The sequence below is a fragment of the Nycticebus coucang genome, chromosome 3, assembly GCF_027406575.1.
Source record: "Nycticebus coucang isolate mNycCou1 chromosome 3, mNycCou1.pri, whole genome shotgun sequence".
In the NCBI taxonomy this organism is placed as follows: Eukaryota; Metazoa; Chordata; class Mammalia; order Primates; family Lorisidae; genus Nycticebus; species Nycticebus coucang.
In genome coordinates, this window is record NC_069782.1 from 63,884,397 (window position 1) to 64,137,680 (window position 253,284).

The following is a 253,284-nucleotide window of genomic DNA, read 5'->3' on the forward strand; positions in this document are numbered from 1 at the left end:
GATTACAGGCATGAGCCACCATGACCAGCCAATGTCTTAAATTTAAATAAAAAATTAAAAAGTATGCTGAGAGTGGTGGCTCACACCCATAATTCCAGCCCTTCGGGAGGCCAAGATGGAAGGATCACTGGAAGCCAGGAATTTGAGACTAGTCTGGGCAATAGAGTGAGAGACCCTGTCTCTACAAAAAATTTTAAAAATTAGCCAGGCATAGCGGTGCCCTCTTGTAGTCCCAGCTACTAGGGAGGCTGAAGCAGGAGAATCACTTTAGTGTAGGAGTTGAAGTCTGCAGTGAGCTACATTGATGCCACTGTACTCAACCAGGGGAGACAGCGCAAGACCCTGCAAGAAAGAAAAGAAAGAAAGGGAGGGAGGGAGGGAAGAGGGAAGGAAAGGGAAGGAGGGAGAAAGAGAGAAAGAGGGAGAGAGAGAGAAACAGTAAGGTTGGCTCGATGCCTATAGCTCAGCGGCTAGGGTGCCGGCCACATATACCGTGGCTGGCCAGTTCAAACCCAACCCAGGTCTGCTAAACAATGGCAACTACAACAATAACAACAAAAAATAGCCAGCCATTGTGGCGGGCACCTGTAGTCCCAGCTACTTGGGAAATGAGGCAGGGGATTCTCTTTGAACCCAGGAGTTAGGGGCTGCAGTGAACTATGATTGCACCATTTCACTCAAGCCTGGGAGACAGACCAAGACCCTGTTTCCAAAAAAAGTTAAAGAATATTTAGGCCAACACTATGGCTCACACCTGTAATCCTAGTACTCTGGGAGGCTGAGGTGGAAGGATTGCTTGAGCTCAGAAGTTTGAGACCAGCTGAGCAAGAACAAGACCCCATCTCTACTAAAATTAGAAAAACTACCCAGCTGTTGTGGCAGGTGCTTGTAGTACCTGAACCTAGGAGTCTGAAGTTGCTGTGAGCTATCATACCATAGCACTCTAGCCCGGGCAACAGAGTGAGACTCTGTCTCATAAAAAAAAAAAAGCCATTCAATCCTATAATTCCTCTACTAGGTATATACCCAGAAAACCAAAAATCACATTATAACAAAGATATTTGTACCAGAATGTTTATTGCAGCCCAATTCATAATTGCTAAGTCATAGAAAAAGCCCAAGTGCCCATTGATCCACAAATAGATTAATAAATTGTGGTATATGTACACCATGGAATATTATGCAGCCTTAAAGAAAGATGGAAAAAAGATGGAAGATGAAAGATGGAAAAAAACTTTACCTCTTTCATGTTTACATGGATGGAGCTGGAACATAGTCTTCTTAGTAAAGTATCTCAAGAATGGAAGAAAAAGTATCCAATGTACTCAGCCCTACTATGAAACTAATTTATGGCTTTCATATGAAAGCTATAACCCAGTTATAACTTAAGAATATGGGGGAGAGGGAGAGGAAGGAGGGGGTGATGGACGGAGGGAGGGTGATTGGTGGGATTACACCTGCGGTGCATCTTACAAGGGTACACGTGAAACTTTGTAAATGTAGAATATAAATGTCTTAACACAGTAACTAAGAAAATGCCAGGAAGGCTACATTAACCAGTGTGATGAAAATGTGTCAAACGGTCTATAAAACCAGTGTATGGTGCCCCATGATCGCATTAATGTACACAGCTATGATTTAATTTAAAAAAAAAAAAAAGGATATTTAAAAAACAATTCTCCTGGCTCAGCGCCTGTGGCTCAAGCAGCTAAGGCACCAGCCACATACATCTGAGCTGGCGGTTGGAATCCAGCCCGCGCCCGCCAAACAACAATGATGGCTGCAACCAAAAAAAAAAAAAATAGCCGGGTGTTGTGGCGAGCGCCTGTAGGAGGTGGAGGCAGGATAATCTCTTGAACCCAGGAGTTGGAGGTTGCTGTGAGCTGTGATGCTACAGCACTCTACCCAGGGCAATAGCTTGAGGCTCTGTCTCAAAAAAAAAAACAATTCTCCTGGGGCCCGGCACCGTGGTTCACATCTGTAATCCCAGGACTTGGGAGGCCAAGGCGGGTAAATTGCCTGAGCTCATGAGTTTGAGATCAGCCTGAGCCAGAGTGAGACCCTGTCTCTAAAAAACAGCCGTGTGTTGTGGCAGTCCCAGCTACTTGGGAGGCTGAGGCAAAAGGATCACTTGAGCCCAAGAGTTTGAGGTTGCTATGAGCTAAGACACCACAGCACTCTACCAACGGTGACCATATGAGACTTTGTCTCAAAAAAAAAAAAATTCTACTACCCTCCTCTTTCCCTCAACTGTTCACTTCTTGACCCACAATCTCTGCCTATTATGGCTTGATTGCATTATCTATCCAGGATTTTCTTTGTAATTATACAAGGGGAAAAAACTGATGAATGGATAAACAAATGTAGCATATATATACAATGGAATAATGCACCCTTAAAAAGGAAGAAAATTCTTACGTAGGCTATAACTTGGACGAACCTTAAGGACATTACACTGTGAAATAAGCCAGACACAAAGGACAAATACTGTAGGATTCCACTTATATGAGGGGCCTAAAGTAATCAGATTCATAGAGACAGAAAGTCAAACAGTGGTTGCCAGGGGCTGTGGGAGGGAGGAATGTGGAGTTAATGTTTCATGGGTACAGAGTTTCAGTTTGAGAAGATTAAAAAGTTCTGGAGATTGGGCAGCACCTGTGGCTCAAAGGAGTAGGGCGCCGGCCCCATATGCCCGAGGTGGCGGGTTCAAACCCAGCCCCGGCCAAAAACTGCAAAAAAAAAAGTTCTGGAGATGGATAGTGGTGATGGTTGCATAACAACATGAATGTGCTTAATGCCCCCGAACTACATGCTTAGAAATGGTTAAGGTGGGCGGCGCCTGTGGCTCAAGGAGTAAGGCGCCGGTCTCATATGCCAGAGGTGGCGGGTTCAAACCTAGCCCCGGCCAAAAAAAAAAAACAAAAAACAAACAAAAAAAAATAAAAAAAGAAAAAAAAAGAAAAAAGAAATGGTTAAGGTGATAAATTTTATAGTGTGCATATTGCATCCCAATTAAAAAAATAAATATGAGGCTGCAGGGCGGCACCTGTGGCTCAGTGAGTAGGGCGCCGTCCCCATATACCGAGGGTGGCAGGTTCAAACCCGGCCCCGGTCAAACTGCAACAAAAAAATGTAGCTGGGCATTGTGGCGGGCGCCTGTAGTCCCAGCTACTTGGGAGGCTGAGGCAAGAGAATCACCTAAGCCCAGGAGTTGGAGGTTGCTGTGAGCTGTGACACTACAGCACTCTACCGAGGGTGATAAAGTGAGACTCTTGTCTCAATAAAACCAAATGCTGGGCTGCGCCTGTGGTCAAGGAGTAGGGCGTTGGCCCTATATACCGGAGGTGGTGGGTTCGAGCCTGGCCCCGGCTAAAACTGAAAAAAAAAAAAAAAAAAAAACCCAGCGGCCAAAAACTGCAAAAAAAGAAATACAAAAGATCATTTAACATATAAAATGACATTCAGCCTCACTCATAATAAGAGGAATACAAGTTAAAACCACACCAAGGTTTTATTTTTATTCATTAGATTTGCATAAATTTAGAAGACTGATAATATGCTGTGTGGTAAGGCTATCGCAGAGCAAGCAAGCTAACATATAGACATTGGTCTTCCAGGATGGAGATGAATTTGATAATGTTCAAGAAAAAGTGTAAATGCATAGATTCCTTGGCCAAGTAATCTCATGACAGAAACTCTTGCACATGTGGGAAATGATGTACACACATAAGGTTATTCACTGGAACCATTTATGTAACAGCAAAAAATTGGAGAAAGCCCAAAGAGCCATCAGTAGAGGACCAGTTGCATATATATTATTCATTATCTGCACAATGGAATATATTGCAGATCTGCGAAAGAATGAGAACATCTGCTTGGGCTAATAGAGAAAATCCTCGAAGGTATAGATGATTCTAGGAAACGACGAAAGTTTGCACCAGGTGTGCAGTGTGTAGCTCTTAGTGAAAGGGTAAAAAGAATGCAATCAAGCCATCATTTTTTCCACTAAAAGATTTCGTGTTTATGTTTTATTTATTTGTTTATTTTGAGACAGGATCTTGCTCTGTTAGCCAGGCTAGAATGCAATAGTGTCCTCCTATCTCACGACAACCTCAAACTCTCAGGCTCAAGCGATCCTCCTGCCTTAACCTCCTTAGTAGCTGGGACTACAGGATCACTACCATGCCTGGCTAATTTTTCTATTTTTTGTAGTGATTAGGGTTCACTATGTTGCCCAGGCTGGCCTTGAACTCCTGGCCTCAAGCAATGCTTCTGCCTCAGCCTCCCAAAGTGCTAAAATTACAGGAACAGCCTCATATTTATTATTATTATTATTATTATTATTATTTTGGTAGAGACAGAGTCTCAGTTTATCGCCCTCAGTAGAGTGCCGTGGCGTCACACAGCTCACAGCAACCTCCAGCTCCTAGGCTTAAGCGATTCTCTTGCCTCAGCCTCCGGAGTAGCTGGGACTACAGGCACCCGCCACAATGCCCAGCTATTTTTTGTTGCAGTTTGTCCAGAGCCAGGTTTGAACCAGCCACCCTCGGTATATGGGGCCAGCGCCTTACTCACTGAGCCATAGGCGCTGCCCTGGCCGCTGGGTTTGAACACATGATCCCACCACCTCCGGCATATGGGGCTGACTCCCTACTCCTTTGAGCCACAGGCGCCACCCTGTATTTCTTTTTTAATGGACATTCTGATCACACCTTTGCCTAATGTTTGTTTGTTCGTTTCAAGGAAATGGGGGTCTCGCTCTGTCCCCAGGCTGGAGTACAGTGGTATGATCATGGTTCACTGCAGCCTTGAACTCCTGGGTTCAAGTGATCCTCCCACTTTAGCCTCCTGAGTAGATAGCTGGTTCTACAGGCACAGGCCATCATACCTGCTATTTTTTTTTTTTTTGTATAGACAGAGTCTCACTTTATAACCCTCAATAGAGTGCTGTGCCGTCACACAGCTCACAGCAACCTCCAACTCCTGGGCTTAGGCGATTCTCTTGCCTCAGCCTCCCGAGTAGCTGGGACTACAGGCACCCGCCACAATTTTTTTGTCGCAGTTTGGCCAGGGTCAGGTTTGAACCCACCTCCCTCCGTATATGGGCGGTGCCCTACCCACTGAGCCACAGGCACCACCCATCTCTATTTCATTATTATTATTATTTATTTTATTTATTTATTTATTTTGAGACAGAGTCTCATTATGTTGCCCTTGGTAGAGTGCCATGGCGACCTCCAACTCTTGGGCTTAAGCGATTCTTGCCTCAGCCTCCCTAGGAACTGGGACTATAGGCCCCCCTCACAATGCCTGGCTATTATTTTTTTTGTAGTTGTTAGCTGGCCTGGGGTGGGCTAGAACCTGCCAGCCTCGGTGCATGTGGCTGGTGCCAAGCCCATACCCGCTATTTTTATAAATTTTTTTTTCTTTTTTTTTGAGATAGAGCCTCAAGCTTTCACCCTGGGTAGAATGCTGTGGCATCACAACTCACAGCAATCTCTAACTCCTAGGCTCAAGGGATTCTCCCTCCTCTGCCTCCCAAGTAGCTGGGACTACAGGAACCCGCCACAATGCCCGGCTATTTTTTGTTGCAGCTGTCATTGTTGTTTGGCTGCCCGGGCTGGATTCAAACCCTCCAGCTCAGGTATATGTGGCTCCACCTTAGCTGCTTAAGCCACAGGCGCCGTGACTATTTTTATGAATTTTTTGAGGAGTCTTGCTATCTTGCTAGTCCCAGATAGGTCTTAATCTCCTGGTCTCAAGGGATCTTCCGCTTCAGCCTCTCAAATTGCTGGGATTGCAGACATGGGCCATCTTCCTGGCTCCCCTAACTTGTTTTCTATTGCATTGTTGATATTTTTATTATTAATTCCTAAAAACTTTTTATATTGACAAAATTTGGGAGTCTTGTATATGAAGTACAGATCTTTTCCCTCTAGTTTGCTTTTTATTTTTGATTTCAAAATATTAAGGGTATACAAATGGTTTTTTGTTACATAGATAGCTTTTATAATGCTAAGTCAGGCCTAGAATGCCTTCCCAGATATTGACAAGGCTTCCTCCTTCACCTCCTTCAGGTGCTCAGAGGTCACCTTCTTAGAGAAGCCCTCCCAGATCACCTCAATGTAGCACTCTGTCTCTCTAGACCCCTAACCTGCTTTATTTCCGAACATCTGTCATATACTACAGTTACTTGTTTCTTGCCAATTTCTACCCACACAATCAGCTCCTTGGGAAGGAGATCATTGTCTATTTGCTCACAGTCACATCACTGCACTTTGGGGACCAAAAATGACTCCAGGAGCTTGGGCTGGGTCTAGGAGTGAGTAAGCTGGCACATCTGGCAGTTCGTTCCATGCACAGAAGTTCCTGATACCGCCTACCTGGACAAGAAAATTCCTAAGAAGTATTATTAAAAAATTAAACAGAATCTGCTGATAAAAAAAAAAAAAAGAAAGAAAAAAGAAAGTTCCTAAGAAGTGCTGGAATGTAGTAGGTATTTAATAAATGCCAGCCATTCATTGTTACATCGATAGTGGTTGGTACAATTCCCTGGCCTCCTGGGTCTTGCCCCGCCTTTCCCGGGAAGCCCTGGGCTCAAAGCCCTGGGGGAGAAATTAAAACCAGAGGCCCACAGATACCCGCAAGGACGCTTCCTTGCAAGTCCATTCCTCCCGCCTGCGCCGCCTCTGAGCAAATTCCCGATCCCAGGGCGGAATTTGAGCTGCAGCAGCAGCTGCTCCAGGAGGGCAGCCAACAACTCTCCCTCCACCCAACGCATTCCTGCGGGAGGGGCCTTGGCTTGGCTGCCCAGCCGGCCGGAGGCTCGCTGGCGCCCTCTGGTGGTCAAGTCTGTGAGGCCGCGTGGATTGGTCCATGAACGGAGCTGAGTAGGACCTGAGTGAAGCCCACAGTTCTCCTCCCGACCTCCTACCTTCAGCCAGCTCTCTCTCCAGTCGGGATTCATGCGCTCAGTTCCACCACCAAACTTGCTGTGTGATCCTGGGCAAGACCCTCAACTTCTTTGTTTCTCAGTTTCTTAGCTGCGTGATTTGGAGTAGGATCCTTCACCTTTAAACATTCTTGGGGGTTTTGTTTGTTCATTCGTTTGGTTTTTGATTTGTTTTTGAGACACAATCTTTGTCACCAAAGACTAGAGTGCAGTGACATCATCATAGCTCACTGCAACCTCAAACTCCTGAGCTCAAGCAGTCCTCCCACCTCAGCCCCCTGAGTGGCTAGAACTACAAGTGTAGCATGAGTCACCTTACCAGGACTCATTTTTGATATGGTTTCTTCTTCTTCCATGCTCACTGCACCCAAGGGCAGTTTTTCTCTTCCTGGCCCCATCCCAAAGACAAAACAAAAACATAAGGGAGCCGCAGGCCTGAGCATGTTTCAAAAAAGGCTCAGGTTGCGCTACCACTGAATGGGCACAATGTAAGGGTATATAGCACACCTCTTGGGTGAAGCACTCAACTAAACTTGGACTCTACCTATCAAAGTCAAACAATGTAACCTAATTGTTTGTACCCTTACATCAATCTGAAATTTTTTTTTAAAGACTTAAGTGATTTTACCTGGCAAACATTCCCACTCTGCAGACAGAAACACTGTCTCTGAGGGAGAGAACTCAGACTGAAGAGAAAAATGGCAGGGCCTAAGGATAGCGTCCCTGATACTCCTCACTTCTGGACAGCCTCCTGTCCTGAACCCCTGAGAGCCCCATCCTGACAGAGGTGAAATGTGAACACCTGTGCGCAGGAAACGCTTACCCCCAGGTGATGGAGAGCTGAGCAGAATCAAAGGGGATTCCCTAAGAGTCTAGGACAGTAAATAGAAACCAACATGCTAGAACCTTCCAAAGTTAGTCTAGCCTGCTTCCCTGAGCCAGGCCTTAATTTGATTCTGTTGATTCTTTGCTTTATAAGACATCAATTTAAGAGCATTACTTGGGGCGGCGCCTGTGGCTCAGTCGGTAAGGCGCCGGCCCCATATACCGAGGGTGGCGGGTTCAAACCCGGCCCCGGCCAAACTGCAACCAAAAAATAGCCGGGTGTTGTGGCGGGCGCCTGTAGTCCCAGTTACTAGGGAGGCTGAGGCAAGAGAATCGCTTAAGCCCAGGAGTTGGAGGTTGCTGTGAGCTGTGTGAGGCCACGGCACTCTACCGAGGGCCATAAAGTGAGACTCTGTCTCTACAAAAAAAAAGAGCATTACTTGGAGCCCTGCTGCTCCCCAGCTGTTTAACATGGTGCATGTTGCTCAACCTCTTGGGGCCTCAGTTTCCTTATCTGTACAATGGGTGATAGTTCTTACTTTAGCACGGCTCTGAGACTTCCACAAGTATACACAGAGCACGTTGAACAGTGTCTGGCATGTAATAGTTGCTCAACAAATGCCTGAGGAATAAATGACTTGATTCCACCCATCCCTTTTACTTTGAATACACTGTTTCAGCCCTCTGCAAGGATGGAGTCTGGGCTGGGTGCAATGGCTCACGCCTGTAATCTTAGCACTCTAAGAGGCCAAGGCAGGAGGCCAGGAGTTTAAGACCAGGAGCAAGAGTGAGACCCCGATCTCTACAAAAGTTAGAAAAATTAGCCTGGCTGGGTGGTGGGTGCCTGTAGCCATAGTTACTTAGAGGCTGAGGCAGGAGGATCGCTTGAGCCCAGGAGTTTGAAGTTGCTGTGAGCTATGATGATGCCACTACACTCTAGCTGGGGCAACAGAGCAAGACTCTGTCTCACAAACAAATAAATAAATAAATAAAACAAAAAACAGGTGGAGTCTGGAAAGTGGGTACACATTTTCCCCAATTCACAGGAGATCATGAGGTTTAAGAAGAAATTACACCTTAGGCCTTTAGGAAGTAAGTTTGCAGTAAATGTCCACTATCCATTGACAGAAATTTTGTCTGTTGTATTCACTTCTGTGTCCTCAGCATGCTAAGTAGGGTCAGGCTTAAAAAATCTTTGTTGGATAAATGCATATTATCATTTTGTGGGGAGCGGGATCTGGGGCCCTCCAATGAACTAGACTCCCAGGCTGGATTGACCTCATTAAAGGAGGAATATTCAGAGGGTTTTCTCTGTAAGCCTGACACCACAAAGTGAGTTCAGCATCCTCTTTAATAGGCCCATTAAACAGTGAGAATTATTTGGAGACAGAGAAAGCCTTCTTCCGGGAATGCTTCAAGCATGATATGTTTTCTTCCCTGGCTTAATACACATAATTTGCCTTGTGGAAAAAGGAGCCCAGGGAGCTTAGCATGACTTAGAAACAATGGACAATGGTCGCATTTTACCAAGCTTACTTGTCTCCTGCAAGGAAGGAAAAAACTATGCAGTGGAAGCCAGGCTTAGAAAGACCTGAAGCCCAGCAAGAGGACTTTGACCCATGAACTTCCCAAAAGGTGGGTCCTGGGGTCAGATAGCCAAAAGCTGTAAGACTGCTCATGCCTGAGTTGGAAAATGGGAAAAAAATATCTGCACTGCCTCTGCTGGAGCAGCTACCCTGTTTTACCAATTTCACAAAGTGGGGGGAGAATACATCCAAGCTAGGGTAGGAAGATGTTTCCTCTTGCCCTTAACAGCTAATCTCAACCGAGCACTGAGTTCAGTGCCCTGGGTGCTCATATCTCTTTGCTACAGGAGGGAATGGCATCCCTGCTTTCTTTCTTTCTTTTTTTCTTTTTTTTGTAGAGACAGAGTCTCATTTATTGCCCTCGGTAGAGTGCTGTGGCATCACACAGCTCATAGCAACCACCAACTCCTGGGCTTAGAGGATTCTTTTGCCTCAACTTCTCAAGCAGCTGGGACTATAGGCACCCACCACAACGCCCAGCTATTTTTTTGTTGCAGTTTGGCCGGGGCCGGGTTTGAACCCGCCACCCTCAGTATATGGGGCCGGCACCCTACCCACTGAGCCACAGGCGCTGCCCTAGCTGGTGCATTTCTTAGTGCAACTGTCCCCAGCCTCTCTTGGAGGCTTGGCTGAGAAGGACAAGGCAACATCTCACCTGCCCCCACTAGGTTTACGGGAACTCTCCCCTCACCCCCAGGCCTGCTTAGTTATTAACTCAGCCAGGACATGCCAAGACAAACAGGCAAAGGCCAGGGTGGACAAAAGGACAGACATCTGTTGCCTGTGGCTTCAAAGCTCCCTCCTACCCACCATGGACTTGTGCTGGCTCCTGGGAGTGATTCTGCTTCTCTTGGGGACCCCCCTGACCCAGGCTGAGCCTCTGTGAGTCTGGGAAACTTCTGAAGGGATTCAGGTGGCTTCTTGCATGTCTGACGTCTGCATGATTCCCTTCTTGTGACATCTGTTCTGTCACTTGAATTCCTCCCTGCCTCTGTGTTTGTCTACTGGCAGGTATATCCTGGTGACCCCCTGAGTATTGAGGGTCGGCACCCCAGAGAACATCCACATCCAGGCCCATTCAGACTCCACAGAGCCTCTCACGAGGGCCCTCGAGGTGAACCTCACAGTGTGGGAATTCCCCATGAGGAAGACAGTGGTTGCTAGGAGTCATCTCGTTCTCTCACCAGGAAACAACTTTATGGGCCAAGCACTTGTGATGGTGGGTGACAGGCCAGGATAGGTGGCGGGCCACTGAGGGAAGCTCTGAGGGTCAGCAGTAAAAGGTGGCAGGCACTTAGGGGACTGACTTCCTGTGAGGGACAATGGAAAGTGGATTCAGGGCCTGAATGCATTTATTGTTCTTCTCATGTCCTGTCCATTTATTCTGGTGAGGGAGTTGTTTGTTTATTTGGGTTTTGTTTGTTTGTTTGTTTCTGAGACAGAGTCTCACTTTGTCACCCTCAGTAGAGTGCAGTGGCATCATAGCTCACAGCAACCTCAAACTCTTGAGCTCAAGTGATTCTCTTGCCTCAGTCTCCTGTGTAGCTGGGACTACAGGCGCCAGCCACAACTCCTGACTATTTTTGGAGACAGGGTCTCACTCTAGCTCAGACTGGATGTCCTGTCCATTTAGAAGTTAAAAGTTCACTAAACCTGGGTTTCAAGAAACCCTCCAAAAGCCCCTATGATTCCTCTGTGTGACTTATAAAAGGCGCTGTCTGCTGGTAGCATAGGAAGCTGAGCATGAACTGAATTGCAGTCCCTCCCTTGGCTGGATGCCCTTGCTCAGTGAGCAACCTCCACAGCTGCACATGGAGACCTTGTTCCCAAAGGCAAAGCCAGAAGCCCCTCACTCAATTGCTCCTCCCAGGATCTGGCTCAAAGATTTGTCTCCAGGGAGGCAGACTTAAACAGAGCCTAAGGGGTGTGGAGATCTCTCCCCAGGTTCCGGAAAGCCTGATTTACCCCTTACAACCAGGGAAACAATATGTTGTCATCCATGCAACCTGGGAACCCACCTCGGTTTCCTCGTTCATGGAGAAGATGGTGCTGGTGGCTCCCCATGATGGCTACATCTTCATCCAGACAGACAAGCCCATCTACACTCCCAAGCACTTGGGTATAGTCCCCAGGGACTTGGCCTGGGCCATGCATTGATGCTCACCCCTGATTCCCCCTGAAGTTCAGCATGTTCCCATGCCTTAAAATCTTCTCCATCTCCCAAGTACTCCTTCTACCCAAGATCTCAAAGACCACCACCTCCCTCTCCAAACTCTCTCTGTTCTTTCTTCCCTCTGTCCGATATTCAGAGTCCTCCCTTACCCTCTAATTCAGTACCAGGTGTTCACTGTGAACCACAAGATGGACCCTGTGATCAGGACATTCACTCTTGACATCAAAAAGGCTCTCCCAATACAGTGGGGGTGGATCCTGGACTGTGGAGTTATGTGGTGTGCTGAAGACCTGGAGTCATGGACTGCTGGAGCCCTTCTAGAGGGGACTCACCAGCCCCTCCTCTGTCCCCACACAACCCTGAGGGAGTCACTGTGATCAGCCATATGTTCCTGGCCAGGGAAGGCGTTTTCTCCAGCTCTTTTGACCTCCCAGAGCTTGTCAGGTGTCTTGCTGGGAGTCCAAGGGATGGTGTGGGAGGTTGATATGCTCTGTCTCCACCTCTCCTAACTTTCTGTGCCTCAGTTTTGGGACCTGGACCATTGAAGCCAGTTATCCAAGTGCAGCCAAGCAGAGGTTCAAGGCCACCTTCAATGTGAAGGAGTATGGTGAGAAGCATCTGGGCACAGAGGGCAAGACAAGACATGAGAGGAACAGGAACTAGTGGAAGGGAGTCTAGGGGGAAGGCAGGAGCTGACAGCACAGTGATCCAGGGCCTGAGCTGGGTGCTGGTCAACAGGAATGCATATTCCAGCTATTGGGAGTTGCCAGAGTCACTGGGGAAAGGGCAGGACAGGGAGGGGACAAGGAGGCAAGGTACAATGCTGAGGATGCCTATTGTTTTTATTCTCCCCAGTCCTCCCATCTTTTGATGTCCAGCTGATTCCAAACAAGACTTTCTTCTACCTCAAGGATGAGGCTCTGGGTATTGACATTCAGGCCTGGTGAGCTTCCTCATCCCCATCCTTACCAAAGGACTGGGAGCAGAAGAAGCTGAATGAGTAGAGAGAAGCAGGCCACTTCTATAGTACCTAAGGTAGTAGAGATGCTCTTCTGTCACCCATGAGACATTCTAGGCCGCCTATGTTGTCCTGTGAGGTTGTATAGACCACACCCTGCCACCTGTGAGGTCATATACACTTCAAGTCTATGAAATTATACAGACAACTTTGTCTACCTAATGAGTTGTCTTATCTCATCTGCCACCTCACCATTTGGATGAGCTCTGAAAGTCCACAAAACGCTACCAGTCACCTTTGCCATCATGAGGTAGTGACACTAGGAGGTGGCAAACCTACATTTGCCATCTTATGACCTTTTCAGACCATCTCCCCAGCTCTATAAGGTTTTATAGGCCATGTTGTCCACCTGAGGTTGTATTGGGTATGCCTGTCACTTCTGAACATTATACAGATCATTCTCACTGCTCTAATATGCCACACAGGCCACAGGTGGTTTTTGAGACAGGACATCTAGTCTTCCTGGTGAAGCTGCGCAGGCTATCTCTGCTACCTCATGGGTTGTCCAGACACCTGTGTGGCTCCATATGTCTGTAAGGCTACTCTACCATCCTATAAGGTAGCAAAGACCATATCTGCAACCCTTAAGGCTTTATGGGACATATTTGTCACCTCCCAGGATTGTGCAGGGCAGCAAAGAAATTTTCTAAGTTCCCAAAAGTCACCTCTGCCCCTCTCAGAGTTGAACAGCTATCTCTGCAGCCACATGAGATATGTGGGTGCTTCATACCTAGCAGAATGGCCCTCCCTCCTCTAGGTATATATTCAACAAGCCAGTGTAGGGACACACTCTGACCATCTTCGGGGTGAAGCTGGATTCCCGCCAGATCCCTATCCAAAGCTCCCTACAGAGGGTGGAGGTGACTGAATCCTGGCCCCTCTTCCTCCCCCCCTACACTCCACCTTCCATCATTCCCCAGAAGCCATCTTCTCTTCCTCTCTCTTGCCCTAAGAACAGGTCTCTGAAGGTCTTGGCCATGTCTCCCTCCAGAAGGACATACTGATGGCCACATTCCAAGGCCCAAAAGAGGACTTTATTGGGGCCTCAATCTTTGTCAATGTCACCGTATTCTCCTCAGGTGCCACTCTAACCCAGGCCCCTGGCTGAGACCAGGACATGGTGTTATTTTCCAGCCCAGACACTCTTTCCACCTCCTAGCCTCAGTTTCCTCATAAGAGAAGTGGGAAAACACTAGAAGGGCTAGAAGGATCTGGAATGGTGTTGTCTTTCCTTGTCTTCACCAACATGGGGCTCCCATAATAGTCCCACCACACACCCAGGGAATCAACCCCTTTCTGCAGACTCTATGGTGCCTGCACACACATAGGGGGTGAAGTGGTCCAGAGTGAGATCTCAGGGGTGAAGATCGTTCAGAGCCCACTCAACATCAAGTTCACCAGGACGCCCCAGTATTTCAAGCCAGGAACGCCTTTCCACTTTCAGGTCAGAGTCTGGGAGCATTGCACCCAGAGTGGGCCCTTCCCCAAAACACACCACCCAAAAATAAAAACCAATATTGGACTCACTTGCACCCAGCTCATCTGAAAGTTGAGTCCATCACATTCCCTAGACTAATCCCAAGGCCTCCTCAAGTCTTAACCTAGATCCCCCAAAACACAGTGATGGCTCCAGAATTTCCTTATGGAGGAACTTAGAGACCACAATCAGGTAGTACTAGAAGGTTTATATTGGGGCTGCATTTGCACAACAAGGGTATGTTTTTAACTGTAAACTGAGGCTAGGAGGTGGTCTGAGGCCACATGGGCCTCAGTGTCTAGGCTAGGTAATAACACATACATTGGATGAGAATTAGGAAAGCTAGAGTTATCCTTTGCCTTCAGTCCTACTCCAAGTTTCCTACAAGCCCTCCATATCTCCTCCTACCTTCTCCACTCCCAGTCTTCCTGCTCTCAATCAGCACACCAACACCCAAGGTGGACACATGTGGCCATACACTACAAAACTGTAGTGAATGCCACACATAAAAACTAACATGAACAATGTTCTGGAATGGTTCGTTACACCCCTTCTACAGTTGTACCAGGCAATCTTATCCAGACCATATTCCCAAATGTACCTCTCATGCCAGGCCATCCTCAGGCCTGTCCTTCATCTTACCCTGGATTCAACCCCAGGTCTTTGTCTCAAATCCTGATGGGTCCCCAGCCTCCAAAGTCCTCATTCGCTGTCAATACCACAAAGTTTCACCTCGACCAATGGGGTGGCCACCTTGACTATCAACACAGATGCAGATTTGGACCAGCTCTCCATTCTGGTACCAACCTGACAGGACAAGTATGGTGGGGTTGGGGCTGTGTGAGCTGGAAGGATTGAGGTTTACTTGGCCATCATCTTTCCCAGGTGGAAACTGAGGAGTCTCTCCAGCCAGAGGAGCAGTCTTCAGCCAGGATGACAGCTTGGCCTTACTTGACTCAGGATGGGTCAGAGAACTTCCTGCACATTGAAGTAAAGACATTGGGCACAGAGGTTGGCAGCAGCATCCGAATGAGTCTCAACACAAGGCATCAAAACCCTGCAACAAAGGATAAGATTACTCATTTCACCATCCTGGTGAGAGAGACTAGGACCAGGGTCTGAGTCAAGAAATTCTTTCCAGGCTGAGTGTAGTGTCTCACACCTGTGATCCTAGCACTCTGGGAGGCCAAGGCAGGTGGATCATTTGAGCTCAGGAATTTGATACCAGCCCAAGTGAGAGTGAGACCCCCATCTCTACTAAAAATGAAAAACTGAGGCAAGAGGATCGCTTGAGCCCAAGAGTTTGAGGTTGCTGTGAACTATGATGTGATGGCACTCTACCAAGGGTGACAAAGTGAGACTCTGTCTCAGAAATGAAGAAAAAAGGAAAGAAATTCTCTCTCTGAATAACCTTGGCTCGGGCGGCGTCTGTGGCTCAGTGAGTAGGGTGCCAGCCCCACATACCAAGGGTGGCAGGTTCAAACCCGGCCCCAGACAAACTGCAACAACAACAACAAGAAATAGCAGGTGTTGTGGTGGGTGCCTGCAGGCAAGAGAATTGCCTAAGTCCAGGAGTTGGAGGTTGCTGTGAGCTGTGTGGCGCCATGGCACTCTACTAAGAGTGACAAAGTGAGACTCGGTCTCTAAAAATAAATAAATAAATAATAACCTTGGCTCGTTGGGTTGAAGGAATTATGAAAAAGGCATGAAGATAGGAATAATCTGGCATGAACTTAGACCAAGAGGCTGAAACAAAGAGACTGTGGGCCCCCACTGTGGTCTGAGACTGTGTCAGGGAAAGGCTGGCCCTATCTTTCTCACCTTTGTCCTTCTTTGTCTCCAAGGTCTTGAGTAAGGGCCATATTATGAGTGCTAAACATCAATTAAAAAGCCTAGGTAGGGCGGCGCCTGTGGCTCAGTGAGTAGGGCGCCGGCCCCATATGCCGAGGGTGGCAGGTTCAAACCCAGCCCCGGCCAAACTGCAACAACAAAAAAAAAAAACAGCTGGGCATTGTGGCGGGTGCTTGTAGTCCCAGCTGCTCGGGAGGCTGAGGCAAGAGAATCGCGTAAGCCCAAGAGCTAGAGGTTGCTATGAGCCGTGTGACACCACGGCACTCTACCTCAGGGCGGTACAGTGAGACTCTGTCTCTACAAAAAAAAAAAAGCCTAGGTATGTCTACACATCAGCTATTATTGATGTGACTTCAGAGATGCTGCCCTCCTTCCGGATTCTGGCCTTTTATTTGCTGCCTGAGGGAGTTAACCAGGACCCTGAGCTTGTGGCTGATTCCATATAGATTGATGTGAATGACAGATGCATGGGGACGGTAAGCCAAACTCCTTGTAGTTGGGGTCTATCATCATAAAACTCCAGAAAGGGTCTGTATAAATTCAGAGGTTCCCACAGAGGTTCCCAGTCTAGGGGGCAAGGGGAAAGGAAAAGAAAAAAAACATGTGGCCATAAGAGCTCAGCACAGGTGTGAAGAAGATGCAAGTAAATAAATGTGTGGAGTTGAGATTGGCTTAGTGGAATTCCCGGATGTTCCACCAAAGCAGTAGGGAACATAAACCTTTGAAAGTGGAGTTGGGAGGCCTGTGATTTACTTGTCCTGACATCCCTCTTTTTCTTGGCTCAGCTGAAGGTTGGCTTGAAGAGTGAGGGATTCTTCCAGCCTTTAGAGCCCAACAGCTCAGTGGAGCTGAAGGTGACAGGTGATGCAGAAGCCATAGTGGGGCTAGTGGCTGTGGACAAAGCTGTGTATGTCTTGAGCAGCAAACACAAGCTCACTCAGGAGAAGGTAAGAGAATGCAGGCTTTGGGCCAAGAGGTTGACTGGAGATTCTAGCTGAGTCTCAGCCTTTTCAGCTGTAAAATGGGCAACATCAATGTTTGTGAGTATTCAAGGGGATGGTGAACAGCATAGCAACTAAAAGGTGGTAAGAGCTAATAAATGGGAAATGGTATGATAAGTGTTATTTGAGCCTTCAATTTCAGAAAACCTCTGCTCCTTTGGACCAGATTTGTCCCAATTTCAGGTTCCTCTCTGGACCTCCAGGTCTGGGATTTGGTGGAGGAACATGACATTGGTTGCACAGCAGGCAGTGGAAAAAACAGACTTGCTGTGTTCAAGGATGCTGGACTGGACCTAAATATCAGCACAGGGATGGACAGTCTGGCAAGCTCAGGTACAGGTGGGTGGGGGGCAGGAGGACAGGAATGGGGACAATGCTGCTTAGTAGGATTTGGTGCCAAGCAGATATGAGATAAAATCCAGACCCTACCACTTATGATGGGCCAGTCACATTTTCTTTCTGAGTTTCAATTTCTTCATTCATAAAATAGATATAAGAATAGAAGTAACTCACTGTATGTTGGTTAAGACATAGGTTTTGGCTGGGTCACAGTAGCTGATGACTGTAATCCTAGTACTTTGGGAGGCTGAGATAGGAGGATCACCTGAGGCCAGGAATTCGAGACCAGCCTGGGCAACATACCAAGACCCCCATCTCTACAAGAGAAAAATTATCCAGGCATGATGGCATATACCTGTAGTCCCAGCCACTCTTGAGACCAAGGTGGGAGGATTGTTTGAGCCCAGGAGTTTAAGACTGCAGTTAGCTAGGATCATGCCAGACTGGGTGACAAAGCAAGACCCTGACTCAAAAAAACCTACATAGATTTTATCGTGTGTATCAGAGAGATTCAGAAATACAAATTAATCATAGCTTAAATAAGGTAATTTATTTCTCACACAAAAACAGTCCAGAGGTCATCCTCAGAGGACTTAGGCTCCTTCTAGTTTATTTCAATGCCATATTACAAACTAGCACTTCACCAGGCAATACAACGCAAGAAAGAGGGAAGGGGAGGGCACTTCTTTCACATCTCATTGGCCAGAACTCAGTCACATGGCTCTACCTAAGTGCAAGGGATGCTGGGAAATGTAGTTTTTATTCTGACTGGTCTATAAAAGATGAGGATTTTGTTGCCATAGATGAGGGAGGACAATGGATATTGGAGACAACTAGCAATGTCTTTTGTCAGCTATAAATTGTAATATCAGGCTTGGTGCCTGTGGCTCAAGCCGCTAAGGTGCCAGCCACATACACCTGAGCTGATGGGTTTGAATCCAGCCCTGGCCCGCCAAACAACAATGATGGCTGCAACCAAAAAATAGCCAGGCATTGTGGGAGGCGCCTGTAGTCCCAGCTACTTGGGAGGTGGAGGCAGGAGAATCGCTTAAGCCCAGGAGTTAGAGGTTGCTGTGAGCTGTGATGCCACCACACTCTACCCAGGTAGAGTGCTTGAGGCTCTGTCTCAAAAAAAATAAAAATAAAAAATAAATTGTAATATCAATGACAGTTTCTATTTATTACACACTGGACCCTGTGGTAAGTATTTTTATACTGGCTCAGCACCTGTAACTCAGCATCTAGGGTGCTAGCCACATACACCGGAGCTGGTGGGGTTCAAACCCAGCCTGGGCCAAGCAACAATGACAACTACAACCAAAAAATAGCCGAGCATTGTGGCAGGCACCTGTAGTCTCAGCTACTTGGGAGGCTGAGACAAGAAAATCGCTTAAGCCCAAGAGTTTGAGGTTGCCGTGAGCTGTGACACTACAGCACTCTAAAGGGCAACAGCTTGAGACTCTGTCTCAAGAAGAAAAGAAAAAGTACTCTTACACATACGCTGTCATTGATAGAACTACAATTGCACTCATTTTACATAGAGGGGGAAATTAATGCCCAGAGAGGTTAAGTGACATGATGAAGATTGTCCAGCTTTCATGTGGTGAGTCTTGAATTATAGCAAGCTGTGGGAAGAAATGAAGTGATGCATATAAAACGTTTCCCATTTATAATATCGTCAAAGACATTGACAATGATCTTGACAATTGACCCATTATTCCCTCTGGTCCCCTGACTGGAACTGCCCCCTAGACCCTCCGTCGCCGTTCCCTGAAGAAGCTAGAGACAAAGAGGAATGCAGGTCAGCGCTAAGGCTCTATGTGCCCCCACCCACTGTCTATCAGGGCTTAGAACAGAAACTAAAACCACTCCAGATATTTCAAGGAGGGAAGAACTTAATAATGGGAGTTTTATGCTTACAAAATCATTAGCGGGGTGATAGGAGTGGAAGTTGGAAGGCTGCTTGCTGGGACTCAAGATCACCCCTCTTCAGTTGTAACCCATAAAATCTCAGGAAACTACTGCCAGTCTCTCTCATGAGGCTGGGAGATGGATAATGAAACACAGAATTGTGCCCATTACAAAAACACTCATAGACAGAAACCCACCCATCAGTTACTACTGCTGTAAGAAAAAAAAAAGATTTCTGCTTCTCTTCTACCTTCTAAGTCTTATATGAGTGCATCTCAGTGGCTGCTTCTAATCCTGTCTAGAGCCCTAGTGGCAAGGGACTCTGAAAAATGTCATTTTCAGATGTCTAGCCTCTGTGATACAGGATGAAATATAGACAGAAGTAGGAATAGGTGCTGAGAGCCACTGGGCAATCTCTAACAAACTTGTCATCCCAAGGCCAGGGTGTGGACCAGAAGAAGAAGCTCTGAGACTAGAGTCAGAGGAGATGGGAGGCAGCCCTGGGTAGTGTTAGCATGGATTTTAGTCACAGCTCTGCCACTTGGGAACTGCATGACTCTGGGAAAGTGAATTCACCTTTCTGTAGCTCGGCTTTCTTATGGGTACTCACCATGTGTGTTTAATACAATCAAGGTGCTATGCACAATGTGTGCCACAAAGCCATTGACAAATAAATGATAGGGGCTATAAAAGTCCTCACTTCTTAGGTCCTGTCTGACCTCTCTCTCTCTTTTTTTTGCAGTTTTTGGCCGGGGCTGGGTTTGAACCCACCACCTCTGGCATATGGGGCCAGTGCCCTACTCCTTTGAGCCACAGACGCTGCCCTCTTTTTTTTTTTTTTAGAGACAGAGTCTCATTTTGTCACCCTCAGTAGAGTGCTGTGGCATCACAGCTCACAACAACCTCCAGCTCTTGGACTTAGGCAATTCTCTTGCCTCAGCCTCCCAAGTAGCTGGGACTACAGGCACCCATCACAGTGCCTGGCTATTTTTGTTGTTGTTGTTGTTGTTGCAGTTTGGCCGGGGCTGGGTTTGAACCCACCACCCTCGGTATATGGGGACAGCGCCCTACTCACTGAGCCACAAGCACTGCCCTCCTCTCTCTCTTTAATTCTGGCATGCAGTAAACAAGTTCAAGACAGAGCTGGAGCAAAGGTGCTATGAGGCTGGGCTCCGGGAGAGCCCAATGGGGCTATCATGTGAAGAGAGGACACGGCATGTCAGCTATGGTTCAGCCTGTGTGGCTGCTTTCCTGAACTGCTACCATCTGTCTGAGACCCTGACTCGAGAGGCTTGGGAGGATCAGCTGCTTCTGGGAATAAGTGAGGACCACAGCAGGAAACAGTGTGTGTGTGTGAGGGGGGTGTCCACTGAGGGGTGTGGAGTATCATGAGATGGGTTAAGGGGGAATGGAAAGGATGACCCTGCTGAGGAGTCTGATGGGCTATGGAAGAGACATAAAGGAGACCCACACCCCACACCCACTCCCTGCAGTGGATGAAGATGAGGACTTTGAAGACCTCTTCCTGGATGACATGCCTGTCCGGACTTTGTTCCCTGAGAGTTGGCTCTGGAGGAGGTTTACTCTGCCAAAAAGTGATTCAGGGTAGGATCACAGCCTCCATGCCAGAATTGGGTCCCTAGCTCTTCCAGTCATCAGTAGATACTGGTCATTAACAACAACCCCAGTGGTGACATTAAACCTCAGGATAGTCCCAAGATAGAAAACCCTCTAGATAATAGTAAAGATCTTAGTGGGTCCCTAAAATGATACCCTGTAGGCATGATGTCTGTCACTAATAGGATGACCCAGTAATGCCCAGTAGTGATTATAACTCTTGGGTGATGACCTCCAACCCAGAGGCTCTATCCAGGCAGTACAAACTCAGTGATGTCTCCTCACTTTCAGCAGCCTCTCTCACTACCACATCTCTGTGAATGTGCCAGACTCCATCACCACATGGCAATTTGTGGCAGTCACCCTCAAGGTGATCCCAACAAGCCTAGGGCTAAGGGTACAGGAAGACACTGGCCCTACCCAGCTCCCTACTTGGCTCTACTTAAACCCAGTGTGTTTTCCTGGCCATAGGTCTCTGTGTCTCAGATCCCTTTGAGCTGACTGTTATGAAATCGTTCTTTGTGGACCTTAAGTTGCCCTCCTCCATGGTCAGGAATGATCAGGTCCAGATCCAAGCTGTGCTGTACAATTTCAGAGATCGCCAGGTCAAGGTGAAGCCCTGAGCCCTCCTCTCCCCATTAAAATATCCATCAATGAGGTTTTTTTTGTTGTTGTTGTTGTTGTTTGTAGAGACAAGAGTCTCACTGTACCGCCCTCGGGTAGAGTGCCATGGCGTCACACGGCTCACAGCAACCTCTAATTCTTGGGCTTACGCAATTCTCTTGCCTCAGCCTCCCGAGCAGCTGGGACTACAGGCGCCCGCCACAACGCCCGGCTATTTTTCTGTTGCAGTTTGGCCGGGGCTGGGTTTGAACCCGCCACCCTCGGCATATGGGGCCTGCGCCCTACTCACTGAGCCACAGGCGCTGCCCCATCAATGAGTTTTACAAAAGGGGATGAAGTGTATTCATATTCCTGTGAGTCAGTGGAGTGCTGGCCTTTGGGGGAAGCTTATAAGGTATTTTGTTATTGAAACCTCAAAATAGGCTGGGCCCAGTGGGCCATGCCTGTAATCCTAGCCCTCTGGAAAGCCAAGGTGAGCAAACTGCTTGAGGTAAGCAGTTGGAAATCAGTCTAAGAAAGTGCAAGACTCCATCTCTATTAAAAATAGAAAAATTAGCTGGGTATTGTGGCAGGTGTCTATAGACCTAGCTACTCAGGAGGCTGAGGCAGGAGGATTGCTTGAGCCCAGGAGTTTGAGGTTTCTGTGAGCCACCAAACTCTAGCCTGGGCAACAGAATCTCCAAAAAATAATACTAATAAGAAAATAAAATAAAAATAATCCTTACAATAATCCCATAAGATGGGTACTACTTTTGTCCTTGGTTTAGAGGCATAGAGAGATTAAAGGGCTTGCCTGAGGTCACACAGTATGTAAGTGGCAGAGGGGTCTCTGACCCTGGCAGGGTCTGTGGTCTCCATCACTATGCTATGCCATCACCTACTCAGTCAACTCAGGGCAGGCTTGAGGAGAGGACCGAGACCCTCGGGTCCTGGGCCACACCCCATGCATCAGGACTTTTTTCCTGACAATTCTGCCGCAGGTCCCAGTGGAATTCCCTCACAAGGAGCCATTGTGCAGTGCATCGAAGCCGGGAGCCCCTTCCTGCCAGGTGGTGGTCGTGCCCCCAACTTCCTCCAAGATGGTGCCCTTTGTGCTTCTGCCTCTGGAGATAGGCAAAGTGGATGTGGAGGTCAAGGCTGTGGGCTATGGGGTCCAGGACCACGTGAAGAAGACCCTCTTGGTCCGGGTAATGGGCACCCTGCCCTTAGCTGCCAGTGCAGACAGTGAGGCTTCCCCTGGGTTCTAGGATGAGTGGTCATGGATCCAGGACCAAAAACAGGTCCCCTAGATGGTAGTGGGGTACCAGAGAATGGATTTGAAAGTTCAGTTAGTGGACTGACTTGAGGAGAGTAACAAAGTCCCCATTTCAGAGCTCTGGAGTCAGATCTGGGTTCAAATCTTGTCTCTGCTATGTGTGACCTTGGGAAACTTACTCAACTTCTCTGCTCTGAGTCTCATTTCCTCATTTGCAAGATGAGGATAATCGTTATAAACAAGAATACTCAGAAAGCTGAGTAGTTACCTACAACCATCAAAAATACTTTATTTGCTTAACAAACACATGTTCAGGGTTTATATCTTAAGTACTTTAAGAAGTACTCAGCTGTGTGTGGTGGTTCACACCTGTAGTCCCAGCTATGTGGAAGGCTGAGGCAGGAAAATGGCTTGAACCCAGAACTTCAAATCCAACTTGGGCAACATAGCAAGATCCTTCCTCTCAAAAAAAAAAAAAAAGAATATTAAGTGACTGAGCCCTCAGAACAACTATACAAAGTGGGGACTATTATTATCCCCTTTTTACAGATGAGAAAACTGAGGCACCAAGAGGTGCCTCTACTTGTCCAAGGACATACTAAGTAGAAGAGCCGGGATTTGAACCCAGATATTTAGACTCCAGACTCTGTGCTCTTCACAGCTAAGCAATGCTTCCCCTTGTTGTCATGATTATCATTATTACTGTTGTTGTTTTTCTATTATTGTTGTTTGTTTTTGTTTTTTTTTGTAGAGACAGTCTCACTGTACCGCCCTCGGGTAGAGTGCCATGGCGTCACACGGCTCACAGCAACCTCTAACTCTTGGGCTTACGTGATTCTCTTGCCTCAGCCTCCCGAGCAGCTGGGACTACAGGCGCCCACCACAACGCCCGGCTATTTTTTGTTGTTGTTGTTGCAGTTTGGCCGGGGCTGGGTTTGAATCTGCCACCCTCGGCATATGGGGCCAGCGCCCTACTCACTGAGCCACAGGCACCGCCCTCTATTATTGTTGTTAACTTGTATGCTCATCTCATCCCTTAGGCAGGGGGTCAGATACAGATAATTTCTCATAGCATCCTCCTGGACCCCAAAGGTTTGTGGGACCCTGGGGCCATGCTAGGGAGGGGGTAGTCTGATTCACCCCCAGGCTCTGTGCACCCTGACCACCCCAGCCACAGAGCCCACTCGTCACAGAAGGTTGTGCCTGTTCAGGTCAGACCCAAATGGTGCTGGTACCAAGGCAGGACTTTATAAACAAAGTGCTCAACACACAGGAGGAAGTGTTTGTCAGCGTCCAAGGTGCTGGGAAAGGGATGGGGGAGAGCCAGAGTTGGATTCCCCCATGGTCTTCTGGGCACAAGAGCAGCTGGCTGAAGGGTGGTCAGCAAGCTATGGTGGCTTAGGCCACCTCCCAGGTGACCCAACTTGCCCACCTGACAGATGACATCTTAGGCGAGACAATTGTGGGCAGTCTGACACCTAAAAAAACAAGTCGACTGTTGAGGATCCCCACTGGCTGCCCAGAGCAGACACTGAGCTCCCTTGTGCCACTAATCATCCTGACCCGGTATTTGAATGCCACTGGCCAGTGGGGCAAGATCGGGGTGGAGCACAGGGATAAGGTGATGAAGAATATTGACAGTGGTAAGAGCAGGGCCCCTCCTGGGGCTCTCTGGGATCGTGGCTGGGGCACCCTAGGATTGGAGGAGGTCTTCGTGGGAGGCCCCCTGAGACTATAACACCCAGACTCTGGCTCTTTCTCTCACCTACCAGTTCCCTCAGGTGACCCCAAAACTGTGACACACACCCAGGTTGCTCCTTTACTTAGCTCCTCTCCCAGTCTACAATCTGACAACAGACTCCCTGCTTTCCCCCAACCAGCAACCACTCAGGTGATGTTAAACCCAGGCCTGCTTCCAGGTTACACTCCCTCAGGGATACCCCCAGGTAACTCTCAAGCAGCAAACTCCAGAATAATCGCAGGGGGTGTCCTCTTGGTTACAATTAAATTATGACACCTCCCTAAGTTACAACCAACCCCCCAAGTAATAGTCAGAGATGGAAGGCTGGACAAGATAGCTCACGCCTGTAATCCTGGCACTCTGGGAGGCCGAGGTGGGTGAATTGCCTGAGCTTATGGGTTCGAGACCAGCCCGAGCAAAAGCGAGACCTCGTCTCTAAAAATAGCTGGGCATTGTGGTGAGCACCTGTAGTCCCAGCTTCTCTGGTGGCTGAGGCAAGAGGATCGAGTCCAGGAGTTTGAGGTTGCTGTGAGCTGTGATGCCACAGCACTCTGCCAAGGGTGACAAAGTGAGACTGTGTCTCACACAAAAAAAGAAAAAATCAGAGATGGACACCCTGGTTACACCCCCCCCCCAAGTTAATTTGGATGCTAACACCTCTCCAAGGTTACACCCCAGGTAATACCCAGATACTGTCACCCTTAATACCTCACCCAAACAGGGACCCTTTAGGTAATACCCAAGTGAAAACCCTCAGAACATACCCGAGAGGAACCCATCCAACATAACACCCAGAGGCAACCTCTCCTGGGTGACACAGATACCCCAGGTTTGCATCCAAAACAGCCCCCAAGAAAAATTCCAGGTATAGAGGCCAGGTGAGCTGGCTCATGCCTGTAATCCTAACACTTTGGGAGGCCAAAGCAGGTGGATTGCCTGAGCTCATGGATTCGAGATCAGCCTGAGCCAGAGCGAGACCCTATCTCTAAAAATAGCTGGGCATTGTGGCGGGCTCCTGTTGTCCCAGCTACTTGAGAGGCTGAGGCAGGAGAATTGCTTGAGTCCAAGAGTTTGAGGTTGCCGTGAGTTGTGACGTCACGGCATTCTACTGAGGATGACAAAGTATGACTCTGTCACACACCCACACACAAAAATTCCAGGTACATTCCTGCAAATTGTTCTTTGTCCTAGGTTACACCTGGATAACACTTTTTATTTTTATTTTATTTTATTTTATTTTATTTTATTTTATTTTATTTTATTTTATTTTTTGAGACAGAGCCTCAAGCTGTCGCCCTGGGTAGAGTGCTGTGGCATCACAGCTCATAGCAACCTCCAACTCCTGGGCTCAAGCGAGTCTCCTGCCTCAGCTTCCCAAGTAGCTGGGACTACAGGCGCCCGCCACAACACCCGGCTATTTTTTGGTTGCAACCATCATTGTTGTTTGGCGGGCTCAGGCTGGATTTGAACCCGCCAGCTCAGGTGTCAGACTGGCACCTTGGTTGCTTGAGCCACAGGCACTGAGCCCACTTTTTATTTATTTATTTATTTTTGCAGTTTTTGGCTGGGGGCTAAGTTTGAACCCACCACCTCCGGCATATGGGGCCGGCACCCTACTCCTTTGAGCCACAGGCGCCGCCCAGGATAACACTTTTTATGATCCCTTCAAGCAGCAATTCCTAGGCATACCCTTCTCCAGAGTTCCCAAGGTGGCAGTTTCCTGGATTACTCCCAGGCAGCTATGAACAAACACATCCTGGGTCCCCTAAAGTCATACCTGGGCCATGATCTTTACTTAACACCTGAGCCCTGAAGCCCTCTCCTTAATACACCTCCTTCAGGTTACCTCCAGGTGTGACACATCACTAAATCACCCCCAGTCCTTGTCTCTTCCAGACTGTTCCTGATAACTGACCCCCACTCACAGACCATGCCCAAACACTTACTCTCCCTGCAAGTCCTGCTCTGTTTCCCCAGGCTACATGCAGATGCTGACACACTGGAGTACAGACAGCACCTACCACACCTCCAAGGGGAGCCCAGGAAGCACCTGGTGAGGGTGATCCTGTATCTCCTGCCACCACCATCCCAGAAGCCTGAGGGCCCAGCATAAGGCTTGAGGACCCAGGAACATCACACTGCAGGGTCTTGGGCTCTTCAGGAGTTGAGCACATGGGCTGATGGCATCCCATGCTGGCAACCTGAGGAGCGGTGGATGGGGGAGGGGTTAGTCTGGAGCAGCGCATAGTTTAGACCCCCCACAGCGTGGACACCTCCACCCCAGGGACCCCTGAGGAGCTGATCCTAGTTATCCCTTTCTCCTTCCCCAAAGGCTCACGAGCTACGTGTTCTGGGTCTTCACTCTGGCTTCCCCCACGATGACGAGCAGTAAGCCTGACCTGTCCTCTCTCTGTGCCATTGCCAACTGGATCATCACCCAGAGGTAGGCAGAGGATGGGCACTTTTTAGAGAAGGGCCCTGTGGTCATGACATCCATGCAGGTGCCTGCTGTCCCTCCCTGGGTCATTCAAACAAAACCCAGGACTCTGCATGCCAAGAAGGAGGATTTTGGGCGGCGCCTGTGGCTCAGTGAGTAGGGCACCGGCCCCATATGCCGAGGGTGGTGGGTTCAAACCCAGCCCTGGCCAAACTGCAACAACAAAAAAATATCCGGGCGTTGTGGCGGGTGCCTGTAGTCCCAGCTACTCGGGAAGCTGAGGCAAGAGAATCACATAAGCCCAAGAGCTGGAGGTTGCTGTGAGCCGTGTGACGCCACGGCACTCTACTGAGGGCAGTAAAGTGAGACTCTGTCTCTACAAAAACAAAAAAACAGAAAAAGAAAGAAGGAGGATTTCAGGGTCCTGATCTGCTCTCCGGTAGAATGAGAACTGGAAACAGCTGAGGCTCGGTGCTGAGGATCATGTCCCCCCCTAATCTGGGCCACCCCGCACTATGTGACAACATGAGTGTGGCTGGGCACATCCAGGAACCAGTCACTTCCTCACCCCCAAATCAAGTAGTGACTAGCCCTGGCCTTCATCCCTTTGAGACTGAGTCTTCCTCATCCTCCAGCTAGGACACCCAACCTCACCAAGTGTTCCTCCACATCGGCCTCCAGAAACATCTTTCAGGCACAGCCTGACAGGTCTCTCCTCTGCTCAAACACCTTCTATGGCTCACGGTTGCCTATGTCTGTATCCCAGGCCTAACCTCTCCCTGCCTACAGCCTCCTCAAACTCATCTCCACATCTTTGTTTCCGCTGCCCTCTGCACGAGCATGGCCAAATTATGTTTTCTCAAGACTTAGCCCAGATGCCATCTCCTCCGAGAAGTCTCCCCTAAACACCAGCCTTGTGCCTGTCTATCATTGCAGCTTTCACATCATCCATTCATTCATTCACTCACTTGTTTATTCATTCAGCAAACATTTGTCTAGCAACTGCCTTATCTAGTACCGGATTTTGCTGGGCATAAAGGAGACACCACAGTAAACAAGACAATTATAGCCCCTGTGGAAAGCCAGAACCCTCAAAGACAGATTGCATCCCCAGGGGGAAGACTTAGGGAGTCCAGAGGACTGTGCAAAGGTGCAGAGTTACAAGCAAAGGTCTCCCAAGCCCACAGATCTGTTTCTTTCCACCCACAAACATTTATCATGCACCTGCACGGTGCCACATGCTACCTTAAGCACTGGGGACCCTGGGCAAACAACACAAATAAAAATCCCTTTCCTCATGGAGTGGACATTCAGGGGGAAGAGGAGAGACAGGCCTTTGCCTGGGGATAACAGGATAACACATGTATAGACATGAATAAAATGGAATGCTATAAATGACATGGGAAAGGGGAGATTGAGAAAATGGGGGTGTCACTTTGGAAAGTTTCATGAGGAGATGATATTTGTACAAAACTCCCAAGGAGGTGAGGAAGCACATTACACAGACAACTAAGGAAAGAGTGTTCCAAGCAGAGGGGGCACCATGTGCACAGGCCCTGAGAGTCAAATGTGCCAAACATGTTGGCAAAATAGCCAAGAGGCCTTTGTGGCTGAAACAGAGGGAGGAGAGATGGTGGGAGAAGGTGAGGGCAGAAAGGCAGGTTGTGCAGGGCCTTTAGGGCCACGCAGAGGACATTAGATTTTTCTCTGAGTAAAGTGGGAGCCATGGAGGGTTCTATGCAGAGGACAGACATGACTTGGCTCAAGAGTTTACAGGCTCCATTAGGCACTGTGGAGATAAGAAACTGTTGGGGGTAGTGGAGAGGTATAAGTTTCCCGCAACTGGGGGGCTTGAAACAACGGACATTCATTTTCTGTGGGCAGGGTCATGTTCCTTCCAAAGGCTCTATGGAAAATTAACCTTTCTTTAGTCATTTATTTAACCTCTTCCTGAGTTCTAGTGGTTGTCAGAAATCCTTGACATTCCTTGGCTCACAGTTGCATTACTCCAATCTCTGCCTCTGTCTTCACATGGCTTTCTTCCCACTGGGTATCTTCACATGACCTTCTTACAAGGGCATAAGTCATTGGATTAATTGCCCACTCTAATTTTAACTAATTACATCTGTAAAGACCTTATTTCTAAAAAGGTTACATTCTGAGTGAACATAAATTTTGAGGGACACTATGCAACTCAAGATAAGGGATGATGGTGAAAGCTGGGGGGTAAAGACAAGTTTGGATCCTGAGTTGACCATTTATTGGCAATGAGGATACTTCACTTCTCTGACCCTCAGTTTTCTCATCAATAAAATGGGGCTGCTGCCAGGATGCTCTGAGACAGTGTAGCGAGCTCAGCCTCTGGGGCTGATAGCTTTTGTTAGCAGGACAAACCCAAATTGCTCCTTCTCTCTCTCTCCTAATACCACCTCCAGCATCACTTATCCCAGAGCTGGGCATCTGGGAGCTTCTCAAGGTCAGGCAGGAAAATCTGGGAAGGCATCTCCAAGATGCACAGAGCATTATGGGTATGTCTCTGCATCTATAGTGTGGCTACCAAGGCTCCGAGGCAGATATATCTCTCACAGCTCTTGTCTTGATCTCCCTGGATAGGGGAAAGGAGTTTTGCAGCAAGAGTGTACCGGTAGGACCTCCAAGAGAAGAGGGGCAACTTCCAGGTGTTCTCGCCCCACTGAACCCAGGAAGCTCCCCCACACTCATGTCCCTCTAGACCTTTCTCTTCTAACCTCTAGACCTTTTCCTCTGATCACTGTCTCTGGCCTCCTCCCTCTGATCCTCTAGAACTTCATTGCCAGCATCAATCGAGCCTGTGGCTTCCTGGAGAGAAAACTCCCTGACATTCAGACAACCTTTGCCGTAGCCATAGACTCCTATGCACTGGCCCTCACCCACACCCCCTGAGTCAATGACCATCTGGACAGCTTTGCCAGCCACAGTGAGTGTGGGACACCGTAGTTAACTTTGTGTTAACTATAGTCACAGGGTGGAGGGAAGGGCATGATGTCAAGTACAGCAATGTGTGACTCATCACTTAGTGTTTACTGAGTACCTACTGTGTGCCAACTCTTGAGCTCAGATCCTAGGAGATTAAGGTGAGCAAGACTTAGGGTCCCTGGGAAGGCAGGCAGAAAAGCAGATCAATGTCTAGTTGCAAACTGAGACCCAACACACTGGCTCATGCCTGTAATCCTAGCACTTTGGGAGGCACAGGTGGGAGAATCACCTGAAGCCAAGAGTTCAAGACCAGCCTGGGCAACATAGCAAGACTCTGTCTCTACAAAATAATTTTAAAATTACCTGGGCATCATGGCATGCACCTGTAGTCCCAGCTATTTGGGAGGCTGATGCAGAAAGATCACTTGAGCCCAGGAGCGCAAGGCTACAGTGAGCTATGATTGTGCCACTCACTGCACTCCAGACTGGAGTGAGACCCTGTCTCTAAAAATAAATAAACACAAATTGAGATGAGAACTGAGATGATAACAAGGTAAAGTGTGAGAGATGGCAAGAGGAAGTATGTATAGAATGGAGTGTGTGAAAAGCCATGGACATTCTAAGCACAAGGAACAGCACTTGCAAACACCCTGCATTGGGACAGAGCACTTGGTGTAAAGAATGGAAAGGAGGTCCTGAAATGTGATTTATTTAGAAGGGTCTTACCTCATCCACAAGTGTCCATATCCCTTCTCCCAAATCAAGGAAAGTGGGGTCAGGAAAATTTGCTTGTGGTGGGACCAGAGACCCTGGAAGGGATTTTCTGAATCTCAATTTCCCTATCTCTAGTTTTAGTTATATCTTCTAGGGTGGGTCTGAAAATGCAATGACCACATGCCCCTCAACATAGAGATTCACATAAAATAGGTGCTCAGTAGCCAGGTGCGGTGGCTCATGCCTATAATCCCAACACTTGGGAGGCTGAGGCAGGTGGACTGCCTGAGCTCACAGGTTCGAGACCAGCCTGAGCCAGAGTGAGTCCCTGTCTCTAAAATAATAGCCAGGTGTTGTGGTGGGCACCTGTGGTCCCAGCTACTTGGGAGTCTGAGGCAAAAGGATTGCTTGAACCCAAGAGTTTGAGATTGCTGCAAGTTAAGACTCCATGGCATTCTACCAAGGGTGACCAAGTGAGACTCTGTCTCAAAAAAAAAAAAAAAAAAAAAAGGTGCTCAGTAAAATGACAGATGAGAAATAGGGAGCCAGCTGACACAAGGAGAGAACAGGTTGAGGTGGGTGTGCCAAGCTCTGGGTGACAAGGCTGGCATCCCTCTTTCTAGACAAAACCCACTGGGAGGGGAAGGAGCTGGACGTCGACTCTCTGTACACCATTGAGGCAACCGCCTACGTGCTGATGCAGAAGCTGGAGCTGCGTCATTATGAAGAAACACACGCCATCGCCAAATGGCTCCTGGAGAAGAGGGAGCTCCGGAGAGGCTTCTCATCCACTCAGGTGATGGGGCCCCACCCCGGGAGATGGGGGTTGAGGACGCTAGCCGGGGTGCTGGCGTGCTTGGCCCACCTGGAGAGAGCTGTCCGTGGTTCTGGCGTGCCGGCCTGTTTGTTCCCCGGCGCTGTCTGTGGTGCTGATACACACCCCACATTCTCCCCCCCACCCTGCCCCATCCCAACACCCAGACCACGATGGTGGCCCTCAAAGCCCTGACCCACTTCCGTGAAGCTGTCCCCTTCGAGGGCGTCCAAGATCTCCACTTCCAGATCAGTGTGCCCAAGAGAACCTTGAACGTGGAGTGGCTAATTGACCACAACAACGCCTATCAGCAGCAGTCAGTAAAGGTATGGCCCAGAGAGGCAGACAGGAACCCACACAGAGGTGGAATTGCAACCAAGGCCACAATTCGTGTCCCTGCCGATCTCACTCCCCAAGATTACCACATAATCGTTGTCATGAGGCTATACTCTCAATTCACAAACATTTCTTTTGCATCTACTGTGAGCCAATAACTCTCCTAGGCATCAGAAATACTTTATGAATGATTCGTGGTCCCGGCCCTTATGGAATATATAGCACAATGTAGAAAGAAATAATACACTAAATATGTTACATTTTAACTTTTCTTAACCCAGGAAAAGAGACAAAATGCATAAAGGGAGAAATTATTTGCGTGTGAGCAGAAAGATGACTTCAGTCCATGAAATAGATGTCGTTTAAGCTTCAATCATTTGGCACATCTTTATTGAGCACTTACTGTTCATTAGATACTGTTCTGGATTCTAGGAATACACCAAATCTAAGATACAAAAATAATCCCGGGCAGCGCCCATAGCTCAATGGGTAGGGTGCTGGCCACATATACCGAGGCTGGCGGGTTCAAACCTGGCCCGGGCCAGCTAAAACAACAATGACAACTACAACAACAACAAAAAGTAGCCGGGCATTGTGGCGGGCGCCTGTAGTCCCAGCTACTTGGGAGGCTGAGGCAAGAGAATCGCTTAAGCCCAGGAGTTTGAGGTTGCTGTGAGCTCTGACGCCACGGCACTCTACCTAGCCTAATGTAGTGAGACTCCGCCTCGGAGAAAAAAAAAGAAGGAAAAGCAAAACCGTGCAGAAGGGGTGAGGTGGATAATGAATCACCAGATCCTAAGTTAGGGAAATACCAAGACCCAAGTGCTTGTGTGTGCTTTTCTCCTGACTCACACTTTGCTGCTTCCTCCAGCCCTAAATCCTTCTCTATCTCCTCTTTAGTTCTTTGCCCAGGATGACCTAGAGATCAAAGCCAGCAGCAATGGAGAGGAACCATCTCGGTAGGCCTGGTATCTCACTATCTTAGCCCACTCAGCTGCTATAACAAAATAGCATAAACTCGGCGGCCTATAAAGGAGAAACTTATTGCTAACAGTTCTGGAGACTGGAAAGTCTGAGATCGAGGCACTGGCCGATTTGGTATCTGCTGAGTGCCTGCTTTCTGGTTCATAGATGGCACCTTCTTGCCATATCCTCCCTCACAATATTATTACTATTTTATAATAATAAAGGGGCAAAGGCCACTCTTTGTGGCCTCTTGTGTAAGGGCACTAATCCCATTCATGAGGACTTCACCATCATGATACAATCACTTCCCTAAGACCCCACCTCCCAATACTATCACATTGGTGATTAGATTTCAACATATAGATTAGGGGACCACCATTCAGACCAACACACAGACCACCATTCAGACCACCACACAGACCACCACCATTCGGACCACCACACACCCACTATTGAGATCCTTACTTGGATCCCTGGGCCTCCCTAGTTGATGTAAGTAGGATCAAGTCCTAGACCCCAAGACAGGATTTGCAGCAGTAATTTTAGCTATAATTTGAGGCACTAGTATTTGCTAGGAACCAAGCTAAGGACACCTGAAAACCACCTTGGGAAGCGGTCTTGCTATGTTGTCTAGGCTGGTTTCTGGAGAAATGAAAGCTTAGAATGCTCCTCACTTGTTCCAAATTAAGAGTCAGGTAAGGGGGGGCAGAGGCCATTGAACCCCTTTTCTTCCCTTATCCTGATTCTCTCAGGAGGTGACTCCTTTCCTTGATCCTCCAAGGGAAGATTCTCCATCCAGGATACCTCCAAAGGCTCTGATGATGACTCTGCCCTTTGCCCCAAATCTGAGCAAGTGTTTCTATTATATGTTCCATCCCTATGCTCTACGGCCTAGGAGGGCAGCCCTTTTGCTCACCAAAAGGTTGCCTGTTATCTTGTTCCAGACATTGGCGTCATGGTTGAATCCCTGTCTTTGTTGTGTGACCTTGGACAAGTCACCTTCTTCCTTAAGCCTCATTGAATTTTTTCTTTTCTTTTTGAGAAAACTAGAGGCTAGAATGCAGTGGCACAATTATAGCTCATTGTAGCCTAGAGCTCCTGGGCTCAAGAGATCCTCCCACCTCAGCCTTCCAAGTAGCTGTGACTACAGGTGCACACCATCATATGAGGCTATTTTTAAAAAGTTTGTTAGAGACAGGGTCTTGCTATGTTGCCTAGGCTGGTCTCAAATTCCTGGCCTCAAGTGATCCTCCTGCCTTGGCTTCCCAAAGTGCTGGTATTATAGGCATGGACTACCATGCCTGGCCCTTAGTGAAATTTAAATTTATTTATTTATTTATTTGAGACAGAGTCTCAAGCAGTCACCCTGGGTAGAGTGCTGTGGCATCACAGCTCACAGCAATTTCCAACTACTGGGCTCAAGCGCTTCTCCTGCCTCTGCCTCCCAAATAGCTGGGACTACAGGCGCCCACCACAACGCCAGGCTATTTTTTGGTTGCAGCCATCATTGTTGTTTGGCAGGCCCGGGCTGGATTCTAACCCACCAGCTCTGGTGTATGTGGCTGGCACCTCAGCCGCTTGAGCCACAGGCGCTGAGCCTGACATTTAAATTTAAATGGGTTAAAATTGAAGAAAATTCAAAATTCACTTTTTCAATTGAACCAGCCTCATTTCAAGTGTTCAACAGTCACAGGTGGCTAGTGGCTGTCATAGATAGAAATCATTCCCATTGAAGCAGAAAGTTCTATTACACAGAGCTGGTCCAAACTCTAGAGATTTCAAGCCACTTCACCTAGAAATTAAAGGAACAGATCTTGCAGAGAAATCCCTACCGGGCCAGAGATGGGCACTCCCAAGACTGGGGTGTGGAGTAAAGGGAGTGGGTAGAGATGAGTTCTGACACCCCCTCCCCTTCTCTTCCTTGGCAGATCCTGACCACGTACCACAAGTCCCCAGAGTCTTGGGAGGACACCTGCAACCTGTACTACCTGAATGTGACTCTCCAAAGCATCCCAGAAGGTAAGCCTGGATGCAGGGATGCCCAATCCTTCTTCTTTACAATTTTATTTTGAATATATTGTTTATTAAGAACATTTATTGCTTGATACAGTCATTCGAAAAATATTTAGTGAATCAGATCATTTGTTGGTCCTGGGAACAAAGGTATGAAAAGAAAAGAATTCCTTCTTCTTCTAGGAGCTACCTTCTAGTGGGAGGACGTAAATAATAATAATACACAAATTGCAATATACTGTGTTGATACTATTATTTAATTTATAACCTAAATAAATACATCTATAATTTAAACAAGTAATTATATAGCATAATAACAGGTGATGATAAGTCCCATATAAAATGAAGTAGGAAAATGTAATAGAGGCTTGTGAGAGATCCAGGGAAAACTCTCTGAGGATGTGGCATTTGATCTGAGACAAGAAAGAAGGGAGAAAATGAGCCATGAAGAATCTGAGGGAGGCAGGGCACAGTGGCTGACACCTATAATTCCAGCACTTTGGAAAGCTAAAGTAGGAGGACTGCTTGAGGTCAGGAATTCAAGACCAGCCTGAGCTAGTGCAAGACTCCGTCTCTAAAAATAGTCAGACATTGTAGCAGGTGCCTGTCGTCCCAGCAAGACCCCCACCTCTACAAAAAAGTAGAAAAATTAGCCAGCTAATTTTGAACACATGTAGTCCCAGCTATCCTGGCTCTATAAAAAGAAGAGCTGGGTGCAGTGGCTCATGCCTGTAATCCCAGCACTCTGAAAGGCCGAGGTGGGTGGATTGCCTGAGCTCACAGGTTCAAGAGCAGCCTGAGCCAGAGCAAGACCCTGTCTCTAAAAATAGCTGGGCGTTGTGGCAGGCTCCTGTAGTCCCAGCTACTTGGGAGGCTGAGGCAAGAGAATTGCTTAAGCCCAAGCGTTGGAGGTTGCTGTGAGCTGTGATGCCACAATACTCTACTGAGGGCAACAAAGTGAGACTCTGTCTCAAAAAAAAAGAGAAGAAAGAAGAGAGGAGGAGGAGAAGGAGAATCTAAGGGAAGAGCCTTCAGGTAGGTGGAACAGCAAGCGCAAATGCACTGACACAGAAAGGAACTCACTGTGTTTGACAGCGAAGAGGCCAGTGTGGCCACAGAGGAACAAGGGGTAGAGTTTTAGGAGAGAGTGGGAGAGGTGATGGGAGAAAATAGAGACCTGTTTGCCACAATAAGGACTTTGGCTTTTGCTCTGCATAAGGTGAGAGCCATAGAGGGTTCTAAGCAGAGGAGGGACATGACCTAGGACGGGTTCCCTCTGACCACTGTGGAGGAATCATACTGTAGAGGGTAGAGATGGAAGCCAGAAGACCAGGGAGGAAGTGACTGCATTGGTCCTGTAAGAGAGGACATAGGAGCTGGCCCAGATAGGGACTGTGGAAATAATCAGAAATGGTGGGACTCTACAATTCCCAGCCTAGGGCACCGAGAAGGAGGAGAGAGGACTCTGGGAGCTCACTATGGGAGTCAGGGAAACAAACCTCATTAGTCCCAAGAATTTTGGGGACTAAAAAAACCAAGGCTTTGGTTTGGTTGCCATTCCTTCATCATCCTCATCACCATAACTGACAGTTACAAAGCACTGATCAGGAGCCATTTTGAGTCATTTACATTAACACATTTAATCTTCATAAAACCCTATCAGGTTGGAATTATTATAACCCCCATTTACAGATTGGGGAAACTGAAGCCCAGAGAAATTAAGCAACTCACCCAAAGTCACACTGCAGAGACAGGATTTGAACTCAGGAAGCTAGCACCAGAAGCTGTGCTTAATCACTGTCCTACCCAGCCTCTAAACTGCTGCCTTCTCTCTGCAGAAAAGAAAAAGAGAGAAGAGACCTTTCAGCTCCAGATGGAAACCCAGTCAGGGAACCAGAGTCTTAAACAGGCAGGAGGAGGACCCCACTCCCTGGCATTCAGATCCCTACACAGCTCTCCCTGTGTACTGAGTGGAGGGTGAGAACAAACCAAGCTTGCCCCTGCCCTCTTTCTGCCCTCTCACCCATCCTGCCATGTCTGCATGTCCCCAGATGACATCCTCTGCTTTGGCCAACATGCTGTATGACTCACATTAGAGTTCGCTCCAAACCCCACAACTCCCCTCCTCTTCTCCAGACACACCAGCCCCCATCCCAGTCCTGCTCTGTCCCACAACCCCCTTGCCCAGGTCTGCTCCAGATACAAACATGTATTAAGCACAACCTACCTATGTGCCAGGCTCTGTTCTGGGAGCCAGGGGTTCAGCAAAGTAACATCCCCCTCTGCCCTAGTAAAGCTCACAGGCTATCAGGGGAGATAGACAATAACTAAACAATCACTAAGAATCAATAGAAAATGACAACTCGATTTAAAATGGCAAAGAGAGGGACAAATCAGAGAATGATACGGTGTGGGGGTCAGTGAAGGCTTCCCAGGAGTGATGGATGTGTCAGCTGAGATCAAGAAAATGAAGGGAGGACTGGGTGTGGTAGCTCTTGCCTGTAATCTTAGCACTCTGGGAGGCCAAGGTGGGTGGATTGCCTGAGCTCACCCAGTTTGACACTGGCCTGAGCCAGAGTAAGACCTCACCTCTAAAAGTAGTTGGGCGTTGTGTTGGGAGCTTGTAGTCCCAGCTACTTGGGAGGTTGAGGCAAGAGAATAGCTTAAGTCCAAAAGTTTGAGGTTGCTGTGAGCTGTGACACCATGGCACTCTGCCAACAGTGACCAAATGAGATTCTGTCTAAAAAAAAAAAAAGAAAATGAAAGGGTGTTTCAGGATGAGGAGAGAAGTGAGGATTCCGGGCTGAGATAACAGCAGCATGTGCAAAAGTCCAGTGGCAGAAGAGGGATGAGGCTAAGAGTGATCAAATGGAGGCTGGAGTGGAAAGAGGTGATATAAAAGGGTGTAAAAACTAGGACAAGGCATTTGGTAATTTAAGCCACGAAGCAACATACAGATTTCTGCTTGCTACAGCGTTAACTTCTTGGGACCGATGGAGAGGGGGAGGAGGTTGCTGTATTAGTCCAGGCAAGAGATGAGGGTAGAGGCTGGAAGACAGTGGGAAGAGAGACCGGGCCTGTGAAATCCCCACGTTCCAGGGTAATCGAGAGGCCACAATGACCATCATAGAAGTCTCCCTCCTCACTGGCTTTTACCCCAACCAGGATGACCTCAAACAGGTAACGCAGACTGCACCTGCTCATTACTGAGCAACATCCCACAACTCCCACATTGCTGCAGGGCAGGGTCTATGCAGGTAAAGGACTCCAGATTAACACCCCCTTCTGGGTGACTTCCTGAATGGCCTCAGCCAAATCTCTTCCCTGGTTGGGCCTCAGTTTCCCCAACAGTGGGGGCGGATTGGACAAAGGCTGGGAGCTCTAGGAGTTACTCTACACTAACTGGAGCTACCCAACTGGGGGCCTCAGAATCTTTCTGCAGACCCCCCAGTCACTGCTGGCCCTCTGTCCCAGCTCACATGCAACGTGGAGATGTACACCTTCCAGTATGAGACCAAGACCAGTTCCAGCGACAGCACAGTTGTCCTCTACCTAGAGAAGGTGAGAAAAGCTGAGTGCTGTCCTCCAGGGGCCTGTGGGTAGCCTAGTGGGTGGAGAACCCAGGCAGTCCCTTGGGCAGTATTTGCAGAGAGACAAGTCCTCTGAGGCCAGCTTCTCTGGCTGGGATGTTTGTATTCAAGTCCACATGGTGAGTGGTCATGGCAATGCTCATGGCCAAGGCCTTGTGGTCAGTACTCCATGGCCAGTGGCCTTGGCCAGCTCTGACAAGACCCATCTTCCTCCAGCTCTCCCATAAGGAAGACACAGTGCTGGGTTTCCGAGTCCACAGGATGCTTCAAGCAGACTTTCTGCAGGCGGCCCAGGTCACCATCTACGACTACGAGCCTTGTGAGCAGAAGCCTTGGGTGGAGGGGAAGAGGCCTGTGGAGGACAGGGCCAGGAGCCAGAGAATGAGGGATAGGACGTAGCAAAGAGACACCTGAGCAAGGGTGGCTGTAAGAGATGTGGCCTTCTTGGGGACCTAAGTAGGCAGGGCCAGGAAAGACCCGAAAAGGGGCTGGGGACAGTCTGCTGGGAATTGAGGTGGGGCAAGAAGAGGTGGGGCCTGCAGAGGAAGTTGGCGGGACAGAGCTAGAAGGGGGAGGGGCCAGGAGGAATCCCGGAGGGAGCAGAGACTGTTGGGGGCGGGGCCAGGCGGGAACCAAGACCCGAAAAACCCTGGCCTAAGCCAACTCTTGGCACACACCCCCACACACAGCCCGGAGGTGCAGCGCTTTCTACAACCTTCCCACAGAGCCATCTTCCCTGAGAAAGATCTGCCACAAAGACGTCTGCAGATGTGCAGAGGGTGAGATGTGCTGCAAGGGTTAGCCCCAAGTGGAGGGCTGGGGCTGCCAGACCGGGGGAGCCCCCAGGGGCCCTTCACACCTCCTCCTCCTGGCTGCCATCTGGGCTGAGTCTAAAACAGAGAGACAGAAAGGGAGAGAGGCCTACACATCAGAAAGGCAGCCACACCCACAGGCCCAAGAATGGGTTAAAGGCCTGGGGACAGATGAGAGGGTGGGTGGACGGGAGGAAGCCTCCTCCCCAGTGCAGCCTAGAGCAGCAACCTGCCTGAACCTCCAGATCAGTGCCCATCCCCAAGAAAGGACAGCTGCTGGCTGGGGCAGGAGGATCTTCAGGCAGCAGCCTGTGAAGCTGGCGTGGACTTTGGTGGGTGTGCGGAGCTGCAAGAGGGAGGTGGAGCCGACCTCCAGGCTGGACACCAACACAATCCCCCACTTCCTTCCCTCTTCCCCAGTGTACAAGGTCAGGCTAGAATCTGCAGAGGTCTCAGCCTCCAACCCCTACATCTACTACAACATGCAGCTTCAAGCCATCATCAAGAGTGGTATACCAGAGGTGACACGGGAGGGTTCAGGGGGCCCTTCCCTGGAGGTCCCAGTGTGGGGGAGAGCCACACCTATGCACTATCACACACTGAGCCTCCTCTAGGAACGGGCCCTGCCATACCCCTCACCATGAAGAAATTTGTCTTGCACATCACCTGTCATGATTCTCTGGGCTTGCAAGAACAGGAATCATACCTCATAATGGGCCAGACATCAGACCTGTGGAAAGTCAGATCTGAGTATGTGAGGGGCTCCTACTGCCCTGGGGACTCAGACCTGGGCCCTCTTCCTTACCGTAGCCCAGCCTCAGTTACACAGTTTCTGCTGGACCTATTATTAGGGGTCTGGGATTTCAGGGCCACCCTGAATGGAGGTTGAGGTTGTGTACGGCATAAGTCCAGGGACTACCATTCATACAGAAATGATGTGGACATTTATTTCTTCAGTTTTCCAGGAGAGCACAGTAAGGAGTCAGAGGAAGGGAAGTGTTTTCTAATCCCAAGCTATATGAGCTGGAAGAACAGAGAGGGCCCAATGCAATGGATACTCCAGGCTAAGGCTCTGGAAGACCATCAGGCCAGGCAGAGGGACAAAGCAAGGAGCTCTCTGAGCCCTCAGGGGTAGCAGGTCCTCCTCAGCCTTCTGCTGTCTCCTGCCCATAGTTACACCTATGTCCCCGGCAAGGAGACCTTCCTCATGCTTTGGCCATCAGAGAGAGATGTGAGCAAGAAGGAATCACTGGACCAGCTGGAGGGGTTTTCAGAATATATGCGCACCCATGGCTGTGAGTCCTGACACTCTGAGGCCTCTGAGGCTCTCAGGGAGGTGACTCCAAGCAGGTCTGGGCCACTGGGCTTAACTCCAAATAAAGAGGACAAAATATACCCAAATTCTGGACATTTGTGTCTGCTCCAATTTTCAGCAGAAGCTCTGCACAAACTGACGTGGCATGGCCCTTTCTCCTCTCCATCTCCCCCTTTCTTCTACTGGCCTTTTTTCTGTGTTTCCAACACCCAAGTTGATTGCCACCTTAAAGCCTTTGCACTCCCTGTCTCTCTCCCAGGTTTGCCTCTTCCCAAATTATCTGGATGGCTTGAAACCTTTCCCCTTGCCTGGGCTCTATTTAAATGTAACCTCTTCAGACCAGGTGTGATGGCTCATACTGTAATACTAGTAACATAGGAATCTAAGACAAGAGAGCCACCTGAGACGAGGAATTTGAGCCCAGTCTGGGCAACATAGCAAGACCCCATCTCTCCAAAAAGTAAAATGAAGGGCGGCGCCTGTGGCTCAGTCGGTAGGGCGCCGGCCCCATATACCGAGGGTGGCGGGTTCAAACCCGGCCTCGGCCGAACTGCAACCAAAAAATAGCCGGGCGTTGTGGCGGGCGCCTGTAGTCCCAGCTACTCGGGAGGCTGAGGCAAGAGAATCGCTTAAGCCCAGGAGTTGGAGGTTGCTGTGAGCTGTGTGAGGCCACGGCACTCTACCGAGGGCCATAAAGTGAGACTCTGTCTCTACAAAAAAAAAAAAAAAAAACAAAAAGTAAAATGAAAAATTAGCAGGGCACAATGGTGCCCTGGCACAATTAGTCCCAGCTATTTGGGAGGATGAGGAGGGAAGATTGCTTGAGCCCAAGAGTTCAAGGCTGTAATCTCATCACTGCACTCCAGCTTGGGTAACAGAGCAAGACTCTGTCTCTTAAAAATAAATAAATGGGGCGGCGCCTGTGGTTCAATGAGGAGGGCACCGGCCCCCTATACTGAGGGTGGTGGGTTTGAACCCAGCCCCGGCCAAACTGCAACAAAAATAGCCTGGCGTTGTGGCGAGTGCCTGTAGTCTCATTGGGAGGCTGAGGCAAGAGAATCACTCAAGCCCAGGAGTTGGAGGTTGCTGTGAGCTGTGACACCATAGCACTCTACCGAGGGCGACAAAGTAAGACTCTGTCTCTAAAAATAAATAAATAAATAAATATCATCTCTTCAAAGATACTTTCATAAAATATGTAAAATAAACACCTTCCCATCACTCTCTCCCCCCTTGCCCTGTTTTATCCTCTTAATAGCACTTATACATACATTGTACATGATATTTATTGGTTTGATCATTAAATGGGTTTTTCCCCTGCCACAACATCAGTTCCTTACAGACAAGGGTCGCATCTGTCTTGTTCACTGTAATATTCCCAGTTTCTATAGGAATAGGGGCTGGCACTCAGTAAGTACTCAGGAAATGATTGTTGAATGAATTAATGAATGTATTTGGCACCCACGCTGCACTTGGCCCTAATGAATTACACTTGCCCCTCTATCTTTGTAGTGATAGAAGCTCTGGTGGGGATGCCCAGGCACTGGAGAACCAAGACAAGACAAAGTAAGGCTGCGTGAGTTTTCATCAAGGTGGGCTGGGGCAGGAATGGGAACCTGCCAAGCTAAGACAGATATGTAGATTCAGATATCCTCAAGGAGTGCAGGACAGACTACAAGGAATCTGGAATGACTTGGAGGAGATACTGGAGGGGAAAGAAAGAAATGGGGCTGGGGAGGCCACAGGCAGGCTGATTTCTTAAAGGTCCTTGAATGCTAAGCTAAAGGCCTTGTCCATTATCAAAGGCAGCAGGGAGCCATGGAAGGTATGTGAGCAGAAGAGGAACTGGCCAGCCCTGAGGTGGAGAGGGGCAGCTGGCTGATGGGTGGAAACTGAGTCAATTGCAGGAAATCTGGAGAGGAGGCTGGGGATGTGGGGCTACAAGATAGCAGAGCAGTAGCTGCCTGAGTTCAAATTCAGCCTCTACCTCTTTCTGGCTATGTGACCTTAGCCTAGTTATACAACTCTCTGTGCCATGGTTTCCTCATCTCTAACATCACATCTCTCAAAGAGTTGTGAGTTCCTGGGAAACAGTTAGTGTCTAATAAATGTTCACCAGCCTTATCAGGCAAGATGCTGCAGGGAGGGAGTGGAGATGCTAGAATCCACAGAGAAGCCAGAAAAGAAAAAAACAGGTCACCACAACACCCACTCAAAACCCTCCCAGGATCCCACTGCTTTGAATTTGCAGCCCTCAAGGCCTTGTACTGCGGTCCTGTCACCTCCCCCCATTCCAGAATCATTCTGATCTCATGGTTCCCAGAAACCCCAAGCACTTCCCTGCCTCCAGCCTTGGCCTAACTAGTACCTCTGTCCAGAACATTTTTCCCATGACTGCTTCCCCCCTCAACCTTGAAATCTCCACTGAGAGAGGCCTTCCCCAGTCATCCTAGCTAAGTGGGTTAGGACCCTTGGCCTGGGATTCTCTCTCTCAGCAACCTGTTTGTTTTCCTCAGTGAAAATGTCACAGGTACATAATTATATTTTAGATTCTTTGTCCATGCTTTGCTGTCTCCCCTGCTGGGCTTGGAGAGGCTGGAAAGAAGGAAGGCTGTCTATCTTAGTCATAGTTCTTATTTTGCTGAATAAATGACTGAAGAAGTAGAGTGAAAGAGAGTGAAAAGGAAGAAAGGGAGAAAGAAACAAAGGAAGGGAGGGAAGAAAGGAAGGGGGCGAGGAGAAGGAAGGGAAGTACGAAGGGAGGGAGGAAGGGAGGAAAGAAAGAAGGAAAGAGATCTGGCTCATTGCCTGTTCCTGTGCAGCCCTCAAGCTAACAATTTTCTTTTTTTATATTTTTAAAGAGTTGGAGGAAAAAACAACAACAAAAAAGACTGTGCCACAGAGACCCTATGTGGCCTGAAAACCTTAAATATTTATTATCTGGTAGTGCATTAGTCATCTATTCCTATGAAACAAATCACCCCTAAACTCAGAGGCTTCAAACAATACCTATTTATTATCATTTCATTTCTGTGGGGTGGGAATCCATACACAACAGATTAGCTGGAAAGTTTTGGCCAAGGATCTCTTATGAGGTTACAGTCAAGGTATCATCTGAAGGTGCCATCATCTGAAGGCTTGACTGGGCCTGGAAGACCTATTTCCAAAGTAGCTCACTCACAAGACTGGCAAGTTGGTGGGGGTTAGCTGGGGGGGACTCAGGTCTTTGTCATATGGACCTTGCCATAGGGCTGCTTGAGCATCGTTACAATATGGCAGATGGTTTTCCCCAGCTAGTATTCCAAGAGAAAGATCAAGGAGGAGCCACAATCTAGTCTCGGGAATCACACACCATCATTCCTGCAATATCCTATTGGTCACATGAGCCAGCACTATTCAGCATGGGGTGAAGACTACACAGAGCATGAATACCAAGAGGCAGGATTCACTAGGGGGAAAAATCCATTTGGCTGTGGTGTATAATGTGCTGTTGAATTTGATTTGCTATTATTTTGTTGAGTCTGTAATTTTGCTGGGATATCATTGTCTGGCTTTGGCATCAGAGTATGCTGGTGGCAAAGGATATGTTGAGAAGTATTCCCTCAGGCAGGGCACAGTGGCTCACACCTATAATCCTAGCACTCTGGGAGGCCAAGGTGGGTAGATTGCCTGAGCTCAGGAGTTTCAGAATAGCCTGAGCAAGAGCAAGACTCTGTAAAAATAGCTGGGCATTGTGGTGGGAACCTGTAGTTTCAGCTACTTAATAGGCTGAGGCAAGAGAATCACTTGAGCCAAAGAGTTTGAGGTTGCTGTGAACTATGACACCACGGCACTCTACTGAGGGTGACAGAGCAAGATTCTGTTTCAAAAAAAAAAAAAGTGTTCCCTTCTCTTGTGTCTTTTAGGAGCATCTAAGAACTTGTGCTAATTTTTTTTTTTAATCATTGTTAGATTTTATCACTGAAGTCATCTGGTCATGCCCTTTTCTCTGTTGGGAGGTATTTCTTTTTATTTTATGTATTTATTTATTTATTTATTTTGAGACAGAGTCTCATTATGTCACCCTTGGTAGAGTGCTGTGGCATCACAGCTCACAGCAACCTCAAACTCTTGGGCTTAAGCAAGTCTCTTGCCTCAGCCTCCCAAGTAGCTTGGACTACAGGCACCCGCCACAACGCCTGGCTATTTTTTTGGTTGCAATCGTCATTATTGTTTGAACCCGACAGCCTCAATGCATGTGGCTGGTGCTGTAACCACTGTGCTACGGGTGCCCAGCCTCTTTTTATTTTTTATTTTTATTTTTATTTTTTGCAGTTTTTGGCCAGGGCTGGGTTTGAACCCACCACCTCTGGTATATGGGGCTGGTGCCCTACTCCTTTAAGCCACAGGTGCCACTCCCTGGGTATTTTTTTGTTGTTGTTGCAGTCGTCGTTGTTTTAGCTGGCCCAGGCGAGGTTCGAACCCACAAGCCAACACCCTACCCACTGAGCTATAGGCACTGCCACCACTTACTTGTTCTAAGTCTGTTGGGATTTCTATTTCTTCTTGAGTCAGTTTTGGTAATTTGTGTGTTTCTAGAAATTTGCCCATTTCATCCTGATTATCTAATTTTTTGGTGTACAACTGTTCATAACATTCTTTTAATTTCAGGAAGGTCACTAGTAATGTCTATACTATCATTTCTAATTTCAGTTATTTGTATCTTCTCTCTTAGCATACCTAAGATAGGGTCTAACTATGTTGCCCAGGCTAGTCTCCAACTCCTAGCCTCAGGCAATCCTCCTATCTCAATTTTTTTTTTTTTTTGAGATAGTCTTACCCTGTTGCCCAGGCTAAAATGCCATGGCATCAGCCTAGTTCATAGCAATCTCAAACTCTTGGCTTATGTGATCCTCTTGCTTCAGCCTCCTGAATAGCTGGCACTAAAGGTGTTCACCACAACACTCAGCTAATATTTTGTATTTTTTGGTAGAGATAGGGTCTTGGCTCCTGCTAAGGCTGGTCTTGAACACCTGAACTCAAGGGATCCTCTCACTTTGGAGTCCCAGAATGCTAGAATTTTTTTTTTTTTTGACACAGTTTCACTCTTTCACCCTGGCTAATGTGCCAGTGGTGTCTTTATGCTCTCTGTAACTTCAAACTCCTGGGCTCAAGCAATCCTCCTGCCTAGGCCTCCTGAGTAGCTGAGACTACAGATACCCACTGAAATGCCCAACTAAGTTTTTCTATTTTTAGTAGAGACTGGTGTCTCACTCTTGCTCAGGTTGGTCTCAAACTCCTGAGCTCAAGGTCTCCTCCCATCTTGGCCTCCCAGGGTGCTAGGATTACAGGCATGAGCCACTGCATACATTCATCCTTTTTCCCATTCTTCCTTTCTTTTTTTTTTTCTTCTTCTTTTTTTTGAAACAAAGTTGCACTATGTCTCCCTTGGTTACAGCTCACAGCAGCCTCCAGCTCTTGGGCTTAAGCAATTCTCTTCCCTCAGACTCCCAAGGAGCTCAGACTACAGGCACCCACCACAATGCCCCGGCTATTTTTTGGTTGTAGTTGTTATTGCTGTTTGGCGGGCCCGGGCTGGATTCGAACCGACCAGCTCCAGTGTATGTGTCTGGCACCCTAGCCGCTTGAGCTACAGGAGCCGAGCCCCATTCTTCCTTTCTAATGTAGGCATATGCAGTTCTGAATTTCCCATTGAGCACTGCTTTCACTGCTACCCATCAGTAATATATTATGTTTTCATTTCTCTCAAAGTATTTTCTAATTTCCCTTGTGATTTCTTTTTTCTTTATTCTTTTCCTTTTTCTTTTTTTTTTTTTTGAGACAGTCTCACTCTGTTCCCCTAGGCTAGAGTGCCATGGTGTCAGCCAAGCTCACAGAAACCTCAAATTCTTGGGCTCAAGCCATCTCCTGCCTCAGCCTCCCAAGTAGCTGAAGCTACAGGCACCTGCCATCACACCTAGCTAAGTTTTCCTATTTTTAGTAGAGATGGGCTCTCACTCTTGCTCAGGCTGCTCTTAAATTCCTGAGTTCAGGCAATCCATCTGCCTCAGCCTCCCAGAGTGCTAGAATTACAGGTGTGAGCCACCATACTCGGCCTCCCTTGTGATTTCTTTTTTGGCACATTGGTTCTTTAAAAGTATGTTGTTCAGACTGGACAAAGTGGTTCATGACTGTAATTCCAGCACTTGGGAGCCCGAGGCAGATGGATTGCCTGAGCTCATGAGTTCGAAACCAGCCTGAGCAAGAGCGAGACCCCATCTCTAAAAAAATAGCCAGGCATTATGTCGGCTATTAATCCCACCTACTTGGGAGGCTGACACAAGAGAATCATTTGAACCCAAGAGTTTGAGGTTGCTGTGAGCTAAGACACCACGGCACTGTACCCAGGGTGATCAACTGAGACTCTGTCTCATTAAAAACAAACAAACAAACAACAACAAAAAAAAACCTGAGGCAAGAAGATCACTCGCGCCCAAGAGTTTGAGGTTGCTGTGAGCTACCCTGACACCATGGCACTCTACCCAGGGACACTGATTGAGATTCTGTCTCAAAAAAACCCAAAAGGCTTCTGCCATGTGAAGATACCATGAGAAGATGGCCATCTATGAACTAGAAAGCAGACCTTTACCAGACACTGAATCTACCAGAGCCTTAAGCCTGGACATTCCAGCCTCCAGAACAATAGTAAAGACTAGCAGGAATTCTGGGAAGATGGCCAAAGCAACCCTCTGCAGAGGCTCCTGACCAGAGGAAGAAAAACTGGACGGAATTGGACTCTATGAAGCCAAAGGTGGGGAGCCGAGCCAAGAAAGAAGTACAGCAAGCTGTAACTCCAAGGAAGAACATTCAAGAAAACAAATTTCGGGCGGTATCTGTGGCTCAGTGAGTAGGGCGCCGGCCCCATATGCCGAGGGTGGTGGGTTCAAACCCAGCCCTGGCCAAACTGCAACAAAAAAATAGCCAGGTGTTGTGGCGGGCGCCTGTAGTCCCAGCTGCTCTGGAGGCTGAGGCAAGAGAATCACGTAAGCCCAAGAGTTAGAGGTTGCTGTGAGCCATGTGACGCTATGGCACTCTACCTGAGGGCGGTACAGTGAGACTCTGTCTCTACAAAAAAAAAAAAAAAAAAAACAAATTTCAGGTACAAAGCCTATTGACTAGAGGACGGGAGACCCCTCCCCTAAGCAGGAGGCCTGCCGCAGGCTATCTGTGAATGAGCAGGGAACAAAAGACCTCTCATATCACTTCATTGGAGAGAGCTGCTAAACTCCAGGTCTCTTTCTCCAGGGAGATCCCACTAATGAACCTAGACACCAGCCCGCCAGGCATAAAATTGAACAGATGTTTTCCCCCACAAGTCCAAACTCCCAGTCCACCCTTCCCCATCGCATGGCAGTCTGAAGTTCTTCCCCCTGCCAAGCACAGAGTATTTGGTCTTGTCCTGAGAGATAGGGGCATAGTGTGGACCGCCAAACATCAGGACAGAATCTGTGACTAACGAGAAAGAAAGAGGGGATGGGAAGAAAGGGACACTCAGTGGGAGGAGGAGCAGTCCCCTGGTTATGACTATGCCTGGCCAGGGGTGGTGTTAACCCTCAGTTTGGGCTGTGTCTGGTGGGATGGAGTGCAGAACCTCTGGCTCTGATGGCGCCCACAGCGGGAGACGGGTTGCCCCATATGGACTGAGTTCAGCAGACAGGTCTGGTCTCCAGCCCCTGCTGGGCCTGTGGCCAGAGGCTTGCTAGGTGTGAACTGAGACCTGAGAGCAAGGGCATGGTCCTCTGTCTCCAGAGGGGCTGGTGAGCAGAGGCTTACCAGGTGAGGACTTAGACCTGTGGGTGGGGTGTGGTGCCCTGACTCAAACAGAGCCTGTGAATAGAGGCTTGCCAAGCAGTGAATGGAGACTGGCAGGCACAGGTGTGATCCCCTGACTCCAACTGGTCTGGCAAGCACAGGATAGTTGGGTGTGGACTGAGACCGGTGGGCAGGGCATGGCCCCTGGCTCCAACTGGGCCCGTGAGCAGAGAAGCGGACAAAAGTGTGGACTGAGTCTGGTGGGTGGGAGTGTGGATCCCTGGCTCCAATTGTGCTGTTGGAGACCCTTGAACCCCTCTCTGTTGAGCAGGGTTTGCACTGCCTGAGAATTTAATTGGAACCTGTGTCTGGCGCTGTACACTCGGGACATTCTGAGGTTGACCTTTGAAGTTCTGTAGTGGAAAACAAGGTTGCCACAGCTGTTTGTATCTCTTCACAGTTGAGATTTAAATCTAATACTGTGGCTTCTTAGGATAGGGTAGAGGTTGGCTCATATCAAAACAGAGCTAGCTTGTGCTGTCTCACCCAGTAGGTCCTCAGAGTCTCCAGCCAAAACTCTGAAAGGGGATGTTGTAAGGTTGTGGAGATAAGCCACAATTACAAAGCCTAACGCTTTGGTAAGGGGCTATCACTACTACCTGGGAACCCCAATTCAATCTCACCCTACCAATTTTATTTATTTTTTTTTTTTTTGCAGTTTCTGGCCAGGGCTGGGTTTGAACCCACCACCTCTGGCATATGGGGCCGGCGCCCTACTCCTTTGAGCCACAGGCACTGCCCGTCACCCTACCAATTTTAATAACCAAACAATGGAAAATAAACTTGGTGTGAACCCAACAGAAGAACTCTGGGCAATATGAATAACCAGAGTAGATCAACCCCCACAAGAAATGACAAAGGAGATACAACTGAAGATGCCATTCATAGACAAATGGCGGCAATGTCAGAAGTCAAATTCAGAATATGGATGGCAAATAAGATAAATAGAAAGGAAGAAAAGATAGAAATTGAATTCCAAAGAGTAGTTCTAAAGTTGTCTCAAGAAATTAATGAATTCAAAGCCCAAGTCACCAAAGATATGGACATAATGAGAAAAGAGATAGCAGAGCTAAAGGAAACCAAAAAGTTAGTTGAGGAGGGCGATGCCTGTGGCTCAGTGAGTAGGGTGCCGGCCCCATACACTGAGGGTGGTGGGTTCAAACCCAGCCCTGGCTGAATTCAACAAAAAAATAGCTGGGCATTGTGGCAGGCATCTGTAGTCCCAGCTACTCGGGAGACTGAGGCAGGAGAATCACCTAAGCCCAGGAACTGGAGGTTGCTGTGAGCTGTGTGACACCATGGCACTCTACCGAGGGCAATAAAGTGAGACTCTGTCTCTACCCAAAAAAAAAAAAAAAAAGTTAGTTAAGGAGCTCCAAAATACAATAGAATCCCTCAGTAATAGAGTTGACCAGGCAGAAGAAAGGATCTCTGAAACTGAAGACAAAGCTTTTGAATGTTCCCAAACACTCAAAGAGGCAGACAAATGAAGAGCAAAAACTGATCATTCCCTGAGAGAGTTGTGGGATTACTCCAAAAGATCAAACATTCATCTGATAGGAATTCCCGAAGGAGAAGAAGATGGTCCTAAAGGTACAGATGCTCTACTCCAAGAGATTTTGGAGGAGAATTTCCCAAGCATTGAAAGAAATACAGAGCTTCAGATAGCAGACAGTTTCAGAACCCCAGCAAGACTCAAACCAAATAAAGCATCTCCGAGACACACTATGATTAACTTTGCCAAAGTTAAGACAAAGGAGAAAATTCTGCAAGCAGCCAGACATAAGAAAAGCATCACCTATAAAGGGAGAAGTATCAGAATAACTGCCGATCTCTCAGCCGAAACATTTCAAGCCAGAAGAAGATGGTCATCGACCTTCAATCTCCTAAAACAAAACAACTTTCAGCCCAGGATCCTCTATCCAGCTAAACTGAGTTTCATCTGTGATGGAGAAATCAAATAGTGACATAGACATGTTGAAGAAATTTGCCATAGCTAAACCAGATCTCCAGGATATTCTCAGACCCATCCTCCACAATGACCAGAGCAATGCTCTACCTCCAAAGTAAACTCACCCAGAAATTTTTGAACAAAACCTAACTTCCACAGTGGTGAGGATTAAAAACATCCACTGGACATCCAAAAATCATGACACCCAAAACACAACCAGGCTTATCAATTCTTTCAATTAATGTGAATGGTTTAAATTGTCCTCTAAAGAGGCACAGGCTGGCTGACTGGATATATAAACTCAGACCGGATATATGCTGTATACAAGAATCTCACCTTACCTTAAAGGATAAAAGTAGACTCGGGGTAAAGGGATGGACTTATATATTACAGGCAAATGGAAACCAGAAAAAAACAGGTGTTGCAATTTTAGTAGCTGATACAATTGGCTTTAAACCAACAAAGATAAAGAAAAACAGGGAAGGTCACTACACACTTGTCAAGGGAAAGACCCAACATGAAGAGATTTCAATAATTAACATTTGATAAAGCAGACCCTAACAGATAAGAACGACTTGATATCTTCCTGCACTATAGTAGTTGGAGATTTTAACACCCCTTTGACAGTTTTGGATAGATCATCCAAGTAGAAACTAAACAAAGAAATATTAGATTTAAACCTGACCCTAGAACAAATGGACTTCACAGCCCTCTACAGAACATTTCACCCTAATAAAACTGAATAAGCATTCTTCTCATCAGCTCACCAAATCACCAAAATAGATCATATCCTAGGACACAAATCTAACCTCAGCAAATTTAAAAGTATAGAAATTATTCCTTGTATCTTCTCGGACCACCATGGAATAAAAGTTGAACTCAACAACAGCAACAGGAATCCTCATACTCAAACAAAGTCGTGGAAACTAAATAATCTTAGGCTGAATGACAGCTGGGTCAAAGATGAGATTAAGAAGGAAATCACCGCCTGTAGTCCCAGCTACTCAGGAGGCTGAGGCAAGAGAATCGCTTAAGCCCAGGAGTTGGAGGTTGCTGTGAGCTGTGTGAGGCCACGGCACTCTACTGAGGGCCATAAAGTGAGACTGTCTCTACAAAAAAAAAAAAAAAAAAAGGAAATCACCAAATTTTTGGAACAAAATGATAACAAAGACATAAATTATCAAAACCTGTGGGATACTGCAAAGGCAGTCCTAAAAGGGAAATTTATACCTTTGGAAGCCTTCATTAAGAAAACAGAAAGAGAGGAAGCCAACAACTTAATGGATCATCTCAAGCAACTGGAAAAGGAAGAAAATTCCAACCCCAAATCCAGCATAAGAAAAGAAATAACCAAACTTAGGGAAGAATTAAATGAAATTGAAAACAAAAGAATCATTCAGAAGATCAACAAAACAAAGAGTTGATTTTTTGAAAAGATTAACAAAATTGATAAACCTTTGGCCAACCTAACCAAAAAAAGAAAAGTAAAATCTCTAATATCATCTATCATAAATGATAAAAGAGAAATAACAACAGACACTTCAGAAATTAAAAAAATCCTCAATGATTGTGGTGGTGCCTGTGGCTCGATGAGTAGGGTGCCAGCCCAATATACCAAGGGTGGCAGGTTTGAACCCGGCCCTGGCCAAACTGCAACAACAACAAATAAAATAGCCAGGCATTTTATTAAATAGCTGTAGTTCCAGCTACTTAAGAGGTTGAAGCAAAAGAATTGCCTGAGCCCAAAAGCTGGAGGTTGCTGTGAGCTGTGACTCTACAGCACTCTACTGAGGATGACAAAGTGAGACTCTGTCTCAAAAAAAAAAAAAAAAGGGCGGCGCCTGTGGCTCAAGGAGTAGGGCGCCGGTCCCATATGCTGGAGGTGGCGGGTTCAAACCCAGCCCCGGCCAAAAACCACAAAAAAAAAAAAAAAAAAATCCGCAATGATTACTACAAAAATCTCTATTCCCAGAAATATGAAAATCTAAGGAAATAGACTAATACCTGGAAGCACGCCACCTTCTTAGACTCAACCAGAAAGAATTAGATATCTTGAATAGACCTATATTGATCACTGAAATAGCATCAACAATATGAAATCTCCCAAAAAAGAAAAGTCCAGGACCAGATGGCTTCACATCTGAATTCTATCAAACCTTTCAAGAGGAACTAGTACCTATATTATACAACCTTTTCCAAAGCATAGAAAAAGAAGGAATACTTCCCAACACATTCTATGAAGCAAATATCATCCTGATACCCAAACCAGGAAAGGATCCAACAAAGAAAGAAAATTATAGACCAATATCATTAATGAATATTGATGCAAAAATATTCAATAAGATCTTAGCAAATAGAATTCAACAACACATCAAAAAAATTTTACACCATGATCAAGTTGGTTTTATTGCAGGGTTACAGGGTTGGTTCAACATACACAAATCTATAAATATAATACATCACATCAATAAAATAAAAAACAAAGGCCATATGATTCTCTCAATTGACACAGAAAAAGCCTTTGATAATATCCAGCATCCTTTCATGATCAGAACACTTAAGAAAATAGGCATAGAAGGGACATTTCTTAAACTGATAGAGGCCATCTACAGCAAACCCACAGCCAATATCATATTGAATGGTGTAAATTTGAAAACATTTTCACTCAGATCAGGAACAAGGCAAGGATGCCCACTGTCTCCACTGCTATTAACATAGTAATGGAAGTCTTAGCCATCACAATCAGGCAAGAGAAGGTGATCAAGGTATCCAAATAGGGTCAGAAGAGATCAAACTCTCACTCTTCACTGATGATATAATCCTACACCTGGAAAATCCAATCCCAGGGACTCAATTTCAAAATTCTTAGAAGTGATCAAGGAATACAGCAGCATCTCACGATACAAAATTAATACTTACAAGTCAGTAGCTTTTATATATGCCAACAATACTCAAGCTGAAAAAAACAATCGAGGACTATTCCTTTTACTATAGTGCCAAAGAAGATGAAATATCTGGGAATTTACCTAATAAAGGACATGAAAGATCTCTATATAGAGAACTATGAAACTCTAAGAAAATAAATAGCTGAAGATGTTAACAAACGGAAAAACATACTATGCTCATGTCTGGGAAGAACCAACATTGTTAAAATGTCCATACTACCCAAAGCAATATACAGATTTAATGCAATCCCTATTAAAGCACCGTTGTCATACTTCAAAGATCTTGAAAAATAGTACTTCGTGAGGGCGGCACCTGTGGCTCAGTGAGTAGGGCACCAGCCCCATATGCCGAGGGTGGTGGGTTCAAACCCAGCCCCGGCCAAACTGCAACAAAAAAATAGCCGGGCGTTGTGGTGGGCGCCTGTGGTCCCAGCTGCTCGGGAGTCTGAGACAAGAGAATCACGTAAGCCCAAGAGTTAGAGGTTGCTGTGAGCCGTGTGACGCTACGGCACTCTACCCAAGGGCGGTACAGTGAGACTGTCTCTACAAAAAAAAAATAGTACTTCGTTTTATATGGAATCAGAAAAAAACCTCAAATATCATTTGAGCAAATACATTACTCAGAAATAAGAACAAATCAGAAGGGATCACTTTACCAGACTTCAGGCTATACTATAAATCTATAGTGATCAAAACAGCATGTTACTGGCACAAAAATACAGAGGTAGATGTATGGAACAGAATAGAGAACCAAGAGATGAACCCAGCTACTTATCATCATTTGATCTTTGACAAGCCTATCAAAAATATTCAGTGGGGGAAAGACTCCCTTTTTAATAAATGGTGCTGGGTGAACTGGCTGGCAACCTGTAGAAGACTGAAACTGGACCCCCACCTTTCACCTTTAACAAAAATTGATTCTCACTGGATAAAAGATTTAAATTTAAGACATGAAGTCATTCTCCTGCTCCTATTAAATGTACATATGTATATAAATTGTCCAACACTGGATTCTTCTCTATAATTAATACTCTGCTTTTATACAATCAGACATCTGTACAATTTCTCTCTGATCTGAATTCTCTTAAAGTCTGACCAACTTATGGAAGCTTCCATGCTAGTACCAATTCGCCTATACAAAAAAGACCTGTAATAGAAATAAAGGTATTGTAATACTCTTTATAATAATTTTCTCAATATGAACACTTTGGTGCACTCTAAGACTTTTACTTTCTGAATAGTATTTTGACAGTTCTTATGTTTTTATCACTACTACCCAGTATGTCTTAAATATAAATACTAGAAGAGGATTGGTGCCTGTGGCTCAGGCGGCTAGGGCACCAGTCACATACACCTGAGCTGGCGGGTTCGAATCCAGCCCGGGCCCACCAAACAATGACAACTGCAACCAAAAAATAGCCGGGCGTTGTGGCAAGTGCCTGTAGTCCCAGCTACTTGGGAGGTGGAGGCAGGAGACTCACTTGAGCCCAGGAATTGGAGGTTACTATGAGCTGTGATGCCACAGCACTCTACCCAGGCAACAGCTTGAGGCTCTGTCTCAAAAAAAAAAAAAAAAAATACTAGAAGAGAGGGTGGAGCCTGTGGCTGAAAGGAATAGGGCGCTGGCCCCATATACCAGAGATGGCAGGTTCAAGCCCAGCTCCAGCCAGAAACTGCAAAAAAAAAAAAAATACTAGAAGAGAGTGTGGGGAAAACACTTGAAGAAATTGGCCTGGGAGAATATTTTATGAGAACCCTCCAGGCAATTGAAGCAACACCAAAAATACATTACTGGGATCTGATCAAACTAAAAAGCTTTTGCACAGCCAAGAGCACAGTAAATAAAGCAAACAGACAACCTTCAGAATGGGAGAAGATTTTTGCAGGTTATACTTCCGACAAAGGTCTGATAACTAGAATCTACAGAGAACTCAAACTAATCAATAAGAAAAGAACAAATAACCCCATTTCTATGTGGGCAAGCAACTTGAACAGAAACTTCTCTGATGAAGACAGGCGCGTGGCCTACAAACACATGAAAAAATGCTCATCTTTAATCATCAGAAAAATACAAATCAAAACCACTTTGAGATATCATCTAACTTCAGTAAGATTAGCCCACATTACAAAACTACAGATGTTGGCATGGATGTGGAGAGAAGGAAATGCTTCTACACTGCTGCTGGGAACGCAAACTAATATGACCGTTTTGGAAAGAAGTTTGGAGAACATTCAAGGAACTAAAAATAGACCTACCGTTCGACCCTGCAATTCCTCTACTAGGTATATACCCAGATGATCAAAAATTATTTTACAACGAAGACATTTGCACCAGAATGTTTATTGAATCCCAATCCATAATAGCCAAGACATGGAAACAGTCCAAGTGCCCACTGACCCATAAATGGATTAACAAATTGTGGTGTATGTACACCATGGAATACTATGCAACCATAAAAAAGATGGAGCCTTCACATCTTTTATGTTACCTGGATGGAGCTGGAACATATTCTTAGTAAAGTATCTCAAGAATGGAAGAAAAAGTATCCAAAGTACTCAGCCCTAGTATGAAACTAATTTATGGCTTTCATATGAAAGCTATAACCCAGTTATAACCTAAGAATATGGGGAAGGGGGAGAGGAAGGGGATGGAGGAGGAGGATGGGCTGAGGGAGGGTGATTGGTGGGATTACACCTACGGTGCATCTTACAAGGGTCCATGTGAAACTTACTAAATGTAGAATATAAATGTCTTAACACAATAACTAAGAAAATGCCAGGAAGGCTATGTTAACCAGTGTTATGAAAATATGTCAAATGGTATATAAAACCAGTGTATGGGGCGGCGCCTTTGGCTCAGTGAATAGGGCACCAGCCCCATATGCCAAGGGTGATGGGTTCAAACCCGGCTCTGGCCAAACTGCAACAAAAAAATAGCTGGGCGTTGTGGCGGGCACCTGTAGTCCCAGCTACTTGGGAGGCTGAGGCAAGAGAATCGCCTAAACTCAGGAGTTGGAGGTTGCTGTGAGCTGTGTCACCACGGCACTCTACCAAGGGTGACAAAGTGAGACTCTTTCTCTACAAAAAAAAAAACAGTGTATGGGGCCCCATGATCGCGTTAATGTACACAGCTATGATTTAATAAAAAAAAAAACAAAAGATGGAGTCTTCACATCTTTTATGTTTACCTGGATGGACCTGGAACATATTCTTCTTAGTAAAGTATCTCAAGAATGGAAAAAAAAAGTATCCAATGGGTGGCACTTGTGGCTCAGTGAGTACGGCGCCATCCCCATATACTGAGGGTGGTGGGTTCAAACCTGGCCCCAACCAAACTGCAACAACAACAAAAAAATAGCCAGGCATTGTGGCAAGTGCCTGTAGTCCCAGCTACTGGGAGGCTGAGGCAAGAGAATCGCCTAAGCCCAAGAGCTGGAGGTTGCTGTGAGCTATGACGCCACAGCACTCTACAGAGGGCAACGGAGTGAAACTCTGTCTCTAAAAAAAAAAAAAAGTATCCAATGCACTCAATACTACTATGAAATCAATATATAATCACTTACACATTCATATGAATGGCAAAACAAAACTACAGTCCAGAAAGAAGAAGGGAAGAGGAGAGAGAGGAGAGGGGGCATATGGGAGAAGGGAGGGTGTTTGGGGGGACCTCACCTAATGTGCATGATGCAATGGTACATTTCAAAACTATTAAGAAATGAGGGCGGTGCCTGTGGCTCAAGGGGTAGGGCGCCGGTCCCATATGCCGGAGGTGGCGGGTTCAAACCCAGCCCCAGCCAAAAAAAAAAAAAAAAAAAGAAATGAGAAGAAATGAGTATAATTGTGATGGATGTGTTACTTAGTTCAACGTAAGCATTTCACATTGTATATTGAAGTAGTACCCTGAACCCCATAAATGCATCAATGTACAAAATTATGATTTAAAAAAACCCAAAGTAGGCTAGGCACCTGTAGCTCAAGCGGCTAGGGTGCCAGCCACATACACTGGAGCTGGTGAGTTCGAATCCAGCCCAGGCCTTCCAAACAACAACGACAGCTACAACCAAAAAAAATAGCTGAGTGTTGTGGCAGACACCTGTAGTCCCAGCTACTTGGGAGGCTGAGGCAAAAGAATCGCTTAAGCCCAAGAGTTAGAGGTTGCTATGAGCTGTGACGCCATGGCACTCTACCCGGGACAACAGCTTGAGACTCTGTCTCAAAGAAAAAAAAAAAAAAAAGCAATAGTATAGCTGGGTGTTGTGGTGGGCATCCATAGTTCCAGCTACTCAGGAGGCTGAGGGAAGAGAATCACTTAAGCCCAAGAGTTTGAGGTTGCTGTGAGCTATGACGCCATGCCACTCTACCAAGGGTAACAAAGTGAGACTCTGTCTCAAGAAAAAAAAAAAAAAAGTATGTTCTTCAGGCCAGGCTTAGTGGCTCATGCCTGTAGTCCTAACACTCTGGGAAGCTGAACCAGGAGGATCACTTGAGGCAAGCGCTGGAGACTAGCCTGAGCCAGAGCCAGACCTCATCTCTAAAACTAGCCAGGCATTGTGGCGGGCACCTGTAGTCCTAGCTACATGGGAGGCTGAGGGCAAGAAAATCACTTAAGGCTCAGCGCCTATGGCTCAAGCAGCTAAGGCGCCAGCCATATACACCTGAGCTGGCAGGTTCGAATCCAGCCCAGGCCCGCCAAACAACAATGACTGCTGCAACCAAAAAATAGCCAGGCATTGTGGTGGGTGCCTGTAGTCCCACCTACATGGAGGCTGAGGCAGGAGACTCGCTTGAGTCCAGGAGTTGGAAGTTGCTGTGATGCAACAGCACTCTATGCAGGGTGACAGCTTGAGGCTCTGTTTCAAAAAAAGAAAAAAGAAAATCACTTAAGCCCAAGAGTTTGAGGTTACTGTGAGCTATGACACCATAGCACTCTACTGAGGGCTATAGAATGAGACTCTGTCTCAAAAAACAAAAAAAAATTAGCTTGGAGTCATAGCAGGCACCTGTAAGTCCCAGTTTCTTGGGAGAATCACTTGAAGTTTGAGGGTGCTATGAGCTATGATGGTACTCTACTCAGGGCAATGGAGTAAGACTGTCCCAAAAAACCAAAATAATAATAATAATAATATATTCTATTTAACCCAATAGATCCACAATATTGCTTCAACATGTAGTCAATAAAAATCTCATTAATATGTAATTTTACGTAAGTCTTTGAAATCCAGTGTGAATTTTTCTTTTTCTTTTTCTTTTTTTTTTTTTTTTTTTTGCAGTATTTGGCCGGGGGCAGGTTTGAACCCACCACTTCCAGTATATGGGGCTGGCACCCTACTCCTTTGAGCCATAGGTGCCACCCTCTATGTATTTATTTATTTTTATTTACTTTTTTGCTTTAACATTAATCATTTATAGAAATGGATGCGGTTTTTTTGGTTTGGTTTGGTTTTATAGACACACAATCTTGCTCCGTTTCCCAGGCTAGATTCAAATTCCTGGGCTCAAGTGATCCTCCTCCCTCAGCCTCCTGAGGAGCTGGGACTACAGGTATGTATCACCATACCCAGCCCAGTGTGCATTTTATGCTGACAAAACGGCTAGTCTCTATTAGTATCAGCCATGTTTCAGGTGCTCCCTAGCCCCATGAGCCCCCTGGCTACCCTATTACACTGCACAGGTCTGAGTGATTTATCTATATTAATTCACAGAACCTTCACAAGAATAGATAGCCTGGCACCCTGTGAACTCTGCATACCCTGAACAGGTTACCCAACTTTTGCACAAATGCAAATCAGTTTCCTGGAAAAGTGCAGGAAACTGATTTCACAAAACTCAAACAATAGATTTTCTGTGCTACAAAGGACATTCCATTTACTGAGAATTACAGAGATTATAAAATCCAAAATTACTTCTCACGGGCCAGGTGCAGTGGTTCAGGCCTGTAATCCCAACACGTGGGAGGCCAAGGTGGGTGGATTGCCTGAGCTCACAGGTTCAAGACCAGCCTGAGCCAAAGTGAGACCTCATCTCTAAAAATAGCCGGGCGTTGTGGCAGGCACCTGTCATCCCGGCTACTCAGGAGGTAGAAGCAAGAGAACCGCTTAAGTCCAAGAGTTTGAGGTTGCTGTGAGCTGCAATGCTATGGCACTCTACCAAGGGTTACAAAGCAAGACTCTGTCTCAAAAAATAAAAATTAATAAAAACAAAATTAGTTCTCACCTCTTAGGCATCATTGTCAAAGATATATTTCCAGAGTTTCATATATGTTATTTTAAAAAATAACTGGGGCTGTGCACAGTGGCTAACGTCTGTAATCCTAACACTCTGGGAGGCCAAGGTAGATGGATTGCTTGAGCTCAAGACCAACTTGAGCAAGAGTGAAACCCTGTCTCTACTAAAAACAGAAAAATTATCCATGCATTGAGGCAGGTACCTATAGTCCCAGCTACTCTGGAGGCAGCAAGATTGCTTGAATCCAGGAGTTTGAGGTTGCTGTGAGTTATGATGCCACAGCACTCTATCCAGGGCAACAGAGTAAGACTTGTTTTTTTGTTTGTTTGTTTTTTTGTGGTTTTTGGCCGGGGCTGGGTTTGAACCCGGCACCTCCGGCATATGGGACCGGTGCCCTACTCCTTGAGCTACAGGCGCCGCCCCGTAAGACTTGTTCTCAAAAAAAAAAAAAAATCAGGTATGCTGAGACATACAGACATAGAAATGACTGTCACAAAGGAAGAAGTTCATACTCACAGATTCCTAGAAGCAGAAGGCACAGTGTGCCATGCAGGGCCACATGGGAAAGACCAGGATTTGTTAGGAGGCAGAGGGAACAGGAGGAATACTGGGCAGGAATCTTTTTTTTTTTTTTTTTTTTTAGCAGTTTTGGCCGAGGCCAGGCTTGAACCCACCACCCCCGGGATATAGGGCCAGCGCCCTACTCCTTGAGCCACAGGCACTGCCCCTGGGCAGGAATCTTTATTGTGGTTTCCATAGGAAGGAATGGACAAGGAAGGGTGAGCAGGCTTAAATGGCTAGTGTGAGTCTTGTCAGCATAGGAGCTCTCCTTCAGTTATCTGGTACCTGACCCAGAATGTGAGAGCCCTTCAGAGGAGGTGGTGGACACTCAGAGCTCTGACTAGGTTGGTTTGCTGTGAAAGTTGCACTCAGAGGAGAGCTGTTTATTATCTCTAGAAATTGGCTAATTGATTGGGAATGGAAAGGGTTTATGGGGAAGTAGGAGAAAAGTCTGGACTCCTAAATAAGGATGTTTAAAAGGGTCCAGAAGAAAACGGTTTCAGTTGTGACTCAGTTGACCAAGTATGTCTTGTTTTCCATAAAATGCAATTTCTTTTTCTTTTTCTTTTTCTTTTTTCTTTTTTTGGACACAGAGTCTCACTTGGTCACCCTTGGTAAAGTGCCATGGCATCTTAGCTCACAACAACCTCAAACTCTTGGGTTCAATCAATTCTCTTGCCTCAGCCTCCCAAGTAGTTGTGACTACAGGCATCCACCAAAATGCTCAGCTATCTTTTAGAGACAGGGTCTTGCTCTGGCTCAGGCTGGTCTCAAACCTGTGAGCTCACACAATCCACCCGCATCAGCCTCCCAGGTGCTGGAATTATAGGCATGAGCCACCATGCCTGGAAAAATGCATTTTCTAGCTTGCAACAAAAACTGGGGTAATGGCCACAGTTACAAAACAACACACACCACAAATACTACAAACATCACAAGACTAATAGTCACCACCGTATAATTACCAGTAAAATAGTGGTTAACAATCATTGCTAAAAAGGGAAAGATAGATGGACATATGTGGCAACTGAGATAATCTGTGACCAACAAGAAATAGACAAGAATAACTAAATACCTAGGGGGACCACGGAAAAACTCTATGGATAATTGTAGGAGGAACTAAGATAAGATACTTAGACCTGTGTAACACCTTTGTGTCCTCTCCTCTGACCCTCAAGGGAGACCCTTTTCCTCTCTCTGAAAAAGTCCATGCTTCAATAAAACTTTCTTTCTGCTGCACTAAGGAGTCTCTTTGATTTTACCTTCATTTTCTATGTTGTCTGTTACTTTTTGGCTGAAATTTCTTTTTTTTTTTGGCCGGGGCTGGGTTTGAACCCGCCACCTTTGGATATGGGACCGGCGCTCTACCCCTTTGAGCCAGAGGCGCCACCCTTGGCTGAAATTTCTAACTCTGTTAAGAGTCCGAACCGGGCCCTTAAGAAATGAAGACAGCAAGTCCCCCAACACTAACTCGGGGAGAGGTAGTCTCTCCAGGATCAGCCAGATCCCTGGTGTCAAAGCATCAGAAAACAGACAATGAAAGAAATGAGCATACAGCATCCTTAGTAGTTTCATAGTAGATTATGCCAGGATGCCCTCCCCAAAGCTTCCATCATGGGAGGCTCTCTCCAGTGGTTTAGAGATTTCTTACTTCCCTAAACCAGTGTTTTTCAACTCTCACAGGCCACTGGAATCTAGTTAAACTTCCACAGCACATTTAAATTGTGTTGATCAAAAAAAAAAGAAAAACCTTACTGTACTTTGAACTTTTTTTCTTTCTTTTTTTTTTGAGACAGAGTCTCACTTTGTTGCCCTAGGTAGAGTGCCATGGCCTCACAGCTCACAGCAACCTCCAACTCTTGAGTTTAAGAGATTCTCTTGCCTCAGCCTCCTGAGTAGCTGGGACTATAGGCACCCACCACAACACCTGGCTTTTTTCTTTTTTTTTTAATCTATTAGCCACTTAATTAGGTTCTCTTTAAGAAATTTAAAACAGGGCGGCGCCTGTGGCTCAGTGAGTAGGGCGCCGGCCCCATATGCCGAGGGTGGCAGGTTCAAACCCAGCCCCGGCCAAACTGCAACAAGAAAATAGCCGGGCGTTGTGGCGGGCGCCTGTAGTCCCAGCTGCTCGGGAGTCTGAGGCAAGAGAATCGCGTAAGCCCAAGAGTTGGAGGTTGCTGTGAGCCGTGTGACGCCACGGCACTCTACCCGAGGGCGGTACAGTGAGACTCTGTCTCTACAAAAAAAAAAAAAAAAAGAAAAGAAATTTAAAACACCATTTTATGAGGGTAGGCTCCATTTGTCAGGGCAAACATGCATCGCAGGTAGCCCTGGAGCTGAGGAATAGCCTTGATCTTCGGTAAAATCTGTGAGTCCACAGCTTTTTGATCAACCTTGCGCTATTCTGTTATCTCATATTTCTCTTTTTCTGTGGTGAAGATCTCACCTTCCTGGTGTCTGGGCTTCCGGAGCTGCTGCTTCTTGAAATAAGCATCAGTAAGATGCTTCAGGATTTTAACATTACTGATGTCAATTTTTGTGGTGGTGGTGATGACAAATTTCTGATATGTCCTTCCTAGAGGAACTCTATTGAGGGACAGAGGTCCAGTCACAAGTAGCAAGCCACTGCCCAGTTGCTTTAGGAAAACCGCTCTCTTGCCTCTGTGGTGCCCAGTGAGGATAATTAGAATGGTCTCGGGTGTGATGCTAGATCGCGGTTTTCTCACATGCTGACTGAATGGTTTTTTGCCCTGGCTCAATAGCTTTCCAGGCACATCTTCGGTGGCATAGTATCTAGGCATTTTGCGAAGTTTAACCACCCGAGTACCACCATTCTTGTCCCCACCAACTGGTTTTGTAACAGTGGCAAGTGCCTTCGCCTTCTTTTTCTTTTCAATCTTGGATTTAGCTGCTGAGTGTTTCCTCTTATACATAGCCTTTCTCGAATACATGGCAGATCGGGAATATCTGCCTATTCCTCTGACAAGAACAGGATTTCGGCTGCAGTGGGGCTTCCCCTTCTTGGCCTTAGGCCTCTTCTCTTTATTAACAGGTTTCTTCTCTTTAGAAACCGGCTTCTCAACTTTTTCACCTGCCATCCTGCAAGACGGGAAAGAGAATTTAAGTCTCCATTTCCGGTTTATCTCTTTTTTTTTTTTTTTTTTTGAGACAGAGCCTCAAGCTGTTGCCCTGGGTAGAGTGCCATCGCATCACAGCTCACAGCAACCTCCAACTCCTGGGCTCAAGACAGTCTCCTGCCTCTGCCTCCCAAGGGGACTACAGCTACACCACAACACCTGGCTTTTTTTTTTTTGGTTGCAGCCATCATTGTTTGGTGGGCCCGGGCTAGATTCGAACTGCCAGCTCAGGTGTATGTGGCTGGCACCTTAGCTGCTTGAGCCACAGGTGCCGAGCCAGCCCAGCTTTTTGTTGTTGCAGTTGTCATTGCTGTTTTAGCTGGCTGGGGCCGGGTTCGAACCCACCACCCTTGGTATATGGGGCCAGCACCCTCCCTACTGAGCCACAGGCGCCACCCTCTTTTTTTCTTTTTTGAGACAGAGTCTCATTATGTCACCCTTGGCAGAGTGCTGTGATGTCATAGCTCACAGCAACCTCAAACTCTTGGGCTTAAGCAATTCTCTTGCCTCAGCCTCCCAAGATAGAGCAGGCACCTTGTTACAAAACGCAGCTATTTTTCCTTTGCAGTTGTCATTGTTGCTTAACTGGCCCGGGCTGGGTTCGAACCCACCTGCCTGGTGTATGTGGTCAGTGCCGTAACCACTGTACTATAGGCGCCAAGCCTGAACTTTTGAAAATAATTTAATTAATGATATGTAATTTTTGTTTTTTGTTTTTTGAGGGTTTTTTTGCAGTTTTTGGCCGGGGCCAGGTTTGAACCCCACCCTCCGGTATTTGGGGCCAGCACCCTACTCTTTTGAGCCACAGGCGCCACCCTGATATTTATAATTTTTCACAGCATAGCTAAGATCCTTTCATGGCACACCAGTGGACCTTGGCACACAAGTTAAAAATCACTGTCCTACACCAACTGTGGGCATTCCCAATCAATCACCTTCACCAACTGTAGGCATTCCCAATCAATTTTTCATTTGATTAAACTACAGGTGGGGATTTATTGGAGCACACACATGCTCCAATGGTCTCCATTTCCTCCACCCGGCTTATGCCTCCAAGGATCCAGCTCAAAGTCAAGATGTGCTGCCTTGGGCTGGTCCAATCACAACATGAACTTTTCATGTACATGAAAAGTACACCTTGCTGTACTCAGCACCTTCCCCACTTGCTAGGACACACTGTCCTTTTGCTTCCTGCAATGGACCAAGCCCTTTCCCACCTCAAGACCTGTTGCTTCCTCTCTGCAGTGCCTTTCCACCTAGGGGAATGCACTGCTATTCAGCCTTCAGAGAGACTTTAAGCAGGTTTCTGAGCCTGTTTTCCCATTTGTTGTAATATTACCCACTTCAGGCTGGGTGCAGTGTCTCATACCTATGATCCCAGCACTCTGGAAGGCCAAGATGGGAAGATTGCTTCCGAGGAACTCAAGACAACTAGCCTAGGCGACATAGCAAGACCCCATGTCTAAAAAAAACTACCCGCTTCATAGGGCTGCCATAAGGACTAAGTGAGGTACATGATTTAAATCACTTGACATGGAGTTTCATAAAGTGTTATGATTTCAGCTCAAGGGGCGCCACCTCCAGGAAGCCCTCCCTGACCACCGTGCCTAGGTTCAGGATCCCATGTGTTAATCATTTTTTTTGAGACAGAGCCTCAAGCTATTGCCCTGGGTAGAGTGCTGTGGCATCACAGCTCACAGCAACCTCCAACTCCTGGGGTCAAGTGATTCTCCTGCCTCTGCCTCCCAAGTAACTGGGACTACAGACGCCCAGCACAAAGCCAGCTATTGTTTGGTTGCAGCCATCATTGTTGTTTGGCGGGCATGGGCTGGATTCGAACCTGCCAGCTCAGATGTATGTGGCTGACGCCTTGGCCGCTTGAGCCACAGGTGCCAAGCATAAGTTGTTTTTTTTTTTTGTGAGACAGAGCTGTCGCCAAGCACCATGTGTTAATCTTTTTTGTATATTCCTCAATTACTCTTTTTTTTAGGGTATGTGTCACAAATATAATTAAATAATTACTTACAATATCACCTGCTTCCTATGTCTTTTTCCCATTATGACAATGAGAGCCAGGCATGATTGCTTGTACCTGTAGTCCCAATGACTCAGGAGGCTGAGATGGGAGGATCATTTGAGGACAGGAAGTCAAGGTTGCAATGAGTTATGATTGTTACCCAGTCTGCACTCCAGACTGGGTAACAGAGTGAGACTCCATTTCTAGAGAGAAAGAGAGAGGAAAGAGAAAGAGAGGGGATGAGTACCAGAAGGACAGAAACAGATGCACTCATGCACCCAGCACCAGGCCTGCCATGTAGGAAGCACCTGATGGGTGTCTTAAAAATGAATGCATGAATGCCCCTGATGGATCCCCCATACAGTCAATGTCAGAGGCTGCTCTTCTCATCACTGTTCTTTTTTTTTTTTTCTTTTTTGAGACAGAGTCTCACTTTGTCACCCTTGATAGAGTGCCATGGCGTCACAGCTCACAGTAACCTCCAGCTCTTGGGCTTAGGCAATTCTCTTATCTCAGCCTCCTGAGTCATTGGGACTACAGGCACCCGCCACAATCCTCAGCTATTTTTTGTTGCAGTTTGGCCGGGTCTGGCTTCAAACTCGCCACCCTCGGTATATTGGGCCAGCGCCCTACTCACTGAGCCACAGGCGCCGCCTTCATCACTGTTCTTGACACATCCATTTTCTCCTTTTCTTTTCTTTTTTTTTTTTTTTTTTTCTTTCCTTTTAGAGACAGTGTCTTACTTTATTGTCCAGGCTGGAGTGGACTTCAAACTCTGGGCTCAAGCAATCCTCCCACCTCAGCCTCCCAAGTAGGTAGAATTACAGATGCACAACCCTGATAATTTTTTAAATTTTATGCGGAGATGGGGAGGGGAGTCTCACTATGCAGTCCAAACCGTTCTTGAACAAACTCCTGGACTCAAGCAATCCTCTCACCTCAGCCTCCCCCAAGTACTGGGAAAATAGGGCTGAGGCACCCTGTCTAGCCCTCCACATCTTTTTATAAAAATAAAGAATAAAACATAACAATGCTCACATCCTTGCACAAACCTACCTCATCTGCCCAGGCCAAGATGGTCACAAAACTCAAACAGTGGGTCGGCAGCGCCCCCATGTGGTTGCTTGGAATATTTGTTTTTCTGTTCATCTACAAATGTCAAAATGCAATGCCACAGTTCTATCTTCTATTTATCCTTCTGAATTGACTTTCACCCTCTCCTGCACCCCCCGCACTCATCCCATCCAACTTGTTCCCTGAACAGCGGCTGAAGCATCACTGTGATCCCTGCCCTCCTTGCCTTCTGAGCTCAAAGAGACAGTCCAGCAGGAGGACAGGTTGGATGGTAAAGAGGGCCGAGTCTTAATTTCTCATCCCGCACAGTGGGCTGGATCTAGTGAACCATTTGCAATGTACACAATGCCACAGAAGTGATGCTATGTGATTTACAAGGCTACATTATAAAAGAAACCACTTCCACCTGGCTTTCACTCCCTTGGCTCACTTGCTCTAAGGAGGCCAGCTGTCATGTTGGGAGGATACTCAATTAGCTAAACAACAGCACCCACCTCCCTCTGCATGGAAGTGAGCCACTTTGGAAGCAGATCAAACCTTCATATGACTGCAATCCTGGCCAACATCTTAACTGAAACCTTTAGAGGAAGATCCTGAGTCAGGACAGCCTAGCAAGGACACTCCTTGAAACCTGACCCACAAAAACTATATGAAATAATAAGAGTTTAGAGAATTTTTTGTTTGTTTGTTTGTTTTGTTTTGAGACAGAGTCTCACTTTGTCGCCCTCAGTAGAGAGCTATGGTGTCATAGCTCACAGCAACTTCAAACTCCTGGGCTTAAGCGATTCTCTTGTCTCAGCCTCCCGAGTAGCTGGGACTACAGGCACCAGCCACAACACCAATCTATTTTTAGAGATGGGATCTTGCTCTTGCTCAGGCTGGTCTCAAACCTGTGAGCTCAGGCAATCCACCTGCCTTGGCCTCCCAGAGTGCTAGGATAACAGGCATGAGCCACCACAAAGAGTTTAGGGTTTTAAGCAGCTATGTTTTGGAGTAAATTGTTAAAAATCAAGAGAGAAGGGTGGCGCCTGTGGCTCAAAGGAGTAGGGCGCCGGCCCCATATGCTAGAGGTGGCGGGTTCAAACCTGACCCCAGCCAAAAACTGCAAAACAAAAAACAAAAAGAAAAAAATCAAGAGAGAACAATTAATAAAACAAATGGTAAGAGCCAGGCACGGTGGCTCACGCCTGTAATCCTAGCACTTGAGAGGCCAAGGCAGGTGGATTGCCTGAGCTCACAGGTTCGAGACCAACCTGAGCAAGAGCGAGACCCCATCTCTAAAAGTGGCAGGTGCCTGTAGTCCCAGCTACCTGGAAGGCTGAGGAAAGAGGATCACTTAAGCCCAAGAGTTTGAGGTTGCTGTGAGCTATGACACCATAGCACTCTACCAAGGGCAACATTGGGACACTCTGTCCCAAAAAAATAAATAAATAACAAAATAAATAAAAATAGAAAAAATAGCTGGGCATGTGGTGGCTGCCTGTAGTCCCAGCCATTCAGGAGGTTGAGGCAAGAGAATACCTTGAACCCAGGAGTTTGAGGTTGCTGTAAGCTAGGATACCATGGCGCTCTACCCATGTTGACATAGTGAGACTCTGTCTCAAAAAAAAAAAGAAAAGAAAAGGAGGGAACAGAAAAAATATTTTGGAGTTGTTTACCCCAATACAATTTTTGCCCCTTTCCACCCCCTATCTAGAGGACATTTTCAGATGTCTGGAGACATTTTTAATTGTCATGATTTGGAGATAGGCATCACTGGCATCTAGTGGATGCAGACTAGGATGCTGCTCCACAGCTTACAATGCACAGGATAACTACTCCCCCAAAGAACTATCCAACCCAAAATGTCAGTAGTGCCAGGGTTAAGAAGCCCTGTCCCAAAGTCCTACAGCCAGGGGTCCTCAAACTTGGCCAGCTGGCCACATGAGGTGGTGTGATTGTATTTGATCCTGTTTTGTTTTTTTACTTCAAAATAAGATATGTGCAGTGTGCGGGCGGCGCCTGTGGCTCAAGGACTAGGGCGCCGGTCCCATATGCCAGAGGTGGTGGGTTCAAACCCAGCCTCGGCCAAAAAACCAAAAAAAAAAAAAAAAAAAAAAAAAAAAGATATGTGCAGTGTGCATAGGAATTTGTTCACAGTTGTTGTTTTTTTAAACTATAGTCCAGCCCTCCAACGGTCTGAGGGACAGTGAACTGGCCCCCTGTTTAAAAAGTTTGAGGAAGCCTGCCGGGCTAGACTCTTGCTTTGGGAGCTTTGCGCTGATGTTTCCTTCCCACTCTGTTCTTCACCTAAGACCTCAAACTTCAGGGACTGTGCACAAACCGTCTTTTTTTTTTTTTTTTTTTTTTTTATGTCGCTCTGGGTAGAGTGCCGTGGCGTCATACATAGTTCACAGTAACCTCAAACTCTTGGGCTTAAGCCATTCCCCTGCCCCAGCCTTCCAAGTAGCTGGGACTACAGGTGCCCGCCACAACGCCCAGCTATTTTTTGGATGCAGTTGTCACTGTAATTTGGCAGGCCCGTGCTCTATTCGAGCCCGCCAGCTCCCGTGTATGTGGCTGGCGCTCTAGCTGCTGAGCTACAGGAGCAGAGGCCAAACCGCCCTTTTCTCCAAAAAGCCACCTCTAATGTCCCCAGGCTGGGCCAAGGCCCCACCTAAGGTCTCCCCAGACTAAGTTACAAATGTCCTGGCCCACGGGGTTCTCAACCTTAGAATTGCCAATGCAGATTCCCTGGAGCCGCTAGACGGCCAGTCTCCGCCTGGCAGTTAGGGGCAGGAATGTGTATCTCCCCTTCCCTGAAAGCACCTCCCCCGACCACCACTAGCACACACACAGTAGGTGACCCAGAGACTGGTTGAGCGTTTTTGGCGAGCCAGGCCCTATTAAGCTCTCTGCTTCAGAATCTTGGCCCAGGCTCTAGCCCAGGATGCAAACACTACAATCCTCCCCATTTTACAGAGGTTTAAACTGAGGTTCAGAGAGGTGACTGTGGCCAGGTCAAAAACTCAGAGCAAGAAAACGTCCCACTAAGCGTCTGATTCCTGGGGGAGGGGTCAGGACGAAAAGGAGAGCTATGATGGGTGCGGCGCCTGTGGCTCAAAGGAGTAGGTCGCTAGCCCCATATACCGGAGGTGGCGGGTTCAAATCTGGCCCTGGCCAAAAACTGCAATTTAAAAAGAAAAGGAGAGCGTAGTCCCAGCTACTTGGGAGGCTGAGGCAAGAGAATTGCTTAAGCCCAGGAGTTGGAGGTTGCTGTGAGCTGTGTGAGGCCACGGCACTCTACCGAGGGCCATAAAGTGAGACTCTGTCTCTACAAAAAAAAAAAAAAAGAAAAAAAAAAGGAGAGCGAAGAACTGGGGGAGTGCGCGCCGGAGCGATGCGACTGGGGGGCACCTGGACTCGCTGCGCCCTGCCGATGCGGCCCCGCCCCACGAGGGACGTGAAGACGCGGACCCCGCGCAGCGTGGGGACATGTGACCGACTGCAGAGGCCGCGCCATCTCCCCCGCCCGAGGTCTGTGCGCTCCGCCGCAGGGTGCAGACCCCGGGATCCTGCTCCGGTTCGGGGCGCCAGAGCAGAGGCGGAGACAGGGCGGAGCCAGTGCGCCGCGTCCCCAGTACCCTAGAAACGAAACCGAAAGAGGGGCTGGGGAGGAAGGGCGGAGACCGCCTCAGGCACCGCCCCCAGCCCTGCGCGGCAGCCGGACCGACAGGCGCGCCCAGGTAGGGGGGCGGCTGAGCTGCGGAGCGCGGACCCTCGCTGGAACCCGCGCCGCCGCCACCATGTCTCAGGAAGGTGTGGAGGTAGGAGAGGTCGACTGCTGGGACCGGGGCGCCGCGACAGACGCCGAGGAAGGGCTGGGAGCTTGGAGGGGGCTTGGCAGTCCCTGGGGACCGCATCCTAAGCGCAGACCTCCCCCCTGGGCTGGCGCTAGCCCCCCCTGGAAAAGGACAGTGACTCCTATATCCTCTCCAGAGCAAAATGCGGCCTCCTGGAGGAAAAGCGGGGGCTGCAGGGTTAGGGGCCAGAGGCCGGGGATAACTTAGTCGGCCCTCCCCAAGCCTGGAACGCTAGCCTCAATCTACGCCTTCCCCCCAATGCCCTGTGGGGACTTTGGCTTTTTCCAGGAAATGCCGTAGAGGGATGCGGTGTTGGGGGGTGGCAGGCAACGGAGGCCAAAACCAAGGGTCAAGTTCAGGCCGGGAGATCAATGCCTAAAGATGGGGGAGGGGCGATCTCCTTTCCTGACCAGAGCACCCTGTCCGCGTCCCAGTTGGAGAAGAGCGTCCGGCGCCTCCGGGAGAAGTTTCATGGCAAGGTATCCTCCAAGAAGGCGGGGGCTCTGATGAGGAAATTCGGCAGCGACCACACAGGTGTGGGGCGCTCCATAGTGTACGGTGAGTCTGCTGGGGTCCCGAGCCTCTTGCGGGGAGCGCGCGTGGGGACGCCGAGGGGGCGTGGTCTAAGTAGAGGCGTTGAGATCATCAATCCAGGAGGGGTCCCAGCCCTGGGGAGGATTTACATTGTGGCTCTGGAAGGCCTGGAACTTCCGCAGACTCTTCAAGGGCCTTTCACTTAGACTAACTCTCCCACCAGGGGTGAAGCAGAAAGATGGGCAGGAACTGAGTAACGACTTGGATGCCCAGGTAAACCTGCCCCTCCCCTCAAAGGACCGGATCACCATGGGAGGGAGAGCCAGGGGACTTGATGCACCCATGGTGACCCCCTCTGGAGCAGGAGGGACTGGGCATTGTGGGTCCACAGCTCACCATCCAACCTCCTTCACTTTTTTGCTTCTCAATCATGCGTCCTGCCAGGGAGCCTGCAAACAGTAGGTGCTCATTACATGCTGATTGTTCTCAATGGAGGAGAGAACCATGAAACTAGTCAGGGAAATGAGTTAGGGTTATTGCCACCATAGGGGAGTCGCAGAAGTCAGGGAAGCCTTCCTGGAGGAGGTACCAAATCTTCAAGGATGGGAAATGAGCTCTGGGAAGGGAAGGGTTGGGCATGACAGGGGTCTTGGGGTAGGGGGAATGGTGTGGGCAAAAGCTGGGAGGTGAGAAAGGGTGTCAGCAACAGTCCCTAGAAAGGCCATGATGAGCAGGAGACAGAGGAGGAGAGGCAGGAGAGCTCTTGTATTGAGTGAGTGAATGAATGAATGAATGGCTTTGAAGCACAGGTACAACAGGGCCACTTTGCCTCTTAGACAGCTTTAGCAATATAAGTCTGCTGATTTTGCCTGCCCTGAGTGGCCCAGCATAGAGTTGTTAAAGAGTATAATGAAATACATATTATACTCTCTCCATTTATACAATATAAAGAATATGGTAAAAGTAATAGAGAAGGGGAACATTGAGCACTTCCCATGTGGCAATTCCAGGAATTGACTTTATTTCATCACCACAGTGACCCTGTAAGACAAGTCCTGTGATTTATCATCCCCATTTCACAGACACGGAAACTGAGGCACAGAGTGACAATGTCACTTGCTAGGTTCACACAGCAGTCAAGGGGCAGCTGGGACTTGAACTCTGGCCACCTGGAGTCAGAGCCTAGTCTCTAAGATGCTGGTCAGTGCGGGGGACCCAGGGGGAAATGAGTGGCTTTCCAACATTCCCACAGCTGGAAGTAATAGAGCCAAGATTTGAACCTGCATCTCTGAATCCAGAGCCCAAGCACTTAGGCTAAAGCAACATGGTCTCAAAGAAGCAATGTGTCACACAATAATACCAATTTGTGGTGTTTGTAACTAGGAAGGCAGTGTGGGGTCTAAGCCTCAGGGTGATCTTGGGCAAGCCCTCCCCTGGCTATGGGCCTGTTTCCTCATCTGAGCAATAAGACAACAGGTATGCCCACCTCTCAGGGCTGCTATGAGGATAACTGAACCAACATACCTGGCCCTCAATAAATGGGCACTGCTCTATCTGCTCCTGGTGAGTTAGGGCACCCTACTCTCAAATGGGGCTGGGACCATACCCCCCCCCCTCTGTGAACCCCAAAGCAGGGTACATTTCCCTCAGCAAACAAAGGTAGAAAGAGGCCCAAGCCTCATTCCCAGTCTCTGCCCCTGGTGTCTCCACCTAGGACCCACCAGAGGACATGAAGCAGGACCAGGACATCCAGGTGAGTTGGTGGCTGGGGCAAGACTAGGGCATGGGATGGAGAAAGGGGACATTCATAGGCACAGGAGGAAGGATGTGCATTAGGACAGAGGAAGACTTGTCCATAGGGAGAAGACAGTTGATATATGTTTATGTTGGTGGAGGAAGGGTGACTGCCCTCTCATCCCCATGTACCCTATTCTATAGGCAGTGGCAACCTCCCTCCTACCACTGACAGAAGCCAACCTCCGCATGTTCCAACGTGCCCAGGATGACCTCATCCCTGCTGTGGACCGGCAGTTTGCCTGCTCTTCCTGTGACCATGTCTGGTGGCGCCGTGTACCCCAGAGAAAAGAGGTGATAACCTACAACTTTACCTTATTCTGTCCCTAACTCCACTCCTGATCCCCATCCTCAGAATCTGTATCTCTGACCTAAGGATGTCAGCCTCTTAGAGCCCCTGACCTCTCGCTGATCTCAAAGTTCAACCTTGATTTCCAATTCCAACGCCTGACTGGGAGACTGACCCTGACTCCACACTTTGACAGCTACCACTGAAATCAAACTTGACCCCCAAACCATGGCTCCAAATTTGGCTTCTGAATGCCCTCCTTTTTTTGTTGTTGAGACAGTCTCACTCTGTTGCCCAGGCTAGAGTGCCATAGCATTAACCTAGCTCACAGCAACCTCAAACTCCTGAGTTCAAGCAATCCTCCTGTCTCAGCCTCCAGGGTAGCTGGGACTATAGGCACTTGCCATGATGCCTGGCTAATGAATGCCTTCCTTACCAGTAGCGTGCTTCTGGCAAATGCTTAACTGGCTCATGCAAGAGAGGCAGGAAGCCCAGATTCACGGTGTTTGCCAATTTCTGTGGTGTAAATATTCCCACCAAAGCCAATGAAGTCTCTGAATGTGCCACTGGGCAGCTTATGGTGCAGGTGGTAGCCAGCCCCAGACACCTCTGACAACCCTTGGTCCCCGCCATACCATGCCCCCAGGTATCCCGGTGCCGCAAATGCCGGAAACATTATGAGCCGGTGCCAGCTGACAAAATGTGGGGCCTGGCTGAGTTCCACTGCCCAAAGTGTCGGCACAACTTTCGGTGAGGGTGCTGTCCCCACCCCCATCCCAGCACTGCCCTTCCTTCCCCAGCCCCATCCCAGCCCTGCCCTTCCTTCCCCAGCCCCACCTCAGCCCAGCCATGCCCTCGGACCCTCACAGCCCTGCCCGCCCCCAGGGGCTGGGCACAGATGGGGTCCCCATCCCCCTGCTACGGGTGTGGCTTCCCCGTGTATCCAACACGGATCCTACCTCCGCGCTGGGACCGGGACCTGGATCGCCGCAGTACCCACACTCACTCCTGCTCAGCAGCTGACTGCTACAACAGGCGAGGTGAGGGTCCCTTCCCCACCCTGGGTGGTCTGTGTCCACCTCTGTGGTCTTAAGTGTCCTAGTCTTTACCTGCCTCTTCCACATGTCCCCTAAGGCCTCAGCCCATTTCTTGTCCCTGGCCAGCAGGCCCTCCTGCTGAGCATCTATCACAGCTCCCTGGTTTCATGGTGTGGCCTGTGCCCTAGGGTCCCCGTGGGTCTTTGTTTTTAGCTCCTGTTTGTCTCCAGTAGTCTTCAGATGACCTCCACATCCCCAGGTCTCTTATACCTTCAACACTTCTGAACTTCCTGTAACTCTGGTCTCCGTATCCTGTGGCCTCAGCCCATCCTTCTCCAGGGTCTCATGGGACATCAAGTCCCATGACCTCAACCCCTTTCCCTCCCCAGAGCCCCATGTGCCTGGAACATCCTGTGCACACCCCAAGAGCCGGAAGCAGAACCACTTGCCCAAAGTCCTCCACCCCAGCAACCCCCATATCAGCAGTGGCTCTACCGTAGCCACCTGCCTGAGCCAGTGTGGCCTCCTGGAAGACCTGGACAACCTTATCCTTGAGGACCTGAAAGAAGAGGAGGAAGAAGAGGAAGAGGGCAGCGGGCACAGGGAGTGACCCCTGCCAGGTGCAGATACAAATCAGACATAGATACTTTGTCTTGTTATAAAATTTGATCTCAAACTAAGATAGAAATGCCTGTGGGGAGCAATATGGGTCTCAGACATTGGCAGGGAGCATTCCTGGGTCCCATTTTGGGGTCCAGGTTAACAGACCCAAAATAGGAGTTCCATGAGACACATCAGCATTGAGCTACAAAGGAGATGTGGCCAAGATCCTGGGCTATCCTGGGGCCTGAGGCACAGATGAACAGATAGTCACAGCCTCAGGGGACGGATCAGCATGGCAGCCTTCTTGAGAGAGTATGCCCCACCACGAAACTCAGCCCAGTAGACACCATCCTGGTAGCGGCTTCTGTAGTGGCCACCGCGGTGCCATATACCATTGAGGTTGGAGTGGGCACAGGCATGGTACCACCAGCCTCCCCGCTGATATAGGGCACAGTTACCTGAAAGGAGAGAGTCCATGTCCTCTCATCAAAATAAAAGCCTCTATCAGCACCTGACAGTACAAGACTTTTGCCAGGCATCCCCTGGCCTTTCCTACTCTTATTGAATATAAGCCCTGATCTTCCACCTCCTCACTAAAATGGAAACCCTAGCCAAAGCACCCTTTCTTCAGAGTAACAGCCTTAATTCCTTTCCTATCTCCTTACCAAAGTATAAGTCACACTTATACTGAAGCAGAACCACTTGCCCAAAGTGGTTTTATGCAAACCAGGAGTCTACACTCATTTTTTTGTCAAGGAAAAAAACAATCTTCTCTACTTCCTAGAATGAGAGTTTTAGCTCTCACCCTCTGCTCTTATCCAGAACAGGAGTCTTGACTCTTTTATTGGGTCATCAGAAAAGGAATTTGGGTTCCCCATTCCCTCACCAGAATAAAAAGTTCTGTCCCTTGTTCTCTTGCCACAATAAAAGTTTGCTTATCCTGATAACTTACCAGAGGGGCGTCTTACCTACCACACCTTACATTCTCTCACCAGTACAGGAGTCCAGCCTCCCCTATACACTCCCACCAGAATAAGAGCCCTTCTTACCAGAATAAGAGTCTCGGTCCCTATCCACGGTGCTGAAAGGCTTGTCACTGTGCCAGGAAAAAGAGTCTCCAGCATCACCGTGGTACTGGCCCAGCCGCAGGCGGTAGTGGTCACTCTCAGGTTCCAGGGAGAAGCTATCATAGTGGGCTTGTGCTCCCCGGCCCCCCCAGTCCTCCAGCAGCACCAACAGCTCATGGTCCCCACGGCTGGTCAGCTGATACACAGGTTCAAGGCCCAGCCAGTATTCCCCATCTGGCTGCCCAAAGCCCACCTGGCAGGGCAGGAAAGTCAGGAGGACAGAAACCCAGGTTCCCTCCCCTACCTGCCTCTGCCCACCTGCACCCACCTTGTAGTGCTGCCAAGTAGTAAAGAAGTTGACAGAACCATCTTGTCTCCGCTGGATCACAGTCCAGCCTCCACCCTCCAGTTGTTGCTCGCACCATGCTGATAGCACAAGCCGGCCCATTCGCAGCTCATACACACCACTCTGCTTATGGCCTGCACGGTGTGCTTCTGCACAATCCCACCATGGGCCTGTGGGCATGGGGATATGGGGGAGGCATAGCTAAGCCAACCCTTCCTTCCTGGAGTAAAAGTCCAGATTCTCACAAGTCCCCTCAAAAGAATAGAAGTACTGTCTCTCCCATTTCCTCACCAGAATAAGAGGCCCTCACTTGAGGACTCTAGGTCCTTCTCTTACAAGAGCAAATGTGAAGTCTGGAGTTCTGTGGTCTCTTCACCAGAATATAAGTATTGAAAGTGGTACTTTAAACCAGCTCAAAGTTCTCACCACAGTAGCAGTCCTAAATCTACCAATCTCCTCTCCTATTTTCACACAGTAGTAAGAAGCACGGTCTTTTTATAAAAATAAACCATATCTCCCTGTTCCATTATCAGAATAAAGTATTGTTGCCTCCAGTCTTCTTACCCCCAAAAGGATCTGCCATTAAAACCTCTTCTCCTATATTTTCCTCTAGCTAGCCACACAGTGTGGAAATTGGAAATCCCCTGGCTCACCACCATGCCATGGTCTTACCTGCTGGCTTGGGCTTGGTAGGTATGCCATGGTGCCCTGCAAGCATAGGAGAAGCCAAGGGCCCCTGCTGTCTCAAGGTCTGATCTCTCTGGGGCTGTGGGGCTGGGTCCAGCCTCCTGCTTGTGTCATTAGTGCCACCCACCAGACTGACTGGGACCACAGGTACCAGGGGTGGTGGCTGGACCTAGGGTAACCAAAAAAGTCAGATGTAATTGCAGTAACCCTCAGGGTCCTGGGATGGTGGATAAATCTCCTAGCTCCCAAATGATCTGAAGGATATCAGGCAGAGGGGTATCCTAGCCCTAGGAATGATTCTCCTCAATGGCGAACTCTTGGTTTTCAAGCATAGGCAGAGCTGAGCTTAAATGTCTGCTCTTATACTCACAGCTTAACCAGTCTGTGCTTCAGTCTCCTTTTCTGTAGAGTAGGAATAAGAAGAGTCTATCCAACCACAACAATGAGTATTTACTGAATCCTCCCACCAACTCTGTATGGTAGAAACTGTCCCAGAGCAACAATCTCTTATCCAAAATCCAGGGCCAGACATCCAGAAATCAGAGTAACATTGAGGGTAACACAGTGATACAGAGGTTTGACATCTGTAGCTCAGTGAATAGGGTACCGGCCACATACACAGAAGCTGGTAGGTTCAAGCCCAGCCCGGGCCTGCTAAACAACAATGACAACTGCAACCAAAAAATAACCGGGCGTTGTCAGGGGCGCCTGTAGTCCCAGCTGCTTGGGAGGCTGAGGCAAGAGAATCACCTAAGCCCAAGAGTTTTAGGTTGCTGTGAGTTGTGACACCACAGCACTCTACCAAGGGCAACATAGTGAGACTGTCTCAAAAAAAATAAATAAATAATAAGAAAAACAGTGACACAGAGTAACACACTGACACAGGAGGTTACATATATGTCTACAGATGTATATATGTATGTGTGTGTGTGCGTGTGTGTATTATACATAACACCTCCAATAGAGTTTTTGGTCTTTACTTGATAATGAATGATACACTTAATTATAGGATCCTATGGATATTAAATTAGAGCATAAGTAAAGACCATAAATAGCCACCACTTTTTGACCCAAATATGTTACAAGATGGGGGCAGGTAGGAAATTGGTTTTCAGGGTTTTTCTGATTTCAGAACTGTGATCGTGGGGTTTGCAGGAGACCCATTTCATAGACGAAGCTGCTATCCGGGGAGGCTTTAACGTTACCTGCTGTTGCTGCCCGGTCGCGCCTCCTGGGCACAAGCGCTCCAGGCGTGCGATGAGGCCGCTCTGCTGGCTCACCAGCTGCGCCAGCTCGCGGAACTTGACATCCAGCTGATGGAAGCCGAGGGCTGCGCGCTGCGCCTCGGCTGACGCGTTCAGCACCCGCTCCCCGAGCAGGGCCAGCGCGGCGCCGGGCTCCGTCCCCGGCCCCACCCCTGGGCCCGCCTCCGGCCCCGCTTCGTGCTGCAGCTGCGCGCGCAACTGGCCCAGGCGCGCGCTCAGGCCGCGGTTCTCCTTGCGTAGAGCGCGCACCTCGCCAGCCACGGCGCCGTCGGCCGCCGCCAACCTCTGCAGCTCACGCAGTAGCTCCTCATGGTGGCCCACGCGCAAGCGCAGCGCCGCCACCTCGCTGGCGTTCACTGCCTCTGGCGCTGGCCGTAAGGCCGCGGGTCGGTTCCAGCACACGACTCCTGTGAACTTCTGCTGGGGCAGCACAAAGGTATAGGTGCAGCGCGGAGCGCCCTCTCGCGCCCAGGACGCGCCCAGTAGGAGCAGCAGCTGCAGCGCGCGCAGCCGGGGCACCCACATGGCCGACCTGCGGGCAGAGGAGGAGAGGGAGGAATAGGGGCCTGCCCTGGCCACCCATTTGTTCCCACGCACATGTCTACACGTGTGCAGCTCCGGAGCCATAATTCCCGTCTCTGGTCTATTCCCCGTACCCTGCGGCTGGAGAGCTCCACTGGGTTCCCGCCCTGGCCTCTCCTCCAAGCGCCCAGCAGGAACAAAGTGTCTCATTCATTCATTCAACAAGCAATCACTGAGCGCTTAATGTGTGCTAGCCTCTGTTCTAGATGCTAGAAATACAGCCAGGAACAAAACAGACAAAAATCCCTGCCCTGGGCCAGGCTTAGTGGCGTATGCCTGCAATCCTTGCATTTTGGGAGGATGAGACAGAAGGATTGCTTGAACTGAGGAGTTTGAGACCCCATCTGTACTAAAAATAGAAAAATTAGCCAGGTATGGTGGCTTACACCTGTAGTCTGAACTACCACAAGGCTGAGATGGGAGGATTACTTGGCCCCAAGAGTTCAGAGTTGTGGTGAACAGCTATGAGGTCCTAAGGTTATCTGAGAAAAAGTGTTTCAGGCTGGGGCAACAGCAGGCCCAAAGGCCTTGAGGCTGGACCATGCCTTAAGTATTAAAGAAACCCTGGGGAGCTGGAGCAAAAGCAGAGGAAGACTGGGTGCAATGAGGTGAGGTAGGTGAGGAGTACGTCTCACTAATACAGTCTGCCCATCTCAAAACTAGTGGTCCATCCTCCACATCCTCATACCAAATCCAGTATCCTCATGTCTCTTTGGAGTTTTTGTTTATTTGAATTTTTTTTTTTTGCAGTTTTTGGCCAGGGCTGGGTTTGAACCTGCCACCTCCGGCATATGGGGCCGGCGCCCTACCCCTTTGAGCCACAGGTGCTGCCCTGTTTATTGGATTTTGAAACAGTCTTGTTCTGTCACCCAGGCTAGAGTACAGAAGCGTCATCTTGGCTCATTGCAACTTCAAACTCCTGGACTTAAGTGATCTTCCTGCCTCAACCTCCCAAGTAGCCAGAATTACAAGGTGCCCACCATGACACTTGGCTGATTTTTCTATTTTTAGTAAAGATGGGGTCTGGCTCTGTGCCTGTGACTCAAGCAACTAAGGCTCCAGCCACATACACCTGAGCTGGTGGGTTCGAATCCAGCCTGGGCCTGCCAAACAACAATGACGGCTGCAACCAAAAAATAGCCAGGCGTTGTGGCAGGCGCCTGCAGTCCCAGCTACAGGAGATTCGCATGAGCCCAGGAGTTGGAGGTTGCTGATGGCACTCTACCCAGGACGACAGCTTGAGGCTCTGTCTTAAAAAAAAAAAAAAAAAGTAAAGATGGGGTCTTGCTCTTGCTCAGGCTGGTCTCAAATTCCTGAGCTCAAGCAATCCACCTGCCTCAGCCTCCCAGAGTTCAAGAATTATAGTCGTCAGCCACCATGCCTGTCGGCCTCATGCCTTTCTTCATGGCAGATCCAACACATCAGCCAGGCCTGTCTGCTCTTCTGTTTAGACCCTGAATTCCTCCACTCCTTCTCCCTTCCCAAATTCTCACCTCAAGACACCATCTGGACTTCCTTACAGCAGCTCCCTCCCAGGTCTCCATATTTCCACCCTCAACCTCTGGTCTATTCCCCCACAGCAACCAGAGGATGCCTGTGAACATGTTGGTTCATATCCTTCCCCTGTTCAGAATCCTCGGTGGCTCCCACCTTGTTTAGGAAAAGCCCTAGTCCTCTCTGTAATCCGTAAGGCCTTGTTTTCTCTGCCTTGTCTCTTCCCACTCATGGCCTGGAGGCAAACTCCAGCCCCAGGGCTTTTGCATTTGCCATTTCCTCAGCCTACAATGTTCTCTGAATTTTAACATGGTTCCTTTCCTATCTTGAGAAGCCTTCCCTGATCATTTAGAGTTGCCCTTCCCCAACCCTCCTTATCAAAGTCTTTTTCATTTTAGTATTTATCATTCTCTGAAATTGCCTCATTTACTTGCCATTATCTATTATCTGAATTCCCCCATCAAAATATCCTCTCCCTAAAAAGAAAAACAGAAAGAAAGAAAAACCAGCTCCCTGAGGAAAGCCCCCTGAGTTGGGGGCTTTGATCTCTGTTCTGTCTCCAAGACCAAAAACAGGTCCTAGTAGCCCTCTAACCCAAACTCATGTGCCTGGAGTGTGGTATGCCCCCTGAGTATTCCTGTGAACTCAACAAAGGGGCATCCTCATGGCCACCCACCCTGGCCATGCAGGATCCACACACAGGGCCCCATTGTCTTTATTCCTGGGCATACTGAAGTACACACAGCCTCTGAGACAGGGACATGCATATCTGTGTCCACATGTGTGCACCTGCTGACACTTGAAACATATGCCCACATGTAACCCCCACCTGCACTGGGTTCTACCATGTCCAAACCTACCCATCCTGGTGGCCACACAGGTATGTGTCCTGTGGTCTTCAGCATCATACACATTTTGCCTCATTCATACATTCAGAGTGCCTATTGTCTGCCATGTGCTGTTCCAGGCAATGAGGATCTTGCCCAAAACAGAGAAAATCCCTGCCCTTATGGAGCTGACATTCTAGTTGGGAAAATAGACAAGTCAGGGGCGGCGCCTGTGGCTCATTGAGTAAGGCGCTGGCCCCATATGCCGAGGGTGGCGGGTTCAAACCCAGCCCTGGCCAAACTGCAACAAAAAAAAATAGCCAGGCATTGTGGTGGGCGCCTGTAGTCCCAGCTGCTCGGGAAGCTGAGGCAAGAGAATCGCATAAGCCCAAGAGTTAGAGGTTGCTGTGAGCCGTGTGACGCCACGGCACTCTACCGGAGGGCAGTACAGTGAGACTCTGTCTATACAAAAAAAAAAAAAAATAGACAAGTCAAGGGCAGCGCCTGTGGCTCAGTCGGTAGGCGCTGGCCCCATATACCGAGGGTGACGGGTTCAAACCCAGCCCCAGCCAAACTGCAACCAAAAAATAGCCGGGCATTGTGGTGGGTGCCTGTAGTCCCAGCTACTTGGGAGCCTAAGGGAAAAGAATCACTTAAGCCCAGGAGTTGGAGGTTGCTGTGAGCTGTGTGAGGCCATGGCACTCTACCGAGGGCCATAAAGTAAAACTCTGTCTCTACAAAAAAAAAAAAAAAAAACGAAAAAATAGACAAGTCAAACAACTGTAGGTAGGTCAGAAGGTAGGGAGTACCTGTAATCCCAGCACTCTGGGAGGTCAAGCCGTGGGGATTGCCTGAGCTCAGGAGTTCAAGACCAACCCGAGCTAGAGCAAGACCCCATCACTAAAAGAAAATAATAGCCAGGTGTTGTAGCCAGCACCTATAGTCTCAGCTACTTGGGAGGCTGAGGCAAGAGAATCACTTGAGCCCAAGAGTTTGAGGTTGCTGTCAGCTATGATGCCACATCACTCTATCCAGGATGACAGTGAGATTCTGTCTCAAAAAAAAAAAGGGGGGGGTGGCACCTGTGGCTCAGTGAGTAGGGCGCCCGCCCCATATGCCGAGGGTGGCGGGTTCAAACCCAGCCCTGGCCAAACTGCAACAAAAAAATAGCCGGGCGTTGTGGCGGGCGCCTGTAGTCCCAGCTGCTCGGGAGGCTGAGGCAAGAGAATCGCGTAAGCCCAAGAGTTAGAGGTTGCTGTGAGCCATGTGACGCCACAGCACTCTACCCGAGGGCGGTACAGTGAGACTCTGTCTCTACAAAAAAAAAAAAAAGGGGGAGTACTATAATACGGGAGTGCATTTAAATAGAAGGGTCAGGAACCAACCCACTGTAATATGACACTTGAGCAAAGACTGGAAGGGAGAGTGTGTTCTAGGCAGAGGGCATTACAAGTGCAAAGACCCTAAGGCTGAACTTTGCTTTTGATGTGCCTGAGGAATAACAGGGAGGTTGGAACAGAGTGAGGAGGAGGCAGGAGGAGGTGAGGGCAAGGAGGTGATGGAGCAAAGTGTGCAAAGCCTGTGGGCCTCAAGAAGGACTTGGGGTTTTACTCAGAGTGAGATGGGAACCCTGCAGGATTCTGACCTGGGGAGGGGCACATTCACTACTGGACTTACATGCCAAGCAGGAGCTCCCAAGGGTGCAAGGGGGTCCTCTCCTTGTCCCCACCTCACTGATGCTTGGCTCCTGCAACAGAGAAGGACCAAGCCCCAAGGAGCTAGCGACTGCATGGAATACCAACTGCCTTTCATACCCTCAGCCTGGTGAGGATGAGGCTTAGCAGCCCTCCACCCAAGCGGAGTCACGTCTCCCAACAGAACCAACCTCTGTCTGCCCTCCCATCCTCTCACCTCTTACAACTTGAATCTATCACGGCTTGAAGCAGGCATGAGCAGTCTGAGGAAGAGTTACGGGTCTCTGAGTTGGGGAAGGGGAGAGGCTGGTGGTAGAGAAAGAGAAAGGAAGCTTGGTAACCACTCCCCAGCCCCCAGAGCCTGGGAGTGGGGGTGGGATGCTCAGGCCAGGAGCCCCAACTATAAATATTTAGCATTTCCTGCATGAGAACTCAGGCAGAATTGCCAGACTCCCCTGCCCAGGCCACAAGAGTCTGATAACATAGGTCAGTGCCCTGGACATCCCTCTTCTCCCCCCACAGCAGAGCACAGAGCATGGGAGGCTGCAGAACTCGGTGGCTACTGCAGGATCCTGGTCCCAGAGACATGCACACATACTGTACATAGAACTACGAACATCAGTGAGCCCCTGCTGTGTGCTGGGCTGGGCTCTAAACTCCTCACACCTTTTATTTCATTCAATCTTCAAGATCTGAGCTGGCTTCTATATGTAGCCCCATTTTCCAGCAGGGAAAACTGAGACTCAGAGACGGTGAGCGACTTGCCTGTGATCACATAGCCAGAAAGGACCAGGATAGGATTCAGCCCAGGTAGCTTGGCCTCAGAATTCATACAGGTATAATGCAATAGTTGCATGCATATGTACACACAGCAGAACAGACACGAAGACCCACACACACTCCAGTACTCAACAAAGCATGCAAACCATTGAATAGGGCAGCAAAGACAGAATTAGAATGAATATATGTATACATGTGTCCACGAATTTGTCTGGCACACACCCATAAAGACACAACTGGGCCAAGTGTGGTGGCTCACACCTGTAATCCCAGCACTTTGTGAGGTCAAAGTGAGAGAATTGCTTGAGGTCAGGAGTTGGAGACCAGCCTGAGCAAGAGTGAGACCTCATTTCTACTAAAAATAAGAAAAATTAACTGAGCATCGTTGTATAAGATTGTAGTCCCAGCTAACCAGGAGGATGAGGCAGGAGGATTGCTTTAGCCCAGGAGTTGCAGGTTGCAGTAAACTGTGATGACACCACTACACTCTAGCCAGGGCAACAGAGCAAGACCCTGTCTCAAAAAATAATAGTAAAAATAAGGCAGCACCCATAGCTCAGTGGTTAGGGTGCCGGCCACATGCTCCAGGGCTGGGGGGTTTGAACCCAGCCCAGGCCTGCTAAACAAAAAAAAAAAAAGTGGGGCATTGTGGTGGGTGCCTATAGTCCCAGCAAATAAGGACGCTGAGGCAAGAGAATTGCTTCAGCCCAAGAGTTTGAGGTTGCTGTAAGCTATGATGCCATGGCCCTCTACCAAGAGTGACTAAGTGAGACTCTGTCTCATTAAAAATAAATAAAAATAAAAATAAACACACTACTGGCAGACTACTATAATCCTAGCACTTTGGGAAGGCAAAGCAAGAGGCCAGCAGTTCAAGAATAGCCTGGGCAACACAGCAAGACCTTGTCTCTACAAATAATAGAAAAAGTAGCTGGCTGAGGTCGTGTGCCTGTACTTCCAGGATGAGCTCAGAAGTTTGAGGTTGCAGTGAGCTGTGATTGCACTTCACTTTCACAACAGAGAACCTGTCTCAAAAGCACATGACACATTCAGGTAACAACTATATGTTCAAAACATAAGCACACATACACTACAAAATTAAAGGAAAATGCCTCTGGCTTACGTGTCAAACTCCTTCACACCCAGGTATGTGTGATCACACAGTGGTAGCAGAGACACTAAACCGGTACACAGTGACACCAGACAACCATCTGCCACATCTGTTCCACACACTGGGTCACATTTCACACAAGTCAAATCACACAGGAACAGAATGGGGAAATAACCATACAGTCGTTTCTCAGAAGCACAAAGAGACTCACATAAAGGCCCTCAGAGTCCACTCAACGTCTCCAACTGGTAGGATGGCCCTGCAACCAGCAGAAACGCGCCTGCTTCCCTGTCCACACTGTCCTGGACTGTGAGTGACACCAGTGCACTCCAGGGCTGAGAGAGGAAATGGTCGATCCAGTTCTGAGAGAGGCTGCCAGGCTGGGCTCCAGGCCTGAGGAGGTTGGGGAGGGGCCTGCACTCTGGGCCCCTTGGCCCCCCACCCTCTGCACCCTCCAGCTTCCCCATTGGCAGCAGAGAGACAGAGGGAATTCCATCAGTTACAGGGGCTGACAGAGGGAGAGAGAAGGGAGAGACATGGGGAAATGGAAAAAGACATAGGGAGATGCAGAGAGATGTGGAGGAGACAGGGAGAGAGACATGGGAAGATGGAGAGAAAAAGAGAAATGAGAAGAAAGAAATGAGGATGCAGACAGGCAGCAGAGAAAGGTGGAAATTTATAGATGATGAGAGAGAACTGGTGACAGAGACAAAGTCTAGAGAGAGAGATAGCAGACCATGGAAGGGAGACAGTTGGAGACAGGGAAGGAGCTGGGTGAGGGGGAGAGAGATGTTAAGCCCAGGGAGGGGGTGTTCCTTCCCCCTATTGTAAGGTTTGGGGTAGAAGCCAGGGGCCTGAAGCCAAGACTGTGGCTTTAAGCGCAAAAGGAGAGGGGGGAGAATTATTCACGAAGCGCCTGCCTTGCCAGAGGGTGATGTGGAGTTTCCATCATTCAGCCCCTCCGAAGACAGAGTTCCTAAGGAGGACAGCTGGCCCTCAGGGAGTTGGGGGATGAAAATGAGTAACTGTCACAGGCTATTCCAGGGGTCCTCAAACTTTTTAAACGGGGAGGCCAGTTCACTGTCCCTCAGACCATTGGAGGGCCGGACTATAGTTTAAAAAAAAACACTATGAACAAATTCCTATGCGCACTGCACATATCTTATTTTGAAGTAAAAAAAAACGGGAACAAATACAATCACACCCGCCTAATGTGGCCCGCGGCCGTAGTTTGAGGACCCCTGCGGCGCCTAATGTGGCTTCACCCCAAGTGTCCAGCGCCAGTGTGCATACATTGTCTCTCTTAAATCGTGGGTCGAGAGGACATTGTCATCCTTGCTTTGGGATACCTTGGGCGTCTTTATATCACAGTTGCAGGGAAAATCGGCCGAGGCGGGATTCGAACGCTATGATTAGTTTCTCCGAAGATAGTCGCACAGCCCCGCCCCTGGTTTCCATGGAGACACTGAGTGCCATGGAAACAGGCCCCCAGTGTCTCCATAGCAACCTTGCCAAAGAGTCCGGCTCCACCTCCCGGCTCTCCGAGGCAATCTGACGCGCAGGCCTGTCTAGTGACGCCATCCCGTCGCGCTAGTATCACGTGACATCGCCTGGCGCCGGAAGTAAGAAGAGCTGGGTCAGAAGCGGCAAAAGGAGGAGACCTCGTGGAGAAGGCGGCATGGGACAGTCTGGGCGGGTAGGGCGCGGCGGGGAGGGTAGGGGAGGCGGGGAGCGAGACCAGTGACCCCGCATGGGCTTCGGGCCTCACCACGTGTCTCTTGCCTCCCCCAGTCCCGGCACCAAAAACGCGCGCGCGCCCAGGCGCAGGTCCGCAACCTCGAGGCCTATGCTGCACAGCCTCACTCGTTCGTGTTCACGCGGGGCTGCACGGGTCACAGCGTCCGGCAGCTTAGTCTGGACTTGCGGCGGGTCATGGAGCCACTCACCGCCTCCCGCATTCAGGTCTCTACCACACATCCCTCGTCCCACCCGACTCTGGGCCCCGTCTTCGTCTCTGTGGTCCTGACACCCGCTGTAAAATCGTGAGAGTCCTCAGTCTCCCCGGTTGAAGAAAGGGACACTTGTGGGGACCATTGTCTCTGCCTCCCTCGGCTTTGGGGGCTTAGTTGGTTGTCTAAGCCTGACAATTAAGGCTAGTCTCTGGGGCCGGGCGCGGTGGCTCACGCCCGTAATCCTAACAATCTGGGAGGCTGAAGCGGTGGATCTCTTGAGCTTAGGAGTTCGAGACCAGCCTAAGTAAGAGCGAGACTCCATCTCTACTAAAAATAGAAAACCTAGCAGGGCATTGTGGCGGGCTCCTGTAGTCCTAGATACTTGGGCAGCTGAGACCAGGATTGCTGGAGCCCAAGAGTTTGAGGCTGCTGTGAGCTGTGATGCCATGGTACTCTAACCAGGGTGACAGAGTGAGACTCTGTCTCAATTGGAAAAAAAACCCAAAAAACTGGTCTCTGGAGACAGAGAAGCCGGATTGGAAACTTCACTTTGCTCAGAGACCCTGGAGCAAGTTACTTAATCCCACTGGGCCTCAGTTTACTCATCTGTCAAATGGGGAGATGCCCCTGAACAAGGAACAGAGGCAGTACTCAGTTCAAGTCTGATTTGCTCTAGGGGCCAGGATCATTTCACTCCCTTGGGTTTATTGAAGGGTCACATACAAGAACATGTAACAGGATCCTCAGCTTAGGCTTATGGAGTTTGCTTAATGAGGAATATCTGTGTTTATCTTTTTTGTTTTTGTAATTTCTAGGTTTGTAAGAAGAACTCCATAAAGGACTGTTTGGCAGTGGCTGGACCCCTCGGGGTCACACACTTTTTGATCTTGAGCAAAACAAAGACCAACATCTACTTTGTAAGTGAGCACCCTCACTTTTCACGTCCCATGGGACCCTCACTTCCCTCATCTCTAATGATGAACCCATTTACTTCTGAGCTGCTGTGATTTTTGGCTTCAAAGTAAACGCTCTGAAGAAGAGTTGGGATGGAGGTTTCCACCCCCAGCTCCCTAGGTAGTCACCCCCACCCTCACTGATTCTTTGTTCTGCAGAAGCTGCTGCGCCTCCCAGGAGGTCCCACTTTGACCTTTCAGGTTAACAAGGTGAGTGTTAGGAGTGTGGGGGGTGGGAGCTGGGCTTGGGGCTGGCCCTAGTACATGTGGTGGGTGGTCACCTGCTCCTCACTCTGCCCTGCAGTACACATTGGTGCGTGATGTGATTTCCTCGCTGCGCCGCCACCGCATGCATGAACAGCAATTTGTCCACCCACCCCTCCTGGTACTCAACAGCTTTGGCCCCCAGGGCATGCATGTGAAACTTATGGCCACCATGTTCCAGAACCTGTTCCCCTCTATCAATGTGCACAAGGTAGGCTTGGGCTGGCAAGGTGTCTGGTGTGCTGGGATGGAGCAGGCAGTGAGTACCACAGGCCTTTGGATTGATTGCTCAGTCCTTTCAGAACTGAGGCTGAGAGCTCCAGTTCTGGGTCTGCTGAATACTAATGTCAGATTCCATTTGTGTTCAGTGATGCTGGACAAGAGTGTCCAGAATATTACCTCTCCACCCCCAGCCACTTCTTCATTTGGCAGATGGAAATCAGTGCTGATTGTGTTTTGTCTGGTTTCTGCTGCCCAGGCTGGAGTGCAGTGCCATAATTATGGCTCACTGCAGCCTTGAACTCCTGGGCTCAAGTGATCCTCCTACCTTGGCATCCCAAAGCAGCTGAGATTATAATTGTGAGCCACACCACACCTGACCAGGCCTGGATTTTTAAACTTGTCTGGCTCCAAAGCCCCAGCTCCAAATCCCTAGCACCATTGATTCATTCTCAAGTTGAGCTTATATGAGGTGCTAATCATGAGGAAGTCATTAGGGCCTCTTTATTGAGCCCAGTGCCCCAGGCGATCCACAGACACCACTCACACTCCACAAACCCCGCCCCCCCCCCCCCCAGCTTGCTGTTAGTCTGTGGGAGCTCAGTGAGACCACTTGCAGCTCCCACCACTTCCCCTCCCAGGTGAACCTGAACACTGTCAAACGCTGCCTTCTCCTCAGCTACAGGCCAGAGTCACAGGAGCTGGATTTCCGGCATTAGTGAGTATTCCAGCAGGGGAGGGTCTGGAAGGTGACTGAGGCTTTGTGACTGCCCGGTCTCAAAGTAAACACCCTGGCGATTTCCAAAGGGCAGAAGTGTGGTGCTGATCTCTGACCTCATAAGCTCAGACCCTACTCTCTGTCCATTGCCCCACCTTTCCCCTGCAGTAGTATCAAAGTTGTTCCTGTGGGTGCAAGCCGTGGGATGAAGAAACTTCTCCAGGAGAAATTCCCCAACATGAGCCGCCTACAGGACATTAGTGAGCTGCTGGCCACGTGAGAAGGGCATGGGGTGGGAGGCTACCACGTTCCTGTCCAGGGGCCTCTAGAGCCACCCCTGTAGCCTGGGATCCTGTGCTGAACCCCATGTGTCCCCTACACAGGGGTGTGGGGCTATCAGACAGCGAGGCAGAGCCTGATGGCGAGCACAACATCACTGAGCTGCCCCAAGTGGTCTCAGGGCGCGGCAACATGCGGGCCCAGCAGAGTGCTGTGCGGCTCACTGAGGTGAGGCCCAGGGGTAGGAGTGACTTCCTCTGGCAGCCCCTAGCCCCAGTGAAAGACTAACTCTTCTCCCATTTATCCCCTAGATTGGTCCTCGGATGACCCTGCAGCTCATCAAGATCCAGGATGGTGTCGGGGAGGGCAAAGTGATGTTCCACCACTTTGGTGAGCTGGGCTGACAGGGCACAGGTGTGAGGCCAGTGACATGGGAGCGGGGGAGCAGGGGGTCATAGGTGCGGGGTTGCACTCATAAACCACATCGTCCTTAGTGCACAAGACAGAGGAGGAGCTGCAGGCCATCTTGGCTGCCAAGGAGAAGAAACTGCAGCTCAAGGCCCAGCGGCAGGCCCTGCAGGCCCAAAACATCCAGCGAAAGAGGGAACAGCGTGAGGCCCACAGGTCCGGGGTGGCTGGTGGGTGGGCAGGGTCCTGGGTGCAGGCAGCATACTGACATGCCTCCTCCAGGAAGAAGAGTCTGGAGGGCATGAAGAAGGCCCAAGCAAAGGCCAGCAAAGACAGTGATGCTGAGGATCCTGGGCCAACTCTCGAGGCAGTGGGGGACTGCCAGAGGGAGGAAGAAGAAGAGGATGAAGCTGAGTATTTTCGCCAGTCTGTGGGCGAGGAACCTGATGAGGGTATGTAGCAGGGTCAGTTCAGCTGGGTGCCTGGGGCCTGTCTTTGTTCCATGGGGTCCCTGACACAGTCTTTCCCCACAGACATGTTCCCCATAGCCACCAAGCGGAGACAGTTTTGGATACAGTCCTATAGGCCTTCAGGCAGGCAGCCTCAGGGAAAGGACCAAAACAGAGGTTGCCACAGTAACCGGAGACTTCCAAATCCTAAGAAGAGGCTCTAGAGAGCCTACATCAAGCTGGGGTCCAGAGGGGATGCCCAGGGTCGTGGTCAAGACCAGTCATGGCCACCCAAAAGAGTGGCTTAAGGCTGAGTAGCAGATGGAATGCCCCAGACTGGGGTCCGAGAGACTGAGCCTGGGGCTTCAGGTGCGGTCCTTGGATTCCTTCTGCATACACCCATTCCTTTCATAAAGGAGCTGTTCCCCCCCTCCTGCCACAATAAATGCCTGAACTGCCCAGTTCTGCATCTGTTTCCCAGGTGAAGGGGGGGAGGATCTGCCTGGAGAGCCCCTGTCCAGCAAGAGTCTAACCTAGTTTCTGCCCTTAGACCGGGTATGTTTCTCCCACCAAGGCAGGGGAGCAATTTCAGTGAGGAGGGCAGCAGGCAGGGCTGGCTATGCTCTGGGGGTCCCCAGTAAGGGCCCTGTGACATGTCTGCTTAGGAGGAGGAAGGAAGTGGCCAGGTGGAACACTCTGCCGACTGAGATTGAAACCATAGGCTGGGCCAGGGAGGGGCCAGCATCCTATTCTCAACTCAGGGAGGAGCCTGGACCCAGTGTGGGCTGCAGATCCAGAGGCTAGGTGTGTACAGGGACCATGGTGATCACCATCTTGGGTAAGGAGCAGGCAAATGTGTTGATTGGACCAGGGATGCATACAGGGCTTGAGGGGTGGCAGTGGAGCCACTGGTTTTCAGGAAGTTTTTTTTTTTTTTTTGGTGGGTGGGGTCTTAAAATTCAGGTCTATGTGAGACTTCCTGCGTGGCGGTCCTAGTGGGGGAAGGGCCTCCCCTCATGCTTGTCAGGGGCTCTTCTCCTAAAGGGCATGTTTGGGAGTGGGGGGTGTCAGGTGGAGCTGACAGGTTTAGAGGAAGATTTTACAAGGAAGCAGGCCTGAGGGGTGTGCAGTCAATGTCAGGTTGGTTGGGATGGCCCCAGAAATCGGGGCGGTGGGAAGAGAGCCTTCAGGATATCTGCCCAGACTCAGGCTGGGGTGGGTTGGTGGCAGGAAGTTAGTCAGGAAGCATGTGGAATAGGGACTGTGGGGCCTTGTTGGATGATTCTAAGCACCTGGGAGTGGAGGGGCAGGACCCACTCAGGAACTCATCAGCATCATCTGGTGACTATGGGGAGCGCAAACAGCAGGAGCCAGATTCAGGGCCAGGTGATTGGGCTGGTCCAGGTAGATGTGGGACTGAACCCAGGTGGACCTGAGATGTGGAGTGGGCAGTACTTTCTGATGGGTTGGATTTCAAGGAGGGTCATAGAGGGCTTGGGGACTCCTCCCAGCCCCGTGGCTCAAGGTGGGCACTGCTGCATTCCACGTGCACTGAGGCCTGGGATCTCCTGGTTTGCACCAGCTGCTTATTGGGATGAGGGACCCTAGGAGAGCCCCATAACTTGTCAGCTGAAAGCCCTGGATCTCAACCTCTTCTGGGGAGAGGAAAGAACTCGATGTGCAACAGCATACAAAGGGCTCAAGTCCAAGGACAGACATGTGTCTCAGCAGACATGGGCTATTCTCCCAGAGGTCAGGGCTCAGCAGCCACGCCCTCTACCCACAGGTGCCCAGCCCTGCCTGGCCAACTTCTCCGTGGCTGCTGACTGTCCTCAGTAGGTTCCGGGGAGACTTCCTGTGGCCCATGCTGGTGGTCGAGTTTGTGGTGGCTGTAGTTGCCATCGGCCTGGCCCTGTACTGCTTTAGCATGCAGCAGCAGCGCCTGTGGCACCCAGCTGTGGTCTTCTCAGCTCAGCTGGCAGGCAGTGACCTGCTGTGTGCCCTAACACTGCTCCCACAAGCTGCCTACCTGCACCCACCCAAACACTGGCATTGGCAGGACTGGGCAGTCACCTGGCCTGGTGGCCTACAGCACCCTCAGGTTGGCTGTGCTGTGCAGCTCTGGCATGACTGGCAGAGAAGCTGCAGGTGGTGCTGCTGGGGGGGAGTGGCATTGCCCTATACACCAGTGCCTATGTGCCCTACCATGTCACACAACTGCCGGCGGAGCTGGAGTGCCCACTGTCCAGGCTTTACAGATAAGGCCCAGGCTGAGGCAGCCCTGGAGCTGGGGCCCTACCTGGACTACCAAGTGATGTGGGGCCTAATGCCCTTGGCCTTCTGCATACACCCACTCCTATACATAGTGGCGGTGCCCCGCCTGGGATGCTGCTGCCGCCAACACCATCCCAGTTTTGGTGAGGGCCAGAACCCAGAAGACACCAAAAGTGTTGGGCAATCCCCGTCCCTTGATGTCACAGGCACCCCCAAGACCTTAATCCCCGAGTCTTCTGGGCAGAGCCCATTAAGTAGCTTGTTTCAAGCCTTTTCCTCACTGCAAGGTGTAGAGCCACAAAGTGCCACATGAGAGCCCAGAGCATTGAAGGCCCCCAGCCCCAATGTGCCAACAGGTTCCATCTGCCACTTCAGCCTGTGGCCTCCATCAGGGAACTCATGCTTCCCCAGGGCCCCCCACGGCTACACAGGGCAGTGAGATGCAACAATAAACAGGACACTGGTAGTGCATCTTGAGCCTTTTTATTGTTCTTGGAGCTGGAGCCCCCATCAGGGGGTGCCTCCTTTTGCCAAGGGTCCAGGGCCAAGTGCTGTGCTGGCAGCTGGCAGCTGGCTCAGTTGGTAGATGGCCTAGGGAGAGAGGAGGTAGTGAGGGCTTCAAGAGAGCCTTCCAAGAAGGGCACCCCAAGACCCCTGATACTCAAGCAGGGGTTGTGAAAGAGGGCACATGGATCCAGGGCAGTGGTGGGCCTTAGGCTTGGCAGCTGTTGCCTCCTGCCTATCTGCCCTCTGAAGGTTTGGCAAAGGAAGAGACTGTCACCTCTGAAGAGCATGGGTGACTGCTGCCATTGGGGTAGAGGCCACAGGCATACTAAGTCTTAGCTGTGGTGCTGAGAAAGGGGAATAGGGTTGGGGCAGGGGTCTTACTTGGCCCACTCAACATTGAGGATGAGATGATCGTAGCCAAAGCCAGATACTCCAGCAATGGCGCGTGCGGCATCCTCACGGCGGTGGAAGCTTATGAAGGCAAAGCCCTGAGGATAGACGAGACAGGATTAGGGGATTGGGAGCCAGAACAGATGATCCCCACTCCTTCCACTGTGACCAACCCCCAACCTTGGACTGGCCAGTGGTCTTGTCCTTAGCCAGGTAGATGCGGGAGATGGAGCCAAAGGGCCGGAAGAGCTCCTGTAGGTCAGTCTCACGTGTGTCCTCTGACAGGTTTGTGACACGGATGGTAGCATTGTCATCAGCTGTGTGGGCAAGACAAGGTGGCTGTGAGGGGGAGGACATGCTCATTCCCCACATGTACACACTCTCCAGGATTGACGACAGGGTCCTGGGAAGTGCCCGCCCAGCACCAGGAGCCCTCACCTCTACGGTTAGGCTGCATGGACTCCCCACGGCGACTGGCCCCATCCCGCAGGCTTGGTGGCACATATTTCCCTGTCTTGTTCTGAGCCGCCTGCACAGGCTCCAGCTCTGAGGACCAAAGCACAGTCACGTTCAGCCAGGACACTGGCAGCTCCAGCCCTGACCTGGGCACCATGTAAAGCTGCGTGTGTCCAGGGGCTTGAGGCCTCAGTGAACACAGTGACACCAAGGTCATGTCCCGGGAACTGACACCACTTAGCCCTGCAGGGAACACTAGCAGGGACAGAAACCACAGGGGTGGATACAGTCTCAGGTGCCCACAGCTCTCCACCCCAGGGGGCTGAGAGGCAGAAGGCCAGCCTCACAACACAAGGGGACAGCAGGAATAAGACACACAGTAGAGATAGTCCCCAGATCCCCCATGAGTGGGCAGGTGACACGTGCACCTCATGTGCAAGTCACAGGAGCAGAGTTATCTAGACTACACTCGCCACCAGCAGGTCATGCTGAAGGATGCAGCTGAACAGTCAGGTGTGAACTGCACAGACAAGCACATGCATGTGAGCACACATGGGTGGGGAGATTCAGAACCCTGGGGTAAACTGAGCACACCCAGGACAGTCAATAAAGTCACCAGCACAATCACAGCAGGCCAGTTGCACATGTACAAGGGACAACCATCCCCCAAACACACAAGGCTTAGTCACACGCACAAAAGGATCTGCCAGACACCATCAAACCACGATTATGCCACAGCCTAACAGGCCAACACTGTTGCGTAGGGGGGTGACAGCCACAGATACTGGTGACAGTATCCACGCTGTCAGCAGGTAATCTAGCCCCACACCTCCTGGCAGCTTCTCTTTCTCGCCAGTGGACAGGCCCAGCTGCTCCGCCAGCTCCTTCTGCATGGGCCCCAGCGTGTCCTTGTAGGGGCAGCGGGTGGTCCAGTGGTCCCCTTTGCAGATGCGGCAGGACACTATCTTCTGGCCCTTGAGCTTGTTCATTGGGTCCTCCTCCTCCTGGCAGTTCAGGTCCTGGCAGGGGCAGGTGTGAGCAACTCAAAGGCAACTGCCGCACCATCCCCCCAGCTCTTCAGCTTGCTGCCCAACTTACCTCTTTGCTGGTTATGAATGTCATAGAGACATCATCACTAACGGTAGTGGTGGCCACATTGGGCCCTGGGGGGTCAAACTCTGAGTTCCCAAACTTCTTCCAGTTCTGTGCTCCGGGAGGGAGGAGGGATGGTCAGGGCCCCACACTGAGGCACTCACAACAGCAAAGTGTCTTGGCTTTGAGCCCCATTTCTTGTCTTCCCCCAAACACCCCCAGAACAGTAACAGTGTTACTGGAGACAACCCTAGAATGCAGGGGCAGCTTGAAGGCTGGCCGGGGCTGTGGGAAGACAGAGGCACCCCTGAAGACTGGTGGGACTAGCCCCCAAAAGGGAGTGATACCCAGGGATGTGCAGAATTCACCCTGAAGCAAAACCACCCAAACCTCAGCTTCCTCCCTTAAGACCACAGATGTTTCCCATTTCTCTGGGCTTCTATGGAAATCAAACAAATGAGGAAACACTTCCGTCCAGGTGCCTGTTGTGTGGAGCAAAGTGCATAGAAGAGTGCGTAAATGTATTGGCTGCTATCATTTCTTCCAGAAGCACTCAGCCCTGGATAAACAGGCTATGACCACCTCAAGGGATAGATTGGCTCTTTTCCTCCAGACTGAAAGGTCAAGAGGAATCTAACTCCACCTACTCCTGTGCCCTGGATTTTTCACCCAGGCCTCCATTTTACTTCAACAAAACAGGTACCAACAGTTAAAACCCACCTCTGACCAAGGATTCCCAAGTCCCCTGGGTCAGCTCTGGGGTTAGGAGAGGCTCACCTTCCTCCTTGCAACTGCCTTTGAGGCCTTCCGGGTCTCAATCCTGAAGGTGCGGACAATCTGGGGACAGAAGGGGAGTTGTTAGGACCTCCTACACCTCCATGCTCTTAGGACCTTACCAACCATGCTCCTAAGAACAAGGGTCCCTACTCCCCCGCCTTTCCCCTCCCACCTTGAACTTCTTGCCATCATCATCTATCTTGTACTCGGTCACTGTCTTTACGTTGCCATTGATGACCTCCTTGGGAGGTGGTAGTGGAGCTGGGAGAGGGAAAAAGGCAAGAGGAAGTGAGCCCTGAGTGTCAGAGACCAGGCAGGACAGGGCTGGGGTGAGAGGCAGTCCTAGGACGGAATGGAAGTCATCACTCACCTCCTGGCAGTAGCTCAGGCTCTGGGCTGGTGTCTCCGGTGGCCAGAGGGAGCCCCTTGAGGAGCTCACTGGTGACACATTTGTCTGGGAGAGTGTGGGGAGGAGGGGTCAGATTTAGGAGCTGAGATGAAAGGATGACACCCACACAAAAAGCTGAGGAAGGTAAGACAAAGGACAGAGGCCGGGACAGTGCGCTGTGGGGACTCAGAGTGGCAAGGACAGGGAATCGCCGGCACAAAAGTGGGGGGGCAACCCAAAAAGCCGGCCGGGCGCTAGTACAAAGGCAGGAGAGGCTGGTCCAGAGTCCTTGGGGAGGAGGAGGGGAGCAGCTGAGAGAACCTGGCCAGTGGCGCTGAAGAAGAGGGACTGGCCAGTGAACATCTGCAGAAGGCAACAGGCTGGTCCCGAGGAGGATGACGCGGGGCTGCGGCTAGGGTTGGCCGCCGAGGGGGAATATGGAATCAGACAGCGGTGCCAGCTTGGGGGTCGAAGCAGGCGGCAGTGCGTGGCTAGGCTGGGGACGGGCCGCGGTGACCTGGAGCGCCAGGAGACACTCACCGTCCTCTCCCTCCTCTTCCACCTGGTCGGCCCAACTTGGCTTCGAACTGCGGGGATAAGTTTGCAGGAGGTAAGGGATGGGTCGGCGAGGCCCGGCCCCAGCGCCCGGAGCACACCCAGGCTCCGTAACACTCCACCAAGACCCCGCAACTGCCTTCCAGGCGCCCCTCTACCACTCCCAACTCACTCAAAGTCTCCCGTCGGCATTTCAGAAAGTCTTCCCCACGCAGCTCTGTCCCAGGCCAGAGAGCGGAAGTGGAGTAAAACGAGACTTCCGGTGCCGCTGACGATGCCTAGAGCGGTCTATCCGTGATGCCCACAGCTCCTTCTTGCGGGTGGAGGCGAAGGCACATATGGTTCTGACTTAACCTGGAAGGGAAGATATGGATACTTGCGGCGCACTTACTGTATATCAAACATTGTGAGGAAGAGATAAGCACTCTCATTTTGCAACTGAAGGAACCAAGGGCCAGAAGGAACAAAACAACACTTCGCCTAGGCTGTTCCTTGTCTTTTTTTTGGGTGTGGGGGACAAAGTCTCACTTAGTCGCCCTGGGTAGAGTGCCATGGTATCATAGATCACAACAACCTCAAACTCCTGGGCTCAAGAGATCCTCCCGCCTCAGCCTCCTGAATAGCTGGGACTACAGGCACTGACCCACAATGCGGGGCTAGTTTTTTTATTTTTAGTGGAGAGGGAGTCTCACTTTTACTCAGACTGGTCTCAAATTCCTGAGCTCGGGCAATCCACCCACCTTGGTTCCCAGTGCTAGGATAACAGGAGCCCCTCCCCGATCTTATCTTCTTTCTTGATTTGGATGATCAAGATCTTAAATGACCCCCCTCAGCTATCCTCCCTCCTCCCCTCTGTAGCATTCTTGGCTCTCTAGTATAATTTCGTGCGTTTGCTTTTTTTTTATTCTGCTCCTTCAGGTAATAACATGTATTCATGTATGACTCTCCAGGGCATGAAAACTGGTTGTGGTGGGGGGGAAACCTTAATTTGTGACCCTCCAAAGCCAGTCCTATCAGACAAACACTTATTCCTAAGTATTTAATTTCTACCTTTAGGGAGGAATTAAATGTAATTTAGTTGAAATTAATTGTTTTTTTTAGAGTACCATGGCGTCACAGCTCACAGCAACCTGAAACTCTTGGGCTCAAGCGATTCTCTTGTCTCAGTCTCCGGAGTAGCTGGGACTACATGTGCCTGCCACGACGCCCTGGCTATTTTTAGAGACCAGGTCTTGCTCTTGCTCAGGCAGGTCTTGAAACTGTGAGCTCAGGCAGTCCACCCACCTCAGCCTCTCAGAGTGCTAGGATTATAGGCGTGAGCCACTGCGCCTGGCCTGAAATTAATTGATTTAAATTCACTTTAAAATAATTCCGTTTTTTTCCTTAGGGCAAAGGTGATAATGAAAAAAAAAAAGTAGAGAAAAACTGCTTTTAGAATGTCAGCTACAGAAAGCAGACATGATGCCTACACTGTGCATGTAGTATATGCACGATTAATAGGCATTTTGGGAAAGTGGGAACCAGATTATAAAGGACTTTCTAAACTGACTAAAGAGTTTTGGCTCTTTATCCTTTCGGCTGAGGGGTGTGAGGTCTCCAAAGTGTTCTGAGTGGTGACCCAGTTTAAATTTAGTTGAAATTAGATTTTCTTTCCTTTTTTTTCCTTAAAGACAGACAACACCCATGGGCAGCACCTGTGGCTCAAGGAGTAGGGCGCTGGTCCCATATGCCGGAGGTGGCGGGTTCAAACCCAGCCCCGGCCAAAAACCACAAAAAAAAAAAAAAAAAGACAGACAACACCCAGATATTTGTTTTAAGAGACAGAGTCTTACTCTTGCTCAGGCTGGTCTCGAAATCCTGAGCTCAGACAGTCCCCCCCTGAATGCTAGGATTACAGGCGTGAGCCACTGCACCCGGCCTAAGCTTTTTGGATGGAAACTTGAGGCCTGCTAAAACTTAAAATGCATGTATGAATTTTCCTTAATGCCTGTTAATAATTAAACATGTGAGTAAACTTGTAAATGTATGCACAGATTTAAGAATTAAGATGTCTGTGCAGTATTGTTCATGACTGCAGAAACTGGAAACACCTATGTGCCCATCCATAGACACTGGTTAAATAGATTAGGCGTGCTACGCCATAACTACAAAACGCTGTGTAGTAGATATTTAAGGAGGTAGATCCATTTGTGCTCATGTTAAAAAAAAAGAATTCTCAAGGGTAAGAGGAGGAAGCAAGATGTAAAAGGGCATATATTTTAGGAATTGATATTATATAAAGTTTAGCCAGGCGTTGTGGCGGGCGCCTGTACTGTAGTCTCACCTACTTGGGAGGCTGAGGCAAGAGAATTGCTTAAGCCCGAGAGTTTGAGGTTGCTGTGAGCTGTCACACGACAGCACTCTACCCACTCTACCGAGGGCAACATAGTGAGACTGTCACCAAAACAAAAAAAAGGGGGGGGGTTCAGGCCCGACCCGGCCAAACTGCAAAAAAAAAATAGCCGGGATGGGGCGGTGCCTGTGGCTCAAAGGGGTAGGGTGCTAGCCCCATATGCCAGAGGTGGCAGGTTCAAAAACTACAGGGAAAAAAAATAGCCAGGCGTTGTGGCAGGGGCCTGTTGTCCCAGCTACTGGGGAGGCTGAGGCAAGAGAATTGCCTAAATCCAAGAGCTGGAGGTTGCTGTGAGGTGTGAGAGCCTCAAGCTGTCACCTTAGGTAGAGTGCTGTGGCATCATAGCTCACAGCAACCTCCAACTCCTGGGCTCAAGTGATTCTCCTGCCTCAGCCTCCCAAGTAGCTGGGACTACAGGCGTCCGCCCCAACACCCGTCATTGTTGTTTGGTGGGCCCAGGCTGGATTCAAATCCGCCAGCTCAGGTGTATATGGCTGGCACCTTAGCCGCTTCAGCCACAGGCGCTGAGCCACAAATTTTATATATTAACATTATTTGTGAGGCACTGGAGATGGCAGAGTTGGATGTCGGGAAGCTCTGCCAGGTGACACACCGCGGGCAGTGAGGAGATTCAAGAGTCACCATCCCAGGCCCGCTTTGACTCCACACAGTGCAATGGATTTTCTTCCATTTATTTCTGATGGTTGTTCGGGAATATTTTGCCTTAAACACAGAAACAAGGAATCTCATGGTTGTCTTGATGTAACAGTAATCAATGAGAGTCTGAAGACAGATAAATATAAATCTTACCCATGCTCATTCAAGGACTGTGCGGAAAGAAAACCTGTGGCAGCTGTGTGTCCTTAGTGTGAGAAGAAAATTTGCCTAAGACACAGTCATTGGTCAGATCATGAGTATGAAAAACTGGAAATCCCAAAGTTTCGTATAGCCACCACTCAAAAACCTGTGAAAGACAATATTGATTCCAAGACAAGAGAGACAAGTAAACAACAGAAAGGTGCAAAGAACAGTCAAACAGCTGCAAAGGGGGCACAGATGAAGTTAAAGATATAAGCTGATGGGAATAAGTCATTGTTACAGACAGAAAGAATTTACATGCAGGTTTTCCTAAGGGCAGCAAAGAGAACAGCAAAGCTATGTTCTTTTATCACCAATGAAGCATCGGGAGGGTCACATACTCTAAAACTTCTCTAGCTAGTCTTACAAATGACGGTAACAGATTAACAGCTAAGAAATTGAGGTTATGTCACATTTCTTCATGAGAAGCCTTACCTTTGGATCATACTTGGAAACCTGGATTGCTAAGGATTATCCTTTATTTAATGGTTGAAATATTATCTTGGAATATCTATTTTTTTTTTTTTGAGACAAGAGTCTCATTATGTCGCCCTGGGTAGAGTGCCATGGTGTCACAGCTTATAGCAACCTCTTAAGTGGTTCTCTTGCCTCAGCTTCCCAAGTAGCAGGGACTACAGGTGCCCACCACAACACCCGGCTATTTTTTGGTTGTAGTTGTTATTGTTTGGCAGACCCCAGCTGGATTCAACCCCACCAGCTCTGGTGTATGTGGCTGAGCTACAGGCACCAAGCCGAAATGTTGATTCTTACTTAGAATATGATTCAATGATTCAAGCCAGAAATCACAAGGCAACTTCTATGTACACATTAAGTCAATACCTTAAAAATTTTTTTGCAGTTTTGGCCAGGGCCAGGCTTGAACCCGCCACCCCTGGTATACTCCTTGAGCCACAGGCACCACCCCTAAATACTATTATTTTTTAAAGTTTTTTTCAGCTTATTTCCATTTCATTATTTTTTCACATTATCAGTTTTCTATTAAATTTTAATTAGCTTTTATTAGGTTATGCTGTAGTAGAAAGAACAAAAGTGTGTTTCCAGCAGGAAACAGTCAGCTGTTGACTGGCTGTAGCACTGTTCCACATCATCTTCATTCCAGGATTCATTCATTTCATCTTCATTCCAAGCTAAAGGAACAACCCTTATAGGGGACTTTGCCATTCTTTTGGAAGAGGGAGAAGAGATGATAGAAACTGCAGACCTCTCTCAGAAGATACATGCATAATTTTTTACTTTTAGCAAATCACATGGCCAAGCCTACCATCATGGAGCCAGAAAGTATAGGCTTACTCTCTACTTAAATTATCATGTGTCAATTGTGTGTACATGAATTACAGAAATTAAGAGATTATCTCATTCACTCTTCTAAAATGTTTAGATGAGAAATGTCAGGCCTAGAAAGGGAAACTAATTTTCTAGGTAACATCTAACTGCAATAGGACGTATTTCTGATTAAAGACCCTCCTCCAGGCTGGGCAGCTATAGCTCAGTGGCTAGGGTGCCAGCCACATACACCGGAGCTGGCAGGTTCGAACCCAGCCCAGGCCTGCCAAACAATGACAACTGCAACCAAAAAATAGCTGGGCGTTGTGTCCCAGGTACTTGGGAGGCTGAGGCAAGAGAATCGCTTAATCCCAAGACCTTGAAGTTGCTGTGAGCTGGGACACCATGACACTCTACCCAGGGAGACATAATGAGACTCTGTCTCAAAAAAAAAAAAAAAAAAAAAGAAAAAGAAAAAAAAACCTCCTAAAGGAAGAGCAGAGAGGGAAGGAGGGGGTGGGGTGGGGCCATGGTGTGTGCCATACCTTTTGGGGGCAAGGCATGATTGCAAGAGGGACTTTGCCTAACAAATGCAATCAGTGTAACCTGGTTTATTGTACCCTCAATGAATCCCCAACAATAAAACAACAACAAAAAAAAGACCCTCCTCCAATAAGATTTATCTTTTTTAGTATGAGTGTATTATAATAAAAAATGTGTTATTTAAAAAAAAATGTATTTGTGATATATGTGAGATGTAACATATAAATGTATTTTTTATCTCTTTTGTGTATCCACTAACTTCAGTTACCTTAGGACTGACCTAAGGAAATACATATTTAAGTACATTAAGTCATCTAGATGGTATTGGGCTGGATGCAGTGGCTCACACCTGTCATCCCACCACTTTTGGATGTTAAGGCAGGAGGATTGCTTGTAGCCAGGAGTTTGAAACAAGCTTAGGCAACACAGAGAGACCGATCTCTACAAAAAATAGAAAAATTAGCCAGGCACGATGGTGTGCACCTGTAGTGCCACCTACTTGGGAGGCTGAGGCAGGAAGATCACTTGAGTTCAGGAGTTCAAGGCTGCAGTCAACTATGATGACACCACTGCACTCCAGCCTGGGTGACAGAGGTAGACCCTGCATTCAAAAAAAAAAAAAAAAAGTACGCTACTATTCACAGCAGCTTTATTTACAACATCCTCAAACTGGAAACAACTTATATAATTTGCTCAAAATGCCACAATTAAATACTACACAGTGGATGGCTTAAACAACAAAAATTTATTTTCACACAGTTCTGAAGGCTGGAAGTCCAAGATCAAGGTGTCAGCAGGGTGGATTGGTTTCTTCTGAACCTGGGGCATCTTCTCCCTATGTCTTCATGTGGCCTTCTCCTCTAAGTACATCTGTGTCCTAGTCACCTCTTTTTATAAAGAAATCAGATTGGATTAGGGCCCACCCTAATGACCTCATTTTAACTTAGTTACCTCTTTAAAGGTCCTGTCTAGTAATGAAGCCACATTCTGAGGTCCTAGAGTAGTGGTTCTCAACCTGTGGGTTGCAACCCACATAGACTGTATTAGAGGGCCACAGCATTAGGAAGGTTGAGAACCACTGGCCTAAAGCATTAGAATTAGCATTAGCATTCACAACATATGAATTTGGGGGATGCACAATTTAGCCCATAACACAATTCAAACATCCACCAGCAAACAATTGTGTAAAGAAAGATAAGCTGTGGTCCATCTCAGCAATGCAATAGCAAACAACATCCTGATATACACAATGATGTGGATCCATGACCCGATACACAATGGGTCCTTTTGTGTGAAATACTCATATAGGCACAACTCATCTACAGCAACAGAAATCTGAACTCTGATGCTCTGTGGGGTAGGGAGAAGACTGGTTTGAGAAGGTGATGGGAATTTTCTGTTTTGACCTGGTAAATGAAGACATTGATAAATACATGTCAAAAATAATCCCGCTGCACACATAAAATCTGTGCACTTTAGTAATAAAATCTGGAGAACAAGATTCAGAGACACTCCATTCCAATTCTGGCTTTTTTTTTTTTTTTTTTTTTTTGAGATAAGAGTCTATGTCGCCTTCAGTAGAGTGCTGTTGCTGTCACAGCAATCTTAAACTCTTAGGCTTAAGCGACTCTCTTGCTTCAGCCTCCCAAGTAGCTGGGACTACAGGCGCCTAACACAACGCCCAGCTATTTTGTTGTTGTTGCTGTCATTGTTTTTAGCAAGCCCAGGCCAGGCTCGAACTGCCAGCCTTGGTGAATGTGGCCAGCGCCCTAACCACTGAGCTACAGGCACCAAACCTCCAATTCTGTTTTATTTTTATTATTTGTAGCATTTTTCTTTTTTTTTTTTTTTTTTTCTTTTTTTGTAGAGACAGAGTCTCACTTTATGGCCCTCAGTAGAGTGCCGTGACCTCACACAGCTCACAGCAACCTCTAGTTCCTGGGCTTAAGCAATTCTCTTGCCTCAGCCTCCCGAGTAGCTGGGACTACAGGCGCCCGCCACAACGCCCAGCTATATTTATAGCATTTTTCACTCTCTAAAATCATTTCATTCATTTGTGGTATTTGCCTGTTTCTTTTGTGAGGTAAGAGAGAGAGTACCCATCTGTCCTATTGCTACCTGACCAGGCTCAGAACTGGGACTAGGATGAATTTATTTTTCTTTCTTTTTTTTTTTTTTTTGAGACAGAGTCTCACTTTATGGCCCTTGGTAGAGTGCCGTGGCGTCACAGCTACCTCCAACTTCTGGGCTTAGGCGATTCTCTTGCCTCAGCCTGCTGAGTAGCTGGGACCACAGGCGCCTGCCACAAGGCCCAGCTATTTTTTTGTTGCAGTTTGGCCAAGGCCAGGCTTCAGTATATGGGACCGGCACCCTACCTACTGAGCCACAGGTGCTGCCCTAGAGTTTATTTTTCAATCAACAGTTTCTGTAAGTTTTCTCTTGGTGATCAGAGATGGCTGCATGGGAGCAAGGATAAAGCAGATAAGTATGGGGCCAGGTACGATGGCTCACACCTATAATCTACCACTCTGGGAGGCTAAGGCAAGTGGATCACCTGAGCTCAGAAGTTCAAGACCAGCCTGAGCAAGACCCCGTCTTTAAAAATACAAGAAGAGGGCGGTGCCTGTGGCTCAGTGAGTAGGGCGCTGGCCCCATATACCAAGGGTGGCGGGTTCAAACCTGGCCCCAGCCAAACTGCAACAACAAAAAATAGCCGGGTGTTGTGGAGGCACCTGTACTATAGTCCCAGCTACTCAGGAGGCTAAGGCAAGAGAATCGCCTAAGCTCAGGAGTTTGAGGTTGCTGTGAGCTGTGATGCCATTGCACTCTACTGAGGGGAACATAGTAAGACTCTGTCTCTAAAAAAATAAAAAATAAATAAATAAATGAATAAAAATACAAAAAGAACAAACAAAACTAGCTAGGCATTATGGCAGGCGCCTGTGGTCCCGGCTACTTTGGAGGCTGAGGCAAGAGAATCACTTGAGCCCAGGAGTTTGAGGTTGCTGTGAGCTATGATGCCATAGCACTCTACCCAGGGTGAAAGAGTGAGACTCTGTCTTGATTTATTAAAAAGGAGTGAGGGTGGCACCTCACTTGGGTGGTGGCTCAGTTCAAACCTGGCCCAGACCAAACTAAAGCAAGAAAATGGCCAGGCATTATGGTGGGCGCCTGTAGTCCCAGCTACTCAGGAGGCTGAGGCAAGAGAATAGCCTAAACCCAAGAGCTGGAGGTTGCTGTGAGCTGTGATGCCATAGCACTCTACTGAGGGCAACAAAGTGAAACCATCTCTTAAAAAGAAAGAAAAGTGGAGACAAGTGCTGACTATTCATTTTGGTTGCTGTGGGATTTGTACTTTTCTATATATTTTTTTTTTATGTAATTCAATTTATTTTCATTCCTCTCCTTATTTGTTGACTTTTGTTGTTGTTGTTGTTGCAGTTTGGCCGGGGCTGGGTTTGAACTCGCCACCCTTGGTGCATGGGGCTGGCACCCTACTCGCTGAGCCACAAACACCACCCACTTTTCTATATTTCTTTAAAGGTTCCAAACATAGTTGAGGGAGAGAACCAGATGGCAAAGAGATATGCACAGCAGAATATCATTTGTGTAATTTTCTTTTAGTGACAGGAGTCTTGCTATGTTCCCCAGGCTGGACTCGAACTCCTGGGCTGAAATGATCTTGCCTCAGCCTTCTGAGTAGCTGGGACCAACAGGCACGTGCCACCGCTCCCAGTTCTACCTAATGTTTTAAAGAAATAGGAAATACTAAATTGATGGATATACAGATGTGGTAACAGTCACAAAACGGAGACAGAAAGGAGACATGGTAATGTCCTCATTGTGGTTGTGTCTGGGGAAGTAGATGGGGACCTGCGAGACCCCCCCAAATGGGCTCTGCAATGCTGTCTTGCATGTTAGTTTCACTATAAAACAACCTGCCCATGGCAGTTCCTCAAAACATTAAAAATAGAATTACTATATGACCCAGCAATTCCACTTCTGGTTTATGCCCATAAGAATTGAAACATAAGAATTGAAACTCTTGGACAGCTATGGGCACAGCAGCATGATTCACAATAGCAACCAAGTGCCCATGGAGGATAAATGGATAAACACGGTGTATTTGATGATTACCTATGTACCATGGAGTATGAGACTAAGAAGGAATGAAATTGTGATACATGGTGTAACATGGACAAACCTTGAAAACATACTAAGTGAAACAAGCTGACACAAAAGGCCAAGTATCCTATGATTCCACTCACATGAGCTACCTAGATCAGCCAACTCCACAGAGACAGAGAGCAGAACAGAGGTTACCAGGAGCTAGGGGAGGAGGAATGGGGAATTGGTTTTTTTTTGTTTGTTTTTTGTTTTTTGAGACGAGTCTCACTTTGTCATCCTCAGTAGAGTGCCATGGTGTCATAGCTCACAGCAACCTCAGACTCTTGGGCTCAAGCGATTCTCTTGCCTCAGCCTAACTCTGGCTCAAGCTGGTCTCGAACCTTTGATCTCAGGCAATCCACTCGCCTCAGTCCCCCAAGTACTAAGATTACAAGCATGAGCCACTATGACAGCCAGGAATCAGTGTTTAAAGGGTACATTTTCTGTTTGGGATGACAAAAAAATTCTAGAAATAGATATCAGGGATGGTTGGTTGTGCAACAATGTCAATGTATTTAATGCAATGGAATTGGCACTTTAAAATGGTTAAAAAAATACACAACATACAAAATCAGTGAGTACAAGTCAATCATCCTTCTATAGGTAAAGACTACTGTTCAGAAGTTTGGAAAAACATTTCATTTATATTAGTAACAAATAAACTGAACACCTAAGGATCAAGTTCTGAAATCCAAAAGATCTGGATAAGGACAGAAGCGGTGGCTCACGCCTGTAATCCTAACAACACTCTTGGAGGCCGAGGTGGAGGTGGGTTCTCCCTGAGCAAGAGTGAGACCCTGTCTCTTCTAAAAATAAAAAACTGAGGCAAGAGGATCGCTTGAACCCAAGAGTTTGAGGTTGGTGTGAACTACGATGCCACAGCATTCTACCAAGGGTGACAAAGAGAGATTCTGTCTAAAAAAAAAAAAAAAAAGATCTGGATGAAAATTTGAAAATGCTATGGGGGACAAAAGAGGCTACCTGAATAAACAGAAGGACCAACCAACTCTGTTCTCAGAAAGGAATGCTTGTTGACCGGCACAGTGACTCAACCCCTGTAACCCTAGCACTGGAAGCGAGAGGATTGCTAGAGGCCAGGCGTTCAGGAGCAGCCTTAGCAAGAGTGAGACCCTGTCTATACAAAAAATAGAAAAATTAGCTGGGCATGGAAGTGCACATCTATAGTCCCAGATACTAGAGAAGCTAAGACAGGAGCATCGTTTGAGCCTAGGAGTTGGAGGTTATAGAGAGCTATGATGATACCACTACACTCCAGCCTGGGCAACAGAGTCAGACTGTGTCTCTTAAAAAAAAAAAAAAGGCTCAGCGCCTGTGGCTCAAGCAGCTAAGGCGCCAGCCACATACACCTGAGCTGGCGGGTTCGAATGTAGCCTGGGCGCATCAAACAACACTGACGGCTGCAACCAAAAAAATAGCCAGGCGTTGTGGTGAGCACCTGCGGTCCCAGCTACTTGGGAGGCGGAGGCAGGAGACTCGCTTGAGCCCAGGAGTTTGAGGTTGCTGTGAGCTGTGATGTCACAGTACTCTACCCAGGGTGACATCTTGAGGCGGCTGTCTCAAAAAAGAAAAAAAAAAAAAAAGGAAGTGTTGTCAATATTCCAGTTTTCTGTAAATTTAATGCAGTCCCTATAAAAAGACCTACTGAGTTTGTAGTGGATGTGCCAATTCTAAAGTTCTGATCCAGCTAATCAACTCCCGGAAAAATATCCTTGATGTGGATTCACGCGTTTACACAGGTGTATGATATTTTTTTTTTTGAGACAGAGTTTCACTTGGTCACCTCAGTAGAGTGCTGTGGCGTCAGAGCCGACAGCAACAGCAAACTCTTGGGTTCAAGCGATCCTCTTGCCTTAGCCTCCCAAGTAGCTGGGATTACAGGCGCCTGCCATAATACCCAGCTATTTTTTTAGAGACAGGGTCTCACTCTTGCTCAGGCTGGTCTCAAACTTGTAAGCTCAAGCAATCCATCTGCCTCAGCCTCCCAAGTGCTGGGACGACAGGCATGAGCCACTGTGCCCGGCCCAGGTGTAAGGTATGTACAGCCATCCCTCTGTATCCATAAGGGACTGGTTCCAGTCCCCCTAGGATACCAAAATCCAAATATGCTGAAGTCCTTTATATAAAATGGCATATTTGCATAAAACCTACATAAATCCTCCAATACACTTTAAGTATTAAGTCATCTCTAGATTCCTTATATTAAGTAACACCATGCCTATGAAAAACTTCATTCTTGTTTTTTTGTTGCTGTTTTCGATAGCACAACACTCTATCAAGATACTAGCTTCTCTAGTATCTGGGACTATAGACACTTTGTCACCCTTGATAGAGTGCTGTGGTGCAAAAGCTCACAGCAACCTCAAACTCTTGGGTTCAAGCAATTCTCTTGCCTCATTCTGCCAAGTAGCTGGGACTACAGGCGCCCACCACAATGCCCAGCTATTTTTTGCTCTTGCTCATGCTGGTCTTGAATTCATGAGCTCAGGCAATCCACCCACCTTGGCCTCCTAGAGTGCTAGGATTACAGGCATGAGCCACCGCGCCCAGCTGAAAAACTTCTTGCAGATTCACCATAATACATGGTGCATGGCAAACTCAAGTTTTGCTTTCTAGGAGTTAGAAAATATTCAGAAAAAATTCCACTATCTGTCATTGGTTGAATCCACGGATGTGGAACCCATGGATATGGAGTGCCAGCTACCACAATTTGATCGACTGCTCATTGAGGGATGGGCAGTTTCTAAAAAGAAAGATAAACAGTTTAAAATAAGGGTGTTCTAGGATCTATTGCACAACATAGTGACTACAGTTAATAACATTAAAATCTTAGCACTTTTTTTTTTTTTTTTGGTTTTTGGCTAGGGCTAGGTTTGAACCCACCACCTCCGGCATATGGGATCGGCGCCCTACTCCGTGAGCCGCAGGCACCACCCCTAAAATCTTAGCACTTCTTTTTTTTTTTTTTTTGGTTTTTGCCTGGGGCTAGGTTTGAACCCACCACCTCCGGCATATGGGATCGGCGCCCTACTCTGTGAGCCACAGGCACCACCCCTAAAATCTTAGCACTTTTTTTTTTTTTGTAGAGACAGAGTCTCACTTTATGGCCCTCAGTAGAGTGTCGTGGCCTCACACAGCTCACAGCAACCTCCAACTCCTGGGCTTAAGCGATTCTCTTGCCTCAGCCTCCCGAGTATCTGGGACTACAGGCACCCGCCACAATGCCCAGCAATTAATCTTAGCACTTTTCAAGAATACAAGTGTTCACCACAAAAATAAGTAAATGAAGTAATGCATGTTAATGAGCTTGATGTGGCCATTTCATGATGTATATTTCAAAATATGTTGTACACAGTATTTTTTTTTCTTTAAAAAAATTTTTTTTTGGTAGAGACAGTATCTCACTATATCGCCCTCGATAGAGTGCTGTGATGTCACACAGCTCACAGCAACCTCCAGTTCCTGGGCTTAGGCGATTCTCTTGCCTCAGCCTCCCGAGTAGCTGGGACTACAGGCGCCCACCACAATGCCTGGCTATGTTTTTGTTGCAGTTCAGCCGGGGCCGGGTTTGAACCCACCACCCTTGGTTGGTGTATGGAACCGGCACCCTACTCACTGAGCCACAGGCGCTACCCTCTTTTTAAAATTTTTTACAAACTCTTGTGAGGGTTTTCAATAGATTGTGACAAGGGAGCTGCTCTGCTACATATGAAACCCTGATCCAGAAGCAAGTTGTCTATGAAAGATTTAGCACCAGGTTCCTCACAGACATGCACTGTTTCCCAGGACAAGGGTCTGAAGTATATACAACTGTGTTTGCTAATTTTAAAAAAATTAATGTAATAAGGGTATTATATTAATGTAGTAAAGGTATCTACTTAGCAATAAACAGAAACTGCTGACACATGAACAGCATAGATGAATTCAAAGCACCACAAGAGAGAACACAAACACAAGAGCTACACTGGCCTGAGCAGGCGAAACCAGCCAGAATTGGACTGGATGTTGCCTGTTGACAGACAAGAGGCACAAAGTGGCTTCTAGGGTGAAGGAAACATTCTATACCTTGATAAGAACATGGGCTATAGACTTATATTCTTATTTTAAGAGATAGGTCTTACTATGTTGTCCATTCTGGATTTGAACTCCCTGAGCTGCAGGGATCCTCGTCTCAGCCTCCCAAGAAGCTGGGACTATAGGTGTATACCATGATATCCAGCTATATTCGTTTATCAAATTCAAGCTGAGCACTTTGGGAAGTTGAAGTAAGAGGACTGGTTGAGGTCAAGTGTTCAAGACCCACCTGAGTAACACCTCCAGATCCCATCTCTATATGGATCCCTGCCCCGATAGCCTCAGCTACTTGGGATGATGAGATAAGAGGGTCGTTTGAGTCCAGGAGTTTGAGGTTGCAGTGAGCTATGATCATGCCACTGCATTCTAGCCCAGGTGACAAAGCAAGACTATCTCAAAAAAATAAAAATAAAAATCAAGGCCAGGTGTGGTGGCCCATGCCTGTAATCCCAGCACTTTGGGAGACCAAGGCGGGAAGATTCCATGAGCTCAGGAGTTCAAGACCAGTCCAAACATAAGTGAGACCCCGTGTATACTAAAAACAGAAAAACTAGCTAGGCATCATGGTAGGTACCTGTAGTCCCAGATACTTGGGAGACTGAGGCAGAAAGGGTCACTTGAGCCCAAAAGTTTGAGGTTACTGTGAGCTAGACTGACAGAGCCAGGGCATTCTGGTCCAAGGCAACAGAGTGAGACTATCTCCAAAAAAAAAAAAAAAAAGGAGTGAAAGGGACAGACAGGTATTCCTAGGTAGAATGACCTTTAAGGTACAAAGTTTTAACAGATGCTACACTTAATAGCAAAGGCAAGATATGCACATGTGCTTGTACATGCATATAGAACAACCTTGGAAGAAGACAGGACTGTGGTCTTGGTCAAGACGCTGGGGAATTAGACAGCATGCCTCACTTTATACTCACTATATACTTTTTAATGACTTTTGAAGCTTTAAAAAAGCATAGAGCATATTTTTATAAAACCTGATGGGAGAACTTTACCATATGCCATATTAAGCTGTTGTATTTTCCATATGAATTTGGTACCTGTTTGAAAAGCTAAAATCCCTGTTTTAGTCCTTATAAAAGTGATTCATGTGTGAACTTGAGGATGTCACAGAAATGTGAAAGAAAACACATTTATGATCTGGGGGTAGAGTAGGCCTTTCTAAATGGGCTAAGAGAAACAAGTGACAAATATAAATGAATCTATCCACTAAAAATAGAAAATCTCTGTATGGCAGAGACATGATGAATCAAGATGATTCAAGCAATGGTAATTATCTCTAACACCCAAGGAACTCCCAGCAGGACAAAGTCCTGCAGTCACCACAGAGAGAAGGGACAAGTTCCAGACCCTATCTGGGCATGGTGGCATATGTCTGTAGTCCCAGCTACTCAGGAGGATTACTTGAGGCCAGGAGTTCAAGGCTGCAGTAAGCTACAAGTGATAAAACAAGACCCTATCTTAAATAAAACTAACAAGATTTCATTATTCAATTGACAAGGATTAAACAGAGGCAGCAGGGTGAAAAGAAGTTCACTATTGGTGGGAACAGTATTGGCTGCCCCAGAAGTGTAGCCCAGCTACATGCTTTGAGTCTAAAACAATGAGACATTGATACTCACTGACCCACGCATCCCTTTTCCAGACATTTCCCTGAAGGACACAAGGCAAGAGAATGTACAAGGAGTTTATGACAGGAGGAAAGGAAACACTTGCAAGGCGTGGTGGCTCATGCCTGAATCCCAGCACTTTAGGAGGCTGAGGTAGGTGGACTGCCTCAAGTTCAGGAGTTCAAGACTAGCCTGAACAAGAGAGAGACTCTCTGAAAAAAATAGCTGGGTGTTGTGTTGTGTTGTCCCAGCTACTTGGAAGCTGAGGCAAGAGAATCGCTTAAGCCCAAGAGTTCGAGGTTGCTGTGAGCTGTGACACCATGGCACTCTACCCACGGCCACAAAGTGAGTTTTTTTTAAAAAAAAAAAAAAAAAAGAGGGAAACACCTAACAACTGAGGAAATTTAGTGAACTTCGTGTTCCAACTAAATTGAGTCCTATGGTCTTACAACTAAAACATCTGACTTGGTGGAGTGAAATTACAGCTGATGTGCAAGCCAAGAGGGCCGCTTATGATGGCAGACACAAAGGTGGTAGGGTAAGTGGTAACCCAGCATCCTGGTGGGCCCCTGGGTCATGTGGGCCACTGACACTTTTTCATGTGCTTCTGTTTTGCTGGCATTTTATAATGAGCCTTTTCCCCAAAAAGAGAAAAAGTTCATTCACCTCAGGGTTGAATTTCATTGAGTATAGAAATCCCAGCTAACAGTCTTAAATAAAGGGTTTTGTCTGAGAGTAGGGGAGGCCAAAGCTCTGAGGGCAGCTCAGTGGTGACTCCTTTCTGGTTCTACCATCCACTGCATGGGGCTTCCATCCCATGTAGGATGGCTGCTACAGCATCAACACAGCCCAAAACTGGCCAAGACTGTTTCTTTAAATGGCTTTCCTGGAAGCCACATTAACACGTTACACTTGCGTCTCATTGGACTAGAACTGAGTCGCATATGTTGACACCCCAGCCCCAAACACACAGACCCATGCCCCAGCAAGGACAAAATCCTACAGTCACCACAGAGAGACGGGGCCAAGTTCTAGACCTATCTGGGCATGGTGGCATATGTCTGTAGTCCCAGTTACTCAGGAGGTTGAGGTAGGATTACTTGAGGCCAGAATTTCAAGACTGCAGTCCCCTTTAGCATAGAGGAGCCTATTCCTGTCTGGCCTCAGTGAGAGACCTACATAAATCACAAGTCACCACCCAGGGTGGTTTATAGGAGAGATTTATTTGAAGAAATATTACAACATATAAAAACTACATAAAGTCTTAATTTCCACTTACACAGTGGGTAGATTTGATATAATGGCATAATAAAAAAACTTTTAAAATCCAGAACACACAAGGCACGGCACAATTTGATCACTAAGTCATCAGTTGATAAGCAAACCTCACAGAATAGCTGTGTGTCAGCCAAGGCCACGAACACCATGTACAACACGTTTGAAATGACAGATTTCAACAAGTTAAAAATACAACATCAGTGCATAAATTCCTGGTGCCAGAAACAAGGTGAGGGAGGGCAAACTAGTCCTTAGCAGCTTTCTCCTCCTTTATTTTAGCTGAAGGGAAACAAAAGGAAAAGTCACTCTTAGGAATATACCGCAATAGGTAAGCACAACAGACATGTTCAATCCGGAAACATGATAATGCCCAGGCACCCCTGTTAGCAGTTGACCTATGTGGACAGCATTCGTGGAGACTGAGCCAGCTTCAAATGATCCGTAGAGGCTACTACACCCAGTCTGAGGCAGGTGCCTGCCAAGCCAAACTCACTTAGGAGCGAGGAAAATGGCCCACCTGACTACATGCCAGGCCCCTGGGTTTAAGCACTTTAAAACACATGCAATTTGCTTGCCCCTTGAGAAAAATGGGGCCACCAGGGCTGGGAGGGTATGTGACTCGACCAAGCCCCAGAGTCTAGAGCATCCCAGCTTCCCCTGCACCCCCCCCCCCCCAGAGGGAGGTCAGCCCAGGAAAACGACCACCTTCCTTGCTATACCTGAGGCACTCTCTCGAGCTTTGGCCAGCATACAGAGCTTGATCTCCAAACCAATGGCTTTAGCCAGGGGAGGCGGCACGGCATTGCCCACCTGCAGAAGGGGAGGAGGGCACTTGCTGTGGCACAGCCAGCCAGATGCCCAGGGGTAGGTGTGCTGGGGCCTCTGCTCAGGACAAGAATGATGAGGGCGCCAGGCCGCAGGGGAGGAATCCTGGGCTCCTGTTCACATGGGTCCCCAGAGCACATCTATCATAAAGCCCACAGATCCTCCTACTCCACATCCCTAATTCATTAATAGAGAAGGGGGTCTCTTTAGAGAATTCCAGAAAAAAAATTTGTTTTGAGACAGAGTCTCACTTTGTCACCCTTGATAAGAGTACTGTGGCATCACAGCTCACAACAACCTCCAATTCTTGGGCTCAAGTGATTCTCTTGCCTCAGCCTCCTGAGTAGCTGGGATTACAGGTGCCCACCACAATGCCTGGCTATTTTTTTTTTTTTTGTAGAGACAGAGTCTCACTGTACCGCCCTCGGTAGAGTGCCGTGGCTTCACACAGCTCACAGCAACCTCTAACTCTTGGGCTTACGCAATTCTCTTGCCTCAGCCTCCCAGGCAGCTGGGACTACAGGCGCCCGCCACAACGCCCGGCTATTTTTTTGTTGCAGTTTGGCTGGGGCTGGGTTTGAACCCACCACCCTCGGTATATGGGGCCGGCACCCTACTCACTGAGCCACAGGCGCCGCCCAATGCCTGGCTATTTTTTAGAGGCGAGGTCTCACTCTTGCTCAGGCTGGTCTCAAACTCATAAGCTCAGGTGATCTACCTACCTCAGTGCTAGGATTATAGGTGTTAGCCACTGCACCCAGCCAGAAAAAATTTCAAACAAAAGACATGGAAGCATTAAGACATGATTCACTCCCAGCTAAGAATGGCTCCTTCTGGAGAACAAGACTGGGGGGGAAGGTTACTAAAGTTTTTACTAAACTAAGCCCTGCAGGGGGTAGGCCAGTGTGTTTGTTATGTCAATGCAAATATGCTTAAGTTAGCTCGGGCGCCTGTAGCACAGCCTGTAGCACAACGGTTATGGCACCAACCACATGCACCAAAGGTGGTAGGTTTTGAACCCAGCCCAGGCCAGCTAAACAACTGCAACAAAAACATAGCTGGGCAGTAGTTCAAGCTACTTGGGAGACTGAGGTAAGAGAACCGCTAAAGCCCAAGAGTTTGAGGTTGCTGCGATGCCACAGCACTCTGAGGGTGACATAGTGAGACTGTCTCCAAAAAAAAAAAAAAAAAAAAGATTAAGTCAACTTAACACCTTGCGCAGAAGTTAGAGAGTACTAGTTTAACTGTTAGCAAGTTCAGCCTGTGCCTTCAAACATGGAGCTCTCCTATAGGCCATCTCTGCTCAAGAGTAGTGAGCAGCACCCACGTGCTGACTGAGCTCTCAGTCTGCCCCTCCTCCATTGTCAGTGCTGAGGCCATAAAGCCAGCAGCTCCAATGTTCAGTGTCTCCTCACTAGTGAGCACACTCAACCATGCCCCACTATGGTGAAAGGTGTGGGGCCCCTTGCCCAATCTGGGGCCACAGTATGTGAACCCACACCAGCCCCTCCTAGGGGACACAGGGGACAGACCCCAGCCCCATGCACTGACCTGCCGGTGCTTGTCTAGGATGTTGCCGAACAGCCGATAGGTGTCTGGGAAACCCTGGGAGCGGGCACACTCCCGCACACTCACCACACGGTGCTGCTCTGGGTGGAGCACGCGGCCCTGGAGGTGAGAAGTGTGGTGGGCAAAGAGGGGGACTAAGGCACTCACCAGAGAACAGGACAAGAAAGGGCACTGTGGAAGAGCCCAGCCTTGGCCTCAGCCCAAGAGCCTATCCCCACAGACACAGGGGGAAGGGGGCAGATGTGTAAGCACTGCCATGTTGCTTCCATGCTGCTCAGCCTGTGCTTCCACTTGCCCCCAAGCCTCAAGATGCCAAGGCCTGACCCTAGGCCTCCAGATGCCCATCTGTCCACCTACCTGCTTGCCCATGGGCTCGGGGTTAGTGACAGTTGTGCTGAAGAAGCCATCCCACTCAAGCCTTCCGTAGAGGCCAGCCCAGTGGTTGTGCCTGTTCCCAGTGTGAGGCAGGCACCAGGGGATAAGGGTATTGAACTGTCTGGCCACAGGGTCACAGGCTTTGCCAGCTGAAGAGAGAACCGGGATGAGGCTGTGGTTACAAATTGGGATCCCTGGAAGGGATGCTGGGAGGGCATATACCAGCTCTCAGAGCTTCAGAAGACTGGCACAGCACCTACTATGTGGGACCCCAGACAGGGACAAAGCAGCCAAGAGCCCCCATTCTGCTCTTACTATTTCACATTCTCTGCAGACACTTACTGGTCAAGTTAGGGCCTGGCCCTAGCCTGCAGCTAACAGGCAAAAACCCTGAGTCCCTGTTACTGGGAAATCCCAGGAAACTCCATCCATTCCCAGCCCACCTTCCACACAGGAGCAGACCCCGCGGAGGGCCCCAGAGCTGCTGCGGCCATTCCTTCTGTCATGGTAGGTGTACCGAAGCTTCCTGGCCATGGTACCATCTGAGAGCCGCACCTCGATGTTAGGCAGGTCGCGCCAATCTGAGCCTGGGGCCAGAGGGATGTGCCGCATGCGGGCAGCCACCAACGAGCTCATATCCTGAAATAGTATGGTGGGCCCTACTGTCACATCACTCTGGGAACATCTGAGAGTCCAAGCCAGGCTGGGTAGTGGGAACAATGTGGTGACCAGGAACCCCCATGTGATTTATGTCCATCATCGGGGGACAAACTCAGGGTGGTGCACATGGCACCAGGAACACAAGCAGAGCCGGGGACGTGGAGGGCAGGGCAGGAAGGGGTAAAGGACCAACTGGGAGCCAATGTGTCATCGACCTCACCCTGTCAGGTGAGGAGGGTTGGCTCTCGGGAGAGCCTAGAGGGCACTAAGGGCCAGACTTGGCATATTTGGGAGAATGTACAGGAAGAGGAATAGGCAGAGAGCTCTGAGCTGAGTCCAGGACAGCAGAAGCTCGGACTATCATTTTAGGCGACTGACTGCCACCATGGGAGGGGGCTAGGGACTTAGAGCCAGCTGCCAATGATGCCTTGGATTTGGGACTGTGAGCACAGAAAGACAGGAGCTAGGGTTACATGCTGGCAGAGAGGGCTCCGTAGAGAAGGATGAGCAGCTCTGCTGGGGAGACATTACCTTGCAGATGTGGTCCCTGAGAATGGGCTGGTACTGTGAGCCCCGGAGCTGCCTCTGAAACCAGGACTGAGGCTCCCCGTTGTACAGAATCTCTAGCGCTGACGCCCCATTCCGGATCTCAGGCAGGTCGGACATAGTGTCCCGCACCGTGATGGTCCGGAATGGACCTGAACTCAACCTGCAATAGTGCAGGCAGGGAGTTCCCTTGTCATGGATACTATTCCCTGAGTACTGGCATTGCCCTCTCCAGTGGTCACTATGCTTGGACCCCATCTGCAAACTTACTTGGGGGTGGGGGGCCACATGACACAGGGTCAGAACTTAAGATTGGAGATGGCAGAGTACTCATGTGGCAGGCAAGATACCACACTATCCCCTCCTCAGTTCAGGATTCTTGACAGAGACCCCCAATCCCAGACCACCGGGTAATGCTCACATGCAACACTGTGACCCCAACACCTGCTCTGTGGCACTCAGAGGAGCTGGCAGGACCTCCTACCTGGTGATGTTACTGACAAACTTCTTGTCATCCACCACAACGCTCAACTGGCAGGCCCGGGGTGCAAACACATGCAGTGGCTCTGGGAACAGTGGGAGCTTTTCCCCAGGGGCTGCAGCCAGGATAATGGCCCGCCTCCGAGTCTGGGCCACACCATACTGGCCGGCCTGCGCATGGTGGGACAGATACACCCAAAGTTAGCGGTGCACCCATAACTGGCCATACCCAGTGCCAGCAGCACCTTGCCTGTACTGCTGGTTAACCTAGCAGGTTGGTGACTGACAAGAGGTAGGACCAGATTGAAGAACAAAAGCAGATGAGCCCACATAGGGGCGACTAGAGGAAAAGGGAGTGAATATGGCAGTGAATACAGCAGTGAGTCCAGCCAGGTCTTAAGAGGGTACTACAGGAGACCTCCAAGGCCTTAGCACTCAGGGAAGAGAGCAGCCAGGGGAGACCAAAGCCCTGCCACCTGCCTGACATTCATGGTTACAAGGACAGAAAACACGGCTACAACAAAGGTTCACCTGGCAAGCCTGAGACACCCTGAGGCAGACTTGGGGGACTGGGCAGCCCACGTAGGCAGACACTTGCCTACTTGTAGGCAGCAGCCCCACTGCCCCAGCTGGCTGGCCTTTTCACTTTCAGTTAGATCCCAATCCCTGGGCAGAGTGGATGCTTTTCAGTTAAGGCCTTGTTCCCCTGACCCCTCCATCCCCACAGACACAACCGCTGGTAGCCACTCAGAGGACAACCCTCTGCCTCTTCTAAGGGTTTGTGGGCACAACCATCCAGCCAGAGGAAAATAACCCACCCAAAATTAGGCCTATGTGTGGTTCTGCTGACCTCACTTTGCCCTCCCCAGTGCTCCATGGTGGGCCACCCACCCTTCCCCCTCTGAGAGAAAGGAGCTGGAACAAGTGGCAAGAACCCCTGCAGCCAGCCCTATGGGCACTACGAGAACGCAGGCCAAAGAGAACATGCTAGAGGGGCATCTCTTCCCTGCCCCTGCCCGAAGCACATGTTACCACGCTGGCCTCTGCTACATCTTAGAACCCTATTTTCAGTTAGGGACAACTGATCATGCCAATCCTTCATGGCCACACCCACCCACCCATGGCTGCCTCGTCCTAACAGGGCCTACCTGCAGCACACCGAATGTGCACTGATAGCCCATGCGGACCAGGCAGCAAAGCGTGAGCTTCAGGACCATGGAGCGCTTGAAGGAGACAAAGTTCCTGACATTCTCCAGGAGGAAGAACCGGGGCCGGTAGTAGTCACAATAGCTGGGGGCAGGCAAGAGAGACTATGGGAGCCATCCCTGCCCACTGAGGGAAAAAACCCACTTCAAAAAAAAAAAAGCCACTCTCAACACTTCTTGATTCAGCAAGAGTTGAGCTGTGAAATTGTGGAGGGCACAGGGCACCTGGCAGGTGGCATAGCCAGCATCGTAGGCCTATCACCCTTGGCCAACAGGTGACACCAAGGAGCTTCTACCCCATTTACCTGAGGAAGGAGACCACCAGGGAGTTTTTAAACTTGGAGTAGGTACGTGAGTTGAAGCGGTTCATGCCACTGAAGCCTTGGCAGGGTGGCCCACCGCACAGCATCTCCACGTCTCCCTTCTGGGGCAGCCTCTGGCCCCGGGAGTTGGTTGCCTCACCAGCCATGACCAGCTTCAGTAGGATGTTGCAGTCCTCTGTGAACACTGTGGAGCCAGGGTTATTCAACCGGAATGCTTGAGCCGCGGGGTCCCACATTTCAATGGCCCACAGTGTCTCAGAGACACCTGGTGGGTGGAAGGACAAAGGCGTGCTTTCAACCCTTGTGAATGAGGCTCTTGAGTCAAGATTGTGACCAGGTCCAGAAGGGTCTCTCAGCCAGAGCCTGCTGAATCCAGTTTTACTTGTTTTTCTGTTTGGCAGCAGAAAACCTCCTGGCACTTACCTGCCTGGTGGAATCCTTCCGATAGTCCTCCACAGCCCGAAAACACATCCAGGGTCCGCAATTTGGGCAGCTTGATTTCTGTCTGAGGTTCACTCGACTCACATGTTTGAGATTTAGGCTTGCCTTTCCCTGGAGGAGACAGACAAGTCAAACCGAATGTCACAGCCCTACCTTGTCTTTTCAAAAGCTTCGCTAATACAAAGACAGCCCCGTTGTGAGTCGTGAACAGCAAGGAATGAGGGAAAGGAACAAACTCCCAGAGTAGGTCACGTTAAGTGGTTTATGAGGCATCCTCTGAGTTACAGGCTTGAAAAGCAGCCTCTGAACGATGACATACCTTTTCCCTTTCCTTTTCCTTTATTTCCAGGGCTCCGGGCATGGTTTGGAGGGTCTTCAAAGCTTTTGCTCTTTGCATTATAGGCCTGAGGAGAGTGTCATAATCATCTTTCAGAGAAAGGACTGGTCCCTTCTCTAACAGGGGGTACTTCAGAATTTGATAGTCACTTAATTGCTCCATAAGTAGGGTCACAACCAATGAGCCACCAGTAAAAGTAAAAAGTAGTTTTACTGTACTAAAAACAAAAAAGGAACGCTATTCTATTAAAAAAAAAAATACTTTATCTGGCCAACACTGAAATTCTTGCTGTTACAGGCACTTGGGCTACTCTTTCTAAAAACAAGAAAAAGGGCTCGGCGCCTGTGGCTCAAGGGGCTAAGGCACCAGCCACATACACCTGAGCTGGAGGGTTCGAATCCAGCCCGGGCCTGCCAAACAATAATGAAGGTTGCAACCAAAAATAGCCAGGCGTTGTGGCGGGTGCCTGTAGTCCAGCTACTTGGGAGGCGGAGGCAGGAGACTCGCTTGAGCCCAGGAGTTGGAGGTTGCTATGAGCTGTGATGCCATGGCACTCTACCCAGGGCGACAGTTTGAGGCTCTGTCTCAAAAAAAAGTAAATAAATAAAAAAGAAAAAGAAAAAGAGATACATGGAAACTACTATCTGATTGAGGCATTCATTCACACTGCAGCCTGGGGAAACATTGACAGGAGTCATTTTAAGATGAAACAACACAAAGGCCAAGCTGAAACAATTTAAAAGTGATTAGCTTGGCTCAGCACTCGTAGCACAGTGGTTACGGCACCAGCCACATACACCAAAGCTGGTGGGTTTGAACCCAGCCCAGGCTGGCTAAACAATGACTGCAACAAAAAAATAGACAGGCTATTGTGGCAGGCACCTGTAGTCCTAGTTACTTGGGAGGCTGAGGCAAGAGAATTATTTAAGCACAAGAGTTTGAGGTTGCTGTGAGCTGTGACGCCACAGCACTCTACCAAGGGCGACATAGTGAGACTGTCTCAAAAAAAAAAAAAAAAAAAAAGTCATTAGCTTGAATAGATTTCTGAATCTTCTACGTAACCAGGGCCACCTGCATATTTGTATGGATCTGACCGAAGCACAGGTTCATCTCCCAAAAGCAAGAGCTCCTTTCCAATTCACACCAATGGACTGGTCAGGTTAGTGAGGGCTGCCTGACAGTCCTCAAAGTTTAGCTATGCTACAACACTAGAATGTTATATTCCAGGCAGTGCATGTGGCTCAGTGAGTAGGGGGCCAGCCACATATACTGTGGGTGGCGGGTTCAAACCTGGCCCAGGCCAAACTGCAACAACAACAACAACCAAAAAAAAAAAAAGGCATTGTGGCAGGCGCCTATAGTCCCAGCTACTTGGGAGGCTGAGGCAAGAGAATGGCCTGATCCCAGGAGTTGGAGGTTGCTGTAAGCTGTGATGCCATAGCACTCTACTGAAGGAAGCAAAGTGAGACTGTCTCTAAAATAAATAAATAAATACATAAAATGTTACATTCCACATCATATTTTTTAAAGACCAGGAGCATTAAACTCCAGAACTCGAATGTCAGAGATCTATTCTATGAACTCTGCAATGACTTTGTTACCAGGGAACAGGCTCAGGTTAGCCATCTGCTTCCTAGAAAAAAGCCGAAACCTGGCTTGGTGCCTGTAGCTCAGTGGCTAGAGTGCCTGCCACATACACAAGGGCTGGCGGGTTCAAACCTGGCCCAGACAAACAACAAGTATAACAAAAAAAATAGCCGGGCTTTGTGGTGGGCACCTGTAGTCCCAGCTACTTGGGAGGTTGAGGCAAGAGAATTGCTTAAAGCAAAAGCTATGTTAATTACTTTGATGTAAGCACTCCAAATTGTATAAAAAAAATCAACACATTGTACCCCACATATGCATAAACATATTCATGGATCTATGTGTATGACTTTAAAAAAAAAAAGAATTGCTTAAGCCCAAGAGTTTGAGGTTGCTGTGAGCTACCAATGGCAACATAGACTGTCTCCAAAAAAAAAAAAAAAAAAGGCGGCGCCTGTGGCTCAAGAAGTAGGGCGCCAGTCCCATATGCTGGAGGTGGTGGGTTCAAACCCAGTCCCGGCCAAAAAACCACAAAAAAAAAAAAAAGCCCAAACCCTACTGCTATGACTCCTTATAGGACCCAGCCCTCAGCCACACTGACTTCTGACTAGTTAGCCTGGAAGCTTCTCCCTCCAGCAAGCCCCAAGGCACCACCTCCAGAAAGTAGAAGCGGTCTGGCCCGCCTGTCGAATAATCCTGGACACACTCGGGCAGGTCTTCCCCGTACTCCACAGCACAGCGGCCCTGCACCGCTTTGAAGTCTACCACAGCCTCCTCGTCACTCCAGTATAGCAGGTTGATGTCTGCATGGTAGCTTGCCGGGGTGGACTTGTGAGTGTTCTCAGGCCTGGAAGTAGAAAAGGCCTCGTTAGAACAGTCTTTTGCTAGGAGCTTACCCTGAACTAAATGGCATCACATTCCTAGGTGTGCTCAAGAATCCTTTGGTTAAAGGGTCTACCCCCCCAAGCCGGTTAACACAGCTTGACTTGTCCCTCCCCACTAGCCCAGCCCCCTGGCCCCACACAACTCCTAGAAGGCTTTCTAGAGTTTCCTTTTCCCACCCATACCAGCTGCACATCCCTTTTCCTTTCGTGTTATTACAACTGACTATTTCACAAAGACTTTAGGAAATCTCTGACCTACACTAGCTAAGAAATGAGGCAAATGCATACCTATTTGCACAGCTTAGTTTCAGGTTAGCTCCTAACCACTACCGTTTCTAGGATTCTAAGAAAAGAAAATGGAGTCAAGCCAAGAGCTTGGGAAAAATATAAAGAGAGGAAAAACGCCAGAAACATGGAGGGCCTGGGACAAGCTGGGAGGGTCCCTAGGGACAATAGGACAAAGCCTGGACAGGACAATCATGAATAGATCTTTGCAGGTTCTCTGGCGCTTGCCCGGAGACAGAGCCCCAAACACTCCACCCCTGCTTGGCACTCTGGATGTTTGCTTAAGGATTTCTTCTGGATGAAGAGCTCTGTAGCTCTAAAGTAAGGACCTAAAAGCTTAGGGATATGAAATATAACCGTAATTGTTAGTACCCACCAGATAATTACAAAACACTTGGAAACCTCTACACCTAACTGCTAAAATACAACCCCATTTCAGAGACTTCTAGAAGACTCTGAGCCTTTGCCAACCTGTAGAACTTGTTCAGCCTGATCTTGATGTCGGCCTCGTTGGGCTTGCCATTGCTCTTTTTAGGACAGAAGATCTCCTTTATCCGGCCTATTCGGTAGGGCTCAGGGGCATCCAAGTTGCTACCTTTGATATAGTCAGAGTACTTCCGGTAGTGTTCAGGATACAGGTCTTCATCCACAGGCTCCTTCCGTGGGCGTTTCACAGGGCTGGAGAGCTTGATGCTGCAGAACAACCATTTGGCATAACTGAGTATCAAATCTTTTTTTTTTTTTTTTTTTTTTTTTTTTGCAGTTTTTGGCCGGGGCTGGGTTTGAACCTGCCACCTCCAGCATATGGGGCCGGCACCTTACTCCTTTGAGCCATAGGCACTGTCCACATTAAATCTTTTTTGAGACAGTCTCACTATGTCGCCTTTGGTAGAGTGCTGTGGTGACACAGCTCACAGCAACCTCAAACCCTTAGGCTTAAACGATTCTCTTGCATTAGCCTCTCAAGGAGCTGGGATTACAGGTACCCACCACAATGCCTATTTTTTTTTGTTGTTGTTGTAGTACTATTGTTTGGCAGGCCCAGCCAGGTTCAAACCCGCCAAACTCAGTGTATGTGGCCACTGCACTAACTGCTGAGCTATAGGCACCGAGCCTGAACATTAAATCCTACAGTGGTTAATTCAGCATGCCTGACTCGTGACTATACACATTTAAAGTTGGACTCCTATGACCTACTGCAGCAAGTACCTTAGGAAAGATCTAAGTCGAGGTTAAATCCCAGCCTCCTTGCTCTCCTGACAAGCCCCAGAGTCTGACAGGCTGCAAAGGCACCTCATGCTTATAAACCTGCTGCCCCTTCCGTGCCAAGGACAACCAGGACCCAGGAGGGAGAGGTAACATGCTCAACTATGCCAAGGCCAGAGGGACCTCACCTCCCTGTGCTCCACCAGTCACAGTAACTGAACTATAGGTAGGGAATGGGTCCACACTGGGACTGTAAGAGAATTGCAAGCTGCAAAACTGAACTAGGTTTAAAAAACATTGGTTGTAATTCCAATCATGCATGTGTTCTTAGAATGAGCACAGAATGGATTGAGTGTGGAAATGATCTGTAGCTTTGATTTTCTTCTTCGGAAGAGCCTCAGTCCTCTGACACACAAGTCATCCAATGTGAGTTATTTATTTATTTATTTTTTTACAGACAGTTTCACTTTGTCGCCCTCGGTAGAGTGCCATGGCATCACAGCTCACAACAATCTCCAACTCCTAGGCTTAGGCAATTCTCTTGCCTCAGCCTCCTGAGTAGCTGGGACCACAGGCACCACCACAACGTCCAGCTGTTTTCTGTTGCAGTTTGGCTGGGGTCAGGTTTGAACCCACCACCCTTGGTATATGGGGCTGGTGCCCTACTCACTGAGCCACAAGGTGCCGCCCGTGTATTACTTCTTGGTAAACAGAAATGACACCGTAAAACTTTAAGCCAGGCACTGTGCAAAGCACTTTTAACTCTTAGAGCCTTCCTTAGCAGGTGACATGCCACTCTTCCCACCTTAAAGACAGGGTCTGGGGGGCCGTATCTGGCCCAAAGCCTTGAGGCTAGTTGACCACAGGTGCTCTTTGCCAGTGACTTCTGACTTCTTATAGACTCAGAGCTTCTCTCTGCAGGGGAATCACCACCACTCTACTGGGATAGCTGGATGCTATCTATCACAAGTATCACTGTGATGGCTTGGGCAGCAGCTGGCACTGAGGGGTTGGGATAGAAGTGTCTGTGTGCAGAAGGACATAACAAAGCACTCTGGCCCCAGCCCTGCTTGGGCAAAAGGGCCACTCACTTGAATGTGAAGGCCTCAGGTAGCAGGTACACGCCATCGCCCACCCGATATTGAATGCCATTCTTGGTGGCTGAATAGTAGAGGACCCGGCCATCCAGGTCATCATGCTGCTCCAAGACCCTGGGGATTTCTTTTTGCCTCATTTCAGCCAGACGGGCACAGCTTGCACAGAACCTGAAGGATGAAAGATAGAAAAATGAGGGCCTAAGGCTGCTGGCTTAATCCATAGATTCTGGAAATGAGGAAGACATTTACACACACTCAAAGGAACTGGCTAGGCTGTACTTTACGTTCAATTTTGAAGACAATTGAAACACAAGAAAATTACAAGCCAATCCCATTTTTGAATCATCAATGCAGAAATGCTAAGATGTGAACAGAATGTAGAATATAGTTAAGAACACACCCTGAGTAGTTCAGTGAAGAGCTCAGAACAGGAGATGCGGCTCACGCTATGCTTTCTACAAAGGCGCTCAAGGAAGTTCAACGTTGTTGATTAATAACCCCCTTTTTTTTTGCAGTTTTTTGGCTGGGGCTGGGTTTGAACCCACCACCTCCGGCATATGGGGCCGGCGCCCTACTCCTTTTGAGCTACAGGCACCACCCTGATTAATAACCCCTTAAAGGAGAGTTGAAGATGGCCTTAACAAATAGAGATGGAAAAAATTAAAAATTGGAGATTGAGGGCAGCGCCTGTGGCTCAGTCGGTAAGGCGCCGGCCCCATATACCGAGGGTGGCGGGTTCAAACCCGGCCCCGGCCAAAGTGCAACCAAAAAATAGCCGGGCGTTGTGGCGGGCGCCTGTAGTCCCAGCTACTCGGGAGGCTGAGGCAAGAGAATCGCTTAAGCCCAGGAGTTGGAGGTTGCTGTGAGCTGTGTGAGGCCACGGCACTCTACCGAGGGCCATAAAGTGAGACTCTGTCTCTACAAAAAAAAAAAAAAAAAAAAAATTGGAGATTGAGCCAAAGCCAGCATCAGGCTGATGGGAGAAGCATAGCAGCTAAGGGAGCCTCCTTGCCTCTTCTTTACCACCCCTTGTGGTCTAGAGGCACTGGCAGCCACTTCTAGCAGAAGCAATGAGGTACAGAGGTTAGAAAAAAAGACACTAGATGTTTAAGGAAAAAAGGCCTCCCTAAAAGCAGTCACCTCCCAGTTAAAGTAAAATAAAAGATTTTCAAGGGAAAATATCTAAGAAATAGTAGTATGTAAGGTCTGTGACCCATACACTGAAGAACACCAGAAAGCCTTAAAACCAAGACGGGCCAGATGAGACAGCTCACGCCTATAATCCCAGCACTTTGGGAGGCTGAGGCAGGAGGATCACTTGAGGCCTAGTGTTCGAGACCAACCGTGGCCAAGGACCACCCTGTAGCAAGACTCCTTCTCTACAAAAAAATTAAAACTTAGCTAGATGGGGAGGCATGTGCCTCTGGTCCCAGCTACTCAGGAGGCTGAGGCAGGAGATCCCTTGAGCCCAGGAGTTAAGAGGCTGCAGTGAGTTATGATTATGCCACTGTACTCCACCCTAGGTGACAGAGCAAGACCCTACATATCAAAAAAAAAAAAAAAAAAAAAGTAACTCCTGATTACCTATACACTTAAAGCAATACCATAAAGTCAAACTAGTCTTTGGTGAGCAAGGAACACATGGTGGGGAAGGTGATATACCTACCAGACTGGAAGCAGACAGGAGGCAAGGGTGACCTGTGTAGAAAGTGCACCAGGACAAGGACAACCCCAAGCCCAGCCCCAGCACTCACTTGTATTTGTTATCCTCTGTTGGCTGGATTTGGGGAGGTGACTCAAATCTCGCATAGTCTTGGTCATACCACAACTGGTAGAAATAGGTCTTCCCATCGTCCTCCGGCAGCAGGGACTCAGGATCCATGCCTCCCTATGGGAATAAAGACAGCTATTAGCCATGGCCTTGCATCTACAATAAAGCAGGAGCCTATGAGGGGACCAGAAACTTACCTCCATGGCCCAGTTTTCAGAGGGTGCTTTATAAATGACCTTCACTTTGCTATAAATGTATGAGAGCTGCATGTCCTCACATTCATCTACCAAGAACAGTTCCAGAGGGTCTGAGGTGGCCCCAAGGACGGTATCTGTCCCAGCACAGAACCAATGGGCATGAAACATCTGCCCATTGCTGCTGTCCTCCCACAGAGCTGTAACCCTGGATCGGAAGATAGGCACAGGAAGAAAGGTTTAATGTGATTAGCACACACATGACTGAGTCTTTTTAGGTAGATTTGTGTCTTTTCTGGTTTTAGCTGCCACTACTATTCTGGCAAAATAAGCATCTCCTACTTATCTGTGAGAAATTGTGTGTGGAAGTCAGGCAAAGGGTAAGATACAGACCTTGCCAGATACAGTGGTTTGGAGGAATCATCTGGAATAACAGAGACACAGTCTCCTACTTCCAAGGTTTCTGCATCAATGCAGACTTTCTTATAATAACTCTTCTTCCCATCAGTCTAAAAATGAGAGTTTAATTTCAGGTGAGGATCATTTTGAAGCTCTTCACTACATTTGTTCTCTGATACTTTATATAAGCACACGGTATACAATAATGTCATTTAAAAGCCATGAGCTCATTAAAAACCCCAGCTACTAAAGAGCATCCACCTTCCACAGCCAATGCTGCACCAAAGGGCACTTGAGACACTCCAACCTCAGCCCTGTGCCTCAGTGTCAGCTACCACATAGGGTCTACAGTTTGATTTTAACAACACCATCCACAATCGACCCTCAGCCCTCTCCTGCTGGGCAGCCCCTGCTCTATCTCATCACAGAAGCCTCCTGCCTTTTTTCCAGTGAGGTCAGCTGCCTCCTCAGGGTAGGTCTTGCCCAGGGCTTCGTATGACTGGCTCCCACCTCGCCTTCTCTATCCTGACTCAGGTGCCACCTCCTTAAAGCCTCATGGCCCCGAGGCCCTTTTCAACACTCCATGATACCGGAACACCTAGGTACATACTATACCTAACATACATGTGCCTGTCCTCCCAAAGAGGCCCAGCACAACAGCACCCACACGTGGTTGGCCTCACATTTGTTGAGCAAGTTGAACGTAGGCAGGCACAGTGGCTCACACCTGTAACCTCAGCCCTTGGGCTCATGATTTGAATATCAGTTTGAGCAAGAGCGAGATCCCATCTCTACTAAAGACAGAAAAAAAGAAAAAGTCAGCCAGGCATTGTCATGGGTGCCTGTAGTCCCAGCTACTTGGGAAGCTGAGGCAGGAGGATTGCTTGAGCCCAGGAGTTTGAGGTTGCTGTGTGCTATGACACCATAGACTTACAAGGCTAGAGTGCTCTCTTTAAAAAAATAAAAAGCACAGGGTAGCACCTGTGGCTCAGTGAGTAGGGTGCCGGCCCCATATACCAAGGGTGGTGGGTTCAAACCCAGCCCCAACCAAACTGCAACAAAAAATAGCTGAGCATCGTGGTGGGCGCCTGTAGTCCCAGCTACCCGGGAGGCTAAGGCAAGAGAATCGCCTAAACCCAGGAGTTGGAGATTGCTATGAGCTGTGATGCCATGGCACTCTACCGAGGGTGATAAAGTGAGACTATCTCTAAAAAAATAAATAAATAAAAACCCACAAAAAAACAGAACTAATTGACACTATCTTGAGTTCACAGACGTCAGGAAGGTGACACTAAAAGGACATCCACCCTCCACACTGTGGTAAAGGAAATGACCCTTACATAGGCTGATGACCACAGAACTGTGAGGCAATCTGCTAGTGCCCTGAAAAGATTCATTCTCAGGCCAGAGGAGGCAGTGATGGCGGCCTCTTATCTAGTCCTGCTCTTCTCATGGGCCAAATGAACAGGTTTCTTGGCAGCAGGCTAAGGCTGCCCAAGAGGCTGGTTGCAAAGACAGGAGATGACCAACTTGTCAGGAGTGTGGCAGTGAGAGGACAGGTCTTCTCCAAGGTTACCTTCACAGCTTCTCCAATCCAGGAGATCCGATTCTTGTTCTGTTTCTTTTTCTTCCCCTGGTGCATTTTTTTGGGTGATGGCATCTCTGGGATATTATCATCAACTTCCTCATCATCATCTGCCTCCTTCATGGCCATGTTGGGACACCTGCAAAGTCCAGGTTTTAATGAAGGTCCTCAGGCCCCCTTTCTAAGTAAAACTTTGGTCAGGTCAGAAGAGGCCTGGGGATACCACTGAATCCTGCCTGCTCTGCACGTTTCCACCTAGCTGTCCCACACAAAAGGGACAAGTGGGTCTCTGCCACAACATGTTTACCATCAGCTGGCATTGTCCTCTATCCTAAGAACGAGAACCTGCCCAACCTACCTCCTCTCCTGGCAAGCCTGCTTGCTTCGTCCACTACCACCAAATTTAGTCATGTCCTTACAGGCTTTACACTTTCCACATTCAGGCTGTTGACAAACCTACAAAACATTAAAAAGGTGAATCAGGGCAGCCATAATGGTTCACACCTGCAATCCTATCACTTAGGGAGGCCAAGGTAGGAGGATCACTTGAAGCCAAGAGTTCATAACCAGCCTGGGCAACATAGTGAGACCTTGTCTCTACAAAAAAAAAATTTTTAGATCAGCTAAGTGTAGTGTTGTACGCCTGTAGTCTCAGCTACATGAGAAGCCGCTGGAGTTGGAGGATCACTTGAGACCAGGTGTGTGAGGCTGCAGTGAGCTATGATGACTTCACTGCATTCTAGCCTGGGTGACAGAGCAAGAACCTATCTCAAAAAAAGAAAAAAAAATTTTAACAGTTACAAATATTGGACACACAAGCGCTAAATGATAAAACAAGGCCAGATAAGGTGGTTCATGCCTATAATTCTAGCACTCTGGGAGCCTGAGGAGGAAGGATCACTTGAGCTAGAGACCAGCCTGAGTAAGAGTGAGACCCCATTCTAAAAATTGCTGGGTGTTGTGGCAGGCACTTGTAGTCCCAGCTACTCAGGAGGCTGAGGCAAGGGGATTGCCTAAGCCCGAAAGTTTGAGGTTATTGTGAGCTATCATACCACAGCACTCTACCCAGGGCACAGAGTGAAACTGTCTCAAAAAAAAAAAAAAAAAAAAAAAAAATTTTAATTTAAAAAATGAGAAAAAGAAAACCAATAGTGAGGACGTGGAAGGTCCTGTTAAAAGAACAGAAGACAAAGAGGGAAGGCAAGGCCCAAAGCCTACGTGAAGAGTGGCCAGCAGGTAGGCCTCTGAAGGCAGGTACAGTATTTTTACATTTAAATGATCATTCCAAAGAAAGTCAAATAGATACCAAAATATACCTGATCTATGGGTCCTACAGGGAATTCCTTGAAGAGAAGTAAATACATATTTTAAAATTCATAAGAAAAAAAAGGCCTTCTAAAGCCTCAAATCTAAGTTGGACTAGGTACCCACTTTCCCAAGAGGTTTGGAGAGAGGGAAGTCCCTCGGAAGACTTCCTCTTCCTCAGACGGGGCCAACCCTTTGTGGGATGGCCGCTCCCCAGCGCTCACACTGGGGCCTTCAGTCACAATGAGATGTGCAGGACAAGCCCATGGAGGAAGCCAGACTTTCTGGTTAGGGACAGTGGCATTAACAGCAAAGCTTCCAAGCACACCTCCTTTGACTTCTGTCCTGTCAGTGTTTGTCCCATGAGGCACATGGGGGTCCCCCTCAAACTACTAACTTTCTCACAACTTCAGTTTTAGGGGTCACATTTGAGCAATGGGAGTGTCAAGCCAAAGAAAGGAGTTCCTCAGACATGACTGAGGCAAGGTTACCTCACAGACACCACAGCGCCGACGTTTAAAGGCATTCTCCTTGTCTTCTCTGTCATCCTTTTCAATTTGTTCTGAGAAGAAAGTGTCAAAGATCTGGTAGACCAGCTTGGTGGTGGTGGCTTTTGTGGGTCCTCTGTCCTTTTCCTTGGCAGAATGCTTGATAGTCTGACGCCTCTTGGCGCGCCTAAGAGAAAGGTTTTAGCATTTTAGCCAACTAGGGAAGAGACATGTACTGCCTCCCAGTCTCAGGTCTTCAGTGTTCTTGCCGTGCCCTTACCTCTGTCCCAGAGTGACCCCAGCCAGTTTGATCAGGGCCCTCATGCAGGGGCTCAGGAAGATGGGCGGCTCGTCACTGTCCCCAGCTTCATCGTAACTCTCCACTTGCTCCACCACAAACTGTGCGTGTCGAAGGAGGGAATCCTCCGTGAAGCGATTCAGGTTGAGTACAGAAGGAGGAACAGTTGTCTGGAAAAAAAGACCATCAGAGGTTTCTCTCACGTTTAGGCAAAACCATCCTAATTGAGCTAAGGAACAGTTTCTGCTGATTTTGGAGTTTAGGAGGTGACCCCCCCCAGGTTAGGAAGAACCTCAATCTCTTACCTCGATCTTATTGATCAGGTCTTCATAGGTTGAGTCAGGATTGCTCTGTAGCAACTCAACCACGATCTTACTTATGTAGATCTTCTCCTGCATCAGACCAAATATCGGTGCATACTCTGGGCTGGGATCCATCAGAATGTATTCAGCAAATGCTGGAGTAAACAGGCAATGTTTTAAAAAGAAGTTTGACTCTTAGGGCACCTATGGTGTCTACAGGGCAGGGATGAACGTATCAAGTTTACTGAATAGACCAAAAGTCATTCCATACCCAAACGTCAAAAACAGAAAGCGCAATGTGTCATAGCTGCCTCACTCTTAAGTGTACTATCTGAACCAGCTAGAAAATAGACTGGGCTTTCATTGACCTTATCTCTGGCTTTTGGAATTCAGTCTGGGTTTGAGTAAGAATAAGACCTGCTCGTACAATTGAAGGATCAGTTCCAGGGCCAGGGGTAACTAACACAAGAAACCATCAACTGAACCCGCCAGGTTCCCACTTGGTCACGTGGCATTCTGTAAGACTTCCCATGAGAGCCCAACCAAGCCTCAAGAAGGACAAGACTAGGGCGGCATCTGTGGCTCAAGGAGTAGGGCACCGGCCTCATATACCGGAAGTGGTGGGTTCAACCCAGCCCCAACCAAAAACTGCAAAAACAAAAAAAAGACAGACTACAACTGGCCACACACTTACAAGTGCTGAAACCGATGAGAGCCTTTTCACCTCCGTCAAAGCCAGTGAGCCACCACTCATTTATAGGGCCAAGATTTTTGCCATTAACACCACCTTGAGAGGAAAAAGTAGAAACAGTTTCCCTCAAAAAACCAGACTTAGGAGCCACGACCCACATCCCAAACCAGAAAGAAGATGAAGCAGCACTGACTGCCCAGCTCAGTGGGCATCTCTTATCTGTCAGGCCAGAAAGACATCAGAGTCATCACAGTGACTTTGTCTACAGCTATCCATAGCACAGTCTCAAGCTGGCAATAACTCTGGCTGAATATCGCTCTATAATGAGTTATGTTTGTTTTAAGAACATCTATCCCAAACATAATTCTCTTACCTTCAAGAGAGGGGTCATCATCATAGATTGGTTTTGCTGAACCGGAAAAAGAGAGCTCGATATTCTTCTCAATGAGGCCAGTGTCGATAGGACATAGATGACCGTGCTTACAGTATACACTGGACAGGAAACACAGCACTCAAGGGCTGACATGAGCCTCAGCAAAGGCACAGGTACCCCAGGTCTCCCCTCAAAGAGGTACCAGGGTCATTGCCATGACCTGCCCCAGCCCCACCTCACCCTACCTACTGACGACACCCTCCCAACCCCCTAAGTTCACTGTCCCTCCACCTGGGGTGCTCAGCCCCTAGCTACCTCTTGGCCTGTTCTTATGCCACTGAGTTCTCTGCTCAAATCACTGCCCCTCCCTTTCTATACAGAGCTACTTCCTGCCATGCTGAATGTCACCAGGCCTATAAATTCTACTAAATTCAGTTGTGACTATCTGACAAGTGTCTTGTCTCCACAAATGGAGACACACAAGATGCTACATCCACTAAATCTAGTTCAGTGTCCAGCAGAGTGCTGGCCTTCATATGAACACGTCTGGCCTTTACAATGTGTATAGGCCAGAGACTCAACAGGTAGTTTTAATAAAATTTAAAAAGCCCCCCACCCCCCGCCACTACACCAGCATGAAGTGTTACCAATTTAAGAAATGTTGCAGATTAGGCTCAAACATCACCAGAATGTTAAGAATGCAGGTGTCTTTAGACAAGCGCTTTCGTTGCAAAGCAAACACAGGAAAGTGCATCAGTTACCTAAAACATGTCAGTTTGTGCTGGGGAAGAGCCTCGTAACTCTCAAAGCCTGATTCATTGGCATCGAAGATGGACAGCTTCTCATTTGTCAACATCTGTAGCTCATCCACCTGAGGGACACTGGACCATTAAACAGGGCAGGAAAGATGGAAAATAAAAGGCCAAGAAGAGTTAGAACGTACCGCATCAGGGGGGTGCTGCCCATACTTGAGGTCCGGGTCGTCCAGGTACTGTCCACACTGGAGGCACTTGGGAGGGTGGGTCTGTGGGCACATGGACAGTGCTTAGAAAAGCGGCTCTGAGCAGCAGCCTTGGCAGCACCACCACTTGCTTTATTCCCACACAGATATTTACCTTGGAGCTCATGACTGTTTTGGTTCGAGCCATTTTTTTCTCAGTTCTAGGAACAGAGCATAAAAGCACAAGATCATTTGTTCAGCCATTCTAGAATGTATCAAATCGCTGACATAGGTAAGTGCCCACTGCCGCAGTGAGGGCCAGGCGCTAGGTCATATGTGGGTTGTTTTTTTATTTTGCTTCTATTTATGTGGTGACACAAATGGCCCTGTACCAGAAGGGGGGAATCCTGCCTAATACGATGGAACCGGATTGTGGATCATCTTGGTCCTGTGCTCACTAACCCAATCCAACACAAAGCTAAGGTTGCTTTAAGCAACCCACTAAAAACCCCTTAATCATTTCCTTCTAGAACAATCATTTAAGTACTATAATCTGCTTAGTATAAAGACAGACACAGGGAGTCTCTCTGAACTTATTCTGGTTCAGGGGACTGCCTGACTAAAAATAAAGACAAAAATAAATTCTTACGTTTCTTTGGGTGTCGTTTTACGTCTCTTCTCTTCCTACATGAAGAAAACACAACAGAAGCAAAGTGTAAAAAAGAGTCACGTATGGATTGTGCTTCAGAGTTAAGGACATTGTGCATGTTGACTCTCACGAAACTTGGTCAAAGGTAGGGAGGAAGGAAGTGAGAGGACCAGTAGGTGAGACCTGACTACCCCAGTGTCTAAAATCTTATATTCAAAAGTCTTATGAGTAAAGATTTCCTTAAAAGATTCATAGAAAACCAAATTTTTAAAACCTTAGTTTTTTTGTATAAGTGGTACCTCAAGGTAAGAAAATAATTGAAGGGTGTATGACTGAATTTTGTCCCATCTCTCCCAAAACTCATGTTAAATCCCTAACCCCCAATGTGACTATTTGGACATAGGGCCTTAAAGGGGCAATTAAGGTCAGATGAGGTCCCTAAGGGTAGGGTCCTGATGTCCTTATGAAAAGACACCAGAGCCCACTCTTTTCACATGCAAACACAGAGGGAAGGCCATGTAAGGACATGGGGAGAAGGCAGCTATATGCAAGCCAGAGAGGCCTCACCAACAACTACCCTGCTGGTACCTTGATCTTGGACTTTTAATCTCGAGAACTGTCAGAAAATAAAGGTCTATTGTCTAAGCCACCCAGCCTGTGGTCTTTTCTTTTTTTTTCTTTTTTGGAGGGGGCGCCCGGATCTGTGGTCTTTTCTTATGGCAGCCAAGACATTAATCCAGTATCTCTAGAATTATTTTGGGTAAACGAAGGAATGATAAAACTAGACTATCACCACTTTGCAACTCCTAGTGAAATAATGAATTTAGGTAATATTAAAAGCAGAAGGTGGGTAGTCCCAGCAACTTGGGAGGCTGAGGCAAGAAAAATCGCTCAAGCCCAAGAGTTGGAGGTTGCTGTGAGCTATGAGGCCTCAACCCTCTACAGAGGGTGACATAGTTAAAACTCTGTCCCTCCCCCCAAAAAAAGGGTAGAAAACTGAGGGGGGGCTTTATAATAAATGAATTAGGCAGACAGCACCTGTTACAAGGAGTCAACAAAGCACACAGCGCTACCTCACACGTTCTCTTGAAAAGAAAAGACCTGCACGTGGTCAATCAGTGTGCAGGAGACAGTGCTGGAGAGAGATGCAGCTGGCAAAATCTAGAATCCAGGAAACCAGATAGCCTTCTACAAGTTACAAACAAAAGGAGCCAGAAAACTACAGATGAGGGATTTAGGACAGTTCTCAACCCAACACAATGTATAGGCCTGGCACGGTGGCCCAGGCCAGTAATACCAGCACTTGGGAGGCCAAGGAGGGTGGATCGCCTGAGCTCACGAGTTCGAGACCAGCCTGATCAAGAACTAGACTCCATCTCTAAAAAATAGCCAGGCATTGTGGTGGGTGCCTATAGTCCCAGCTACTTAGAAGGCTGAGGCAAGAGAATCACTTGAGCCTAAGAATTCGAGGTTGCTGTGAGCTGTGACACCAAGGCACTCTACCCAGGGCGACAAAGTGAGACTGTCTCAAACACACCTATACACACAAACAAAAAAACCTACTATATAGACCTGTTTCCATCTCAATTCACATAGACTAAAAAGCTAAAACAGACAATCAGGGAAATCCAAACAGACTCATGTTTGATGTTACCGTGTATGTATTAGAATGGTGGTATGATCGTGTTTATAATAAGAGCCCTTTCCTCTTATATTTCTGTGTTAAATGCTTCAGCAATGTGTCTGAGATCCGTTCAGTGTCCTCCAGGAGTGAGGGTGAAGGGAGGAGAATGAGTAGGATCTGGCTGAAACATGCTTAGCCTTGAGCTGATAAATGTTAAGACTAATGCGGTCATGGAGGCTGGCTCCCCCCATCCTGTGTTTGAATATTTTCAAAATAAAAGTTAATTAAAAAAATCAGCCGATGAAATAGGCTGTCTAAAACAAAGTGAAACTGTCAAATAAGATCATTACCTTTTCATCCTCGTCCTTTTCATCAGAAATTTGCACATTAACTCTTTCAGGCTCTTTTTCTTCAGGTCTCCTTTTGGCAGCTCTGTCAGGTAAACAGAGCAAATATTAGCTCAGAAAAACTAAGTAGATCACCAACTTGCAAGGAAAATAACAAACGTAGAAAATGCCTACTGATAAGGGAAATATTCATGGGGGCTCCACAGGCACATTGCTGACTCCTCACCCTGAGAAAGCCTTCAGAATCCCCAGCAGTCCCCTCAGACATAGGAACAGGAAGGGACACACGGAGTACAAAGACAGGCTCCCAGTGTGACTTGGTAGCCAACCCTGTCCCAATCCAGTCTTCAGACAGCGTCGGCAATTCCCTGTACACTTTTACATCATTACAGGTTTCTAGAACAAGGACTTTGGTGATGAAGATGACACAAAGATACAAGCATTTTAACCACTTACAGATCTTTGGGTTGATTTCTGTGGGTCTTCTCATCCTGAAAGGGAGATGGGTGGGTGGGGAAAGGCGAAAGAGGGGAAAATTAGTTTCTGAAACAGAACAAGATGAAAAGACGACACGATAGTTATCGGTTAGATCTCAGCACTGTGAAATTAGAGCACAGGAAGGCCTAGGTATATCTGCAGAGTAGAGAAGAGGCATCAGACTTTCACTCTTTTAGTTTCCTTCACCCTCATACTGTTCCTGTAAAAAGCCAGGCAATAAAAATATCTTCAGTTTTGTGAGCCACATGGTCTTTGTCAGAACTACTCATCTCTTCCACTGTAGCACAAAAGCAGCCACAGATAATATGTAAATAAAATGCCTGGCTTTGTTCTAATAAAACTATTTGAAAAACAGCCAGAGGGCCAATTTGGCCCATGGGGCATAATTTGCCCAACCTGCACCCTAAGATAGCTCAACGTAGAGCAAATATTGTAGACATTTTGCTTATAACAGCCAAAATATCTACAGCTTCAGGGGCACATGAAGCTCAGTGGGTAGGGCGCTGGCCACTTACACCAAGGCTGGCAGGTTCAAAAATGGCCCAGGGCCTGCTAAAACAATCACAACTGCAACAACCACAAATAGCCAGGTGTTGTGGCAGGCGCCTATAGTCTCGGCTACTTGGGAGGCTGAGGCAAGAGGATCACTTCAGCCCAAGAGTTTGAGATTGCTGTGATCTGTGATGCCATACCCAAAGCAACAGAGTAAGACTGTCATTAAAAAAAAAAAAAAAAAAAAAGGTAGGAACCTCCAACTTATTTGCCAATTCCTTGTGATATGTGGATATTCTAGTATTTTCTGAGCCTATATATAAAGAATAAAATTTAGTTTTCATAAAGCAACAAATCTATGAATGGGTTTATGAACACAGAAAAGCCAACAATGAGGTGGAAGTGCTGGCTGTGACCTTAAGCCCCTGACACCAGTTGCCAGTGGAGAACAGGAAGTGGTTTAACTATACCAGTAGATCTTACCAGTCTGAAGAGATTCCAGGCATGTGCTGACTGTAAAGTAACCATTTCTGTATAGAAAAGGTTAATAGTAAGATGCTAAAGCAAGCTGGGAGTGATACCAAAGTGGTCCTCTGCTATTTGACAAGAACAGAGGCCTGCCCAACCATAACAGAAGTGAGAATACTCACAACCCAGGCAGAAAAACCAGTGACCAATCTGGGATTCTCCATGTTCAGTCTCTTAAACAGCAACCAGGGATCCTCCCCAGATGACCCATCCCCCCTCCCTAGAATTCAGGCAGGACAGCCCAGTAGATAACCTTGCCATCCTGTGATTTTCAGAAGCCCAGCCCTGGCTCCAAGAATAATGTTTTAGGATTTAAATGTTTTCACTTGGCTGAAATGGAGGTAGAGAGGCTGGCAAGAGGAGTGCTAGGCCCAGAAGAACTTAAGAGGTTGATAAAGCAAGGTGCAGGTGTGTCTGAGCTGATAGTATATACAAACTTCTCACTGCAGGGGCCTCTAGAGAAGCTGGCTTCACACACAGCTCAGCCTAGACACACAGACATTCTCCCACACACACTGGATGGACAGAGGACCACGCTCACTAGGTTTCAGGCAGAGACATACAGCAACCTCCAATCCTTCACATGGGGATAAAGTAATCTGCCTAGAGCCATCCTCTAGGTAGATGTGACTGGATTTGAACTCAGAGGCCCACCCCACACCACTTCTCCCAATGAAAGGGGACCATAAGAACATGGTAAAAATAAAAATTCCACCTTTACTTTCTTGTCTCCTTCATCTACATCAGTGTGAGTTCCTGGCCTGGCTTCTCTGTCAGGCTCCTTCTTAGATCTCTGTTTAGGTGCTCTGCCACATAAAACACACACACACCCATCAGTTCAGGACCCTGAAACTCTACCAAGCAGGTCAAAAGGGCATAAGCCTGCTAACTCTGCCTTTACTGCAAGACACCCAAGAGGCATTTTAGGACTTATGATCTTCAGAAATACCATCAACACTTCACATGAATGTTGACCAGAGATGCCAGTGGTTTAACATAAAAACACACAAAGGGACTCCACTGATTTCCTGTGACCTGACAGAAATCCTCCCTGCAGTGGAGGAGATGAATGTCCAGACTGCACAGGCTCACTGACTGCATGTAGGGGCCTGACTCTCCCTCTGCCAGGGCCCTGCCATTCAGGTCAGGTATTCTGCCTACCTCTGGACCAGGGCCCAGTCTCAACATTTGCTTCTGCTAACTGGATGCCAGCAGAGACTTGAAACTGTTACTTTTTACTTCTGCCTTTGAGTTCTGCCATAGCCAGCTCTTGCCCAGGCTGACCAAGTTGTGGAGCAGAGATGCATCAGCCCAGCCACCTGCTGCCAAGCCAGGCCCAGATTAGCCAGCAACCACTGAGCTCCACAAACGCTCTATTTTAAGCCTCTGGGTTTAGAGACTTGTGTCAGGAGTAAGAATCAAAGCTGACCTCAGCCTTCACTATGGTGGTCTGACCTTTCACATACTACCTGCATACTACACGTATGATTAGTATTTTTTTTTTGGTAGAAACAGAGTTTCACTTTATTGCCCTCGGTAGAGTGCGGTGGCGTCACACAGCTCACAGCAACCTCCAACTCCTGGGCTTAGGTGATTCTCTTGCCTCAGCCTTCCGAGTAGCTGGGACTACAGGTGCCCGCCACAACGCCTGGCTATTTCTTTGTTGCAGTTTGGCCAGGGCCGGGTTTGAACCTGCCACCCTCTGTATACGGGGCCGGTGCCCTACACATTGTGCCACAGGCACCGCCCATGATTAGTATCCTTAATGCTCAGCACTAACCCATTATTTTACCAGAACATTATTAGCAAATTAAGTTTCACGACATAAAGCACAAAATACTTACAGTTCTTTGGTTTGACTTCTGAGCTTCTTTTCTTCCTAAGTAGGAAGGAAAAAGACTAGTTAATTTTCTTCTATTTGATCCTGATCCTTCTATTAAAGTGTTCTAGGGAAGACACTTAAAACTGATCCAATAGTCTAGCTGGATGGACATAAAAAAAAGACCGTCTACCTTCAAGATAGCAATTTCCCCACTTTGGTGGGGTAAATAGACAGGAAATTCAGCTCTTAGAAAACAGATCCTGGCTTGGCGCCCATAGAGTCGGTGTGGCTGACAGGTTAAAACCCAGCTTGGGCCAGCTAAACAATGACAACTGCAACAAAAAAATAGCTGAGCGTGTGGCAGGCGCCTATAATCTCAGCTATTTGGGAGGCTGAGGCAAAAGAATAGCTTAAGCCTGAGAGCTTGTGGCTGCTGTGAGCTGTGATGCCAAGGTACTCTATGAAGGGCGACATAGTGAGACGGTTTCAAAAATTAAAAAAAAAAAAAAAAAGAGGGCGGCGCCTGTGGCTCAGTGAGCAGGGCACCGGCCCCATATACCGAGGGTGACGGGTTCAAACCCGGCCCCGGCCAAACTGCAACAAAAAAATAGCCGGGCGTTGTGGCAGGCGCCCGTAGTCCCAGCTACTCGGGAGGCTGAGGCAGGAGAATCACCTAAGCCCAGGAGTTGGAGGTTGCTGTGAGCTGTGTGACGCCACCGCACTCTACCAAGGGCAATAAAGTGAAACTCTGTCTCTACAAAAAAAAAAAAAGAGAGGGTGGCGCCCGTGGCTCAGTGAGTAGGGCACCGGCCCCATATGCCAGAGGTGGTGGGTTCAAACCCGGCCCCGGCCAAAAACTGCAAAATAAATAAATAAATAAAAATGATTTCTTAAAAAAAAAAAAAAAAAAAAAAAAAAAGAGAAGAAAAAGAAAACATAACACTGAAGTGTTTTTACCTCAAAAATTACCTTATCACCTTTCATCAGTAAATGTCGACAATCTCAGAGACATTTATTATAGACCCCTAGTTTTGATGCAAAGGAATGAAGCAAGATCGCCCAGTTTGGAGAGTGGTTTCATCTTAAACACATCAACATATCATTTGGAGCCTGAATTTAAAAAGCTAGACACACCTCACCAGAAAACCACCCAACTCAGACTCAAATTCTACATATGGCAGTGTGTGAAGAGATCACAAAGATGGTGTTCAACCTGCTACAGGCCTCCTACTGCACGAAGAGAGCTTGAGAGTGACCACATGCAAGGGATTTTAATCCAGCCTCAGGTTCCTCTCTATAGAAGGCGGTAGTCAAATCAGCCCACCAGGCCTGCTTGTTATGAAAGGAATTCAAGTTGTATACAAACTGCAACTGCTGTCTAATATTATCAGGGTAGGAAAAGCAGTCAATTCTGAACTAGTTTCAAATCGTTCAAGAATTATTGAATGTCTTAGTCAATTCCCCATTACAACAAAATAATGGACATCCATCCTTTAACAAGTGTCCAATAGGCTTGGCGCCTGTGGCTCAAGTGGCTAAGGCGCCAGCCACATACACCTGAGCTGGCTGGTTCGAATCCAGCCCAGGCCTGCCAAACAACAATGACGGCTGCAACCAAAAAACAGCCGGGAGTTGTGGCAGGCGCCTGTAGTCCCAGCTACTTGGGAGGCTGAGGCAGGAGAATCAATTGAGCCCAGGAGTTGGAGGTTGCTATTAGCTGTGATGCCACGGCACACTACCCAGGGCTACAGCTTAAGGCTCGGTCTCCAAAAAAAAAGTGTCCAATAAAGGCAATCCCCACCCATCTGGGTTTGTAAGAAATTCCTGATCGGGCAGCGCCTGTGGCTCAGTGAGTAGGGTGCCGGCCTCATATGCCGAGGGTGGCAGGTTCAAACCCAGCCCCGGCCAAACTGCAACAAAAAAATGGCTGGGCATTGTGGCGGGTGCCTGTAGTCCCAGCTACTTGGGAGGCTGAGGCAAGAGAATCACATAAGCCCAAGAGTTGGCGGTTGCTGTGAGCCGTGTGACACCACGGCACTCTACCCGAGGGCGGTACAGTGAGACTCTATCTCTACAAAAAAAAAAAAAAGAAATTCCTGATCAGTATCTCACTATAAAACTAAACCAAAATGGAACCTAGTATCTCAGATTTTACAAAGGAGCTGGAGGTCTGGGGAAAGGGCTGGTCTAATCTCAGACAAGAATGCAGTAACTTTGCATTTGGATGATGCTATAGAATTTGGGCACCTCCTGTGTTTGAAAGTTACGTCTTCACAAAGACCTTGTCAGTGAAAGGCAGAAGGGAGAGGCAACAGACTGAATCTCTGGGAATGAGTAATTAGTAAACTAGTAAAAGTCAGGTTAAGCCCCAGGCCTAAAACTAAGGTCCATCATCACCACAACCTTATATAGAGAACCACCAGAAGAACAAATGTGAAAACTGTTTTAGCCACAGGTAAGGACATTGATCCATGGAGAAAGTCATTCTGTTTCTATACATTCCCAACCCACTATTCCCACTCCTGGAACCAAATGGGGACTATATTTGATTAAGGTAGAAATAACAAACTTGGAGACAAGGCTTTACTTTTTCATCTCTTTCTTCTTCCTTTTCAGTGTGTGATCCTGGTTTTGCTCTTTCCAGCTCTTGTGCAGGAAGAAGTCTAGTAACTCTGTCAAGCAAAATAAATACCCCAAGTATGACCACCACAGACTCCTCCCCCAGACGTAGTTTTCAAAAAACCTTCCCTACCCCTCCAAGCAATCTTTATCCCAGAACCCTGTAAGACACATTCTCAAATATTTAGTATTTAATACGACTTAAAACTGGATCTGATAGGAAATGCCAGCAGCCCTCATTCATTCTTTACCATGGAGGAGAAATCTACCTGAATCTAAAGGTTAATAATCTGACCCTAATTCAGCATTCTTCACAGGGCTACGATTACTGGAGATACTCACTAGAAAGCTTTTTTAAACTTTTTGGAATAGTAATTTCATGATCAAGATTGCAAAACTAATTCAGAACAAAAAGATATAGTGAACATTCTTACAGTTCTTTGGATGTAACTCTACGTCTCTTCTCATCCTATGTGGAGGGAAAGGAAGAACAAAAAAGACAAGAATATTGGTTTCAAGAGAAGATCAACAGCAAAATCATGAATCAAAGTGTTAAATAAATGCATTTGATGTGGTTAAAATAGGGTTGGGAAATCAAGGGTTCAGGGCAGGCGTCCTCAAACTTTTTAAACAGGGGGCCAATTCACTGTCCCTCAGACCGTTGGAGGGCCGGACTACAGTATATAAAAAAAAAAACAAACTATGAACAAATTCCTATGCACACTGCACATATCTTATTTTGAAGTAAAAAAACAAAACAGGAACAAATACAATCACACCACCTCATGTGGCCCGCGGGCCACAGTTTGAGGACCCCTGGTTTAGGGAGATCTGGGAAGCTTTTAGTCTGGTAGTAATACCTCACTACCACCAGCCCCAAAACAAAGGTGAGGGCCAGGAGCAAGACCAACACATGGCTACCTGCTACAGCCTGCCCAGTGATGCCATGTAAAAGAATCAAAAATTCTCCACACCTCGGGCGGCGCCTGTGGCTCAGTCGTAAGGCGCCAGCCCCATATACCGAGGGTGGCAGGTTCAAACCCGGCCCCGGCTGAACTGCAACCAAAAAATAGCCGGGCGTTGTGGCGGGCGCCTGTAGTCCCAGCTTCTCGGGAGGCTGAGGCAAGAGAATCACTTGGGCCCAGGAGTTGGAGGTTGCTGTGAGCTGTGTGAGGCCACCGCACTCTACGAGGGCCATAAAGTGAGACTCTGTCTCTACAAAAAAAAAAAAAAAAAAAAATTCTCCACACCTCATGTCAGGAATTCTTTACTATCAGAAAAGCCCAAAGTGGTAATTTGGGATTCATATCAGGAAATAATGCTGATAATCTAAATGAGACAGCAGCTCTTTTCTCAGACAAATGCCCTGTTTCCCTAAGTTCACAGATTTTCCATTTTTGGGGTACCCATGTTTATTCAGTTGTGGCAATGAAACAGATCTGTATCTTTTTTGATGTGGAGGTTACACAAATCTGTTATGTGCATATCTGTGACAAAACTACATAAACTATATACACAGAGAAACTAGTACCATCTGAATGAAATCTACAGATGGTGTCTGTCAATTTCCTGATTTTGACCTATTACAATCTCTAATATATTCCACTGGAGAAAGTTGGGCGAAGGGTACACAGACTCCTACTATTACATGGAGCATATGTATATAAAACCTGAATATTTGTGTATATTTGTGTTCTGCTTCTAGAACTGCCTTCAGACTCGAGCTGCAATATCAATTCTTCCCTGGTCCTCCAGCCTTCCTTGCAAATTTTAGATTTGCCAGCTTTCACAACCTTGTGAATTCAACTCTTTAAATCTCTTGGCCAGGTGCAGTGGCTTGTGCCTATAATCCCAGCACTTTGGGAGCCCGAGATGGGCAGATTGCTTGAACTCAGGAGTTTGAGACCAGCCTGAGCAAATGTGAGACCCCATATCTAAAAATAGCTGGGTTGTGGCAAATGCCTGTACTCCCAGCTACTTGGAAGGCTAAGACCAGAGAATCACTTAAGCCCGAGAGTTTGAGCTATGAAGCCACAGCAGTCTACCAAGGTGACTCTGTCTCCAAAAAATAAAAATAAATCTTTCCCTCTCTACACTCACAGACACACACACACCCTATTCTCTTGGTTCTGTTTCTCTGAAGAACCCTGACTAGACAGGTTTTTTATTCATTTATACAGATTACAGTTTATGTCAACAATATGCCAAATATCAGCAAATTTGCCAAAATAAGGTGAGAGTTAAGAAACGAAGATGCCAACCCTACCTGATCTTTTTCTTCTTCTTCAACAGAATCATCTGATTTGGCTTTTTCAGACTCTTCCTGGGGTTTCCGTTTGGCAGGACTGTCACACACAGTGAAGCCACCTATTAGTTCAGCAAGACCCTGGACCCCTGGCAGGCCTTAAATGACTTAATATAGTCCTCCTTCCTAAAAGCAATCTCTCTAGGAAAGACTTAGGGCATATATGCCTACTTCCCTCACAGTAAGGGCCCCTCAATGCCTAGTTGATGAAACAGGCTTCAAGTTTAACATTTCTTTGAATGACAGGTTTAAAATGTTATATAGCCAGGATGGGTAAGGTGCCTGTAATCCTAGTTCTCTGGGAAGCTGAGGCTGGTGGATTGCTTGAGCTCAGGAGTTCGAGACCAGTCTGAGCAAGAGTGAGACCCCCATCTTTACTAAAAAAAAAATTTGCCAGACTTATGGCAGGCGTCTATAGTCCCAGCTACTCAGGAAGCTGAGGCATGAGGATAACTTGAATCCAGCAAGTGAGGATTTGAGCAACCTTTGAGGTTGCTCCGCATTATAACACAACTGCAGGCTCGGCGCCTATAGCAAAATGGTTATGGTATCAGCCACATACGCCGAGGTTGGCGGGTTCAAACCTGGCCCAGGCCAGCTAAACAACGACAACTACAACAAAAAAATAGCCAGATGTTGTGGTGGGCACCTGTAATCCCAGCTACTTGGGAGGCTGAGGCAAAAGAATCGCTTAAGCCCAAGAGTTGGTTGCTATGAGCTGTGATGCCACAGCACTCTTGAGGGAGACATGGTGAGACTGTCTCAAAAAAAAATATATATAAAATAAAAAATAAATAAAAAAATAAAAGAACATGACTGCACTCTACCCCAGGGAGACAAATTGAGACTGGCTCCAACCAAAAAACCCCACAAATCAGGAAAATGCTGTTTGCCACATGGCTTGTTTGCCACAAATGGGGAAATGTGAATACTATTTTTTTTTCTCTTTAAAAGAAAATTTGAGAATAAAGCATTGCAATGGGAATACACGAGTCATGGTAAACTATGTATTCAGGAAGGTAAAGGAATTCAAAAGCTTTTAAAGGGAAAAATTAGAAGTATTATGTAAGTATTGTGAAATAATTATCCTTGGCTACAAAGATCAATAAGAAGGAGTGAATACTATTTTTTTTTTAAACAGTCTCAAGCTGTCACCTGGATAGAGTGCCGTGACATCATAGCTCACAGCAACCTCCAACTTTGGGCTTAAGCAATCCTCTTACCTCAGTTTTTCTATTTTTAGTAGAGATGCGGTCTTGCTTTTTGCTGAGGCTGGTCTCGAACCCATGAGCTCAAGCTATCCCCACCTACCTCGGTCTCCCAGAGTCCTAGGATAACAGGCATGAACCACTGAGCCTGGCCAATACTAACTATTTGATAGTAAGATGTTCTTATATTTTATAAGACACAAAAACATTATATAGTTTGTTTTTTTAAAAAAAGAATTACCCCCCAAAATAAGTAAAAAGACTGCTCACTAAGTGTTAGCAATTATTACAAAATATGAAGAAAAAGTTGTCCAAGAGAAGAGAAACCTCATTTTAAAAAAGACTTACCCCCCAAAAGTAAAAAGACTATTTCCTAAGTGTTAGCAATTATTACAAAATATGAATAAAAAGTCCAAGAGAGAAAGAGAAATATACTGAAATATTTATGGACAAAGTAACAATGTCAGGGATTTGTTTTAAAGTAATTCAGGTAGGGGCCAGGTGCAGTGGCTCACATCTATATTCCTACCACTCTGGCAAGTGGATTGCCTGAGCTCACAGGTTCCAGACCAGCCTGAGCCAGAGCAATACCTTGTCTCTAAAATAACTGGGCGTTGTGGTGGACACCTATATTGGGAGGCAAGAGGATCACTTGAGCCCAAGAGTTTGAGGTTGTGGTGAGCTATGACGCCACAGCACTCTACCAAGAGTGACAAAGTGAGACAGTCTCAAAAAAAAAAAAAAAAAAAGTAATTCAGGTTAGAAGAACAGAACATATAAGGGTATAGATGAAACAATGGCCATGACCTGATTAACCACTGATGCTGGGTGGTTTATTATACTATATTCAATTCTGGATATAGTGGAAGAGTAGGAATAGATGAGGTCTTCAGAAACACTATTCATGAATGTGTAATGAATAAAAGTGTTAAGATGAAAACCCACAAAATATGAAAGACTGAATGGCTAAATTATACCCTACCAATCACATTCATGTTTTACCAAAAACAGCTGGTCCCTAGAAAGGTAGCTGCCAATTCATTACATACTGACCCCTTTGCAAAATGAGTTGTGATGGTGGTCTGCCTGGTAGTTTTCCTTGTAATCCTGGGGCTAGGTGAAATTTCGTCTGTTTAAAAAGGAAAAAAAAAGCCACTATGAATAGAAAAGTCCATAGCAATGTTGTGATCCTTCAACATTACTATGCTATTGGAGAAGGTCAGGTTCTGAGGATTAAGCATCCTTTGGGTTTTTATTCTAGTCAATAAATAACCAGCCTGCCAATGTCAGTAATTAGCACCTGCCAGTTTGCTAAGCTATTTCATGTGAGCTCCTATTTGAGGGGCCTAACCCCAAACCAGGCAAAGAAACAGAACCTCTCTTCATATAACCAAAAGATGAAGCAACGGAGAACCAGACCTAAGCTCAGATCCCACCCTCAGTGAGTAGGGCACCAGCCCCATATACCGAGGGTGGTGGGTTCAAACCCGGCCCCAGCCAAACTGCAACAAAAAATAGCCGGGCGTTGTGGCAGGTGCCTGTTGTCCCAGCTACTCGGGAGGCTGAGGCAAGAGAACTGCCTAAGGCCAAGAGCTGGAGGTTGCTGTATGCTGTGAGCTATGACGCCATGGCACTGTACCAAGGGTGACAAAGTGAGACTCTGTCTCTAAAAAAAAGAAAAACATAAAATAAATAAAAGAATTAACCAGGTATAGGACAGCGCCTGTGGCTCAGCGAGCAGGGCGCCGGCCCCATATGCCAAGGGTGACAGGTTCAAACCCAGCCCCGGCCAAACTGCAACAAAAAAATAGCTGGGCGTTGTGGTGGGCGCCTGTAGTCCCAGCTACTTGGGAGGCTGAGGCAGGAGAATCGCTTAAGCCCAGGAGTTGGAGGTTGCTGTGAGCTGTGTGATGCCACGGCACTCTACCGAGGGCAATAAAGTAAAACTCTGTCTCTACAAAAAAAAAAAAAAAAAAAAAGAATTAACCAGGTATAGTGGTCCACACCTATACTCCTGGTTACCCAGAAGGTTGAGGTAGGAGAATCCCTTGAGCCCAGGAGTTCAAGGCTGCAGTGAGAGCTATGATCTTGTCACTGCACCCCAGCCTGGGCAACAGAGCAAGTCACTAAGATAAAAAAATAAAATTTCGGCTCGGTGCCTGTGGCTCAAGTGGCTAAGGTGCCAGCCACATGCACCTGAGCTGGCGGGTTCAAATCCAGCCCCGGCTTACCAAACAACAATGACAGCTGTAACCAAAAAATAGCATTATGGTAGGCACCTATAGTTCCAGCTACTTAGGAGACAGAGGCAGGAGAATCGCTTGAGCCCAGGAGTTGGAGGTTGCTGTGAGCTGTGATGCCACAGCATTCTACCCAGGGCAACAGCTTGAGGTTCTGTCTCAAAAATAAATAAATAAAATTTCACCAGGTACAGCGGTGGCTCATGCCTATAATCCTAGCACTTTGGGAGGCCGAGGCAGGTGGACTGCATGAGCTCACGGGTTTGAGACCAGCCTGAGCCAAAGGAAGACCCCGTCTCTAAAAATAGCCAGGCATTGTGGCAGGTGCCTATAGTCCCAGTTACTTGGGAGGCTGACGCAAGAGAATCACTTGAGCCCAAGAGTTTGAGGTTGCTGTGAGTTATGACACTATGGCACTCTACGAAGGGTGATAAAGTGAGTCTATCTCCAAAAAAAAGATAAAACAAAGTTTCAGAAGAGTTTCCTTGCCTATAAACTAGGGAAGAATCTGAGAATGTTTAGCTTAACTGGGTACATAATGTTTTTCAAGTAAAAGTATTAATAGCCCCTGTCTTCTGATAACTCTCAAGTGTAGCCATAATTTGGGATCTAAAGCTATATACTTGGTGAAGGACAAAATTTAAAGAAGTACACATGTGGTTCGGCACCCATAGCTCAGTGGTTAGGGCACCGGCCACATACACCAAAGGCTGGCGGGTTTGAACCTGGCCTGGGCCTGCTAAACAATAACAACTGCAACAAAAAGACAGCCAGACAACGTGGAGAGCGCCTGTAGTCCCAGTTACTTTGGAGGCTGAGGCAAGAGAATCTCTTGAGCCCAAAATTTGAGATTGCTGTGAACCATGATGTCACAGCATCCTACTGAGGGCGACAAAGACTGTCTCAAATTAAAAAAGAAAAAAAGTACACATGTAAGCAACTCAGAAAGTACACAGTGATTACCAGTTGGGAAGTATATACAAGTAACAACCTCAAGGGCGGCGCTGTGGCTCAGTGAGTAGGGCGCCAGCCCCAAATACCAAGGGTGGCAGGCTCAAACCTGGCCCCGGCCAAACTGCAATAAAAAAAATAGCCAGGAGTTGTGGCAGGTGCCTGTGGTCCCAACTACTCGGGAGGCTGAGGCAAGAGAATCACATAAGCCCAGGAGTTGGAGGCTGCTGGGAGCTATAATGCCATGGCACTCTACCAAAGGCGACAAAGTGAGACTCTTGTCTCTTAAAAAAAAAAAAAAGAAAAGAAAAAAGAAACAACCTCGAAAATATTGCCCAGGGGCTACCTGGGGGTGTGAGTTTGACTGCCCCCTTATGTGATACTAAATACTACTTTGGGTATTGAAAAGGGTTCAAGTATCCTTACGCTTAGTCTGTCCATCGGACTTGCTCCTCCTGGGCGTTCGAGGTTTGGAAATGGGCTTTGCGGGGGTGTTTGCCTCTGCCATTCCCACTCTCCAATCTTGACCCCTTGCCTGGATCCCGTTTTCTAGACGTCCATTCACTTCCCGACTGAAAGCATGAGCTCCATTCTCCAAGGACAAATCTTTATTTAAAAGGGATTTGACTTTAGCCAGGTAGCCCTCCTACAGCGGGAAAGGATAATTTAAGTAGCAGTGAATGTAAACAAGTGGAAAGAAGAGAACAAGGAAACACAAGCGTTTCCTCTATCATTATCAGGCAACAAGGAGAGGAGCATGGGGAGGTTGCTCCCCTGGTCACACAAGTTATAGAGAAGAGATTTTTTTCTATAAGCTGGGATGATAAGAACTGACTTACCTCAGACAACTCTTCCTTATGTAATTTGGTTTCCAAGTCATATAACTGAGTCTTTATTTCTGTTTGTAGAAATTCATGCAAGAGATTCAATTTCTCCTTGACACATTCCTAAGGGAAGGACATAGGTTTAGCAGTCCCCATACTCCCAAGCTATGAACTAATGGACTAATACACAAGTTATTAAGCTGCCTAGTCACATCACAATGACTGAACAGCAGATAAATGCTGTCTCAGCAAAAATATAAACAGTCATGAAACATGCTCATAAAATTTCTATTAAGATTATTTCACTCCCAATCTCTAAAATGGTAAAAAATAGGACTATTAGAGGGGAGATGAAAATAGTTTATTACAACAAAACTGTGCTCTAGAAAACTCTCATCCAAACAAATTACAGTCCAGAATTGATCGTTTAGAAACCTAGCTTGAGGGTGGCACCTGTGGCTCAGTGAGTAGGGCACCGGCCTCATATACCGAGAGTGTCGGGTTCAAGCCCAGCCCCGGGCAATTTGCAACAAAAAATAGCCGGGTATTGTGGTAAGTGCCTGTGGTCCCAGCTACTCGGGAGGCTGAGGCAAGAGAATCGCCTAAGCCAAAGAGCTGGAGGTTACTGTAAGCTGTGATGCCACAGCACTCTACCAAGGGCAACAAAAACTCTGTCTCAAAAAAAAGAAACCTAGCTTGAGAAACCTGCCCATGAGTTACCAAAAAGCCAACTAGTATGAGGCAGTACATGAATGCAGACATTAAATAAGCAGCACAGCCAAGCTATCTCTGAAACTTCATGGAAATTAGACCAACTCCACTTACAGAAAGCAAACCTCCTTTCAAGAGCCATAAAGTATCTGTAAACGGTCACATTTGGTAATTTTTTTTTTTTTTTGTAGAGACAGAGTCTCACTTTACCACCTTCAGTAGAGTGCCATGATGTCACAGGACTCACAGCAACCTCTGGCTCTTGGGCTTCAGCGATTCTCCTGCCTCAGCCTCAGTTGGGACTACAGGCACCCGCCACAACGCCCAGCTATTTTTTGGTTGCAGTTCAGCCGGGGCTGTGCTTGAACCCGCCACCCTTGGTATATGGGGCCGGCGCCCCACTCACTGAGCCACAGGCGCCACCCCACATTTGGTAATTTAAAAAGATATTTAAATAGGCTGGGTGCGGTGGCTCATACCTGTAATCCTACCACTCTGGGAGGCCAAGGTGGGTGAATTGCTTGAGCTCAGGAGTTCAAGACCAGCCTGAGCAAAAGCGAGACCCTGTCTCTACTAAAAATAGAAAAACTGAGGCAAAAGGATCGCTTGAGCCCAAGAGTTTGAGGTTGCTGTAAGCGATGATGCCACAGCACTCTATCCAGGGTGACAGCTTGTACTCTATCTCAAAAATAGGACGGCGCCTGCAGCTCAAAGTAGGGCGCCAGCCCCATATACCAGAGGTTGTGGGTACAAACCTGGCCCCAGCCAAAAACTGCAAAAAATAATAACGAAATAAAATAAAAAATAAATAAAAAGTTGGCTCAGTGTCTGTAGCTCAAGTGGCTAAGGTGCCAGCCACATACACCTGAGCTGGCGGGTTCAAATCCAGGCCAGGCCTGCCAAACAACAATGATGGCTGCAACCAAAAAATAGCCAGGCATTGTGTGTAGTCCCAGCTACTTGGGAGGCGGAGGCAGGAGACTCGCTTGAGCCCAGGAGTTGGAGGTTGCTGTGAGCTGTGATGCCACAGTACTCTACCCAGGGCAACAACTTGAGGCTCTGTCTCAAAAAACATAATAAAATAAAATAAGAAGTTATTGAAGTAGAGATTACCTTTTCTGTTAAGCTGTCTCTTTCCAAATCTTTGAGCCTAAGGGAAGAAATGGGAGAAAAAGGCTTATTAACTTAAGAATTAATCACAATTTTAACGAATTCTGGAAATAAGTTCAACATATGAATGTTAGAAAAAAATAAGTATAGTGGCTTTTATCTCCCTCTCCCAATGTCTAGAATGTCCTACTGTAATGTGTACTATTAGGAAGTCATCTGATCTGAACAAGATTCTTTTTGGGATCATTTTTTCTGATGTTGGCAAGAAACGATATAGGAGCTATGAAACAATTTTTTTGTATAAGACTGGGTCTCTCTGCTGCTGGGGCTAGAATGCAGTGGTGTCGTCACAGTATAGGACTCCTGGGCACAAACTATCCTCTTGCCTCAGCCACCTGAGTAGCTAGGACTATAAGAACAGGCCACCACATCCAACTAAGTTTTTAAACACAGTCTATCACCCTGGGTAGAGTACTGTGATATCATAGCTCACAGCAACAAACTCTTGGGTTCAAGAGTCTCCTGAGTTGGCTCGGCACCTGTAGCACAGTGGTTACAGAGACAGCCACATACACTGAGGGTGGCGGGTTTGAACCCGGCCCAAGCCAGCTAAACAATGACTACTGCAATAAAAAATAGCCCGCCATTGTGGCAGGTGCCTATACTCCCAGCTACTTGGAAAGCTGAGGCAAGAGAATCGCTTAAGCCCAAGAGTTTGAAGTTGCTGTGAGCTGGGATGCTACAGCACTCTACGAAGGGTGACATAGTGAGACTGTCTCAAGAAAAAGAGTCTCCCGAGTAGCTAGGACTGCAGGCCAGGTAAGTTTTTTATTTTCATTTTTGTAGAGATGGGGGTCACTCTATTGCCCAGGCTGTCTTGAACCCCTAGCTTCAAGTGATCCTCCCACCTCAGCCTCCCAGAGTGCCAGGATTACAGGTGTGAGCCACCCTACCCAGCCAGCTTTCTAATTAGGATAAAACAGACCCAAAGCATCAGAGGCACAGAGGGTGCCCACACACAGGTGAGATAGATGAACTTAGAAAAGGTGCCTAGCTGGAGAGGTTCATCTCCAAATCTAATCAGAAGCACAGAACTATAATGAGTTTGACTAGAAAATCATGGCCTGATTTGGTTATCAAAGATAGTGGCTTATGGCTCAGCGCCTGTGGCTCAAGTGGCTAAGGCACCAGCCACATACACCAGAGCTGGCAGGTTTGAATCCAGCCCAGGCCTGCCAAACAACAATGACAACTACAACCAAAAAATAACCGGGCACTGTGGCAGGCGCCCATAGTCCCAGCTACTTGGGAGGCTGAGGCAAGAGAATGCTTAAACCCAGGAGTTGGAGGTTGCTGTGAGCTCTGATGCCACAGTCTACCCAGGACGACAGCTTGAGGCTGTCTCAAAAAAAAAAAAAAAAAGAAAGAAAAGATAGTGGCTTCCCTCTTTTGGGGGGAATAGGGAAAATAAAAACAAGAGGAGAGGGCACTAAGAAAGGGAGGAATGAAGAAGCTGTTGTTCCTAGCTAGCAGTGGAGTAAGAACAGGTCTAACCAGCTAAGCAAGCATCTGACAGTGGAAGGAGGCCACCCTGGGCAGGCACTAGGCCTCCAGCCATCTCATGACCCTGCACGCACACAGACTAGGTGCTCATTTCTTACTGAGCCAGAAGGGTAGAAAAAGCTGTTCCAGGATGGCATCTGTGGGGAGCAAGTGTAAGCAGCAGAGTCAGAAATATAAGTGACATTGGTTCAACAAAGAGCAGGCAGAATGGCTTTGAGACAGTCTCATTCTGTCACCCTAGGTAGAGAGGTGTGGTACCATAGCTCACAGCAACCTCAAACTCTTGGGTTCCAACAACCCTCCTGCCTCAAGACTCCCAAGTAGCTGGGACTACAGGCACCTACTACTACACCCAGCTGGTTTTTCTATTTTTACTAGAGATGGGGTCTTGCTCTTGCTCAGGCTGGTCTCAAATTCATGAACTCAAATGATTCACCCACCTTGGCCTCCGAGAGTGCTAGGATTACAAGCATGAGCCACTGTGCCCAGCAGAAATAGACCTTCTATAGAAGCGAAACTTGGCACCTGGCAGACACAGTGGTAATGCATACTGTAGATTCTGTGTACCATATAACTTGGTCTCAAGAGGCTTTGGAATCGAAAGTTTTTAGGAGCACAGGAAGTCCCTCCCAGGCACAAGTCATACCACCCTCACAGTAATTCGAGTCTGGGAAGAGCCTTCCATGAGGACAGCCACACTCAGGACCTAAAGCCAGAGGCATGTGCCCTCCTACAGATTACAAATGGACGCCAAGAGCCTCTAGCAAAGGACTCAAAATACAACCTTAGCTCTCAGCCTGAGATTCTATGATTCATTCCTTGTTTCACTCAGAAATGAGAAGGGAGAAAAGAAATAGACAACTATGAAGGAATATGGCAAATAGAGTTAAAGCTTCCCAAGAGAAAGGATATAAACAGCATCACAAAAGAAGGATCCATAGGAGTAGAGCACTGAATGTGAACTGGGCAGAGGAAAGGGCACAAATAGGAACACTAGAGGAACACAGCAACACTGGCCACCACACTGGCTAAGAAAGGCACATCCAGGGCGGCGCCTGTGGCTCAGTCGGTAGGGCGCAGGCCCCATATACCGAGAGTGGCGGGTTCAAACCCAGCCCCGGCCGAACTGCAACAAAAAAATAGCCGGGCGTTGTGGCGGGCACCTGTAGTCCCAGCTACTCGGGAGGCTGAGGCAAGAGAATCGCTTAAGCCCAGGAGTTGGAGGTTGCTGTGAGCTGTGTGAGGCCACGGCACTCTACCGAGGGCCATAAAGTGAGACTCTGTCTCTACAAAAAAAAAAAAAAAAAAAAAAAAGAAAGGCACATCCAGGGAGGTCAAGAATACCAGGCTAAAAAACAACTTTGCTCTGTAGTCAAACCATTGAAAGTGTCATGGGGAGGTGGAATATATGGTATCTAAGACATGCTTTAAGAAAGTTGATCTGGGCTTGGCGCCTGTAGCTCAGCAGCTAGGGCACTGGCCACATACACCAGGGCAGGAGGGCTCGAACATACCCCGGGCCTGCCAAACAACATCTACAACACAAAAAACAGCTGTGTGTTGTGGTGGTCACCTACAGTCTCAGGTACTTGGGAGGCTGAGGCAAGAGAATCGCTTGAGCCCAAGAGTTTGAGATTGCTGTGAGCTGTGACAGCACAGCACACTCTACCAAGGGCAACAAAGTGAGACTCTCAAAATAAAGTTGATCTAGCAGAAATATGTGACTGGGCAGATTACAAAAATGTTAACTTACTCTAACACCCCAACACCAGAAAGGCTGGTCTAAAATAAGGTTTAGCAGTAGGAAGACCATGAAAGTCTCTGTTAACCAAGCCTTCTTTTTTTCTTTTTGGAGACAATCTCTTTCTGTCACCCTGGGTAGAGTACCATGTCATCACCATAGCTCAGTGCTTCAGAGACAGGGTCTCACTTCGCTCAGTTTGGTCTCAAACTTCTGAGCTCAGGGGCCACCTGCCTTGGCCTCCCAGAGTGCTAGGATTATAGGCATGAGCCACTACACCTGGCCAACCCAGCTTAAGACTATAGGGCTGGTGGGATAGGGCACCTCAAAAGGGTATCTGTCCTAAGCAAAATAGACCCCCTCAAGATGTCTATACCCTCATCACCTTACATGCAAAAGACTTTGCAGATATGACTAGGTTACATATCATTTTCTTTTTTTTTTTTTTGTAGAGATAGAGTCTCACTTTGTCGCCCTCAATAGAGTGCCGTGGCATCACAGAGCTCACAGCAACCTCCAATTCCTAGGCTTAGGCAATTCTCTTGCCTCAGCTTCCTCAGTAGCTGGGACTACAGGCACCTGCCACAACGCCTTGCTATTTTTTTGTTGCTGTTTGGCCAGGGCCAGGTTCGAACCTGCCACCCTCAGAATATGGGGCCGGCACCCTACCCACTGAGCCACAGGTGCCGCCCAAGTTTTTCTATTTTTAATAGAGATGAGGGATTGCTGCTGCTAAGGCTGGCCTCACACTCCTAAGCTCAGGCAATCCACCAGCCTTTGACTCCCAGAATACCAGGATTACAGGAATGAGCCACTGCACCCCGTGAACTTTCAAGTGTTATTATTTAAGAAATACATTTTAGGACAGGTGCAGTGGCTCACACCTATAATCCCAGCACTCTGGGAGGTTGAAGCAGTAGGATTACTTGAGCTCAGGAGTTCAAGACCAACCTGAGCAAGGGTAAGACCCCCATCTCTACTAAAACTAGAAAAATTAGCCAATGTTGTGGCAGGGACCTGTAGTCCCAGCTACTCAAGAAGCTGAGGCAGGAAGATGGCTTGAACCCACGTTTGAGGTTGCTGTGAGCTCAGCTGACTGACACCTGCCTGGGATAACAGTGAGACTGTCTCAGAAGAAAAAAAGGAAATAGGGCGGCATCTGTGGCTCAAAGGAGTAGGGCGCTGGCCCCACCCATATACCAGAGGTGGCAGGTTCAAACCTGACCCAAAAATTGCAAAAAGAAAATACATTTTGTAAGGCCATAGACAGTGATTCCTCTGATGGATCTGGGCAAAGTCAATTGAAAACCTCCTGGAGAGGCTCAGCACATGTAGCTCAGTGGTTAGGGCACTGGCACATGCACGGTTGTGCTGGTGGGTTCAAACCCAGCCCAGGCCTGCTGAACAATGACAACTGCAACAACAACGAAAAAAATAGTTGGGTGTTGTGACAGGCACCTGTAGTCCCAGCTACTCGGGAGGCTGAGGCAAGAGAATAGCTTAAGCCCAGGAGTTTGAGGTTTCTGTGAGCTGTGACGCTACAGCACTCTATGGAGGGCGATAAAGTAAGACTGTCTCCAAAAAAAAAAAACACAACGGAGTTTGAAAGAAGGTGATTCCAGCTCTCATGAATGACTCTAAGGGGTACAAGATTTCAGTACCTCTGCAGATATACTGCAGAGAAACTGCACATGTGGGAGAAATTGGAACAAAACCAGAATTAGAAGTTGAGCCTGAAGATATAACTGAATTGCTATGTTTTCTTTTTTCCTTTTCACTTTATTGCCCTCGGTAGAGTGACATGGTGTCACAGCTCACAGCAACCTCTAGCTCTTGGGCTTAGGCAATTCTCTTGCCTCAGCCTCCTGAGTAGAGCTGGGACTACAGGTGCCAGCCACAACGCCCGGCTATTTTTTTGTTGCAGTTTGGCTGGGGCTGGGTTTGAACCGGCCACCCTTGGCATATGGGACCGGTGCCCTACCCACTGATCCACAGGCGCTACCCAATATATACATATTTTTTGCAGTTTTTGGCCGGGGCCAGGTTTGAACCTGCCACCTCCGGTATACAGGGCTGGCGCCCTACTCCTTGAGCCATAGGCACCGCCCTGAATTACTATATTTTCATAAAACTTAAATAGATTAAGAAGTTGAGGCTCCGCACAAGCACAGTGGTTACAGGGCCAGCTACATACACTGAGGCTGGTGGGATTGAACGGAGCCCAGGCCAGCTAAGCAACAATGACAACTGCAGTAGAAAAATAGCTGGCCATTGTGGAGGGCGCCTGTAGTCCCAGCTACTTGGGAGGCTGAGGCAAGAGAATCGCTTAAGCCCAAGAGTTGGTGGTTGCTGTGAGCGATGATGCTACTGCACTCTACAGAGGGCGACATGAGACTGTCTCAAAACAAGAAGTTGATTCTTACAGATAAGCAAAGAAAATGGTTTGAGATGGAATCTACTCCTAATGAAGATGCTATGACACAAGAAAAGGATTTAGAATATTAATAAACTGTTGACAAAGCTGTGGCAGGGTTTGAAAGGGCTCCAACTTTGAAAATGTTCTACTGTGGGCCAGGCACGGTGGCTCACGCTTGTAATCCTAGCACACTAGAAGGCCAAGGTGGATGGACTGCCTGAGCTCGCAGGTTCCAGACCAGCCTGAGCAAGAACAAGACCTCGTCTCTAAAAATAGCCAGGTGTTGTGGGGGATGCCTGTAGTCCTGGCTATTCGGGAGGCTGAGGCAAGAGAATCGGTTGAGCCCAAGAGTTTGAGGTTGCTGTGAGCTATGACACCACGGCACTCTACCGAGGGTGACACAGTGAGACTGTCTCAAAAAAAGAAAAAGAAAAAAGGTGGCACCTGTGGTTCAAAGAGTAGGGCACCAGCCCCATATACTGGAGGTGGCAGGTTCAAACCCAGCCCTGGCCAAAAAAGAACAACAAAAAAGTTCTACTGTGGGTAAAATGCTATCAAACAGCATTGCAGAGAAATCTTTCATAAAAAGAACCAATTGATTCGGCAAACTTCATTGCCGTCTTGTTAATAAATTGCCATAGCCACCCCAACCTTCAGCAACCACCACCCTAATCAGTCAACAGTCAACAATTAAGGCAAGACCTATACCACCAAAACAACTGGCTTGCTGAAGGCTCAGATGATTGCTAGCATTTTTTAGTAATATAGTATCTCAAAATTAAGGTAAGTACATTTCTTAGAAATAGTGATATTTAAGAGGGCGCTGAGCCTGACTACAATAGTGTAAAGATGATATATGTACCAGGAAGCCAAAAAATACGTGTGGCTCGCTTGTTGTAATATTCCTTTATTGCAGTAATCTGGAATCAGCTCATAATATGTCCAATACACACATAAACATGTGAGAACTGATGAAGGCCTTTGGGCAGGTGCTACTCTAAGACATTTATGCCTATGAATTCAACTAGTCTTCAAAATGCTCCCTGAGAGCAGGCAGCCCCAACCCCATTTTTTAGAAGAAACACCAAAACATCAAGAGGTCAGATGAATGAGCCACACAGCTGGTAAGTAACAGGGAAGGATATGAATCATACCACAGAGTAGCTTTATTATAAAAGATAAATTTTGCCCTATTCAGTATCTATTCCCATGGAACTAGTGCCCAAGACCCAGCTTAATCTAATCACAGAAAGACCAGCTGGTAAGAAAGCTGTGGTAATTACAAAGACTAATTAGTTGTGCAAAGGAGGCTGCTAGCCATCAGTGTGTAATTCCAGGACACACAGGAGAAAAGCTGGCATGCAACCATTTGACAATCTATTGTGCTCCAAGCTGCAGATATAACGAATAAGGCAAATATGCTCTGCTAACAGTCTCTGAATTAACTCCAGAGCTGAGAAGCCAGTATACAGGATACACTGACAGAATTCAATACCTTCCCTTTTTCTTTTTTTGAGGCAGAGTCTATGTTGCCCTTGGTAGAGTGCTGTGGCATCACAGCTCACAGCAACCTCACAGGGCTTAAGTAATTTTTTTTTTTTATCAGCATCCTTTTTTTTTTTTTTTTGGCCGTGGCTAGGTTTGAACCTGCCACCTCCGGCATGTGGGACCGGCGCCCTACTCCTTGAGCCACAGGCGCCGCCCAAGTAATTCTTTTACCTCAGCCTCCCAAGTAGCTGGGACTACAGGCGCCCACCACAGTGCCCGGCTATTTTTGGTTGCAGTTGTCGTCGTTTAGCAGGCTCAGGCTGAGCTCAAACCCACCAGCCTTGGTGTATATGGCTGGCACCCTTACTCACTGAGCTATGGGCGCTGAGCCTCAAAACCTTTCTTATTGCAGAAAAGCTGGGATGTCTTTCTGAGACATTAAGAATGAACTAATAGGCTCAGTGCCTATGGCTCAAACAGCTAAGGCACCAGCCACATACACCTGGGCTGGCAGGTTCAAATCCAGCCCGGGCCTGCCAAACAATGATGACAGCTGCAACCAAAAAAATAGCCGGGCATTGTGGTAGGCACTTGTAATCCCAGCTACTTGGGAGGCAGAGGCAGGAGACTTGCTTGAGCCCAGGAGTTGGAGGTTGCTGTGAGCTGTGATGCTAGAGCACTCTACTCAGGGTGACAGCTTTAGGCTCTGTCTCAAAAAAAAATTTTTTTTTGTAGAGACAGAGTCTCACTTTATCGCCCTTGGTAGAGTGCCGTGGAGTCACACAGCTCACAGCAACCTCCAACTCCTGGACTTAGGCAATTCTCTTGCCTCAGCCTCCCGAGTAGCTGGGACTACAGGCGCCTGACACAACGCCCGGCTATTTTTTTTGTTGTTGTTGCAGTTTGGCCGGGGCCGGGCTTGAACCCACCACCCTCAGCATATGGGGCTGGCTCCCTACCCGCTGAGCCACAGGCGCCACCCTAAAAAAAATTTTTTTTAAAATAAAAAAAAGAATTAACTAATAGACTGAATGTAGTGGCTCAAACCTATAAACTCTGTCACTACAAAAAATAAATGTGGCTCGGCACTCGTAGCAAGAGAACCTTTCTCAAAAAAATAAATAAATGGGCTCAGCGCCTGAAGCTCAAGTGGCTAAGACGCCAGCCACATACACCAGAGCTGGTGGATTCGAATCCAGCCCAGGCCTGCCAAACAACTACTACAACCAAAAAATAGCCGGGCCTTGTGGCAGGCGAATGTAGTCCCAGCTACTTCGCAGGCTGAGGCAAGAGAATCGCTTAAGCCCAGGAGTTGGAGGTTGCTGTGATACCACAGCACTCTACCAAAAGGCGACAGTTTGAGGCTCTGTCAAAAATAATAATACAATAAATAAATAAATGACAGGGTGTTGACTGAAGCAGGAGGATAACTTGAGCCTAAGAGTTTGAGGTTGGGGCCGTGCACAGTGGCTCACGCCTGTAATCCTAGCACTCTGGGAGTCTGAGGTGGGTGTGCTAGAGCAAAAGCCTTTCTCTAAAAACATAGCCTGGCGTTGTGGTGGGTGCCTCTGGTCCCTCTGGGCTGAGGCAAGAGGAGCGCTTGAGCCATGACACCACAGCACTCTATCCAGGTGACAAAGTGAGACTTTGTCAAATAAAATGAAATGAAAATAAAATACTGGCGGGGCGTGGTGGCTCACGCCTGTAATCTTAGCACTCTGGGAGGCTGAGGTGGGTGGATTGCCTGAGCTCACAGGTTCAAGACCAGCCTGAGCCAAAGCAAGACCTTGCCTCTAAAAATAGCCGGGTGTTGTGGTGGGCGCCTGTAGCCCCAGTTACTCAGGAGGCTAAGCAAGAGAATGGTTTGAACCCGAGAGTTTGAGGTTGCTGTGAGATATGATGCCAAGGCACTCTACCAGGGGGCGACAAAGTGAGACTGTCTCAAAAAAAAAGAAAAGAAAACGAAATACTGTGTGTGTGTGTGTATATATATATATATATATATATATACACACACACACACATTAAAAAATAAAAGAATCAGCTCAGCATCTATGCTCAGTGGTTAGGGAACCGGCAACATGCACCAGGGCTGGCAGGTTCGAACCTGGCCCAGGTTTGAACCTGCTAAACAATGACGACAACAACAACAACAAAACATAGCGGGGCCTTGTAGCAGGCGCCTATAGTCCCAGCTACTTGGAAGGCTGAGGCAAGAGAATCACTTAAGCCCAAGAGTTTGGGGTTGCTGTGAGCTATGACGCCATGGCACTCTACCAAGGGCGACATAATGAAACTGTCTCAAAAAAAAAAAAAAAAAATGAATGAACAGGCCAACCAGAATGGCACATATTTCTATAATCCTAGTGCTTTGGGAGGGTGAGGCAGTAGAACCTCTTGAGGCCAGGAATTTACGACCAGCCTAGACAACACAGTGAGACTCCACCCCAACAAAAAATAAAAATCAGCTGGGTCTGGTGGCACACACCTATAGTCCTAGCTATATAGAAGGAGGATCACTTGAATCATAAATTCATGACTGCACTCTAGCCTGTGCTGCAGAGCAAAACCCTACATGTAAAAAAACTTTAAATATGCAATCAGTGTAACCTGGCTTATTGTACCCTCAACGAATCCCCAACAATAAAAAAAAAAACAAAAAAACTTTAAATGAAGAATGAATGATTAGCAGCCAGCTTGGGTAAGGAGTAAAATGAATCTAGCCTCCCACTGGTTGTTCTCTAGCTCAGAGAATGCGAAACAAGGCCTATGTAAATTGAGAGGAGCACACAATGAGGCACACAGGCAGATAAGTACTCTAGACTTCACGTTCAGAGCCTGTGGCTCAAGCGGCTAAGATGCCAGCCACATACACCTGAACTGGCGGATTTGAATCCAGCCTGGGCCCACCAAACAAGGACGGCTGCAACCAAAAAACAGCCAGGCATTGTGGCGGGTGCCTGTAGGCCCAGCTACTTGAGAGGCAGAGGCAGTAGAATCGCTTGAGCCCATGAGTTGGAGGTTGCTGTGAGCTGTGATGTCATAGCACTCTACGCAGGGTAACAGCTTGAGAGACTGTCTCAAAAAAAAAAAAAAAAAAAAAAAAAATCTAGACTTCAGCCAAAGAGTGTCAGGCAGAGTGTGGAACAGGGTAACCACTGGCTCCAGCTTGTGTTTTAAAAGGAACAAAGTTTCTACTTTATAAAAATGTATCTGAAAAGCCAGGCATGGTAAGCTCACCCGTTTGAGGCAAGCCTGAACTAGAGCAAGACCTTGTCTCTAAAAATAGCAGGTGTTGTGGCTGGCTCCTATAGTCCCAGCTATTCTGGAGGCTGAGGTAAGAGGATTACTTGAGCCCAAGAGTTTGAGGTTGCTGTGAGCTATGATGGTCACGTACTCCACTGGCAGCAACAAAGTGAGACTGTCTCAAAAAAATAAAAATGGATCTGACTGAGAGCAGGAAGACAAATGGGAGACTATTACTTTTGCTGTGCAAATTATAGCAACTCAAGAAATCAAGCTGGAAAATGTGGCTTGCCCTGAAAGACATGGTTTTAGAAGACTTAGGGTATACTATACTCCAAAATGAAGTTAAAGACCTAGAAATCCAAACACTGAAAATACTTTCTACTATTAAGTATTCGATGGAGCTAAAAAAGAAGCTTGCAACCGGTGCAGTGACTCACACCTGTAATCCTAGCACTTTGGAATTCTGAGGCAGGAGGCCTGTTGAGGGAAGGAGTTCAAAACCAGTCTAAGCAAAAGGAAGACCTTGTCTCTACAAAAAAATACAAAAATTAGCAAGGTATCATAGCACACCTGTAGTCTAGACTACTTGGGAGGCTGAGGTCCAAAGTTTAATTGAGCCCAAGAGTTTGAGGTTGCAGTGAGCTATAACGACACCACTGGACTCTAGCAATAGGGCAAAACCCTGTCTCAAGGGCGGTGCCTGTGGCTCAGTGAGTAGGGCGCTGGCCCCATATACCAAGGGTGGCGGGTTCAAACCCACCCCCAGCCAAACTGTAACAAAAAAATAGCCAGGCATTGTGGCAGGTGCCTGTAGTTCCAGCTGCTCGGGAGGCTGAGGCAAGAGAATCACTTAAGCCCAAGAGCTGGAGGTTGCTATGAGTCCTGTGACATCATGGCACTCTACCGAAGGCGGTAAAGTGAGACTGTCTCTACAAAAAATAAAAACAAAACAACAAAAAAAAAACCCTGTCTCAAAACAAAATAAACAAAAACAAAAACCCCTGCATACAGGGTGAGTATCCCTGATCTGAAAATCTGAAATGCTCCAAAATCTGTAACTTTTTGAGCACTGACAATGACTTAAAGGAAATGCTCATTGGGGCATTTCAGGCACTGGATGAGGGATACAGAACCAGTAGGTAGAATGCAAATAGGGTGGCTCAGTGCCTATAGCTGAGCGTCTAGGGCGTCAGCCACATACATTGGAGCTGGCAGGTTTGAATCCAGCCTGGGCCTGCCAAACAACAACAACTGCAACGAAAAAATAGCCAGGTGTTGTGGTGGGCGCTTACTCAGGAGGGTGAGGCAAGAGAATCACTTAAGGCCAAGAGTTGGAGGTTGCTGTGAGTTGTGACGGCAAGGCACTCAACCGAGGGCAACAAAGTGAGATTCTGTCTCAAAAAAAATAAATAAAGGCGGCGCCTGTGGCTCAGTGAGTAGGAGGCCAGCCCCATATACCGAGGGTGGTGGGTTCAAACCCAGCTCTAGCCAAACTGCAACAACAACAACAACAAAAAAAAAAAAAAAATAGCTGGGCATTGTGGTGGGCACCTGTAGTCCCAGGTACTCAGGAGGCTATGGCAACAGAATCACCTAAGACTAAGAGCTGGAGGTTGCTGTGAGTGGTGACAGCACAGCACTCGACTGAGGGTGATAAAGTGAGACTGTCTCTACAAAAAAAAAAAAAAAAAAAAAAAGAGGGCGGTGCCTATGGCTCAAAGGGATAGGGCGCCAGTCCCATATGCTGGACGTGGTGGGTTCAAACCCAGCCTCAACCAAAAACCACAAAAAAAAAAAAAAAAAGAGAATGCAAATAAAGTCATGTGCCACAGAATGTTTTGGTCAATGACAGACTGCATATTTGAGAGTAAGTCCCATAAAATTATAGTACTATATTTTTACTGCTCCTTTTCTATTTACATGTTTAGAAACACATACCAATGTGTTACAAATAACTACAGCATTCATTACTGAAACATGTTGTACAGGTTTGTAGACTAGGAGCAATAGTCTATCCATATAGCCTAGGTATATAGCAGGTTACACTATCCAGGTTTGCCCAACAAAAATCATCTAACTATGAATTTCTTCGAACGTATCCCCATCATTAAGCAACACATGACTGACTATTCCAAAATGCAAATATCTAACATCTGAAGCACTTCTGGTCCAAGCATTTCAGATAAGGGATACTCAACTGTATAAACACAAGTTACCAGAAGTGACAAAGGTACACAAATGAAGATCAGGCCTAATTTAGCTCCTAAAGTATTTATTGTACTAGAACTAGCTATCTCTCTTGTAAATAAGATTTTTCTACTACTTTTTTTGAGGCAGAGTCTCACTTTGTCACCCTAGAGTGCTACGGAGTCACAGCTCACAGCAACCTCAAACTCCTAGGGTCAAGTGATCCTCTTGCCTCAGCCTCCCAAGTAGCTGGGACTACAGGCACCCACCACAACACCAGCTATTTTTAGAGGTGGAGTCTCAATCTGGCTCAGACTGGTCTCAAACTCCTGGGCTCAGGCGATCCTCCTGATTGGGCCTCCCAGAATGCTAGGATTATAGGCATAAGCCACCATGCCAGGCCCTCTATTAATTTTCTGAAGTCAAAAAGTTATACCTCTATTTGTAAATCTAAGTTTAAGGGATGGTTAGATGCTGTGTTTACATATTTGTCATACAATGAAATATTTTTAAGTGGAAAAAAATCAGGTAAGTGATTCATATAAAGTAAATACTTTCAACGTTTACGACATAGTCAAAAGCAAGCATCCAAAACTCCAATGCCTACAATAAGTTTGACGAAAAATGGAAATAGGATCAATGGTGCCCTTTTTGGGGTTTTTTGGAGGCAGAGTCTCACTCTGTAGCCAGGGCTGGTAGTACAGTGGCATCACCATAACTCACTATGTCCTCAAATGCCCAGAGTCAAACAATTCTGCTTCAGCCTCCAACATAGCTAGAACTACAGGTGTGTACCGCTATGCCCGACTAATTTTGTTTTTTTTTTAGAGAGACAGGGTCTCTATCGCTCAGGCTGGTCTCAAGCAATCCTCCTGCCTCTGCCTCATAGAATGCTAGCATTACGAGTGTGAGTCACTGCACCCCGCCAATGGTCCTTAGTAAGACTCACCTAAAGGTATTCAAATTTAGCTAAATAAGACACTTGTGAAAGCCTAGAGACCCTGAACCAGTGGCTTTTCGGCAACCTCTAGCGGAAGGGAAAGATTTTGGCTAGGAACAAACTTCAGTAGGAATCCCTGCTTCCTGGCAACTAACTCCTGCAGCATCCACTTTATTTTTTTTTGGAGTCTCACTATGTCACCATCAGTAGAGGGCCACGGCATCACAGCTCACAGCAACCTCAAACTCTTGGGCTTAAGTGATTCTCTTGCCTCAGCCTCCCAAGTAACTGGGACTACAGGCACCCGCCACAATGCCCAGCTATTTTTTTGTTGCAGTTGTCATTGTTTAGCAGGCCCTGGCCAGGTTCGAACCCACCAGCCCTGGTGCATGTGACCAGAGCCCTAACCAATGAGCTACAGGAGCTGAGCCAACAGCCACTTTTAAGAACTCATTGCAGCTGGGCGCAGTGGCTCACACCTGTAATCCCAGTACTGTGGGAGACTGAGGAGGGAGAATTGCTTAAGCTCAGGTGTTCGAGACTTGCCTGAGTGACAGTGAGACCCCAACTCCTACAAAAATAAATGGAAAAACCTAGCCCAGCCGAGTGCCTGTAATCCCAGCGGCTTCCGAAGGCTGAGGCAGCGGGATGCCCACAGACCCAAGTCTGAGGTTGCAGTGAGCTATGATGCCACTGCACTCTGCTAAGAGCATAGGGGTAGGACTCTGTCTCAACAAAACAAAAAAAAAAAAAAAAACAAACCAAAAAACTCATTGCAATTAAATAATATAAAATGTTCAATAATTAATGACATTAGAACTAAAAAAAAAAAAAAAGTAAGCTAAGTTAGCCACTACCATGTGAGCCTTTAAGTGCCAATAGCAATTGAAAGGTCACGTTATTATCCCTAGCCCATAGATGCGGAAGCAGCATATGCTTGTTTAAGGCCATCAGCCAAGACAGCAGAGACAGAATTATCAAGAAGGCTGGGCTAGGGAGGCATGGTAGCTTACGCCTAAAATCCTAAATCCTAGTACTATGGGAGAACCACTTGAGGCCAGGAGTTCAAGCCCAGCCTGGGCAACAGAGCAAGGCCTTATCTCTACAAAAAAACAGAAAAATCAGCCAGGTGTGGTAGCAGGCACCTATAGTCTCAGCCATTCAGAAGGTTGAGGCAGGAAGAATACCTGAACCCAGGAGTCAGACTGCAGTGAGTTATGACACTACGGCACTCTAGCCCAGCAGACAGAGTAAGGCCATGTCTCAAGAAAAGGCTGGGGGTAGTGCCTGTGGCTCAAAGGAGCAGGGCACTGGCCCCACATACCGGAAGTGGTGGGTGCAAACCTGACCCCAGGCCAAAAACTGCAAAACAAACAAACAAAAAAAGAATAAAGAAAAAGAAAAGGCTGGGCCCTAACTTCTCTGATTTGAATCTAACATCATGAAGCCCTGTACTTCCTTAATTCCATTTCAAGTTATATCTTCGGAAGATACAGGTATAGATATGTTCATCAAGACATCTTCTCCAGCCCCCAAAGCCGAAATCAGAACTGGCCTGGCAGAAGCCCAGGGAAATAAGATGCCAAAAGTGGTTTCATAAACCCAGTTGAAATCATCCAGGCCTGGTCAGGGTTCCCGTGACTGATGTCCATTTCACTTGGCACAAGTTTTCAGAAATGAACTGATGCCCTTCAAGAACAAGAGGCTGGGGCCAGTGTTCCCACTGCACTCCTGTGCATAGAAGTCCCACAGAGGAATGAACTGCTATAGGCAGGGACCCCAACGTTAGCCACCATCCCTCACAGTCCCCTACAAAAGGCTTCCTGGATGCTAGTGGCTCACAGGCACAGACTTAGAAAAGACCATTAAGCTTTCACACTTCCCGGGCCCTGACCCTGTGCTGCCTGGTTAAAGTTCCTTCCAGAATCCGACTTCCCAGTGGGCACAGTCCCAGGTAAAGGAGAGCATCCCCAATAAAAGACTGGGCGCGTAAACCTGAGCCGGCCGAGCCCGAGCCCGAGCCCTAACCCCGACTGGCGAAGTCTGTCTCTGGAGGTCGCCATCGGGATACGCAGCTCAGGAACACCGAGGTACCCTTTAAGACCCCAGGGCACCTGGCCGGGCACCGGAACTGTAGGCCAGAGTGCCAGGGACCAAGAGGTGTCCGGAGACCGCGAGTTGCCCACTTCCTGTGTGGCCAGACTGGAGATAGTAACCCGCCCAGCGGCTTTAAGAAGGGGACCCTAAAGAAGAACCCAAAGCTTGTTTTATTTAGGGGTCAGAAAAGACCCCCTTTCCAAGTTTCTAGTCACCAGTTTGTTGCGAGGCCTCGGCCCATTTTGGCGCCAAAGGGCCAATGCACGCAAGACCGGAAGTGCCACCCTGCCCGCGCCAACCGCCGCCACGCACCCATGCGCGCCGCACTACCCCGCGCATGCGCGCCCTTCTGTCAGCCGCGGCCACCGGCCACCCCAAGGGGTAACGACCCCCTTCCCTCAGCACAGTGCTTCCCCGCGTCTGAGGGTCCCTTACGGCACCTACCGCCTACGGACATCGTCGGGCAGTGAGATGGCTGGGGAGGCCAGCGCAGGCACCCGGGCTGGGGCGGTGCGGGCCGGCATCTCAAAGGCTGCAGCAGAGGCAGACACAGCGCAAGCGGCCGGGCTTTTCGCGCGGAAACCGATGGGGAAGGGCAGCAGGCGGAGACAGCGTGTACCACCCTGGCCCAGGCACAGGGGGGAAGGCGGGATGTTCCACGAGCGGCCCTGGGCTGCGCATGCGCGAGACGGGCATTCACACCCCCCCCACTTGGAGCAATGGGTTGGTCCAAGCTCCAGGGTTTGCTGGGAGGTGGGCGCAGTGCCTGAGATGTTCATTCATTCTTTTGGACCCCCAAGGTGTTATGAGTGCATGAGATCTTGAGTAAAGTCTTTAATTCCAACCCAACCTCTACCTCTGTGCTCACTGTACTATCTTGCAGGGGACATTTGGACTCAGCCTTTGCGTCCTCATCTATAAAACAGGGCTAATAGCACCTGCTGTAAAAAAAATACCGAGGATGAGCAGGATTTGCAGCTAGCATCGAGAATCTTGCAGTGTAGGGAGGCCTGGGCCACTTCTACAGCCTCTGTTTTTAAAGAGTAGGGCGGTGCCTGTAGCTAAGTGAGTAGGGCGCCGGCCCCATATACCAAAGGTGGCGGGTTCAAACTCGGTCCTGGGCAAACTGCAACAACAAAAAAAATAGCCAGGCGCCTATAGTCCCAGCTACTCGGGAGGCTGAGGCAAGAGAATCACCTAAGCCCAAGAGCTGGAGGTTGCTGTGAGCTGTGACGGCATGGCACTCTACCGAGGGCAACAAAGTGAGACTCTCTCTTAAAAACAGAAAACACCAGAGTAGGTGAGCATGGTGGCTCACGCCTGTAATCTTAGCACTTTGGGAGACAGAGGTGGGTGGAGAACAGCCTGAGCAAAAAGCGGGACATCTCTAGTAAAAAAAAAAAATTGAAAAACTGAGGCAAGAGGATCACTTGAGCCCAAGAGTTGGAGGTTGCTGTGAGCTATGATTCTACTGCACTCTACTCAGGGTGACAGCCTGAGACTGTCTCAAAAAAATAGGCTCAGCATGGAGTGGTGCCTGTGGCTCAAAGGAGTAGGACACCGCCCCATATGCCGGAGGTGTCGGGTTCAAACCCAGCCCCGGCCAAAAACTGAAAAAAAAAAGAAAAGAAAGGCTCAGCACCCAAAGCACAGTGGTTACGGTGCCAGCGACATACACCAAAGCTGGCAAGTTCAAACCCAACCCAGGCCAGGTAAAACAGTGACAACTGCAAGAACAAAAAAAATACCCAGGCGTTGTGACCGGCGCCTGTGTAATCTCAGCTATTTGGGCGGGTGAAGCAAGAGAATCGCTTAAGCCCAAGAGTTTGAGGTTGCTGTAGCTGTGATGCCATGGTGCTCTCCCCAAGGCTACAGCTTGAGACTGTCTCAAAAAAAAAAAAAAAAAAAATGGGGGGCGGTGCCTGTGGCTCCGTGGGTAGAGTGCCGGCCCCATATACCAAGAGTGGTGGGTTAAAACCTGGCCCCAGCCGAACTGCAACCAAAAAATAGCCAGACGTTGTGGCGGATGCCTGTAGTCCTAGCTGCTTGGGAGGCTGAGGCAAGAGAATCGCCTAAGCCCGGGAGTTGGAGGTTGTTGTGAGCATTGTGACATCACTGCACTCTACCAAGGGCAATAAAGTAAGACTCTGTCTCTACAACAACAACAACAAAAAAAGGAGAGGGGAAGGGAAGGTCTCAACCAATGGTCCTGGAAAAACTGGATAGCCACATGTAAAAGACTGAAATTGAATCATTACCTAACACCTTGTACAAAAACTCAGTGGGCTCAGGGCCTGTGGCTCAAGTGGCTAAGGCGCCAGCCACATACACCTGAGCTGGCAGGTTCGAATCCAGCCCAGGCCCACCAAACAACAACGATGGCTACAACCAAAAAATAGCCAGGCGTTGTGGCAGGCCCCTGTGGTCCCAGCTACTTGGGAGGTGGAGGCAGTAGACTGGCTTGAGCCCAGGAGTTGAAGGTTGCTGTGAGCTATGATGCCACATCACTCTACCCAGGGTGACAGCTTGAGGCTTTGTCTCAAAAAAAAAAAAAAAAAAAAAAAAAAAACCTCACAGTGGATTAAACTCCTAAATGTAAGACCTGAATCTATAGAACTTTTTTTTTTAGACAGTCTCAAACTGTTGCCCTGGGTAGAGTGCTGTAGCATCACAGCTCATACCAACCTCCAACTCTTGGACTTAAGCGCTTCTCTTGCATCATCCTCCCAAGTAGCTGGGACTACAGGCCCCCACCACAATGACCGGCTAGTTTTTGGTTGTAGTTGTCATTGTTGTTTGGCAGCTGGGCTGGATTCGAACCCACCAGCTCAGGTGTATGTGGCTGACGTCCTAGTTGCTTGAGCTACAGACACCGAACCTGAATCTATAGAACTCTTAAGAAAAAACATGAGGGCGGCGCCTGTGGCTCAGTGAGTAGGGCGCCGGCCCCATGTGCCGAGGGTGGCGGGTTCAGGCCCAGCCCCGGCCAAACTGCAACAAAAAAAAAAAAAAATAGCCGGGCGTTGTGGCGGGCGCCTGTAGTCCCAGCTGCTCGGGAGGGTGAGGCAAGAGAATCGTGTAAGCCCAAGAGTTGGAGGTTGCTGTGAGCCGTGTGACGCCACGGCACTCTACCCGAGGGAGGTACAGTGAGACTCTGTCTCTACAAAAAAAAAAAAAAAAAAAAAAGAAAAAACATGAGAAAGCTTTATGACATTGGATTTGACAATGATCTCTTGGTATGACACCAAAAAATAAGCAACAAGAGCTAAGATAGAGGCAGGGCAAGGTGGCTCACACCTAAAAATCCTAGCACTCTGGGAGGCCGAAGTGGGTAGATTGCCTGAGCTCAGGAGTTCCAGACCAGACTGAGCAAAATGAGACTTCAGCTCTACTAAAAATAGAAAAACTAGCTGGGCCTTGTGGAAGGCGCCTGTAGTCCCAGCTACTTGAGAGGCTGAGTCAAGAGGATTCGCTTAAACCCTGAAGTTTGAGGTTGCTGTGAGTTATGAGCCTTGGCAGTCTACTCAGGGCTACTGAGACTACATCTCAAAACAAAAAAAGTTAAGATAGAGACCGGTGCGGTGGTTCACATCTGTAACCCCAACACTGCTTGCAATCCTAGCACTCTGGTAGGCCAATGCCTCAGGGTGGATTGCCTGACCTCACGGGTTCAAGACCAGCCTGAGCCAGAGTGAGACCCAATCTCTAAAAATAGCTGGGCATTATGGCTGGCGCCTGTAGTCTCAGGTACTCAGAAGGCCGAGTCAAAAGGATTTGCTTGAACCCAGGAGTTAGTTTGAGGTTGCTGTGAGTTATGAGCCTTGGCAAGAGGATCACTTGAGCCGAAGAACTTGAAGTTGTTATGAGCTATGATGCCACAGCACTCTACCAAGGGCAACAAAGTAAGACTGTCTCAAAAAAAAAAAAAAGAAGAAAGAAAGAAAAAGGGATAGGAAAATGGGCCTACATCAAACTTAAAAATGTCTACACAGCAGAAGGAAAAAAAATGAAAAGGCAACCTACAGAATGGGAGAAAAATATTTGCAAACTATATTACCGGCTGTGGAGTTAATATTCAGAATATATAAAGAATTCCAACCAGGCATAGTGGCTCATGCTTGTAATTTCAGCACTTTGGGAGGCTGAGATGTGAGGACCACTTCAGCCCCAGTACTGAAGGTTACAGTGAGCTATAGATCATACCACTGCACTCCAGTGTGGGTAACAGAAATCCTACAACCCTGGGCGGCGCCTGTGGCTCAGTGAGTAGGGCACCGGCCCCATATGCCGAGGGTGGCGAGTTCAAACCCAGCCCCGGGCAAACTGCAACAAAAAAATACCCGGGCATTGTGGTGGGCGCCTGTAGTCCCAGCTGCTTGGGAGGCTGAGGCAAGAGAATCGCGTAAGCCCAAGAGTTAGAGGTTGCTGTGAGCCGTGTGACGTCATGGCACTCTACCCGAGGGCGGTACAGTGAGACTCTGTCTCTACAAAAAAAAAAAAAAAAAAAAAAAGGTAATCCTACAACCCAGCAAAAAAACAAAAAAAAGCAAAAGATTTAAATAGATACCTCCCTGAAGATATGCAAATAGCCAACAAACATAAGATGCTAAACATTATTAATCATCTGGGAAAAGCAAGTCAAAGCCACAATATTTCCTCAGGCTCATTAGGATAGCCACCAGCCCCAGTGTCTGGCGGGTGCCCTACCCACTGAGTATGGGTGCCGCCAAAGTGAAAGTTTTTACACGCATACATGGTTACTCTAACAGTTGACAGGGAGGGGTGATGGCAGGGCCAGAAGTGGACCTCACACTGTTCGCTGATTTACTCACACATAGTAGGACCTAAGAAGACCAAAAGACAATATTAATAAAATTAAGGGCGACTGACATTTAAGCAGCATTATGTACGGTGCTAGGCTCTTTAGAGGACTTAACTGAATCCTTAACAACATAAAGGGAGTTATCAGGACCCCATCTCTCATGGCCTATAGAGGGGAGAAATGGAATGAGGAGGAGGGATAGAAGATGACAGATTGAAGACAGACTCGCCAGAATACACCTGGCAGAATTTAGTATCAGGGTACCTAACCCACCCTGGGAAAGGGGGCTTACAGAGGCTTGGGAAGACAGAACAAATGAACAGATCTGTTCAGGGGCATTGACACAAGGGAGAGCAGCTGCATTTATTGGGGACTTCCTCTAGACAGATTTTCTTTGCAATGGCTTTGCCAACCTTACAAGGAAGGGATGGCCTGATCTGTTTTACAGAGAGGACAAAAGTTCAGGGACATGGAAATGACGTGCCCAAAGGCTCCCTGTAAGTTGATGCCAAACCTTTGTTGATCTATTTTCAAGTTGCCCAGGCCACAAAACCAACCACCTTTTTTTTTTTTTGTAGAGATAGAATCTCACTGTACCGCCCTCGGGTAGAGTGCCGTGGCGTCACACGGCTCACAGCAACCTCTAACTCTTGGGCTTACGCGATTCTCTTGCCTCAGCCTCCCAAGCAGCTGGGACTACAGGCGCCCGCCACAACGCCCGGCTATTTTTTTTGTTGCAGTTTGGCCGGGGCTGGGCCTGAACCCACCACCCTCGGCATATGGGGCCGTCGCCCTACTCACTGAGCCACAGGCGCTGCCCCCAACCACCTTCTTTAATGCTTCTCCACCCCTCACATACAAAACTCAAGCAGTGGGCGGCGCCTGTAGCTCAAAGGAGTAGGGTGCCGGCCCCATATGCCAGAGGTGGCAGGTTCAAACCCAGCCGTGGCCAAAAACAGCAAAAAAAAAAAAAAAAAAAAAAAAAAAAAAAACTCGAGCAGCCTCTTGCTTCTTACTCTGAAACACCAAGCCAAGTTTTTCTACTTTCTATTCTCCTGCCACTTCCAGCCCAGAGTGCCATCATCCAGGTGAGTACCTGGACTATTCTAGAAGTCTCCTCCCTGGCATCCCAGCTACCTCAGAGAATCCTTTCTCCATACTGCAGCCCAAGAAATTTTCTGAAAAAGCCAAATCAGAATATGTCATTCTCTCGTTTCCCCCTAAAACCTTCCAACACTTCCCACTGTTCTTGGGGAAAAAAAAAAAAAAATCTAAGCATTTCATTGCATTTACAGGGATAGATGCATCTCATTATCTACCCGTCATTGGGCACCATTGCTTGGACCACTTTTGTTCTTTCAACCTCTATGTACTCCAGGACCGTTTTTGTGGTGGTGTTTTTTTTGCAGTTTTTAGCCGGGGCTGGGTTTGAACCCACCACCTCTGGCATATGGGGCCAGCACCCTACTCCTTTGAGCCACAGGTGCCGCCCCAGGACCTTTGTTTTTGTTATCACTTCTGCCCAGACCACTCTTCTGGAAGATTCTCGCAGAGCAAAGGTTGCATCTATACAGAGGCACCTGGAAGCAACCCTTCAAACTTTCCCTGACCTCCATAATACTATCCTATTATTCTGTTTCTTCATATAATTTACTGCCATTGCAAATTCTCTTATCCACAGTCTTATAATTTGTCTATCCCATGAGATCAGAACAGGGGTAGCAAACTTCCTGTGGCTCAAAGGATTATGGTGCCGGCCTCATATGTCAGAGGTGGCAGGTTCAAGCCCAGCCCTGGCCAAAATTAAAAATTAAAAAAAAAAAAAAAAAAAAAAAAAAGAACCAGATAATAGGGTGACACCTGTGGCTCAAGGAGTGGGGCACTGTCCCCATATACCAGAGGTAGCGGGTTCAAACCAGCCCTGGCCAAAAACCGCAAAAAATAAAAAATAAAAAAAGGGGCAGCAGCACCTGTGGCTCAAAGGGGTAGGGCACCAGCCCCATATGCCAGAGGTAGTGGGTTCAAACCCAGCCCTGGCCAAAAACTGCAAAAAATAAATAAATAAATAAATAAATAAATAAATAAATAAATAAATAAAAATTCAGGTTTTATTAGCCACACATTCTTTGTTGTAACTACTCAACTCTGCCATCATAACACAGAAACAGCTATAGCCAATATGTAAATAAATAGGCATGACTGTGTTCCAATAAAACTTTTTTTATAGGGCAGTGCCTGTGGCTCAGTGAGTAGGGCGCTGGCCCCATATGCCAAGGGTGGCGGGTTCAAACTCGGTCCTGGGCAAACTGCAACAACAACAAAAAAAAAATAGCCAGGCGCCTATAGTCCCAGCTACTTGGGAGGCTGAGGCAAGAAAATCACTTAAGCCCGGGCAGCGTCTGTGGCTCAAAGGGGTGGTGTGCCGGTCCCATATGCCAGAGGTGACAGGTTCAAACCCAGCCCAAGCCAAAAAAAAGAAAATCACCTAAGCCCAAGAGCAGGCGGTTGCTGTGAGCTGTGACACCATGGCACTCTACCAAGGGTGACAAAGAGACTGCCTCAAAAAAAAAAAAAAAAAAAAAAAAAAAAACTTTATTTACAAAACGGATAGTGGGCTGGATTTAGCTGTTGGCTTCAGCAAGTTGATCCCTAAACAGAGTACAAGCTCTAGAGCAGTGGTTTGCTACCCACAGGAGCTGTATTAAAGGGCCCGGCATAAGGAAGGTTGAGAACCACTGCTCTAGAGGAATGCAAATATCAGTTGAATTAAACACAGGATGTAGCCAATCATGGTGGCTTGTACCTATAATCCCAGTGCTTTGGGAGGCTGAGGTGGGAGGTTTCTTAAGGCCAGAAGTTAGAGACCAACCTGGACAACACAGCAAGACCCCATCTCTACAAAAAATAAAAGCCAGATGTGATGGCATATGCCTATAGTCCCAGCTACTCAGAAGGCTGAGGCAAGAGGATTGCTTGAGCATAGTAGTTCAAGACTGCAGTGAGCCATAGCTCACTGATCAAAGTCCCTGCACTTCAGCTCACTGCATCACACCCTGTGGTGTCTATTCCCATACTCAATCAAGGGCAGTGATGGAGAAAGACAGTTTAAAATTTTGTATATATATACACACACACACACACACACAAAACACAAGGTTGTTGCTCGATGAAGAGTTAAGGCACAACGTTGGTAAGTAATAAAGCTATTTTCTCCCCTACAACAGCATGACTTCCATTTTATAAGCAGAAACCCAAACCAGATCAGGTTGCAAACCCAGGTTTGTTCCCTTCACCTATACCAGGGGTCCTCAAACTATGGCCTGCAGGCCACATGAGGTGGTGTGATTGTATTTGTTCCCTTTTTGTTTTTTACTTCAAAATAAGATATGTGCAGTGTGCATAGGAATTTGTTCATAGTTGTTTTTTAAACTATAGTCCGGCCCACCAATGGTGTGAGGGAGAGTGAACTGGCCCCCATTTAAAAAGTTTGAGGATTCCAGGCGGCACCTGTGGCTCAGTTGGTAAGGCGCCAGCCCCATATACCAAGGGTGGCGGGTTCAAACCCAGCCCCGGCCAAACTGCAACCAAAAAAGAGCCGGGCGTTGTGGCAGGCGCCTGTAGTCCCAGCTACTCGGGAGGCTGAGGCAAGAGAATCGCTTAAGCCCAGGAGTTGGAGGTTGCTGTGAGCTGTGTGAGGCCACGGCACTCTACTGAGGGCCATAAAGTGAGACACTATCTCTACCAAAAAAAAAAAAAAAATTTGAGGATTCCTGAATACATTAGAAATCACAGGGCGTCGCCTGTGGCTCAACGGAGTAGGGCGCTGGCCCCATACGCCGGAGGTGATGGGTTCAAGCCAGGAACTTTACCTCTTTCATGTTTACATGGATGGAGCTGGAACATATTCTTCTCAGCAAAGTATCCAAAAACTTCAAACAACAACAACAACAACAAAAAAAATCACACAAAGCCCTGGGGTGAAGTGGAGGGGGAAGATACTGATAGCTGCCAGGATCCTTCAGAGCGACCTGTTAAACCATGAGTGGCTCCCCACCACCAGCCTAGATACGAGCCCATCCCTTAAGAAACTAGGAGCTTGGCGGCACCTGTGGCTCAGTGAGTAGGGCGCCGGCCCCATATGCCGAGGGTAGCGGTTCAAACCCAGCCCCGGCCAAACTGCAACAACAACAAAATAGCTGGGTGTTGTGGCGGGCGCCTGTAGTCCCAGCTACTCGGGAGGCTGAGGCAGGAGAATCGCTGAAGCCCAGGAGTTGGAGGTTGCTGTGAGCCGTGTGATGCCACGGCACTCTACTGAGGGCAATAAAGTGAAACTCTGTCTCTACAAAAAAAAAAAATAATAATAAAATAAAAAAAAAAAAGAAACTAGGAGCTACAGGCTTGACACCAGCCACATACACCTGAGCTGGCGGGTTGGAATCAAGCCCGGCCCACCAACCAAAAAATAGCCAGGCATTGCGGCAGGCTCCTGTAGTCCCAGCTACTTGGGAGGTGGAGGCAGGAGAATCACTTGAGCCCAGGAATTGGAGGTTGCTGTGAGCTGTGATGCCATAGCACTCTACCCAGGGTGACAGCTTGGGGCTCTGTCTCAAAAAAAAAAAAAAAAAAAACTAGGAGCTGCTTTTGTGGGTGTTTCTCTTCCTCTGCCTCTTCATCTCCAAAGTAGTGTTTACAAATCCAACACAAGAAATACTTGCCAGGTCTCAGCTCTCTGCTTCTCAGGCCACATTCTGGCCTCTAGGTGGAGGGCTATATTCCAGGGAGGCCAGGATGTCAGTTCAACCAAGGACTGGTGCAGAGCTGGCCACGTGATCTGAGCCATGATTAGTCAGAAGGCTGAAGCTGAGTCACCCATGGTCAGTGCCAGGCCCAGGAGGCCTAGGCAGCAACAGCAGCAATACTTGGGTACAGTGGGGACACATTACTACTCTTATCTTGGATGGGCCTCAAAAATCTCCTTCTCCAGACTCAAGTAAATTGCCCAAACCCAGAATCAGATCCAGGGCAACCCAAGTCCTATAGAGTAGTACTTGCTGAATCGAACAGCCTACTCTTTATGGGACTCTTGAGTAGGCTGACTCTCCACTTGGGACCACAGGAGGCTTGCTACTAAGCCTTGCAGTTCTTTCCTTCAAAGAGCCTTTGAGTCAATTAGCTGATCTGCGCCCCTTCTCCCCCAGAGCCCTCATCCCACTCCGGCCATGGTCCCCTTTGCTGAGGGACCTGCACAACCTCCTTCCTGGGCTGCTGCTTGGTCCTCTCACCATCTGTTCTCTACATGGAAGCTGGAAGAAGCTTCTTAGAATCCAAATCTGATGGGGTCACCTCTTCCCTACATCACTGAATACACTTGAATGGTTTCTCAGTGCCCTTTGGGAAAACTCAACATTCTACCCCACTGCAGCCTGCCAGGCCTGGGTGCCCAGCCCTGCCTACCCCAGCCACTCACCTTCTCACTCACTCTAATCAAGTCACATTGTAGCCAGTCCTAGCCCCTTTACACCTAAGGCCTGCAGTAACTAGCTACCAGGAGGATCCCAACATCCCCCGCCCCTCAGTACTCACCCCCTGTGGTGTCTATTCCCATACTCAATCAAGGCCAGTCTATAGGGCCAAGAGAAGGCAAGTGACTTCCAAAGCAAGATCATAAAAGGCATCACAGCACCATCTTGTTCTCAGGAAAGTCAGGTGCCATATTGTGAAGATGCTTAGGGAGCCCTGCATGGAGGCCCACAGAAAGAGGAATCACTTTGTCCATTAGGTAAGGGAGCAAATTTAGAAGTAGCTCCTCCAACCCAGTCAAAGTCTCAGACAATGATAATTCTGAATGATATCTGACTACAATCTCATGAGAGATCCCAAGTGAGCTGTTCCCAAATCCCCAGCCCACAGAAACCGTAAGATATAATGCACAGGTATTGTTCTAAGCCTTTGAGACTTATTATGCAGCCATAGAAAATTATCACAAGGTTTCTGCATATAATGTTCCCTTAGCCCGGAAAGCCCCACTATTCCATGTGCCCACTTCTGTTTGCATTATCTCCAATTTTTCTTCCTACTGTGGCTCAATCAATCATTACTTTCTCTAAGGAGACTTTCCTAATACCCACATACTCTATCAGGTGTTTTTGTTACATGATCTTTTAGAACTATAGCCTTCTTTCAGAGCCTTCATCTCAGATGGTGATCACATACTTTGAGGTGATGGTTCTGTGTCGGTCATACCCCCTCTTATGCCCAGTGCCCAGCAAAGTGCCCAATATATAGTTGGGGCACAATCAAGAGTTATGGAGTCCGACACAAGTGAGAGTATAATGCCTGTTATCTCCATCTTAAATGCTTGGTTTGCAAAAATCCATCAAAGTTATCAATGGTCACACCTGTAATCCTAGCACTCTGGTAGGCTGAGGTTAGGAGGATCATTCAAGGCCAGGAGTTCAAGACTAGCCTGAGCAAGAACAAGATCCATCTCTATCAAAAATAGAAAAAATTAGCCAGGCATGGTGGTGTGAGCCTGTAGTCCCTGCTACTCAAGAGACTGAGGCAGGAAGATCTCTTGAGCCCAGGAGTTTGAGATCAGCCTAGGCAATATAGCAAGACCCTATCTTCACAAACACACAAAACCAAATTATCAAAACTTTTAAGGGCAGTGCCTGTGGCCCAAAGGAGTAGGGCGCTGATCCCATATACTGGAGGTGGCGGGTTCGAATCCAGCCCTGGCCAAAAACTGCAAAAAAATAAAGATTTGAGGAAATTCTTTTTTTTTTGTAGAGACAGAGTCTCACTTCATGGCCCTTGGTAGAGTGCCATGGCATCACACAGCTCACAGCAACCTCCAGCTCCTGGGCTTAAGCGATTCTCTTGCCTCAGCCTCCAGAGTAGCTGGGACTACAGGTGCCTGCCACAACACCCGGCTATTTTTTTGTTGCAGTTTGGCCAGGGCTGGGTTTGAACCCACCACCCTCCACATATGGGGCCAGCGCCCTACTCACTGAGCCACAGGCACCGCCCCTGAGGAAATTCTTAAACAAAACAGAGCACTTTTGACCTGGCACAGTGGCTCACGCTTATAATCCTAACACTCTGGAAGGCTGAGGTAGGTGGATTGATTGAGCTCAGGAGTTCAAAACCAGCCTAAACAAAAGTGAGACCCTGCCTCTATTACAAAATAGAAAAACTGAGGCAATAAGATCTCTTGAGCCTAAGAGAGTTTGAGGTTGCTGTGAGCTAGGATGATGCTATAGCACTCTACTCAAGGCAACAACGCGAGATGGTGTCTCAAAAATAAAAATACACACCCTTTTATTTAGCTATCCTACTTCCAAGAATTTTTCCAATGATACACACACACTTGCAAAATGAGAAATGTACACAGCTATTCACCGGAGCCTTGTCTGTAGCAAAAGACTAAGAAGAACCTAGTTCTCCATTGGTGGGAAATTAGCTAAAGAAATTATGTTCTGGGTGGCGCCTGTGGCTCAAGGAGTAGGGTGCTGGTCCCATGTGCTGGAGGTGGCGGGTTCAAACCCAGCCCCGGCCAAAAACCACACACACACAAAAAAAAAAAAAAAAAAAAGAAAAAGAAATTATGTTCTACATAAAGTGATAGACCTTAAAATAAAAACAGTACATTTTGTCACTTAACACCTTATAGATTATTTCTTATTAGTAAGGAAAAGAAATGCAAAATATAGAACAGAATGCATAAGTGGTACTCTTAGAACAGCATGGTGGCTCGAGGTAGTCCCTGAAATAATTGATGCCACAGCACTCTAGCCTGAGCAACAGAGTGAGACTCTGTCAAAAAAAATTTTTTTAACAGGATGTAGAGCTGGCGGTTCCCCAAGGCTGGTCTGACGTGGAGTTGAGTGGGGTAGAGAGTAGGGGGCAGTAGTCGGGGGTGGTGGGAGAAGGAGGCGGCGACGAATCACTTATAAACGGCGGCGCCAAAGCAGGATCCAAAGCCTAAATTCCAGGAGGGTGAGCGAGTACTGTGCTTTCATGGGCCTCTTCTTTATGAAGCAAAGTGTGTAAAGGTTGCCATAAAGGACAAACAAGTGAAATACTTTATACATTACAGTGGTTGGAATAAAAATTGGGATGAATGGGTTCCAGAGAGCAGAGTACTCAAATATGTGGAGACCAATCTGCAGAAACAGCGAGAACTTCAAAACACCAATCAGGAGCAGTCTGCAGAGGGGAAGATGAGAGGGGCTACCCCAGGAAAGAAGACATCTGGTCTGCAACAGAAAAATGTTGAAGTGAAAACAAAGAAGAATAAGCAGAAAATACCTGGAAATGGAGATGGTGGCAAAACCAGTGAGACACCTCAACCTCCTCGGAAGAAAAGGGCCCAGGTAGAGCCTACTGTTGATAATGAAGAAACAGTCATGAACAGAGTTGAAGTTAAAGTAAAGGTTCCTGAAGAGCTAAAACCTTGGCTTGTTGATGACTGGGAGTTAATTACCAGGCAAAAACAGCTCTTTTATCTTCCTGCTAAGAAGAAAGTGGATTCCATTCTGGAGGATTATGCAAATTACAAGAAATCTCCTGAAAACACAGATAATAAGGAGTATGCTGTTAATGAAGTTGTGGCGGGGATAAAAGAATACTTCAATGTAATGCTGGGCACTCAGCTCCTGTACAAATTTGAGAGACCGCAGTATGCTGAAATTCTTGCAGATCACCCTGACACACCCAGGTCCCAAGTATATGGAGCACCACATCTACTGAGATTTGTACGAATTGGAGCGATGTTGGCCTATACACCTTTGGATGAGAAAAGCCTTGCTTTATTACTGAACTATCTTCATGATTTCCTAAAGTATCTGGCAGAGAATTCTGCAACATTGTTTAGTGCCAGCGATTATGAAGTGGCTCCTCCTGAGTACCATCAGAAAGCTGTGTGAGAGAGCGTCTCACTCATATATGTTTGGATCTCTGTAAACACATTTTTGTTCTTAGTCTTTCTCTTGTACAAACGATGTACTTGGAAGATGTTAGTGTATAAAAGAATTGATGTTTGTTTTTTGTTTGATTTTAAACAGAAAATAAAAGGGGTTATAGCTCCAAAAAAAAAAAAAAAAATTAAAAAAGCAAACAAATAACAACGAAAAAAAAACCTTGGGAAGGAAACAAATGGATACCTTCCTGGAGATAAATGTTAACTAGGGGCAGTGCCTGTGGCTCAGTGAGTAGGGCACTGGCCCCACATACCAGAGGTGGCGGGTTCAAAACCAGTCCTGGCCAAACCACAAGAAAAAGTAGCCAAGGCACCTGTGGCCCCAACTACTCAGGAGGGAATCCCCTAAGCCCAGGAGTTGGAGGTTGCTATGAGCTGTGATGTCAATAAAATAAAATAAAACCTTTTTTAAAAAAAAATGTTAACTAGCAGGATGAGACACATAAGGAGGAAGAGACATTTCTCTGAAAGTCTTTTTGCTCTTTTGGAATGCTGGGTCCGGTGGCTATGATACATAGTATTTATAACAAGCAAAAATGATTAACAGCAAAGAAAGGCTGATCTTTTAGTAAATGGCCCTGGGTCCACTGGATAACCACATGGAAGAAAGAAACCTTGATCCCTACCTCACACCATACACAAAACTCAATTTCAGATCCCTCGTAGATCTAATAGGAAAGCAAAGTCCATAAAGCCTTTAAAATAAAATGTAGAAAATGTGTGACTTTGGGGTAGGCAAGAACACAAAGCAAATAAACCAGCGGTTCTCAACCTGTGGGTCACAACCCCTTTTTAACAATAAAAATACATTGCAGCATTAAGAAGGTTGAGAACCACTGAAATAAACCATAAAGGAAAATATTTTGGGCTATATTAAAATGAATTTTTTTTTTTGAGACAGAGCCTCAAGCCATCACCCTGGGTAGAGTGCCATGGCATCACTACTCACAACCACCTCCAACTCCTGGGCTCAAGCGATTCTCCTGCCTCAGCCTCCCAAGTAGCTGGGACTACAGGCACCGGCTACAACACCCAGCTATTTATTTATTTTTTTTGGTTGCAGCCATCATTGTTTGGCAGGCCCCGGCTGTATTCAAACCCAACAGCTCAGGTGTATGTGGCTGGCGCCTTAGCCGCTTGAGCCACAGGCGCTGAGCCTGGATTTTTGTTCATCAAAAAATACCACTAAAATGGCAAGCCACAGACAGGTCTAACAAAAGAATCAGATCAATACACAGAGAACCCTTTCAAATTAATAAAGGACAGATAATCTTTTTATTTAGTAGACAAAAGAGTTGAACAGACACTCCACAAAAGAGGATGTCCAGATGGCTCAGATTCATGGGGAAAGCTTCTCAACTTCATTAGTCACCACGGAAGTGCAAAACAAAACCTCAATGTGATATCACATGCACGCAAAAAAAGGATGAGTGTTGGCAAGAGTGAAACACTCCTATATTGCTGGGAGAAGTCCAGAATGGTATAGCCGCTTTCGAAAACAATTTGGCAACAGCTACTAAAGCCAAATACACTGCTGCCTTATAATCCAGCAATTCCACTCTGGGGTTGAGCGCTTATCACTACCAAATGATATGAACAGAAATGTTCATAGCAGTTTATTCTCTACTTGGTATTTGGTTTTTGGCTACAAACAGATAAATATTTATTCGCACGATGGAATACCATACATTGGGGTTAAAAACATTTTTCTGTAACCATCTGGGACAGACGGTAAATATTTTGGGTTTGTGATACAGTCTCTGTCACAGGACTCAACTCTGTCCTTGCAGCCCCATAGCAGTCACTGACAATACTTGAGTAGGCAAGAGTAGTTCCAATAAAACTATTTATGGACACTGAAGATTGAGTTTCATGACATTTTCATGTGTCAAAGTGTTATTCTTCTTTTGATTCCCCCTCCCAAACACTTAGAATGTAAAAAACTTTTTTTTTTTTTTGTAGAGACAGAGTCTCACTGTACTGCCCTCTGGTAGAGTGCTGTGGCGTCACACGGCTCACAGCAACCTCTAACTCTTGGGCTTAACGTGATTCTCTTGCCTCAGCCTCCCGAGCAGCTGGGACTACAGGTGCCCGCCGCCTGGCTAGTTTTTTGTTGCAGTTTGGCCAGGGCTGGGCTTGAACCCACCACCCTCGGCATATGGGGCCGGTGCCCTACTTACTGAGCCACAGGCGCCACCCTTTTTTTTTTTTTTTTTTTGAGACAGAGCCTCAAGCTGTTGCCCTGGGTAGAGTGTGTGGCATCACAGCTCACAGCAACCTCCAACTCCTGGGCTCAAGAGATTCTCCTGCCTCTGCCTCCCAAGTAGCTGGGACTACAGGTGCAATGCCCGGCTATTTTTTTGGTTGCAGCCATTATTGTTGTTTGGCCGGCCTGGGTTAGATTTGAACCCGCCATTTCAGGTGTATGTGGCTGGCGCCTGAGCCACTTGAGCCACAGGCACGGAGCCATAAAAAACTTTTTGGAGACAGAGTCTTACTGTCACTGCCCTGGGTAGTGTGGTAGCATCATAGCTCACAGCAACCTCAAACTCTTGGGCTGAAGCAATCTTCTTGCCTTACCCTCCCAAGTAGCTGGGACTACAGGCACCCACCACAATGTCTGGGTACTTTTTCTGTTATTGGTAGAGATGGGGTCTTACTCTTGCTCAGGCTGTTTTTCTTTTCTTTTTCTTCTTTTTTTGCGCTTGCAGTTTTGGCCGGGGCTGCTGAACCTGCCACCCCAGGTATACGGGCCTGGTGCCCTACTCCTTAAGCCACAGGCGCCTCCCTTGCTGTTCTTGAGCTCAGGCAATCTGCCCACCTTAGCCTCCCAGAGTGCTAGGATTTCGAGTGTGAGCCACTGCACCTGGCCTAAAAAAAAACATTCCTAACTTATAAAAACAGGCTGAGAGCTGGCACAGTGGCTCATGCCTGTAATCCTAGCACTGTGGGAGGCTGAGGCCCGAAGCATGTGAGCTCTAGAGTTCAAGACCAGCCTGAACAAGACCAAGACCCCATCTCTAAAACTAGCCAGCCATTGTGGTGGGTGCCTGTTAGACCCCACCACTTGGGAGGCTGAGGAAAGAGGATCACTTAAGCCCAAGAGTTTGAGGTTGCTGTGATCTGTGATGCCACAGCACTCTACCAAGGGTGATGAAGTGAGACACTTTCTCAAAAAAGAAAAAAAAAAAAGGCTCGGAGCCTGTGGCTCCAAGCCGCTAAGGTACCAGCCACATACACCTGAGCTGGCGGGTTAGAATCCAGCCCGGGCCCACCAAACAACAATGATGGCTGCAACCAAAATATAGCCAGGTGTTGTGGCAGGTGCCTGTAGTCCCAGCTACTTAGGAGGCGGAGGCAGGAGACTTGCTTGAGCCCAGGAGTTGGAGGTTGCTTTAAGCTGTGATGCCACAGCACTCTACCCAGGGCAACAGCTTGAGGCTCTGTCTCAAAAAAAAAGAAAGAAAGAAAAGAAAAAAGAAAAAGAGGGCGGCGCCTGTGGCTCAGTGAGTAGGGCGCCGGCCCCATATGACGAGGGTGGCGGGTTCAAACCCAGCCCCGGCCAAACTGCAACAAAAAAATAGCCGGGCGTTGTGGTGGGCGCCTGTAGTCCCAGCTGCTCGGGAGGCTGAGGCAAGAGAATCACGTAAGCCCAAGAGTTAGAGGTTGCTGTGAGCCGTGTGATGCCACGGCACTCTACCAGAGGGCGGTACAGTGAGACTCTGTCTCTACAAAAAAAAAAAAAAAAGAAAGAAAAAAAGAAAAAGAACATAGGCTGAAGAGTGGATTTGGCCAGTTTGCTGAACCCAGCATAGAGCATGAAGAATGACTCTACAAATCCATACAAAAATACAGATGAACCTCAAAACAAAATATGCTATATGAAAGAAGCAAATCATAAAGTACATACTGTGTAATTTCATTTATGTAAATCACCAGGGTATTTCTTTCCAGTTTTCTCACCCACTTCAACCTGAGGCTTCCTTCCTTCCGTCTTTGTGAGCCACTTACATCCTGCCTTGCTTCCCTCAGCAATACCCAGGTCCCTTCAGCCTACCCGGGTTCCATAGCCACCACCCATTACAGCCACCAGGTTATAGCTCGGGTATTTGCCCACCTTCTGGAGAATAATATGAAAACACACAGCGTCTGCTTCTGAACAAGCAAAGTTTCCTTCTCCACACCACACAGAGCAAGGATAGAGACTAGGCCTGCCCTGGGTTTAAATGAATAAACCGAAGGGCTTACACGTGAGGCTCTTCCTTCCGAAAATGATCACTAATTACCCACAACTGATTTCTCCGAAGGCAAGCACCACCATACACATTTTATAGATGAGGAAACCAGCTGAGAGTTGTTTTCAGGCAACCTGCTCGAAGTCTCCTTGGGTTGTCTAGTGTCAGTGTTGGATCTGAGATTTAAATCTGGTTTACCTAACTCCACAGTACATGCTTTTCACATTTATACCACAATTGCTACCAAAAATGATTCACGTCTGACCAACTTCATTTCTATCTCTCTTTTTTTTCTTCTGATAGATTTAAGTATTCCTAGATAACACATTCAAGAAATAGTAGTGGTGGGCAGTGCCTGTGCTCAGTAGGTAGGGCACCAGCCCCATATACAGAGGGTGGCAGGTTCGAACCCGGCCCTTGGCCAGACTGCAACAAAAAAGAGCCGGGCATTGAGGCAGGTGCCTGTAGTCCCAGCTACTTGGGAGGCTGAGGCAAGAGAATTGCCTAAACCCAGCAGTTGGAAGTTGCTGTGAGCTGTGATGCCATATCACTCTACCGAGGGTGATAAAGTGAGACTCTGTCTCTAAAAAAAAAAAAGAAGAAGAAGAATAGCGGTTCGGCACTTGTGGCTCAAGCGGCTAAGGTGCTAGCAACATACACCTGAGCTGGCGGGTTCAAATCCAGCCTGAGCTCACCAAACAACGATTCTAGCTGCAACTAAAAAATAGCCAGGTGTTGTGGAGGGCGCCTGTAGTCCCAGCTACTTGGAAGGCAGAGGCAGGAGAATCGCTTGAGCCCAGGAGTTGGAGGTTGCTGTGAGCTGTGAGCTGTGATGCCACAGCACTCTACCCAGGGCAACAGCTTGAGGCTCTGTCTCAAATTAAAAAAAAATAGCTGGGTATTGTGGCAGGCGCCTTAGTCCCAACTACTTGGGAGGCTGAGGCAAAAGAATCACTTAAGCCCAAGAGTTTGAGGTTGCTGTGAGCTTATGATGCCATGACACTCTACCAAGGCCAACGAAGTGAGACTCTGTCTCAAAAAAGAAAAGAAAAGAAAGAAAGAACAGAAAAAGGTAATGGATGTTGGAAAAGTATATCAGCATATAGACAACTGGGAAAATAGCCAGAATATCAGGATGGGGAGATGGATTAGAAACCTCTTGAAGACTACTAATGAAATGATGGGTCTAGGCAACAGTTGCCCATGGATGACCAAACCATTAAGGAAATTTTAAGTATAATTTACAAAGGCAGGGTCAGGCTGATGGCATCTGAACAATTGGATCAGTCTTAGTTATCAGTAAAAAGGCGAGATGGATAGGCATTCTGTCTTCCTGATGGAAGTTTCCAGTCCCAGTTGTAAAGAATTCAAGGCAGGCTTGGCTCCTGTAGCTCAAACAGCTAAGGCACCAGCCACATACACCTGACCTGGCAGGTTCAAATACAGCCCGGCTCACCAAATAACAATGACAGCTGCAACCAAAAAAAGAAAAAACAGCAGGGCATTGTGGCGGGTGCCTGTAGTCCCAACTACTTGGGAGGCGGAAGCAAGAGAACTGCTTGAGCCCAGGAGTTGGAGGTTGCTGTGAGCCATGATGCCACAGCACTCTACCCAGGGTGACAGCTTGAGACTCCATCTCAAAAAAAAAGGGCGGCGCCTGTGGCTCAGTGAGTAGGGCGCTGGTCCCATATGCCAGAGGTGGTGGGTTCAAACCCAGCCCCGGCCAAAAACCACAAAAAAAAAAGAATTCAGGGCAAAAATACCAGTCCTGAATCTGCCTGAGGACAGAGAAGCATGTTTTTTTTGTTTGTTTGTTTTTTCTGTGTGTGTGTGTGTGTGTTTTTGTTTGTTGTTTGTTTTTAGAGACAGAATCTCATTTTATCACCCTTGGTAGAATGCTGTGACATCACAGCTCACAGCAACCTCCAGTTCCTGAGCTTAGGCGATTCTCTTGCCTCAGCCTCCCGCCAACCCTTGGTATATGGGGCCAGCGCCCTACCCACTGAACCACAGAGGCCACCAGACAGAGGAACATGTTAAGTAATGCCAAACTGTGAGAAGCTCTCCCGGGAAAATAACCTGGTTTCTTCAACAAATAAATTACTAAAAAAAAAGAGAAGAGAAACCCATATGTTAAACAATAATTCACAGAGATTCATTAACTAAATGCCCCTCAAGGACCTTATTTAGTCTGATCCAAACAAACGTTAAAAAACAAAACTGAGGGGCGGCGCCTGTGGCTCAGTCGGTGGGGCGCCGGCCCCATATGCCAAGGGTGGCGGGTTCAAACCCGGCCCGGCCAAACTGCAACCAAAAAAAAAAATAGCTGGGAGTTGTGGTGGGCGCCTGAAGTCCCAGCTACTTGGGAGGCTGAGGCAAGAGAATCGCTTAAGCCCAGGAGTTGGAGGTTGCTGTGAGCTGTGTGAGGCCATAGCACTCTACCGAGGGCCATAAAGTGAGACTCTGTCTCTACAAAAAAAAAAAAAAAAAAAAAAACTGAGGCAGATAGGGAACTTTTAATGATAATTGATATTTGGGGTGGGGCTCCTGTGGCTCAGTGGGTAAGGCGCCAGCCCCATATACCAAGGGTGGCAGGTTTGAACCCAACCCCAGCCAAACTGCAACAAAAAAATAGCTGGGCATTGTGGTGGGCACCTATGGTCCCAGCTACCCAAGAGGCTGAGGCAAGAGAATCACCTAGGCCCAGGAGTTGGAGGTTACTGTGAGCTGTGTGACGCCACGGCACTCTACCTACAGCGATAAAATGACACTCTGTCTCTACAAAAAAAAGATAATTGAGGGCGGCGCCTGTGGCTCAGTCGGTAGGGCGCTGGCCCCATATACCGAGGGTGGCGGGTTCAAACCCAGCCCCGGCCAAACTGCAACCAAAAAATAGCCGGGCGTTGTGGTGGGCGCCTGTAGTCCCAGCTACTCGGGAGGCTGAGGCAAGAGAATCGCTTAAGCCCAGGAGTTGGAGGTTGCTGTGAGCTGTGTGACGCCATGACACTCTACCGAGGGTGATAAAGTGAGACTCTGTCTCTACAAAAAAAAAAAAAAAGATAATTGATACTTTTGATAAGTATAAGTGTATTATGGTTAATTTTTTTTTTTTTTTTGGCTGGGGCTGATTTTGAACCCACCACCTCCAGCAAATGGAGCTGGCGCCCTACTCCTTTGAGCCACAGGCGCCACCCTGTGGTTAAATTGTTTTAACTGTTGCCATCTTTTAGAGATAAAAAGTGAAGTATTTGCAGATGAAATGATTTGATATGCCAGATTTGCTTTAAAATGTTACTAGAGTAATAACTGATTCCGGCAAGAATGGATGCTGAAAGAGTTTAAGTTTGATGAATGACGAGATTATTTACAGAGTCTCAAAGTAGAGGGAAGTAGTAACTGAAAAGTGGAGACATGTGGCAGATACCATGTCAGCCAAGTGATCAAAATTAACATGGCCAGTGATGGGACTAAGTAACTTTTGGCTAGGCCAAAAATGCACCAGCTGAATCTAATCGTGAGGAAACATTGGTCGGACCCAAGATGAAGGACATTCTGCATAATAACTGACCTATACTTTTCAAAAATGTCAAGGTCACAGGAGACAAAGAAAGGCTCAGAAACCGTTCCAACAGAAAGACTAGAAAAGACGACTGGTGCCAGCCATGGTGCTATGCTCCTGTAGCCCCAGCAAATCAGGAGGCTGAGGGGAGAGGATCACTTGAGGCCAGGAGCTCAGGTCCAGCCTGGACAACAGAACAAGACCCTTTCCCCTGTTCCATTTCTTAAAAAAAAAAAAAAAAAGAACACCCGTGAATTCCAGTGATCTGGAATTTTCAGGATTTTCTTTTGCTATAAAAGTCACTTTGGAGATAATTGGTGAAATCTAATTAAAATCTGCAGATTTCTTGCTTTTGATAATTTTACTGAGGTTACATTTTTAAAAATGCTTTGTTGGCTTGGCACCTGTAGCTCAGCAGGTAGGGTGCCAGCCACGTATATTAGAGCTGTCAGGTTCGAATCCAGCCCGGGCCTACCAAACAACAATGACAACTACAACCAAAAATAGCTGGCCAGGCATTGTAGCGGGTGCCTGTAGTCTCAGCTACTTTGGAGGCTGAGCTAAGAGAATGGCTTAAGCCCAAGAGTTTGAGGTTGCTATAAGCTGTGATACCACGGCAGTCTACCGAGGGTGACATAGTGAGACTCTGTCTCAAAAAAATAAAAAAATAAAAAATAAAAATGCCTTGTTCTTAGGAAACTCCATGAAGTATTTACATGACTGGATGGATGGGTAGAAATCTGGGCTACTAGTAACTAAGCATTCGTTCTTCCTACTCCAGACCAATTTTCTCTGAAGACCTTTATGTGAGAAAGAAATTGATTTTCTCTCATTGAAGTCACTAACATTGTGTTCATTATCATTTCCAGCTGAGTCTAATCTTGATATCATTATTGACAGAAATATCCCAAAATTCACACAGCAATATGTGACAGTTACAAAGTCATTTGTAATAATAATAGTAGTAGAAATTAAGATTTTTTTTTTTTTGAGACAGTGTCTCATTCTGTCACCCTGGGTTAAATGCCATGGCATCAGAGCTCACAGCTACTTCAAACTCCTGGACTCAAGTGAGCTTCTTGAGTAGCTGGAACTACAGGCACCTATCACAACACCAGCTAGTTTTTCTATTTTTAGTAGAGATGGGGGTCTTTCTCTTTCTCAGGCTGGTCTCAAACTCTTGAGCTCAAGCTCCGAGCTCAATCTGCCTCCGCCTTCCAGAGTACTAGAATTACAGGCATGAGCCACTGCACCCAGCCTAGGAATTAAGAATTTTTATAGCTGGGTGTGGTGATGCATGCTTGTAGTCCAACTACGGGGGAAGTTGAGGCAGGAGGATCACTTGAGCCCAAGAGTTTGAGGCTACAGTGCTCTATGAATGCACCTGAAAATAGCCATTGCATTCCAGCCTGGGCAACACAGCAAGACCCTATCTCAAAAAAATTTTTTGTTCTTGAGATAGTAGCATAATGCCCAAGAGTTCAGTTGCTCAGAAACCGTAGAAATCACAATCTAGAATTATGCTGTCCAGTCCTGTCGCCCATGTCCACATGTGGCTATTTATTTTTATTTATTTGTTTATTTTTTTTTCAAGCTATCACCCTGGGTAGAGTGCTGTGGCGTCACAGCTCACAGCAAGCAACCTCCAACTCCTGGGCTCAAGCGATTCTTGTGCCTCTGCCTCCCAACTAGCTGGAACTACAGGCGCCCGCCACAATGCCCGGCTATTTTTTGGTTGCAGCCGTTATTGTTTGGCAGCCCAGGCTGGATTTGAACCCGCCAGCTCAGGTGTATGTGGCTGGCGCCTTAGTCGCTTGAGCCACAGGCGCCAAGCCCACATGTGGTTATTTAAATTGAACTTAATTAAAATTAAATAAAATTTAAAACTCACTTCCTACCTCACATCACTGCATTTCAAGTGCATTTTTCAGACTGTGGCTCAAGGAGCATAATTTTTTTTTTGCAGTTTTTGGCCGGGGCTGGGCTTGAACATGCCACCCCCGGTATAGGTATATGGGGCCAGTGCCCTACTCCTTGAGCCACAGGTACTGCCCAGGAACATAATTTTTTTTAATTACTGGGGGGGTGTTTGGTTACAAACACACATTTCTGGGGTCATTCCAGATCTACTTAATCAGAATTTCTGACTACAGAGCTTGAGAATCTGCATTTTAACAGGTTTTTCCAGGACATTCTGATGTTCTCAATTAGCCCAGAGCCTCCTTAGGGAAAAAGGAGGTGAGGGCGGTGCCTATGGCTCAAGGAGTAGGGCGCCGGTCCCATATGCCAGAGGTGGTGGGTTAAAACCCAGCCCCCGCCAAAAAAAAAAAAAGAAAAAGGACGTGAAAAACATCTTGTGTTTCAGGCATGTGGGCTGATTCCATTCCAGGCTCCCAGATTGGAGACATATCAGACTGGGATACTGAGGAAAATCAGACATGACTACAGTCTTCAAAGACTGCCTGGGTTCAAATCTTGGCCCCTTCATTCACATACCACTTGACCGTGGGTGGGTTACTAGACCTCTCTGTGCCTCAGTTTCCTTTTTTTTTTTTTTTTTTGCAGTTTTTGGCTGGGGCTGGGTTTGAACCTGCCACCTCCGGCATATGGGGCCGGTGCCCTACTCCTTTGAGCCACAGGCACCACCCAGTGCCTCAGTTTCCTTACCTGTCATAGTCAGTAATAGTTACCTACTCTATAGGGTTATTGTGAGGATTCCATGAGTTCATAGGTATGTAAGGTACTTCAATAGTGCCCAGCACACATTAAACAGTTTTTATTTTATTTATTTTTTTATTTTTTATAAGTTTCTTTCTTTCTTTATTTATTTTTGCAGTTTTTGGCCAGAGCTGGGTTTGAACCCACCACCTCCGGCATATGGGGCCAGCGCCCTACTTCTTTGAGCCACAGGAGCCGCCCTATTTATTTTTTTTTGTAGAGACAGAGTCTCACTTTATTGCCCTTGGTAGAGTGCTGTGGCATCACAGCTCACAGCAACTTCTAGCTCCTGAACTTAGGTGATTCTCTTGCCTCAGCCTCCCCAGTAGCTGGGACCACAGGCACCCGCCACAACGCCCAGGTATTTTTGTTGCAGTTTGGCCAGGGCCAGGTTTGAACCCACCACCCTCGGTATATGGAGTTGGCGCCCTACTCACTGAGCCACAGGTGCCGCCCCTAAACAGTTTTTATTATTATAATTAGCCAGGGACAGTGGCTCACACCTGTAATCCCAGCAATTTGAGAGGCCAAGGCAGGAGGATTACTTGATACCAGGGGTTTGAGAATGGCCTGGGCAACATAGGCAGACCCCGTCTCTACAAAAAAAAACATAGAAAAATAAGCTGGCCACAGTGGCATGTATCTGCAGCTACTTGGGAGACCAAGGCAGGGGGAACACATGAGCCCAGGAATTCAAGGCTGCAGTGAGCTATAATGATGCCACTTCACTCTAGGCTGGGTGACAGAACAAGACACTGTCTCTCAATAAAAAACAAAAACAAAAAAATTAGTTATATCTCCAAAGGTCTACTCAATGAATATGGAGTGCAACCTGCTGCAGAGATTTTCTCTGGGCTTGCCCTTAAAAATATCACCTGTACCTCAAAACTGCCACTTCCCCTGTTTAATTTTCTTTCTTTCTTTCTTTTTTTTTTTTTTTTTAATTTGGCCGGGGCTGGGTTTGAACTCGCCACCTCCGGCATATGGGACCGGCGCCCTACCCGCTGAGCCACAGGCGCTGCCCTCTTTCTTTCTTTCTTTCTTTCTTTCTTTTTTTAGACAGAATGTCACTATGTTGCCCTTGGTAGAGTGCCCTGGCATCACAGTTCACAGCAACCTCAAATTCCTGGGCTTGAGCAATTCTCTTGCCTCAGCCTCCCTAGTAGCTAGGACAACCCCTGTTTAATTTTCATCCTAGCACATAACACTCACTTGCTTTTGCTTCATTTTTTGACAAACACTTATTGAGTGCTTACTGTGTGTGAGCATTCCAGGCAGAGAGAACAGCAGATGCAAAAGCCCTGAGTTGGGAACATGCCAAGTACTCTTTAAGATGCTAGAGATATGTTGATGAAGAAGACAGGTGCAGTCCTATCTTCAAGGTATTTGTATTTTAATGGCTGGGGAGACAGATAAATTAATATAGAATATGCTGCCAGGTAGTAAGCAGGCTGGGGCCAAGTAGGTGGTCAGGGAGGGCCTCTATGAGGAGATGGCACTTGAGCAGAGTCCAGAAAGAGGAAATGAAGGAAGCATGTGGGTATTTGGGGAAAATCTATTGACTCTGGCCTGGCCTGTGCCTCTCCCTTCTCTCCTCCCCTCTCTTATCCCATCTAAGGCTCAGGTTTCCAAACAGAGGTTGTTTCTCAACTGCTAAAGAAGGGGAATTCCGATGGGGTTTGCAGGCTGTCAGCTTCTGTCTGCCTTCTCTTCCATTGGCTGCCCTAGTGTTTGAGCTCCAGCTTGGGGACCTAGGACTCTTCCCCCCCAGTCAAAGCTCCAGATCTGTCTTCACAGGAGTTTCTGGATTATCTGGCTCTGGCCAAAGGAGGAGCCTATCACTAAGCAGCCCAGCAAGGGATCCTCAGCCCCATGCCATCTGGGCTTCTGCTGGTGCTGGGTGAGATTTGCAGCCACCCTTCAGTGGCAAAGAGTGGACTGAGAAGCCTCTCTCTAGCCTAGTAGTGGAACTGGTGTGTTCTGGAGTCAGCCTATCCAGGTTCAAATCTAGATACAGGCACTGACTTGACTACTGCTGGGCAACCCTAAGCAATCACTTAACTTCTCTAAACCCGCACCTTCTTTTTTTTTTTTTTTTTTTTTTTTCTGATTTTTGGCCAGGGCTGGGTTTGAACCCACCACCTCCAGCATATGGGACCAGCGCCCTACTCCTTGAGCCACGGGTGCCGCCCCGCCCACACCTTCTTAAAAGTTTATAACTCCTGGGCGGCACCTGTGGCTCAGGGAGTAGCCCTTCAGCTCCATATACCAAGGGTGGTGGGTTCAAACCCGACCCCGGCCAAACTGCAACAAAAAAATTGTGGCAGGTGCCTGTAGTCCCAGGTACTCGTGGGAGGCTGAGGCAAGAGAATCACCTAAGCCTAGGAGTTGGAGGTTGCTGTCAGCTGTGTGACACCATGGCACTCTACCGAGGGCGAAAAAGTAAGACTCTGTCTCTACAAAAAAAAAAAGAGTTTATAACTCCTACCTCCTAATGAGTCAAGTCTTCCTGCTTGGAAAGTTCTTGATGAAGGTCAGATATTTTGCTGTGTATAATGCTCACTTTTTTGCCCAAATTTTTGAGGGAAAAATAAGGATGTGCATTATACATGGGTAGTACGAATTCCATATCTATATAAGTTTGGGCCAAAAACGTGGGTATGCATTATACATGCAAGCACATTATACACATCAAAATACAGCCTTTTAGGAAATACCGAGCCCCAAAGGGGTGTCTGGGTCCACTTCTGCAGCTCCCTGGGAAGAACATATCATTGGGGTGGAAAAGGAGACCCCCACACACACACTCATTAGGTTCTCAGGAAAGCAGGGAGGCCCCATGTCTAATTAATCCTTGGGAGAGGCCAGATAACTGCTCTAGGGGAAAGATCTGTGTTGATCCCTGTTTTCTTAGATGTCACTGAGATTCTGGCATTCTGGCTCCAGAAGGGCTAAGGGTTGGGGGCACAGGATGTGAAGGGGCCCACCCCTGTCCCATCCGGCCCAGCCATGCAACACTAATGGTGGGAATTACTCCCTTGAAAAGACACAACCACCACCAGAAAGAGAAATTGAACTGTTTATTGGCCCAGGTCTGGGCCTCAGGCATGAGGGGATGTTTGGGGGAGCTGTATGAGGAGGAGAGAAGCCCCTGACTGGCTCCTTGCTCCCCAAAGACCCCTACCCCACACCCGTGGCATTCACAAGAAATTACTTTGAGGCTTGAGGTTCTCCTCCCCAGTGTGACCTGCACTCAGCTCTCATCTGGGGAGATGAGCCAGCATTGGATCTGGGCAGGGCCAGATCCTCCCTTTGGCAGCTTCATCACGGACAAGAGGAGACAAAACAGTATCCATTCTGGGGAAAAGGAGATTGGGAGAGGAGGTCACAGACATCACATATGTGGACACACAAAGACACACATAAATATTCATTTGTACCGTAAAATCCCTTCCATTTATCGACAGGATTTCATAAAGTCCCTCTGGGATAGGTTAGGGGACAGCATCCCCTGGAAATATCCTCACCCTGTTCAGTATGACCTGAAAGAAGGCACAGACTCAGGGCTGCCCTGTCTTAGGAGCCCGGGTACCGTGGCTGGGGCTGCAGGTGTGCAGGTGGGGATGGCTTAAGGGTGGTTGCATTTGGAAGAGGAAGGGTCCTCTGCAAACATTTCTCCCTGAATTTTCTCAAGTCCCACCCCACTCTCCATAGCAGGTCCCTCCCCCCAAAACTGGTATTTCTCATCTTTGGTGATTCATCTATGACACAAATAGTGCCACTGACCAGAGAAGTCTGAGAATGGGGGATGGGTTCAGCCCCCTCCCTTCCTCCACCCCAAGATTTCCGGGCATCTCATGGACTCAGAGGAAAGGGAAGAAATAGCCTGAGTGACAGCTGATGAAATTTGGGGAAGCTGTGAATTCAGGCCTAGGAGGGCATGGAAGGGGACCTCCAGCTCCACAGGACAGCAGTTCTAAAGAAGTGGCCTGAGGTTGTCCAGAGAAGGTTGCAGGAGCAATAAATTCAGAGAGGGGACTTTGGTGCAGGGTGGGGGGTTGGAAAGGAAAATGTTGAAATCCTTTGTACCGGCTGGTAAAGTGGCCCTGCTCTGAGTTCCCCTTGAATTTTCAACTCCTGTCACCCCAACCCTTTATGGGTGTACCCACGGCCTCCTCATGATCCAGTTCTAAATTGGTCACACTGAGCATTGCGCTGGGTCCCAGAACCCCACTGCAGCACTCTACCTGACTAGGTGGTGCCTCAGCTGGCCATGTGGGGTGTAAAATGCTTGCAGTATCACCCAGGCCTGTGGGTGGGGGCATCTGGCTTGCCAGCCCCTTGTCTCTGTCTGAGGTCACCTGGTGCCTTTCCATGCAGCCCCCTCTGATAGCTGGTTGTCAGCCCATCTTGTCCTACTCAGACCATAGTATTGCCCTCCAGGAACATAGGTGATGTTGGCATGTGCGTGCCCCTCTCTAACGAGCTAGAGCTACACAGCGGCAGGAGGTGGTGGCCTGGGGTCCCATCCCCCCGCCCTTGCACCCCTGCTGCTGCCTGCCGCCAGCACTGCAGTGGCCTCAGCACCTCCCGCCGTAGGTCTCGGCTGCGCCATGTGTAGATGACAGGATTGAGCAGCGAATTGAGTGTGGCAAAGGCAAAGAAGTAGTGAGCTTTATAGAGGACTGGGCAGGAGCGGACTGGACAGGCGTAGTCCAGAAGGAGGATACTAAAGGCGGGCAGCCAGCAGACGATGAAGACGCCGAGCACAATGGTGACAGTCTTGAGCAGGGCCAATGTCTGCGAGCTGGTCACATCTGCATGGCTTGAGCGGACTACACAGTAGATGCGGACATACAGAGCCACAATGGCCAACAAGATGACAGAGAAGATGGTCACCACACACAGCACATACTGCTTGGCGTAGAGAGGCAGGACGGTGGAACAGGCCTCAAGGTGGCCCAGGCAGTTCCAGCCAAGGATGGGCAGGCCTCCAAGAACCAGTGAGATGAGCCATGAGGCCCCAATGAGCAGCAGCATTCGGCAGCTCTTGTCACTGCCATAAAGTTTGACCTTGGCAATGGCCACATGCCTCTCGATGGCAATGGCCAGGAGGCTGAAGACAGAGGCAGAGAGCGTGATGAAGGCGGAGCCCTCGCGGGCAAACCACTGCACAGGTGTCAGCCCCAACGTGAAGGGGCCAGAGAGCAAGGTATTGGCTATAAAGGCCACACCTGCCAGGAGATCTGAGGCTGCCAGGTTGCCCAAGAACAAGTACATGGCCGAGTGGAACTTGCTGTTGCGCGCCACCGCTATGAGTACTAGCAAGTTCTCCACCACGATGGCACAGCAGAGGATGATGATGAAGGTTGAGGCCACCTGCCGGGAGGGTGTCTCCTGTGTTTCCAGTGTCTCCTTAGTATAACTGTAGTGTTCCAGAACCTTGCTAGAGTTCAGGTACTGTGAGTACAAGCTGCCCATGTTGGAGCTCAGTGGCCAGCCAGGGCCATGGGGCTGTCAGAACTGCAGAGAAGAGAGAAAGACAAACAACAGGTCAGAAAGTGCTAGCTTCTGCCTGGGCTATGACCTCAGGCAGCTGAGGTTCAGGGTCCAGCTCTGTCACTCCTCACTGAATGGCCACGTGGAAGTCAGAATTATCATCTATCTCTGGGTTTCACATTCACAGATGGGAAATCCAAAGAGGTCATTTCACTTTCCCAAAGTCTCAAAGCTAGCAGGTGGCAAAGCCAGAGAGACTGGCTCTGCAGCCTCTATAACCTAGATCAGTGGTTCTCAACTTTCCTAATGCCGCAATGTATTTTCATTGTTACAAAAGGCTCACAATCCACAAGTTGAGAACCGCTGCCCTAGATGATGCTCCCTTTTTTTTTTTTGAGACAAAATCTCACTTTATCGCCCACGGTAGAGTGATGTGGCATCACAGCTCACAGCAATCTCCAGCTTTTTGGGCTTAGGCGATTCTCTTGCCTCAGCCTCCCGAGTAGCTGGGACTACAGGCGCCTGCCACAACACCCAGCTATTTTTTTGTTGCAGTTTGGCCGGAGCCGGGTTTGACCTGCCACCGTTGGTATATGGGGCCAGCGCCCTACTCACTGAGCCACAGGTGCCGCCCGATGATGCTCCCTTTGTATTTTATTGTTTTAGAGATGGGATCTCACTCTGTCACCCATACTGGACTGCAGTGGCACAATCATAGCTCACTGCAATCTCAAATTCCTAGGCTTCAAGTGATCCTCTTTCCTGAGCCTCTTGAGCAGCTGGGACTACAGGTACACACCATCAAGTCTGGAAATTTTTTTATTTTTATTATTTTTTTATTATTATTTGTTTTTTTGTAGAGAGAGTCTCACTTTACCGCCTTTGGTAGAGTGCCATGATGTCACAGGACTCACAGCAACCTCTAGCTCTTGGGCTTCAGCGATTCTCCTGCCTCAGCCTCCCGAGCAGCTGGGACTACAGGCGTGGAAAATTTTTTATTTTATTTATTTATTTATTTGGCACTCTATTGCCCCGGGCTAGAGTGCTATGGCATCATAGCTCACAGCAACTTCAAACTCCTAGGCTCAAGTCATCCTCTTGCTTTAGCCTCCCAAGCATCTGGGACTACAGGCACCTGCCATCATACCTGGCTAATTTTTCTATGTTTAGTAGAGATGGGGTCTTGCTCTTGCTCATGCTGGTCTTGAACTCCTGAGCTCAAATAATCCACCCACTTGTCCTCCCAAAATGCTAGGATTACAGGCATGAGCTACTGTGCCTGGCCTAAATTTTATTTTTTGGTTGCAGCCATCATTGTTGTTTGGTGGGCCCGGGCTGGATTCGAACCCACCAGCTCGTGTATGTGGCTGGCGCCTTAGCCTCTTGAGCCACACTAAATTTTATTTTTTTAGAGACACAGTCTCCCTCTGTTGCCCAGGATGGAGTGCAATAGTGTGATCATAGCTCACTGCAATCTCAAAGTCCTGTGATCAACAGATTCTCCCACCTCCCAGGTAGCTAGGACATCACCACAAGCCTGGCTAATGTTTCTACTGTTTTACAGAGATGAGCTCTGGCTGTGTTGCCCAGGCTAGTCTTGAAATTCTGGCCTCAAGTGATCTTTTGCCTCAGTTCCCCAAGTAGTTACACTCTCTTTCAAAGGGACAGAAGTTCCCCCAATTAGCATGAAGGATACAGTGTGGACTTCCAGAAACCTTGCCCATCTACCCAGAAAGTAAGCCTTGGGTAGAGGGTGGAGGGTTTGTCTCTTTTCCCAAACACAGAAGCCATGAACCTCATGCTGTCTGGTGACCTAGGTCTAGGAGATTTCTTGCCACTGATAGCACCCTTCCCTGCTCATTACCTCCCACTGCCCCTGATTTTAGCCTAGGTCTAAGCCTTGAGGCCTTGGATGCTCCCAAGACAAGGTCTTGGGGAGACACTAGGGTGGCCCTGAGGTTTAAACTTCTCAGAGGTCACACTATCTTCAAGGACACAGACGTTGGAGGCAATCCAGAGGCTCTCACTGCAATACTAACATGCTGAACAATGTCACTTAACACTCTCAGGCTGGGCACGGTGGCTCATGCCTGTAATCCTAGCCCTCTGGGAGGCCAAGGAGGGTGGATTGCTTGAGCTCATGAGTTTGAGACCAGCCTGAGCAAAAAGAGGGACCTCGTCTCTACTAAAAATAGAAAAAACTGAGGCAAGGGGATCACCCAAGAGTTGGAGATTGCTGGGAGCTGTGATGATGTCACGGCACTCTACCCAGGGCAACAGCTTAAGACTTTGTCTCAAACCCCCCCCCAAAAAAAAAACACTCAGCCTCTTAGCCTCAAGGTCCTCATCTGTGCAATGGGGAGAAGAAAGTCCACTTCACAGGTGTAATAGGTAAATCCTTTTAAATGATGTAAGAGGCATGCTTAGCACATAGCAAGCATTAAAAAAAATTACCTAATGTTATTAGCTCCCCTCTTCCTGCCACACACAGGACAGCTCTAGATTTGGTGGTCCACCCACAATCTTTTGGGAGGGGAGGGGATGCTGACTAAACCAACCAGGGAAGATGCCTGAAAGCCTGTTCCCGCCAACACCATGTAACTCTGCCCTGAGGCACAGAGTCCCGGTGGGGTGGGCAAGGCAATGGCACCCCTCCCCGGCCAGGATAAAAACCAGATGTGAGGCCCTGGGAACAAACAGGGTGGAGTTCTCCCTCTCTAGTCCCATCCGGTGTGGGGAAGGCTGGAGTGTGTGTGTGTGGGGCGGGGGGGTTTGGGGGGTCCTGGCTGGGGGGATTGGGCATCTGTGCTGAAGTCATGTGAGCCAGCAGGAGTGAGGGGGCGTGAAACTCCGCGGGGGAGGGGACCATGGCATTTGTTTCCATGAAAGCCTGCGTCACCCGCCTCTCAAGGAAAACTGAGCAGTGGGGGAAGAGCAGGATAAGAGGCAGAGAGGATGAGTGGCAGACGCTATGGCTTTCCCCCAGCTTGGGGGTAGAGTAAAGGCGGTCTCCAGTGCAGTGTCTGCCTTTTAGAAGGAGGTAGGTGTGAGGGAGAGTCGCCCCAGATCCCTTGAAACATGCCTGGCAAGGACTCAGCGCACTGTCCCAGAAAAGTCTGGTTAGGCCAGTTTCTAGTAAGCTAGGAGTGATAGGGGGCTTCCACGGTCGCCCACCCATCTCAGTCTCCAGCCGCCCCCTTGGAGGGGCGTCCTTCCTCCCCAGCCCTACTTCGAGGCAGCTTCGCCCCCGGAGTGGAGGGACATCCATCTTAGTTTGGGAACAGACAAGGTCTTGTGAACTTCTCTGGGGGACCGCTGCCCCGCCCAGATCGCCACACAGAGAGCCCTTGTTCCCTTGCTGGACGTAGCCCCGGGCGGCCTGATGCTCTCTATCAGCTGTAGCCAGTCCACAGTTGACTTGGCCTCACCCCACCGGCTGTGGGGCCAGACACAGCCCACGCCCTGATTGGCTCATTTTCAACCCCCGGACACCGAGCAATTTGTCTATTGGCCTGACGGTCCATTTTCGACCTCTGATTGGCCCAGCTGGGGGCGCTCTCCGACCAGCCCTACTGAACCCGCGACTGGAGCTCAGCGCTGTCTGAAGACAGAATTAAGGCTATGTTGATGTCCCTGGGGGCAGCCTGAACTGCGGCCTAACCCGTAGGTCACCCCGACCAGACGCCCCTCCCCCAGCAGGCTGCCCTGGTCTTCTGGGCCCCTCCTTGAGCTCATGAGAATCAAGGCTCCTTTGCCGGCCTGGGAAGCGCACTCGCTGGTGGGCAAGAAGCCCAGGGTGTGTCTCACGCCCACCCCTTCAACTGCTCACCAAGAGAAAGATTTACTGCCGCTTCCTGGAGAATTAGTGTTCAGGCCTTACACCCCAAGGACTCACCAAAAAGTGAAAAAGTGGAGAAAAGACAAGGGGAGGTGGGCAAAGGGATGCAGCAGTCCCACTTTTTGCAGCCCCAGGAGGCTAAAGCACCCACAGAGAGAAGAGCAGCTCTTCTAAAGAAAGGGAAACTGGGGCCTACACTATATCCAAGTCTCATCTTCCCTACTATGACTGTGTTAAGGCGGGAGCTTAGGCAGTTAAAGCTTCCCAGAAAGAGAAAGCAGGGCAGTTTGGAACTGGCAAAAGAGTCACCCCCTAGACAGACGGAGGCCTGGTCTGCTTCCTCTGCCCTATGTCGGGCTCCAGGGTTCAGGGGAGGACATGGGGCCTGTTTCCTAGTCCACCTTCACTAAAGCAATCCTAACTCCCTCCCAGGGATTCTAGAAGAGGCAACTGGACTCAGAACAAGAGATGGAATGTCCAGGCCTGAAAGGGAACATGGACAAGTGACAGGACTTGGAGGGAAGGGAAAAGAGATAGACTGGAAAGACTGGCCAGAGATTAAGCTACCAGAAGGCTGGAGGAAGGCTCAATCGCTTCCAGGTTCCTCTCCATCTCCTCTTAGTTCCAGAGAGGCAGATCTGTGGTTACAGTTTCTCCTGATCACCCAAAGATCCCATGACTTTTGCACAGGGCTGTCCCCTCCCTCCATCTTTTGGTCCTTCCAACAGACCCCCTCCTACACTGCGATTCTCCACCAGGCAGTTTTTTTTTTTTTTTTTTTTAGATAGAGTCTCACTTTGTCGCCCTTGGTGGAGTGCTGTGGCGTCACAGCTCACAGCAACATCCAGCTCTTAGGTTTAGGGGATTCTCTTGCCTCAGTTTCCCAAGTAGCTGGGACTACAGGCGCCCATCACAATGCTGGGCTATTTTTTATTGCAGTTTGGATGGGGCCGGGTTCGAACCCACCACCCTTTGGTATATGGGGCCGGCGCCATAATCACTGAGCCACAGGAGCTGCCAGGGAGCTTTTAAACTTATGTCACTCCCAGACTCAATATTCTTCCATGGCTCCCTATGGCCCCAGTGGCACGGCCCCTGCCTACATAGCTTTCCGGACTCTCCCCCAGCACCAGCCAATCCAAACACACTAGCCTCCTATGTGCCACTCCCACCCCTGGTCCACCCTTCCTCCAAATCCTCAAATGACTGTCTCCTCCTCTTTCAGCTTTCAATTTAAAGCTCACCTTCTCAGAGGGGCTTCCTTGGACTACTAGGCGACAATGGTAACCTTCTCCAAGCCCTTTTCTATCACAGCATCTCCCTTTATTATCTTCACAGCACTTGCCTGGGAAACTATCACGATAGAATGTGAATACTGGAGGACACAGACCAAGTTCATTCTCAGCCTCTGCAAGGACGCCTGGCGCAAAGAAAGCGCTCAGCAAACACGTGAGATAAGCAAATAAGTAAATGAATGAATGAGCAAATGAGAACCCAGTGAGCTACCAAGGGTGGAAGCTCCTAAGTGCAGCCCCAAGACCAAACAACAGCAAAGGAAACTGGAGACACGTCTAGTTTGCTGGCAGCTCCCCCACCCCACAACTACCACCACAGCCACCACCACCCCGGCGTTGAAGCCTAGCGCGTCTCCGTGGAGACTGCAGCAGGAGCCGCCACCGCGCGGGCCCGCACTTTCTGCCTTCTTATCTGACCGAGTAATGTGCGGTATCCACACTCACTCACGCTAGGGCCGTGACTCCTCTGTTCTGCGATCGACACATGCGCGGGGACCCCAACATTTCCAAATGGGACTGCTGGGACTCTCTTGGTCCAGCCAGAGGCCCCCCTCGAGATTCTCGGAGGACTAGCCAAAGGGTGAGGTCCCAGCACCAGTCGCACGCGGAGTGCTGTGCCGGCGTCACGCCAGGCAGGGGACCGTGGGCTCAGCGCGTGGCGCCCGGAGTGCCTGACAAGGGCAGAGACAAGGGAGAGGGGTGGAAATCCCCGAGTGAGTCAACCCGTGCCCAAGGGGACAACTTCCCTGACGCTGTGCGGTGCTCGGGACCACGCAGGGTCCAAGCCACTGGGGCCTTCACCCACGCCCCATCCTTGAGCTGGAGCTGAAAGAGGAGGAGCCAGATCCAGGCTGTTGCGCTCATTTTCCTTCCAGAACAAAGCCACGCCCCCACAGGGAACTGGAGGAGGAGAACAACTTGGGGAAACCAAGGCAGAAAGCCAGAAGCTCAGGCAGACGGCGACTGCCTTCCCCGAGGGCCCCGCCCCTTGGCTTGGAGGCTTCGCATAGCGCAACACCTTCGATCTTGCTCAGCCGGGTCAGCCGGGAGGGGTGCTGTTCCCCTCTTCCCAACACACTCCCCCATACCCTGGCCCCTGGGCACATCGTCCTGTCTTCCAAAGTCTCTAGCGGAAAGCGCTCGGATTCCGCCTTCTCGGCGCCAACTTCCTGCCGCCGGAGAAGGCGGGGAGCTCAGTCCCGGGGTTCACCGCGGAGTCCGCCGGGACCGCCAGGAGTCGCGGAGAGGGCGCACTGTGACCATCGCCTCCATGCAGCAAGAACACAGGCGACGGGTGCGCGCCCCTGCGAACTCCAGCCCCCTGACCGGGCCCCCCAGCTTCGATCCAGGGACCTCAGGGGACTAGGGACCGCCCTTTCTGCCTCCCCCAGGCTGCACGCGCTCACCTGGCTAGGCCCGGGTCCCTGACCTGGCCGAAGGGGCCTTGGCGTTTGCGTCCCCGGGGCGGCCGCAGCTGGGGCCGGGGTTGCCCGCCGGGCTCGGCTGCGTCCCGGGGTTGGGGACCAGGGACCGAGGGGGGGCGGGGAGAGCCACCGCCTCGGCCCCCCTCTCGCCCCGCCCTTCTCCCTTCTCTCCTCCCCTTTCCGGCGGCGGCGGCTGCAATGAATTCCAGATGTGACCGGAGAGCAGGCCCTGGAGAGCGCTGGGACTCTCTGTCCGCACTCCCACCTCTTGCTCCGCCACTCCCAGCCCCCACCCGTGAGAACTGGCCAGCAGGGGCCGTCACTCAGCCCCATGACGTCACAGCGCTCCTAGCCAGGTGACATCCACCTGAAACAACAGTCTTCAATTCCAAATATATTCGGGTCTATCCCTGGGACCCCAGAATTGGAGGAAAGCCCGGATCCCCATTTTGTACTCAACAGGGGTCCAAATGCCTACTATGTATCAACCCAGCAAATAGACTCATCCAACAAATAAGTCCTACTGTGTGTCACACATTCGCTAAAGACAGGATTGTCTCTGCCTTGATTGGACTCCAGAATGCAGGCACTGCTCCTTCTCCCCTAAGAGACTGGGGACGCCCAGCAATTAAACCTGCCTGTGTAAATCACTGTCCCGCCCTAGTTGGAGTGGCTGGCAAGGCCCAGGATGTGCCTGTCTTCCAGGTTGCTTACTCCATTTGTTTTCTCATTCCCCCCTCTTCCTCTCACCTAGGTTTTCTCGAGCGTTTCTGTGTGCCTAGCTGCAAAAATAAAGTACACTGGCCTGGCGTAATGGTTCACACCTGTAATCCCAGAATTTGGGAGGCCAAGCCGGGTGGATTGCCCTGAGCTCACAGGTTCGAGACCAGCCTGAGCAAGAGCGAGACCCTCTCTCTTAAAAATAGCCAGACATTGGGCGGCACCTGTGGCTCAGTGAGTAGGGCGCCGGCCCCATATACCAAGGGTGGTGGGTTCGAAGAGGGCCCCGGCCAAACTGCAATAAAAAAAAAAAAATAGCCAGACATTGTGGTGGGTGCCTGTAATCCCAACTACATGGGAGGCTGAGGCCAGAGAATCACTTGAGCTCAAGAGTTTGAGGTTGCTGTGAGCTAAGATGCCACAGAACTCTATCGAGGGTGAGAAAGTGAGGCTCTGTCTCAAAAAGAAAAAATTTAAGAAAAACAAAAAGTACACCTTCAGTGACTGATATATGTGTGTGTGTGAGAGAGAGAGAAAAGACTGGCAGCTTGACAACAAGATAGGAGAGCCCCTCATTCCCTAAACAAATGTTTTTGGTGTGCCTACTGGGCACTAAACAGGAAAAAAAGTTCCTTGTCCTCATGGAGCTTATGTTTAGGTGGGAGAGATGGCCTTTTATGTTAAGAGGGTACCATTTGTGAAAATATACACATAATCTGCTCTAATGATTTTTTTTTTTTATTTTTAGAGACAGAGGTCTCACTGTTGCCTGGATAAGAGTGCCTTGGTGTCATAGTTCACAGCAACCTCAAACACCTGGCCTCAAGTGATCCTCTTACGTCTCTTGAGAAGCTGGGAGTACAGGTGCCCTGGGTGTTTGGCTAGTTTTCTATGTTTAGTAGAGATGGGTCTCTCTCTTATTCATGGTGGTCTCCAACTCCTGAGCTCAGGCAGTCTACTGCCTCAGCCTCCCAGAGCGCTAGAATTACAGGCGTGAGGCCCCTCCTGGCCTGCTTGAATGTTTTTTCACAAATACATTAAACATTTACAGTGTGTCAGGTATTGTTCTAAAATCCGGAGATATATACAAATTCCCTGTCCCCATGGAGCTGATAGCCTACTGTATGTGTGCAGAATACGCAGAGTATTCCAAGAAGAAATTGGCAAAATTTCTGGGAGAGGGAACTGAGAGATGGGGGCGAAGGACTTGAGGATGGGAGGGAGACTGCTTTCATTCAGTGAATACTTTTGTGTTTTCTGAATTCCGTAACATGTGCATACACGTCCTATTCCAACAATAAATTAAATTTAAAAAAAACAAAGGACTTGGGCGGCGCCTGTGGCTCAAGGAGTAGGGCGCCGGTCCCACATGCCGGAGGTGGCGGGTTCAAACCCAGCCCCGGCCAAAAAAAAAAAAAAACCAAAGGACTTGATAACCAGACAGTGCAACCAATAAAAAACAGGGAGTGGTTAGGCACAGTCTCCTGGATGTAAAAGAAAATTAGAATCTAGCCGGGCATTGTGGTGGACGCCTGTAGTCCCAGCTACTTGGGAGGCTGAGACAAGAGAATCACTTAAGCCCAAGAGTTTGAGGTTGCTGTGAGCTCTGACCCAACGGCAACATAGTGAGACTCTGTCTCAAAAAAAAAAAAATTAAATTAAATTAATAAAATAAAATAAAATAAAATTAGAATTAGTCGGGCGGCGCCTGTGGCTCAAGGAGTAGGGCGCCGGTCCCATATGCCAGAGGTGGCGGGTTCAAACCCAGCCCCGGCCAAAAACCACAAAAAAAAAAAAAATTAGAATTAGTCCACTTATGCCTCTTAAAAAGTAAAAAGGGAATAGTCTTGTGGGTACTGACTTCAAGACTGTGAAACGGTCTTCAGTGTATCAGTTGAAAACAGCACAATGCAGGCCCATATACATTGCATTTCTGGGTGTATTTATAAGGACTGTATAAATACACACACATTTGCCTGTGGACTGACAGGCCATCTCTGGGAGAAGGCACATGAGACCCTAGTCACAGCAGTTACTCTCAGGGAGCATAGCTGGTGGGAAGGAAAATTAAATGAGAAGGAGCCAGCTACTCATAGTGAAATTTTTAGCTTGTGTTACCAATTGCAAAAACTTACAAAGACAGGAAAAATAAAGGGTAACAACTTCCAACACTTCTAGTTATAAAACAGTTCTTGTAATGATGATGATGATGATGATAAACAATATAAAATAACCTCTTTTTTTCCATTTTGAAATGAGGTCTTGGGCAGCACATGTGGCTCTATGGGCAGGGCGCTGGCCTCATATACCGAGGGTGGTGGGTTCAAACCGGGCCCTGGCCAAACTGCAACAACAACAACAAAATAGCCAGGCATTGTGGTAGGCACCTGCAATACCAGCTATTCTGGAGGCTGAGGCAAGAGAATCACCTAAGCCCAGGAGTTGCTGTGAGCTGTGTGATGCCACAGCACTCTACTGAGGCAAAAAAGTGAGACTATGTCTCCACACACACAAAAAAAGACAGAGAGAGAAATGAGCTCTCACTCTATTGCCCAGGCTACAGTGCAGTGTAATGATTATAGATCACTGCAGCCTTGGACTCCTGGGCTCAAGCGATTCTCCTACCTCAGTTTTCACAGTAGCTGGGATTACTGGTACATGCTACCATGCCAGGCCCCTTAATAAATAACATTGTTAATAAACATATCAATAGTTTGTCCAACGTATTTTTTATTTGCTTTAGTTATCAAATACATGTTAACAAACTTATATTAACAACAAACATATAAAATTATTAACGGAAGGCCAGGCACGGAGGCTCACGCCTGTAATCATAGCACTCTGGGAGGCCAAGGATGGCAGATTGTTTGAGCTCACAGGTTCGAGACTAGCCTGAGCAAAAGAGAGACCCTTTCTTTACTAAAAACAGAAAAACTGGGGTGGCACCTGTGGCTCAGTGTGTAGGGCGCCGGCCCCATATACCGAAGGTGGCAGGTTCAAACCCCACCCGGCCAAACTGCAACAAAAAAATAGCCGGGTGTTGTGGCAGGCACCGGTAGTCCCAACTACTCGGGAGGCTGAGGCAAGAGAATTGCCTAAACCCAGGAGTTGGAGGTTGCTGTGAGCTGTTGGCACCACGGCACTCTACCGAGGGTGATAAAGTGAATCTGTCTCTACAAAAAAAAAAAAAAATGGAATCTATACATATGTGTATGTATTAACAAAACAGGTAATGCTCCACGGTAAGCCTTCTTGACACCTCCTTCGCTGCTGCTATCCAAAGCTGACAGTCCAATGGAGGAGAAAGAAGAAACCAGATGCTTCTAACACAGGTAGTAGAGCTTTTTTTCTTTTTTTTTTTGAGACAGAGCCTCAAGCTGGGAGGAGTGCGGGGTAGAGTGCGGTAGCATCACAGCTCACAGCAACCTCCAACTCCTAGGCTCAAGTGATTCTCCTGCCTCCACCTCCCAAGTAGCTGGGACTACAGGCACCTGCCACAACACCCAGCTATTGTTTGTTGCAGCCATCATTGTTGTTTGGCGGGCTCAGGTTGGATTTGAACCCGCCAGCTCAGGTGTGTGTGGCTGGTGCCTTAGCCGCTTGAGCCACAGGCGCTGAGCCAGGTATTAGAGCTTTGATTGAGACATAGCAAAGGTCAGAGAATGACCAGTCATTTTAGACTTTGCTTCTTCTCCTGAGCTAGTTTATGGGGTCTACTTAGTTCCAGGCCAGATCTTGGGGTCCACTTAGACCTCAGGAAAACCTCACCGCGTCTTCAGCCAAGTGAAGTGTGTTGCCTAGACTACCTCTAAAAACCAGGTGTTCAACCCACAAAGTAGGAGGCACAAACAAAACTGGGTTTACTCCTTGCAGGGGAGCTACTGGAGCGGAAATCTCAGCTCTCTGCAGGGACCTGAAGGCTGAGGAGGAAGTCACCCCCTCCATTTGCCTGGGCTGGCTCAGCAAATTGTCATCTCTCTAGGGACCTGGGAGGAGGGGTGATGTCAAGGCCACAGACATATCCGGCTGTCTGCTAGAGGAACCATGGCTCCCAAACAAAGGTGATGTTCTCAGTGACACACAGACACCAACAGGCAACTTCCGCCTCCCTCCTGCTTCTGGGGAAGCAAAGTCAGCTGAGAGAAAGGGCCAGAGAACTGGATTTCCTGATGGTGGGGGAGAGTCAAAGGAAGAGCTGGCCCTGCCCCCTAAAGGCTCCCCAAATGAGGGAGCCATAGAAGAGGAAGGAAATAGAGCCCCTTTCTTGAAGAACTCTCAGGCAAGGGAAATTCAGGAGAAGAAAGAGCCTTGAAGTAGCTTCCACTAATTATAGGGTCACTAACAATAATGGCTGGGCACTACATGCTGGGCACCACTGTATGAATCCTTACAACCCAAGGAAGCAGGTATTATTATCATCATCCCCTTTTAATGATGAGGAAAACCGAGGTACATAAGAGTGGTGGGATTTGAACTAGAGCTACCTGGCTCCTCTCAGCCCAACAGTCCTGGCTCTCTGACTCCTTTTTTGTTTGTTTGTTTGTTTGTTTGTTTGTTTGTAGAGACAGAGCCTCACTTTATGGCCCTCGGTAGAGTGCCATGGCATCACACAGCTCACAGCAACCTCCAACTCCTGGGCTTAAGCGATTCTCTTGCCTCAGCCTCCTGAGTAGCTGGGACTACAGGCGCCCGCCACAACGCCCGGCTATTTTTTTTTGGTTGCAGTTCAGCTGGGGCCGGGTTTGAACCCGCCACCCTCGGTATATGGGGCCGGCGCCTTACCAACTGAGCTACAGGCGCCACCCCCTCTCTGACTCCTTTTTAAAAATATTTTATCTTTTAAAGACAAAAATATTTTATCTCACTCTGTAACCCATGTTAGAGTGCAGTTGCACAATTGTAGCTCACTGTAACCTGGAACTCCTGGGTTCAAGTTAATTATAGGCATGTGCTACTGCGCCTAGATAATTTTATTTTTTTAGACACAGGATCCTGCTGTGTTGCCCAGGCTGACCTAGAACTACTGGCATCAAGTGATCCTCCTGCTTCAGCCTCCCAAAGTGCTGGAATTTCAGGCACAAGCCACCATGCCCAGACTCCCTGCCCTCTGGTTTGTTCCCCAGTCCCTATACAGGGACCTTTATTCCTGCCCCAGTGGGATGGAACAGAAGAAGGGCTGTGATGGCCACACAGTACTACATCAGTCAAAGAGAGGTGTGGAACATTTTCTGTAATCCAGGTGATGGGAACACTCTGACTTCTGTTGCCAACTTCACCCCAAATATCCCAAACTCCCCCAAATCAATGAGGCCAGGCGTGCTCTCCATGCTTTCTAGTCTTCCACTGTCCCCACCCCCACCCACCCCCGCCATCCCCACCCCCCCAATCCCCGTTCTCAGCTTTTGAAGAACTAACTGCAGGGAGAGAAGTGTCTGAGATGGATTCCAAGTTTCTCATCATTGTCCCAGCACTGGAGGAAGGGGCCCCAGGCTACAGAGAAGCTTCCCAGATGCTGATTTTGGCAGGCAGAGGAAAGGCTTCAGGGAGGGGGAAGAGAGGCTCCCGGTAGATAGAGTCCAGCCTCTGCCACGTCTGCACCAGATGTAGTCTTGGCCCTTCAAAGCTGAGAGGGGTGGGCTCTCTCTTCCAACCCAGGAAGACATGCACAAGTAAAAGCAGAGGAACACCAAAGAGGCCACTTTTCAGCAAGCCCCACCCACCCCAGCAAAATCATAACAGCTGACACGTGTAGAACATGCCAGTTACTGTCCTAATCACTCTACAAATATTGAGTCATCATAAATCACTCACAGCAGCTCCCTCGGCTAGGCTGCACAAACTACAGTACATCCTCACAACAGTAGACCACTCAGCAATCAGAAAGAAGAAGCTGGTGATTTTAGCAATAAATCTCAAACACATTGGGATGAGGGAAATAAACAAAATACAAAAGGTTACAAATTTGGCCTGGCACTATGGCTCATGCCTTTAATCCCTGTGGTTTAAGGGAGAGGCTGAGGCAGGAGGACTGCTTGAAGCTGGGAGTTTGAAACCAACCCGGACAACATAGCAAGACCCTTATATCTACACAAAATTTAAAAATTAACAAGGCATAGCTGGGCGCGGTGGTTCACACCTGTAATCCTAGCACTCTGAGAGGCCCAGTTGGGTGGATTGCCTGAGCTCACAGGTTTGAGACCAGCCTGAGCAAGAGCGAGACCCCGTCTCTAAAAATAGCTGGATGTTGTAGCAGGTGCCTGTAATCCCAGCTATTTGAGAGGCTGAGGCAAGAGAATCACTTGAGCCCAAGAATTTACTGAGCTGATGAAGTGAGACTCTGAGAGTGACGAAGTGAGAGTCTGTCTCAAAAAAAAAATAATAATAAAAGGCTATTAACTGTATTGATTCCATTTCTGTGACTTTCTAGAAAAGGCAAACCTATAGGGATGATGAATAGACCAGTAGTTGTCAGGATGTGGCGGTGGAGGGAAAAGTTGACTACAACTTTTTGGTGATAGAACCAGGCATATCTTGATTGTGGTTTTGGTTACATGACTATATATTTGTCAAAACTTGTACAACTTTACCCTAAAAAGGGAAGATTTTATTGTATCTAAAAAATGCAATAACTTTTTATTCTAAAACAGAGTCTCACTCTATGGCCCTTGGGTAGAGTACAGTGGCTTCATCATAGCTGCCAGCAAACGCAAATTCTTGGTTTCAATCAATCCTCCTGCCTCAGTCTCCAGAGTACCTGGGACTACAGGCACCCACTATGACACTCAGATAATTTCTTTATTTTTGGTAGTGACAGGGTTGTGCTCAGGGTTGAACTCCTGAGCTCAAGCAATCCACTCACCTCCCAGAGTGCTAGGATTACAGGGAAGAGCCACCGTGCTGGCCCATACAAATAATTTTCTTTTTTTTTTATTAACTCAATCAGCTTCAAACATCACATAACAATATCTTAAAAGAAAAAACTCTTGGCTTGGCGCCTGTAGCACAGTGGTTACGGCGCCAGCCACATACACTGAAGGTGGTGGGTTCGAACCCAGCCCAAGCCAGCTAAACAACAATGACAACTGCAACAAAAAATAGCTGGGCATTGTGGCAAGTGCCTGTCATCCCACCCACTGGGAGGCTGAGGCAAGAGAATTGCTTGAGCCCAAGAGTTTGAGGTTGCTGTGAGCATGCCATGGAACTTTACCAAGGGCTACATAGTGAGACTCTGTCTCAAACAAACAAACAAAAAACCCAACTCTCACAACAGCTTTACATCTGTTATGGTCTAGTCAGGAAAATAGAAGTATCTCAAACAGAGGGGATTTATTGTTGTTTTTTTTTTTTTTGTAGAGACAGAGTCTCACTGTACCGCCCTCGGGTAGAGTGCCGTGGCGTCACACGGCTCACAGCAACCTCTAACTCTCGGGCTTACGCGATTCTCTTGCCTCAGCCTCCCGAGCAGCTGGGACAACAGGCGCCCGCCACAGCACCCGGCTATTTTTTTTTTGTTGCAGTTTGGCCGGGGCTGGGTTTGAACCCACCACCCTCGGCATATGGGGCCGGCGCCCTACTCACTGAGCCACAGGCGCCGCCCCAACAGAGGGGATTTAATACAGGAGTTGGTTACATAGATGAGAAACCAAAGGGATAGAGAAATTATTTAAAAATTAGCAAAACTGCGGTGGTGCATCTTACAAGGGTACATATGAAACTTAGTAAATGTAGAATATAAATGTCTTAACACAATAACTAAGAAAATGCCAGGAAGGCTATGTTAACCAGTGTGATGAAAACGTGGCAAACGGTCTATTAAACCAGTGTATGGTGCCCCATGATCACATTAATGTACACAGCTATGATTTAATAAAAAATACATAAATAGGGCGGCACCTGTGGCTCAAAGGAGTAGGGCGCCGGCCCCATATGTCGGAAGTGGTGGGTTCAAACCCAGCCCCGGCCAAAAACTGCAAAAAAAAAAAAATACATAGGGTGGCGCCTGTGGCTCAGTGAGTAGGGCTCCGGCCCCATATACCGAGGGTGGCGGGTTCAAACCCAGCCCTGGCTGAACTGCAACCAAAAAATAGCCGGACATTGTGGCAGGCACCTGTAGTCCCAGCTGCTCCGGAGGCTGAGGCAGGGGAATCACGGAAGCCCAAGAGCTAGAGGTTGCTGTGAGTCCTGTGACATCATGGCACTCTACTAAAGGCGGTAAAGTGAGACTCTGTCTCTACCAAAAAAAAAATACATAAAATTTTCATGTATACTTTATAAATGACAATAAATAAATGACATTTTCACTTATTAAAAATTAGCAAAACTGGGGACAGTGACGTGCATCTGTAGTCCTAGTTACTTGGGAAGCTGAGATGGGAAGATCACTTGAGCCTAGGAGTTTGAGGCCAGCCTGAGCAATATAGTGAGACTCTCATCTGTAAAATTAAAAAATTGGCTGGGTACAATGGCTCCTACCTGTAATCCCAGCACTCTAGGAGGCTGAGGAGGGCTTGAGCTCACGAGTTTGAGACCCGCCTGAGCAAGAGTGAGACCCCATCTCTAAAAAATGGCCAGGAGGAGCAGCACCTGTGGCTCAAAGGAGTAGGGCACTGGCCGCATATACTGGAGGTGGCGGGTTCAAGCTTGGCCCCAGCCAAAAACTGCAAAAAAAAAAAAAAGTAGCCAGGCGTGGCAGATGCCTGCAGTCCCAGCTACTTGGGAGGCTGAGGCAGGAGGATGGCTTGAGCACAAGAGTCTGAGGTTGCTGTAAGCTATGATTCCACAGCACTCTACCAGGGGCAAGAAAATGAGACTCTGTCTCAAAACTAAACTAAACTAAACTAAGTAAATAAAAATAAGGATATGGCAGATCATGAAAAAAATTTTTTAATAAAAATTTGGATATAGATAGGCTTGGTGCCTGTAGCTCAACGGCTAGGGCAGCAGCCACATACACCAGACCTGGCAAGTTCGAATACAACCTGGGCCTGCCAAACAACAGTGACAACTACAACCAAAAAATAGCTGGGCCTTGTGGCAGGTGCCTGCAGTCCCAGCTACTTGGGAGGCTGAAGTAAGAGAATCGCTTAAGCCCAAGAGTTGGAGGTTGCTGTGACGCCATAGCACTCTACCCAGGACAACATAGTGAGACTCTGTCCCCCCCACCAAAAAATTTGGATATATGGGGTGGTGCCTGTGGCTCAAAGGGGTAGGGCACCGACCCCATATGACAGAGGTGGCAGTTTCAAACCCAGCCCGGCCAATTGGACATAGGCAAGGTAGGTCTGGTGGAAGACACTGCCAGAGGCAGATGGGGAAATATACCTTGGTTTTTCCCATCCTCTTGATTAACAAGCTACCCCCAAAGCTTCTCAATGGCTAATCTGGCCAGAAGCTAGTGGGCAAGGGACAGGTCTATGCAGGGTGAGTCCCTAGCCATACATGGAGGGCAGGGCAGGGATTGGATCATATTAGGATACAGACCAAAGCCTGGCACATAGTATGTGAGGTAAATGCAATTATATTTCCATTTTACAGAGGAGGAAACTGAGGCTCAGAGAGCCAGTGTGACCTGTCCAGGGGTTCAAGACATAAGGGAGGTCTGGTCTGACTCTTTCCCAACACCTGCTTGGAGGCTGGTTCTGTACATTTTTTCTGCCTCACACTGGCTTTGTGGTTGCTCAGAGAATTGAAGGGAATAAAAATGTCATGCAAATCAGCACCATCCCCAGGTCAGCTTCCTTCAGTGGGAGCTCCTCTTCCTCACTGGGCTTGGTGGTTACCCACAAACTGAGCTGAAAACAAAAAATGCAGCAAATGTTTGGGAAGTTAGTGGGGGAGGAACATGTTAGGTGTCACCCCCTATTGTGCTACCAGCAGTTCTCAACCTATGGGTCCTGACCCCTTTGTAACAATGAAAATACATCACGGCATTAGGAAGGTTGAGAACCATTGTGCTAGACCAACCCCATAATGGCACCTGCTCTGCGCCTCCTACCTGGGGGCTGCCCTCCAGTATTTCAGCCCTGACCCCTGGCATTTGTGAAAACCCTTGTGCTATGATGTAGGGGGCTAAGAAAAGCTAGACATCGGGGACCCTCTAGCATGTGATGTGTGCCACCTAAATTCCAGTGATATGCATGACCAGCAAAGATCCTCTCTGGGCTGCAAAGCTGATACTGGCCACACACTCCAAAGACAGAGGTCACCTGCAGTTGAGCCTTCGAGCCACAGGAGAGGGCTGGTTGCAACCTTTCACCTTTACCCAGGCTTGGCTCAAAATGGTCAAACTTTGAGCCTCTTATTGTGTAGATCTCCAGGTCATTACCTCCCTTTTATTAAGACTCATAATCAATATGCTAGTGAGGGAACCCTGTTTGAACTGAGGCAGAAAGGGAAGGGAAAGGCCAGGTGAAGTGGTTCATAGCTGTAATCCTAGCATTCTCTGAGGCAAAGGCAGATGAATTGTCTGAGCTCAGGAGATCAAGACCAGCCTTAGCAAGAGCAAGATCTTCTCTCTAAAAGTAGCCAGGCGTTGTGGTAGGTGCCTGTAGTCCCAGCTACTCGGAAGGCTGGAGCAAGAAGATCGCTTGAGCCTAGCAGTTTGAGGTTGCTGTGAGCTGTGATGTCATAGCACTCTACCCTGGACGACAGAGTGAGAATCCGTCTCAAACAAACAAACAAACAAACAAAAAAAAAAAAAAAACAGGGGAGTGGGGGAAGGGGATTTTAGATGCGGTGTCACCTGAGAAGGTGACATTTTGGTAAAGACTTGAAGGAAGTAAAACATACAGATGTTCAGGGGAAAGTGGTCCGGTAAGAGGCCTAGAGGCTGGAATGTGATAAGTGGTTTCTGATGAGGAGGCCCAGATGGCTGAAACCATGGAGTCATGGCAGCAGAGGTCCTATAGGGCTTGTGGGGTGTAGAAGGACTTTAGCTTTGCCTGTAAGTGAAATGGGAGACATGGAGCATTCTGAGCAGAGGAGGGACATGACCTGACTGAAGTGTTTACAGGCTACTTCTGTAGGGGGAAACAGTGAGGATTGGGAATAGAAAGAAGGTGAACTCCAGGGCGGCACTTGTGGCTCAGTGAGTAGGGCGCCGGTCCCATATGCCGGAGGTGGCGGGTTCAAACCCAGCCCCGGCCAAAAAAACCACACAAAAAAAAAAAAAAAGAAAGAAGGTGAACTCCAATATTCAACACAGCCAGTGTGAGAGGGTTTGTGCGTGTGTTACTTACAGATTAGAAGACCACAGCTCTGAAGGAGCTAACTGCTTGCCCAAGGACACCCAGTCAATTTGTGGCCGTGCCTGGATCCAACTCCAGTACCATTGAGTAAATAATTTGTGGCACTTTATGTGTCCAGTGACCACAGGGGAATAGAGACCTCAAGACCCAGGAAACAAAGGGAGATCTTTCTCAGTTTTCAGTAATATCCCTGCAATGGAAACATTTGCAGTAATATCCCTGTCAGGAAACCTTTATTGACCACCTACTGTGGTCCAGGTATTATGCTGAATGCTGAGGCTACAGCACGGAATAAGAAAATTCCAGCCTTGGGGGAAATTTGTACTCTAATGGGAGAGACAGATAAAAGGTATTACAAACCTCCCTCCAGGAAATTATATAGGATGTTAGGAGATAAATATTAATAGAAAAAAAGGGCTATGTGTGCAGTGGCTCATGCAGGTCAAAAAGGGAGAATCACTTGTGGCCAGGAGTTCAAGACAAGCCTGAGCAACATAGCAAAACTTCATCTCTACAAAATATAAAAATAAATAGAATAAATTAACAATCTCCACCTTGGCCCTAGACAGAGTCTCACTCTGTAACCTAGTCTGGAATGCAGTGATACAATCATAGATCATAGCAGCTTTGAACTCCTGGTCAGTCTTCCTACCTCAGCCTCCCAAGTAGCTGAGACTACAGATACGCACCACTGAGTCCAGCAGAAACTACTATTTTAAATAGGGTGGTTTGAGCAGGATCTTCTGAGAAGTTGATGTTTGAATAAAGAGCTAAAGGCCATGAGGGAGCAAGCCATATGGAGCTCTGGGAAAAGTATATTCCAGGCCGGAGGAACAGCAATGCATAGGCCCTGAGATGGGCTCAGGGGATCAGTCTAAATAAATGAACCAACAAAGAAACCATGTGGCAGTGAGAAAGGTCCAGCCCAGCTGCTGCCATTTTTTCCTTACTCCTGGACTTCACAACTGCTGTCCCTAAACTTGAAACATGCTCAAGTCTTTGCTCTCAGGTTATGGCTTTGGAAGACCACTCTCAGATCCTGCCACCGTGGATACGAAGTCCTCCTACAGACTTCACTGTCCTGTTCTGATCCTTCAGCTCTTCCTCTGCATTGGGCAGTGAGTAACTCAATGGTGTCTGGTAGATTTACCAGTGTTCCAGTGGCACACAGTAGGTGCCTAACAAATTATTAAGCAACTGTTCCATCATTTGATAAATAAAACCTAAACTCCTTGACACAGGACAGGTGTGCATATCTGCTGGTGAAATCAGAAACTCGTTCTGGGAGTAGACACACAGCTGGTTGTAGGTGTGGCTTCTGGGAGGGAACCTGTGGGGCAGGGGGCAGAGGTCAGTGAAGATAGACTTTTCACTCTAGTCATCCTTTTGTAGTTTTGAAATTTCCTTTACCAGATGTGTCAATGACCAATGAAAACATAAAATGACTAAATAAGGGCGGCGCCTGTGGCTCAGTGAGCAGAGCGCCGGCCCCATATACCGAGGGTGGCGGGTTCAAACCCAGCCCCAGCCAAACTGCAACAACAAAAAAAAATAGCTGGGCGTTGTGGCGGGCGCCAGTAGTCCCAGCTACTCGGGAGGCTGAGGCAGGAGAATCGCCTAAGCCCAGGAGTTGGAGGTTGCTGTGAGCTGTGTGATGCCACAGCACTCTACCGAGGGCAATAAAGTGAAACTCTGTCTCTACAAAAAAAAAAAAAGACTAAATAAAATTCTACAAAGTAAAAGGTTAGGCTGGGGGCTGGAGCTCATGGCTGTAGTCTCCACTATTCTGGCAGCTGAGGCAAGAGGATCACTTGAGCCCAGGAGTTAGAGGTTGCAGTGAGCTATGATGACACTACTGCACTCTAGTCCAGGAAACAGAGCAAGATACTGTCTCAAAAGTAAATAAATAAATAAAGCTATTGACTTTGCATCTTGTGCCAAGCATGGCATGCTTTGCCTCCATTATGCCATTAAAATCTCATAACTTCCCCATTTTCTAGATGAGGAAACTGAGGTTGGCTCAGATACCACATTATTGGCTGGTGAGCTTGGTCCAGACTGCAATGGCTTCCACTTGGACAGCCCTGGCCAAGTAGAAAAGGTTGCTGTAAGCCAGGCCTGTAATCCTAGCACTTTGGAGGTGGAGGTGGAGGTGGATGGGTCACTCGAGGCCAGGAATTAGAGACCAGCTTAGGCAATAGTGAGATGCCATCCCTATTTAAAAAATTTGGGGGGGGTGGTGGCGCTTGTGGCTCAAAGGAGTAGGGCACCAGACCCATATGCCGTAGGTGGCGGGTTCAAACTCAGCCCCAACCAGAAACTGCAAAAAAAAAAAAAAAAATTATTTTTAATTAGCCAGGCATATGTAGTCCCAGCTACTCAGGAAAGTGAGACAGAAGGATGGCTTGAGCCTAGAAGTTGGAGGCTGCGGTGAGAGCTATGAGGACACCACTGCACTCTGGCCTGAGTGGTAAGGAGACTTGGTCTCAAAAATAAAAAAAGAAGGCGGCGCCTGTAGCTCAGCCAGTAGGGCGCCGGCCATGTACTCTGAGGCTGGCACGTTCGAACCCAGCCCCAGCCAGCTAAAACAACAATGACAACTGCAATAAAAAAAATTGCTAGGCGTTATGGAGGCGCCTGTAGTCCCAGCTACTTGGGAGGCTGAGGCAGGAGAATCGCTTAAGCCCAAGAGTTGGAGGTTGCTGTGAGCTGTGACTCTACGGCACTCTACCCAGGACGACAGCTTGAGATTCTGTCTCCAAATAAAAATAAATAAAAGACGGCTTGGCGCCCATAGCACAGTTGTTACGGCGCCACCCACATACACCGAGGGTGACAGATTCGAGCCCAGCCTGGGCCAGCTAAACAACGACAACTGCAAATAGCCGGGCATTGTGGCGGGCGCCTGTAGTCCCAGCTACTTGGGAGGCTGAGGCAGGAGAATCGCTTGGGCCCAAGAGTTGGAGGTTGCTGTGAGCTGTGACGCCACAGCACTCTACCGAGGGCAACATTGTGAGACTCTGTCAAGAGAGAGAGGGTGGCGCCTGTGGCTCAAAGGAGTAGGGCGTCGGCCCCATATACCGGAGGTAGCGGGTTCAAACCCAGTCCCGGCCAAAAACTGCAAAAAAAAAAAAAAAAAGAGAGAGAGAGAGAGAGAAAGAAAAGAAGGAAGGAAGGAAGGAAGGGAGGGAGGTGGGAGGGAGGGAGGGAAACCTGCTCTGGGTTGTGACGCCCCCTGGAGGTGAAAATGGGAGCGTTTGGATTTCTAGGTTTGGGGAGGACAAGAGAAGAAACCCAGGTCCTCATTTTGCTCTGTCCTTGGAGAGCCCTGGAAAGACTGAGAGTAGACAAGACCCTGGCCTAGGGTATTGGGGACACACAGACCTATCTAAAGGGTTTCAGGACAACATAGCCGTACCCTATGGATCTAAACTGGAAGGCACGGCCTGCTAAGCCCAATCCCGAGGGCTTTCTGTGGGCGATAAGGCCCAGCCTTTAAACAAACAAAACCACAAATATGGATACAAAAAGCATCTCTGCCAGTCTTGGAGGGCAAGCAAGGGTGTAGCCGGCCTGTTAGTGTGACAGACATCAAAAACTTTACGTTTAAGGGCCATATTCCCTTCGGTGCCCGCCCCAGAACCGCCCAGTCATGGGCGGGCCATTCTTCCAGACTTAACGTTCATTGGCTGAGCAGCGTCCGGTCATTGAGTGGGTTTTTGCGCTTGCTTCTGGAGCCGGCTAGTTGGGGGCAGGACGCAAGGGGAGAAGCCTACAGGGTTAGGGTTTCGGGTAGTGGAGTCGCGTTCCTAAATGTAGCAGAGGGTCCATAAGCTAGAAGTGAAAGTTGGAGTCTGAAAGTTAGTTCTGGAGCAGAAGCGAGGGCACGCTAGACCAGGCCTTTACGCCCCAGCTCTTGTACACCCCGCTTTCCCGCGCGGAATCTCAGAGGGGCGGGCGGGGTCGCGTGAGTGACGTCATCTGGAGGCGCAGCGCGAGGCCTTAGACGCTGCGACCTCCGGCGGCGTGAGTGGCTGTTCTGCTATGCTGCAGTTAGTCCGGGCCGGGGTGCGGTCCTGGCTTTGGCCCACGGGCTGCCGGCTGAGGGTGAGGCCAGGGACTGCAGGTGGGGTCGGAGAATGAATGTTGGGGATCTAGGAGTCCTTTCTCATTTTCCTTCGCACCTTTCAGGCGGCGAACTCTCTGGCGGATGAGGCACCGCGAGCGGCGGAGAAACCAGAGGCGGTGACGAGCACGGGTGAGGCAACCGGGTTCACCCTAGGAGGGGCGGCGACAGCGGGAAGCCCTAACCTTTGGCTTTGACCCTTGACCTTCCCCTATCCCTCCAGCTCTTCAGGCACCTGTCCTGCGCAAGTGCGAGCTCCCGGTATCCGCTCACCTGCGCCCGGTACAGGCCTGGGTCGAGTCCTTGAAAGGCTACGAGCAGGAGCGAGTGGGCCTGGCTGAGCTGCATCCCGACGTTTTCGCCACCGCGCCCAGGTATAAGGGGGGATCGTTATGGCGAGCTGGGTGGCAATAGGATGAGAACCTGGAATTCAGAATCTGCATGAGAAGGTGATCATCTCCACCTGTCAAAGGGGGTGGTGCTTTTCCTTGCCACGGAGCTGTGTGAAGTTGAAAATCGAGGGTTAAGGACACAAAACTCTAGCTGACAGGGGTCAGATCCTGCCTTCTTTTGTGCTTTAGTGTCCCCATCCTGTCAAACCTCAGAAGGTTGGCTCAGTGCTTAGAGCTCTGGCCACATACAGAGGCAGGCAGCCTTGAACCCGGCCCTCGCCTGCTAAGTAACAATGACAACTTCAACAACAAAAAATAGCTAGGCGGGCGGTGCCTGTGGCTCAGCGTGTAGGGCGCCGGTCCCATATGCCGGAGGTGGCGGGTTCAAACCCAGCCCCGGCCAAATTAAAAAAAAAAAAAAAATAGCTAGGCATTGTGGCAGGCACCTGTAGTCCCAGCAACTTGGGAGGCTGAGGCAAGAGAATCTCTTAAGAACAAGAGTTTGAGGTTCCTGTGAGCTGTAACGCCACAGCACTGTACTGAGGGCTACATAGTGAAACTCTGTCTCAAAAATAAATAAATAAGGGCGGCACCTGTGGCTCAGTCGGTAAGGTGCCGACCCCGTATACCGAGGGTGGCGGTTTCAAACCCTCCCCGGCTGAATTGCAACCAAAAAAATAGCCGGGCGTTGTGGCGGGTGCCTGTAGTCCCAGCTACTCGGAGACTGAGGCAAGAGAATCACTTAAGCCCAGGAGTTGGAGGTTGCTGTGAGCTGTGTGATGCCACGGCACTCTACCCAGGGCCATAAAGTGAGACTCTGTCTCTACAAAATAAATAAATAAATAAATAACGTAATTCTGGCACATGATACAGAAACACTGATTTTCATTACTGTTAACTGGTTTTTGCTGAAATGAGTACTTAGGGCCAGACAAGGTGGGTCATACCTATAGGAGGCCAGTGCTGGAGAATCACTTGAGGTCAGGAGTTTGAGACACAGCCTGGGCAACATAGTGAAAGCCCATCTCTACAAAAATACAAAAATTAGCAGGGCCTGGGGAGGCAGAGGTGGGACGATTGCTTGAGGCTGAAAGTTCAAGAACAGCCTGAGCATCAGAGTGAGACCTCATCTCAAAAAAATTTTAAAAATTAGTTGGGTGTGGTGGCACATGACTGGAGTCCCTGCTACTTGGGAGGCTGAAGTGGGAGGATAGCTTGTGCCCAAGAGTTCCAGAGCTATGATTGAGCCTGTGTATTACAGCCTGGGTGACAAAGTGAGACCCTATGTCTGAAAAAAACCCAGAGTGCTTAGGAAGAGTAAGCCCTGACTAGATGCCTGGTACAGCCTACTTGCATTTTAGTTACTTGGATCTTTATAGCAACCTTAAAGGTAGATCCTTATCAGGGCGGCGCCTATGGCTCAGTGAGTAGGGCGCCGGCCCCATATGCCGAGGGTGGCGGGTTCAAGCCCAGCCCCGGCCAAACTGCAACAAAAAAATAGCCGGGCGTTGTGGCGGGCGCCTGTAGTCCCAGCTGCTCGGGAGGCTGAGGCAAGAGAATCGCGTAGGCCCAGGAGTTAGAGGTTGCTGTGAGCCGTGTGACGCCACGGCACTCTACCCGAGGGCGGTACAGTGAGACTCTGTCTCTACAAAAAAAAAAAAGTAGATCCTTATCCTTATTTTGTAGAGGAAGTGACTAAGGCACGTAAGTAACTTCCTCAAAGGGTCACATGTCACACAGCTTGTAAGTGATAGACCCGGCATCTCAAACTATGCAGGCTGACTTCCAAGGTGCTGCCTCCTATATGCACCATATCTGGTGCATATTAAATATTGCCGTTATGGGTGGTGCCTGTGGCTCAGTGAGTAGGGCGCCGACCCCATATACTGAGGGTGGCAGGTTCAAAACCGGCCCTGGCCAAATAGCAACAAAAACAGCCGGGCACTGTGGTGGACGCATATAGTCCCAGCTACTCAGGAGGCTGAGGCAAGGGAATTGCTAAGCCCAAGAGCTGGAGATTGCTATTAGCTGTGACACTACGGCACTCTACTGAGGGCGACAAAGTGAGACTCTGTCTCTATTTAAAAAAAAAATTATTGGGGGCAGCACCTGTGGCTCAAGGAGTAGGGCGCCGGTCCCATATGCCACAGGTGGCGGGTTCAAACCCATCCCCAGCCAAAAAAAAAAAAAAAAAAAATTATTGCTGTTACTATTATTTGTGAAATTTTTTTTTTTTTTTTTTTTTTTTGTAGAGACAGAGTCTCACTATACTGCCCTCTGGTAGAGTGCCGTGGCGTCACACGGCTCACAGCAACCTCTAACTCTTGGGCTTACGCGATTCTCTTGCCTCAGCCTCCCAAGCAGCTGGGACTACAGGCGCCCGCCACAACGCCCGGCTATTTTTTTTGTTGCAGTTTGGCCGGGGCTGGGTTTGAACCCGCCACCCTCGGCATATGGGGCCGGTGCCCTACTCACTGAGCCACAGGCGCCGCCCTATTTGTGAAATTTGATCCCTGCCTTTATAGAGTTTGAATCTAATAGAGGGTGGCAAAAAAAGTTAAAAACAGAAAGTGTTTTGTTTATGCTATACATTTTTTTACTTTTGTTATTTTTGAGACAGAATCTCCTGTCACCCCCAAGTAGAGTGGTACAATAGTGTCATCATAGCTCACTGCAACCTCAAACTCTTGAGCCCAAGTGATCCTTCTGCTTCACCCTCCAGAGTTATGGGGGATTACAAACATGAGCCACCATACTCAGCTAGTTTTTTTCTATTTTCTTGGTAGAGATGGGGTTTCATTCTTGCTCAGGCTGGTCTGGGACTCCTGACCTCGAGTATTCTCCCGCCTTAGCCTCCCAGAATGCTAGGATTATAGGCACGAGCCACCACACTTAGTCTTCTTATTATTTTTAATTGATACATAATTGGACATTTATGGGTTACAATGTATACAATATATGATGATCAAATGAAAGTAATTAGGATACCCATTACCTTATACTGTTCAGTCTATATTTATGAAGCATCTGCCAAGTACTTTCTAGGTATTGGGAATACAGCAGTGAATGAATTTTGCTTACGATATAGAATAGGGGACAGCAAACTTTTTCTGTAAAGGGCTAGATAGTAAATATTTTAGGCTTTCTAAGCAATTAAGCAGCTACTCACATGGTGTATAAATGCAGCCATAAACATTGTGTAAATGAAAGAGCATGGCTGTGTTCGAAGAAAACTTACTTTTTTTTTTTTTTTTTGAGACAGAGTGTCACTTTATCGTCCATGGTAGAGTGCCATGGCGTCACAGCTCACAGCAACCTCCAACTCCTGGGCTTAGCCCATTCTCTTGCCTCAGGCTCCCGAGTAGCTGGGACTACAGGTGCCCACCACAACGCCCAGCTATTTTTTTGTTGCAGTTTGGCCGGGGCCAGGTTCAAACCTGCCACCCTCAGTATATGGGGCCACCACCCTACTCACTGAGCCAGGCACTGCCCCACAAGAAAACTTACTTATAAACATAACCAGCTAACCCCATTTGCCCCGCAATTTGCCAACCCCTGTGAGACTACCTTGGCAGCTGTGTCCAGGGTAGCCACATAAAGTGAACCTCTTATTTTATTATTATTAGTCTCACTTTTGTTTCCCTGGGTGGAGTGCCATGGCATCATAGCTCACCCTAACCTCAAACTCTTGGGCTCAATTGATTCTCTTGCCTCAGCCTCCCAAGTAGCTGGGACTATAAGCGCCTGCCACAATGCCTGGCTATTTTTTTTTTTTTTGTCTTAGTTATCATTGTTGCTTAGCAGGCATGGGTGGGGTTTGGACCTGCCAGCCCCAGTGTATGTGGCCGGCACCCTAACCACTGAGCTATGGGTACCGAGCCAACACCCATTTATTTTTAGAGATGAGGCCTCACTGTAGCTCAGGCTGGTCTTGAACCGGTGAGCTCAGGCAATCCACCAGCCTTGACCTCCCAGTGCTGGAATTATAGGCATGGTGAGCCACTGCGCCTGGCGTAAGTGAACCTCTTATATCATTTAAATTTTTGTAGCAGCCACATTAAAAAAGAAAAAGCACACAAAGCAACAGGTAAGACTGATTCCAATAATATATTGTATTTAACCTGGGATATCTAAAACTATCATGTTGAAATGTTATTTCAGCACATGGCACTAGCCATATTCCAGGTGTTCAGTAGCCACATGTGATTCATGTCTACTGCATATAACAATACATAAGAAAATTGTAATAGTAATCAGCTGGGGATGGTGGCTAACACCTATAATCCCAGCACTTTGGAAGGCTGAGGCAGGAGGATCACTTGAGGCCAGGAGTTTGAGAAAGTTGTACTAGTAGGAAAGAAGTAATGTAGGAAAGAGAAAGAAAAATAGGAAGCTCCTTCTTTAAAATGGTGTTCCTGTATCCTACATCCAGCTGTAGAAATTTGTCAGAAATTGTTTAAATTTTGTATATAGTTGTACTGTTAATTCTAGCCGCTGCGCTGAAGGATATTGGAGTTACCATACAATGTGGCTTTACAAAGAAATCTGTGGATTTTGTTTTGTATTTTTTCAGTATAGAAGTTCCTGTGTCTTATTTAAATAAAGTTATTAATAAAACTGGAACAAAAAAAAAAAAGAAAAAGTGTTCCTCTCAGAGATACTGTTTGAGCTGACACCTGTAGGCTGAGAAGGAACCAGCCAGGGAAGAGTGTTGCAGACAGAGGGAATGCTCAGTTCTGAGGCAGGACTCCATCTTGTAGAGAGGCCATTTTGGCTCAGTGGTGTAAGATGGGGTCAGAGATGATCAGGACAGATTGAAGAGGGCCTTGGAGGTCAAAGGAAGGAGTTGGGTTTTTCTCTTGTGGAGTGGAGAGCTGTGGGGGGGGGGGTTTAACAAAGCATGTTTCTCATGTCCCCTTCCTTCCCCATAGGCTAGACATCCTACACCAGGTTGCCATCTGGCAGAAGAACTTCAAGAGAATTGTGAGTGCCCAAGTGGAGTGAGGTGGGTGAGGGAGGAGGCAGAGGAAGCCTGTTGGTGTGTTTTCTCTGGACTGCTTAGCTCAGGCCTCATCTGTTCTCTCCTGAACTGATGAATGGTCAATTTTCAGTTATTATCTGATCCTCCCACAGTCAAATAGTCATGCCCATAAATGTGTAATTATGGGCAGTCATCTCAGAGAAAGGGACATTTAACTTCAAGTCTACAGTAGAAGCTAACCAGGTAAAAGACAGGTGGGGGTAGGGTGGAGATACTGGGAATCACACAAGCAAAGGCCCTGTGGCAGGGACCCAGTGTTGCCATAGAGGTTGCTGGGAACAAGGGTAAGGAGTTTGGGTTTTATGCCCAAAACATTATCAGTCCAGGTTTCTGCCTTTTTTCTGTCCACCCCAGAGGTTGAGCAACTCTCCACCTGCACACACTGCCCCTGGTCCTGCACACACTAGACATGAGTCACTAGTCTGGCATTCTGAGCCTCTCATGATCCCCTGCCTTTCTCTTTGTTGATCCTCTCTGCCCACATCATTCCCTATGGCTCACCTTCCTTCCAGTTATAGTCACCTTAAAATTGTTCACAATACTAAATAAATAAAATTGCTCAAAAACCCAGCCTGAGCAACATAGCAAGGCCTCATCTCTATAAAACATTTAAAAATTAGCTAGATAGGGTGGTCCCTGTGGCTCAGTGGGTAGGATGCTAGCCCTATCTACCGAGGGTGGTGGGTTCGAACCCAGACCGCAACAAAAACAAAAGCCAGGCATTGTGGCAGGCACCTGCAGCTACTCAGGAGGCTGAGGCAAGAGAATCGCCTAAGCCCAGGAGTTGGAAGTTGCTGTGAGCTGTGATGCCACAGCACTCTACCAAGGGCAATAAAGTGAGATTCTGTCTATAAAATAGATAAATAAATAAATAAATAAGTTGGCATACACCTGTTATTCCAGCTACTCAGGAAGCTGAAACAGTAGTACTGCTTGAGCCCAGGAGTTTGAGGCTTCAGTGAACCACTGCCACTCCATTCTGGTTTGACAAAGGAGAGAATCTGTCACTTAAAAAAAACAAATCTACAAACTACTGAGCACTTCCTTTGTGGTAGTCAGTAGAGCCCCTCCCTTTGTAAAGCTGAATTAGGGGAGGGGACTTTCATTTCTCAATCCTTCCTCTCTCCCTGCAAATGTTCTGTGCTTGTTCCAAGAGAGTCACCTATGGCAATGACTCCTGCCTGGCTCCCTGGTAACAGGGACTTGTTACCCTGGACTTGTCTGCCCAGCTCTTCACTGTATTCCTGGGCCTGCTACCTTTGAGCTGCAGCAACACCTGCCTAGCAAACCTGATCCCCTCCTCCCTTTGTGCTGGCAGAGCTATGCCAAGACCAAGACTCGGGCTGAGGTGCGGGGCGGCGGCCGGAAGCCATGGCCACAGAAAGGCACTGGGCGGGCCCGGCATGGCAGCATCCGCTCCCCAATCTGGCGAGGAGGTGAGTGAGGGTCTGAGGGGTTAGGGCAGTGCCTGAATTCTTCTTCACATACAGCTGCCCACATCTGGCATGATATTATGTCAGCCCCATTCTTTGTACCTTATCAGCCCACCTAGGTTGGTAGCATTGGGACTTGGGCCCACAGACCTCACTGCCTATGTGGGTGGGGGACAAAGATCTGAGACTCATCCACTCTCCCAAACCCATAAATACCCAATGTCTTTAGAATATAGCCACAACCCTCCCTCTACCCCAGCCTATACTTCACTTGGAATCCAGAGAGCTCCTCCTAAAACTCCCAGCTCCCATAGCCTGTGCATGAAGTCTGGACCCCTTACTTTATGGCTCTAGGGCCTGGTAGCTGCACCCCTACACCTTGTCTCCTCCATGCTTTCTTTGGCCAGACTAGGATTCCTAGCTGACTAGGAATCCATCTCCTATGTACCTAGTCATCACCCCTCACCTTCAGGAGTCTGGGTCATGTTTCCTCCATGAAGCCCTCCTTGGCCTTTGGGCTCTACCAACCCTCCACAGCCCCTTGAGTTGCCCTGATTCCCTCTGTAGTTGAACCCCTGTCTGCCCTGCCAGAATGTGAACCACATGAGGGCAGGGACCATGTCTGTTTTGTTCTCTGCTGTATTCTCAGGGCCTGGTTGCAGGTGAATGCCCCAGTGGATAGTACTCACCAGAGGGACTCCCCAGCCATTGGCACCCCCAAATCACACACTGCTTGCTCCCTTGCAGGATGTGCCTGATGCCTGCTTCCACCCAGACATGAGAATTTTAACCTTCTGGTAACTGCAACATTACTAGCTAGTGCTTTAGTTAAGCACACACTCTTCTGCCTTGTGTATATGCCGTAACTCAAGGTGTCCTATGAGGTAGGAACCCCGTGATCTCAAGGTTTGACAGCTATGGAAACTGAGGTGAAGTCATGGGTCCCAGGTTGTCCCTGACCCAGCCTCCCCACTCTTAGATGCTCAGCCTGGCTCCTAACAGCCTTCTCTCCGGCTCTGACACCTATCTCCACAGGAGGCGTTGCCCACGGCCCCCGGGGCCCCATGAGTTACTACTACATGCTGCCCATGAAGGTGCGGGCACGGGCCCTCAAGGTAGCACTGACTGTGAAGCTGGCCCAGGTACAGCCCTAGCCCTGTCAGAAGCCACAGGGAGCCCAAGTGGCTGCTGGGGGAGGAAGAGGTGCTCTAGACTCAGGGCCCAGATCATTCTTTCTTCCCACCAGGATGACCTGCACATTGTGGACTCCCTGGAGCTACCGACTGCAGACCCCCAGTACCTGATGCAGCTGGCCCACTACCGCTGCTGGGGGGACACCGTGCTCCTCGTGGACTTGTGAGGGTGCAGGGCAAGCCTAGGGCAGGGGTACCTGAACTCCATCCCCAGCAGGGCTCACCTCCCACCCTCTCTTACAGAGCACATGAGGCGATGCCGCAGAACATTGTGGAGGCTACCTCTAGGCTCAAGACCTTCAACCTGGTCCCTGCTGTTGGTGAGTAAGGGGCCAAGCCCACCTCCCCTAGAGTGTACATGTGTAGCCCCAGCTGTTAGAACTGCAATCCTTGCTGAGTGGTGGCTCACGCCTACTATCCCACCACTTTGGGAGGCTGAGGAGGGCAGATCACTTGAGGCTAGGAGTTAAAGACCAGTCTGGGCAACATAGTGAACCCCATCTCTACAAAAAATAAGAAAAAGGGCTGGGGCTTGGCACCTGTAGCTCAGGGTTAGGGCGCCGGCCATAAATACCAGGGCTGGTGGGTTTGAACCCAGCCTGGGCCTGCAAAACAGCAATGACAACTACAACAACAAAGAAATAGCCAGGCATTGTGGTGGGCGCCTGTAGTCCAGCTACTTGGGAGACTGAGGGAAGAGAATAGCTCAAGCCCAAGAGTTGGAGGTTCCTTTGAGCAGTGACACCTTGCACTCTACCAAGGGCAACATAGTGAGACTCTGTCTCAAAAAAAAAAAAAAAGGCTCCACACCTGTGGCTCAAGCGGCTAAGGCGCCAGCCACATACACCTGAGCTGGCAGGTTCAAATCCAGCCCGGGCCTGCCAAACAATAATGACAGCTGCAACCAAAAAACAGCCAGGCATTGTGGCAGGCACCTGTAGTCCTAGTTACTTGGGAGGCGGAGGCAGGAGAATAGCTTGAGCCCAGGAGCTGGAGGTTGGTGTGAGCTATGATGCCACAGCACTCTACCCAGGGTGACAGCTTGAGGCTCTGTCTCAAAAAAAAAGAAAGAAAAATGGCTGGGCTTGGCAGCTCACTCCTATAATCCTAGTACTCTGGGAGGCCAAGATGGGAGGATCACATAAGCTCAGAAGTTCAAGATCAGCCTGAGCAAGAGCAAAATTAGCTGAGTGTTGTGGTGGGCATCTATAGTCCAGCTACTGGGGAGGCTGAAGCAGGAGGATCGCTTGAACCCAGGAGTTTGAAGTTGCTGTGAGGCTGACACCATGGCACTCTAGTTAGGAGCAACAGAGAGATTCTGTTGAAAGAACATTAGCTAGGTATGGTGGCATCCACCTGCATCCCAGCTACTTGGGAGGCTGAAGCAGGAGGATCTGTTGAACTCAAGAGTTTGAGACCAGCTGGGCAACATAGTGAGACTCCATCTCTATAAAAAATAAGAAAACTGGCTTGGCACCTGTGGCTCAAGCAGCTAAGGCGCCAGCCGTGTACACCTGACCTGACGGGTTCGAATCCAGCCCAGGCTCGCCAAATAACAATGATGGCTGCAAACAAAAAAATAGCCGGGCGTTGTGGCGGGCGCCTATAGTCCCAGCTACTTGGGAGGCGAAGGCAGGAGACTCACTTGAGCCCAGGAGTTGGAAGTCGCTGTGAGCTGTGATCCCATGGCACTCTACCCAGGGCAACAGCTTGAGGCTCTGTCTCAAAAAAAAAGAAAAAAGAAAGAAAACTGAGGTTCGGTGCCCATAGCACAGTGGTTACGGCACCAGCCACATACATCAAGGGTGGCAGTTCAAACCCGGCCCAGGCCAGCTAAACAACTATAACAAAAAAGCTGGTGGGCTCGGCACCTGTGGCTCAAGTGGCTAAGGCACCAGCCACATACACCTGAGCTGGCGGGTTAGAATCCAGCCTGGGCCTGCCAAACAACAATGACAGCTGAAACCAAAAAATAGCCAGGCGTTGTGGTGGGCACTTGTAGTCCCAGCTGCTTGGGAGGTGGAGGCAGGGGAAATCACTTGAGCCCAGGAGTTGGAGGTTGCTGTAAGCTGTGATGCCAACCCAGCGAGACAGCTTGAGGCTCTGTCTCAAAAAAGAAAAAAGCCAGGTGTTGTGGTGGACGCCTGTAGTCCCAGCTACTTGGGAAGCTGAGGCAAGAGAATTGCTTAAATCCAAGAGTTTGAGGTTGCTGTGAGCTGTGACAGCACAGCACTCTACCAAGGGCAGCATAGTGAGACTCTGTCTCAAAAAAAATAAACAGAGAAAGAAAATTGAGCTGGGTTAAGAGTTCAAAGCTGCACTGAGTTATGATTATGTCACACTCCAGCCTGGACAACATGGCAAGACCCTGTCTCAAAAATCACAATCTTGCATCTGCCACTAGGGCTTTGAGTGATTTTGGCCAGTCACCACCCTACCCCAGGCTGACCCTCAGTCTGCCAGGAAAAATAACCTTTCCTAAATAAAAGCGCTAAGGTCCTGTCAAAACCACAGTCTGTTCCCTCTATAGCCACCAGGGGGTGGCTATGAACACCTGAGTCAGGGACTATCCCTTTGCTCACAGCCCTCCATGGTTCTCACCTCCCTCCCTCCCTGAGGCTCACCACACTCCGCAGGACCTGCCCCACACCCTCCCCACACTCACCTCATCTGTCCTGTGTCTTCCTCCCTGGATTGTGAGCTAGGAGTCACATCCAGGTCCTGGAGCCTGGCATGCAGGAGGCTCTGGTCAGTAGTTAATGAGCTGAGGACAGTTCCCTGGCTAGGGTCTGGGCCCAGGCTGCACCAAAGTGTGTTTTAAAGGGGGGAATGTGTGTGTACTTACAAGGAGGCAGAGGCAGCCCCATCCTGACTATTCCCCCATCCCTAATTCCCAGGCCTGAACGTGCATAGCATGCTCAAGCACCAGACCCTGGTCCTGACATTGCCCACCATCACCTTTCTGGAGGACAAGCTGCTCTGGCAGGACTCCCGCTACACGCCCCTCTACCCCTTCCGCCTGCCCTACCGAGACTTCGCCTGATAGTTGCCCTCTGCCCAGCACTGCTGTCAATGCTACGCACCTGCTCTGAGCCAGGCCCAGCCACTGGAAAACTTGGAGGCTTCACACCCATCTTGTGAGGGAGGTGCTGCCTGGACCCCCTCATCACAGGAAGCTGAGGCCACCCAGTGGTTGAGCAGACGTCACTACCAGGATGGGACGCCTTTGCAGAGATCCCAGAAGGGCTCCTGCCTTCATTCTCTCTCTTTTTAAAATAAATTTTGTTTTTTAATCAAAGAGTGTGAATAGAGGAACACTCATTGTCATTTTTCATAATTCCATATGGGATGTTGGGACTCTTCCCTGCTTGGCACTATTGGGTACCTCTTTCCTCAAAGGGTGCAAAATCTGGTTTCAAAGCAACCTCAGGAGCTTGGCGCCTATAGCTCAGTAGCTAGGGCGGCAGCCTCATACACGGGCTGGCAGGTTCGAACCTGGGCCAGGCCTGCCAAACAACAATGACAACTACAACAACAACAACAAAATAGCCAGGTGTTGTGGCAGGCACCTGTAATCCCAGCTACTTGGGAGGCTGAGGCAAGAGAATCACTTAAGCCCAAGAGTTGGAGGTTGCTGTGAGCTGTGATGTCGCAGCACTCCATGGAGGCCAATGTAGACTCTATCTCTTTTTTTTTTTTTTTTCTGTAGAGACAGAGTCTCACTGTACTGCCCTCGGGTAGAGTGCCGTGACGTCACACGGCTCACAGTGACCTCTAACTCTTGGGCTTACGTGATTCTCTTGCCTCAGCCTCCCAAGCAGCTGGGACTACAGGCGCCCACCACAACACCCGGCTATTTTTTTGTTGCAGTTTGGCCGGGGCCGGGTTTGAACCCACCACCCTCGGCACATGGGCCGGCGCCCTACTCACTGAGCCACAGGCACCGCCCACAGACTCTATCTCCAAAAAAAAAGCAACCTTTGCTTGGCCCAGTGGCTCACACATACTCCTGCCTGGCCTCTAGGAGGCTAAGGCAATAAGATTCCTAGAGCTCAGGAGTTCAAGACCAGCCTGAGCAGAGTGAGACCCTGTCTACTAAAAATATAAAAATTAGCTGGGTATTATGGTGGGCACTTCTAGTCCCAGTTCCTTGGGAAGCTGAGGCAAGTGGATCATTTGAGTCCAAGAGTTTGAGATTGCAGTCCTCTATTATGTCACTGACCTCTAGCTGAGGTGAGAGAGCAAGGCTATGTCTCAAAAAAAAAAAAAGGTTCAGCACCTGTACCTCAGCAGCTAGGGCGCCAGCCACGTACTTTGGAGCTGGCAGGTTCGAACCCAGCCTGGGCCTGCCAAACAATGACAACTACAACAGAAAAAAAATAGCCTGGTGTTGTGGTGGGCACCTGTAGTCCCAGCTACTTGGGAGGCTGAGGCAAGAGAATCACTTAAGCCCAGGAGTTGGAGGTTGCTGTGAGTTGTGATGCCATGGCACACTACTGAGGGTGACATAGTGAGACTGTCTCAAAATAAAGGCAACCTCAGGGCAATCTTGGAAGAGAGCCCCTTAATACTTTTTTCTTTTTGAGACAGTCTTACTCCATTGATTAGACTGGAGTGCTGGAGCATCAGCCTAGCCACAGCAACCTCAAACTCCTGGATTTAAGTGATCCTCCTGCCTTACCCTCCAAAGTAGCTGGGATTACAGGTGTACCCAGGCAATTTTTCTGTTTTTAGTAAAGATGTGGTCTCACTCTTGCTCAGGCTGGTCTCAAAATTCTGAGCTCAAGGAATCCTACCACCTTGGCTTCTTAAAGTGGTAGAATAACAGGCATAAGCCTCTGTGCCCAGCCTGAGAACCACTTTTCTATCAAAAATGTAAAAATTAGACTGGATGTGGTAGCTCTCACCTGTAATCCCACCACTCTGGGAAGCCAAGGCTGGAGGATTGCTTGAGCTCAGGAGTTGGAGATCAGCCTGAGAGACAGTGTGACCCTGTCCCTACTAGAACTAGAAACATTAGCTGGAAGTTGTGGTGCACCTGAAAAAACTAGCTGGAAGTTGTGGTGCCTGTAGTCCCAGCTACTTGGGAGGCTGATGGAGGAGGATCCCTTGAACCCAGGACTTCGAGCTTGCGGTAAACTAGGCTGATACCATGGCACTCTAGCTTGGGCAATAGAGTGAGATTGTATCTCAGAAAGAACAAACAAAAATCCTGTTTCTAAAAACAAAGAAAAAGGGGCGGCGCCTGTGGCTCAAGGGGTAGGGTGCCGGTCCCATATGTCGGAGGTGGTGGGTTCAAACCCAGCCCCGGCCAAAAATAAATAAATAAATAAATAAACAAAGTCTTATTCGCCTTTAAAAAAAAATAAAAACAAAGAAAAACCTCAGTGGTGTTTATGGAATTTTCAAGAATTCACTTATCCTGAGTGAGTCAGACTCCAGGAGCTCACAAATATGTGGGGATGTCAGCAATTCCCAGAAACTCTCCTGGCATGGCCCTGTCCTGAGTACCGCCAGCAGACACTCTTAACTCTGAATCAGGGCCTACAGTCCAATATGTTACAGTCCTTCAGTCCAAGAACATGAGCTTCATTCCACAAAGAACATGAGCTTCATTCCATCGTTTGTATGTCATGTACAAACGATGTCATGTACAAACTTGAGTTTTCTTTTTCTTTTTCTTTTTTTTTTGAGACGGAGTCTCAAGCATCAACCTCCAACTCTTGGGCTCAAATGATCCTCTTGCCTCAGTTTTTCTATTTTTTTTTTTTTGTAGAGACAGAGTCTCACTTTATGGCCCTCGGTAGAGTGCCGTGGCCTCACACAGCTCACAGCAACCTCCAACTCCTGGGCTTAAGCGATTCTCTTGCCTCAGCCTCCCGAGTAGCTGGGACTACAGGCGCCCGCCACAACGCCTGGCTATTTTTTGGTTGCAGTTTGGCCGGGGCAGGGTTTGAACCCGCCACCCTCGGTATATGGGGCCGGCGCCCCACCGACTGAGCCACAGGCGCCGCCCAGTTTTTCTATTTTTAGTAGAGACAGGGTCTCACTTTTGCTCTGGCTGGTCTCAAACTCGTGAGCTCAAGCTATCCACCTGCCTTGGCCTCCAAGAGTGCTAGGATTACAGGTATGAGCCACTGTGCCCGGCCACGTTAATTTTTCTCTTCTTTTTTTTTTTTGTTTTTGTTTTTAGCAGACTGGGGCTAGGTTCGAACCCACCAGCCCTGATGCGTGTAGCCGGCACCCTACCCACTGAGCTATGAGCCCTGCCAAGTTGATTTTTCTTTTTTTTTTTTTTTTTTGTAGAGACAGAGTCTCACTTTATGGCCCTCGGTAGAGTGCCGTGGCCTCACACAGCTCACAGCAACCTCCAACTCCTGGGCTTAAGCGATTCTCTTGCCTCAGCCTCCCGAGTAGCTGGGACTACAGGCGCCCGCCACAACGCCCGGCTATTTTTTTTTTGGTTGCAGTTTGGCCGGGGCCGGGTTTGAACCCACCACCCTCGGTATATGGGGCTGGCGCCCTATGGACTGAGCCACAGGCGCCGCCCCAAGTTGATTTTTCTTAATAGCCTTAACGGTGTATAAAAAACAGCAATTTCATTTAAAATCGACCAGAACCACCATTTGTGTATGAAGTTCCACCACAACCACTCCTGGCCACCCTAGGCTAAAAACATCTCTGGATTGCCTTCAGAGCTTGAGACACATTCTTCGAACATCCTCAGTGGGCAGTGGTATCATGACAGCTCACTGCAGCCTCAAACTCCTGGGATCAAGCAATCCTTCTGCTTCAGCATCCCGAGTACCTAAGACTACAGGTGCCCACTGCCATGCTTGGCCCTTAAAAGCACCAGATTTGACTAAGTGAAAAAGAAACAACTATTGAGGGTGGTGCCCATAGCTCAGTGGATAGGAGGCCAGCCACACACATCCAGGCGGGCGAGTTCAAACCCGGCCTGGGCCAGCTAAATCAACAATAACAACTGCAACAGCAACAACCAAAAAAAATAGCGGAGTGTTGTGGTGGGTACCTGTAGTCTCAGCTACTTGGGAGGCTGAGGCAAGAGAATTGCTTAAGCCCAAGAGTTTGAGGTTGCTGTGAGCTGTGACGCCACAGCACTCTACCCAAGGTGACAGCTTTAGACTCTGTCTCAAAAAAATAAAAGAAACAAACAACTATTGGAATCAGTGAAAAGGGCACAGAGGCTGGGCCAGAAATACCATCTATCTTTCAGCTGTGTTTCTCACTGGCCCAATGGGGACACCAAGGCCAAGAATAGGAAATAGCTGTATGGTTGTAGCTAGAAGTATAAATGTGGTTCAGTCTACATTACAAGGCAGAGGCCAACCCCCACCCATATGAATTTAAAAAGAAGTGGGTCACAACCTGTTCTTCCACGCTGGAATCCCTCAGTCAGATCCAGGAGGGAAAAAGGCATCAGAAAAAAATGATACTTGCAAGGTAGTTGTTAACTCAATCAAGTCACAAAGCCGATGTAGAGCAATAGCTAAAGTTTATATGGCACCTTGATGAAGGTGGGCTGAGACTCAACAGGCCTCAGCCCCAAAGAGTAAGAGTGCTTTTCTTCTAAACATTTTAGGTAGGGTACGAGGGGGAGAGTGTTAATTTGGTGTGCTAGTGACTATTGCCAGATCCAGTTCTAGCTGGTTTTCTGGTGAGACTGTTCTGTTCATTTAAGGTTTAGCCCCCCTGGAGCCATTGTGTTCTCTAGTTCCTCAATTTATTTTATTTATTTATTTATTTATTTAGAGACACAGTCTCAAGCTGTCACCCTGGGTAGAGTGCCATGGCATCACAGCTCATAGCAACATCAAACTCTTGGGCTTGAGCAATTCTCTTGCTTCAGCCTCCCAAGTGGCTGAGATTACAGGCACCTGCCACAATGCTCAGCTATTTTTGTTGTTATTGTTGTTGCAGTTGTCATTGTTGTTTTAGCTGGCCGGGACTAAAACAACCAGCCTCGGTGTATGTGACTGGCGCCCTACCCACTAAACTATGGGCACCACCTCATTTCTTTTCTTTTTATTTTTTTGAGACAGAGTCTCACTTGTCACCCTTGGTGGAGTGCCCTGGTGTCACAGCTCACAATAACCTCAAACTCTTGAGCTCAAGTGATTCTTTTGTTTCAGCCTCCTGAGTTGCTGGGACTACAGGCACCTGCCATATGTCTGGCTATTTTTAGAGACAGGGGTCTCGATCTTTTTCAAGCTGGTCTTAAACCTGTGAGCTCAGACAATCCACCCACCTAGGCCTCCCAGAGTGCTAGGATTACAGGCGTGAGCCTCCATGCTCAGCTAGCTCCTCATTTCTTTCCTTTTTTTTTTTTTTTTGGAGACAGTTTCACTATGTCACCTTGGGTAGAGTGGCATCACAGCTCACAGCAACCTCTAACTCTGGGCTTAAGCGATTCTCTTGCCTCAGCCTCCCAAATAGCTGAGACTACAGGTGCCCGCCACAACACCTGGCTATTTTTTTGTTGCAGTTGTTTAGCTGGCCCAGGCCGGGTTCAAACCCACCACTCTTGGTGTATGTGGCTGGTGCCATAACCACTGTGCTACAGGTGCCCAGCCTAACTAGTTCTTCATTTGTTCTTGCTGGGTCCCAGAAAGGAGTGATTTCAGCAGAGGTCACCTTCTGCTCATAATGGGGTGGTCTATGCTTGCTCTGTTTTTGGAGTTCCTCTAACCAACCTATTACTACTATGTGTAGAATGTGCTTAAAAATAATTGAGGTAGGCTGAGCAGGCGAGGTAACTCACACCTGTAATCCTAGCACTCCAGGAGGCCAAGGAGGGTGGATTGCTTGTTCAGGAGTTCAAGACCAGCACCAGCAAGATCGAGACCCTGTGTCTGCTAAAAATTGAAGAACTAGTTGGTCATTGTGGCAGGTGCCGGTAGTGAGCCAAGGAGTTTGAGGTTGCTGTGAGCTATGAGGAGAGAAATCGGGAGACTCTGTCTCAAAAAAATAATAATAGTAGTAGGGGCGGCGCCTGTGGCTCAGTGAGTAGGGTGCCAGCCCCATATGCCGAGGGTGGTGGGTTCAAACCCAGCCCCGGCCAAACTGCAACAACAACAACAACAACAACAACAACAATAATAATAATAAGGGGGCCAGGTGTGGTCACTCACGCCTGTAATCCCAGCACTCTCGGGGGCTAAGGCAGGTGGATCACCTGAGCTCAGGAGTTCAAGACCAGCTTGAACAAGAGGGAGACCCCATCTCTATTAAAATAGAAAAACTAGCCAGGCACAGTGGTGTGTGTGCCTGTAGTCCCTGCTACTCGGGAGGCTGAATCAAGAGGACTGCTTGAGCCCAAGGGTTGAGTCGCTGTGAGCTATGACACTACAGCACTTTACCCAGGGCAATAGAATGATTGAATCTACAGAATAGATTCTGTCTCAAAACAAACAAACAAACAAAAATATATATATATTTTTTTTTTTTTTTTAATTTTTGCTTTACATTCTAGGGCTATTAGGAGGAATTGGGATCCTGCCATAAACAAAGTCCATGGAAAGCTCGTGGCCACCTTTTTTTTTTCTATGATACAGAGTCCCACTTTGTCATCCGCAGTAGAGTGTCGTGGTATCACAGCTCACAGCAACTTCAAACTCTTGGGCTCAAGAGATTCTCTTGCCTCAGCCTCCTGAGTAGCTGGGACTACAAGTGTACACCACAATGCCCAGCTGTTTTTAGAGATGAGGTCTCGCTCTTGCTCAGGCTGGTCTCGAACCTGTGAGCTCAGGCAGTCCACCCACCTTGGCCTCCCAGAGTGCTAGGATTACAGGCGTGAGCCACCGAGTCTGGCCTCATGGCCACCTTTTGAGGTATGCCATGTGGTCCCATTTTGCAACTCAGGATATTAAAGCACACACAGGGGAAATATGTTATTAAGCCATGGGCTCATAGCTAATGCTTGTTGAACATGGAAGCCAATACTATGGCATCTGCCTTAGAGAAATTATAAAGGTTTATCTCCAATCAATGGACAAGGAGACGGGAGGCAACCCTCAATTCTGTCTCCTCAGTCTGTGTGATAGGTCAGGCGTTTGTGGCATTTCAAAGTAGTCCCAAATTAACACCAAAGTGTTAATAATTAGGTTATAGCTTTCTTCTATTGCATATACCTGGGCTTTAGGACTTATAGTTCTGGCTTTGTGCCATCGGTAACAACTTAAGCAATGGTTAATCAGTTTCAGCTAGTCCCACAGTTACATGTGGCTTGCTCAAAAAGTTATATCTTGGGGCAGGGCAATGGCTCACACCTGGAATTCTACCACTCAGAGAGGCTAAGGCGGGTGAATTGCTTGAGCTCAGGAGCTCAAGACCAGCCTGAGAAAAAGTGAGACCCCATGTCTACTAAAAGTAGAAAAACTAGCTCGCTGTTGTAGTGAGCACCTGTAGTCTCAGCTACTTGGGAGTCTGAGGTAAGAGGATCACTTAAGACCAAGAGTTTGAATTGCTGTGAGCTATGATGAATCCACTGCACCCAACCCAGGGCAAAGGAGTAAGACTCAGTCTCAAAAAAAAAAAAAAAAAGTTACATCCTGTACCAGATGCTCTCAATACCCTGGTCTGGTCATGCATGCCCTTGGCTGCCTACTGCTGCAGGTTCATGCTGGAATTGCCCACTGAAAGGTTAAAAACAATGGGGAACCACAATGAGATACCACTTTACTCTGTCACTAGGTTAGTAATAACAATGATAATGAAAGGAAAAGAAAAGTTGTCAAGGATGCAGAAAAACCGGAATAGTTGAACCTTTATACATTGCTGATAGGAATATGAAACTGTTATACCTTTGGGGAAATAGTCTGGCAGGTTCTCAAAAAGTTCAGCATAAAATTTCCACATGTGGGGCTGGTCCATGGGCAATGGTGTTTACAACTAATTGATCACAACCAGTTACAGATTCCTTTGTTCCTTCTCCACTCCCACTGCTTCACTTGACTAGTTAAAAAAAAAGAAAAAAATTTTTCACATGTCGGCGGCACCTGTGGCTCAATGAGTAGGGCGCCTGCTCCATATACCAAGGGTGGTGAGTTCGAACCCGGCCCCAGCCAAACTGCAACAAAAAAATAGCCGGGTGTTGTGGCAGGCGCCTGTAGTCCCAGCTACTTGGGAGGCTGAGGCAAGGGAATCGCCTAAGCCCAAGAGCTAGAGGTTGCTGTGAGCTGTGACACCATAGCACTCTACTGAGGGTGATGAAGTGAGACTCTGTCTCTAAAAAAAAAAAAATAGAATTGAAAACATGTTTACTCAAAAACTTGTACATGATGGGCTCAGTGGCTCATGTCTATAATCCTAGCACTCTGGTAGGCTGAGGTGGGCAGATTGCCTAAGCTCAGGAGTTCGAGACCAGCCTGAGCAAGAGTGACACCTCTGTCTCTACTAAAAATAGAAAAAATGAGGCCAAAGGATCACTTGAGCCCAGAAGTTTGAGGTTGCTATTAGCTATGATGCCACAGCACTCTACTGAAGGCAACAAAGTTAGACTCCGTCTCAAACAAACAAACAAACAAATAAATAATAAAACCTTGGGCTTGGCGCCCGTAGCACAGTGCTTACAGCGCCAGCCACATACACTGAGGCCTACGGGTTCAAAACTGGCCTGGATCAGCTAAACAACAATTACAACTGCAACAAAAAATAGCTGGGCATTGTGGTGGGTGCCTGTAGTCCCAGCTACTTGGGAGGCTGAGGCAAGAGAATCGCTTAAGTCCAAGAGTTTGAGGTTGCTGTGAGCTGGGACATCACAGCACTCTACCAAGGTCAACATACTGAGTCTCTGTCTCAAAAAAAACAAATAAATAAAATGGCTTGGCACCTGTAGCTCAAGCAGCTAAGGTGCCAGCCACGTAGACCAGAGCTGGCGGGTTTGAATCCAGCCCGGGCCTGCCAAACGACGATGACAACTACAACCAAAACAAAACAGCCAGGCATTGTGGCAGGTGCCTGTAGTCCCAGCTACTTGGGAGGCTGAGGCAAGAGAATCACTTAAGCCCAGAAGTTGGAGGTTACTGTGAGCTGTGATGCCATAGTACTCTACCCACGGTTACAGCTTGAGGCTCTGTCTCAAAAAATAATAATAATAAATGAATAAAAAGTAAAAATAGGTGGCGCCTGTGGCTCAGCGGGTAGGGCGCCGGCCCCATATGCCGAGGGTGGTGGGTTCAAACCCAGCCCTGGCCAAAACTGCAACAAAAAAATAGCAGGGTGCTATGGCGGGTGCCTGTAGTCCCAGCTGCTCTGGAGGCTGAGGCAAGAGAATCGCCTAAGCCCAGGAGTTGGAGGTTGCTGCGAGCTGTGCGACGCCACGGCACTCTACTGAGGGCGATAAAGTGAGACTCTGTTTCTACCAAAAAAAAAAAGTAAAAATAGCCAGGCATGTGGCGGGCACCTGTAGTTCCAGCTACTAGGGAGGTTGAGGCAAGAGGAGGAAACATTGTTAAAGTCTCTCTTCCCACTGCCATCATGTCTAAGTCAGAGTCTCCTAAGGAGCCCGAACAGCTGCGGAAGCTCTTCATTGGAGGGTTGAGCTTTGAAACGACTGATGAGAACCTGAGGAGCCATTTTGAGCAATGGGGAACGCTCCCAGACTGCGTGGTAATGAGAGATCCAAACACCAATCGCTCCAGGGGCTTCGGGTTTGTCACATACACCACCATGGAGGAGGTGGATGCAGCAGTGAATGCAAGGCCACACAAAGTGGATGGAAGAGTTGTGGAACCAAAGAGAGCTGTTTCCAGAGAAGATTCTCAAAGACCTGGTGCTCACTTAACTGTGAAAAAGATCTTTCTGGATGGCATTAAAGAAGATACTGAAGAACATCACTTAAGAGAGTTTTTTGAACAGTATGGGAAAATTGAAGTAATTGAAATCATGACTGACCGAGGCAGTGGCAAGAAGAGGGGCTTTGCTTTTGTTACGTTTGATGACCATGATTCTGTGGATAAGATTGTCATTCAGAAATACCATACTGTGAATGGCCACAACTGTGAAGTAAGGAAAGCCCTGTCAAAGCAAGAGATGGCTGGTGCTTCGTCCAGCCAAAGAGGTCGAAGTGGTTCTGGAAACTTTGGGGGGTTGTGGAGGTGGTTTTGGTGGAAATGACAACTTTGGCCATGGAGGAAACTTCAGTGGTCATGGTGACTTTGGTGGCAGCTGTGGTGGTGGTGGATATGGTGGCAGTGGGGATGGCTACAATGGATTTGGTAATGATGGAAGCAATTTTGGAGGTGGTGGAAGTTACAATGATTTTGGCAATTACAACAATCAGTCATCAAATTTTGGACCCATGAAGGGAGGAAATTTTGGAGGCAGAAGCTCTGACCCTTATGGTGGTGGCGGCCAATACTTTGCCAAACCACGAAACCAAGGTGGCTATGGTGGTTTCAGTAGCAGCAGTAGCTATGGCAGTGGCAGAAGGTTTTAATTATTCCCAGGAAACAAAGCTTAGCAGGAGAGGAGAGCCAGAGAAGTGACAGGGAAGCTATAGGTTACAACAGATTTGTGAACTCAGCCAAGCACAGTGGTGGCAGGGCCTAGCTGCTACAAAGAAGACATGTTTTAGACAATACTCATATGTATGGGCAAAAAACTCGAGGACTGTATTTGTGACTAATTGTATAACAGGTTATTTTAGTTTCTGTTCTGTGGAAAGTGTAAAGCATTCCAACAAAGGGTTTTAATGTAGATTTTTTTTTTGCACCCATGCTGTTGATTGCTAAATGTAATAGTCTGATCATGATGCTGAATAAATGTGTCTTTAAAAAAAAAAAAGAGGATCACTTGAGCCTGAGAGTTTGAGGTTGCTATGAGCTATGATGCTACAGCACTCAACCCCAGGTTGACTGAGACTGTTTCATAAAAAATTTAGAAATAGAATGAACAAACATCATTATTTTAGTCTTCCCTAAGACAGTGGCAACCTCTGGATTTGTTTGAAATCAAAGTTTGAGAAATGGAAGACTGGCAACAACAACAACAAAAAATATTAGAAATAGCCAAAAAATGGACAAAACCCAAATCCCCAACAGTAGATTTTTTTTTTTTTGTAGAGACAGAGTCTCACTTTATTGCCCTTGGTAGAGTGCTATGCCATCACAGCTCACAGCAACTTCCAGCACCTGGGCTTAGGTGATTCTCTTGCCTCAGCCTTCCCAGTAGCTGGGACCACAGGTGCCTGCCACAACGCCCGGCTATTTTTTGTTGCAGTTTGGCCGGGGCCGAGTTTGAACCCACCACCCTCGGTATATGGGGTCGGCGCCCTACTCATTGAGCCACAGGTGCCGCCCCCAACAGTAGATTTAATGGAAAAACAAAACATGGCTGGGCACGGTGCCTCATGCCTATAATCCTAGCACTCTGGGAGGCCGAGGCAGATGGATTGCCTGAGCTCAGGACTTCGAGACCAGCTTTCAAAAGAATAAGACCCTGTCTCTAAAAAAATAGCCTGGCATTGTGACGGGTGCCTATAGTCCCAGCTACTTGGAAGGCTGAGGCAAGAGAATCTCTTAAGCCCAAGAATTTGAGGTTGCTGTGAGCTATGATGCCATTGCCCTCTACTGAGGGCAACAAAGTGGAACTGTCTCAAAAAAAAAAAATGTGTGGCACCTGTGGCTCAAAGGAGTAGAACACCAGCCCCATATACCAGAGGTGGCGAGTTCAAACCCAGCCCCAGCTAAAAATTGCAAAAAAAAAAAGAAAAACAAAACATGTTATATCAATATAATGTAATATTATTTAGCCTTAAAGAAGAAATGAAGTATATCCCCATAAATAGTTAATATACTGGCTCAGCACCTGTGGCTCAAATGGCTAAGGCACCAGTCACGTACACCTGAGCTGGCAAGTTGGAATCCAGCCCAGGCCTGCCAAAATAGCTACTAAAAAATAGCCAGGCCCGGCTCAGTGCCTTGTGGCTCAAGCAGCTAAGGTGCCAGCCACATACACCTGAGCTGGCAGGTTCGAATCCAGCCCTGGCCCGCCAAAGAACAATGACAGCTGCAACCAAAAAATAGCTGAGCATTGTGGCAGGCATCTGTAGTCCCAGCTACTTGGGAGGCAGAGGCAGGAGACTCACTTGAGCCCAGGAGTTGGAGGTTGCTGTGAGCTGTGATGCCACAGCACTCTACCCAGGGTGACAGCTTGAGGCTCTGTCTCAAAAAAAAAGTTAATATACTAAATTTTATTATATATGTATTTTACCACAATTAAAAAATAAAACATGCAAACAAATTTAAATCAGAGATTTAAACAGATATCGTATGCCAGTGTTCATCATAGCAATATTCATAATAGCCAAAAGGGGAAAAATTGTTGGCTCTGCGGGTCATGGCAGGTCTGGTACACGGCAGTGGGGCCAGGGCTATGGATCTGCTGTGGGCCCTGCCTCGTGTAATCCTGGCCAATTTGAAGCCAAATCCCGGCTCCAGGAAACCGAAGAGATGACCAAGAGGTCAGAGAAGAGGTAGAAAGTTGGCAGAGGCCATAAAGGAGAAAGGCAGAGAGGAACCCGGCCCCACCTGGCTTTGAGGGAGGCCAGACTCCATTTTACATCTGAATACCAAAGTATAGGTTTAATGAAGGACATAGCTTCAGATGCCAGTATCAGCCTCTGACTCTCAACAGACTGCAGTATCTTATTGACTTGGGTCGAGTTGATCCTACTCAACCTATTGACTTAACCCAGCTTGTCAATGGGAGAGGTATGACCACTCAGCCTCTTAAAAGGGATTATGGTGTCCAGCTGATGGAGGAAGGTGCTGACACCTTTAAGACAAAAGTTAATATTGAAGTACAGTTGGCTTCAGAACTAGCTATTGCTGCAATTGAAAAAAAAGGTGGTGTTGTTACTACAGCCTTCTATGATCCCAGGAGTCTGGAAATTCTATGCAAACCTATTCCATTCTTTCTTCGTGGACAGCCTATTCCAAAACGAATGCTTCCACCTGAAGCGCTGGTACCCTATTACACTGATGCAAAGAATCGTGGTTACCTGGAAAACCCTGCCAAATTTCCTGAAGCAAGGCTTGAACTTGCTAAGAAGTATGGTTATATTTTACCTGACATCACTAAAGATGAACTCTTCAAGATGCTCAATGCTCGAAAGGATGCAAAGCAGATTTTCTTTGGTCTTGCTCCAGGATGGTGAACATGGCAGATAAGAAAATACTAAAACCCACAGATGAGAATCTCATCAAGTATTACAGCTCCTGAGTCCCCTCCTTAGAAAGCAGAGGTGTTAAAAAGTGTCAGAAAAGGGCAGTGCCTGTGGCTTAAGGAGTAGGGCGCCGGTCCCATATGCTGGAGGTGGCAGGTTCAAACCTAGCCCCGGCCAAAAACCACAAAAAAAAAAAAAAAAAAAGTGCCAGAAAAGCAACTCAAAGATACATATTTCTCATTGGATTTTCCTAATGTGTAATTCTCCAGACATTGATGTTAATTTTCAGTGTAATCCTTTTTCTTTTTCATTTTCTTTTTTTTTTTTTATAGAGACAGTCTCACTTTACCGCCCTCTGTAGAGTGCCATGATGTCACACGGCTCACAGCAGCAACCTCCAGCTTTGGGGCTTACGCGATTCTCTTGCCTCAGCCTCCCGAGCAGCTGGGACTACAGGCACCCGCCACAACGCCTGGCTATTTTTTGGTTGCAGTTTGGCTGAGGCTGGGTTTGAACCCACTACCCTTGGTATATGGGGCCGGCGCCCTACTCACTGAGCCACAGGCGCCACCTTCTTTTTCTTTTTCTTTTTTTTTTTTTTTTTGCAGTTTTTGGCTGGGGCTGGGTTTGAACCCACCTCCAGTATGTGGGGTTGGCGCCCTACTCCTTTGAGCCACAGGAGCCGCCCTACCTTCTTTTTCATTTTCATTTAAAATTAAAATAAAACTTTAGGAAGCAAAAAAAAAAAACTTTAGGAAGCACAATAGCCAAAAGGTAGAAACATCCCAAATGTCCATCATTAGATAAATGGATAAACAAAATGAGGTGTATCCACACAATGACATACTGACACATGACACAATATAGATGACCCTGGAAAATAATATCCTCAATGAACAAAGCCAGACACAAAATGACACTTACTGTATAATTCCATTCTTGTGAAAGATCCAGAATAGGCCAATCTATACAGACAGTAGATTAGTGGATACAAAATGGTAACAGAGGGGATTGAAAGATACTGTATCAAGTTTCTTCTAAGGGTGACAGAAATATTCCAGACTTAGTGATAATGGTTGTATAACCTTGTGAATATACTAAAAACTTTAAAAAAGGCAAAAATATTCAATTTGATGTTATATGACTTTATTCCAATTAAAGTGTGGCAGGCACTAGCAGAGAGAGGGAAGGAGGGAGGAGGTGGGGGAAGGGAAGAGCAGAGAGAGAGAGAAGGAGGGAGGAGAGTGGGTGTGTCACAGTGTGTGACACACCTTTTGGGGGCAACACAGAATTATAAGAGGGATCTTACCTAACAAATGCAATCAATGTAAACTGGTTTTTTGTACCCTCAATGAATCCCCCCCCAAGGAAAAACAAGTGGCAGGCTCAGCGCCCTCCAAAAAAACAAATGGCAGGCTCAGCACCGGTATCTCAATGGTTAGAGTGCTGGCCACATACACTGGGGCTGGCAGGTTCAAAGCCAGCTGGGCCTGCTAAGCAACAATGACAACTGCAACAAAAAAATAGCCAGGCATTGTGGCAGGTGCCTGTAGTCCCAGCTACTTGGGAGGCTGAGGCAAGAGAATCGTTTGAGCCCAAGAGTTTGAGGTTGCTGTGAGCTGTGATGTCACAGCACTCTACTGAGGGCAACATAGTAATACTTTGTCTCAAAAAAAAATAATAATAAAATCCTTGCCTGAGCCAGATCAAAATGGGTGAGGAGTGGGATAAAAACAAGACTGCTTTTCCCTTCAGTGATAAATTAGGCCAACCGAATGATAAACTTCGAAGCACAATTGATGACACCATCAGTAAGTTCCAGAGGAAAGGTAGAGAAGACTCTCCAGAAAGATGCAGCAACAGTGATGAGGAAAAGGAAAGAAGAGGCAGATCTCCCAAAGGTGATTCAAAGATGAAGAGGAGGCTATGACGACAAAGCATGTTCCTATCACACAGGCCACAGAGACTACCACAACCAGACACAAGCGTACAGCAAATCCTTCTAAGCACATTACACAGGGACAAAAGTCCAGATCAGAATCCTTCAATCCATACACCTCAGTCTTCAGAGCACATTACACAGGGACAAAAGTCCAGATCAGAATCCTTCAATCCATACACCTCAGTCTTCAGAGCACATTACACAGGGACAAAAGTCCAGATCAGAATCCTTCAATCCATACACCTCAGTCTTCACTTAAGTCTTCAGTGCCTAGCAGCAAGTCATCTGGTGACCTTGTAGATCTGTTTGACACCAATCAACAGGAGGATCAGCTCATTTATTCGGGGGATTTGCTGACTTTGGTTCAGCTGCTGCATCAAGCAATAATTTCCCTTCCTAAGTGACAGCAACAAGTGGGAATGGAGACTTAGGTGACTGGAATACCTCCAACTAAGTCCCATCAGGCCCTGTTGCTTCCAGTAGCAAGCTCTTTGGCAGTGCCTCACAGCCAGCTCTAGAACTTGTTCGTAGCTCACAACCAGTTTTAGGCCCATCTGCAGCTGCCTGAAATTCTTCAGACCTATTTGATCTTTTTTTTTTTTTTTTTTTTTTTGTAGAGACAGAGTCTCACTTTATGGCCCTCGGTAGAGTGCTATGGCCTCACACAGCTCACAGCAACCTCCAACTCCTGGGCTTAAGCGATTCTCTTGCCTCAGCCTCCCAAGCAGCTGGGACTACAGGTGCCCGCCACAACACCCGGCTATTTTTTGGTTGCAGTTTGGCCGGGGCAGGGTTTGAACCCACCACCCTCGGTATATGGGGCCGGCGCCCTACCGACTGAGCCACAGGCGCCGCCCAGACCTATTTGATCTTATGGGCTCATCCCAGGCAAAGTATGACATCTTCCTAGAGTATGAATTTCTCTATGATGAGCACTAATGCCGTAGGGCTTGGTTTGCCCTTGTCAAGATCACAACCTTTGCAAAATGTTACCACAGTGCTGCAAAAGCCTAATCCTCTCTAATCAGAATACAGATATGGTCCAAAAACCAGTCAGCAAAACCCTGCCCTCTACTTGGTTGGACCCCAGTGTAAACATCAGCCTAGACAACTTACTACCTGGTATGCAGCCTTCCAAACCCTAGTAGCCATTGCTCAATACAATGATTCAGCAATAGAATATGCAACAGCTGGCTCGGTGCCCGTTGCTCAGTGGTTAGGGCACCAGCCACATACACCCAGGCTGGTGTGTTCGAACCCAGCCTAGGCCTGCTAAAGAATGACAACTACAACAAAAAAGTAGCTGGGTGTTGTGGCAGCCGCCTGTAGTCGCAGCTACTTGGGAGGCTGAGGCAAGAGAATCGCTTAAGCCCAAGAGTTTGAGGTTGCTGTGAACTGTGACACCATGGCACTCTACTGAGGGCAACATAGTGACACTCTGTCTCAAAATAAATAAATAAATAAATAAATATATATATATATATATATATATATATATATATATATGAGCAGCACCTGTGGCTCAGTGAGTAGGGCGCCAGCCCCATATACTGAGGATGGTGGGTTCGAACCTGGCCCCGGCCAAACTGCAACAAAAAAATAGCCAGGCATTGTGACGGATGCCTGTAGTCCCAGCTACTCGGGAGGCTGAGGCAAGAGAATTGCCTAAGCCCAGGAGTTGCAGGTTGCTGTGAGCTATGACTCTACTGAGGGGGATAAAGTGAGATTCTGTCTCTTAAAAAAAAAATGCATCAGCCTATGAATGTGGTAACTCAAAGTTTTGGCACCGTGAACATCAGTTCTCCATCGAACATGCTTCCTGTCTGGCCCCAAACTAATACTTTGATGGGAAGACCCAGGCCTGTGAGCATGCCCAATGTGATGACTGGCACCATGGGAATGGCCCCTCTTAGAAATACTCTGATGATGAACTAGAGCATGATGGGCATGAACACGAACATAGGGATATCAGCTGCTGGGATGGGCATGATAGGCACGATGGAAACGGGCATGCCCAACATAACCATGGATTCTGGAACTGTGCAACCCAAGCAAGATGCCTTTGCAAATTTTGCCAACTTTAGCAAATAAGAGATTATAAAGAAGCAGATTGAATGAAGAATTTTTTGTGTGCAGATAGGTGATATTGGGATGAAAAATGCTAATCAACTCCCCTTTCTTTTATCGGTTAACTAAAATAAACCTACATAAAGAACCAAAAAGGCTGTTTTACAAAAAATGAAAATTTCAGAAGGCCAGGCAAGAGTGCTTTAAGATGAGGCAGTCAGCGCCTGTAGTCCCAGCTACTCGGGAGGCTGAGGCAGGAGAATCGCCTAGGCCCAGGAGTTGGAGGTTGCTGTGAGCTGTGTGATGCCACGGCACTCTACCGAGGGCGATAAAGTGAAACTCTGTCTCTACAAAAAAAAAAAAAAGATGAAGCAGTCAGAATCATTTTTTCCAGTGAGGATAGACCCTGATGAGGTGGTGAGATTATTCAAAGCCTTTATAAATTGAAGAACCTATTTAAGACCATAATTTGTGGGAAGACTGAAATGGGCTGGATAAATGTGTTTGAATCTCTAATTTTGTACTTTCTTTTCCTGAGGAACTTGATTTTTTTTTTTTTTTTTTTGTAGAGACAGAGTCTCACTTTATGGCCCTCGGTAGAGTGCCGTGGCCTCACACAGCTCACAGCAACCTCCAACTCCTGGGGCTTAAGCGATTCTCTTGCCTCAGCCTCCCGAGTAGCTGGGACTACAGGCGCCCGCCACAACACCCGGCTATTTTTTGTTGCAGTTTGGCCGGGGCCGGGCTTGAACCCGCCACCCTTGGTATATGGGGCCGGTGCCTTACCGACTGAGCCACAGGCGCCACCCGGAACTTGATTTTTTTTGTCCCTGAATTGCCCTGTCATAATTGGTTCTGTTCCTTTTACTACCACTCTTGAGTCCATAAATGAAATCATTAAAGTTGGATGATCAGTTTTTTATAAAAATATATATTTTTATCCAAAAAAGGCATACATATGTGATTATGGCTAAATCAAAGGTAACTGGAATGTATATACTTTTGCTAATGTTCCAGCAACACTGCTATTGCAACTATCCAAATTTTTATTGTAACTAAAGTTCTTTATTTTTTATTTTAGACACAGAGTTTCACTTTGTCGCCCTCGGTAGAATGCTGTGACATCACAGCTCACAGCAACCTCCAGCTCTTGGGTTTAGGCGAATCTCTTGCCTCAGCCTCCCGAGTAGCTGGGACCACAGGTGCCTGCCACAACACCTGGCTATTTTTTTGTTGCAGTTTGGCCGGGGCCAGGTTCAAACCCACCACCCTAGTATATGGGGCCAGTCCCCTACCCACTGAGCCACAAGCGCCACTGTAACAAAAGTTCTTTAAACACTTGGTCATAGCTATTGGACTATCCCTGTGTCTTCTGCTATAGTTATCCTGTGCACAACTAGAAAAAAAACTTTTTCAGGACTGCTCTATGGTTTCCTTTAAAAGAGAAAAAGCCTCTAGTGTTTTTGTTTCCTTCCGTGTCTGTCCCTATAGCCATCATTCAAGTTAGGGACAGTCAAAAGAGAAAAATAATAATTTATTTATTTATTTTTATTTTTTTTGAGACAGTCTCACTTTGTCACCCTTGGTACAGTGCCGTGGTGTCATAGCTTACAGCAACCTCAAACTCCTACGCTCAAGCAATCCTCTTGCCTCAGCCTCCTGAGTAGCTGGGTCTACAGGCACCTGTCACAACAGCCGGCTATTTTTTTTATTTTTATTTTTATTTTTAGAGACAGAGTCTCGCTTTACCGCCCTCAGTACAGTGCCGTGGCGTCACACAGCTCACAGCAACCTCCAACTCCTGGGCTTAGGTGATTCTCTTGCCTCAGGCTCCTGAGTAGCTGGGACTACAGGTGCCCGCCACAACGCCCGGCTATTTTTTATTGCAGTTTGGCCGGGGCCAGGTTCAAACCCACTACCCTCGGTATATGGAGCTGGCGCACTACCCACTGAGACACAGGCGCTGCCCGGGCTGGCTATTTTATTATTATTATTATTATTTTTTTTTTTTTTGCAGTTTTTGGCCGGGGCTGGGTTTGAACCTGCCACCTCCGGCACATGAGGCCAGCGCCCTACCCCTTTGAGCCACAGGCTACGACGCCCCAGGCTGGCTATTTTTAGAGACACGGTCTCTCTGTGGCTCAGGCTGGTCTCAAACCTGTGAGCTCAGGCAATCCAGCTGCCTCAGCCTCCCAAGTGCTAGGATTACAGGCATGAGCCACCGTGCTCGGCCCAGAAAAATATTTATTTTATTATTATTTTCTGTTTGGTATCTAAAGAAACAAAAATCCATTAAAACTTTAAGTTAAATGCAAATGTTAGAACTCAATGTTTGCTTTTAGATTTTAAACTGTTTTGGTTTTGAGTGTATATAATATGGCATTAGCAGTATGGTTCCAATAGAGAGGAGTTAAATATATATTATTAAAGGAGACCTGTAGCAGTCAAAGATTTCATTGATTTGGCTCGGCACCTGTGGCTCAAGGGGCTAAGGTGCCAGCCACATACACCTGAGCTGGTGGGTTCGAATCCAGCCCAGGCCTGCCAAACAACAATGACGGCTGCAACCAAAAAATAGCTGAGCTTTGTGGCGGGTGCCTGTAGTCCCAGCTACTTGGGAGGCAGAGGCAGGAGAATCGCCTGAGCCCAGGAGTTTGAGGTTACCGTGAGCTGTGATGTCACGGTACTCTACCCAGGGCGACAGCTTGAGGCTATCTCAAAAAAAAAAAAAAAGATTTTATTGATTTAATGACAAATAAAGGAAATTAATTAAAATGTTTTTGTTTTTCTGCTGCAATCCTTCATTAAGCTCACATGAAAATCATGATTCTAGAGTTTGGAATGCAAAATTAATTGCTTCACCCTCAAGCTGGGAATATTTTTCAAAATAAATACTATAATATAGATATCAAATTATCACTTCCCCACTTTATGTTGAAAATTTTTTTATTAAATTGGTAAAACTTTATTTCCATTGTATTCATAATGTTCCGTTATATATAACATTAAAGTGTTCATTAAAATAAAAAAAACAGAAAAACTGAAGCAAGAGGATGGCTTGAGCCCAAGAGTTTAAGGTTACTGTGAACCATGGCACCATGGCACTCTACCCAGGGTGACAGAGTGAGACTCTGTCTCAAAAAAATTAATAAATAGGCTGGGTGAGGTGGCTCATGCCTGTAATCCTAGCACTCTGGAAGGCTGAGGCGGGTGGATTGCCTGAGCTCACAGGTTCAAGACCAGGCTAAGCCAGAGCGAGACCCCATCTCTAAGAAAACAAAAAATATTCAGTTGTTGTGGTGGGTGCCGGTGGTCCCAGCTACTCAGGAGGCTGAGGCAAGAGAGTTGCTTGAGCCCAGGAGTTTGAAGTTGCTATGAGCTATGACTCCAAGGCACTCTACCGAGGGCGATGGAATGAGACTCTGTCTTAAATAAATACATAAATAAAACAGCTGGCAAGTAATGGAGACTGGATTGGAACCCCAGTCTGGGCAGAGTTCATGCTCCTAACCCTGACTTCCAAGGGCTCCTAGATGAAATGCTCTGGGGCCTTTTGGCAGAAGTGATGGGAAAGGAATTCAGGCTGGAAGAACTGCATGTGCAAAATGCTCAGAGACATGAAAAGTTCATTCCGTCGGCGCCTGTGACTCAGTGAGTAGGGCGCCGGCCCCATATGCCAAGGGTGGCGGGTTCAAACCCAGCCCTGGCCAAACTGCAACAAAAAACATAGCCGGGTGTTGTGGCGGGCGCCTGTAGTCCCAGCTGCTCGGGAGGCTGAGGCAAGAGAATCGCGTGAGCCCAAGAGTTAGAGGTTGCTGTGAGCCGTGTGACGCCACGGCACTCTACCCGAGGGCGGTACAGTGAGACTCTGTCTCTACAAAAAAAAAAAAAAAAAAAAAAGTTCATTCATTCAACAAATACATATTGATCATCTGCCTAGAAGGGCCAGATATTGATGCAGGTGCTGGAGCTGACAGGCTCCCTGCTCTTCTAGAGCTCACAGAAATAGAGGTGACACACATTCAAATAAAACAAAAGAACGTCAGCAAGTAATGAGATCAGTAATGAGTATATTAACCCCAGTTAAAGGAAGTGACCAGGGGGCGGCACCTGTGGCTCAGTCAGTAAGGCGCCGGCCCCATATACTGAGGGTGGCGGGTTCAAACCCGGCCCCGGCCAAACTGCAACAAAAAAATAGCCGGGCGTTGTGGCGGGCGCCTGTAGTCCCAGCTGCTCGGGAGGCTGAGGCAAGAGAATCGCTTCAGCCCAGGAGTTGGAGGTTGCTGTGAGCTGTGTGAGGCCACGGCACTCTACCGAGGGCCATAAAGTGAGACTCTATCTCTACAAAAAATAAAAAAAAAAAGGAAGTGACCAGGATGTGGCCTAGGATGGAGCAGGAAGGCATTCATTTAGGAGGCTCAGACAACACGTAAGGAGGAGCTGTCGGGAATGAGGGGAACAGAATTCCAGGCTGAGGGAACTTCAAGGCAGCCACCCCAGAGCTCAGAGTACAAAGAAGACCCAAATGCCATGTGATGGGGTTTGGATGCTGGTGCCCTGGGTCCATAGCCTCTGGCCTGCAGCAGGCTCATTTCTTGGATTGCCTAAGATTGCCTGGCAGCCAGGAGGAAACCCTGCCCTTCCTACAGACTGCAGCAAAGATTTGGGGAATGTCTGCTTCCCATTTCCTCAAGTAAATGCCAAGGGAGTATAAGACTGGAGGTGCATGTTCCCTGTGCCAACCTGCCCCCCCCCATTCCCATCTCAGGAAATGGCCCTCCATCCTCCCAGAGGCTTGGCCTCGACCAAGGAGTCATCCCCCTTGTCCTAGCACGTCTAATTGGCCCAGCCTCTAAAACTGATGCCAAATTCAAGGACTTCTCCAAGGCCACTGCCAAGTCCAGGCCCCATTATTGCTCATGTGGACTATAGCAATCACCTTCTCCCCTCTCTCATGACTGCAGCTCCTGCAGCCTCAAGTGGGCATCATCTACATCATATCAGAACATCCTCTGCTCAGAACCCTCCAAGGCTCCCACCTCACTGGGCATAAAAGCCAAAGTACTCCCTGGATGACAAGCACCTGGATAGTCTTCCCAGTCACCTCCTGGCCCTTCTGTCCTCAAATTTTCTCCTTTGCTCACCCTGCTCCAGCCACCCTGCCCTCCTGGATGTTCCTTATGGCAGTCCCTATCTTTGCTTCAGTGCTCTCTGCTTGGTACACTCCTGTTCTAGGGTATTGGCATGGCTCCCTCATCTCCTTCTGGTCTTTGCTCAAATGTTACTTTCACTAAGTCTTTCTAGAATACTCTATTTAAAAGGGTTATCAGAGGCCAGCCACGGTGGCTCACGCCTGTAATCCTGGCACTTGAGAGGCTGAGGCCGGTGGATTGCCTGAGCTCCAGGTCCCGAGACCAGCCTGAGCCAGAGGGAGACCTCATCTCTAAAAATAGCCAGTGTTGTGGTGAGCACCTGTAGTCTCAGCTACTTGGGAGGCTCAGGCAAGAGAATCAAGTAAAGCCTAGGAGTTTGAGGTTGCTGTGAGCTGTGACACCAAGGCACTCTACCAAGGGTGACAAAGTCAGACTCTGTCTCAAAAATAAACAAACAAATACATAAATATGAAAGGGTTATCAGGCCAGGCACAGTGGCTTGCAACTGTAATCTAAGCACTTTGAGAGGCTGAAGTGGGAAGATCATTTGAGGTCAGGAGTTTAAGACTAGCCTGGGCAACAGAGCAAGATCCAATATCTTTTTTTTTTCTTTTTTTAAATATTTATTTATTTATTTATTTATCCTTTTTTGAGACAGAGCCTCAAGCTGTTGCCCTAGGTAGAGTGCCGTGGCATCACAGGTCACAGCAACCTCCAACTCCTGGGCTCAAGCGATCCTCCTGCCTCTGCCTCCCAAGAGGCTGGGACTACAGGCGTCCACCACAACGCCCGGCTATTTTTTGGTTGCAGCCATTATTGTTGTTTGGCAGGCCCAGGTTGGATTTGAACCCACCAGCTCAGGTGTATGTGGCTCGTGCCTGAGCCGCTTGAGTCACAGGCGCTGAGCCTTTTTTTTTTTTTTGAGACAGAGTCTCACTATGTCACCCTGGGTAGAGTGCTGTGGCATAACAGCTCAGAGCAACCTCAACCTCTTGGGCTTAAGTGATTCTCTTGCCTCAGCCTCCCAAGTAGCTGGTACTAGAGGCACCCGCCACAATGCCCGGCTATTTTTTGGTTGTAGTTGTCATTATCATTTGGCAGGCCTGGGCTGGATTTGAACCCACCAACTCTGGAGTACGTGGCTGGCACCCAAGCTGCTTAGCTACATGATTCCCTTATCTTTTTCTTTCTTTTTTTTTGAGAGAGTCTCACTTTGTTGCCCTCCATTAGGGTGCCGTGGCATCACAGCTCAGAGCAACCTCAAACTCTTGGGCTTATGCGATTATCTTGACTCAGCCTTCCAAGCAGCTGGGATTACAGGAGTCCACCACAATGCCTGCCTGTTTTTTTTTTTTAGAGAGAGAGAGACAAGGTCTCACTCTGACTCACATTGATATAGAACTCATGAGCTCAGGCTCGTGCCCATAGCTCAGTGGTTAGGGTGCCAGCCACATGCACCAGAACTGGTGGGTTCCAACCTGGTCAGGACCTGCCAGACAATGATGACAACAAAGTAGCTGGGTGTTGTGGCGGGCGCCTGTAGTCCTAGCTGCTGGAAGGCTAGGGCAAGAGAATCACTTAAGCAAGAGGTTGAGGTTGCTGTGAGCTGTGACGCCACAGCACTCTACAGAGGGTGACATAATGAGACTCTGTCTCAAAAAAAAAAAAAAAAACACAAAACAGGGCGGCACCTATGG

The 253,284-nt window shown here is 48.0% G+C and overlaps 10 protein-coding genes, 1 non-coding gene and 5 pseudogenes across 23 annotated transcripts; 11 read left to right on the top strand and 5 right to left on the bottom strand.

Annotated features, from left to right (window-relative positions):
- The first annotated feature begins 10,091 nt into the window (after positions 1 to 10,091).
- Positions 10,092 to 16,004, top strand: LOC128582442 (complement C3-like). 6 transcript variants are annotated; one of them, XM_053586364.1, is made up of 5 exons: positions 10,092 to 10,245; positions 10,375 to 11,980; positions 12,061 to 12,143; positions 12,392 to 12,479; positions 14,917 to 16,004. In XM_053586364.1, exons 2-5 carry the CDS (start codon positions 11,835 to 11,837, stop codon positions 14,966 to 14,968), a joined length of 369 nt encoding a protein of 122 aa, XP_053442339.1. In that variant the 5' UTR covers positions 10,092 to 10,245; positions 10,375 to 11,834; the 3' UTR covers positions 14,969 to 16,004. The 6 variants fall into 6 exon arrangements, 2 of the variants coding, with proteins under 2 accessions (XP_053442339.1, XP_053442340.1); XR_008379048.1 differs by having other exon boundaries at positions 10,095 to 10,245; positions 10,375 to 10,582; positions 12,392 to 12,571; XR_008379047.1 differs by having other exon boundaries at positions 10,375 to 12,143; positions 12,392 to 12,571.
- Positions 16,005 to 20,667: 4,663 nt separating this feature from the next.
- LOC128580982 (complement C3-like) lies at positions 20,668 to 40,313 on the top strand. The gene is given in 19 exon segments (XM_053583438.1): positions 20,668 to 20,738; positions 21,045 to 21,120; positions 21,203 to 21,361; positions 22,355 to 22,423; positions 23,670 to 23,721; positions 23,841 to 23,927; positions 26,348 to 26,423; positions 26,703 to 26,871; positions 29,356 to 29,445; positions 29,610 to 29,769; positions 31,100 to 31,272; positions 31,458 to 31,616; positions 34,521 to 34,611; positions 36,444 to 36,514; positions 37,705 to 37,785; positions 38,080 to 38,166; positions 38,412 to 38,514; positions 39,428 to 39,572; positions 40,181 to 40,313. Coding segments are annotated over 19 exon segments (2,052 nt in total).
- A 21,809-nt stretch (positions 40,314 to 62,122) lies between these two features.
- LOC128582150 (60S ribosomal protein L6-like) lies at positions 62,123 to 62,953 on the bottom strand (annotated as a pseudogene). Its single transcript, XR_008378995.1, has one exon. The product of XR_008378995.1 is annotated as a 60S ribosomal protein L6-like (transcript).
- A 6,606-nt stretch (positions 62,954 to 69,559) lies between these two features.
- Positions 69,560 to 74,255, top strand: SHFL (shiftless antiviral inhibitor of ribosomal frameshifting). The gene is made up of 8 exons (XM_053585771.1): positions 69,560 to 69,889; positions 70,360 to 70,483; positions 70,683 to 70,732; positions 72,174 to 72,212; positions 72,398 to 72,547; positions 73,189 to 73,292; positions 73,428 to 73,582; positions 73,969 to 74,255. Exons 1-8 carry the CDS (start codon positions 69,869 to 69,871, stop codon positions 74,187 to 74,189), a joined length of 864 nt encoding a protein of 287 aa, XP_053441746.1. The 5' UTR covers positions 69,560 to 69,868; the 3' UTR covers positions 74,190 to 74,255.
- A 146-nt stretch (positions 74,256 to 74,401) lies between these two features.
- ANGPTL6 (angiopoietin like 6) lies at positions 74,402 to 84,381 on the bottom strand. 2 transcript variants are annotated; one of them, XM_053585769.1, is made up of 8 exons: positions 84,247 to 84,357; positions 82,362 to 82,450; positions 82,128 to 82,197; positions 77,488 to 78,079; positions 76,268 to 76,451; positions 75,578 to 75,765; positions 75,232 to 75,502; positions 74,402 to 74,640 (listed from the first exon to the last, which is right to left on the bottom strand). In XM_053585769.1, coding segments are annotated over exons 3-8 (1,428 nt in total). In that variant the 5' UTR covers positions 82,130 to 82,197; positions 82,362 to 82,450; positions 84,247 to 84,357; the 3' UTR covers positions 74,402 to 74,449. The 2 variants fall into 2 exon arrangements, with proteins under 2 accessions (XP_053441744.1, XP_053441745.1); XM_053585770.1 differs by lacking the exons at positions 82,128 to 82,197; positions 82,362 to 82,450 and having other exon boundaries at positions 84,247 to 84,381.
- Positions 84,382 to 85,651: 1,270 nt separating this feature from the next.
- Positions 85,652 to 89,736, top strand: PPAN (peter pan homolog). The gene is made up of 12 exons (XM_053585775.1): positions 85,652 to 85,731; positions 85,827 to 85,997; positions 86,803 to 86,904; positions 87,100 to 87,150; positions 87,245 to 87,415; positions 88,065 to 88,141; positions 88,310 to 88,417; positions 88,525 to 88,648; positions 88,732 to 88,810; positions 88,915 to 89,044; positions 89,111 to 89,280; positions 89,362 to 89,736. The coding sequence occupies exons 1-12, from the start codon at positions 85,714 to 85,716 to the stop codon at positions 89,499 to 89,501; spliced, it is 1,341 nt and encodes a 446-aa protein (XP_053441750.1). The 5' UTR covers positions 85,652 to 85,713; the 3' UTR covers positions 89,502 to 89,736.
- On the top strand, positions 86,950 to 87,034 carry LOC128582916 (small nucleolar RNA SNORD105). The gene has a single exon (XR_008379329.1). It is a non-coding gene; the product is annotated as a small nucleolar RNA SNORD105 (small nucleolar RNA).
- An 888-nt stretch (positions 89,737 to 90,624) lies between the features above and the next one.
- P2RY11 (purinergic receptor P2Y11) lies at positions 90,625 to 92,012 on the top strand. Its single transcript, XM_053583439.1, is given in 6 exon segments — positions 90,625 to 90,681; positions 90,886 to 91,103; positions 91,105 to 91,375; positions 91,377 to 91,408; positions 91,410 to 91,496; positions 91,498 to 92,012. Coding segments are annotated over 6 exon segments (1,032 nt in total). The 3' UTR covers positions 91,865 to 92,012.
- Positions 92,013 to 92,018: 6 nt separating this feature from the next.
- On the bottom strand, positions 92,019 to 95,973 carry EIF3G (eukaryotic translation initiation factor 3 subunit G). Its single transcript, XM_053585776.1, has 11 exons — positions 95,889 to 95,973; positions 95,702 to 95,748; positions 95,144 to 95,227; positions 94,946 to 95,034; positions 94,774 to 94,833; positions 94,003 to 94,107; positions 93,734 to 93,923; positions 92,887 to 92,994; positions 92,629 to 92,765; positions 92,440 to 92,546; positions 92,019 to 92,142 (listed from the first exon to the last, which is right to left on the bottom strand). The coding sequence occupies exons 1-11, from the start codon at positions 95,906 to 95,908 to the stop codon at positions 92,127 to 92,129; spliced, it is 963 nt and encodes a 320-aa protein (XP_053441751.1). The 5' UTR covers positions 95,909 to 95,973; the 3' UTR covers positions 92,019 to 92,126.
- Positions 95,914 to 166,510, bottom strand: DNMT1 (DNA methyltransferase 1). 2 transcript variants are annotated; one of them, XM_053585773.1, is made up of 40 exons: positions 166,160 to 166,510; positions 150,038 to 150,074; positions 148,229 to 148,336; positions 147,816 to 148,035; positions 145,252 to 145,327; positions 142,952 to 143,030; positions 141,120 to 141,154; positions 140,654 to 140,738; positions 138,089 to 138,123; positions 136,960 to 137,050; positions 135,183 to 135,217; positions 134,730 to 134,811; positions 132,756 to 132,790; positions 132,282 to 132,327; positions 132,110 to 132,190; positions 131,928 to 132,037; positions 131,167 to 131,285; positions 130,797 to 130,889; positions 130,106 to 130,257; positions 129,783 to 129,970; positions 129,506 to 129,689; positions 128,068 to 128,165; positions 127,701 to 127,848; positions 126,119 to 126,234; positions 125,729 to 125,933; positions 125,515 to 125,648; positions 123,755 to 123,928; positions 121,929 to 122,150; positions 120,943 to 121,135; positions 118,687 to 118,771; positions 118,350 to 118,478; positions 117,909 to 118,191; positions 117,547 to 117,688; positions 116,403 to 116,569; positions 115,904 to 116,081; positions 115,156 to 115,351; positions 114,695 to 114,861; positions 114,320 to 114,436; positions 101,293 to 101,394; positions 95,914 to 96,070 (listed from the first exon to the last, which is right to left on the bottom strand). In XM_053585773.1, exons 1-40 carry the CDS (start codon positions 166,492 to 166,494, stop codon positions 96,005 to 96,007), a joined length of 5,148 nt encoding a protein of 1,715 aa, XP_053441748.1. In that variant the 5' UTR covers positions 166,495 to 166,510; the 3' UTR covers positions 95,914 to 96,004. The 2 variants fall into 2 exon arrangements, with proteins under 2 accessions (XP_053441748.1, XP_053441749.1); XM_053585774.1 differs by lacking the exons at positions 95,914 to 96,070; positions 101,293 to 101,394 and adding exons at positions 111,869 to 112,222; positions 112,663 to 112,753 and having other exon boundaries at positions 166,160 to 166,504.
- Positions 98,471 to 99,495, top strand: LOC128582461 (AN1-type zinc finger protein 1-like; annotated as a pseudogene).
- Positions 166,511 to 178,519: 12,009 nt separating the features above from the next.
- Positions 178,520 to 179,597, top strand: LOC128582154 (mortality factor 4-like protein 1; annotated as a pseudogene). Its single transcript, XR_008378996.1, has one exon. The product of XR_008378996.1 is annotated as a mortality factor 4-like protein 1 (transcript).
- A 13,503-nt stretch (positions 179,598 to 193,100) lies between these two features.
- Positions 193,101 to 202,260, bottom strand: S1PR2 (sphingosine-1-phosphate receptor 2). Of its 2 annotated transcripts, none has more exons than XM_053585777.1 (2): positions 202,068 to 202,260; positions 193,101 to 195,552 (listed from the first exon to the last, which is right to left on the bottom strand). In XM_053585777.1, the coding sequence occupies exon 2, from the start codon at positions 195,508 to 195,510 to the stop codon at positions 194,449 to 194,451; it is 1,062 nt and encodes a 353-aa protein (XP_053441752.1). In that variant the 5' UTR covers positions 195,511 to 195,552; positions 202,068 to 202,260; the 3' UTR covers positions 193,101 to 194,448. The 2 variants fall into 2 exon arrangements, with proteins under 2 accessions (XP_053441752.1, XP_053441754.1); XM_053585779.1 differs by lacking the exon at positions 202,068 to 202,260 and adding an exon at positions 201,750 to 201,878.
- A 15,527-nt stretch (positions 202,261 to 217,787) lies between these two features.
- On the top strand, positions 217,788 to 229,552 carry MRPL4 (mitochondrial ribosomal protein L4). The gene is made up of 9 exons (XM_053582306.1): positions 217,788 to 218,158; positions 218,243 to 218,309; positions 218,401 to 218,551; positions 223,501 to 223,552; positions 224,929 to 225,046; positions 226,079 to 226,185; positions 226,290 to 226,399; positions 226,480 to 226,556; positions 229,134 to 229,552. Exons 1-9 carry the CDS (start codon positions 218,096 to 218,098, stop codon positions 229,277 to 229,279), a joined length of 891 nt encoding a protein of 296 aa, XP_053438281.1. The 5' UTR covers positions 217,788 to 218,095; the 3' UTR covers positions 229,280 to 229,552.
- A 6,211-nt stretch (positions 229,553 to 235,763) lies between these two features.
- On the top strand, positions 235,764 to 240,028 carry LOC128580462 (heterogeneous nuclear ribonucleoprotein A1-like; annotated as a pseudogene). The gene has a single exon (XR_008378680.1). The product of XR_008378680.1 is annotated as a heterogeneous nuclear ribonucleoprotein A1-like (transcript).
- A 1,568-nt stretch (positions 240,029 to 241,596) lies between these two features.
- LOC128580463 (39S ribosomal protein L15, mitochondrial-like) lies at positions 241,597 to 242,481 on the top strand (annotated as a pseudogene). The gene has a single exon (XR_008378681.1). The product of XR_008378681.1 is annotated as a 39S ribosomal protein L15, mitochondrial-like (transcript).
- Positions 242,482 to 253,284: the final 10,803 nt, after the last annotated feature.

What these genes read in the sequence shown, in the direction of transcription:
- S1PR2 (XM_053585777.1), bottom strand. Translation starts at nt 195,510, where the DNA reads ATGGGCAGCTTGTACTCACAGTACCTGAACTCTAGCAAGGTTCTGGAA.
- SHFL (XM_053585771.1), top strand. Translation starts at nt 69,869, where the DNA reads ATGTCTCAGGAAGGTGTGGAG. An exon ending in TGTCTCAGGAAGGTGTGGAG is followed by an intron (nt 69,890 to 70,359) that starts GTAGGAGAGGTC and finishes TCCGCGTCCCAG; the next exon opens with TTGGAGAAGAGCGTCCGGCG. An exon ending in AGCAGGACCAGGACATCCAG is followed by an intron (nt 72,213 to 72,397) that starts GTGAGTTGGTGG and finishes CCTATTCTATAG; the next exon opens with GCAGTGGCAACCTCCCTCCT.
- ANGPTL6 (XM_053585770.1), bottom strand. An exon ending in TACCAAGCCCAAGCCAGCAG is followed by an intron (nt 75,766 to 76,267) that starts GTAAGACCATGG and finishes CCATGCCCACAG; the next exon opens with GCCCATGGTGGGATTGTGCA. An exon ending in GGACCGAGACTCTTATTCTG is followed by an intron (nt 74,641 to 75,231) that starts GTAAGAAGGGCT and finishes CTCTCCTTTCAG; the next exon opens with GTAACTGTGCCCTATATCAG.
- EIF3G (XM_053585776.1), bottom strand. Translation starts at nt 95,908, where the DNA reads ATGCCGACGGGAGACTTTGA. An exon ending in GGAAGAGGAGGGAGAGGACG is followed by an intron (nt 95,228 to 95,701) that starts GTGAGTGTCTCC and finishes ACACTCTCCCAG; the next exon opens with ACAAATGTGTCACCAGTGAG. An exon ending in AGGCAGTTGCAAGGAGGAAG is followed by an intron (nt 94,108 to 94,773) that starts GTGAGCCTCTCC and finishes CCCGGAGCACAG; the next exon opens with AACTGGAAGAAGTTTGGGAA.
- DNMT1 (XM_053585773.1), bottom strand. Translation starts at nt 166,494, where the DNA reads ATGAACATCTCAGGCACTGCGCCCACCTCCCAGCAAACCCTGGAGCTT. An exon ending in AGAAGTCAAACCAAAGAACT is followed by an intron (nt 137,051 to 138,088) that starts GTAAGTATTTTG and finishes TTTATGTGGCAG; the next exon opens with AGCACCTAAACAGAGATCTA. An exon ending in GGATTGGAGAAGCTGTGAAG is followed by an intron (nt 126,235 to 127,700) that starts GTAACCTTGGAG and finishes TCTCATTTTTAG; the next exon opens with ACTGATGGGAAGAAGAGTTA.
- LOC128582442 (XM_053586364.1), top strand. Translation starts at nt 11,835, where the DNA reads ATGGACTGCTGGAGCCCTTCTAGAGGGGACTCACCAGCCCCTCCTCTG. An exon ending in GACCTCCCAGAGCTTGTCAG is followed by an intron (nt 11,981 to 12,060) that starts GTGTCTTGCTGG and finishes TCTGTGCCTCAG; the next exon opens with TTTTGGGACCTGGACCATTG. An exon ending in CTTCAATGTGAAGGAGTATG is followed by an intron (nt 12,144 to 12,391) that starts GTGAGAAGCATC and finishes TATTCTCCCCAG; the next exon opens with TCCTCCCATCTTTTGATGTC.
- PPAN (XM_053585775.1), top strand. An exon ending in CAAAGACCAACATCTACTTT is followed by an intron (nt 86,905 to 87,099) that starts GTAAGTGAGCAC and finishes TTTGTTCTGCAG; the next exon opens with AAGCTGCTGCGCCTCCCAGG. An exon ending in TGACCTTTCAGGTTAACAAG is followed by an intron (nt 87,151 to 87,244) that starts GTGAGTGTTAGG and finishes TCTGCCCTGCAG; the next exon opens with TACACATTGGTGCGTGATGT.
- MRPL4 (XM_053582306.1), top strand. Translation starts at nt 218,096, where the DNA reads ATGCTGCAGTTAGTCCGGGCCGGGGTGCGGTCCTGGCTTTGGCCCACG. An exon ending in AGAAGAACTTCAAGAGAATT is followed by an intron (nt 223,553 to 224,928) that starts GTGAGTGCCCAA and finishes TTGTGCTGGCAG; the next exon opens with AGCTATGCCAAGACCAAGAC. An exon ending in TGACTGTGAAGCTGGCCCAG is followed by an intron (nt 226,186 to 226,289) that starts GTACAGCCCTAG and finishes TCTTCCCACCAG; the next exon opens with GATGACCTGCACATTGTGGA.